Source organism: Protomyctophum bolini (assembly GCF_963924005.1).
Source record: "Protomyctophum bolini genome assembly, chromosome: 16".
Lineage (NCBI taxonomy): Eukaryota > Metazoa > Chordata > Actinopteri > Myctophiformes > Myctophidae > Protomyctophum > Protomyctophum bolini.
Genome location: NC_137877.1, coordinates 14,504,491 through 14,739,200, shown reverse-complemented (window position 1 = coordinate 14,739,200; position 234,710 = coordinate 14,504,491). Strand labels below are relative to the sequence as shown.

Sequence of the window (234,710 nt, the reverse complement as noted above, 5' to 3'; positions counted from 1 at the left end):
GACAAAAACGATGGGTTATAGCCCATGTTTTTTGAAATTTTGGAAAAAAAAATTAGCCTCGTTTCTCATCATTTTGGACCGTGGGCTATAGCCCATATCGTACGGCATACTATAGCGCGCAGTTTTACATCATTTTTGAAGATATGAAAAAAATTACGAAATGACAAAAACGATGGGTTATAGCCCATGTTTTTTGAAATTTTGAAAAAAAAAGTTATCCTCGTTTCTCATCATTTTGGACAATGGGCTATAGCCCATATGGTACGGCATACTATAGCGCGCCGTTTTTCATCATTTTTGATGATTTGAAAAAAATGACGAAATTACAAAAACGATGGGTTATAGCCCATGTTTTTTGAAAATTTGGAAAAAAAAGTTAGCCTCGTTTCTCATCATTTTGGACCGTGAGCTATAGCCCATATCGTACAGCATACTATAGCGCGCCGTTTTTCATCATTTTTGAAGATTTGAAAAAAATGACGAAATGACAAAAACGATGGGTTATAGCCCATGTTTTTTGAAATTTTGAAAAAAAAAGTTAGCCTCGTTTCTCATCATTTTGGACCATGGGCTATAGCCCATATCGTACGGCATACTATAGCGCGCCGTTTTTCATCATTTTTGAAGATTTGAAAAAAATGACGAAATGACAAAAACGATGGGTTATAGCCCATGTTTTTTGAAATTTTGAAAAAAAAAGTTAGCCTCGTTTCTCATCATTTTGGACCGTGGGCTATAGCCCATATCGTACGGCATACTATAGCGCGCAGTTTTACATCATTTTTGAAGATATGAAAAAAATTACGAAATGACAAAAACGATGGGTTATAGCCCATGTTTTTTGAAATTTTGAAAAAAAAAGTTAGCCTCGTTTCTCATCATTTTGGACCGTGGGCTATAGCCCATATCGTACGGCATACTATAGCGCGCAGTTTTACATCATTTTTGAAGATATGAAAAAAATTACGAAATGACAAAAACGATGGGTTATAGCCCATGTTTTTTGAAATTTTGAAAAAAAATGTTATCCTCGTTTCTCATCATTTTGGACCATGGGCTATAGCCCATATGGTACGGCATACTATAGCGCGCCGTTTTTCATCATTTTTGATGATTTGAAAAAAATGACGAAATTACAAAAACGATGGGTTATAGCCCATGTTTTTTTAAATTTTGAAAAAAAAAAGTTAGCCTCGTTTCTCATCATTTTGGACCGTGAGCTATAGCCCATATCGTACGGCATACTATAGCGCGCCGTTTTTCATCATTTTTGAAGATTTGAAAAAAATGACGAAATGACAAAAACGATGGGTTATAGCCCATGTTTTTTGAAATTTTGAAAAAAAAAGTTAGCCTCGTTTCTCATCATTTTGGACCATGGGCTATAGCCCATATGGTACGGCATACTATAGCGCGCAGTTTTACATAATTTTTGAAGATATGAAAAAAATTACGAAATGACAAAAACGATGGGTTATAGCCCATGTTTTTTGAAATTTTGAAAAAAAAAGTTATCCTCGTTTCTCATCATTTTGGACCATGGGCTATAGCCCATATCGTACGGCATACTATAGCGCGCCGTTTTTCATCATTTTTGAAGATTTGAAAAAAATGATGAAATGACAAAAACGATGGGTTATAGCCCATGTTTTTTGAAATTTTGGAAAAAAAAGTTAGCCTCGTTACTCATCATTTTGGACCGTGGGCTATAGCCCATATCGTACGGCATACTATAGCGCGCAGTTTTACATCATTTTTGAAGATATGAAAAAATTTACGAAATGACAAAAACGATGGGTTATAGCCCATGTTTTTTGAAATTTTGAAAAAAAATGTTATCCTCGTTTCTCATCATTTTGGACCATGGGCTATGGACCCATATAGTACGGCATACTATAGCGCGCCGTTTTTCATCATTTTTGAGGATTTGAAAAAAATGACGAAATGACAAAAACGATGGGTTATAGCCCATGTTTTTTGAAATTTTGAAAAAAAAAGTTAGCCTCGTTTCTCATCATTTTGGACCGTGAGCTATAGCCCATATCGTACGGCATACTATAGCGCGCCGTTTTTCATCATTTTTGAAGATTTGAAAAAAATGACAAAAACGATGGGTTATAGCCCATGTTTTTTGAAATTTTGAAAAAAAAAGTTAGCCTCGTTTCTCATCATTTTGGACCATGGGCTATAGCCCATATGGTACGGCATACTATAGCGCGCAGTTTTACATAATTTTTGAAGATATGAAAAAAATTACGAAATGACAAAAACGATGGGTTATAGCCCATGTTTTTTGAAATTTTGGAAAAAAAAGTTAGCCTCGTTTCTCATCATTTTGGACCGTGGGCTATAGCCCATATCGTACGGCATACTATAGCGCGCAGTTTTACATCATTTTTGAAGATATGAAAAAATTTACGAAATGACAAAAACGATGGGTTATAGCCCATGTTTTTTGAAATTTTGAAAAAAAAAGTTAGCCTCGTTTCTCATCATTTTGGACCGTGGGCTATAGCCCATATCGTACGGCATACTATAGAGCGCAGTTTTACATCATTTTTGAAGATATGAAAAAAATTACGAAATGACAAAAACGATGGGTTATAGCCCATGTTTTTTGAAATTTTGAAAAGAAATGTTATCCTCGTTTCTCATCATTTTGGACCATGGGCTATAGCCCATATAGTACGGCATACTATAGCGCGCCGTTTTTCATCATTTTTGATGATTTGAAAAAAATGACGAAATTACAAAAACGATGGGTTATAGCCCATTATATGTTAGTTCTATTCAGATACCCTGAATAGATGGATACTTCTTTTCAGTAGCAAAGCAGTGGAATTAGCAAGTCTAGTCAGTGAATAAAACCTGCAAACCTGAAATGATCAGGGCCTGGGCTGTGGCTCAGTGGTCCAGGCACCTGGCCGGTAGCCCGAGTCTGGCAGTGTGCCGCGGGCTCGACTCCCGATCCCAACGGCCTTTACTGCATGTCACTCCCCCATCTCTCTCCCCCATTTCCTGTCAGCGTCAGTCAGCTACAGTCCCTCTATAAAAAATATAAAATAAAGGCGAAAGCCGCAAAACAACATTTGGAAGAAAAAAAAGCCTGAAATGATCAGGAAAGCGTGAGTTGGAATGGCACATCTGTAGCACCACCCTGTGGTAACTGTGGGAACTGTTTTGTTATGTTTGTAGTCATTTATGTTGTATTGTAAAGTGCTTTTAATGTATAATAAATGCTGGTGAGAGGACAACATTGGAAATACGTCTTAGGAGTTTGTTGTTTATCCTCGAACTGCAACTTTGTGGTATTTTGTATTCATGCACACACACACACGCACACACACACACACCCTCAGTATATTAACAGGTCTACACCAAAATAACCCACATAATGTTAACGTTTGTCATGTTATCGACTGTGTGATTAAAAATTAAAAAAATATTCTACATATTTACAAGTTATTGTAATGTTATTATATTTACATTACAGTTGTTCAGTGATTCAGTGATTTCTTCTCCTTTTGCTTATAATGAATCCATTCAATTCCAGTGTAGTTTGCATACGACTAAAAGGTTGCTGGTTTGGATTCCACCTCCAACAAAACCAGGCATTGCATTGTGTGGTCAGATGTGAATTTCCTCAGTTTTGCCTTTGAGCAAGTCATACCTCCCCTTTCTTCTCGGTCGCAGACACGTGTCCCAATCTTGGCTGCTGTCAGCTGAAACAACCTTACCCACAGACATAACTTCATTCATTTTCATGGTAAAGACTTTTCCATCCAGTTCAAATTGGTAGGACCCCATCACAAGGCCAACAGCGACATATTCTCTGGACGAACAGCTCTTTTACCCCTCACAGGCATGTGGTACCTAACCTCCTTCCAAAATCTGGAGGACGGCGACAGAGGCAAGGATGAAGCCTCCTGTCCTCCTTTCTCCTCATCGGCTCCAATTCTCTCCCGCAAACGTGTCCCCCAGCCTCTCGAAGTCTTCTGGTTCTTCCACCAGCACACAGCTCCCTGTTTCTTCCGCAGGTGACGCACCGACTCCGGGAAGAGGGCTAGCTGGGCCGGGCTGACCTCTTCCATCTCCACCAAGACCACCTGCAGAATGAGAAAACAAGGGAGGAAATAGGAAATTATGCACAGTGAGCAATAATTATCTGATTTTGAGTTAGTACAATTAAATTAATTGTACAGAGAGAGAGATAAATAGACAGACAGACAGACAGACAGACAGAGACAGACAGACAGACAGACAGACAGACAGACAGACAGACAGACAATATTGACCTTCAGGGATCCCTCCATCAGTGCTCTGTACATGGCGGTGTCGTGTTCAAACTGCTGGCCAGGTCCTGGAATGTCTCCATCGTTGCAGGATGTATCTGAACTGGTACAGTTGTCACTGATGTTTATGTTGTGGTAACTGCTATGACCACTGTGACCGTCACTGTGATCCTTGTGGCTACTGCTGTCAGACATATTACATTTAACATCACTACTGTAACACTGGTTCTTATTGTCACTGGTGTCACTGCTATTGAAGGTGGAGGCGGTGTAGAGCAGGAGGAGGCAGCGACTGGCCTGGATGTTTTCCTCCACCGAGTCCACAATGGCTAGAGACGGAACGGAAAGCGGAGAGAAGGAGAGATTTAGAAGGAGAGAATTAGAGACAGAAATACTTTGTGTGGGAACACGCTAGTAGCCGACTGGATAGTGCATTCATTCAACATTCAGCAACTTTGTGCAGCTGTACTTTTGTTCCGTAAGATAGCGTACCTTGTCCAGGCAGGCTGTCACGGCCGGCTATAAACAGCTTGTAGCCCCAGGTCCTCTCCAACACCTGAGGCAGTGTGTGGAGAGCAAACATCTCCACTTCTCCACTGGCTCCAGTCCCAAAGCACTGTGCGTATGCTATGTAGGCGTCGTAGCGTTTACCGTCAGACTCTAACAGAGAACATGGAATATGGTACAGGTTTAATCTAAAGTGCAATATAGTTAGCCATGAGCTACACAGTATGCATCAGGATTTGGATTTGTTCGACCACATCAAAATGTGAGCAACTGCACTCTGTGTACTCTATGTCCTGTCAATATCATCAGTGTTTTGCAGTGTGTGTGTGTGTGTGTGTGTGTGTGTGTGTGTGTGTGTACAGCACTGTGAAATCGTACCTGTGTTCTTGTAGAAAACAGGGAAAGCCCTTCTGAACCACAGCACAATGTCGATCTTGAAAATGTAGTAGAAGACAACAGTGCTGATGAAGAGGACAGTGACACCTCCCAGCACCGATCCAATGGGCAGCAGTATGTTGTGATCTGAGGAGGAAAAAATAGAACATACCCATACAATATCACCAAGGCTCATGTGCAAATGAGAAGGATGTTAGTGGTGAGAATTTAAAACAGACATGATGGCCATCCCCTGCACGCTTCATCAGAACAGCAGTTAGGAAAGCATAGCATATTGCCTGAAATATGAAAATGTCAAGTGGTCTGCCAATTCCATCCTGTTCTTTCTTCATATAACTCCTCGTGTTGACTTATCAGTTACTTACTATTAATAGCCTCTTGTACAAACTCTTCTGTAGCCTACGCTACTCTATCACTCACTCTATCAAACATACAGTACACATACAGTGTGCACCACTGTAGCCACTGTGTTCATTGGTTTGTACCTGCTGGCAGCAGAGTGAATTGACTATGGGGACAGCCTCTGTCATTGCAGGCAAAGCAGGTGTAGTTCTTGTAGAAGTCCTGCTCTGTCAGGTGGGAGAACTTCAACAGGCGCTCCACCCACACACCTTTCCTTGGACTCTCTTCTCTGGTTGAACTAATGTAGGAGAGGAGAACATTGTGAACAGGAGAGGAAAATATAAATAATTTGTTCTCGCATGCATATTATGTATGCCTTGTTTCTAAAATGCAAAGCGGAATAGAATGGCTGCTGTATGTGCGTCTCAAAGAGGAGCATAAAGTAATGTTAAAGTCACACTACAGTACTACAAACCTTTGTGATTCCATGTAAATGCGTTCAGAGGGCTCTTCTGAGACTGCAGTGTCTTCGCTGGTATACCAGTAAACATCCACATAGGACCTCCCCACACAAGGCACGAACACCCAACAGCGCTTAGTGAAGCTGGAGCCTGGACAAACACACGTGCACGGGAAGAGATACAGATTATTATTACACAGCTTGGTTGAATGCTTGATTCTGATTGGTCAATCGCTGAATTCAGCTTTCTGGATAACAGACAGCCCGCTGCTTAATCAAAGGCTCGGAAAACTTTGGAATACTTTAATTACCCTAAGCAAGGAAATACTTATTTCTGTTGTAACTTTTGGGTCATTTTAATTAATGTATTAAGTAGCCGTGTCATTGTTTATAGATAAATCACCCTATCAGTGATTTATTTATCAACAATGACCACCTAGCCATCCCTTACATAACATGCATCGTGCACGTTACATTGTGCATTTTCCATTCCACGGTACAAAAATAATTTTTGCTTTAAGTTTATTCGTTTTTATTTGTATCTATTTAGGATGTTTTACTTTTAAAAATTTTACTCACCCCATTGGGCCTTGATAACCTCCCCGAAGCTGGTTGGGTCATGGATTTCGGGAGGTAATTCATACTCCTCTGAAAGTAAAAGAGCAAATGTGATTAATTTGACTGTCTTCATTGTTTGATTTGTCTGCACTATACAGTATGGACAGATGGTTGCTGTTCTTCTTGAATCTGACTTGAGGGAGATGGCATAATGGCTCTCATAGCTTTAGAACTACGTACGTAAGTATTGTATTGTCTTATTTCATCTTTCTCATCTTATCTTCTCAGATTGTATGGTGATTTTCTTTCAACATGGCACACATAATGAGATTAAATAATAGTAAATGGTTTTAATATGACTTCATTAATTGTCCTTTACTTACAGTAAGTAACAGAGTCTTTACAAGTCTCCTTAAAATCAATCAGACAGCTGAGGTTGATTCAGAACCCAGCTGCTCGAGTCTTACTAAGTCCAAGAAAGTACTGTATATCTTATCGCTCCAATTCTCAGAAATGTACACTAGATTCTTGTCAGTAAAATAATCAATTTGGTTTGATTAAAGTATTGAATGCTTTAGGGCCAAAATACATATGATTTTATGCTACATTATGAATGATCCAAACATGTCAGGTTGCAGGTCTGCTTTCTATTCTGTCCCTAGAGTCAAAACTAGACATGGAGACATTTTTATATACCACATATTGAAACAAACTCCCAGGAAGCTGTAGTAGGTGTGCTACATCTCTCAGTTATTTTAAATGAAAGCTGAATACTTTTCCATTTGTCGCTGCCTATTATTGAGGCTTTTGAGTCATTTCCTAACCCCACCTTTTTCCCCCTATTATCTTAACTTTAATTATTTTCAAACTGTATTTAAATGTTTCTAATATGTGTTTGGACACACATGCAACATAGTCCTACAAAAGGACTATTTACTCACCTTTAACCGAGGCAAAAATGGTCTCCGAGATGGAGACTGTGAACCCTGTGAGGTTAAAGGTCAGAGTGCACGTGTAGGAGTCACTGTCCTGAGGTTCCACTCCTCTCAGCTTGAGCATGGTCACATCACGGTAGGTGAACTTTCCATCTCCATCCTTTATGGCTGTACAGTTCTGAAAATGAAACCGAAGCAATTAACACATAACACAGGTTGTAGGCCTAATAGCACATTTTTTTACAGTTTTACAGTGTGACACTGAAGGGGACATCTAGTTAAAGTCTTGTTAAAGTGCTGTTTGCCTTTTACACAGAACAATGCGTTTATATGTGTCGTGCAAAATGTCCAGTGCACGTTACACACAACAGCCAAGTAGTCTAGTGGTTACTCCTCGCAGAAGATAAAGGTCAAAGGTTGAGTTCCTATATCAAAAATTCTACTGTGCACCCTTGAGTAACTGAACCCCTAGAGGTTGGTTGATTGATTGATTGAAGTATTTATTAACAGTTTGCAGAATGGGTACATTTCACATGAAAGCACAACTCAATACAAAGACTGTTACTGTGGACGACACACCGATAAAGTGTCAGGGTCCACACTTTTCAATTCATCAGAACATTTAGAGACGTACAAATATACACTTCTATAAAAAAAACAGGAAATCATGTAAGGAGGTCAAAAAGAGAAAATAAACATATACAGTATGGAGGAAAGGGGGTGGGGCTGGGGATTCAGATTTTACGCGGGGCAGTTTCAAATTGCAGCCGTCCGTATGTGCCCTTTGAGAGCGGTTTTGAAGGAGTCAAGGAATTTGCATGTCTCAATGGCTGTTGGTAGGGCGTTCCACATTTTGGTGGCATAGGATACATGCGTATCTTGGTGGTGTAGCGAATCTTGTGGACCAGACCCATTGCAAGATGCTGTACTCTGTCGTCAACCCTAAGCCATTCCAGGTTCAGTTGTTATGGATAAAAGTGTCAGCTAATTATCTAAAATGCATTTCATCATCTACATGGCACAACTCACCTTGTACCATTTGAGGGAGTACTCAAGGGAGTAACTCTCCAGTTTCTCTGTGATGTCTTTCAGAGGGCAGGACAAGATGTCGTTCACCTCACTGGTGAGTGTTTGGGTAGTAATCCGCGGTCTACTGCAATTTCCAGGGACAGGCTTGTCTACGACCAGCTTTGAGTCCTGTCTGTAGCACCGAGAAGGAGTGCTGTTGAAAAACAAAAGAGAAATAATTATTCTTCTGCGACTTTCAGTGATGCCTTGATAGTTGGTATGATTATCAAAGTCACTGGTCTTAGAAGTCGACATTTCGAATTGTTCTTTTATAGAGCTAGACTGATATATATTGTGTGTGTGTGTGTGTGTGTGTGTGTGTGTGTGTGTGTCTTCTCCCCAATTTACTCATTTTCATTCCCAAGTGATCAGTGAGCTTGTACAGTAGATATGCTATTTTCGGCATGCAACGCCGTTGTACAACGGAGTATAGATTGCGCAATATACAGACACCCTCTCGCTCCACAATGAGACTGTAGTACCTCACAATGCACACGTAGTCTCCAGCATCCTCCGTGGTCACATTGAGGAACCACAGTGTCTCCGCGCGCACCAGAATGCGTCCAGTCTCGTTGCCCAGTTCTCTGCCCGATAGCAGGTGGTACCAGGTGACATTGTACGGAACGACGCTGAAGTCGAAGACGCTTGGGGATACTAGTGTGCTGTTCAGCATGGCCACGTCCCCAGGAACGGAAAACACCCGTTCAAACTGCAGCCTGTAGTCGGTACAGTTCTCTGAAGAAAATAGGAAGACATAGACTTTACGCAATTCTGTATTTAAGCCCAGAAAGGTTTAGAGAGGAGCTCTGCTGTTTTAACTGGTACAGGAATTAGCCACTTCACTAAGTCCCTCCCCAACCCATCCTTGTCCAATAGGCACGTTAACAGCGAAGAAAGCTTGACCTGCATAGCAACCGTTGCTAAACTATTTGGATTGGCATTGGACAATCACGTTTTGGGGTGGGATTTAGTAAAGGGTTAGTTTCTTCATGAAAAGGGGCCCACTGAGCATTTTTCAGGGTATTAGACGTCTAAAATACGTCTAAATGTGTCTATAAATGTATGTTTTTTTAGCGGTCTAGGCTTAGATCAGACGTTGAAACGACCTTGTTTCAACGTCTGATCTAAGCCTAGACCGCTAAAAAAAACGTAAAAATATATAGATGTTTAAAAAACTGCTAATCAACGTCTTGACCTCTAAAAAAACGTATTTTTTTAGACACGGTATAACACATTTTAGACGGACGTCTAATTACCGACTATTGCTCAGTGGGGGCCAGACATGCATTTATCACTCACAACATCAGAGGGAGAAGGGTGAAGGCATTTTACTAAACACCTCAGTCTGATGCCCACAAGGTGTCACTGTGGAGCTGCTCTGTGCTTCTAGCTTTTGGAGGCAAAACAGTTTCACAGTAGTTTCACAAGCTGACACTACTGTAAATGTTGGTTCATATTTTCAAATATAGGTACTGTACTTGTTTCAAATATTTCTATTTAACACTACAGCAACATCTTTCTTCGTCTTCTTTGTAGAATTCTAGATACATACACACAATTAACTAGGCAGTACCTTACTGTGTAGTAAATATTATGCCAGTTTTGACAGCCTCACATATTGCATATATTTTGACAATAGTGAACTAGTGAAACCAGAAAATCTGTCTCTTCCCCTGTATTTTATAATAATCTACTTTCCCTGTATTTTGTCCCTTTCTCCATTCTGTTGATTTGATTACTTGTAAAACTCACCTCCTAAAGCCGAGGAGCCTCCAAACAGACACAGTAGAAAGAGGACAGCTGCCAGTATCTGACTCACGCCCATGACTGAAAGAGAGGTAAACAAAACACAGTAATTTACAACATCATACTTTAAAGATAAGTAAACAATTAGAATAAATGACTAACAATTTACTGTCTGGAAGAACAGGTAAACACACAATGAGAAGGTACATATATGCCTAATGTCTGGCCTCTACCTGACAAGATACTATAACGTCCCAAAATGCAGTCAACAGGCCACATCACATGCATTCATTCCTCCATTGCTGAAGTAATCCTGAACTCTCACTAACCACAGCATAGGGATTGCGTTAGGCCCAACAGGGAACCACACGGACTGACGTAATCCTACTGGAAGACACTCCCACTCAGCGTTGCCAGTAAATTTACGTTCAGAGGGAGGACAGGACTTGTTGAGATGCTTGTGATCCATGATGTTTTTCTGTCACCCCTGTCCCTAAATGTCCTACTCACTGTGTGTCATTTATTCTGACGCACAGAATAAATGGCAAACAGTAGATGATCACTAGTTGAGTGAGCTATAAAGTTGCTGACCTAATTTCTTATCAGAACAGTCTGTTGCACGCGGTGGTGTAAGTACATTTACTCAAGTATACACATACATTTTAATGCCAATTTGTGGGCTTTCACTTGTAATTTATTTTCTAGATTTGAATAGCTACCACACAGCATGTCAATAATACATTACGGTACTCTTACCATAGTAGGCTGTATCACGTTTCTTCTTTTCATTCAGTATTCTTTTAGGGTAGATAGTAGCCTATAGATAGCTTTAGTTAGGGTTTCTGTGGCGAGAGCTACTGTATAATTGATAAAGACCTTTACCAGAACGCATTTGCAAATGCAATCACATGCGATCATTGCGATGGAAACCAAGATGAGGAGAGCGAGAGAGAGAGAGAGAGAGAGAGAGAGAGAGAGAGAGCACCATTAAAATAATATAGTTTCAAGTCTCTACGCCACCACAAGACAATGTTAAGATTGAGTTTATTATTTTTGTCATGAGACAAAGACGGACCCTTAAGGCACTGGCAGGTTAGATTGAACAAACCCTTTCTTCCTGTGAGGAAAAGTTTAAACTGTCATGCAGTCCTGACAGTCTGGATGTTGCTGTGAGAGGTTTGGAATCAGTAATACAGCAGACAGTAGTAAAACTCCCAGGGACAGGCCCAGGCACAGTGAGGAGAGCGTGGGAAGTAGATTTTCCAGGCTCTGGTGTATACGGGCTGAGACGTGGGAGTGACGTTTGGAAGTCAGAGTTCAACTGAACTGGCTGAGTGAGTCAGGGAAGGGCAGGTATTCTCCCTCTCCATTCCTGATTGTGTTTTTGACTGATATGAAGGGCGGCACAGCGGGTTCATTAGCAGTAAACCTGCACGTCTCACAGGTTCCATAGTAGTCTACGTTTCAATAAAACTGTTTTCATAGCCCCCACTAAGTCCCCCCTTCCCCACAAACCCAATTGACTGACTTCTATGTAAACCAACATTCATTAGCCCCCGCTCTAAATTTGGATAGACTATAGATCATATCTATAGTCCCCCCAAGTCACAATTCTCTGGAGCTGTCGCTGACCCATGCATGCACAGAGACTCATGCTTCTGTAATGCATGTCTACTCTTGTCCAATGTCCACTATAGATGCTTCCAACGAAGCAGATAATTAGGCATACGTTTCTTGAGGGCAGCTCGGGGGAATTAAAGGGGAGAGTGCATCTGCCCTGTCTTTCCCATTGTGGTCTAGGCTAAGAGACTTGAACTGAATTGACTCAATGTCATTGCTGAAACCCCAGTGAGGGAGGGAGGGACCCTAAATCCAAGGCTTTCTCAGCGAAAATGCTGACATGCTACCAGAAAACGGCTACCAGTTATGGGGAAACGGGACTTTAAAAAAGGGAACACATGTTGCCCAATGTTTGCTGACACTACATGAATCTACCAGGGGACAGTGGATGTTTCCGTCCGTGTCCATTATGCCATGAGTGAAATGTTTGCCAGTTCAGTCAGATGAACTTTGTCCATCTGTTTTAGGATTGCCGCAGTAAAGAGGCCATATGTACAGGACTAGTGTAAAACCTCAACACTGAACAAAATCTAAACAAATCTGCGAGATAACATTATGCCAGCTTGACACTCTTTACAAACACCGCACCTTACATTACCACAATCGCATATATTTTGACAATAGTAGGCTAGTGAAACCAGAGAATACTTCACCAGACACATTCATTAAAATATATTCAGTAGTAGCAGGTTACATAGTGAAACAAAGTTAGCATTAATTGCAGCTGTGACAGAATGTGACAGTATGCTCTGAAGGTGAGAACTCATCATGTCAGAATGTGACAGTATGCTCTGAAGGTGAGAACTCAGACAGAATGTGACAGTATGCTCTGAAGGTGAGAACTCAGAATGTGACAGTATGCTCTGAAGGTGAGAACTCAGAATGTGACAGTATGCTCTGAAGGTGAGAACTCAGAATGTGACAGTATGCTCTGAAGGTGAGAACTCATGGACACTGATTTGATGTGAAGGAGTCCTTACAGTGATTCAGTGTCAGTTAAGCTGACATCCTGTAGAGTCACCCCGAAGGAGCAAACACCAACCATGATTCAGCAACAAGGCATTATAATAATCGTCTAAAGATAGGAGATAGAGGCAAAGGGATGACGCTAAAGAGACTTTAAACGTTTTGAGTGGACGTATGCTCTATGAACCAAATGAGCACACGTGTGTGAGTGTGTGTGTGTGTGTGTGTGTGTGTGTCTTACCTTTATTGGAATGTTGATTTAAGAGGGTAACGCACCATAAGTCAGAGCGTGGTGGTCACAAGAAGTGTGTGTTTTCAGGTCCGTTTGTATAGTGAGATCTGTGATATAATTATGATGACAGCAGTGTGCACGAACAAGGGTTTAAATGTGTTCTCCTATACAATGCCACCAAAATGTCTAATTGATTGTTTTCATTGATTTCCTCCCGCACACTCAGATCAGCCAACGCAGGGAAGCTGGAAGTACCCTCACTAAAAACACCGGGACAACGCTCCACACGTCCCAAACTCTTCTCCCTTCTGGCTCCAAAACTATGGAATGCACTTCCCATTACAATCAGAACTGCAGCCTCACTCCCAATCTTCCGCCATAGTCTGAAAAGCCACCTTTTCAGACTCCATCATGGCCCGTAGCACTTACCCTACCCCCTTAGACAGCACTTTTTGTAGACTTAGATAGCATTTGATACAGACTTATACCATGTTATGTAGACAGCACTAGAATTGCATTGTATGTACTGTAGCGGCGGTTATATATATTAGCATTTTGTGATGGGGGAAAATAAATTGTGGGAATATTTTAATATACAGTAGATGATGGAACTCATTCAACTCAACTCAACTCTGAGTGCCATAACTCAAATCATACTCAATCATTATCTCAGATACTGTAGTCTGACCCTAACCCAGTTGAGGAGTCTTGATGCCAGCTAGCTATCAGCTTAGCCTTTGAATTATGATGGATGGTGAGAAGGTTCTACAAAGCACATGAAGACTAAACAGCAAAGAGCCCGCTCTGATTATGGGAAGTTATGTAACACTGATGAGCTTCAAAAAGGAATGTGAAAGAAAAAAACAAAAAGGCGGTGGTGAAGGTTCCCCATAAAGCTGTGTGGAGCACAGCTTTATTAAACTAAACACATTTCACACTGGATGAAACCATTTTCAGCAGATGTGACGTATGCCTTTCATGCATCTGCAGAGTTGATAACGTGGTCAAATGGTTACTTGTTGCGCTAAAAGATGGAGGCATACACAGCAATGTGTATGCATGCAGGCGGCAGATGTGCCAGAGGTTTATAGGACAGCTAATATTTGCAATAACAGGTAAGGAAAAGTAAGATAAGATAAGATACACCATGTATTTATCCTTAGGGGGTATTCAGGTGTCATAGCAGCAACAGCCAACCTTCTAAAAGAGGTCCCTAAAAATAAAATAAAACAAAACAGCCCCACTATTTTTGATATTTCACTATTAAAGGTAGGGTAAGTGATTTCACTTAAAAAACCTTAGGTTTCGTTTTTGGCTGTGGGACCTAAGCCTTCGTCCAATCAGGATAGAGAGTCAAAAACGAAACCTACGGTTTTTTGACCCCCAGGGGGTTAACTGGGGACAGGGAGGAACTCCTTATATGGTCAGCACACTCTATAGTAGAGAGGATTATCACAACAAAACAAAAAAATAAGTGATATTTGAATTAAGTGAAATCACTTACTCTACCTTTAAAAAGAGAAGCATTTTGGATTCACTTTTTGAATACTTTAGCACCTAACGGCCTCAACATGGAATTTGATCTAAGACCCTTTATGGATGGTGGCCCTGGGTAGAGCATCACGTCTAGCAGCCTACTTGGCCTGGACTTATTTCCCCCTCTCCCTGATCTATTTCAAACCCATGGCCTAAATCTCTTGGAAAAAAATGTTTTGTGATCTCTGTATATCCACTTGATTTAACATATGGCTAGCTATTAGTGCTCCTTTCTGTATGAGCTCTCCTCCACAGGAAGACCCACATTGATCTCCTTGCCATTTTTGTGCTGTCTTGTTTTTGTCCTGGGTTTTATTATGCTGTTTTTGTGGAAATTTTTCGGTATTTTATAGCCTACCCTTTATACTCTTCATACATTTTTTTATGCATTTAACAAATGCAGCTTAGTTGAAGGTGTTATGGCCTGGTATGGAAACTGTACTGCCCAAGAAAAGATAAGCCTACGGTGAGTAGTCAGTATACGTTGTGTATATGGCTACAGTCTATATCAACAGCTGAATGAATAATAACCGTTAGAATGTAATGCCTATTCTTTCGGTTGTCTGAAAATCCCTAGTCGGCTAGTCTACTCCTGCAAGTTCTTATCAAAATCAAAGGTGACTCAGGTCCTGACTATATTAAAGGTGACTCAGGTCCTGACTATATTACATTTCCTTACTCATGGTCACACAAGTCAACCGTCAACCACAGCACTTCCCACTTTCCCACTATTCCAGTGTTAAGTGTAACTAAACTAAAGAGGAGTGATCCATCTCTCTTCCCTTACAATCTGATGATAGTTGTACAGTAGCGACTGCAAAGCAAAATATGACACATAACGATTATAGTAACAAGAACAAAACATATAGCTTGAATATTTATTTTTAAATTACCCATTTGAGTTCAGAAGAGTACTATTCATTTTAGACTGACACATGTGTAGCTATTCTTTAATCAAATGTATGCCGTCAGAATAAGCCTAAAGACACCATAAGTTGCTTTAATGAATTTAAATTTTTGTTTGTCTTTTATTTGAATAGCAGCGTAATCACCAGCTAATCACATGCATTTTTGAATTAATTATATGTTTTGTTAGTTACTTAGAACATGTCTAAAATAACCTAAAATATATTTTTAAGGTGTTAGCTAAATAAGTGTCATAATTCGATTAATCGGCAGATGAATCGATTATGAAAATAATCGTTAGTTCCTTTACTTTACACAAAGTATAAAACATTGTTTGACACCAACAAGATTGGAGTACATGTGTAGTGGCCAAAAATAGGATGCCCGTTTTTTGGGAATAAAAATAAAGCTTGGAAAACACTGAAAGACATTCAAGATCAGATCTGTCGTTCAAGTCAGAGTTGAAATACATATCAGTTTGAGGAACACTTCTTTCACAGAGGCACTTACAGAACTTCTGAAAATAGAAGAAATAAAACTCACCTCAAGGAAAAGGCAGCTGAGACACCAGCACTGTGGAGATCGAAAGGAAGAGTGAGGAAGGAAGTGAGTGTTTCCTCGACAGTCACAGTAGGAGAGGAAACCTCCCTAACATGCAGGCAGGAGGGCCTGAGAGAGACACACAGATCAACCAATGTAAACAAAAGCTCTGCCAAGTCAGAGTCTAGCTGTGCACACATCAGAAGAGTCATACAAAACAAGACTTTTTAGACTAGTCTAAAAACATATTTCATGGCCATCTGCCCATTTTGAGATATTGTCCGCACTCTGCCATTGAAAATGTTGTGGTGCTGTATAGAGAAAGGCCATGTGGTCTTCAAGATTTGTTCTGTAAAGTAAAAAATTCATATTCATTATTGTGTGTGTGTGTGTGTGTGTGTGTGTGTGTGTGCGTGTGCGTGTGCGTGTGCGTGCGTGCTCGCTGCTGTCCTAAATAACAAATTTGTAGGGGTTAGGGCATTGTATAAAAACGGCAAAATAATGAATAAGGTAAAAAAAAATGGGATTCCCAGACATTCATTTGGACCTGAACATTTAACCCATGTACTATTCCCACGCTTTTCTTCATAATATAATAACGGTTCATAATTTAGAATTCGGTACAGAATTTGAAATTATTATTTTTGGGGGGGGGGGGGGGGGGGGGGGTAGGGGGCCCCAGATTATTTTCCAAAAAATAACTGAATGGCTAGAAAATGGAAATTAAGAGTTTACATAGTACATGCACACATTTCCTTAATGATTATATCTGGTTTCAGTATTTATTTATGATGAAGGGGGGGGGGGGTCCCCCAGCCACTGTTCAAAACCCCTGTTCTACCACACACTACTACAGGATTGAATCAGGACAGGAGAGCTGCTCAGAGAGAATACACATGCTGCTGAATGTTTGTTCCTTCACACACATTTCAGTTACACTGAGAACTGTAAAACACAAACCACAAAGCAAGCTCAGAGGCCTTCCACACGGCTCTGGCTGTTCCCCGCTCACGTTTATAAACTTTCCTGCGTCTACATTGCGGTTATGTTAATTATGTATGCTGTATACACGAGACCTCGTCTGGATGGCCCCTCCGTCGCAGAAAGAATACCCCCTGCCACATCCCGCCCTCACCCACAGGAAACTTCTACTCTCTCTTTCTCACTGTTCTCGACACGCTCCTTGTTTGATGGAAGAATAGGGGGTCGCTGTCTTGCTGAGGTTAGGTAGAATACATACATGGGCAAAGGTGTTCAGACAGACTGAACACGTTTGTCCATGTACTGTATTTTTGCAACACGCTAGTGTTGAACTTTGTTCAACATGATGGTGTGTGTGTGTGTGTGTGTGTGTGTGTGTGTGTGTGTGTGTGTGTGTGTGTGTGAGTCCATACTTCCATGAAGTCGTTGTTGTTGAAAAAGAGACCTGTACATTTCACAAGCAAGTTTCAAAACATACAAAATATTGCCCAAACATAAAAGAACTAGAATATATTACAGCCTATACAGGATGTTACTGCATGTCAAAGAAGCAGTTTACTCATGTGTTTGAGAATCTGACCCCTTTGACCCCCCCCCCCCCCCCCCATGCAGTGTGCACTTCCATGATAGATAGTACGAAACAAAGGCATGCACCTTTGTGGGTCTGTAACTCAGACAGTGTACACATGGTGTACATTTGCACACTCTCAGAGTTACATAAACATGATTTTACAATATAAATTGTGGTCCCAGAGATAGAAATGCCATTAAATTGGGGTCCGTATTCCGTAATGCATGTCAAACTGGGGGTCCTTGAAATGAAAATGATTGAGAATCACAAGGTGTAAACATCTTCTCTTATGGGGGTCCCCTGGCATATCTTTTCAAATGGGGGTCCACAGGCTTAGTTATAAGTGTCAATTTGGGGGTCCTTGACAAATATATAGTTTGAGAACCACTGCTGTGAACCACATCATGATCATTCATGTTTATTGAACAGTTTTGTTCTAGACTCATGCTCTCGGCAATACATGAGGAGTGGAATAATAAAACATAGCCTTTGCTTGTTTCTCCCACGGATAATATATGGACAAACAGACAACTTTAAAACATGATGCACAAATATCGTGTAGAAAGAAATTAAGAATGACGTAGACGTCAGGTGGGTGGGGTTTTGTAGTAGACTACTACACGTGAGAAACAAACAGCTTTGTCAGTTTACAATGCAAACAGGCTGAAGACCATTACACACATACACATTCATAGATAAACTTTTAAAACTTACCGAATTGTCGTTCTTCTCCACGTTGATCGCAGTAGCATAGCCGCCTATAGCTATACGGCAAATATTCTCCTATGTTACAAAAACACTAAACAAAAACGGCATAAATTCACGTCTATCTCAGTTTAAAAACGTGCTCCAAGCCTCCAACTCACGACTACGCTTAGCCCCATATGTGCCCTCTCCCTACGCTCATTCTAAGGGCACATGCAAAGTTGTGGATGTTGCAATTTCCTGTAAAGATTCTGTTGGAAGTTGTCATCTGTTTGTTGCAATAAGGATGCATTGAGGATAGAGACATTTGTGGTTGATTCACTCCATGCGGAATTCCATTAAAATGTTTTACTCGTGTATCATTGTTTAAGGCTCCGGTCAGTCCGGTGGTTTGATGGTAAACGTCGCCATCGGAGGTGCTGCATTCACCGCTGCTGCTGCCGGCGCCGCCGCTCCCCCGTCCACGTTCATGCCGGCTCGTCTGTAGGCCTACTGTTTTTCTCTTGAATAAAGTCACTTTCTCTCGCCGCGCACCGTTGCTCAAAGTAGCTCCACTTCTGATACCATGTTGTGTTCTTTGTCGGAGGCAAGGAATACTACCAGAGCTTGGGTAAAGTAGTTTACTGAACAATAGTTTTCAGAGCATCAATCAACGTGTGTTTACAAGTAGGTATAGCTTGTCGCCTCCCAAACATTCCCCGGCCCTTTAGTATGACGTCATCATTAATGTGTTCACCCAGGTAATGACATTACACCACAAGTGGGAACAGCATACTCAGTGACAGTGCCTTAGTTTTACCAGAACAGGGTTCAATTGCAGTGCCCTGCTCAGTTTGTGTTTGAGAAGCACTGATTTACTAACCTGACGCTGCCAGATGAGGGCGGTATTGGGGAAACATAAGCTGTGAAACAAATTTGTGTAGCAAGCTTTTTGGATCTGGCAGCGTCAGGTTACTGATTTACTGCACCCATAATAAATAATCTTCAGACACTGCAATGCAGTGTGAACACTAGATAGAAGCAAAACGTCGGTTTTCCAGTCTGTCCATGACAGGTCTGACAAGCTAGTAAAACAAACACGTTGAAACTACACACCCGAAGACAGTTTCACCTGCATCATGTATTTGAAATTAAAATTGCATAAAAATAATATATACTTTTCAGGATTCCAGTTAAAAAATAGAAAACATTACAATATAATATTTAGTGGCCGGGTGGCCCTCTGGAGTGAGTGTGGAAATATATAGTGGCCCTCTGGAGTGAGTGTGGAAATGTATAGTAGTGGCCCTCTGGAGTGAGTGTAAAAATGTAGTGGCCCTCTAATGTCTATTCCATTTGTACACTCTCAGAGTAATGGGGGTCCTTGACATTAAAAAGTTTGAGAACCACTGTACACTATATGGAACAGAGCCTTCATTATTATCATCGGTAAATCATCCCAAAAAGGGAGCAGCATTTTGGTGTGCAGATCATAGACATAGAAAGTCGCCATGCAACTCCTTGCAACCAAACGGTTGCGAGTAGATGCATGGTGTCTGGCGGTCGCCATTGGTGTGGTTTAATTTGGGCCATTGAATTAAACCAGTTGAACCACTTGGGTCGACATGGGTCGACGTGCAACAGGACATCTCACACCACTGGGACGAACGCTAAAACCTATCTCGTCCCGTCTCAACTCTTTGTTTTTTTTGGGGGCTTTAGAGGCAGTATGATTTTCTGGAACTGTAGTCTTTAGTTTCAAGAAGGTGGCGTAGGCTACAGTAGCCCTACAAGTTCCTTGTTCTGTGTCTCATCGCTTCGTTTGAGTGGCTTGGCAGCAGATTTGAACCGGAAATACATTTGACAATTTAATAAAATATATGGCATGTATAATGTATTATTTGATGCTCTTGTCCCGGCTTTTGAGGCACTAGCCCCTCCAATGCATGGTTTTCTGAAATTACGTCATACATAGGCCAGCTAAGTCTGTGGACTGTTAAAGTTTGCCAGGAGCTTTTTAATGTTTGTTTAGTTTAAAATAAAATATATTTTTATGCCAGTCAAGTCTATGGACTTTAATGTTTATTTAGGGTAATTATGATGTAATTTGTGCCAGCGAGGTCTCTGGACTTTAATGATTTGTTTAGGGTAAATAATCAGCGACGTCATTGATATAAATACATGTAATACATTTATTTCATTTTTCACGGACATAATGAGAACATCAATATGCCCCCAACAATCTGGGCGCCCCTCAATTGAGTCACTTCACACAAGTGCGTTTTCCCCCTTTATTCTCCTTTCCCCTTTGTTCCCCCTTTGTTCTATATTCTCTATTTTGTAACTGCAAAACATTTGGTCCTTGTACAGAAAATCTTTTCAACAAATCCTTTACACCGGTAAACTTGTGATATGACAATACACTTTAAGTTGAAGTTGCTATTCAGTCAATGGTTGCACTGTTAGAGTATATAGGCCTATAGGGCAGGCCGATAACTTGAAAAAATAAGGAAAGAGACACTTTCAAACAAGGTCCTTAATTGCACAGATCAACCATGCAAATTTGCCATGACGTGCACATCATACCATACTAGTACTGCAACAATGCTTTACGTGGGATACTGACACTCAAAGGAGGTTTACTCAACATCCGTTCATCTACTACTGTAGCAATACGGTTGTGACAGCAATGACAACAGACATGAATGGGTACCATCTATTGGTCCAATCATGGTCCTGTGCATGACTTGTGGTCTAGGGGAAAAATTACAAGCTTCAGAGACACACAAATGAGCCAAAAACACACAAAGAAATACCTTTGCTTGGACCTCCAACACCCTCACATGATGTTGATTCCCTTTCCCCTATTTGCACACACTAGGGGCGTATTTGTCACTGGCTAAAATAATATTGTCTGCGTTTACATTTGAGGGGTAGAGGGGTATTTTCAGTTGTACCAGAGTTTCTGACCTGTTGCATTATATTTATGTACTGTTTGTAAACTTGACTAGCTGGAGAATTTCCCACAACACGCAACATGCTGTAGGCCTCACTACAGTTAGTCAGTCATTAACACTGGAGCCAGGAACTGCAAGTGCAGTCTGTGGTTGTGTCACCGCACCATTTAACCACTTGAACCCTATACTACACATTATTAATTGCATTTAGCTGCAGTTGTAACTTGTGTTGACTGAATGCCCTGTTTAGTTTTTAACCTGCAGGAAAACGTTCAACAAAAACAGCCAAGGGATTCATGCCTTTATGTCTTGAAAGCTCTTGCAAATCACTGTAGAGTAGATTACCGGGATGCATTGGTTTTTACAGGTTTCTATTCACTCCATAGTTACTAGCTCATATGTATTGGAATACTATTTGGCCTAGTACTATTTTGGACAGAATAAACAATGGCAGAATAACGGAACATTAATTGTGACCATTAGACCCATCCCAAACCTTACTGCATGCTTATGAACCTACACAGTGAGCACAGTCTGACATTTTAGAACAGTTGCCACAGGCAGAGCTGGCTCCCAAGAGGACACTGCTGTGCAGTGCAGTGTGCACTGACTGCACACAAGATAATAATAACTTTAATAATAACTTTATTTATATAGCACCTTACCAAAAACAAGTTTACAAAGTGCTTTATAGATAATAATAGCAGTAACAATACAATAAAAAAAAGGCTGTGCAATAAACTAAATTTTAACCGAAAGTTTAACTTGTTTTTAAACAACTATAAAATCTTAAAATCTATTCTAAAATGTACGGGTAACCAATGAAGTGCCGCAAGGACAGGTGTAATGTTCTCACTTCTCTTAGTGCGGTTCAGTAGCCTGGCAGCTGCATTCTGTATCAGTTGCAGTCTGTGAATGTTCTGTTTACTGATACCTGAATAAAGTGCATTGCAGTGATCTAATCTGGAAGAGATAAAAGCATGGATGACTTTTTCTAAGTCTGAAAAAGTAAGAAATGGCCTGACCTTAGCTAGTTGTTTCAACTGGAAAAAACAGGATTGGACTACCTTAGTCATCTGGAAATCAAAGGATAGCTCAGGATCAAACATTACACCTAGGTTTTGGGCCTTCATGTTTTGATTTCTGGAGAGCGTACCAAGACAGGAGGTGAGATTATCAGTAATTTGTGTGTTTGGGCAGGGAGGGGTGAATATAATTAATTTCCGATTTAGACTCATTTAGTTGCAGGAAGTTTCTGGACATCCAACTTTTTAGGTCAAACTGAGGCAGGCCTCGATTCAGGTGATGTCAGAGTGACCAAGGCTTTATGGGGACGTATAATTGCTTGTCATCCGCATAACAATGGACATTTATATTGTGGTTCCGCATGATGAGGTGGAAACTGACCTACTGTAGCAAGACAATAGGAATATATACAGTACAACCCACAGATAACAAAGACGCACAAAATAATAATTAAACAACATGACTAACAAAAAAACTCCCATATCTGCTGGGTGGGATGTGCAAACATATAGTAGCAACATCTGTGAGCTCTTGCGACAGGAAGAGTACATCCACAGAAATTACAACCTGAACCACCAGTAACTAAGGGGTTTAGCATGGGCGAGTCTCTAATGTACCTAGGCTACAGTACAAACAGAGCAGGTACCATTAAATATGTTTTGATTTGCTGCTATTTCTTTCCTTTCTATGTAGTTTTGTACACTAAACTGTGAAGTTGCAATGTGTTTACCGTTTTCTTCCACTGTTTGGTTTGTAACCACTGCCTGTGTAGCCGTGTGTTCCCTTAATATGTAAACAAACTGACCTCTCCCTCTGACATAAACAGAAGATCTGCTGCACTCTGTTGTAAACGTCAAAATAAGACCACTTTTAGCTGGTAGGCTACTAAACATTACAGTGTGTGTGTGTGTGTGTGTGTGTGTGTGTGTGTGTGTGTGCGTGCGTGCGTGCGTGCGTGCGTGTGTGTGTGTGTGTGCGCATGCGTGCGTGGGTGGGTGTGTGTGTTCTTCTGTGGTTTGTTAAACTTAGAGAGCGAGAGAGGGCTGTACATTATATTGGGAAACCTGTGAAATTTCCACTGTAAATGTGTTGTGTGGGCAGTTTAAAACCACCAACTAACTGTCAGATCACACAGTCAGACAGACAGACAGACATACAGACAGACAGACCACATCATCAGTCCACAACTCCACATCATTACCCTGCAGGTGATGGACCACTCGAACGTAAGTAAATATTTTAACTGTGTGTGTGTGTGTGTGTGTGTGTGTGTGTGTGTGTGTGTGTGTGTGTGTGTGTGTGTGTGTGTGTGCGTGTGCGTGCGCGTGTGCGTGCATGTGTGTGTGTGCTCTGAAGATAGGCACTGATCCAGAAAAGTGTAGGAACCGCTGGGCTACACATTAACGTTACATGACATATCATGATAAAGTATATATACTGTATATGTGTGTGGTAGTGTTAGTGTACAGTATACTGTAAATGTAACATAGTAATGCATACGGTTGATATATTCATATGGTTGATATGATTATGTAGATTTGATGTATACTCATTTACCAGCACATGTCACTACTGTACAAATATTACGGAATGACTCACAGTCATAATTCTAACCAAATAATCTCATGGGGGAAACCATGCATCACTCTGTGTGGGTGTAAAGGATTGCCCTGCTTATGTAACGAATGAAGCATTTCCAGAAAACACTTAATGAAAGTGGATTTGTTGTTACTGATTATTTTTACAATTGCTGTTGTAAAAAAACAATGCGTACCTGCCTAATGCCTATAGTACTGTACTTGCCTGCCTCTCAGTGTCTGTTCTATAGTGCCTATACTGACCTTACTGTATATTAGACTGTAAACATGTAATACAGAATGGAATTCAATAAATAGACTATATGATTGGGCTTCAAGAGGACAGTTTCAGTATCTATGAAAAGCCTCTACCAATGACCTCTAGCCATAGAAACCATGCCATTGAATTGCATGCATAAGCGGAGGCGGTTTCATTTTGTCACAAAGATTGGTCACTAGACTGGTGACAGGAAGGTGGGAATGTCACACTGTGATGATGTCACACACTCTATAGACTACATATAATGTCGTCTTCAACATTAAGGACAAAAATGTGATTGAGCATTTGTGATCAATTCAATACGCACCTCCCTGAAGACCTGAATTTCCTGAAATGAGCATTTATGTCAGTATCATCTTCTGTCTATTATTAATTTCTCAATACTATTATTTTATTTTCAGTAGTATAGTATACAATAATGTTTATGTTATATTTCTTCCTCATATTGAATCATCATTCATTTATTTAAGCTAGGCAGATTAAATGGCACTAGTTGTTAAACATTTGCTATCTATGCTTTGAAATTAATTGAGTAGCTCACAATGCAGGTGACATTTTTGGAGCAAATTCTATTCAACCAAATGAGAGTTGGCATCTTGTTCGAAAGCTTTTCATTGATGCTTTGATTTTGATTTTTCTCGTTCAGAGTGTTATGGTGTTCTTGGCACTACTGTATGTTGTGGCCCTCCTCATTGGCTGTGTGAATGGACGGCGAGCTCTACCTCCTCTGCCAATCAAAGGCAAGTATACAATTCTGATTGTACTTCATAGTTACTTGTTGTTTGACACAATATCTCAGAGGCAACGCCTGGCTTTGTGTGCGCCCTCGGTGACGTGTTTCGACCCTTGGTGTCTAAGGGCAAAGACCCGTAACATATCTTAAATGAAAAGCAGCAGCAACAACATTCATTAACAAAAAAACTAAAAGTGAATAAATGAATGAATATTTACATAAAATGGATCAATTAACTGAAATTGGGCTAACAACAACAAAAGACAAACTATAACTAAACCAAAAGGGATCCTTTCCGAAGGGATCAAACTAATAATCAAAGTCACTGGCTAAAGTGGTTGGTTGGGGGAAGGAGGAATTGCGCCTCCTACCCCAGCTCAGTGAGGTGAAGAGCAGCCACCCAATCCTGTGAGGGTGATCAGTTCCTCACAGGTGAGAAGGAACCTGGCCACGCCTCCGTGACCAGAGCATCAATTACTGGTGTTGATTGGCGATGAAGCCATTTGGGGTGTGGTGTTGAAGCCAACACCCCACCCCAGCCTCTTTCACAATGAAGCCAACACCCAAGCCTCTTTCACAGAACGCTGCAGCTCACAACCTGGACTGAAGACAGAGAACGCAACCCAATACCATCCTACTAATAATAATCACCCCTCAAACTATCGTTAACTAAAAGTATAATAATGTACCATCATATGGATATACACTAATATATAACTCTAATATAATCACAATAATAATACATATGGCCAGGGGCCATAAACGACGTCATGTGGCAGCCAAGTCTATGGACTTTTTATGTTGGTCACTTGGTCTTATTCATGCCCCCCGTGAACACCCCCTTGGCGTCATGTGGCAGACAAGTCTATGGACTTCGTGCATGCCCCCCTCACTTCACTCGAGTGTGATCTTTTAATTTGTTTTACTGTTTTACAATTATTTCACATCTTTACTTAGTTACTGGTTACTTTGCTGATGTAGACCACTATTAATACAAAGAATACATTAAGTGATAAAATGGTGCTGTCAAAAAACGAACCGGGGCAATTTTAATGCAGTCACGCAACGCGGGCAGTGGAGCCACCCTTCATTGATTAAAAAGGGAACATTCCCTGACGGTGACGGAGACGCGACACTGACGTGCCCGGTGGAGCCCCGGTGTTATGTTCACACATTTAATGGCTCTCTTCTTCTTCTCTCCCAGACGGATGCTTCCAGGTCTCTGCGGAGCTGGAGCTTTTCAGACTGCGGGGGGAAGCAGTGATCCTCACCTGGCCCAAGCTCCAGAGGACCCTGCATGTACGGCGGCTGACCTCAACCACAGCAACCTACACCTTCTCCAAGGGCAGCGGGACAGGGGCCAGGGCCTCGACCACAGCAACTCACACCTTCTCCAAGGGCAGCGGGACAGGGGCCAGGGCCTCGACCACAGCAACTCACACCTTCTCCGAGGGCCGCGGGACAGGGGCCAGGGCCTATGGTCTCGAGGGGCGCGTCCAGCAGCATGACGGACAGTTGTGGCTCCTCCCAGCCCAGGCCTCGGATTCAGGAGAGTACACCTGCATCTACAGGTGCTTAAAACAGAACGATCAAATATTTAATGGAACTAACTAGGAGCACTGAGCACTGAGCAGCCATTCTATGGCACTCGGGGAGCAAATCAATTAGGAGTTTAGAGTCTTACTCGGGGACACACATCGACACATTGCTGGCCTGGCCTGGAATCGTACCTGGGACAACCAGGCTCTCTGGCTCCCCAGGCAGGCTCACTACTCACCACTCAGCTATGGCCGCCCCCATAGATGGTAACTATGTTTACGTTAGATGGCCTTTCCGTGGCGTCATTTAAATGTGTTCCTTCCTTGTTCTTCTCTGCAGAAATGAGACGTACTGCATAGCCGGGAGCATCGCTGTACACGTGTATGACTCCAGGTCCATAGATATGGACAAGCTGTCTTATCCCTGGTCTGCCGACGCTGGTCAAAGTGTGACCCTCGCATGTCCCTCACTCGCTCACTTCAACTGGACAGATCACATGGAATGGTTCAAGGTGAGTGGTAGACGTGTGTGTGTGTGTGTGTGTGTGTGTGCATACTGCTAGGATTAGGGGTTTCATTTTGCATATCTTATCTGCTATGCTTTTAGAGGTTTAATAGTTCAATATTTTTCAGTTTCATATTTCTTTGTTAAAGCAGGTTTACTAGTTTTTTTTTATTTTGTAAAAAGGATTAATTAAATTTAGGACTGAAACTAAGGACTTTTTTTATTTCAATTAACTAAACTAACTAACTAAACTATCTTCTTTCTTTATTTCACATCAAATCTGTATTTTGTCAGTTTTAGTCAACTAACTACTGTATAATAATGAATAACCTTGGTTGGAATGTATTTCTGTGGACACACAAACATTGTATCACTCTTTGTCAGCAGTGACATACGAATATAAAACAGTGATTTGTATTGCCTCACTTCACACGACGGTGTCCTGGTTTGGTCCTACCAGGAGCCCAGTGCCACGGCGCTCCAGCTGCGTGCCGCCGGCGCCTTCCGCAGAGGCGGAGACGACCACCAGATGACCATCCCTGAATTCAGCCACTCCCAGCAGGGCCTGTACACGTGTCGCCTCACCGCCCTCATCAACGACCAGCTGTATAACGTCAGCAGGACCATCAGGCTCCATGTACAAGGTGGGTCCAAACAAACAACAACCTGCAGTCACAACATCGGAATACCGCAGGGTTATAGGCATTACAGGCATTAGCCTGTGGACCCCCATTTGAAAAGATACGCCAGGGAACCCATAGCAGTGATTCTCAACCCGTTTCATTTCAAGGCCCACCAGTTTGACATGCATTAGGCTACGGACCCCCATTTAATGTCATTTCTATCTCTGGGACCCCCAATTTATATTGTAAAATCAATGTTAATTTAACTCTGAGAGTGTACAAATGGAACCAAATCCATTTGGTTCCATTTGTACACTGAGTTAGACCCATAAAGGCTCATACATAGTCTGGATTTTCGGTGGTGAGGTGACCACCGAACTACAACATGACGTCACAAGCCGCAGTGAAGAGCAAACCACCACCACCGCTTATCTCTGTTTTTACTCACCACCGCTCAACGTTATTTCAGCTCCGGTGGTCAGCTCACCACCTAGGGCATATGCACAGACTGATTGTTATAGTGGGTTCCAACAACTTGGGATGCCCTAGAAGGAGGCAAAAAGGCTGGCAAAGTATTGTGGTGTCTCTGCTATAATTGGCAGCCGTCATATATGGGCGGAGACGCTGTTACTTATATTATATAGAGTAGCCTATATACTATTGAGTGACATGCCTGTTGTACCTTGACAACACATGCCATGAATTTGTAAATGTGACTCTAATGCACCTATAATATTTGTGTCCTTGTATGCATCTCTTTTGTGTGGACATACATTGTTAAAGTGTGTGTGTGTGTGTGTGTGTGTGTGTGTGTGTGTGTGTGTGTATGTGCATGCATTGCCTACTACCAGGCATAGATCCAATAATGCAGACATCAAGGCCTACCACTGACCTTTCCATGACCTCTGATCCCAAACATCCTACCAGCACTGTTGAGAGTGAGTAAATTACCCTCTATATTAAAGCCTATCATCTTTTTATTTTATTTTATTGTTTTGTCTATATATCATTTTGGTTTTTTTGGTTGGATTGTCTATAAATGGAACAGTCTTTGAGAGTGCTCATGGTGAGTACTAGTACTGTGATTTCAAACTTGTGACGTATGTCCCAGTGTGTTTGGGAACTAGTGTACTATAGCACTATACAGTATAGGCTACAGCAAAATGCCAGTGCACAAAAATGGAACCCAATCGTTCCAATTGTGAACTCTCACAGTGCCTTACTGTGTCTAATGATCTCTCTCTCTCTCTCTCTCTCTCTCAGACACCATGTTCACCTGGATAGTAGTGGTCATGGTGGGTCTGTCCTGCGCTCTGACGGCGGTCTCGGTCTTCCTCTACTTTCTCCTCAAACCCAGAAGGAAGACGGACTACGCCCTGGCGCGACAGAGCAGTGTCTTCTAGCCCTGCGTGGTCCAACATTATGTCCTTTCAGCACTCCAATGGAAAGTTTTAATGTCACAATGTTTACTGCACTGGCTCTATCTGGTATTTGACACAACACAGCTGAGTTGACTGTTTGAAGTACTGTAAATGCACTGTTCTTTTGCAGGCACGTGCGGTCGTGCACACATAATATAGACATGAAAGGGGGCTTGAGCCCCTGCCCCTTTTACACCATGGTTAAAAAGTGCCCTCTCCAGACCATGGAGAGGGCACTCTCCATTTAACTATGGGGAAATAAATAAGGGCGCTCTTATCATCGTACATCATCCAATAAAAAAATGTATATACTTCCTCATGAATTCATTTGTCAACTTAGGTTATTATCTTTTAACCATGATAGAATGTTTAAAAAAATCAATCTATTTAATGTCAATATAATAAAAAATTATATACAAAAAATACATACAAGCAGGGTCCTGCAGTGCTTGGTAGCAGGACCCTGCTACCAAAGCTGTTGCTGTAGAGCTGCTCAGGTCACTGCGAGAGGATCCAGGTGCACTCAGACAGGCTGAGATGGTCAGATGGTCTTTGAAATACCTGTATTTGAAACAGGTTTAGTATTTTCTCATTTTGTATTTGGCTGGGACAGAACAAATCTGATGTAACTTGTATCAAGATACTTGACCTTTTAATGGCTCTATTTATTTGTGAATTAAACTTGGATGGTGGAAAATGGGACATGCGTTTCTCTCGGAAACTGTAAGCCGGGCTACAGTTACCAAACTTGGTAGAGAGGATCACAGTCCAGAGGCCTAATGCAGGAAAAACTAATTACAACAGTCGGCAGAGGCTGCATATTTAAATTACTTTTCATAGTTTATTCAAAGAAAAAAGACCTTCAGGAAAATACAGGGTATTCCTGTCATACACAGAGCACATAAGTTAGAGTAGCATGGCAGAAACACGTGAGAGAAAAACAATAAGAAACATGTCAAAACGGCATCTAAAGCCTGCGAGAGAAGAACGGTAATGTTTCCACGTCCAAATGAACAATACATTTAATTCTGAGAGTGTACTAATGTAGACAAATAAACCACATTATGGGTCCATTTGGTTACATTTCTACCCTCTCAGGGTTAAATTACAAAAGGTGTACAATGTGTGTTCTTTATTGACCTGTGAGTAAGTTATTGAATTTGGGGATAAAGCGCGACAATGGCAAAAAACAATAACTTTAAAAAAATTGCTAAAACAAAAAGCAGCAAAGATGCTTATGAATACAACATAAATAGGATCCACATTAGTGTAACAAAACAGTGTTTCTGTAAAAAAAAGAAAAAAAAGGGGGAAAGAAAAGTCCACCTAGGGTTGAGTGTTAATATTAAACCACTGCATATTCACCAAATACATAAAACTTACAGAAACAACGCAGAATAAACTACTGTATCGTTAAGTTTCTCGACTAGCTCTAAAACGCAAGATTACACAATGCTTCAAGTTCAATCTTTAAAATGCATTTCCAAGTAGTGGTTTCCATAACAACACGTCTATACTTCTTTTTTTTTTAATTAAAGTTTGCCCTCTTAGTATCGACCCCGCCCAATCATAGATATTGTTTTAATATAGGCAAATTATTTCCACATGTTCCTACACAAGTGAATAAAACAAGTGACCGTGGAACCTTTGAACACATATTGTGGACCTCAGACAATACAGAACTCGGGTCCACTTTTTCTATTGGCTTCTTCAAATAGGGAAGAGTTGGTGAAAAATAATTTCCGTATTGATTGTACTGTACACACACACACACACACACACACACACACACACACACACACACACACAAAGGAGACACACGTGTGCGTGTGATTGTTTTCATGGAAAAAGATGGGAGGGGTTACTTTACTTGTGAAGTCAGAGCAGACACTGGGCTGGAGTTTGCCCGTTTTTGAGTGAACCATGTTCCATCCTTCGCTGAAGCAGGGTTTCGTGGGAAATGGAGTTAACGCCACCTGTCTGTGAATGACAGGTGTTGAGTGTTGATATTGCAGTCCATTGATCAGTCTTTCACATAAACAGACTACTTATAAAGCAAGGGTGTGTGCCTGGCGTGTGTGTGTGTGTGTGTGGGGGGGGGAAACAAAGATTCACTCGCAAAAACAGGGTATTCGTCTTCTCTTTCTTCACAAAAGAGGAAATGTTCTGCTTGGCGTCTGGTTCGTGATCGTGCTGCAGTAACACGACATCACAAGAAAGGGACAGAGTCCGACACTTGAGTGGGAGCCTGAATTAGTCCTAAGTGTTTGAATGTTGAGCAAAAAGGCTCTTCCACCATGGATTGAAATTACTTATCTCGTCAGTGTGCCGGAGGATCTCACACATTCGTTTCTAGAAGCATCTTCTCTGGCAAACCTCGTACGGCGTTGGTGACGAGACGAGTCGAGTCGCACAACTTTGAAAAAAAGTTTACAAAGATCTGCCCACTGAAAAATCTTACATCTTATGTATGAGGCTGTTAAACTTTGAAATTGAACATCTAAAGTTGATCACTTTGTGAAAAGAAAATAATCATGTCATGCCTTGGACCAACCATCACACAGTATTTTTTGTCTACATTCTTGACACTTAGTGCATTGCATTCATAAACATGATACAAAAGAAAAGTTACGAAAACAGAGAGAAACTCCACCATTCATCTGCAATTGTGAAAGAAAACAAAAAAACGAAACGAAACATTGCTGACCATGTGTAACCGTCTTGCTACAAAAACTTACATTTATGACAACACGACCTTCCTCCTTGCCCGTTGGCCCTTTTACAAGCACACACACACATACTAAAATCACCTTTGACGTTTTAGCACGCTCTTTTATTCATTTATTTTTTCGTTATATCCAACTCTTCACAGCAGTACTAGATCCTCAAGCTCGGGATGCTCTGAGTTGTGACTGCTCGCAAAACAGGAAGAGATAAACATGAGCACTGACACTACCCATGAGATTAAATGAACTTTTATTATACATAGACACCATTATTTTATTTTTAACTTTTTTTGGACCGCACCCACATCTGGCTCCTTCGACTTCTCCAGAGACAAAAAAAACAAACTAAAACTAAAACATGGTTCTGTGGGGTTTCTGAGTTAAAAGCAAGCAAACTGTGGACCATGTTTAAATGTGTGTAAATCTTTTAAAAACAAAAGTAAAAGACATAGTTTAACTCCACATAGTTACACTTATGTTTTAGGGAATAATAATAATAATTCAAAAAAATACTATCTGAAATCCAACTGGTTGAACATCTCTCTCTCTCTCTCTCTTTCTCTGTCTCACAGATTCCCCTTTTAAGAATGCCTGCCCAAACTGCACAATACTCAACAAGGAACACACGACGTCTATCGTGCCCTGCCCCGACATACTACCGGGGTTATGGTAGTAAACTTTAGGCTCCTCCCAACCCAACCCAACCCGTCCATTGGCTGCCTCTCTCGCTTTTTCCCCGCCTCTTTATCTCTCTTTTCTCTGACTGACGGCTTCAACCTCCAACCGGCAGTCAGCAGTCATTGGACCAAACATTAATACAGTACATTTACATACACTACCGTAAGCATTAATACTGGAGACTCTGCCTCCTCATGCCCCAACCCTCCCCCCCTCCCCCTTATAGACGCTATTAACAGGGACGAGAGAAGAGTAGGGGGCTCTGGAAAGATGCAGAGTTGCAGAGAGTAATAGTAGTAGTAGCAGTAGCTAGAAGACCCCAAGCACATTGGCCAGTCCCAGGAAACGAGAAAAAACGGCAGACGCGGAGGTCATGCATCGGCACGGCCATCGACCTTACGCCACGTGCCCAACAATCTGACAAAGCACCAAGAAAACGGGGGAAATAATCGCCTTCACCCCGTCCCCCACCCCCCGCCCCCCACCCCTCCTCATAATTCACATTTCGTTTTGCGCTCTATATATATGTTTTCTTCCGTTCATCCTCGATTAACGTAAAACTCGTATTATGTGTACATTTCGTCATATCTGGTGTTTCGCGGCCTAAGGGACGACGACGACTACGCATCTTTGACCGGCTGTCGGGTTGACATGGTGACCAGCAGGAGCCCCGGTCAGGTGCCCGGTTGGATGCAGCCAGGGCGGGTTGACATGGTGACCAGCAGGAGCCCCGGTCAGGTGCCCGGTTGGATGCAGCCAGGGCGGGTTGACATGGTGACCAGCAGGAGCCCCGGTCAGGTGCCCGGTTGGATGCAGCCAGGGCGGGTTGACATGGTGACCAGCAGGAGCCCCGGTCAGGTGCCCGGTTGGATGCAGCCAGGGCGGGTTGACATGGTGACCAGCAGGAGCCCCGGTCAGGTGCCCGGTTGGATGCAGCCAGGGCGGCAAGCCCCCCAGGTCGGGTTGCCACTGCAGCTGTTCTACGTGTTGAAGCCTATTCGGGGTTGGACTTGGTCGGTCGGTTGGTAGGTTGGTTGGTTGTCTTTTTGGTTGTCCATTGGCTTGGAAAGGACTTCCGACGGTGAGTAGATGGTGTTGTTGTTGTTTTTGGGATCCAGTGTTAGCGAGGGAGAAGTGGGCTTCCTGGGCCTCTACCAGCTGAGCAGGTTGGTGCGTCCCAGGGTCATGAAGTAAACCTGGCTGGAGCCACCGGACCGCACCGAGGCAAAGAACACCTGATGGAGGGACACAGACCCAAGGATTAAAGCTAAAAAAAATCTCACCACTGCAAAATGTTGCTGGGCCAAGTCCTAATACAGCGCGTGTAATAATAATAATAATAATAATACTGTGTGTCCTACAAACTTAACACAATACCGGTATGTAACATTTTGATGTTTTGGTAGCCAATGCTAGCCATACATCTAACCGCCGGTTGAAGACAATTGCAGATTCAGGCGTTAACGTTTGCGGTTAGGGTTTTCTGGAAGACTGAAATAACTAATAACCGAAAATAGGCTATCTAGTACAAGCTTACAACACGTCCCAGCGCAACGTGTTGTAAGCTTGTAGATAGCCTATCTTTGGTGCAGGACACACTTCTATAGAAGACATGCCGACTGGGCATGTGGGTGGGGGGGGGGGTTTCATAAATTGAAAAGGAATTAAATAAATGTTCTACAATAATACTTAATATATTTTTTAGAAGTAGTGAAAATAGCCGATCTATTTACAACAGTGGTTTTCTACCCTTTTCATGTCAAGGTCCATTATTCATTCGAGCATTTGAGCCATGGACCATGGAATCATGATGAGATTTAGCCCGTCAGACCCAAAACTAAAGTATTCCCTATTTGAAGAAGAAAATAATATTTTGTCATCGTTGGATACGATTTTGCCCACAATTTGTTGGTTTATTGGTTAAAGAGATCCAATTATTATACCCAGTTGATCATATTATTATCTAAATCATTAATGTTAAATAAAGAGCCATTTATTTAAAGGCATAATGTGATTAAATACAAATGTATTATACATTTTTGAGTATATCAGGATATTGATTCAGCCATGTTTAAACCTTTAATCTATATGACTAAATTATGACAAATACACTGTCTGCCCATATTTCCGTAACTGTGTTTTCCCCATACAGCATCAAACGCTCCTCTGATATGAGCTTGTTGATAAGAAATCTAAAAATGGACACTCAGCTGTTAAGCAAGGAAAACGGAAGTACCAGAGGAGAGGTCAAGAGGCCTCTCTGCATCACGCAGTTCCATATTTTCTATATGTTGTATGGTTCGTCTATGCTTTGTCCTGCAGGCTAACGCTCTGACTAAAATGACCATCGCATAACCCCGAGGAAAAGCAGAAGTATCGAGGGGAACATACAGAAATCGTCATCTGGAATCCACCGTTTTTGGCTTTATGTTAACTTATAAAATGGGCAGGGAAAGCATTTGACCAGTGCGCAGACTTCACAAACTGTCACTTGGTAATCTGCAAGGGATAGAATTCTGACGCCCATGAGATCTCATGTAGTACATTTCATATTCATTCTATTATTCAATCTGTAATACTTTTAACTTTATGCAATTTGATTAAATACATGTTAAATCCTTAATACCTTTGTCCGTTCTTAAACTTCACCAATTAAAGGATGCGCAGAGATAGAGCGCTCCAAGAGGGTTTTTCTAAAGTATCTCACTGCACAATTTGTTTGTTGTTATCAAGAGCCTATCTCCAATAAATTCCATGCTGTATTGATGTGGTACAGATAACAAACGTGGCTGAAACATTGATCAAAATAACATTCTATAATTATGTAGACTTCTTGTGAATAAATTAATGTAGATGTTTAGGAAACTAAATGGACCCGTACGGGTCCATTTCGTTGTATAATTTTGTTGTATCTTTCTGATACAGAGACAGTCACTGTTCAGGAGGAGAAAAAATGTTTTTTTTTTAATCCAAAATGAGTTAATAGCACAGGCAGACTCTTCACATGGAGTATGAAATCGGCATGTAAATAGTTGAAATGTAAATATGAAATAAATGCACAGAAGTGAACCTTTCAAGCCTGTTTTCTCAACTCGCTGTTTTCTGCACTTCTTACTCTATAAGCCATATCTCCAAAACTGGTGGGTCAAACTGAACAACCCTGCTTTCTAGGCATGTAACGATACACTCAACTCACGATACGATTCGTATCACGATATGAGGTTCACGATACGATTTTTCACGATATTTTAAACAAATTATTTTCCAGACAAAAATGGCAGAAGAACATTTATTTTAATTTCTCTTAAACAAATCCAGTACTTTCTTTTGCAATACGGTTTGTTCTCAATACTGTAGCAACTACCAAATGACAGGAAACTTTTAATTTCTCTTCCACAAATCTCAAATCTTTTTTTTAAACAATACTCACTCTAGTCTCTTACCCTCTTTTCAATAATGTAAGCTTTAGGGCCTAAAGCCTAATTATGGATATTAACAACACGACTAGCCTATTAATACCTTTTATATTTCATATTGTGAGTTTGTAGAACTGTTGAGTGTTGCCACGTCTAGTCATTATAAACTACTTTGGACTTGTTTATCTGTACATTTCTTAGAATATTAGTGGTCCATGACATGAAAATGTTTGAGAACCACTGCTCTAAAACAACATTGGACAATGATGTTTGACAGTCAGCAATATTGTTGCTTATTCTAGATTTATTTTCTGACTTTTTCGGATTTTCTGACTTGATATGGCCTGTTAACATGTTCATAGACCTGGTTGCTTGTTTCCCTCAATGTGGCAACCCTGCGTTGTTGACTGTGTTGTGGTTCCATATGATAGCTTAGCACACAACAGCTAGGAGAATGCCTGCCGTCACGTTTAGCAGTATTTTGCGCAATTTATGTCCCCGAATTTATGGATATGGAGCTCCATCGCTGCCTCTTTCTTTAGTAGAAATATAAATTTAACGTGTTGCTGACCGTTTACCGTCGCGCGCGCGCACACACACACACACACACACACACACACACACACACACACCGCCTCCTGGCCATGACTGAGTCACTTTTCCCCCTCTTTTCTCTCTCTTTTCCCCCTCTTTTCCTCCTCTTTTATCTTGCTCTCTCTCTGTGTGCTGCCGCCCGTCTGCACTCCACATTAGCCTGTTCTTGTCTTTCTTTCCCCGCGGTTCTTCTATCATGGACGCTGAACAAGAATGGGAGTTTAACGCTATTGCGCCCTCTGCTGTTTGGATCGCGATATATGCATTTAATAAATCGATACGTAGCGTCAACATTTTATATCGATATATATCGATCTACGATATATCGTTACATGCCTACTGCTTTCAGATTAAATGAAAAAACGAAATTACAAAAAAATCTATCACTTAGCCTCACTCAGAAACGGTAACATTTGGTTTCATTATAGGCCCTCAAGAGATCTAAGGGTCCATTTGTATACCAGCTCTTCATCATTTAGCTGGGGACCACATGGAACCACCTCAAGGACCACTGGTTGAAAACCACTGATCTACGAGTGAGCTTGTCGATCGGCCATTTCCACTGGTTTGGGTCCCCGGGGGACACATCACATTTCTCTTTTGGGAAACGGCGAAAGAGTGCACTGGGCTATGGCAGTGGTTCCCAAAGTGGGGTCCGGGGACCCGCAGGAATCCTTGAGGGAGTTCCAGGGGGTCCCCAGCTAAATGGGGGAAGGTAGCCTAAATCCATGTAAAACTGGGGGTCCTTGAAATTAAACCGGTTGAGAATCATTGCTAGAGCCATAAAAACCTTCTCTTATGAAGGTCCTCCTTGGAAAATATTTTCAAATGGGGGGTCTGCGGGCTAATGAGTGTCAATTTGGGGGTCCTTGACATGCTACGGCAAATAAACTACTGAGTCCTACCTTGTCATTTCTCTCACAGAGGAACTTGAGTCTCTGGGCTCTCTTGTGCATGAAGACCCCGTCCAGATGACCTGTCTCCACCGAGCGGATCTCGATGGCCTTCTCTCCCCAGCCCATGATCTGGTTGGAACGGATGTAGGCTGGAAGGGAGAGACAACCACAGAGAGAGGCATTATTTTATTACCATGCTCATAATGTCGTACACGAGGGGACACTGAACCCCTAATTGCTCCTGATGCGCTGGTTTGTGCCTTGCATGGTTTCTTCCGCCATCGGTGTATGAATGTGTGTGTGAATGGGTGAATGTAGTGCACAATCCATGTAAAGCGCCTTGGATAAAGGTGCTACATAACTCACCCACTGAGGTGGGCATCTCTCCCCACTGCAGCACCACATCCTTGGTGATGCGTCCGTAGGTGTTGACGTACACTCCCTCGTCCTCGTAGCAGACCAGCAGCTCGATGCCGTCCGTGTTGGGCAGGATGATGATGGCGTGGGACTGGATGTGGCTCGTGATCTGAGGAACCAGAATGAATCCAATCATACTCAACTCCGTGGCTAAAATGATTAACCCATTTAAACCTACAAAAGTGAAAACCCTATGTTTCTATGTCAGTGGTTCTCAAATTATTTCATGTCAAGGACCCCAAAAAATATATATGTAATTGGCCACCGACCACCCATCTGAAAATATGTTGTTCAACACTCACTACGCACACTTTAGTATCATTGGAACAAGCACACACTGTTTACCTTTCGTCAGGTCCGTGTATATACGGACCTAGGATATAACGTCCCCTAGCGGCGGGGTCTGTATATATATTCTGTGTGTGTATGTGTGTGTGTGTGTGTGTGTACCGTACGTGCGTATTGTGCGAGTATGTGCGCGGGCAGGTAGAAGGTGTGTGTGTGTGGTGCACATACGTGCGTGGGCAGGTAGATGTCGTAGACGGCTCCCGAGTCGACGTCCACGGCATGGAAGCCTGAGCAGGAGCCATAGATGACCTTTAACCTCTGACCCTCTTCCACTGTCAGGTCAACCAGTAGAGGCTTGTGGACCAGGTCACCAAACGACTGCAAACAACAGAGAAACAGAAAGGTCAGGTCAATCAGTAGAGGCTTGTGGACCAGGTCACCAAACGACTAGAAACAACAGAGAAACAGAAAGGTCAGGTCAACCAGTAGAGGCTTGTGGACGAATACCAACTCGCGCCCGGCGTACAGCCAGCAGAACTGCTCAGCCTAAATTATGCTTAAACGGTTAAACCTACAGTAACCCCATTCCTAAACTTAACCCCAGTAAAATCCTAAACTTATTTCTAACCTTATTCTCAGTAAAACAAAACAAAGAATACAAGAACCGATGAAGCATGTGGACTCTCTAGAGTCTAGACTTATTATTAGGGTTTACGCTGGTGAGGACGATGGAAACAAGCCTAAAGGCTTTTCTGGTTTTCATCCTTTTAGCAGACCTTGAAATTGTACTTCCCTTTCCCTGTCCTGTTATTAGTAATAACCCATCCGTTACTACATGTGGAGTCAACTCCCGCAATTTCCTTCTTCCCATAGTGCGGGCGCGAAATTCTAGTATATAACAAGACGATTTGAAACATGTGTTAATTTGGCCTACTGGAGACAGACAGACACTCTTGCCTTCAGTCGCTTGGACAAATATGCAATTAAGCATGTAAAAAAGAAAAAAAGCCATCGTCCAATGTAAAAATCACACCTGTGTGAACTGAGTGCTGCAACTCTCTGTTTCTGGCACAACATGGTACTCAACACTGGTACTCATAGTCATACTGGTGCTCATGGCCACATAGGTTAACGTCACATAGGTGAACACATAGGTAGGTGAACACGGACATTGCTGTTCCTTGGAGTGGTTGCACCACTCAAAAACTAAATCACACACACACACGGTCAGAAAAGGAAATGAGCACGACGTTTCCATAATTTGTGTAACTCATTGACAATGAATACGTTTTGAGTTAAACCTTTTCAGATGGATAAAAACGGACGGTCTTTATGCAGTCACCTTGAAGGCCATGAACTTGTGGTAGGGTTTGGGCGCCCAGGCGTACACCTCCACAGAGTTCTTCAGAGCCAGCACCAGGAACTTGATCCTCTCGTATTTCACTGGGGAACAAAATGAAAAGGTCTCGCGTGAGAACGCCGTAACAGCAAAACATATGTACATATTTATTCATACGTTTATTTGGGAGGGACAGCGCATATTAATGAGCACTACAGTGCAGTGGGAAATACACCGGATTTATAAAATATAAAGAAAACTTTATTTATTGTTCATTCAATCTTACATGGCACGCTGGCATCAGTAAACAATAAAACATTGTAGCAATAACACTAGTTACCATCCATACAGAGTACAGAGTATGGGGTAATTTCTTTTATTTTTATTTTTTTATTAAATAATTTAATTGAAGAAAAAACAGACAACACAACAAACAAAAAAGGACAATACGAAAAAAGGAAGAAGACAAAAACCAAAAAAAGCGTTGTGTGATCACTTTCTTACTTGTTGCTAAGATGATCTTGATTAAATATTTATCATGTATTAGAAACTCTTCAGGGATATTTCCCAGCAATAAAAAGGAGGTATCTTAAAACACAGAATGGTCTCTAAGGTGGAGTGGATATCCTGCCAGTATTTCTGAATTTTAAGTCCAGAATATATGAGCGTGGCCCGCCCCCTTGTGGCCACACAGTCTCCAGCATGGCTGTTCTGTTTTCAATTGTCTAGACTTAATTTTAGGTGTAATAAAAAATCTCAATAGGTTCTTCCAACAGTATTCTCTCCACATTCTTGAGTTGGTGGACGTAATTTGTGTTTTGCACATATTTAATCATTCGAGTATGGGGTAATTTCATACAAATTATGAAATGTGCTAGCTACCTCGTCGCGTGTCTGCTGACCGCAGGGATGAAAGCACTGAAATGCGCATGTAATGCACATGCAAATGTGCATGTTATACCAACAATGTCACTTGTGACCCCTGGATGACCTGGAAAAGGTTATATCTTCCAGTGGCAGGGGTTCAGTCCCCACAGAATGTTCTCACGAGACCACGAGGATTCTAAGTGCTATGGCGGTCATTCAGGATTCATAGAACCGTTAACGTTACTTCTGTCTATGGGTTTTATAAATATGCTTATGGATGGAATACGCGCAGCTTTGGACATGCGGTACAAGGTTTCCACAGTCCAGGGCCTGGACTGGTCACGGTACTGTTGATTCGACACCATGAAAGTACCCAACATTAGTCGTGCAACGTTACATACCAACTTTGTAGTGAACGCAGCCCTCCAGCTCTCCAACGGTGGTCCAGCCCTGCTTCTTCTCTACTTCTGGGTCGTTGTGAAGGATCTTGTTCCTGAGCCAGGACAGGTAGTACACACGCAACTTGTTCTTTTTACCTGTGGGAGGGAGAGAGGGAGGGAGGGATGAATCAGGGGAAAAGGTGGAATATGGGGTAGAAATGGGGAGAGTGGGAGAAACGATATGTAGAGTATATTGCACAATCACTTTGCCACGCCCCCCTCATCTAGACTGAGTGGCAAAACATAGAGCAGCACGGACACTCAAGGTTTTACATAACATTGTATTGACGCGCAAAGGCGGTTTACTCAACATCCGTTTAGCTACAGTAGAAATACTGTTGTGACAGCACTGCCCGATGACAAACAAGGACAGTGTGTGTGTGTGTGTGTGTGTGTGTGTGTGTGTGTGTGTGCGTGCGCGTGTGTGCGTAAGCGCATGTACTGTCTGTACCTGAAACAGATATAAATAGTACAGATGGGTCTGTACTAAGCGCCCTACTTCTGTGTTCCCAGCCACCTACTTTAATGCTGGGCAACCCGGTGACGCGTATCTCAATGGGAACAGGCGTGCAAACAGACGTCATCCTCTTCCCCGTCTACCCTGTGCGACACGACGACGGAGGCACAGCGTAGGACGGGACGGGACGGGGTCGGCTATTATCGTTTGAGAATCACTGTTCTATGGCATTGGTAGACCCACCGGGGCTAATTAGTGTCGATTTGGGGGTCCTTGACATGAAAAGGTTTGGGAACCACTGGTTGAGAGGGTCTAAGAGTGATATTGATGAATTCCAAATATCATTTCAATATTCTACAGCAGCCCTGGACTTGCACCACGGCACCCACATTGAGAATCACTTGTTCTACAGCAGAGGTTCTCAAACTTTTTCATGTCAAGGACCCCCAAATTGACACCTATTAGCCCACGGACCCCCATTTGAAAACAGGGACAGAATAACCCATTTAATGGCATTTCTATCTCCGGGACCCCAATTTATATTGTAAAATCAGTGTTAATTTAACAGAGTTACAGACCTATGAGGGTCCATTTGGTTCCTAACTATCCATCATAGCTGGGGACCCCCTGGAACTCACTCAAGGACACCTGGGGGTCCCCGGCAGCCACTCTGAGAATCACTTGCTCTTCTAGTACCTGATATAGTGACGAGGACGTTGAGTCCTTCCAGCACGTCCATCTGCTGGAAGCGCCGTCGGCTGATCAGAGGATACACCTTCCCCTGACCGCTACGATCCAACAGCATCAGCCCACTCTCTGTGCCCACCAGCAAGTTCACCCCTACACACACAAAATACATTTGTATTGTCTTTTATTTCATCTCTTTAACATTAACATCTATTGACTTGCTGATCAGTGTTCTAGCGGTGTTCATTTCGTCGACTAAAGCCATGACGAAAAATGTTCAGCTATGATGACTAAAACCAAGACTCAATATTGACTCAATTGTTATTTTGATCAACATTTTGCCAAAAGCATGGAATTGTAGACAAAATCTTATCCAACGACAACAAAATATCCGTAACGTTTTGGATCCGAGAGGCTAAATTAAATAAAACGGTGGTCCATGGCTCAAATGCCGAATAGATAATGGACCTTGAAATGAAAATTTGTCGAAAACCACTACAGTGCTACAGTACGTATATTGTCTTAGTTAATGCATGGTCTCACCCCAGAGCTACAGTAAGTATATTGTCTTAGTTGATGCATGGTCTCACCCCAGAGTAAGTATATTGTCTTAGTTAATGCATGGTCTCACCCCAGAGTAAGTATATTGTCTTAGTTAATGCATGGTCTCACCCCAGAGTAAGTATATTGTCTTAGTTAATGCATGGTCTCACCCCAGAGTAAGTATATTGTCTTAGTTAATGCATGGTCTCACCCCAGAGTAAGTATATTGTCTTAGTTAATGCATGGTCTCACCCCAGAGTAAGTATATTGTCTTAGTTAATGCATGGTCTCACCCCAGAGCTACAGTAAGTATATTGTCTTAGTTAATGCATGGTCTCACCCCAGAGTAAGTATATTGTCTTAGTTAATGCATGGTCTCACCCCAGAGTAAGTATATTGTCTTAGTTAATGCATGGTCTCACCCCAGGGCTACAGTACGTATATTGTCTTAGTTAATGCATGGTCTCACCCCAGAGCTACAGTAAGTATATTGTCTTAGTTGATGCATGGTCTCACCCCAGAGCTACAGTAAGTATATTGTCTTAGTTAATGCATGGTCTCACCCCAGAGCGCGGCACACAGGATCTCAGAGTTGAACCTCTTCTTGTACTTGCGGATCTCGGGCGTGTCGCTCTGTGGGCGCGTGTTCACCGGGTTGACGTTCACCACCGAGCCCTTCCTCGACGGGTCGGCCCTCAGCGCCTCCGCCAGCCTGGCGTCGTTACCGTAGCCTACGAGGTCAAAGACAGGGTCTAATAATGGTCAATATTAGTGTTGCTTTTAGTTTTCTGCTCGGTTACGTGACGTTTTTTTTGCATAGCATTGCATTTAATTACATGTTTTTGATGAATTGAGTACAAAAGGACCCCTATGGAAACAAGCCAATAGGATTTCTTGGATTCATCCTTTTAGCAGACCTTGCATTGTACTGTACTTCCCTGTGTACCAACATCAATACAGCATGAAATTGTAGACAAAATCTTATCCAACGACAACACATTGGGTCTGAGAGGCTAATAATCTCATAAAATGGTGGTCCGTGGCTCAAATGGCAAAGAAACAATGGACCTTGATATGAAAAGTGTTGAAAACCATCTTTCAGTTCCTGTCAAAAAGGCAAAAGGGATTTATCCCGTATTTGTTCAAATTGACGTCTTTCTAAACGTCCTCTTACCGACGTTGTTCAAGGCGCTGCCGGTGGACGGAGAGACCTGGAGGAGGCGCGGGTCGATGAACGGTGTGAAGGAAGAGGAGGACTTGTGTTTCTGCATGGTGTTACTGCTGGACTGGCTCTGCAGTGGAGGAGAGGAAACGCCACACAAACGCCGTGAAATGAGGCTCAGACACATGAAATGAGGCTCTTACTGCGTGCTACATGGCCTGGGAGATCAATGTATCATTTATACAATACTGTTATTCGTTTATTACACGTGATTCTCGTAGGTAGATACACTACATAAGTACATAATCATAAAGGAGAAAGAAAACCAAAAGGCTGTTTCGAGAGACAACATGCAGTAGAGATGACCGACGAGATGAGCAAACAAACATGAAACTGAGGACATGCAAAATAGAAAAATGCAACAGGACTTTGACGAGGAGAGATGATACACTGGGGGAAAAAATTAGAACAGGCAAAAAAAAAAAACGAAGGGCTCATGGTGGAGGGTAAAACAAATGAAATCCTCCAATCAAAAAAAAAAAAAAAGAAAAAAAAAAGAGGACAATTAAAATACCTGGCGTCCTCCTCCTCTAACCGTTGCCCTCGCTGTCAAACGTTATCTGGGGAACATTTTGAGTGATTTACTGAGCAGGATTCAACGTGAGGAATACATTCCTTCAGATGAATCTCAGGGGGGTTTGCTTGGACGAATAATCTATGGCAGAGGATCCAGCAAAATTATATTGCCACTAATCTGGCTATAACATCTATTTTGAGCCTAACAAAACTCACTCTGTTGGTTCAATCGTTCATTAACACAGCGGGCTCTTTTCTCTTACAGTGTGTCCCCCGTGTGACGCAAGACCAAAGCGGCCGGCATGTGAATATGAGGTTCTCAGTCATAATGATGTATTGAGAAGTAAAATTCTTAGTTAATTGTGTAAAGGTAATAAGAGTGTTCTAAATTGGTTAACGGCTATTCCAATCAGTGTAACATAAATAAAGAAAACCACAAAAATCTTCTTTTAAATTGTCTTTGGAAAAAAATAAGTCTCAGAAAGTGGCCCTCCACCTGGGTCATCTGGTTAATAGAAGCTTGTGTCAGTAGAGGGAAAAGTGGAAGAAGAATTCAGATTGCCAGAGAGGGCTGCCACACACGAAGGCGCTCCAACCAATCCAGGCGATAGGAGGAAGATGTGAAGAAGACCATATCATCACAGCCCTGTTAGCGTGGTGGGATAGCAGTGCACAAGCACCATGTGAGTGGTTGGTTGTGCACTGCAACCCAAGTGTCCCTCCAAAACGTCATTTCAATGGACACTTTAAAAAAAATAAAAAATAAATAGTAATTATAATAATATGAATGCGTACTTGTCAGTGGTTCTCAAAGTGGGGTCCGGGGACTCCCAGGGTTACTTAGGGGGTTCCAGGGGGTCCCCAGCTAAATGAGTTAATATAGCATAAAAATCGGTTTAACTACTTGAATCCTAGTTTGTACTTAGCCATTCTACAAGCTCACGGTGGCTGAGTTGTGCGTTTGTAGATCTGCCATTTTTAAACATCAATAATTCATAATGTTGAAACATTTCAACCACACACATCTTCAATTATGGGGGTCTCCCAGCACAAAATCCCTTCAGATGGGGTCCACGGCTAAGTACAAAACACAAAAGAATGTGGGGGTCCTTGACATGAACATTTTTGAGAACCACTGGTCTATCTATGGTAATGTTTTAAAATTAGAAATAAGCCTTTACTGTGTTCTACTGGCCATGATGATCCAGACTTCTCCCCACCATTCCTTCTACTTCAGCACTGAATGGAAGAGAAAACAGCAGCCTTGGCCCGAGAGGCGCAAGGGAGCAAACGTACCTCCATGAGGATGGCGAGCTTATCCAGGGGGCTCTGGGGGGACATGGATGAGGGGCTGGCGAGGCTGGAGGGGGACGGGGAGATGGAGGAGGAGGGAGACGAGGGGAGGGAGGAGGCGGGATGGTGGCTCTGCTGGATCAGGTCGGGGAGGAGGTGAATGCGGCCGGCAAAGCCGTTCCTGTCTGCATGCTGCGGCTGCTGCCCTCCGCCTGGGTGTGGGGGGTGGTGGTGGTGGTGATGGTGGTGTTGGTGGTGGTGGGGGTTGGTGGGGGTGTGGTGGCCGAGCGGCCCGGAGCCCGGCACGGAGCCGGGACTCGGGGCAAAGCCTGTGAGCAGGCCGGCGGGGCTTTGGCTCTGCCCCTGCCCCGGACTGGGGACGGGGCGCTTTTGTTTGCCGTCACCTGCACTCTGGAAGTACAAAGAGGGATACAGAACCTTGGGTCTAGGTGGTATGCGTATGAGCCGAGAGGAAGGGAAGGTGTTAGCTAGGGAGAAGGGCCAACTACGGCGGCTAGTCTACAGACAGAAAAAGAAACGTTGTTAGTATTCCTTCAAACGGTTGTCATAATTCAGTCGTAATGACAATGTGATAATGTAATAATATTTTTATTTCAGCGTATGCAGTAGGTTGGAAGAATTAATAGATTGTTTATAACCCTGTCCCGTTTAAAAAGCAGCAAATATGAAGTAAGTTTACAGTATGACTTAGTCATACTGTATCTGTATCTAAAACTCTCTAACTCTCCAACTCTGTACCACCGGTAGCAAAACGACTAAGGGATAAGAGAGACACAACAAAACACAAATGCAGTGGCAAAAACATCAGGGAATGGATGGAAAAAAACACAACGGAAGAACTGAAAGTGTCCGATATGCCAGCGTTACACAGCGTCGCTCTACCTGTCTGACGACCAGCGTGCCGTCTTTGCACGGCGTGGATTTGGCATCACCTTCGCCCTCGTCGTGAACAATCATGGTTTTCACCGACTCCGTCTCTCCGTTGCTCAGCCTGGAAGAACTGAAGGATAAGGATGAATATATCATATGTTAAATGTGCTATAGACAACAGCCGGATATAGCACTCCACAACCTACACAGTATGTTACATATAGGGTTCCTTATTTCCCTGAGTAATGTGACGGATAATTCGGGTGCAATAAAAAGCATCTTTGTGTTTTATTTTGTTCTTCCTTATACCGTTTGTCGTTCAGCACCTTCCCAAACTTGGGGTTTGATGTCTATAAGGCAGCATTCATTCATGCAAGCAGCGTTGTTATAAATGTGTTCAAATCCGTTAAAAAATCTGGGTCTGTCCTTTGTAGCTCAGTAGGCGAAGCGTGATGCTAATACTGTCAGGGTTATATTTATTCATACAGGCCAATAGATAATACCAAAGGTTTAAACCAAAAAATTAAATGTGGTGTACATACAAAGCTTTGGAGTCCTATAATAATAATATATAATATATAATAATATATATATAATACCAAAAGGTTAAATGTGGTGTACATACAAAGCTTTGGAGTCCTATAATAATAATATAATAATAATATATAATATATAATAATATAATACCAAAAGGTTAAATGTGGTGTACATACAAAGCTTTGGAGTCCTATAATAATAATATAATAATAATATATAATATATAATAATATAATACCAAAAGGTTAAATGTGGTGTACATACAAAGCTTTGGAGTCCTATAATAATAATATAATAATAATATATAATATATAATATATAATATATAATATATAATAATATAATACCAAAAGGTTAAATGTGGTGTACATACAAAGCTTTGGAGTCCTATAATAATAATATAATAATAATATATAATATATAATATATAATATATAATAATATAATACCAAAAGGTTAAATGTGGTGTACATACAAAGCTTTGGAGTCCTATAATAATAATATAACTAGAAAGGCAGTTCCTGTAGAAACTGCGTGGGCTCGCATAAATTGCAATGTATAAAGTTTTTGCCGTGTCAAGTTTGAAACTCGGGGACCGGAGTAATAGTGTTCCCATTGGTGGTCTAAATCCATAATCAAAATTTCGGGACTGTAGCATATTGTAAACAAAAGTAGAAAATGTATTAAAGCTGAAGTAAAAGTTTTAAAAAGTATGAACATTTGGAAAAACTATAGTTTAAGCATAAATAACTGCATAAAGCGGAATAAAGTATGTGGAAGCTGTAGAAGTGTTTTTAAAAGTTTTTCTTTAAATGAAAAAAAAAAAATCTTTATTAAAAAAATTCAAGTTTTTTCTTTTAAGTAAAAAAAAAAAAAGAGGTTAAAGTTTTGTTTTTTTTAAGTTTTCATTTTTTTCAAAAAATTACTTTTTTTTCAAAAAATTACTTTTTTTTCAAAAAAATACTTTTTTTGGAAAAAATACTTTTTTTGGAAAAAATACTTTTTTTTGGAAAAAATACTTTTTTTGGAAAAAATACTTTTTTTCATTTTTTTGCGTGCGTGCGTGCACTTGCGAGAGCTGTGTAAAGGCCAGCCAATAGGAAGACAGGGTGTGTGTGTGCGAGCGTGCGAGCGAAGACAGGGTGTGTGTGTGTGTGTGTGCGTGCGTGCGTGCGTGCGTGCGTGCGTGCGCTTGCGAGAGCTGTGTAAAGGCCAGCCAATAGGAAGACAGGGTGTGTGTGTGCGTGTGTGCGTGCGTGCTCTTGCGAGAGCTGTGTAAAGGCCAGCCAATAGGAAGACAGGGTGTGTGTGTGCGTGCGTGCGTGCAAAGACAGGGTGTGTGTGTGTGTGCGTGCGTGTGCAAGAGCTGTGTAAAGGCCAGCCAATAGGAAGACCGGGTGTGTGTGTGTGTGCGTGCGAAGACAGGGGGTGTGTGTGCGTGCGTGCGTGTGTGCGTGCGTGCGTGCACTTGCATGTGTCTAGCCTAATTGCACAAATAGCAGACCTACAAGCTCACAAGGTATCGCAGAGCAACTCATTGAGATCTTGTAACTTTAATGTCAAGCCCTGTAATTAAGCCCTTATATGTCTCAGCTGTGGAAGTAAAAAGAGTTCTACTACTTGCCAGCACTATGACTGGGAGATTTCAATGGTCCTGGATGGAGGAAACTATGCCCCGAACAAATTGCTCTATCGCAAAAAGTAAAAGTCGAATGCAAATATTTTTTTCGCTGTGAGTGGCCTGAGATATTGACGTACACCATGTGCGATTGTGGCGTTGGTACGATTGAAAATGTGGTTATAAGAGCGAGTTAAGAATTGTCAGCGCGATAATTTCCTCGTAAGAATTATACAATGGAGGTCAATGAGCAGATTGACTGTTTTTGTGTCACTTAAAAGGCTGTAGTTCACATTCTGTATGTCTCTGTGCTTTGGTGGTCACAATGTGTGAAAGAGGACATGTGTGGCTACAAAATGACAAAAGAACATGCGTGTAAAATGAATACTTTGGCCGGGACGACAATTTGTTTGGTAAATTTTCAAGGAAAGAATTTCAGTCTCCACACTCTAGTCAAAGAAGGCCCGCACTCTAAAATGGCACTAATTACGCGAAACGGCATGCGATTGAACTGCGATTTTGGAAAAACCGTTTAACGTATTCGAATACGGTTTGAACCACGAAAAAGTCCAGAGTCGTGTGAGCGTTCTAAAGTTTAAATCACGTTTCTACGACAAAGTATGCCAGAGTAATGAGGCTGCAAAAGTGAGGTTGATTTAGAGATAAATCCCATTCATTGTCTATGGGAGGCAAAAACTATAAATAAAGTTAAATATTTTAAAAAGTATAAACTTTTTCAAAACAACTTTTTCACCAATGAAAGTTCAAAGATAGATGAACATTATAAAGTTTGAATGAAGTTTCAAAGTGAAAGTATGACGGAGTAATAAGAGCTCAAAAAAGTTAACTGTGAAAAATGGGACCTTTCTTCCATCGACTCTCATTATAAAGGATGTAAAAAAAAGTTAAAAAGTTAAAAAGTATAAAAAGTATAAAACTTTGTAAAAATAAAAATACAAGCACCCATCACTGCAAAGAGCTGAACAGTTTGAAGTTTGAACTAAATTTCTAGCATAAAGTATGTGGAAGTAGTAGTGTGTCAAAAAAACGGGTGGAATAAATAAAGAATAAATATAGGCTGGCAATAACTAGTGTGTGCTCGCTGTAGCGAGCCCACAATAATAATATATAATATATAATATATAATATATAATAATATAATACCAAAAGGTTAAATGTGGTGTACATACAAAGCTTTGGAGTCCTATAATAACTAGAAAGCAGTTCCCTACAGAAACTGCGTGGGCTCGCCAAAAGACGCAATGTATATAATGTACAGTAGAAAATGTATTAAAGCTGAAGGAAAAGTAAAAAAAAAGAATGTATAAAAATGTGTAAAAAGAATAAGCATAAATAACTGCATAAAGCGGAATAAAGTATGTGGAAGTTGTAGAAGTGTTTTTTAAAGTTTTTTCTTAAGTAAAAAAAAAAGAAGTTAAAGTTTTGTTTTAATAAGTAAAAAAAAAAAAAGTTAAAGTTTTTTCTTAATAAGTAAAAAAAAGAAAATTCAAGTTTTTTCTTAATAAGTAAAAAAAATATATATATTTTTTTTTCATAAGTAAAAAAAAAAAAGGTTAAAGTTTTTTTTTTTTACGTTTGCATTTTTTTCAAAAAATTTCATTTTTTTCAAAAAATTTCATTTTTTTCAAAAAATTTCATTTTTTTCAAAAAATTTCATTTTTTTCAAAAAATTTCATTTTTTCAAAAAAATACTTTTTTTTCAAAAAAATACTTTTTTTTCAAAAAAATACTTATTTTTCAAAAAAATACTTATTTTTCAAAAAATTACTTTTTTATTTATTTTTTTGCGTGCGTGCGTGCGTGCGTGCGCTTGCGAGAGCTGTGTAAAGGCCAGCCAATAGGAAGACAGGGTGTGTGTGTGCGTGTGTGCGTGCTCTTGCGAGAGCTGTGTAAAGGCCAGCCAATTGCACAAATAGCAGACCTACAAGCTCACAAGGTATCGCAGAGCAACTCATTGAGATCTTGTAACTTTAATGTCAGCCCTGTAATTAAGCCCTTATATGTCTCAGCTGTGGACGTAAAAGACTTCCAAGTTCTATGCCAGTACTATGACTGGGAGATTATAATGGCCGTGAATGGGGGGAAACTATGCCCCGAACAAATTGCTCTATCGCAAAAAGTAAAAGTCGAATGCAAATATTTTTTTCGCTGTGAGTGGCCTGAGATATTGAGGTACACCATGTGCGATTGTGGTGTTGGTACGATTGAAAATGTGGTTATAAGAGCGAGTTAAGAATTGTCAGCGTGATAATTTCCTCGTAAGAATTATACAATGGAGGTCAATGAGCAGATTGACTGTTTTTGTGTCACTTAAAAGGCCGTAGTTCACATTCTGTATGTCTCTGTGCTTTGGTGGTGACATTGTGTGAAAGAGGACATGTGTGGCTACAAAATGACAAAAGAACATGCGTGTAAAATGAATACTTTGGCCGGGACGACAATTTGTTTGGTAAATTTTCAAGGAAAGAATTTCAGTCTCCACACTCTAGTCAAAGAAGGCCCGCACTCTAAAATGGCACTAATTACGCGAAACGGCCTGCGATTGAACTGCGATTTCGGAAAAACCGTTTAACGTATTCGAATACGGTTTGAACCACGAAAAAGTCCAGAGTCGTGTGAGCGTTCTAAAGTTTAAATCACGTTTCTACGACAAAGTATGCCAGAGTAATGAGGCTGCAAAAGTGAGCTTGATTTAGAGATAAATCCCATACATTGTCAATGGGAGGGAAAAACTATAAATAAAGTTAAATATATTAAAAAGTATAAACTTTTTCAAAACAACTTTTTCACCAATGAAAGTTCAAAGATAGATGAACATTATAAAGTTTGAATGAAGTTTCAAAGTGAAAGTATGACGGAGTAATAAGAGCTCAAAAAAGTTAACTGTGAAAAATGGGACCTTTCTTCCATCGACTCTCATTATAAAGGATGTAAAAAAAAGTTTAAAAGTTAAAAAGTATAAAAAGTATAAAACTTTGTAAAAATAAAAATACAAGCAAGCATAACTGCAAAGAGCTGAACAGTTTGAAGTTTGAACTAAAATTCTAGCATAAAGTATGTGGAAGTAGTAGGTGACCGAAAAAAGTGGCGGAAATTGGAATAACGAATAAATATAGACTGTGGATAACTATTGTGTGCTCGCTGTGGCGAGCCCACAATAATATAATAATAATATATAATATATAATATATAATAATATAATACCAAAAGGTTAAATGTGGTGTACATACAAAGCTTTGGAGTCCTCGGGGCCGGAGGTGGACTCTTCGCCTCCGTCCTGATCCACCTCTTCGTCGTCGTCTTCGTCGGTGGTGCCCGAGTCCTCGCTGGACGAGGAGTAGTCCGTCACCTTGTGCGGAGGACGCACCTCCTCTACCGCACGCAGCTCCTTCGCCAGGGCCGTGAGGTCCTGAAAGGTCAAGAGGACGCACGGTCAAACTTAACGCTTGTCGGTCGTACCGGCCGCGCCACGCACAAAAAACAGCCAATATAACAAGCTTGTAGATCAGCTATTTTCAGCGCAACGCCGCCAAAAATATTAAGTCGGGCTCTTTCATTTGTGTCCAGTCCCCAAGCAAAGGTTTTTTTGCACAAGCCATTTGTGACAGTGTTGTCAAAGCAAACATACACAGTGGGAGCATATCGATAATGCTTGGTTTTTACTTCGGTTAGTCTCTGCTGTAAGGAAAAAACACAAAACTGCTGAAGAGGAAAAAGTGAGGTCAGAGTCGGACAGGTTCGGCAGCCAGTGAGAAGCCAGTCAGCCTGTGTGTGAGTAGTAGCAATGAGCCAATAAGATGAGGCGAGGAGAGAAGAGGGAGAGAGAGATGGCGGTTGTAAGGTAAACCGCTGCCGCCACCAGAAACCAAACCATGACTACTAGAGCGTTGAAGACAAAGCTGCAGGAAACATGAAAGTGAAGGTGAAAAAGGTATTGTATCATAGTCTTTGTTTTGTTTAATGGGCGAGAGAACGAATGAGTTAAGATGGCCCATGCAAAGGCCAAGAAGACCAAAAGGGAGAGAGAGAGAGAGAGAGAGAGAAAGCAAAGCGTTTAGTGAGAGGAACCCTTCAGCCAATAAAGCTCAATCCAGAGAGAAACGACATTTTTACAAAGGCTTACCACTTCACCCTATCAGGACACATGAGTAGGTCACATGACACAATCCAAAGAAGGCCATTGGTTAATATTCAGACACATACACAAAGACGAGAAAAAGAAAAAAAACATTGTCAGGACAGACAATCATCCGTCTCACACAAAATAAATCTACCACAATCATTGACATCAGATTTCAAAAGCAAACCCGCATTCCAATGCTTTTCCCCCAGTGAGCAACATGATTATGTTATCCCTCACACAGCCAAGCAGCACTGTTAGTCCAACCACACAGCAAAAAGCACCGTTCGCACCCGCCGGCACTTAGAACTACTTCTAGGCTAGCTAGTGCCACCACTAACTACTGGCTAGTCTGGGGTCGAGATCTCACCGCCGGTCTGTTCGGCCTGACCACCTCCCTCCTCTCCTCGGGTTTTTTCCCAGCATTCTCGGACCGCTGGAGGGGCGAGCCCTCTGACTTGGAAGACGCTGAAGAAGGGGGGGGGGGGACAGTGGAGTCACAGGTCACTGTCTGTAAACGGCTCTGGTTCTGCTCCTAAGTTGGCTCGATATTAAGTGAACACTGAGGATTTTACTGACGTTTGTATGTCTGTATAAAACTTAAATTTACACTGAGATAGGTTGTTTTTTGTGTATTCTATATATATATATATGGTTTCATTTACATGTGTGTAATATGTGTATATTTATGCACATCTTTGTGACCAAATGCCGTGTGTAAATACACTACATCTACACAATGAATTTGGAGTTGTGTTGTACTGAGATTCGTTTAAATGTGGTCTTATAAATAAACGTTCACTTAATGCATTTTTATGTTGGGGTCTGAATTGGTCTAGGCCTGTCTGTCTGTCATTCCAATCCACCGTGGAACTCACAGCGGGGCCTGAACCTCTCCCCAGAGCCATTGTGGGAGCCAGGCTTGGAGCTGGAGTTACTGGAGGTGCTGGAGGAGCTGGAGCCTCCGCTGCCACTGCCGTTAGTGGCAGCGGGGCTGTGTCTGGAGCCTCCGCTCCCAGTGCCGTTAGGGGCAGCTGCAGGGCTGTGTCTGGAGGAGCCTCCGCTCCCAGTGCTATTAGGGGCAGCAGCGGGGCTGTGTCTGGAGGAGCCTCCGCTGCCAGAGCTGTTAGGGGCAGCTGCAGGGCTGTGTCTGGAGCCTCCACTCCCAGTGCTGTTTATAGGGGCAACAGCAGGGCTGTGTCTGGAGGAGCCTCCACTGCCAGTGCTGTTAGGGGCAGCAGCGGGGCTGTGTCTGGAGGAGCCTCCACTCCCAGTGCTGTTTATAGGGGCAGCTGCGGGGCTGTGTCTGGAGGAGCCTCCACTCCCAGTGCTGTTTATAGGGGCAGCAGTGGGGCTGTTTCCACTGCCCCCCGTGGGTGCGGGCCTGCTGGGGACCAGCTTCTCCACCCGCTCCCACAGCAGACGAGGCTCTGGTGCCGCACCACCACCGCCGCTGCTGCTGCAGAGACAGAGAACAACAAGCCACACGTTAGGTCAATGTTGGAGCACTGTTGTTTACCCAAAACAGTACAGTAGGTGGGTCAAGAGGAGGAGGAGTCATTTTCTGGGTGGCTGCATGGCAGACACATTTTAGTTTCCCCAAAAACATTTGTGTTAATTTCTAAAAGATTTTCACAACATTAGGATTTATTTTTTACTTTAGAAAAAATAATTACAGAAATCCCACCCAACCAAAATTCATATTTACTTTAAATGATCCACCATGAGGCTGTCTGTCTGAGTGTTTGCGGTCTATCCACCAGAGGGTGCTGAAGTGGCTTCACTAATATGCATTGTTGTTGCATCGTTTTTATATGGGCAGAAAATATCTCTGCATTTGAACTCTTAATGGTTTTTTCTTCTTCATGAATGAATGCCCACACACCTTCGTCCTCTTCTCAAATACTATGCTCGAATTGCATGTTGCTAAACTACATGTGTTGTATATTTATGGAACATAGCCTGCCCTACTGAGAAGTTGTTCACACAAAGTTCACCTAACTTTGCTACTACAGGGAAACTATTTTTTACTCTTCGTTTGCTCTTTTTCTCACTATTTATTCTATCCTTTTTGTTTCCTTTTCTTTCTTTCTTTTTTACTGTTGTTGCTGTTTGATGTTATCTATGCTGCTACATTGTCTGATGGAAGCCAAACAAAAATAAGTTTTACTCTTATGTGCCTGTACATAAGATGTACGGTACATAAGAAAGTACAATTGTTTTTTATCAGGCATGCCTGATGAATGTCTGACCGACGGACACATTGCTGCTTAAATAGATTAAATAGAATTCTGTAAAGTGAAGGCAGTGTGCGGGATTCCAGTCTTTTCCTACTCATTTTCCTATGCATTTATCCAACACAACTGTCCTCCGTAGGTGTGCATAAGGAATTTCATGACAATAAAGTACAACCTTGAACCTTGAAGAAAGACAGGCGGAGATACGTTTATTAGGGCTGCCATCACAATTCGGGGTATTAGATCCTAGAAGAGCTAAGCTACTTATTAAGCTCTGTGTGGCTTGAAAATGGATTTTGTTCAATTGGATTCACAAAAAACCTCCACCAGTGACTCAGTAAGTAAGTAGCCTTGCCGAGCCATGAGGCCCACAGGGCAGGAGCCTATCTCCTGTTTCTGTAGCGTAAGCCAGCTTGATGTACAAGTACACCCCCTGGACATGACGCTAGTGATGATTACTGTGATAGGCTGCTTGCCCTTTTTTGTTTTTGTTTTCTTGTTTGTTTTTGTGCTTTTAATGTATACCTTTCTAGTTTGTCCTACTTTGTTGGTTTGCATGTGTGATACATCTTTATGTGAAAACATAATAAAATCAATAAACAGAAGGCCATGAAACGTTGCTGTACCTGGTGGTGGCGTTGCGCTGCGGGCCTTGGTTGCCAGGTACGTTGCCGTGGTGATGTGGCGAGTCCTTGCGCGACAACACCGGAGACCTTGATGTGGTCCTCACTGGAACCTTGCATCATAAAGACAGTGACCGGCTCACACATGCACACACACACACACACACACACACACACTCTGTGCGTGTGTGTGTGTGGTGGTGAAACACACATGGACATGCGTTTCAGAGTGGTTGGTTGAACATATATAAATGTACATAGTACACAACAATGAACATAATCATTCCTGAAAATGCAAACACAATAATTCATTGTGTTTCAATCAGCATTGGTGTCATGTTCCTCTATGGCCATTTAGGAGGGGATGACTTTCCCAAAAACAAAAGCCATATAAAGTCTATCCCAAGTCTGCGACCAATAGCAAACCAATAACAGTATGACTGTTGCACTACAGCTTTCAACTGCTCAGACACCACTAAAACCAAATACATTTTAACTAAAGTAAAATGAAGCTCTTGAGAAAAATGCTGTATCGCACCAGAGACCATATTCACAAAGTATACTCCCTAGCTACTGTACAGGGTTTCTCTTAAAACACCACGCTATGCTTCAAATCCGTCTTTCCCACTTTTGCTCACAACCTAAGAAAAGCTGTATTTTGGGCAGTTTACGTTTTTTTTCGGTGTTCAGTGTGTTTGACTGTACCCTGTACTGATTACATTTCTGTTTGACTGTACCCTTTACTGATTATATTTCTGCCAATAAAGAATTAAATCAATCAATCAATCAAGTACGGTACTAGCCTTCAGCACAGAGACACATGTCTTGGTGTGTGGGTACGGTAGGTGTGTGGGGAGGTTGGTGGGTAGGTGTGTGGGGAGGTTGAGTAAAGAAAGGCATGAAGCTGATGATGTGCAGCATCCAAAGCAGAGCGCAAAGCCTGATTTATTTTATACTAACACCGGAAAAAAATAGCCGATCTACAAAGCTCACAATGCATCATGCCGTGACAGTGTGACACGTTGTGAGCTTGTAGAGTGTCTTTTTTGTTGTTGTCTGTGCTAGACATCCGGCGCGCCAAGTATAAAGGAGCCATAACAGACAGCATAGTGCAGGGCAGACCACACAGCCTGCAGTCAGTACAGCCAGTACCACTCTGACATGGACCAGATAGACAAGCAGCATCATGTGTCTTCAATGAGGACGAGAGAGAGAGAGATAAGAGGTCAGCGAAGGTCTGTACCAGCGTTGATGAATGGGTGACAGTTTAATGCTGCTAATGCCTCAATGTCAGGGAAAGTGGGAGTGCATTTTGGGGGGGGGGGGGGTTCAAAACTAATGCTTAAAAGGCAGCTATAGCTGAGGATCCGGTTCGACCTTCGTCTCACCCAGTCTACAGTACACATGCAGACACATTTTTATGGGTCCCGTTATTTTTTTGTTTCCTACGTTTAGTTTTTTTACTATTATTTCAAAACATTTTTCAATGAACATTCCCAAAAAAGTTAAATAATTCATGAATTAAAAACAAAATTCAATGCTTTTTGTTTCTTCTTTTTTTCAGTAATTTCATGAAGAAATCAATGAAAAATCAAATAAATTCCATACATTAGAATTAGAAAACAAATCTTCAAGAAATAGTGAAAATATGTTTTCACTAGTTTGGGTAAACGGGAAAACGTCTAATTTCTCTTTTGGGTCTTGAGCTAAAAGGTTTGGGAACCACTGCTCTAAAAGACGCCCCTTCCCCTTGTGCAGAAAAGTCCCCCAGGAACCAATAAATACTTCCTCCCTAAGAACTGATGTCGTTTTTGGTAAACGTACGTATCTAAATTGAGCTAAACTCAATACAATGAAAATGGGTTAAGTTTCATAGTCACAAAGAGCACTCTACATCTACTGCGCTTGGGGTGGGGGGGCGTCATTTCCTCCCCTCCTTACCCTGGGTGGGACCTCCTCTGTGTTGCCTGGCTCATAGGATGTGGGCCTAGGCTGGGATGGCTGCTGGTGGTGGGGCTGCTGGGGGTCAGTGCGTGCAGGCGTTGATGACGATGAGGATGATGATGAGGAGGAGGAGGATGGCGAGGAAGATGTTGGGTGGTGGTGGTTGTGGTGGTAGTGGTGATGGTGGTGAGGCTGCTCTTGGCCGTTGCGGAGATGGAGGTTTGCAAAGCTAGGGGGGGCCGCGGCGGGGGGCTCGCTGAAGGAGTGCGTTCGGGACACGACGGGAGGAGGAGGAGCGGTGGCAGAGGAGGAGGAGGAGGGCGAGGAGGAAGAGGCCATCGCTGCGCTGCCACTGCTCTTTAACGCGGCCAGGTGGGAGCGGACCTTACAGGACAACAGAAAACACAGACACCGTCAGGGAGGAGGGGGCCGACCCCACACCCTCAGAGAACACGGTATCGTCAGGGAGGAGGGGGCCGACCCCACACCCTCAGAGAACACGGTATCGTCAGGGAGGAGGGGGCCGACCCCACACCCTCAGAGAACATGGTATCGTCAGGGAGGAGGGGGCCGACCCCACACCCTCAGCAAACATGGTATCGTCAGGGAGGAGGGGGACGACCCCACACCCTCAGAAAACATGGTATCGTCAGGGAGGAGGGGGACGACCCCACACCCTCTGAAAACATGGTATCGTCAGGGAGGAGGGGGCCGACCCCACACCCTCTGAAAACATGGTATCGTCAGGGAGGAGGGGGCCGACCCCACACCCTCAGCAAACATGGTATCGTCAGGGAGGAGGGGGCCGACACCACAACCTCTGAAAACATGGTATCGTCAGGGAGGAGGGGGCCGACCCCACACCCTCAGCAAACATGGTATCGTCAGGGAGGAGGGGGCCGACCCCACACCCTCAGCAAACATGGTATCGTCAGGGAGGAGGGGGCCGACACCACACCCTCAGAAAACACAGACAGACACTGTCAAAGAGGGGGGGGGGGCGACCCCACACCCGCAGAAAACACAGACAGACACTGTAAAAGAGGAGGGGGCCGACCCCACACCCTCAGAAAACATGGTACCCTCGATTGTTGTCACTGGGGCTGAACTAGTGCCGTAACCATTGAAAACGTTCTTATTTGGAGGTTATTCTTTGGATTACTTAGATAGATTCACCGAATAGTGTGTTTTGTTTAGTTTTTATGTATAGGAATAATAAATTATAATGTTGCTTTTATAGAGTGATAGGAATTCTACTTTAGGAGTTAACACATAGTGAAAGATAGTGTTGTGGTTAACAACTTCAGCCTATACTTGTCAGGTTGAAAGTGGTTTGGACACTTGTTTCCGAAGCCACAAGCTGGTAAACAAAGTAACAAGCCATAACATGACAAAATGGCAAAGAAATAATTGAGCAAACAAAACTAAACAAAAGCTGTAGCCCGAGCCACAAAACACACAATCTTCTACCATGTTTTCTGAGTGACAGAGGGGTAAACGTAAACAAGCGTTGTAAAGTGAACAGAACAACAAGTACCGCCGGGCATGGCACAGGCAGTGGATGAGGCTGAACAAATCCTGAGACCACAAATGGATGAAACTGCCCATGTGAACTCACTCAGTGGCCGATATAGATATATCAAAAGGTTAATTTGCATTATTAGAGCATTGTGTGAATGCTGTCAGTAAACAGTAGCATTTCACTGACTGATAGTTATATATGTGTATGTACATACTGTATGTCAAATAAGATGATAGTATACCGACATATTTCAGACAGTGGTTTTCAACCAGTGGTCCTTGAGGTGGTTCCAGGTGGTCCCCAGCTAAATGAGTTGGTAACCGACTGGACCATTATTAAATCTTTAACTCTCAAGAGTTAAACATTTGCATTACTTAATTTACAAGAATTTACAAGAAGTCTACACAATTAGAGAGAGAAGAATTGGTATTTTGATCAACCTTTGCATGTTGTCTCTCCTAATGGTACCAACATCAATACAGCATGGAATTCTGTACAAAATCTTATCCAATAATAACAAAATATTCCATGAGAAGCTAAATCTCATCAAACGGTTGTCCGTGGCCCAAATGCCAAATAAAAACAGGTAATGGGCCTTGATATGAAAATGGTTGAAAAACCACTGATTTAAGATATTAGACTTAAAACTACTGGTCCACATGCTTTTGAAGGAGAATGTTTGAGTTCTTTGTGGACGTTCATCTGGTCAGCTCCATCTATTCTAAGCCTCAGGAGAAGTCAGTTTCCCCAGACAGTGCAAGAAGGAACATGAAGTGCTTCATCAAAGCCAGCGACATTAAATTAGATTAGCATGCACACGGAATGGTGCAAAGTAAAGTAACATAACACATGTACACGCACAACAATACACGGCACAGTTCACATGACATCACATGCACACATTCAGGGATTTTTATAAAAATGTTGATGGCGGAAAACATGAATGCGCCGTTTTTAACTTTTAAAATCTTGGTTGACACGAACAGCAAGTGTTAATCTATGCATTTGTAACTTCCAGGGTAAATAAGTTATGTTTGGATTCAAACTAAAGTCATTTGACAAAAAATTATATAATTATTCTGATAGTAATCATTGCTGTAGAATGATAGAGGTCTCCCTGTCTCTCCAGGAAATATGTATTAGTTTTCTGTCTTTATTGATTGACGCACAGCAAAAGTCGTCGGGATTGGGAGTGGAACCTGCGACACGCTGTCACTCAGGCGCTAACAGCCTAGGTGCCTGGACCACGATGCCAGCGGTCCTGGACCACCATGCCAGCGGTCCTGGACCACGATGCCAGCGGTCCTGGACCACGATGCCAGCGGTCCTGGACCACGATGCCAGCGGTCCTGGACCACCATGCCAGCGGTCCTGGACCACGATGCCAGCGGTCCTGGACCACGATGCCAGCGGTCCTGGACCACGATGCCAGCGGTCCTGGACCACGATGCCAGCGGTCCTGGACCACGATGCCAGCGGTCCTGGACCACGATGCCAGCGGTCCTGGACCACGATGCCAGCGGTCCTGGACCACGATGCCAGCGGTCCTGGACCACCATGCCAGCGGTCCTGGACCACCATGCCAGCGGTCCTGGACCACCATGCCAGCGGTCCTGAGGCCATTTTCAGGTGGTATACCGAATGTCTTCCTAACATGCAGCTGTAGCTGCAGAGTGGATACTGGATAGATGGGCTGTCCGGGAACCGGAACATAGCCGTTTTGTCCCCAACCCGCCTAGTATATTATGTGTGCACCTTCTTCAACATGACCACTAAGCGCAGCCATCAGCTATACTCAAAGCTGTAAAAGAAAGCCCTTCTCGAGGACAAGAAAAATAATCCCGCTTTCATTTCAGTCTTCAACGAGCTGCCAGTTCATCCGCTATGAAAAACCCTCGTTGTCAACGACATTCATCTTTGATTGAAAAACATCCCGGCGCCACACACACTGCCTGCCTGCCTGCAAACGCCAGAAAACGGACTAATCTGCCTTCTTATACCTGCCGGCACTCGCTTTGACAATGAGTCTATCAATTCTGCAGTCGCTGCCACCCCCCCCCCCCCAGCTCATACCCAAGTCGCCACCGCCTCTTTTATTAATTAAATGGCTGTGACATATTCAGAGCAAATTGCCTTCAATGAACGTTGATGATTCACGCTCGGCAGGGATGAGTCTCTCTCTCTCTCTCTCTCTGCTGAGATGAACGACACACTCTGAGTCAGCCTGCTCAACAGCATGGACGAGAAAAGCTTCAAAAAGCTCCTCGGACGCCCCACAGAACACTCTCTCTCTCTCTCTCTGACACACAGGAACATCCAGTAGGCCGGTGGTTCGGGGACTCCCAGGGGTACTTGGAGGGGGGGAGGGGGGTTCCAGGGGGTATCCAGCAAATGTGAATACAGCATCATTCACAGTCATTTTAACCACTTCATCCATTTCAATGTTGGCAATTCAAAAATAGCAGATTTACAAGGTCACAGCTCGTCACTTTGTGCCGCAGTGCGAACTTCTGCTATTTTTGAAATATTCAAAACATTTTCAGATGGGGGTCCGTGGCTAGATACATATCAATGTGGGGAGCCTTGACATGAAAGTGCGCTCGCACGTACACATGCACATGCGCGCGCGCGCACACACACACACACACACACACACACACACACACACACACACACACACACACACACACACACACACACACACACACACACACACACACACACACACACACACACACACACACACACACACACACACACACACACACACACACACACACACACACACACACACACACACACACACACACACACACACACACACACACACACACACACACACACACACACACACACACACACACACACACAGCAAAACGCAGTAAACGTGTCATTCTGTGGACCACAGAGCAGGATCCCCACAGAAGAACCCAGAACAAGTCCAGCTGGAAACACATCTAGCAACAAGGGAAAGCAAAACGATGGTTAAGACGAAAACCTCTTTAGGATCAGAACTGGAAAGATTAAGAAAAATAACCGACAGATGGGGGGAAACACACACACACACATACACACACACACATATTGTCAAACCACCTGCAACAAACCAGAAAGACAACGTGAGAGACTTTGTGTCAGAGCAAAGGAAATGAAAACGGACAAACCTGATAACTAGGATCAAAGTCAAAGTGGATTAAGACATTGAGGCAGGACAGACACCATAGATATTAGGTAGAGGACATTTGGTTTTGTCCATAAACTCCATATCACCCAGCCCTGACATTGAGCGACAACCAGCTCAATTTTTGTGAAATAAGAGAAAGAAGAAGAAAATAAATAACTGGTGCTGGTCATAACTGTGTGAACTCCACAAGTGCTGCTCTCTGTCCGACGTGTTAACGACCTTGATAGAAAAAGAGAGAATGAGACTCACAGGACACTGCCAAAGACACCAAGAGCTCCCAGCCAGCAAACTGGTGCTGTGGGAACCAACACATGGGCACCGGTCACGAGGACGTCCCACACTAACATAATATGCACTAACAAGAAAGATGCAGGAGCGCAAAGCACCAGCGAGCTGGCCGTGTGTATTGGAGAACCGGGATGACTAGAAGCGACGATGGAGGGCTCGTCTGAGGACGACCTAGAACACGGAGGTCGGGCAGGACAGGAGGAGACAGGCTGTCGTAGGGGAGCGGTGGTGCGGTGTTATTATTATAATATATCGGCGGGTTGCAGTGAGTGGTTTGTTATTTACCTGCGGCTCCATGGGTCGGTGCATGGCGGGAGGCGGCTCGGACGGCGCGTTGCCGTTGGGGTAGGAGGACTCCACGCGCGCAGGGGGCACAGGGGGCACCGCCCCGGGGGGTTTGGGGGGCTGCGGGGCCGCCGCCGCCCCCGCAGCCTGGGGAGAGCCCTGGATGTTCTTACGATACCTCTCATCAGCCTGCGGACGGACATGACAGACAGACAGACAGACAGACAGACAGACAGAGCCAGATGGACGGACACAGACAGGAAGACACACACACACACACACACACACACACACACAAGATGGTTTGAGGACATTGCACATCATGTAAAAGGACACAATACCGTATGTCATAGAAAGCAGGTTAAGTGGACGAAAGCCAACGGCCGCTATGGTATGTTAGTTCCACCCTGCGAAGCGGAGACATCTACAGTACTACTAGCAGGCTAGGGGTCAGAGAAAGGCAGCACACCAGCAAATCATCTATTCTAGACAGTACAGTACACATGTACGCCGTTGGTTTACAACACAGAGCATCGTTAAGGTCAGCAGAGAGAGAGTGTCAGGGCTCAAATGGGGAGAGAGAGCAAAGGCAGTCGGGATCGGGATCTGAACCCGCGACACGCCGTCAGGTGCCGGTGACCGCTGCGACATCGGCCAATACAATTATATTTTAACCAATCTGTAAGGTAGAGTCTGTTAAGCACATGAAGAGTCCCTAATCGGGGGAATCTTTTTAATCAAAAATAGCAACTCTATAAGCTCACAGTTTTCAGTGAAAAGATTTAACGTGTAGAGGGGGAAAAAATACAGAGCCCCAGGGGTACCCCAGTCAATAAAGTATAATAGTTCACGCAAAACATGACCAAGTATTTTTGGTTTGTTTTTGATGCATCCCAAAGCAGATGATTTGAAACTTGACTAAAAGAGTCACCTTTGAGTCTCCTACACAGTCAGTGCTGTTTAAAATAAACCTAGGAGTTAAATGACATCCTTTCATAACCTCAACTGTGTGAAACAAGTGTGATGATGATTGGTGGAGATTATGTTTTTTGTTGGCCAGACAGACAAGCCTAATTTCTTCATTTATCCAAAACCTAATCCAATAATCCCAATGGAAACCTGCCTAACCTAAAATCCTCATTGTTTCTTTATCCATGTGTAACCCAGGAAGGATTTAAACGGGGTGTTGTTTACAGTGGTGTAACGTAACTAAGTACGTACAGTATACAGTATACTATACTTAATTACAAGTTTGGGGTATTTGTACTTGAGTATTTCCAATGCTTTTACTTGTACGCCACTACATCTCACAGGCAAATATTATACTGTTACTCCACTAAATTTAATTGAAAACTTTAGTTACTAGTTGCTTTGTATATTATTACAAAACATACACTAACTACTTCAGCCCCATATACATTTCAGCCATTTAAAACCCATTTTGGGCGGGAACCCCTTTTGGTGTTTTAAACATTGTTATAATTTAGCTATTGAAAAATAGCAGATCTACAAGCTCATAGGTCTGCTATTTTTTTTTTATCGTAAAAATGTGGCACAAATCTTTGAAATATATTCTTTCAGAAGGCTTTTTATTTATTTCGACGTCAGGCCTAAATGGGTTAAAATATTACTTTTTTCCACCACTGTAATGACCATTGATTCTTTATCGATTCATCCATCCATAAGGAAGGAGCCCGTGGCAGAGTAGAGGTAACTTCCGCGTTGCATCTTTCCCTCCAAAAAAACGTCATCCCTACTAGACAACGCTCTGTTTGACCCAGATCTGCCATTTCCACGTCTTCCCTCCTACAGTGTCCTAATGGGAGCAGAAGGCTGCCGCTAATGAGCCACTGCTACTGTACTGTACTGTACTGTGCTGTATGTCTTAATTAGAATTGCTTAAGTGCTCTGACTGCAAAAGCTGCAATATAATGAACCTGCATGGTAAAATGTACTGCTTAAGCCCTATTTTATTATTTCAAAGTTTTCTTATTTTTTTGCTATTTATATATAAATTTCACATTGTCAACAATAATGGCATCCCCAAAATAAGGATGTGGGGCTGACAGAGTTGTGTATCAAATCAGAAAAATTATATTGTAGGAAAAAAAAGCTAAAAAGTTGCATAATTTATTTTAGCATTTTGAATACTTTGTATAGTAGAGCAGTGGTGTTTTGAGGGATGGCGACCTGTTCATCAGACTCTAGGCTAATCTATGCTAATATGATATGTAATAACATTTAATAATATAAAATATGGCAATTATAACCGGTTCATAACTGCCCTGTGCGCAGTTGCTGCATTGCTGCAAATGCTGCATTGTCCTTGTGCAATAAGTAATTTCTACTAGTGTGTCAATCTCTGTTTGAACATCTCAGTCAACGGCGTCCTCAGCTTTCCTTCAGCTTTCCTTCCAAGAAAATAAAGCCAAACACAGTGACCTTCCCGTTCTCTTTAAAATAAAACAACATGGTCACTGTGGGAGGTGTTATTTCTCCGTCTGTATGGTCTAGTAGTAAGACAAATGAGAGAGGTGGGAGGAATGCACTGGTACGGAGTGTGAAAACACAGTGGGTTGGACTACAGAAGACCGCACTGACGTTCAAACTGTGTTAAATGTGTTTCAAAAATCATGAAATTGAGGCGCAAATCATTGAATATACTGTATATTCTTTCAGAGCGAACATTTTTAACTCAAATCTTTGCTTCTGGGGGGGTCCCTGGAACAACATATTTTCAGATGGGGGTCCGTGGCCAAATACAGAAAATTCTGGGGGTCCTTGACATCAAAAGGGTTGAGCACCACTGACATAGAAACATAGGTTTTTCAGAAAACGGTCAGGATTTAGAAGCCATTTTTAGAATCGTCCTCGGGTCTAAATGTGTTAATCAAAATGAATGCAAACTCTTAATTTTAAAATAGTTTTCTACAGTCTTTAGATGCTTTAGGCTTTACATGTGTGTCTAGCTGTCATTAACATTGGGCGTGAGATTAAGAATGGGCAGTAATCCCTTTATCAAGATGGCCTCTGACAGCAGTTCTAAGATACTCTATACTGGCCACATTAAGATTCATTCATGTAAATGCCTTGTACATTGATAATGCATAATTCAATATACTTATTACTTACTGTACAAGAGTTAAACTAAGGGCACTGATGTCAAATTAGTCTTTTGGCTGATTGATCAAACATCCTTTTTGCAACTGCTTAACCACTTAATCCCCCAGGGCTCTATCCTTGGTCCCTCCTTTTTTCCGCTCTACACGAAATCTCTTCACCAAAAATATCCTATCTGTATACATGCTCGCTACACGTTGTAACGCGTCATGTTGTTGTGAGCTTGCAGGTTGGGTATTTTTTGATGAATGTTCACCTATTATGATCCCCAGAATAGGGATGCTAGCGCTCATTAAAAAGAAGCATTGCTGCCACAACGCCCAACTATAGCAATCTACTGCTTAATGACTTAACACATTCGACAGTATGCACACAGAGTAATTTGCGGTATTATTTTGCAGTTCCTGTGTATTCTCACAACATATTTAGATGTTGTTTTCTTCGGTTTACTTTTGCCCCGGTGTAAAAATAACCATTTTATTTGAACCATTTCAAACCTTTTGAAACTATTTCACTAGTAAGAGTCGGCAAAGACAAAGGGCTTTGGGTGAACTAACGCTACAAAGCGATTGGCATCCCCCACACCAGCAGCCAGCTATCACCAACGTGTAGTCAGCACACCCTGAGAGCAGCGTGAGTGAGCAACACACACACACACACACACGCACGCGCACACACAAGCACATGGAAGCATTCTATAGAGCGGTCAGTGAGCCTGGAGCGTCGTTCACCTCTCTGACCGGCTCAGGGTCGAGGAGGGCGAAGCTTCTGATACAGTCGGAGGCGGGGCCCGACGGCAGCGGGGGCTCGGAGGGGCCCAGAGGTTCGGTGTCATTATCTCTCTCCGGGCTGCGGTTTTCTACGGACTCGAACCTCTCAACGTCAACGCTCTGCTGGGGCCTCGCCCTCTCCTCAGAGTCCGGATTAGGGAGGCGCTTCGCCCTGTCCGGTTCGAGGCGGTTCTGCTGAGGTTTGGGGCTCTGTTGCTGGGCTGTTGTTTTGCTACTAGCGTCGAGGGGCTGGAGGGAGAGCAGGTAGGCCTGTTCCTGCTGGAGCTGCCTTTGGAGCTTCTGGGCCTGACGCTGCTCCTCGAGCTCCCTCCATTTGTACTCCTGAGTTTTAACAGGGAGGAACGCGCCGACCCACAGCCATTTATACAGAGTACATTCAACTAACAGGGAGGAACGTGCCGAGTCCGCCGACCCACAGCCTTTTATACAGAGTACATTCAACTCTAAATAGACCCCATTCATATAGTCGCTTTCTCCAGAGTGCTTTACAACTAATTTCACATTCACACACTGTCACACACACACACACACACACACACACACACACACACACACACACACGGCAGAGGATGTCTTACTCAAGAACATTTCCGACCCGCAGTCAAGAGGAGGAGGGGATTGAACCGGGAAACTTCTGATTCCTAGATGGCCCATTCTACCCCCTGAGCCACTGCCACCCCGGCAGAGTGTGGCTCAGACTCTCAAGAGTTAAATGAACACTCAGTAATTTACAGTATAGAACACGTGTTTCGAGGTGGTAAAACCACTGTTGTGTACCTGCTGCACTGTCGTGGCTGGACATGCAACGCTGAGCATGTCTAGGCTTCTTTTCAATGGAAAAACCAAACTGGTTCATCTTTATCTATCAAAGGCTCCGACTGTGGGTAGTTTCAGCGTATTATTTGTATGAACTGCATTGTTTCATTGTTAAAAAGTGAACACTTTAATTGGTCTCAAGGCCTTGATACCGGCCAGCATTAAGGCAAATTGATCATCTCAAATGACCTGCTTTTCAGTGGACTGTGTAGCGTTACAAACTGACGCAACTGTGCATTTTGCAACAGAAAAAACAGAATCGTGCCAATTGTTAATTGCTCTGCCGTACCATTACACGGCAATGGGTTTTACAGCCGAACGCCAGAGGCTTAATCCATGTATGGAGAGAACTGCTTTGGCTCAAGTGTGCATTACATTTATTCTCTGCAAGTTGGGCCAAAGCAAATGTTTGAATACTTAACATTAGCTAGGGCCACATCTAAGTGTGAACGCAAGTCCCCAGGCATGATTTATACTCTAACTATTTTTGTACACAACGCACCTTCAAACGGCAGTGGCATGAATCAGGCATTATGCGTCCATGATTAAATTAACTTATTCAACCCAGCTGATGCCCATGAACGTTGATGTCACGAGGAGGAAACGGCGAGGGCGACAATGACAAAGCAGCGGTGTGGAACGTGGAAGGACGAGTGGTCACATCCTTCCATTATCTAAACGTCGTCCCAGGAGGAAAGGAGTCCTTCAGACATCACAATAATAGTAGTAGTAAAAAAGGGAACATGAAGTCACCGGAGCCCTGCAAATATAAGGCCTATAACCACATTACGACTGCCCCCCGGGCTGCACATACGGTACCAGACCCAGGAAGAAAACAAGGGAAACCCTCGCTTCCTGGTGGGTGACATCATCATTAAGGGCCAGTAAACATTCTGGCTTCCCACGAGGTGGTTTTGTTTAACAGCCCTCAACAGATCTACAAATGTCATGGATTAGACGTAACGACTTCATACAGACAGAGTAAAAGAGGCTGGAAAGAGAAACAGGCTTCAGGAATGCATGTGGAACTGACTGGAGGACTAGTATGAGTAACACCAACATTACTATACCGTTATGCAACCGCCTGGGAATTAATGTGAACCGTACCTCGTAAAAAATGTTCGACTTCGAACAGAGAGAAGCGTAAAGGACAGCAGGGAGGATATGGATACAGAGGAAGGATGTTGAAGAGTCGTAGCCATAAGAGAGAGATAAGAATAAGCGAGAACCATCAAAGGAAATAGTTGTACTAATTAACGCCGCCTTTATTACAGGCTCTAATATATTTCTCACCCATCGCAAATAATTTATGTTTAAAGAAAAAGAAAACGCATTCTAGTGGACAGGTTAAAGCTGCGACGTTTGACCGCTAGAGGGCAGCAAGGAGTAACCTAACTGATTTAACTGTATTATCTTTACCCCATCCAAATATAAAAATACAGTATAAGAGAGACTAATAAAGGCATGGCCTCCCTGTCTAATCTTATCTCTAATACTACAGTAGGTGTGCGGCCCAGTAATAAAGCCACATAAATCACCAGAACGCACTGTACAGCATGGATGAACTGGCTGCTTGTGGCCATCCTGCCTAGCGATAAGTACAAAAAGGTGCTTCACGAGATCAGTGCTGGTGTAGACTAGAACTCATCTATGCTTTCTATGGCATAGGTAGCTCCCGGCAGGATCCACCAGGAGAAACTAGACGCAGCTGCTAATTAATTAGAGCGATAGAGAGGAAGGTGTGTGTGTGTGCGTGTGCGTGTGCGTGTGTGTGTGTGTGTGTGTGTGAGCGCACGCGTCAATTTAACAAAGGTGCAGACGATCAGTAATAAGCAGAGAGAGAGAGCGACGTTTGCGCTACTGTATGCCGAATTGATGAGTGGACTCATACTCCATACTTTTTTTTTCTCCACGGAAATAAAAACGTTTCCGAGGCTAGTGCTGGTGTAACTACAGTAAGAGATTTGCAGATCTCATCATCAGATCAACATCATCTACGATATGAATTTCACAACCTACATTAGATTCACGTTCAACGTGATGTGTGCATTACAGGGGGGACACTTGATTGAATGTTATCATCAACAGTAGCATCAATAATTGCTCATTTTTTCCAGCTGTAAGTGTGACCGTGCCCCGACACTGATATTACTTTATGTGACGTTTTTTAGGTAGCACCTTAAAGAGGCGGAACAGACACTCACCAGTAGCATGGCCTGTTCATGCAACAACTGCTGCTGCAAGATCTCCAGGTGTCTCTGTTCCTCCTCCAGCTGACGACGGATGTACTCCTGAAACAAACAGAGGCAACATTACGTACTGTATGTATGTATGTATGTATGTATGTGTGTGTGTGTGTGTGTGTGTGTGTGTGTGTGTGTGTGTGTGTGTGTGTATACACAATACAAAAACTAGATTTATCCTGGTCTCTATAATAATGGAGGGGAAAGGAACTGGCTGGAATAACGTGTTCCTTCCACGTGCTACATCCAACCCGGGGAAACTCTCCCCTGTCGGGTGAAAAGAAGCGGCTTGGACTCCTCATCATGCATTGAAGGAAGCATGAGGTCAGTCCGTTGCTGAGAGGGAGTGTAATGGGATACTAAAAAGGTATGACCAAAAGGCAGGCACCTGAACTTTTGTGCACGGTCAAATGACTCATTATTCCAAAGGGTTTAAAATAAACAAGCACTGGGTCCGAATGTAGAAGTGATATTAACACAACCACGCAACATCTGTGGTTCGTGACTACTACTGCAAATGTCTTTTGTGGTCGACTTAAAACAACAATCAAGCCTAATCAGTTCGACAGTATTCTGTATGTAATGAAATGAAAACCACAACCACTCAAGCCCCCATTTTATTCTTCGTCATGCGGTGGCGTCGCACGGCGAAAATACACGCTCTACAAGCTCTCAGTGTCGCATCGCGATGGGTTGAAAGCAATATCTAGTTTCACCATTGTTTTTATACGGCCCACACACAGTTAAGGTACACGTTTTTTCGCTGCGTTTTGCGGATCCGAAAGTAGTAGGCTATCACCAGCTGTCAGCCTGTCACCAACACCCCACTAGACCGTAGAAAGTAGTAGGCTATCACTAGCTGTCAGCCTGTCACCAACACCCCACTAGACAGTAGAAAGTAGTAGGCTATCACCAGCTGTCAGCCTGTCACCAACACCCCACTAGACCGTAGAAAGTAGTAGGCTATCACTAGCTGTCAGCCTGTCACCAACACCCCACTAGACAGTAGAAAGTAGTAGGCTATCACTAGCTGTCAGCCTGACACCAACACCCCAATAGACCGTAGAAAGTAGTAGGCTATCACTAGCTGTCAGCCTGTCACCAACACCCCACTAGACCCCACTAGACAGTAGAAAGTAGTAGGCTATCACCAGCCGTCAGAATGTCACCAACACCCCAATAGACCTCACTAGACAGCAGCGAAAAACTGATTAAATCTACCTCGGTCAACAACAAAAAAATATATACGGACTAAATATTCGGCGACAGTGTGCAAACGTGATTGATAAAGTGAGGTCGATCCTCCGAAATTAGTTTTTTTAACCATTAGTGTGTCCTCTTTCATCAGTAGTAGTATTCCTGTGTTTCCTCAGTGATCACCTGTTCGCGGTCAGCCCTGTTCACCTGTTCGCGGTCAGCCCTCCTCTTGTCGTCGTTGGACCGGCGCTGTTCCTCCTCCTCCTTGCGGCGTCTCTCCATCTCCTCCACGCGTCTCTTCTCCTCCTGCTCGCGGCGCCGCTGCTCGCGCTCCTGCTGCCTCCTCATCTCCCGCTCGCGCCGTTGTTGCTGTGGGCAGACACAAGGGGCGGCGACAGAGGTGAGCAAGGTGAAAATATTTGTAAAACATTTGCATCATCGTCATCGTCAGGTCAGGCGTCCAGATAGGAGCCTCGTCGCGATCGGACGGACCGCCATGTTGTTCATAGGGCTGCAACTATCGTTCATCACATCGTGTGTGTGTGTGTGTGTGTGTGTGTGTTTGTGTGTGTTGATTTCGTAAACTAAAATGATGACTTAAAATGTTTGTCGACTAACTTTTTTCAGTGATGAAAACTAAATGAAAACTATAGGTAAAAACTAAGCTACGGTGACTAAAATAGTAAGACTAAATATAAAACAATTTCGTGGAGTGGAGTGGACTAGTGGAGAAGAGATCCAGTAGAACTAAAAGACAAGTGATTTTATTTTTGGTTACTGTGACGCATTGTGAGCTTGTAGGTCTGCTATTTTTTGCATGCAACCAAGTGTAAAATCAGCCATCTCTTGTGGTCGTCTTAAAATAACAAATCAAGCCTAATTAGTTCGACAGTATTCTGTATGTAATGAAAAACCACAACCACTCAAGCCCCCATTTTATTCTTCATCGTACGGTGGTGTCACATGGCGAAAATACACGCTCTACAAGCTCTCAGTGTTGCATCGCAATGGGTTGAAAGCATGTAGATCTGCTTATTCTCACCATTGTCTTTATACGAACCACACAATTATGGTGGTTGCACACTGTTGAGTTTTCTTTCCGCTGCGTTTTGCGTAATGTCATGGTAAAGTCATCACGCAAAAAAAAAAACAGCAATCACCGCATTGGCTGTGACATCAGACAGGAAAGGAGTTGGCCCGCTGAGATGTCAACGTTACATGTACTGTTTTAAAACAATAACCATTTAATCAGCGCTGAACTCCCAGCCGTTATCTAACAGTTGGCCGTCAATGCCGTCAGACACAGATCTGTTTAAACATCGATTCGTCTGTCATCGTCTCGCGAGGAACGCTACAGTGGAAGAAGCTCTAGTCTAGGGCAGTGGTTCTCAACCTTTCATTTCAAGGGCCATTATTTGATCGGCATTAGAGTCACACGGGCCACCATTTGTATTGAGTTGTGCTTGAAATGTACTGTAATTCTCCAATCTGTTAATAAATACTTCAATCAATCAATCAATCACATTTTGGCCATTTGAAAATAGCCAGTCTACAAGCTCACAATGCGTCACAAAATATTATTTTTATATAGCCTACATTTGAAAACTTCTGCACAGTGTGTAGTACTTTTACTTTTGGTACTTTAAGTACATTTTGATGTCAATTAATTAACCTTTGTACTTTCACTAGATTCGAATTGCGGACTTTTACTTGTAACAGAGGATTTCTATATTGCAGTATTGATACTTTTACTTAGATGAAACGTTTGGGTACCGTTTTCTACCTCTGCCCGCAGGCTTCTATGTATATACCACATCATGTGATCTACGAGAAACCGTCATGACTTGTGAGTGTGCCCCGGGGGCCATGGTTGGTGTGTGGGAATCCATGGCCTCCTGTGCTGGTGGCCATCTTGGTACCTGTCAGAGTGTAGAGTAGCGACGCTAGCGTTGAATAAAAATAAAGGCCTGGTGGTATACGTAGCTAAAGGGCTTTGACCTTTTCCATTCGTTGACAATGACTGAAATTGACACCCCATTATTGTCTGTGCATTACACCTATAGGCATGCACAGTCATGTCCATGGAATATATCAGTGTAAAAAACATGTAGCAGACAACCAAACTTGAACTCCTGCCCAAATGCCCCTTAGCTGTTCACACAGTAAAATCTTCAGTTCATTTAACTCAGAGACTTATACAAATGTACCCTTGTGGGTCCATTTGGTTCCATTATGTACGGAGTTGGCTCAATAGCTGTCGTTTGCAAATTAAAAACGAAATACCCTGCTCCGATTCTCCGATCTTTACATTAAAGTGCTTCCCTCCTCCAAAGATTGTGTACCATTTTCATTCAAATCACATCAAATCAGGCTCACAGTGAGTCGTATTCTATAAATATAATCTAAAAGAAGGAGAAGTTTGATCTCAGCCAAACCTTCCAGAGACGCCAACAAAGGAACATCCAGCTCACTGACAACGAGGGCCGATCCGAGCAGGCCTTTTTAAATGCCTCGTCTGCGGGATCTAATTATAATAGTTTTTCTTTTTGCCCTGAAGCACAATAACTGGCTCTAGAGTTTATTGTCTGAGCTTATCTAACTGAATCCGTCTTCAAGTATTTTAATCTCTCAAGACAGATTCGGAGCTCCGCATTGTAGTGTTTGTTGTTAGTAGGAATGTAAACAACGACACACCACTGGAAGAGGAGGGCTGAAGGTGGTCTCTGCATGGGGAATTGGTCGCTGGTCGGTGCCCCCAGAGGCAAATTCAAAGGATCATTATTTTTAGTTACGTTTTTTTGCCGATGGGTTCCCAGATACTGAGATTGCAAGTATTTTGACTGGCTGCTTCCATTACATGGAGTCTATGGTGCATAATATTAGACAATACATTATAGATTTAGCTGCGGTGCCTATTACAGAGACTCTCCCTCGATGAGAACAACAGTGCACAAAGCTTTGATTTATTATTGCATTCGCAGCACTGCAAGAACACCATGCTGAGGAATGCAAGGGTCAGAAGAACCAGAGAGCCCTTACATTAGTCATGTGATCCCTACAATGATCCAGTTAATGCCTCGAACATACAAGAAGACTTGTAAAACGCAACAGACAGTGAGAAGAGCCGGCATCGCACATTTAACGGCGGCGGTTTCGCAGATTACAGTCGCTACTGCCGGACCTCCGTTAAGACGGCCATCGTTAGGCAGCTCAAACTACTGGGTCATGTTCCGATTTGTCCTAAATTGATATAATCTCGACGGCTTCGACTACATCGGGGCGGCTAAACCCTTAAACACTGTCCATAGTGTCCCGCTCTACTATGTGCAGATTGTGTATATTAAATCGCCGTAGCGAAATCTGGGCCAGACTCAGGCTTTAAGTTGTATATTATGGTCCGTTAGAAATGTGTAATGTACATCCTTTTAGGTTCACGATCACGTCACATTTACAGTAACGAGAGTTGTCCATAAAAAAACGTTGATGTGTTTGCTAGTGCTACTTAAGAGACCATCTTAGTGGAAGGCAACCAGAGAGAGGCCAGTCTCTGTGAAATCAAGTCGAATTTAGAACAAACGAACATGGGGCAGAGGAGGGTCTTTTTTACCACCACACTTCTCTGAAGAACAGACCACCATGGGTTAATGACAGGGAACCCTGTGGGTGTTTCACGTTTTAAATGAATAAACATGTTTACACGTGAACAAATATGGGCATACGGCATGCAATTTTAGGCTGAGGCTAACCAGGGTTATTTCCCCAGCGTTACTGACAAGATAGAATAACAACTGTGACAGACAACAACGCATACACAGACAGACTCGCTGGCTGCAGACACATGCTCATATTCTATGCCAACTCGGTGTTGTTGAGAAAAACCAGATCGACAGACACGCAAAGCTTGTGCAGAGACGGAAGAGTGCTAAATAGAAGCAGACCCAGACGGGATGAGTAGACACTACAGACACAGACACATGCCTGTGATTGTTCAATGAAGATGTCAAGGACCTGATCTATTCCACACGTACCAAATGCTAACCTTTCATCTTTTGTTCCAGGTTTTTGTATCAGGTTTTCTATTTTTGTGTGCGTTTGATCACCTTTTTCATACATCTGCCTTACCACGTGGAAGCCCTTTTGTAAACTTTGCCATGAGAAAGGTGCTACATAAAGACTATCATTGAGGTGCATTCCCACATCTTTGCTTGCAGTGATATCAGATCTACAAGCTCATAGAGCGGCACTGAGTAAACGTTTTTTTGCTTCCGGTGGCTTCCAGGCAACAACATATTTTCAGATGGGGGTCGGCGGCCGATTACATTAGATTTTTGGGTTCCTTGACATGACACAGTTTGAGAAGCACTGATATAGAAACATTAGGTTGTTCAGAAAACGGTCATGATTTAGAAGACAGTTTTGTAGAATCTTGTCTCAGTCTTAATTTCTCCTCCATAAACGTACCTCTTCCAGCCGCCTCCTCTGCTCCTTCTGCTGCTCGATGCGCTTCTGCCTCTCGGCCAGTAGTTGGCGCTTGTACTCCTCCTGCTCCCGGAGCTGCTGCTCCTGCAGGAGCTGCTGGCGCCGCATGGCCTCGGAGCGCTCCTTGTTCTCCTGCTGCAGGCGGATGAAGTCGCGGCGCAGCGTCGACTCTCCCGGCTGGTTCACGATGGAGCTGCATGCGCCCCGGGAGGGATGGGACGAGACGGAGGTTGATCAATGATCGTGAGAAGAACAACTTCAAACCGAGGATCATGAGTTTCAAATGTTGGTGTTGTCGTGACCTAGAGCAGGGGTTCTCAACCCGTGGGTCGCGACCCCTCTGGGGGTCACCACATTATTTGGTCTCCAAATTATATATATTCTTTCCAAATGAAAATGGAAATGAAGAGTTTACATAAAGTACACATATACACCTTCCCTAATGATTATCTGGTTTCAGTATTTATTTATGGTGTATTGCGTCTATTATTAAGGTTATTGTAGCAGTCAATTTATATTGTGGGTCAGGAGGGGGCGGGGCGGGGGTCCCGAGACACTGCCAAAGCATCTCCGGGGGTCCCTGGCCAAAAACGTTGAGAACCCCTGACCTAGAGCAGACCTGTCATTGATCCAGGCAACGTTCTGCATCACAATGAGGTTCAGGAAAAGATGCTACTGGTTACCTTGGTTCTCCTTCTTGTTCTCCAGGTGTTTCCTCCTCCTCTTCCTCACTGCCACTGTATTCATACTCCGTCTCGTCTGAGGAGGTGATGAGAACACAATACAAATGTTGGCTTAAGAGCTAATGCTCAGAGGTCCAAGAAACAAGCGTTGAGGTGGCCATCAGGCCAATGCCGATAAACACTATAACTACTCTTCCGGCTACATGTTGTGGCAACCAGCCAGTATGTTTCTAAAGGGCTCTATTTGTGTCCATGCAATTGCTAAACGTCTTTGCCTTTTTTTTTTTTACTATTTTGAAAAACAGTTTTGAATAGTTCAACTAGCCCAATCTACATCGACACATTGTGAGCTTGTGGATTGGCTATTTTAACTATTCAAAAATGTTTTTCAAAATAGTGAAAAAAGGCAAAGTAGTTTAGGGGTAAGGGGGTTAGCATGGACGAAAATAGAGCTCTAAGATCATAGTCAAAAAAGAAAAATACCTTTACTGAAAAGACAGACTAAAACTAAATCAAAATGTGCTGTCAAAATCACGCTGGAGCTAATGATGACAATCACAACAGTGTCACGTTCCATTTGGACGTACCCTTGTCTCCCCTCTTCTTCTTGGTGCGGTCGATGTGGTCTTTGAGCTGGATGCGCACCTGCCTCTCGTTAGGCTGGTCCCTGATGAAGGGGTGTTTGAGCAGCTGGTCGGTGGGGGGTCGCTGGGTGTAGTTCTTCACCAGGCAGCCCTCGATGAAGCTGAAGAACTTCTTAGACCTGGGAGGGTCGGGGACACAAGGATGTCTGATGTCACGCGACAAAAATGGGCAAGGTGTTACAACTAAAGCCTGCGTTCACACCAGGGGGGCAGTGAAGCCAATAGTGTCTGAAGCCAGTAGGAAATCCTGACTTCCTGAAAGTTCATATAATGGCCTGTTGTGGCGCCGTCATTGGGCCCAAAAAACCCCATAGCTCCATAGAGGTCCATGTATTTGGGCCCAACTTCACCTAGACTGTATTATGTATGTGTATTGTATCTGCTAGTACTGTTGAACGCAGCATTATGCTTCGTCGTACCACGGTGTTGCTTGCCGAGAATAGATCTACTGTACAAGCTTGCCTCTCATGGCATCGTGAGCTTGTAGATCAGCTCTATGTCCACAAGCAGCACTGTTGCACACCGAAGAATACATCCAGCTTAATGAATCGGCATGAAGTTTTGAGTGTGACTTTTCTTTATTTAGATGGGTGTTTTTTTTTTTTTACATAGAACAAATTTAGTAGAGCATAGCGCTAACAGGTTAGCAGGTGCAGTCAGAGACAGTGGTGTGCCCATGGTGGCTCGAGCCAGTCAGTGCACAGACCACATTATGCTCCTTGTGAGTGTGAGGACCGGGTGTTCAAATCTGACCAATATTATCTTGTCTCGCTTCTTGTTCCTCGTCTCCCTCTGCCCTTGGTTTCCTTTCTGTCTCTCTACACTGACCTGACTGAAAATAAACCTTAAGAAATAATTTAAGTATTGAAACCTAAATTGAAACTTAAATCAATAAAGTTCATATTGCAAGTGCAGACGGTGTGCGGGTCTATGTGCACTTTATGTGCATTTTTCTGAATACAGATAATGTTCTTAAAACAATATCTCTAAAAGCGTTTGCATATACAGTATGCAGTGGCTCAGGGGTAGACTGGCCTCTTGGGAACCGAATGATTCCCAGTTCAATCCCGGGGCTCCCCCAGAGTTAGTGTCGAAGTGTCCTTGAGCAAAACGCTGAACCCTTAATTGCTCCCGATGAGCAGGTTGGTGCCTTGCATGGTTTCCTTCGCCATCGGTGAATGTGATGCACAATCTCTGTAAAGTGCCTTGGATAAAGGCGCTATATAAATGCACCATTTACCATATACGTTGTATGTACTGTATCACTACTGTAAATACTAGCGCGTCAACTATAATAACGGTCACCAACCAGGACTTGACTTGTCCGGTTATATATAATAAATCTTTCTGGACAAGTGCATTAAAAATGTACTTGTCCGTTGGACAAGTGACTCTTGTTTTCACTTTTTCTGTGACTCTCCCATAGCAGCCAACAATATTTGTCTGGCACTATTGTCTGGCTTTCCTAATAATCACATTCCCAATATTGTTAATAGCGCTAGAATGTCTGTGATCTTACGTACATTTCATGTATTCGCCAGAGAGAATGTCATCCGTGTACAGCTTGTAGAAAAGTGGAGATATTATTACTAAATGCTGCTGTACTTTAGTGATATTAATGAAACATGAGATAACATACCATTTTTTGGACTTGAGTCGAGGAGGAGGGTTTCTGGGGATGAGGAAGAGCGCTCTCATTGGATGCATGTCACACAGCGCTGCATGGGGGGGGGGTAAACAAATCACACAGAGACTGTTGATAACAGAGACTACTCTTCCAACGGAAGGTTTTACAAAAGGCGTTTCTTTTATTTCAGATATCTTCATTTCAGTTTTAGGCAATGGGAATATTCACAGCTCCAAAATACGTTCCAGGATGAACTCTTCCCTGTTATCTTTGATTCTTATCTCCAGGGATTTTTTTGTTAACCCTTTTTATCCTATTATTCATTATATGTTTTGTTGTTAGGGTTGTTTTATAACTCTAAAACAGAAAAGAAAAGAAAATTACTGAATAGTGTATACTTGACTATAGGGAATACGCGTTAGGCTCAAAGGGTTTGTGATTAGGTTAACCCATTTTGAGCGGAAGCCGGGAACCCCTTTTGGTGTTTTAAGCATTATGTTATGCTTTAGCTGTTGAAAAATAGCAGATCTGCAAGCTCATAGCACGGCACAGAGTGCCGAGCTATGAACTTGTAGGTCTGCTATTTTTGAAAAGCGAACACGAATTTTTGAAGAGGGAACGTTTTTAACTCAAATATTTGCTTATGGGGGGTCCCTGGAACAACATGTTCAGAGGGGGGGTCCGCGGCCAAATGCAGATAATTCTGGGAGTTCTTGACGTGAAAAAGGTTGAGCACCACTGACATAGAAACATTGGTTTTTCAGGAAATCGACCTCAGTCCAAAATGGTTTAACATGGGAGATGACATGGGAGAACTTACGAGGAGCCCCCTCAGCCATCTCTATGGCAGTGATTCCACAAGACCACAGGTCACTCTGAAAACACATGGACGGTGAATTAGATGGATGCAGTGGACACCGTATGCATGTATATTTGTGTTTCTGTTCATCTTCACATATCACATAGCATGTCACTGTATTTGAGAACCATTTTAAGTGAGATTTTTCTATGTTTGTGTATTTGATTCTTATGTATAGACAATGTTACAGTAGTTGATAGTAAGACTTGCTCTCAGCCCAAACATTTAGTGTGAGCATTTTTGTTTAACTCGAATAAAAAATCAGACCCGTCTGAACTGAGAGGTGCTGTTGGGGTGTCGGACAATTGGAATAGAGGGACTGTTGGTTGTCTGACTATTGGTAATGTGACCCCACTTTAGTGCCCACTGTACCGTTTAGCGTGACCTCCTCTGCCCTGGCAGAGCTTCTTACCCTGTAGTCGTAGGTGGCGTCTGGGTTCTCGTCACAAGCGATGACCTCCGGAGCCATCCAATATGGCGTCCCGATGAAGGTGTTCCTCCGGCCCACTGTCCGGTCCAGCTGGGCACTCACGCCAAAGTCAACTGGAACCGAAAAGGTTAAAACCAGTTAAGAGACGCTAATACAGAAACAGAGATACAAAACAGGTACAAAAGGTGCAAAGTATATCGGTTTAAGGCTAAGTAAGACAAAACTATTTTTTTACTTGGCTCATACTGCATGTAATTGCACAAAGAATTACAGATTTTTAGAGGGCAATATATAGCTAATATATAGAGTAGCTATTTAGCTTTTGGTCCATTATGCTACGAAATCGAAATCCTCGTAACGAGGATTGCTATGTATTACAGTAAATGACATCTATAATGTTTGAGTTTACATATGAACATCATCTGAGTCTCTTAATCTTTTCACGCGTCCCTGTCTTCTAAGAATCTCATAACAAATGGATAGAAAGCGTGAACGTCGCTCCAATTAAGGTAATCTAAACTTAGTTATCCCAAAGAACTACCAAGAAAAAGAACTACCAGGAAAATCCTCAGTCTTGAGGTGAATAGTGGAACATTATGTTGTGGACATGTGGCTATTGGGGTAAACTGATTAATTGCATTGATTTAAAAAAATCGGATTACAAATATATGTGACCAAATTTGACTGAGGTACTGCCATTGGATCAAATCTGGTCACATATAATCAAACGGACAACAAAGACTGAGCTTAGCAATACTTTTGGGTACTGTGAACCAAAACATCAAACCAAAACCGCTCCTTCACATACCCAGTTTGACCTCAGCATTTTCAGTCAGCAAAACGTTTTGGCCCTTGATGTCACGATGGATCACATGATGGGCGTGTAGGTGAGTCAATCCCTGAGGAGTAAAGAAAAGTGGCCTGACAATTAGCCCTTCGTTAAGCCCACCCATTCCACTCTGCGATGGCAAGCTGTCCTCACCTATTGATATGCATGTTAAATGATGGGATTTCAAAAAAAAAAAAATTGATCATTTCAGTAGCAAGAGCTTCAAAGTCTTCTAAATCTAATCAACGAGGCTTGCAGTAGGCTATGCACTGGACAAATACACATGACATGCTTTCAATAAGCTAGAAATACAAGGAAATTGTAGCGGGAGAAACAGTATCCAACTCAATCAACTTAATCAACTTAACTGTATTCAACTCAATCAACTTAACTCAGTCAATCTTACCATGCATTACCATGTAATGCATGCATCCGGCGATCCGGGCACTCACCCTGAGGATCTCGCGGGAGATGTAGGCGATCCAGTCCTCCTTGAGCGTGTTGCCCTTGGTGTTCTTCACCAGGTCTGTGATGGAACCTGCTCCACAGAACTCCATCACCAGCTGGAGAGGCAGGACAAGGAGGTTGAGTGAACAGTACATGAACATACATTATACAACAGGTCGTTTCATTGGTTGAAACAGCCTTCCAGCCGTGGTTCAAACGAGCACCACTCCACACCTAATCAAAACAAAGAATTCTGCTGCACTGTTTTCCCAGAGCGCAGCAAACTCAGTGGCTATAGGCTAGCTAGTTTCTTGGGGACATTTGAGGTCGTAGTGACTACATCTGTCATTAAAAAAATATGTTTTTTCAGTGATTTTCTTAGTTTTAAGGGTAACTGTTGTATAATTGCAATATTACACGAGAGGGGGTGGTTTTAATGTCATTAATGCACTTCTGTGTGCACTTCGCAGGCATGCATTAATGACTGCCTGCGAATAACATTAACCACCCCCTCTCGTGTAATATATTGCTTAAGTAAAGGTGGATGCAGGATATGGACTAGAACTACGGATGCTAGTTATCACTTTTGATATCTGTCCGATACGGATAACGCATTATCGTCTGGTACTGATATGATTGATACATTGTGCATCAATAGGTATAATTATGGAGAATGCCTGGAAACTCTCACGTGACACACAAACACACATTATAGCCATAACAGTGGGGGTTGTGCAGGGTTCAGGGAAGCAGCTGTAATAACAGATAATAGCGACTGTGTGAGAGTTAGTAACTCTCACTTCTCTCTCTCTCTCAACTCCTTCTCTCAAGGTCTGCTGACCTACTGTACCAAGATCTCAGTAGGCTGCATTCTGTGTGGTTGATCACGATTTTGACAGCGACAACACATGTTGTAAACTGATTTACGTGGCCAGTTAAGATTGACATGAGGTTAGGGGACTTACGTGACCGGCTAAGACTGATATGAGTTTAGGGGACGTACGTGACCGGCTAAGACTGATATGAGTTTAGGGGACGTACGTGACCGGCTAAGACTGATAGTTTAGGGGACTTACGTGACCGGCTAAGACTGATAGTTTAGGGGACTTACGTGACCGGCTAAGACTGATATACCTGGATGTTATGCAGGAATGCCAGTACTGAGTGGCAAAACAATACCTTCTGGCCTTGACAGCCCATACATCCATACAGAAAAGTCCTATCTGATTGCATTAAACAACGTTAAACTCACTTTGCCTCTCACTTTGCCATTCACTTTATGCATGTGCATAACCTCTATACTGAATTTCTCCAAAACGTCACAATACAACGTTTCACGCTGGAGACGGTAGGTCAGCAGACGGCTACTGAGAGCATCGCGATGCTCTGATTAAACATAATTTTGTCCCTTTCAATGCATTGATGGCATTCGAATCCGCTAAACTGTTGCACCCTCACATAAAAGGAAGTCTTAATCCTGATGCCATTCCCAACCGTCTCCGTTCTCCAAACCCACTTCTCTCCAGCCCATCGCACTTTCCATTAACCTCTGCACTTCTTTCCTGACCCCTGCACGGTAAAAACCAGGTGTTTGTTTAAAAATCCGTAAGAGTCAGACTGAGTAAACTGAACATTCTTTGAGGTCGACTGTGCATGCTCTCTCGTTTCACCGTCCCACGCGAGGCCCGGCGTCAATGGCGCTATGAAAAGGTATTGACGTCCCTATTCTCTCCATCTCAGCGGACTGTTGTTCGGAGGGAGCGTTGGAGAACCACGGAGACCGTTAAAACGTAACACAAGCAGGCAAACACGAAACTCCTCTGAGACGAGAGGGGTGGAGGCGGAGGATGAGGGGGGAGCTATTGTTGACACAGAGGAACAGTGAGGATAGTCAGAGCCGGAGGTTGAGGGAGAGAGAGATAGAAAGAGAGAGAGAGAGAGAGAGAGAGAAAGAAAGCCAGACAGCAGAGTGTCTGTGTGTGTGTGTGTGTGTGTGTGTGTGTGTGAGAGAGAGCGAGACAGAGACAGCCAGTTTAAGAAATGGAGAAAAGAGAGCTGTGATGATAGGGCACAGTCCCTCTCGCTATAGCGTTGTTTATTTACGCTCTATAACAATGTGTGTTGTATGCGGTTAAGTTGCCGCCCCAAAAAAGGGCAATTGGCTGAAATAGGCTATCCAGCCGTGCTGAAATGGGCATGACAGCACACCTATAGCCGACGTCGATAGAAGATTTGAGAACGGATTAATCACATTAGAAATATCATCAGTTGATTGTGCCGATTCGTGATTAGACTGAGTTTTGTCAGGGCAGCATCATTATTGTTTTAGGAATAATATGGAACAAAAAGGGCACGCTTCCTGCATTTTAACTAAATAAATAAATAACAAATGTTATTTATTGTGAGACAAATACACAGAAAGACTGGCCACCCACTGATCCCAGGTTAGAGAGACCTGGTTCTATTCTGGTTTAGTTCCTCCTGTACCGGTAGTCGTTGTCCCCGCCGTCCCCGTCCCCCCTGTTCCCAGGATCACAGGAATGTTTGTCTTGCCACTCTGACCCCTGCAGCACTCCATTGTGTTGGTTACTCCTCCTCAGGTCGCTGAACAGAGCGTTTAGAGCAGAGGTGTATTCTAATGTTGCAGCCATTTCTCAGTTGCTCTGCATTACCAGTGGCAGGCACATGCCTAAAAAAGACGTACTGTGGCCCCCCAGCCATGCAGCCTCCATCTCTGTGGTCAGAATATTTCTGCCTGGAAGCTACAATCAATCAAATACAATAGGCTTTATCGTCTGTCGTCTCCCTCTAGTAGGTGTCCTACCCGACCGACACCAGGTTCTAAATGTCTCCGAAAGCAACGCAGAAGTGCATTAATGACGTTAAACCACCCCCTCAAGTGTAATATTGCAATTATACAACAGTTACCCTTAAAACTAAGAGAATCTAAGATAGCCTAGCCACCGAGTTTTCTGTGCTCTGTGAAAACAGAGAATTCTTTGTTTTGATTAGGCGTGGAGTGGTGCTCGTTTGAACCACGACTAGAAGACTGTTTCAAACAAATCAGACTGCTTCCTCGAAATGACCTGTTAAATTATAAATTAAACATATATAAATGGAGCAGTCACCCAGAGCTGGTCATCGTGTCCAGGTGGACTCTTCTTGATGAAGGCTCCATAGTAGGTGGCTATATTCCTGTGGTGGGAGTACTTCTTCAGCATATTAATCTCCAGCTTAATCTCCTCCTCTTCATCCTGGAGATAAAGGAGGGGGGGGGGAGAATAAAGAAGACAGTTAAACACATTTGAAAAACTGAATGCAAAAAACATTGAAATATAGCTGCCATTTGTTTCAATGCCAAGTTTATCCCAAGATAACCTTTCCTATCATGTGTATAACAATTTCTGACAGCAAATGCTCCAATGCTTATTATGGCCTTGTAAGCTAATTTCGCATTGCAACAGAGCTCTGCAATGCGTTCATGCATTGTTTGAGTGGTGCAACCACTCCAAGGAACAGCAATGTCCGTGTTCACCTATGTGACGTTAATGTGTGTGTTAATGAGCACCAGTATGACTATGAGTACCAGTAGGGGCACTGTTGTGCCAGAAACAGAGAGAGATAGTGCTGCACTGTTGCCTGCTAATATATATGAGAGAGAGAGAGAGAGAGAGAGAGAGAGAGGAGGGAGGGGAGAGAGAGAGAGAGGAGAGTTGCACCACTCAGTTCACACGGGTGTGATTTTGTTAATACACTCAGGTTGTGTTGTTGAGCACATATTTTGCCATGTGGTCCTGCACCTAAAAGCTCAGCTTTCAACATGTCGTTGTACCTCTGTATAATGACAAATTCTCATTTACTCATTTCTTTATTTCCCTTTTAATTGTATACATACTCCTAGCTTCCCTCATGCCAATAATTGAATTGAGAGCGAGTAATGAGCAATACAGCACTTGGGTTGACCTGGTCATGTTAAACGTGCTCTATAAATAAAGCTGAGTTGAGTATTCAGAACAGGGCTCAAAATTAACTTTTTTACTTGGTAGCGATTGTGCTACCAATTTCAAAATGAAGGAGCACCAGCAAAAAATTAGGAGCACCCACCAAAATCTAAGGAGCACCAATATGTAATCGATTTTTTACATTCATAAAAACAATAATACGTGTGGTTTACAAATAACATAAAATGACTAAAGAATAAAAATGCATGCCAGAATTTAAAATGTAGTGTCCAGACTTTCTGTCCCTCATCCATCCATCTCTTCAAAGAGACCATCAAACATCGCCAGATGAGGACCCTCTAGTCTACACTGATTCTGGCCAGTCACATAATTATGTGTAGTGGCAGTGGCACTGGTGCTCCCAAATATATTTTTACAGTAGGTCGCAAAGATTAAAATTCAGGCAAATGGTCGCAATTTCGAGCCCTGCAGAACCATCATTAGTGTTAAGTTGACAGAGAAGTAATGGGACACGCACGCCATAAAGTGGTGAACACCGGAAGTGTTCAATTAACTCTAGTCAAGAGTTCAAATAACACTCCATATTGTGCCGCAAACAAACAAGAGTCCTTCTCTAGTGTATTTCTCCAGGCCAGGATATAGATAACCTATAGAGAGACTCAATAGTGGTTGGTTCTCAAACATTTGGCTGTGGAACACCATTTGAAAATGTTTTGTGTCATGATGGATCCTCAAATGAGATTATTGTGTACCTAGGGTTTGATGTGGTCAGATCAACATATGGAATGTCAGAACAGTTCCATAAATGGAGATCCAAGACCTTACAGTATATGGTCATGTCTGGGGTGACCAACCAACCAACCATCCAATCAACCATCCAACCTACCGCCTGACAGGAAATGTACGTTTTCATAGTTAACGTGACTTGCGGTCGCAATAATAATTTGCATGGAATTTGAAAGAGCAGAGAAACACACAAGAACACATGGTCAAGCATGCGAGTCATTGTCACAGTCCAACATGCCAACTTACACCAAAATGAGAATATACTGTATACATGCAGTGTACTGTATGTAGTCTAATATTACAGTATGTGTATAGGGGAATTCATACTACTTGTTAATATAAAGTGTCCCGGTGAGTTGTTGCCGAGCATGAATTTATAGCGTCAATAAAGTCTGACATTTTGACAATGAATACACACACGGCGTGCGCAAGAGAGCACGACTTGTTGTTCATAATTTATATGCGTGCGCTTCGCATCACCGCCACATCTATTGTGAACATTCTGCTGGGCCGTAAATCAGGACACACAGGCGTCCAACGACCGCTCAGCCCTCGTCTTCAGACTAGACTGAGAAAAATGCATAATTACACCACTACAGTTAACTGTCCGTGGTACTTTTCGCCGTGATGCTGTCTTTTGGGCGTTGGATGGATTTTGGTCATGATTACAAGGAGGGACACGACAATAACATTCACAGCGAGAATCAAAACGGGGAACAATGGGGGCCTGGTATCCGTTATGAGACAGGCTGGTAAGCGGTGATGTTTATCGACTGCCTGTCTGGGGAGGATATTGTGGAGAGGCCGGCATTAAAAAAAACAACAACACCACACCGGGCTGATTCTGAACATTACGAGATAACACGGGCTAATAAAGCAATGTCATCACACGCTAGCACCACACTGAAAACTCCACAGCGTTCATATGTCCAGTCGTAATGCTCAGAAGAATGTACGAATGTTGGTGTTTATGACGCTTGATAATGTACAATGAATCTAGACTTAGTATGTTACACCCTCAAGAGTTAAACAACCACTGAGGACACACAGAATGATGTGCACACAGCACATAGACACGGACGACGCACAGCAAACGTGGATGAGTCGGAAAATTTAATCACGCACACCACAAAGCCTAGATTGTAAATAAACGCTCAACAACCCCCCCCCCCCCCACACACACACACACACACACACACACACACAGACTGAATGAACTGCACGTTCAAACTCCTCCAATACACACACTGTTAAAAACAAATCCAAACAGAACCCTGACAGGTGGACATCACACGTTGAGCGATTCCTTCCTAATAGCCACATCCTCTCATCCTTTGCCTTATGATTTGTTTCTACGGTGTAGCAGCTGGGTCTCGACACGGGAGGCCGCAGTCAAGTCATTGAGAGGCATGAGATGGAAGTGACATTTACACAAGTGGCCTCGTGTCTGTCGTGCTCCGGAGCCGGGTGATTTAACACATCAGGTCGTGCGTTGCAGTAAACATTATAAAATAACAGTTGAGGGATTGCGTTGATATATATTATATACCAATGTATTTCGGGATGTGTTTTCCAAAGGCTTGGTACTGTAGGTGATGAGAATTCTGTCGGCTGTTCTGTCAATAGCTGGTGAATGAATTTTGGAATATAGTGTAGATGAATCGTACACTTGCTAACTCATGTTTCAATATCATCCACACTGTTTTATTATCATGTATTGTCTCTAAAAAACGATTAAAAAAACAGGTCCTGGGGTTGTAGAGTACGTCGTGATGTTACAGGCTGGCACGAGCTGGCGTGCAGGAGGCGAGACAGACGCAATTTTAAATGTTATCAGGCTTTTCTGCTGGAGAAGGAAGAGATTACAAGGATCATGTGTGTGTCTGCTGTCCTTCTGGATTAGGAGGACACGAGAAGAGAGGGTAAAGGATAATACTGTTGAAATCCATGCATTTCGTTCCACGTGCATCCATGCGTCCATCCAGCAACAACATGTGCCTCCCGTTTGAGGGCAGCAAAGCGTGATTATTTAAGGGTATTCTTCGCACGCCGGTGCCACATGCCGATAGTAGCAGATCTATAAATATGCCATTTCCCCCTGAGTGACGCCAGCACTGCAGCACGCAACATTAAGCATAACACTGACGTGAAACTGTGTTGCATTCTTTATAGTAGCCTTTTTGTCGGCCACTTTGGCCCGTCCATGGTCTGTGTCAGTGGGCTAAAAGCGGGCCACTACCTTACCTTCGTTAGTATCATTGGTGAAGGAAGTAAGGAAGAGGCCCGGTTTCTTTCCAGTCTGTGTGCCACAGCCAGACTCCAGAGTCTACGTGCACTTATCCAAATGAAGGGAAAGGGGAAGTAACATGTTTTGCCGTTTGGAAATGGCCGATATTGATCAAACGGGTACATCGTCAGCGGAACATTGCTGGCACGCACGCACGCACGTACACACGCATGCACACACGCACATGGTTTCAAATCAAAATACTTTTGAATCTCAACGCTAGCAGGAGATTTCATTACCCTAAGAACTCAGACTAAACACTCTGCTGGATCACTGTCGATAGATCACATCAGTTTAGTGCCCTCAAACTAGAGGGCATAATACAGTATGTATGTAGTATGTGTGACTGTGTGACTGTGAGACTGTGTGACTGTCTGACTGTCTGACTGTGTGTGTGCGTGCCACATTTTCACGATTTGCATGCATACATGCATACATGCATACATGCACGCATACATGCATACATATGCACGCACGCATACATATGCACGCACGCATACATGCATACACGCACGCACGCGCTCATGTTGTTGCTGGATGCATGTAATCATGCAAATCGTGAAAATGTGGCGCAAATCTTTGAATATATATTCTTTCAGAGCGAACGTTTTTAAGTCAAATCTTTGGTCCCTGGAACAACATATTTTCAGATGGGGGTCGCCGTCCAAATACAGATAATTCTGGGGGTCCTTGACATGAAAAAGGTTGAGCACCACTGTCATAGAAACATAGGTTTTTCAGAAAAGTTTTAGGATTTAGAACTAGAACACATTTTTAGTATCGGCCTGTCCTAAATTGGTTAAAAATGTGTCCTAAAATCAAGAACAGCCCAGTTTGTACCAGTCAGTGATCATCCACGACTGTATCCACAAAGTAACCTAAGTTAGCTTTCTCCCACCACTAATATGGGGTGGCAGTTCCATTGCATTGGAAAAAAGTAATTGGGACGATGCAATGTTTAATCTGTGGCATTTTTGTTCCATCTTGAGAGAGACGCTGTGGCGAAGGTACGCTTTGTATTTTTGTCAGAGAGGACAGCTGTATGTGGCGCAAAAGACAATTTCCATGTGCCAAATGCTGTTTGTTTAACATTATAATAATCTGTTGAGACTGCTTAACCCATTCTGTACGGGAACCCCTTTAGGTGTGTTAAGCATCATGTTATACTTGAAAAATCGTGAAAATGTCTTTCAGTTTTTAACTAAAATCTTTGCTTCTGCAGGAGGGTCCCTGGAACAACATATTTTCAGATGGGAGGGGGGCGCATATTACATATGATTTTTGAGGTCCTTGACATGAAATATTGAGAACCACTGATATAGAAACATGAGTTTTTTTTTTATAAAAATAAAAATATTTATTTTTAAATGTCAACGTCGGGCCTAAATGGCTTAAGGACTTCCACAGACCTCATGATGGGGTCAGACAGTCAGTCAGTCAGTCAGCTGAGCAGCCTTCGCTGCCAACCAGTGATTCATTCACTCAGTCAGCAGCAAGCCAGCCAGCAAGCCAGTCATTGAGTTAGTTAGCCAGGCGGGGTTGGTCAGAACATAGCAGCAGTATGGGCCAGTCGTCGGCAAGTCAATTTGTCCAGATGGCTAGTAGTCAACAACAAGAGTTCACCAGGCAGCAGTTGGTTCTGCCAAGTAACTGTCGAGCCAGCCTGCAAGCCAGCCAGGCTGTGAGGTCATTTGTCAGCCAGCCAGCCCCAGAGATCTGGTTCTTTGTCACAAAGTCATAAAGCACATAGCGGACTCGGGTTTCACCAGAACGCTGGCAGCAGTTCTACCTCGCACAGGAACGCACACGCACACGCACACGCGCGCACACACACACACACACACACACACACACACACACACACACACACACACACACAGGGAGAGAGATGACAGACAGGCAGAGGGAGAGAGAGGGAACTTAAGGAAGGCAGGGAGGGAAGGAGGGAGACAGACAGCAGTTACAGCTGTTTAAGAGAGAAGACACTCATTATGAGGACCTACACACACACACACACACACACACACACACACATCCTCGCATGTCCATTTCCACCCCGTCAGGGTTAAATTGAATCATGCCTTCCCGTTACTCTTCCTTACATCACATCAGTTTTCATTACCGACTGCTCTGCTAGTTCAATACTTGTCATATTTATTGTCTTATATCAAATTATTGTCTTAATAGTCACATATTCCCTCACCATGCATGTCCCCCATGATATCACATAATATTTCACTAAGTCACTAGTACTCTCTGTCTCTGTCTCTCTCTCCTCTCTCGCTCTACCTCTCTCTCTCTCCTCTCCTCCCGCTGTCACTGTTCCACTCACTGTCTCTCTCTCTCTCATTCCCTCATTCCCCCCCCCTCTGTCCGGGGTTTTCAAAACAAGGCGTCCTTCCTCAAGCTAGTCATTATCATTCCTGGGCATAAAATGGTGGGAGGCATGGAGACACGGAGGCAGCCATCTTGGCTGTGAGCATCATCACGCACAATGCAAGCAGACCTAGAAAAGCCATCGCCATACAATCCCAGGGCGGGGGGGGGGGGACTGAGGAGCAACCACGTCGTAATGGAAAGAGGGGGGGAGAGAGAGAGCTTCATGACTTTCACAGAAGTATGATAAAAGGCGGGGGATGTTTTAAATGGAGACACTGACAGTCCCATGGGGAGCTATGAAACTCAACACTTCACACACCTTTATGGTCACATTATAGGGAGCAGTGGGTGTGGGCAGGTGTGTGAGCATTGTTATATGTGTGTGTGTGTGTGTGTGTGTGTGTGTGTGTGTGTGTGTGTGTGTGTGTGTGTGTGTGTGTGTGTGTGTGAGCGTGCGTGTGCATGTATGCGTGTGTGTGCGCACGTGTAAACAGCATTGAGGAAACAGCAGTGCACATCAACATCCTTGAACACATGCAGTGTCAGTAAGTTGTATAATAATATTGTGTAATAATCGACGTCAGTCCTAAATGGATTAATTGACTTTATCTATATCTATCTATAAATGACCAAATCTCTGTACGTACGACGTACGTCTGTAACCACCTAACTCGAGAACCGTTTGCCCCACCGACTTCAAATTCAACAGACGTGTTCCACACCCCCAGAGGGAGTGCAGTGCCCGGTGTCGAGTCGGTCGGACCCACAGTTGTCCAGAACCGCCACAAAGGGCCCCTGCCCAGTGTCCATATATGGATCTGGACTGTTCTGACATCATTCTGACGTCTGCATTCCATATTTAGGCATGGCTGACAAAGAACTCCATATATGGGCATAAACGGGACACAGACATAATATCTGGGGCATGCATTTCCAACTGAGGCCGATTCTACAAACTGTCTTCTAAATCCAGTTTTCTGAAAAACCTATGTTTCTATGTCAGTGGTGCTCAACCTTTTTCATGTCAAGGACCCCCAGAATTATCTGTATCTGTATTGACCCCATCTGAAAATATGTAGTTCCAGGGACCTCCCAAAAGCAAACATTTTAGTTAAAAATGTTCGCTGCGAAAGAATATATATATTCAATCATGATTGGTAGACAGGTGCTGATGAGGGGTTGGAAAGCGTCAGGGAGTCCCTCGTTTCATGACTTGTTTGTGGAGATAGGCAAGGTTGCAGCATATGAAGAAATGGCATATAGGAGGTCCGACAGACTGGATAAATATATCCAGAAATGGGGAGGATACATAATGCATATTGCTGTTGGAGATCCCATTGTGGTGTGAGCGCAACATCCCTTTCTCTTTTATTTTTCCTTGGATACAGTGTAAATTAATATTACCCAGGTTCAATGGCATTGTCTTAATTTATTTTTCCTCTTTTATTTATTTATTTATTTATTGTACGGTATTGTATTGTATCGTCTGTAGTGTATTATCTTTTATGTAAAGGTTTCGTAGTGTAATGTATTTATTCGTTTCTTGTCTAGTTTTGTTTAATTTGTTGTCTTAATTGTTTGTATGATTATTTTATGTACTCAGTTATTCAAAGATTTGCGACACATTTTCACGATTCTTCAAAAATAGCAGATCTACAAGCTCGTAGCTTGTAGATCAGGCAAGAACAGGCAGAATGTAACGTATTGAGTTATAAAATGGCCACATTGTGTATATGCGCGTGGCTACAGAACTCTCCGTGTTGGAGTTGACGTTTCTCTCACGCCGTTTCCGTGCGTCAGTCTGGCCGCTTGCGTGTGTACAAATCAATGTGCTCTGACTGAGAGAGGAATCAGTAGTCACTGGTCATGATCGATTCCCACTGGATTACGAGGACGTCACAGAGGCCTCTCTCTCTCCAGGGGGTACGATGAACAACATGAAGGGCGAGTACAAACGGAGGTCTCTACTTTCTCTGGGGTGCATAGTGCATGTTTAGACTAGTCATTGGTTAGACATTTAAGGTTAAGGTTAGGTTTAGGTGTGCTGCCCCTGGGAGGTTAGGTTTAGGGTGAGCGTTTGAGATAGGTTGTACCGTTGTAGTTGTAGGACTAATGACTGGTCTAACCAATGACTAGTTTAAACCAAAAACTGTCTAAACTAAGTACTGCACCCCTTTCTCTCTCTCTCTGTCTTTCTCTTTTATGATGATGACTTGTTGTTTACATCCAACAACGTAACGTTGCAGGTGGTCCCCAGATAAATGACCGATAGTTACGTATGTAGGCCAGTGGTTCCCAAACTTTTTCATGTCAAGGATCCCCAATTTTACACTAATTAACCTGCGGACCCCCATTTGAAAAGATATGCCAGGGACCCCATAAGAGAAGTTTTTACGGCTCTAGTAGCAGTGATTCTCAACCATTTTAATTTCAAGGACCCTCAGTTTGGTGGCACAGTTGGTGCCGTCGCCTCACAGCTAGAAGGCTGGGGACCCCCTGGAACTCTCATAAAGGTCACCTGGGGGTCCCCGGACCCCATTTTGGGAACCACTGATGTAGGTAACATAACAATTTAACAAGTTGACCCGTGCAGGTCTGCAACTCGGAAAGCAAATGGAACGGAAAGTACAATTTGTGTCAGATTAGATCTAATACGACTGTTTTGTAGTGTACAGCATAGATTGGGGCCCCAGAGATTAAAATCAAGTGCGGTCTGTGGCACACTGCACAAACTAAACTGGTGGCCATTGACATTAAAAAGGTTGAGAATCACTGGACTAGGCCAGCCCTCTTTCTCTCTCAATCCCCGCCCCTGGTCACTGGCAGAGAAATAGCAAAGGATAGAGTAGAGAGAGAGAGAGAGAGAGAGACAGACAAAGAATGGGAAGTTAGCGAACAACAGGCAAACGGAAGGCAAGATGAGAATGTTGAGTAAAACTTGACAAGTAGAATGAGGGAAGAAAACGGACGGGGAAGAGGAGAGATGGGAGGATGATGGAACGAGTGCGACGACAGAGGTGAAGAAAGCCGTGGCGGTCGGAGAGAGATCAAATACCTCCCATAATCCCACTGCACTTCCACTGAACTCTGCTATGAAGTGAAACAAACAACCCCTCCCTGCCTCCGTCCCTCCTCTATGCTCTCTCCATCGTTATCTCGGTCCCCCTGCCCATTTTCTATTCGTTCCTCTCTCTATTTCCTTCCGTTTTAACATGCTTCTCTCTCCTTCCTTCTACTCCCTACATACTCTTTCTCTCAACAATCAACTCGAAGAAGAAGAAGTAGGCAGAGGTGGACAGTAACTGAATAAATGTACTTAAGTACTGATTCTGAGGATTCGTACTTTACTTAAAGGGACACTTCACCCTTTTTGCAAAAAAATATATGTTAATGATGTTTAGAAGCTTTAGATCACTTTCCTGGGGGTATTTATGTGTGTAATATGTGGTTTTAGATCTTTTAGATTGTAGCAGTGAGCCTGTTGTCTCTGATGTCATGGACACTGGTCTCACTACCTTCCTGGACTACAATTCCCATAATTCTTTGGTGCACTGCTCCTCCTTGTGGATAGGGGGAGAGCTGTCTTACTGAGACCACATGTAGTCCAGGAAGGAAGTGAGCCCAGTGTCCATGACATCAGAGACAAGAGGCTCACTGCTACAATCTAAAATATCTAAAACCACATATTACACACATAAATGCCTCCAGGAAAGTGTTCTAAAGCTTCTAAACGTCATTAACATATATTCTTTTGCAAAAAGGGTGAAGTGTCCCTTTAAGTATTAGATTTTTTTTTATACTTATTACTCTTACTCGAGTGGAGTACTGAGAGTACCGAGTTTTGTCTGGCTTTCAGACATGATGTCACGAGGCAGCCAAGTCTATGCACTTTTAATGATTGGGAACCAGTTTCAGGTCCAGTTGGCACCTTCATTTTAATGTTTGGAAACCAGTTTCAGGTCCAGTTGGCACCTTCATTTTAATGTTTGGGAACCAGTTTCAGGTCCAGTTGGCACCTTCATTTTAATGTTTGGAAACCAGTTTCAGGTCCAGTTGGCACCTGCATTTTAATGTTTGGGAACCAGTTTCAGGTCCAGTTGGCACCTTTATTTTAATGTTTGGGAAACAGTTTCAAGTCCAGTTGGCACCTTTATTTTAGGGCAACCCCCCAAAATTGTGTGACAATTAACCGTCAACTTAAATGTGTAGCGATGTCAGTCCTAATCATTGGACCCTCTGCGTTTCTTTCTCTCCGACCACCCTGTTCTTCCTCAGTGTAATCTTCTCATCATGTGGCTCGCTCTCTCCTCCTCCCTTTTCTCGTCTTCCCTCTTCCACCACTTTCTCTCTGTCCGTCTAGCTCTCCACGTCTCGTTCACGCTCTCTGTACAACAGGAAGTGGTATATGGGTCATATGCTGAGATGGAGAGAGAGAGAGAGAGAGAGAGATCCTCTCTCTCTCTTACTCTGTTTCTACTTGCCTTGTGTGTCTGCAGGCCTAAGGCCTAAAGCTATTGGTGGTGGTGGGGACAGATTGTTCGGGGAAACTGAGAAAGTGTCTCCACGTGCGTTCGTGCGTGCACACGGACGAGATAAGTGACACACCATGCGGTCATGTGTGCACAAAATAAATATCAAGCTTTTCACACTTTCACACTCTTTCCCCCCCCCCCCCATGGTCATCTACCGCCACGTCTCCAAAAGCCCACAGTGTCGGTTATGAAAACTCTTGAGCTGAATATCCCTGACACGTTCACGTGATATGAAAAACAGGCCTCATGCCAGAGACTGCTGCAGCAGTAAACATGTCATCAGATAGATAGATATCTATATTAGATTCTCTTCTTTGCATGACAGGAAAGAAACTTTTTTTTTTGACACAAGCCACAATGGCAAGGAGTATATTATATTCTCCCATGATTTCACCCACCGCCAAATAAAATATTTCGGATTAAAAAGACTCGACAGATTTACACGCCAAAAATGGCCGACAGACTTTGCAGCTGGAGACAAAATCTGCCAGCTGTTGGTGGTTTAAAAAAGAAATCCACATTCCTTTTTCCACGCCCGCTATTTTTCTCCACTCTGAAATTAGGAACAAGATATTGATGGAATGATGAATGAATAGTTTTGTAAATATATAATAAGTTGAGTTCTCATGACATTCATTTTAGTAGTTTTTTTGGCCACACCTCTGGTCGCTTCATCATTACAGCGTCTGTTAGAACTGCGATTCCCAGAATTCAGTTCAAAAACAGCGTTGTCAGAAACAGTATGAATTAAATTAAAATAAATACATAAATATGTACAAAATTACAAGTACCTTTCCTGGGTACCTGGGTAATTTTTGGCACAAGTGTCACTCAGGGGCAAGACGCTCGTGACCAAAAATAGTGTTTAGAGAAGTTGCAAAGCACACATTTACGTGGAATGGTTATGATGAAAAGATTATAATATATTGTTATATTGGCTTTTGTTTAATTTGAAAAGTTACACTGCATCACTGTCCTAGAATGATCTCATCTGTGATTGGCTCTTGGTCATTCAGGCATCTACAAACGCAGAGCCAGCTAACACAGTGGTTGCCAAACCTTTTAGCTTTCAGAGAGATTAGACGTTTGCCCGGGACCCAAAAAGTAATGAAAAATCACAGCAGCAGATCTACAAGCGCAGGGATGGACGGACGGATGGTGGAATGTCGATTATCATGGTTAAGGCCAGGCGGACGGACGGTAGAATATCCGTTATCATGGATAGCCCAGATGAGAGGACTCATGTGACTGTCGTTATGATGAAGATGACACAGGGCGTCTCCGTGGGAAATGGTTCAGTGACCTCCACTGACCATTCTAGACTAGAATTTAACACGTTGCTTCTCAAACCATTTCATGTGAAATTGTAAAACCCAAATATATATATGTACAGTGTATTTGGCCGCCACTCCCCGCCCATTATCACTGTACTGTACTGGCACACACGAAATCATCATATATACAGTTAATATATGCGTGTGTGTTTGTTTGTGTGTGTGTGTTAGGTTGCGCACAGGTGGTGAAAAAGAACCATGCTGTTTTCGTGCTCATACCCATCCAGGCAGGCAGCCACCCAGCCACACACAGCTCCGTAAGGTGGTTGCACCACTCAAAAAATAAATGATCTACAATCTCAAAACGTGTCGCAATGCGATGCGTTTTGATCTTGTAGATCGGCTAATTTAACCAGGACAGTAATATGCAACGTGGCCCTCTGGAAAGCTCTCCATGCTCAAACTGCCCACCCATGCAGGAAGTGATACTGTGAGCTTCAATTACTCAAACACTTTGTCTCTGCTTACGGCTGCCTGAACACCGTTAACCACTTAAACCATACATATTCTGAGGGAAGACTTTTGCAGAAAATAGCAGATCTACAAGCTTAGTGTAGCTTGTAGATCTGCTATTTGTAAGGAATATATTCCACCAAGATTCCCATAAGCTTAGTAGCTTGTAGATCTGCTATTTGTAAGGAATATATTCCACCAAGATTCCCATAAGCTTAGTAGCTTGTAGATCTGCTATTTGTAAGGAATATATTCCACCAAGATTCCCATAAGCTTAGTAGCTTATGGGAATGGTGCATTCCCATAAGCTATAGATAAGACATCATCTCTTGTTTGCTATTGTCTGGGAAGATATTTAATGTAGAACGGAAACAGAAAATACCCTAGCATAGAGCCCTGAGAGGCGCGCGCACACACACACACACACACACACACACACACACATACAGTGTGCATAATGCGTGCATGCCGATTGTCGACGATGAGGTCTTATTTTTAAAACTAGATCGGTGCCCAGCACAGTCGGTAACGATGGAAGTTGGAGATCCATGCCTAGCCCCACCCGGCAATACAATACCCGTTGTACCCATCTGTCTGTGTCCCTTTTATGCCCATATATGGAGATTTGACGTCTTGGAATGTACAGGTGAGGTCCACTTTCAGAGCCTGAACCAGAGCCTTTCGTAGTGGTTCTGGACATATCCGACCGATGCATCGGGCACAGCCCTGTCTGTGGTGGTGTGGAACGCATGTGTCAAATTTTAGGTCGGTGGGGCGAACGGTTCTCGAGTTACGTGAAGTACACACAGAGACGTGGTGCATTTATACTATAGATAAGACATCATCTTTTGTTTAAAACAGTATAGCTCTTCTCTACTTCGTCATCTGCTCCATGGTCAGCGGGCGATACAATCTCAGCATCGCAGAAGTATGAGGACAAAAGCAGAAGCCTCTCTTCCACTTGGAACCCTGAAATCATTACTCTTCTTTTTTAGGGGGGGGGGGGGGGGGGGGTGAAGAAAATAATGTAGACATGAGCCATGAGGGACTGTCTGGCTGGGAGAGGATGAGCTGGAGAGACGGCTGGTTTTGGCACACGCTGTGACAGGGAGCATCCGAGCTAGGAACCAGCAGCTATTCACTGTAGCCCCTCGGATGGAACCGTACTCCATCTCCTCCACACAGAGGAGCTAGGAACCAGCAGCTATTCACTGTAGTAGACCCTCTGATGGAACCGTACTCCATCTCCTCCACACAGAGGAGCTAGGAACCAGCAGCTATTCACTGTAGCCCCTCTAATGGAACCATACTCCATCTCCTACACACAGAGGAGCTAGGAACCAGCAGCTATTTACTGTCTGTAGCCCCTCTAATGGAACCATACTCCATCTCCTCCACACAGAGGAGCTAGGAACCAGCAGCTATTCACTGTAGCCCCTCTGATGGAACCATACTCCATCTCCTCCACACAGAGGAGCTAGGAACCAGCAGCTGTTTACTGTAGTAGACCCTCTGATGGAACCATACTCCATCTCCTCCACACAGAGGAGCTAGGAACCAGCAGCTGTTTACTGTAGTAGACCCTCTGATGGAACCGTACTCCAAATTAAATTAAACTGTACATCACATATTTTCACTGGTACCCTATTGGTCTGAATATTCCTTTTTTTTCTCCAAAGGAAATATCCTAATCAATGTTCTTTTTCCACAAATTATTCTTGAAAAATGGGGGTCATCTTATAATCAGAGTAGTCTTATATTCTGCACAATACGGTAACGGTATATAGGGCTTAAATGGTTAATACATGATTTTGTGACACACACACACACACACACACACACACACACACACACACACACAGTTTGCTGACCTCTGTGACATCCATGACCTTGATGGCGGCCAGTTGTCCAGTCTTGACATGTCGACCCTGGAGAGGAAACAGAGGGAACCATGAGTTGAGGTGAAACGGTATTTCATTTAAAACATTTCAGTAACCCTCCCTTGGAGCAATTTCACAGCACATCGCAGTATAATCAAGACAACCCGTAAACCTAAACCAATGCAGTTATTATTGAAGCCTTAAAACAAGTGGAGAGGCCAAACATAAACACAGGAATTTGCATCTTTCTCTCTTTGGGTTACCCTATAAGTGGCCCCGTTTACAGCTTCACATTCTCAGCTGCACTACAAGTTTTCCCACAGCTTTCCTTTTAATATACTACTCTGCCCTTCTGCCGGTTGGTCAAAAAAACAAACCAAAAAAAACAGTCACAACAATCTGTTTGACTTCACAATACCAGGCAAAAAAACACAATACGTACAAATCCAAATCACGGTGAATCAATTCCAATCAAGATTCAATATTTTTTATAATATTTTTTGAAGGGAGCTAGTCACCACAACCATGTAGCAACAATAGTAAAATAAATTAACAAACAATAGTAGCAATGCTAAACAAATAATGACCAAGAATAATAACAGAATAGCGGTAAGGAGAGAATTGAACTCCATTGTACATTGTAGACATATACTGTATATATTTCGAGCCAAGTCAGGCCTCGCTCCGATTGTGGTACGTGCCTCAGCCATCTGGGCTTTCCAGTGCCCCATGGTTTCCATGTGCATTATTACACAGTGTTGTTTTCGTCGACTAAAACTAAGGCGAAAAATGTTCGTCGACTACCTTTTTTCCCTGATGAAAACTAAATGGAAACTAAATGAAAACTAAGCCATGATGACTAAAACTAAGACAACAATTTTGTCAACAGATAAAAACTAGACTAAAATGTTAGGAAGGGACTAGTGGACAAGAGATCCAGTATAAGTCATTTTACACTTGGTTCCATGAGCTACAAGCTCATAACGCGTCGCGCTGCGATGCGCTGTGAGCTTGTAGATCTTATTTTCAGCAAATGTCATTAGGACGGCATCAAGGCCTGCCAAAATACATTTTAGTCGACTAAATCAACTGTAGATTTAGTCGACTAAAGTCTTATGATATTTAGTCAACTAACACTAAAACATTCCAAAGATTTGACGCACAATTTCACAATTATTCAAAAATAGCAGGCACCGAGTGCGGCGCTATGAACTTGTAGATGTGCTATTTTTCAATAGCTAAAGTATAACTTAATGCTTAAAACACCAAAAGGGGTTCCCGCCCAAAATGGATTAAGGCTCTGTTGTTCCATTTAGTGTGCAGTTGGTTCTCAAACTTTTTAATTTCAAGGAACCCAATAATAGTACAAATGGACCTGCCATTTGGAACACACTCAAGGACACGTTGAGAACCACTGGTGTAGGAGGAGTGTTTCCAGTGAGCCAACATGCACAATAGCAGCAACCCTGACTCTGTTTGACCAGAATGGAACAGAGCCTTCATTAGAATCATCGGTAACACCTGTGAAGGAAGTAGGGAAGTGGCCCAAGTTCTTTCCAATATGGTGTGTAAGTATATGCATATAGCCTATTAGGCTCACAAAGAAGACAAAACAAACTGTAGACAGCTAGCGATACAGAGCCAAACTTTTACAGTCAATATTTACTGCTGCTTACAAAGACTGGCTTGTATTCAGGTCGTTGCGTCATAATAAATAAATATATAGATTATAGAAATATAATACAAAGCGAGTCAATATGTCAGCGGCTACAGCATGACATCATCGCCCTGCAGTGGAGTGGAAGTAACAGAATAGGAGGGAGAAAAGTGAAACACCGGCAGACACAGGAGGGGTCAGACTGGGGCTGTCTGACAGCGTGTGTGTTGAGTACACGCACCCGTCCGTGTGTGTGTGTACACATGTGCACGCAAGCATGCATGCATGTATCAAGCTTTTAAGACCACCATGTGATAAGGTTTCCTTTTGTCTGAGCCAGGACTGTGACACCTGAGCTAGGCATGACGACCCCCCTAGCCCCCCCCCCTGTCTGAATGAGATGGTGCAGTCCAGGAGCTGAGTGATGAGGGATTAACCCACTTCAGCTGAGTTGCGGGGGTTAATGAAAGGGTCACGGCTTTGGTGGTGTGATGGGGGGGGGGGGGGGGGGCTCAGAAGTCTCTGCAGGTTTGGTGCTGTGGGAAAGGAAAGGTGACTCCCTCTCAAGAAGATGGAAGGACAGATAGCAGCGTGACATTGCACGGACTGGACACAGGCATGGCTCATGCTCGTTTCACAGCACACAGATGTTTATAACCTAGGAGTATAAGAACCTTGCACAACTTCAAGCACTTTTAAGTACTATAGTACAACCAGTCACTACTTTGATTGTTTTGTTGAGGGGCGCTAGCCGCTCCCATGTCTGGGCTTTTTCGGAATTATGTCATGTGGTGCAGAGTCTATAGACTTTTAGGGCTGTATTTTGCGTGTCTTAAGTACCAGGTCTTATTACTTAGCTTAAGACCTGGAGGCGTGACCAATGCCATTTGGCTATTCTGAGTGGCCAAATAGCATTGACCACGACTCCAGGTCTTAAGTTAAGTAATAAGACCTGGTACTTTATAAGACACGCAAAATACAGCCCTTAATGTTTTTTAGAGCACTTTTGCCTGGTAGTGTTTGTTTAAAAAAAAGTTAATTTAATTTGTATTGATGATGACTTGCTTCAATGTCATGAAGAACCAGAACAATAATAATGTAGACTCTAATGCACCTGTACAAAATACATTGATAAGGAACACCATAGTGTATTAGTAGTGAACGTTGAATCATCCCCTCAGTAAAATTAGCCGTGTATAGGCAGCGAACAATGACGAAAGTACTGCAAGTAGGTATAGAGAGATAAAGGGAGGTGTAATTAAAGCTCCATCGGCAAATCATCACGGCATCGCCGACTGCGTCTGCGTGTGATTACAGAGTCCATCTCAGTGTTTGAAATGACAATAAAACAAAGCCTTGCTGGAATGGGCCAGACAGCAGCCGGCAGCAGCATGGATGGACACATCTCACAGGAACAGAGACGGCGACGTAATGAGGGAGCCGAGAGGGAGGAAGATAAAGAGCGCATACTGGCAGGCAGCAAGGCGGTGCGAGAGAGACAGAGACACACAACGCAGCCCAAAACACGGTTATAATACAGAGCAGGGAGAGAGAGAGACGGCGGAGGGAAGACGAGACAGATGATGAGGCGAGCAAATCGAGAGCGACTTGGAGACGGTCATAAAAAACAACTTCTACGATCGGCTGCCCCGTTTCACCAACTCCACTGTGTCTCTACGTTCCTTCCCCTTTTCTTGACTTCTAAACCTTCCAACTACGCCTAGTTCTTCGTGTGAGTCAGTACGGTTCTCAAACTGTATACCCTAAAACAATATATAATGTATCTGATTTAATTTAGCCAATTTTTGTATTTGTGCTGCCAGGGGGATGTGGGGGGGGAAAATATATGTCAATTGTTGAAAATACTTCTTTGTACTGTAAAAACAAAAATGAATAAACATATGTTTAAAAAAAGAAAATAGCCAATTTACAGCCCATCACCGTCATGATGCGAGGTTTAAAATTGTAAATTGGTTTTGAGGAAGGTGTCCCAAACAAACGCTGCTGTCACCCAATTTGGGCCATCTGAGCCATTAAGTAGGGTTGTCCCGATCGGATCGGGTGATCGGAAATCTCATGATTTTCAAAAGATCAGAATCGGGGAGAAAATATCAGATTTTTAATTGTCTAATGTAAATATCACAGAAAGATGTAAATGATGAGATTTTGTAAAAAACGTTGTATTTATGCTAGTTGTTTTCCTTCTGGTCTCGGTCAGAGATCATCAAACAAAGACTAGTCACACTCAGAGGCGTGAAAGACACCTATGCATAATGGCATATAGGTGTCTGTAGTACTCTCTCTGAATGAGAGAGATACTCTTTAAGAGTTTTAACTTGACTTCCGTTCATAGGTGTCTGTAGTACTCTCTCTGAATGAGAGAGACTCTTGAAGAGTTTTAACTTGACTTCAGTTCATAGGTGTCTGTAGTACTCTCTCTGAATGAGAGATACTCTTGAAGAGTTTTAACTTGACTTCAGTTCATAGGTGTCTGTAGTACTCTCTCTGAATGAGAGATACTCTTGAAGAGTTTTAACTTGACTTCAGTTCATAGGTGTCTGTAGTACTCTCTCTGAATGAGAGAGATACTCTTGAAGAGTTTTAACTATAAGCTGTAGAACTGTATTCACTCTAATGAACAAATACATCATTATGTTGCTATGATTCCATGCTTTTATAGAAAGAAAATAAAACACAATCATCACAGTCATTCTAATAAAATTATAGTCACATTTTGCCTATCAATAAATGAAAGGCAACACAACAGACTACACTAGAGTGACATACATTAAGATATTTGCTATTGTGATATGGCATAAGTGTTTAAAAATATCGGAATCGCGAGCAAAGAAACGTGATCGGGACATCCCTACCGTTAAGTATTGTAAGTTAGTGTTATTATGACCTCTGCGCACAGACACCTTAACTTAACACATACTTATGGTACTTCTAACGTAATTGAATTGTGTGTGTGTGTGTGTGTGTGTGTGTGTGTGTGTGTGTGTGTGTGTGTGTGTGTGTGTGTGTGTGTGTGTGTGTGTGTGTGTGTGCCCGTTTGCTTGCTAGTGAGAACCAGAAAGGCCTGTTGACCTCCTTAGGCCTCTGGTGCACACCGGTAGCATATCAATCTTCCAGCCGCATGGCTTCTATTACACTCCACTGCTGAGTCATGCATTTCCATAAGACACCGCCACCCACCAATGACCTCTGAAAGGGTGAAATGGACCTGCAAAAGGTCAAATTATACTCTTTCAAGTATTTATTCTTTTGAGCCCAGAAGTAGCCCAACTCCCCCCCCCCCCCCCCCCCCCCCCCAAAAAGGTTGGCGATTAGATTTATTCTGATAATAAAATAAAATACGGGAACTCGGGTGGCACAGGGGTGCATGTGCTGCCAATCTCCACAGGCGCTAAAATAGGCGGGTTCGAATCCTCCATGGTGCCAGAGGCACTGCCTATGAATTGGCCGGGGCATTCCAACGAACACATGTGGCCGTGTTCGTGGGAGGAAGCCGACAGTGGAGGCCGTGTTCGTGGGAGGAAGCCGACAGTGGAGGCCGACGGTGATGTCTGTTCTCTGTTGCTGCACTCGAGGTGGGCTAGGGTAACTGTTCAGTAAGGTGTGGAACTATAGACACCTACAGGTGGGCTAGGGTAACTGTTCAGTAAGGTGTGGAACTATAGGAACGAACAGCTTGTTCTTCCACATGCGTTACAGTACGTCCTCCTGGTGAAAAGAAGGAGACTCGATAGCATGCGCATATTTTTGGCAAAAGTCGTGAATGTCTGTGTAGTCCCTAGGACCAACTGTAGGAGTCAGCAGTGACAAAGGGACTTTAATATACAGGGAGTCAGGAATCAGGAATTGGCATGATTAACAAGTAAATTGGGAGAAAACGGAAGTGGGAACAAGATATAGTAGCTGGATCCATAACTAATAATCAGAATAATTTTAGCCTCAAAATAATCCTATTACAGGCTTCAGTATGCACTCAGGGAAGCATTTCACATTCTACTACTCAAACAACGTATACATATGAAAGTGTAGTGCAGACACAAATGCACACCTAACTACGCAAAAACACAACTAATATAGAAATCTCAATCCTGTGCGCTTTATCCCTTCTCACACACACACACTCAACTATCTGCACGTGCACACAGTGATTTAAAGAACAGGCTCAACAGAGTACTATGCAGCGCATGCTGCACTTGTGCACGCGCACACGCACTCACTCTCTCTTCCTAGCTTAATGGCTCTTTCGTCTGGCCTCATTACCTCACCTTGAGAATTTTGTACTATCAGTGAGGAGGCTCTGTTTAGAAAACTGCAGCCCCATGAGAACAAGCAGAGAGAGAGAGAGAGAGACACTGAAAAGGTAGATGGTCTCAGTGCTACTTTAACACAAGAATTGTTACACTCTCAAGAGGTAAATGTAATCAGTGCAATCAGTAAAATAGTGAAGTCTTTAATCTAAGCAGGATTCCAACATGGGTCTCCCGCACAGAATATTTGACCACTGAGCAAAGTGTGACTGAAGACCCCCTTGGGCAGTGGAGAGATATTGCACGGAACCAATAGAAGTGTACCGAAACCACCATCCTTACCACTGCAGACATACTTATTAGCATATTAGCCATACGGCTAGGGTAAAGAAACTAAGTTTCAGTCATTAAAATAAGTTCCAGGTTGCAGCTTTACAGTATCGCTGAGGACAAGCAGGAAAATATGACAGAGAAAAGTGGATGTTGAGTATGTGTGTGTGTGTATGTGTGTGTGTGTGTGTGTGTGTGTGTGTGTGTGTGTGTGTGTGGGGGGGGGGGGGTTGAGAGAGGAAAAGAAAAGGGGTTCAAGTGGAGGCAGCACGCCAGGAGTATTCTGCTGATGAGGCTTTTCTCTGACAGCATCTGGTGAAGGAGGAGTGTATCGACTGTGGACTGGCTTTTATTAATCAGAGCCAACCCCGGTTTCCCCCAATCTCCCCCTCTCTCTCTCCCCCTCTCTCTCTCTCTCTCTCTCACACACACACACACACACGCACACGCACGAACGCACAACGCAGGCCTTTTCTCACTTCACTGCACACTTACTTACCCGTGACCCAACATTTGCACTTTCCGTCCGATAACCTCCCTTCTTAACACGTTGGCACCCGAGAGAAAAGTGATAAAACACATCTTTCTTTTTTTTATGAAGCAACTGAGCAGTTAATAACATTCCTCTCAAATGGCAAGGCAACTGTGATTTTATTTGTATAGCACCTATCACACACCGGGGCAGCTGAAGGTTTACGCAAACACAAACATGCGCACACAAAAATGGGGATCTAAGACTTCCAGCACACAGCAGTCATGTGCATTTCTATAGCACCTTTCTAAAGTGCTTAACAATGTAGATTACATTCATGATGTTTCCCCCGATTGGACGTAGCGTGTGGAAGGAACACGTTATTCCAACCAGGTCCTTTCCCCTCCATCAGGCGCCCCGGCTGGCCAGGGGGAGGCAGTATAGAGACCAGGATTACTGCATGTTTTTTGTGATGGTACCTACCCTAGGGGACACGGGGAGAACATGCAAACTCCACACAGAAAGGCCCTATGGCCAACCCCGCCTCAGGTATGGGCACCGATGACGACGCGGAGGAGAGAACACGCCCCCAGCGCCCACAGCGGGAATCGAACCCAGGCCCTTCTAGGTCTGAGGCGACAGCACTACAGACTGTGCTGCCATGCCCTCGCGGAGTGTTGAAGGAGACCTCGACACAACGCCAGGACGAGGGTGACTGGGGATCGAACCTGGAGCCTTCCGCTGTACAGTCCCTCCTGACACGCAGTGTTAATTAATTCATTCGTGCACTCCGGGTTAAAAATATCACTGGAGCATTTGAACGGTGTAACTGCATCCACACTGAGGCCTGAGGGGAGGTGTGTGTGTGTGTGTGTGTGTGTGTGTGTGTGTGTGTTCATACATAAGTGAGATCCTGACAGACTCAATGAGTCTCGTTCTGCAGATGGCGTTCACTCGGCACCCCTTCTCCCTTTCTGTTCCCTGAGCTTTGGTTTCAGTGTCGTCTTTGAAGTGAAAGTAAACCACTAATGATTGGCACATCGGTGTGTGTGTGTGTATGTGTGTGTGTGTGTGTGTGTATGTGTGTGTACGTCCTTTCTCTTGTGTGAGAAAGGTGACCTCAGACTAACAGGCAGACAGTAATTATTACAGCCGCCCCCCCGCTACATCATGGCTAACGTTATGACATCATCGTCTCCTCCGGCCCCTCGATTGAAGGACACACTGGGCCTGTCTGCCCTCGAGACTCCCTCTGTCCACACACACATAGAATCCTGAGTTTTAATGTAATACAGACTAGTGTACAATAAACATAAGGGTCCTTTTTTGCTTCCATTTATACACCCTCATAGTCGAGTAGGGCTGTCAGTTCACCTCTATAATTCAATTCGAATTTCATTGCTTAATTATTTGTAACTTTCGAAAATATTCGAATATTTACATTGTTTATTTTAGCTCATATTTAGCCTATAATAATACACGTGGCTGGCATGTCTTGTGAGTTTTGGGAAGTGCATAGTTTGACAGGTCTGCCTGCTGTGGACAGTGAAATTAATCCTGAATTTAACACGGGCAGACGCAACGATAAAGTCTATCATTCATTGTGAAGCCAGTAACATGTTGATGCAAACAGACGTGTACAGTAGCTGCTCGGCCTGCTCCAAATTATATTAGCATTCGTCTGTGTCTGCCCGTGTAAACGCAGCATCGAGTGTGTTATTAAGGAGGACTCCTTGGCTTCTAACGATATATGGACCAGAGTTAAACTAATGTTAGCTCCCATGCTAACTGTTGCTACCCTCGTCAGAAACAACACCACAGATCGGGTGGAAGATGCGGATATCACTTTGCTTGTGCCCGTGGATGGGAAATGAGATTGAAAAGGCTATAGAAGCGTGGATGAAAGGCAAGCATAGATGTGCAATAAAGTTGCGTCGTGAGACTGTATTATGATTTTCGTTCTACCGGCGATTTCTGTCTGTATGTGTTACAAGGGTTTGTGTGTCTGTGAATAAATGTGCTACTGTTTACAAGTAACAGCCAGTAAGCCCGCCCACCCTGTAGACTGTCTCTGATTGGCTTACCCTGAAATCTGGCCCTACGTTAGCCAATCAATGACCTCTTCTGCGACGTGACCGGACGTGCACCTTTTCACATGCAGTGGAAGTGGCCGGGGAGATTTCACAGCGGTAGAGTCGTTACTCAATACATTTAGTGAGCGGATAAAATAACATAACATAAAATATTAAATAGAATGAATAAATGATAAAAGCTCCATTCGAATGGCAATTTTAGCTTTCGAATATATATATTTTTTTTAATATTCGAATTTCTTTCATATTATGAAATTCGTTCTGACAGCCCTATAGTCGAGCACCTTTTCATTATAAGAAGCCGTTTTTACAATGCACTGGAAAACTCGAAATATACTTTCCAAACCTTCACACACACATGCACGCACGACATAACACAATCCAGACACGCATGGTTAAGAAAGAAAAACATTGCACAATACAACAATGAGCACAGCTGACTGTCCTTCCTCTTAACGAGTTCACTTCCTCGTTGTGTGCCCTTTGATCTTTCCCTGACTCACCAATGACAAGGCGAGGTAATGTAAGCTCATGGCTGACGTAACCACGTACCAGCAGCAGCTGTGTGACTCCACACAGATGACACAAAGACTACAACAACAGCAGGCAAAAGTCTGGACAAAACTATCTACTCCGTTAAACGTGAAAGTTTAAGTGGTTTTCAAACATTTTCATGTCAAGGACCCCCATTTGAAAAAGTTGGGCCAGGGACAAGATTTCTTTATTTTATATTTATAAGAAGGGGTTAAGTGTTTAAACTGCTCCTCATTTTATTGGGGACGCCGTCGGAACCCTTAAAAGGACACCTGGGGGTCCCTGGACCCTTACAACAACTAATGCACCATACTGACGAGCAGAACAGAGTCATCCGATAGTATAGTAATCCCAGTTTGGAGGTTTGGAAGCATCAAGTCCGATATGGGAAGTGGGATGACTACACTGACCACAGCAATGTTCATTCAAGGCACGCACTGACCAACTAAGTACATTTCTCAAAGGGTGTGAGTGACCACAACCTGAACTCTTCAATCAGACACTACAGCACTATCCATTAACATTATGCTGGGGGGAAAGGAAAAACATGACACTTGTATCATAACTGCCAGGTGAAGGTGTGTATATATATATAACATGTATGTTTCTCTGTCACAATCTCCCGGCCGCCGTTTCAGTTTGTTTCAGACGTTCTTTTGTTGGTTCAATCACTGTGTTTTGTTATGGCTGTCCTCATAGCTCATAACATTAGCTGCTGTTGTCACTCGCTCTGCGTTGCGGCGTTTCTGAGTATGGGATGGCTTAGGGGGGGTAGAAGCCCTGAGCGATCATAAGCCAGGTTTACACCTGGCAGAAAACATTACTACTTACTGAAGACATTCCATTCAACTGTGTTGACTAATGCTCTAGAACTCAAGTGAGGGACAGGAAGGTTGAGGTTTGGGTAGGTACTATGTATGCGGATGGACAAGGGTCACACACACGTGCGCACGCACGCACACACACAGACACACACACACCACGTTTCTTGCTTAGTCACACTTCCACTCCTATAAACTTGAGTCACTCTCTCCCAGTCCACTCCATGAGGATTAACTATGAGCTGTCTTCTTGGTCGGAAACGGACACAACTCTGCCAAAACAGAGTCATTCACCGTTTGTTTAATCACACCCCATTCCGTACAATCTTCTCATTCTCTCATTACCGGTACAGTGACGCACTGCATTCCCACATTCCAAAAAACGAATCTCTTGTAGTTTTATGTTTTACTCAACTCTCTATTCTTACTCATCCATCCGTCCTCTTCTCATTCTTCAGTATCCCTGATACTTTGACCCAGCCTTTTTAACCTTCCATTGAAATAAACAAACAACCTCTAATATACTGCAGTTTAGTGCTTTTTCCCTAGACCATTGTTTCCTCATTTTCCCCATTCCTGCACTTCCGCCGACAAACGGAAGTGCAGTCTGAGAGTGTACAATTGTTACTTTACATTAAAAAATCACACCCGTGTGAAGTGAGTGGTGGAAGTCCGTGTGGGGGTGGGGGTGGAATTGGGGGGGGGTGGAAGTTCCACAGGAACGCCGGCCCGATTCCGGCGAGCCGCCCCGTGTCCGAAACGGTTGAGAAATGACAGAGTTACCGTGTGGGGGGTCCATCTACTGTACCCTCTACTGTACTGTAGAGTGTACTGTACTGTACTGTACTGTACTGTACTGTACACCCAAAATCCATATATACAGTTAATATGTATGTGTGTGTGTGTGTGTGTGTGTGTGTGTGTGTGTTAGGTTGCGCACAGGTGGTGAAAAACAGCCATGCTGTTTTCGTGCTCAGACGCACCCAGCCACCCAGCCAGCCACTCACACATAGCTCCGTAAGGTAGTGGTTGCACCACTCAAAAAGTTTGAGCATCACAGATCAACATTCCCCTAATTCCCATTCCCCCCCGAAAACTGTTAGGATTTAGAATACTTTTTTTAATATAAAGAATCAGCCTCATGTCGTAATGGGTTAAATGTAACAGTCACGATTTTGACAGCGAATGACCTCCTGTTATCTCCATGGTGGTTTGCCCCGGCCGGTCGCTGTGGGATGTTGTTTGGGCCATGATGGCTAAACCACCGGATGACTCAGCCACTCCCCCCCCCCCCCCCCACCCCCCTGCGCTACACCCAACACTCCTCCTGAACTAACCTCATGTCAACAACACGCTCTCAAATCAACGCGGTGGAAAAATGCCTGCATTTCGTTCCAAATTGACCAGTGTGATCCGGTGTATGGAGCCCACTTTCTTTCCATCTCCACTACAGTACAGTTGAACCAGATCAACAACCTGCAGTGTTGCCAGATTTTGCGGGAGAAATAAGAACACCAGGTCTATGAAAACAAGCCCAAAATAAGTGCTATTTTATGCTATTGACGTAGTCTGACACGTCGTACAACATGGGTATCCCACCACGCAGTGTTGATGACGTCGGCTAGCAGTACATAACAGCCGATACAGCGAGTCAAATAATCAAAGAATCACCAATGCCTCCATGGGTCTGGCTCTAGCCTACATGCAGCACTTAATACGCTGCCGTTTGCCAGCAGTTGATGAGGGGAGTGATGTGATGCTGATGCTTCCCCAGTGACCCAAAGTTCAGCTGATGTCATTGACATTAAAGTTCCCTCAAACAGTCTGTGCATTTCTGCTGACTGAGGGTTTTTTTTTTTTCGTTTTGCAGAAGAGGGACAAAAGGCAAAATAAATGAATAAGACTGTGTCTGTTTATTTACGCCAGAAGAAAATGGAAGTCCCGCATCGCACCTTCAAGAGTAGTTAATTAGGCTACTACAACGTTTTGGTCTAAAATGTAAGTGTTATACGTTAATTTGCAGGAAAAGGCACAAATGTGTTGTGCCCATTACAATAACAATTGTGTTGACGTCTCAATAATTTAACATATTGCACTAGCAGAAGGCCTAATATTAATCATGGCAGCACAACTAATCGAAAATCTTTACTTTAAGTTTCACAACATACTGTATGTAATAGTCATACAGCATAAAAAAATCACAAAGGATATTACATACTGTAGGCCAAAGACATGGCACAATAAACAACGGCACTGACGATCAATAATCTGTCATAGACCGATTACCAGACCTCTCATACCATCCACCAGCAAAATGGTGCGAGTGTACAGATGGAACCAAGTGGACCTGTAAAGATCAATCTGGTTCCATTTGTGTCACAAATGTTCAAATGAACACTGAGGAGTTTACTGCGGAGACAGTGTGGTATCATGAGGCCTTTCTTTTGACAATCTGGCTGGAGAAGAGAAGAGATAGCTGCCGTGGCCGTGAAATGAGAGAGAAGGGGAGGACAGGTCGAGGTCAGACAAGAGGAGGAAGGACTATAAAGGGTGTGTGTGTGTGTGTGTGTGTGTGTGTGTGTGTGTGTGTGTGTGTGTGTAGAAGATGGAAGCCAGATAAGAATGAGGAGCAGAGGAAAAACAGTTCCCCCCCCCAAGGAAATGCCAGGAGGGTAAAGTCATCCCAGATCAGCACACATGCATAGTTTGCACACACACACACACACAAATGTGTGAATGTAAATCATACACAGACACTAAAACATTAGCACACTGATAAACACGTAACATGTTTGCTTACACATATGTACTATACACACACACACACACACACACACACACACACACACACACAACATACTGTATGTGTAACTTGATGATGAAGATATTATGAGCTCCTAAACGCGTAACATCTGCACAAGACAGACTGTTATCAACACACACTATTTTGTATCTAACCCTGGACAGACACACACCCACATATGTGTGTGTGAGTGTGAGTGTGAGTGTGTGTGTGTGTGTGTGTGTGTGTGTGTGTGTCCCTCATGGGTTCTGGGACAAGGCCTTCTTTATTGCACCCCATTTGGGCTTTGGGAGAGACAAGGGGCCAGGTGCAAGCCTGGGTGCACAGACTGCACACATGTACACACACACATACACCACACAAACACCCCGCAAAAAAAACCTTACAGATGCACACTGGCACACACACAGCGGCAGCTGTGTGAATGACACACACTCTTTGCACCGTTTATCCTCCAAAATATTGTCTTGCTAATGCATTTATAATGAGCATGTATTGATCCAGCATGCGATGCGACTCAAATCGTGCCATAATGTTGCTAATCACTTTTCATACGCCCAAGGCTTTTGGTTTCCACAGCTTGGTACAAAAATCACACCCGTGTGAACTGAGTCTCTCTCTCTCTCTCTCTCTCGAAATTAAAAAAAAATCATATAAATCCTGACAGTTTTCTGAAAGCCGCGCTATGAGCTTGTAGATCTGCTATTTTTTAATAGCTAAAGTACAACATAATGCTTAAAACAAGGGGTTCCCGCCCAGAATGGTTTAAAATGTATGTGTGCTTGTGCTGCAGACAAGTGACCTTTGTGCACGGACAAGTGAATGGGAAATGTACAAGTTGTCCGAAGCCATCAAAGAAGGCTTTTTTTCTTTTTACATGTTAACTCGAGCTAGGTTCTAAACAAGAAAGCATGTTTACAGTTGTTGCACAGAAGACATTTTACATGAAAAGTAATGCTACTTTTGCAATGTAGTTAAATAAAAATTGTGAAAATTTGTCTGGAAATTTTTTGTGTGTTTGAAATATCGTGAAAAAACGTACCGTGAACCTCATATCGTGATACGTATCGTATCGCTGTTCAAATGTATCGTTACACACCCCTAGTGTGTATACATATACTGTATGCATATATTTCACAATACTTCTGTTATCCATTATTAATAAACATCTGCCTTCAGCGTCTCTCAGCATCGCTTTTAGAACCACAGGAAAAAGAAGACTATTGCACTTAATGCTGCCTTCATGTTGCATCACCACAGTCAGACACACCTTTTGTGCTGATGGGATAGATGCTGTAACCACCATCACCCCCCCCCCCCCCCTCTCTCCCCATCCCATCCCCTCCCCTCCCCTCCCCCACCACACACACACACACACACACACACACACACAAACACACACACACACACACACATTAGGGCAGTACTGTAAAAGGCTTGTGGTGTAGAATACAGTCATGCACATGAGTGGTCCCCGATGAACATCCCTGATGTGTATTAGAGAGAGAGAGAGAGAGAGAGGGGGGGGGGGGGGGGGGGGGGAGGGTGCTCTCTTACAGCACTAGGCCTGTCACAATTATTACATAATCGTCTAATCGCAATTATCTGAGATAACTGCAACTAATCTTGTCATATTCGGTCATAATTGTTTCCATGTTGAAAAGCTGAAATAGCATAGTATAAAAATCAGACCAGTCTGAACTCTGAAGTGATTGGTGCTGTACTGTACTGTACTCCTCCCTGGCCTGTGTGCGTGCGTGTGTGCGCTCTACTGGCCATTTCAGGTGTTGCAGCTATGTACACATACTGTACATACACATTACACACACACACACACACACACACACATCTCTGCAATGGAGTGGCTATAGCATCACTCAAAAAATAAATGAATGTCAGTAATAATGTATTTTCTTTATTGATGATGTTCCAATGCCAAAAAAACAATAAAAATCGTTAATCGCAATTATTTGTGACAATGATCAATCGTCAACTTTAAATGTGTAATCGTGACAGCCCTATATATATATATATATATATATATATATATATATATATATATATACACACACAGCACTGTAACTCTCAAGAGTCAGTGTACACATTTCGTACACTCTCAGAGATCAAACAACACTCGGCCAGAGATAAGAATCATATTATGCATATATGGTGGTACGGTATGTGGCCTGGCTAATCTAAATGCATATCAGCGCACGCACGCTCTCTCATCTACAACTCCCTCCTGCCTTCCCCTTGCTCTCTCCATCCGTTTCCTACACCTCCCCCCCTCTTCCCATCTCTGACTGGCACCCACGTGGTTGTGTGTGTGTGTGTGTGTGTGTGTGTATATGCATTTCTGTCAATGAAAAACACTAAACGTGAGTCTCCACCAGCTCTCTCCTCTCACTCCACACACACACACACACACACACAGTCGAGCTGTGCTGGTCCGACTGGCCGTTTGAATACCGAGCTCGGTGGAAGCGGGCCAAGAAAAGAAAACGGCCTCGCCTCTAGGGAGCTGGGGAAGGAGGGGGGGGCGAGAGAGAGATGGAGCGTGTGAGAGCCAAGGGAGGGAGGGAGGGGGGGGAGCAATATTAAAACGGTATTGATTGCTGTGGTGCAGCTGAAACTAGCCAGTAGTTTCAGAGCCTTTCGTACACTGATGGGGATCACGTACAGTACGTCGTACACTAGTAGTGATTAACCTTTTTAATTTCATGTTTGATAATGCGTTTGATACATCAAATCACACGGTGAAAAACACTGGACATGGGAAAGCAGTGTTGATTTCGTCGACTAATATTATGACAAAATGTTCGTCGACCACCTTTCTTCACTGACTGATGGAAACGATATGAAAACTAAGCTATGATGGCTAAAACCAAGACTAAATATGTTGACAATTTCGTTAACAAATAAATTAAAAACTAGACTAAAATGGTAGGAAGGGACTAGTGGACACGAGATCCAGTAGAACTAAAAGACAAGTCATTTTATGCTTGGTTGCATGCTGAAAAAAGCACGATGCGTTATGAGCTTGTAGTTTGGCAATTTTCAGCAAGTGTAAAATCAGCCATTACGAAGCCATCAAGGCCCACCAAAATACATTTTAGTTGACAAAATCAACTGTAGATTTAGTCGACTAAAACTAACCAAACACTAAAACATTCCAGATGACTAAAACCAAAATGTGCCGTCAAAATCAACACTTGGACATGGGAAAGAGATAGAGAGAGAGAGAGCCGTAGAGAGGATGACAACGTGAGTGTTATGCTACGGTAGGTCATTTATACTTGGTCGCAAGATGGTGTCACTCGCTCAAGACATATCTTAAAGTTATAACAGTAGGCCTCACAGTTGTGCAAGAGAGAGAGAGAGAGAGAGAGAGAGAGAGAGAGAGAGAGAGAGAGAGCGTGAAAGATAGGCGTGACTGTGTTTTAGCTGCTAATTCTGCAGGGCCACTACTAGTAGTTGTAGTAGTAGCCTACTAGGTTACTTATTTTGGCCAGGGGTGCAGCTTTCCATCACGTAAGGGGCGACATCACCCTATTTTTAGAGCCACCAGGATCTGACCCACACTCAATGTAATGGATACGCTCCGTAAAAAGGGCGGTGGGGTGGGTCGGGGGTCGGGGGACGGGGGGGCATGCTTGCAAACCACAACACAAGAGAGGGAGGGTGCTTTCCAAAACCAGCACAAGAAGAACCAGAGAGGGGAGCCAACTTGCCAAGTCCATCAACAGACTTCCTTCCAATTTTTCAATTCAATTCAAAGGGCTTTATTGGCATGAGAAAACATACGTTTACATTGCCAAAGCAATGTAAACGTCACCAGAGTTGGAGACCCCGGAATAAATTATGTTTTTTATTTTATTATTCCCACCCCACTTTTCCTAGGTTTTCCAAAAATGTTGCATTGACACAGTGTATGAATAATAATGCTGAAAAAAATTGATTTTTTAAAATTTATAATATTGTTATTCTGCTGGATATTGTATTAAATATTGAGGGGGGGTGGGGGCCTGAGTTGTTTTGATGTTGAACGATTTACTTTCCACTGAGTGGATTTGTAAGCCAAGGACTCTGTCAGAACAATGACCTTCTTGGGGCTCTGTTTTTCAGAGCTATTGATGGAACTCAATAGCTCTGAAAAAGCTCTGCAGTGTCCCAAATTAACCTTTCTGACTCACCGGCCAAAAGACTCCGCGGCCCGGGCCAAGCACATTTAGTTCTGGCCAAAATAATGAGTTGACGTTCCATGTCACATCACATCTATATTCCTACTTCAGACAATAATGTTGTAGGCCTACTGCTGTATGTTGAATACAAACCATTTCTTGCTAAACTTTCCTTTACGTCGGAATGTTTACTTTAAACGGTATTATTATGCTTTTTAACCACTTGGACCCTATATATACTTTGTTGACCGTGCTAAACCCCTTATCCCTAAACTTCTTTGTGTTGTTTTTCTTTTTTTTATTCACAACGTGTCGATGTAGAACAGCTGGTTGAACTATTAAAAAAAATCTAAATAGTCAAATAAAAGAAAAAGAAAAGAAAATAAGGCGGAAGCTCAGAACGCGCCACGGACTCGTGAGCTTTCCTATTTTTTTATTATGGCATAAGAATAATAATAGTTCTAAGAACCAGAATCTGGACTCTTCACCATCGGCTGATGAATTTCACTGGGATTTGGGTGGTGTGAAATCACTCTATGCAAATTTTACTATAATTATGTGCCAGACAATTTATGTCCTTGTTATGAAATGCTCAGTATTGTGTAAACTTCTGAACGAAAATCAATATTGTTTAGTTTCCTAGTTGGATGTGTACCTAATTCTTACATTTTAAAGGTGAGCTATTGTGTCATTATGGTGTTGTCGTGTCTGTTGTTTGTGTTATGGACCCCAAGGAAGAATAGCCATTAACCGCATGCATATATATATATATATATATATATATATATATATATATATAAATAAATAGTGCAAACTATGCTGACCATGGGCAGTGCAGCGGGCCATAATAAAAAATAATAATAAAGAGAGGTCCCCATTTCAACCAAGTTCCCCGACTGACTGAGAAAGTTAATAAGAAGTGTTCTCCTCTCCTGCAACTACCACCAGAGAAGCCTTAATAAGCAATGCGTCTCGAACCCAATTTGCTGCAGTGGAAGCTATAACACCTGGGCCCAATAAGTACACAGTACAATAATCTGTGTAAAATGTATTCAGAATGACTCGACGCCAACAAGTTTACCGTGTAGCCTGTAAATATGGGGGTGTTGCAGGCCGTTGCCACCATACTAAGTGGCCTTTCCCCCGATTAAATAAATGCATTTTCTTTTCTAAATAACAAAATGCAGCTATAGTTATGAAGAGATTGGTGCATTCCGTGGCCCATGAAGCGTGCATGTCAGCGGACGGTCATATACACCAGACTGCCAAAACCTCTTCTGGCTGTTATTCCTTTCATAAAGGACATTCCTCCGTCAGCCCTTTGAACCGGGATCACCAGTGAAAACACAGAGGTGCTGGAGGGGGGAGAGAGAGAGAGAGAGAGAGCAGCCGACAAAAAAACTGACTACGAGACAAAGAACCAGAGAGAGAGGCTGCCACAAAGAGATAGACAAAAAGACAGACACACACACAGACAGACCAGAGACAGACGGGGAAAAAAGACATAGAAACAGAAAGGAAGGTGGGGACACGGCATCTCTCTTTCTCCATGTCCAGTGCGTCTTTCTGGGACATTAGGAGCCAGGTCTGATGCCCTAGATTCTAGGGCATCTTAATGGATTCATTCTAGGGCCTAGAATGAATCCCAGAGGATTAGTTCGCCATCGGACGTCAATCACGACATTACTCGTGTTGTTACAATTCCACTTAACTCTTCCATCCACAGCAAGAAATTCCTTAATACCCGATTGTCCCAGGGCCGCCGGCCCAAGGGGCAGACGGTACAGTTCCCCGCCTAGGGCGCCAGGTTGGCAAGGAGCCGACCTGGCCAAAATTTGTGCGCAATGCATGTGCGGAGGCGATTTCTACAGAGCCTTCCATGGGCTCTGAGAGCATTGTAACCGGCACTGGACTGTCCACTTACAACCAGACAGACAGACAGACAAGACAGACAGACACATCTAGTGCTCACAGCTTTGCCGTGTTGCTTCATAGGCTTATTAAGTTATTATTAGACTTAATTTTGGACCAGTGGTTTTTCCCCGAGCTATGAATCATGGGATAATGATGAAACCAAATCAGCAGAGACTGAGCCTTGGCCTTGGACTGAGCCTTGGGCTAATGCTGGGCCAAAACAAGCTAATGCTATTCACTAGATGCCAATCAATCTCAGTAGAAGATTGATGCTGGTGACAACATATTATGTGCAGTGGTTAGGATCGAGCATCGAACAACAAAACCGTTGTATCACGAAACAACAAAACTGTCACACTGATTTTTGGAGTAAATAATGAGTCCGAATCATGAATCGCGGAACTCAACATTGCTTTGAAGGGTAGGCAGATCTACAAGCTCTCTACATGTCACCCTACAATATATTTTGATATATATATATATATATATATATATATATACATACAGTATATATATATATATTATATATCAGCCCTAATAGAAACTTGTCTGTTCACATGAGGAGTGAACTGCAACCATGTGGATTATATATGCAGGCGTAGTAGTGTGTTGTCGCTCCCTGTGTCAAATGAATGCACCAGACAGATCAAATCTCTAAGACGTCGAAATCTGCTTTGATTTAATCAAACTGTCCTGTGACACCCAGTCCTCGCGGCCGGCCACACATGCAGCCTGTATATTTTCTACAGGCCACCACCAACACCCACCCAACACAAAGCTTTCAGCTGTCCTAGCTGGCTGCATGGGGCTCTCCCCAAACAACAGTTAATCTCAATCTTTGACCCTATGGTTTACTCCTATAAGAGAGGGCTTCCTACAAAGAGACGGTTAGTGGGAATCCACGGCATCCTGCTTGCATTCAGGCCAAACTATCTGGAATGGAAGTCACAGGAAACGTTGAGTATAGATTATATAGAGCGTTTCTCTCTCTCCCCTGGGCTGGCATGGAGCCCGTTTCACCTCCCTCTGGTGACCAGTATAACGCCCACACGACGTATCTTATCGCCTCTCCTCCCTCCTCCCCTACATCAGACGAGGCCCCCCCGCTGTCTGTTTACCTTCACTTCATAAACAAGACCAGAGTTCATCCACAGGACACACTCACAGCGCTACCGCTTTCAAAATTATGATGATTTTTTTCTCCTCTTTCGTTTGACCTACTTACGCTACTCAGCACAGTCAGCACAATGCTATCCTATTTAGACCGGAGGACGATTCTAAAAAAATTCTATATCGGGTGGTGCTCAACCTTTTTCATGTCAAGGATTTGGCTGCGGACCCTAATCTGAAAATATGTAGTTCCAGTTTTTTTTTAAAGTTTTCCTCATTGACAAATTGACAATGTATACATAAACACAAGACATAGGCCTACAGAAGTGTGAAAAGTAGCAAAAAGCTAAATAATATACATTGGATCTTTTTTTTTTTTTTTCATTTTCTGAAAAGTAACCGTTTTGGATATAGGTCTCCAACCTACCGCAACAACTTGATATCTTGTCTCACTGTGACCCAGACCCAGAGGTCCAGGCCTCATGTTTGAAAGCATTTAGGCAAAAAAACAAAAAACATATGCAGGACATTTGGGTTTTAACAGAAGAAGGAAGTGAAACAAGGTCCGAGTGTTGTAGGACATCTAATCCACGAGGGGCCTGCCTGAACCCACTTACATTAAACGTGGGGGTGGCGCCGTGGTTAATTACTGTGGGCACAACATGCTAAAGTGTTAACTCAATTAGCTTGTTAGCTTAGGCAGAATGAGTTGGCCTGTGCCCTCCGAAATGAGAGGGGAGCTCAAATGGCTAAGCTATACGCTCCAATCTTTATATTATCCAGGAAATGAGTATGGTGAGACTAGCAGTGATAGTAATTCTATAACTGGCATTAGAAATTTAGGATATATTCTTCTTCTTAGCAGTAACCGTTAGCAGTAAGCTCTAATTGGGGGATTTAATCTACCTGCAGCAGAGTTCCACTACCTGATCAAGATCAAACCTGGAACTCTCAGAAGGCTACGTAAGCTGAACCAAAAACTGGGGCGCCTGATGGAGGGGAAAGGAACTGGTCGGAATAACGTGTTCCTTCCACGCGCTATGCATAGAATGAAGCATGAGGTCAGTCCGCTGCCCTACCCAGGTGGGCAGAGGAAGTGTAGCGCCCAGGATTACATTAGATAATTGACACTGGCTTTTTGTTGCAAATCATGGGATACAAAAAAAGAAAAAAAGTTTACACGTAAAATAAAAGAACAAGAAAAAGTATGATCAGGAAAGTTGTTGTGTATTTGCGAGTCTCAACAGCTAAACCAAGTAAATGGAAGCAGTCACAAGCAGGGAACAGCGATGGCGTGTGGCCCACTGCGTCGGGACAGATCTCGTTTTGATGACACGCGTGTGCTGCGAGGATCAGCCATGTGTCCAGCAGGCTGCGTTTTGTCTTCATTGTGTGAAAGGGGCCAGTGGCCTACTTTCTACTGGCTCTGTCCATTGATGCAAAACAGCCACTCGTATGCCACCAACTCCACACAGCATAGCTGCCGTTCACATTGTCGAAGACCATAAAAGATGCATAATATATGAAACTAAATAACTCGAACACCATAAAAACAGTTGGGTGGAAATGGCAAAAAGGAAACAGGAATAGGAAACAAACACCGGAAGAAAGAAAGAAATTCTTGTAACAACATTGACAGCATTCATTATACAACTGAAGTTGAATAGAATAGATGAATGTGGGGTTTTTTGCGACCGCAGCTCGCATTTACTATGAAAACGTACGTTAGTCACCCTCAAACCCTTAGATCTCCATATACATATATGTATGGAGCGGAGCTGACCTGTTCTGACATTCCCCATCCATCCTTCCTCTTCGATGTCTCCCTTTTGACTGATGTGAAGAAAATGCTAGCACTAATTGTATGTCCTTTTTGCATGATTTTTATTTACCTCTGACGAGAGTGAACAAACGTACGCAATGTATGGCCTTCCTCAGTTCTCCCTTTTGACTGATACCTGTCCATTTACTAGGCCATATACCCGAAGGGAGCATTCAGGAGAATTTTTCCAAACTCTCCTGAACTTGAACGCAGCATTTTGCATTGAAAGAATTTGCGTAGAAAATCCAGGTCGTGGGTCTTCAGTAGCTAAAGAGGGCGAGGTTGCGCCTCGGAAATATCTGATCTACAAGCTCTCAACGAGAGCTATCTTCAAAATGTTTGGCTAAAAGTAAAGGGTATTTCAGCCCCTGCCTCTCTTAACCTTCTCTGCACGTCCCTGGTAGCCCCTGTGTGTGTGTGTGTGTGTGTGTGTGTGTGTGTGTGTGTACTCAAACATGCTTAAATGAACCTTCTCCATCTGCCACCGTCTTTGATTTGGCAGCTGTGGAGGTTACCAGACTGTGTGAAAATTGTGCAAAAGTGGCGCTTGTACAGTACATGCGTGTGGTGCACATGGTTCGCTGTGAGTGTATTTTTCACAAGCTAGTCTTGTGTAGGTGTGCATGTTGCCCTATTCGCAGGTGTGTGTGCGTGCATGATGCAAGTCTCTCTCTCTCTCTCTCTGTGTATGAATGTCTGAATGGAGGATGTAAATATTCTGTTTGTGCATTCTACTATTATGGTACTTACGGTTCTGTCACTATGGTACATCCCACTACCCAGCGGGCTTTGCACTATGCGCGGGCTTTAGCAGACAGTCTATTATATGAATCAATGGCAGTGGCCAGGTTGTTGTTTTACGCTATGTTCAACTGATATAAAGTTTCATATTACAAAGAAGAAGGTTGTCGTTTTTGAGTTATCAATGGTAGCAGAGGATGGCTAACAACATTAACTACAGAGTCCCACCGGCGTTTGAAGAAAAGAAGTCTTATGAGAGCTGGAAAAATGAAGTTGAAATGTGGAAACGTGTCACTGAACTGGATCCGAAGAAACAGGCTTTAGCTGTTGCTCTTTCACTGACGGGACGAGCTAGAGATACAGCGTTGGAAATACCTGCGGACGATTTGAACAAAGATGATGGGATGAAGACACTTGTAGAGGCATTGGATAATGTATTCCTAAAAGAAGAAAAAGACCGGGCTTACGACGCATACACGGACTTTGACAAAACTCGGAGAGAACGTGACGTTTCCATGGCGGATTACATCGTCCATTTCGAGCAGAGGTACAACAAAATGCGAAAATTTGACATGACTCTTCCTGATACTGTTTTAGCATTTAAGTTGTTGGATACAGCCGATCTGGATGTTAAAGATAAGCAGCTTGCTCTTACAGCGTGTTCAACACTTACATTTGCAAGCATGAAGTCAGCTCTAAAAAGGATTTTTGGAGACAAGACTGTGTTATCCACGAGCAGCAGTGGAGGAATTCAAGTGCGACAAGACGAGCATGCTTTGTATGTTGATCAGAGGAAAGACGGTAAATACGGGAGCAAATTCCATCCCCAAACCAACCATGCGAGGGCGCCATTGACTGGCTCAAACCCACTGGACAGGTATGGAAAAAGAACAAAATGTGCTATTTGTCAGAGTACGTTCCACTGGGCTAAGGACTGCCCACACAAAGCTGAGCATGTGAAAATGACGGAAGAAAATTCAGAGGCAGATCAAATTGAAAAGTGCAACATTACTTTGTTTTCTAAAGAGTCAATATCTGATGCTGAAATATTCATGGTGGAGGCCTTGGGTTCAGCTGTAATTGACACTGCATGCACCAGAACAGTCTGTGGTGAAAAATGGTTGGACAGTTACATTCATACACTGAAGAAGAGTGAGAGGAATAAAATGGAAAGTACACAGAGTAGAAGAGCTTTCAAGTTTGGTGATGGTCAAGTTGTTCATTCTACAAAAAAGGTGAAAGTCCCAGCTAAGATAGGCCAAACTAAGTGCCATATAGAGACTGAGGTGGTCCCAGTGGACATTCCTTTACTACTAAGCAAAGCATCACTTAAGAGGGCAAAAGCTGTGCTTGACATTGAGAATGATAAAGCCACAATGTTTCATGAACCTGTGCCCCTTGAAATCACCTCCTCTGGACACTACTGTGTCAGCATAGTGGACAGAGATTGCACAGCCACTTGTGAGAATGAACCCCAAGCTAATGAGGTTCTGGCCATAACAGATGACATGAGTAAAGATGAAAAACACAAAGCCTTGGTGAAACTTCACAAGCAGTTTGGACATGCTTCAGTTGATAAACTTAAAAAATTACTGACTAGTGCTGGAAGTAATGATGATGAGAGCATTACTATTTTGAATGACATTGTAAGCAGCTGCGAAACATGTCTCAGGTACAACAAACCCAAGCCAAAGCCATCAGTTGGTCTACCAATGGCTTCAACCTACAATGAAACTGTGGCATTAGATCTGCATGAGCTAGAACCTAATGTGTGGTACCTTCACATGATTGATCATTTCACCAGGTTCAGTGCTGGTAGTATTGTGACCACAAAAAAATCCAGTGAAATTGTGAGGCACTTTATTCATTCCTGGGTGAGTGTTCATGGAGCCCCGGCAAAACTTTTTTTTGACAACGGAGGAGAATTCAACAATGAGGAAATGAGAGACATGGCAGAGAACTTTAACATTGAAACCAAAACCACTGCTGCCTACAGTCCATGGAGTAATGGATTGTGTGAAAGGCATAACCAGACCCTTACAGAGATAATGTTAAAGGTGAAGAAAAGCAGTGGATGTGATTGGAAAACAGCCCTAGATTGGGCTCTCATGGCAAAGAATACAATGCACAATGTACATGGATTTAGTCCATATCAGCTAGTATTTGGGCAAAATCCAAACCTACCTTCTGTGCTAGTTGATAAACCGCCTGCCCTGGAGGGCACTACAATAAGTAAATGGGTAGGACAGCACATTTCAGCATTGCATGAAGCAAGGACAGCGTTTACTGAGGCAGAGTGCTCTGAGAGAATCAGGAGAGCTCTACGCACACAGCTTCGCCCCACAGATGAACACTACGAAACTGGAGACAAAGTGTACTACAAAAGAATGGACTGCAATGAATGGAAAGGCCCTGGAGTGGTAATTGGACGGGACGGCGTGGTCATATTTGTTAGACATGGGGGCACCTATGTCCGGGTGCATCACTGTAGACTACGCAAGGCCAAAGATCACTACACTGACAAGTCAGGTGACAGCCAAGAAAGTCAGACAGAATATAATGCAGCAGAATGTGACATGAACAATGTTGTAAATGTACCTGATACTGAATCTAGTGATGTACCTGACACAGAGAATGCTGCAGGGGACTCTAATAATGACACAGACAACATTGAGCAGACCAATGATCCATCCAACCGACAACCTACTATCAGAAGAACAGACTGCAGTGAGAATCTAAAGGCAGGTCAATTCATTAAGTATGTGGAAAGAGACACTGGAATTTCACACACAGCAAAAGTGCTCAGCCGAGCAGGAAAAGCAACAGGAAAAAACAAGAACTGGTACAATCTGGAGTACACTGAGCCAGTTAGCCTCACTGGCACAACCAGGTCAGCTGACCTTTCACAGGTTGACACACTGCAGATTGAACTATTGGACAGGGTGGAACAGCCACCTGACAGACACCACGATGATGTACTGGTTACAAAGGATGTGTCATTTGAATCAGCTAAACTTACTGAAATCAGTAACTGGGAAAAACATGGAGTGTTCAATGAAGTAAAAAATATGGGACAAAAGTGTATTTCCACAAGATGGGTGTGCACACTCAAAGACACAGCAGACGGCATAGTTCCAAAAGCAAGACTAGTGGCGAGAGGTTTTGAAGAGCTAAACACAAAGGACCTCCCAAAGGACTCTCCAACATGTGCCTCAGAGTCTCTTAGACTACTCATGTCAGTGATATGTCAAAACCAATGGACACCCCACTCTATGGACATTAAGTCAGCATTCCTTCAAGGAAATGAGCTATCCCGAGACATTTATCTCCGTCCACCACCTGAAGCAAAGAGTGAAGGAACTCTGTGGAAGCTGAATAAATGTGTTTATGGACTAAATGATGCATCACTGTACTGGTACAATAGAGTTAAAGAAACAATGTTGCAAACTGGAGGAAAGATGTCACAAGTTGACCCTGCCATTTTTTATTGGTTGGATAATGATTGTAATGTGTCTGGAGTGCTTGCTTGTCATGTTGATGATTTTATCTGGGGTGGTTCACACAGTTTCGCAACAACAGTGATCCCTCACCTGCAAACTGCCTTCCAAGTGGGCAGAGAAGAACATGACAGTTTTCGCTATGTAGGCATGGAGTATGTCACTGAAAGTGGAGTAACTTATATGCATCAAGACCATTATATACAGAATCTTCAGCCAATTCACATGGACACCTCCAGAGCGATGAGCCGTGATGCTCCCCTGACTGAGAGTGAAATCGATGACCTTAGATCAAAGATAGGTCAACTTCTGTGGGTTGCCAGACAAAGTCGACCTGATATTATGTTTGATACTTGTGTCCTTGCTGCTAACATAAAACATGCTACTGTACAGAGTTTACATGACACAAACAAGGTGGTGAGAAAGCTAAAATCAGAAAAAGTGACACTGAAATTTCAGAACCTAGGAAAAGACAACTCTCTAAAGCTAGTAGTGTTCTGTGATGCCTCACTGGGAAACCTTCCAGATGGTGGCACTCAAGGGGGACATCTCATTGTGCTGATGGGTGAGGAAGGAAGATTCTCACCTGTTTATTGGCAGTCAAAGAAGATCAGGAGAGTCGTCCGAAGCACACTTGCTGGAGAAACACTCGCTCTCGCAGATGCTGTTGACAGTGCCATTTCTCTTTCTGACCTTCATGCAGAACTAACCACTGGACATCTTACCCAGCATGTCTTACCAATAGTGTGTGTCACTGATAACCACTCTCTTGCTGATGCCATCAAGTCTACTAAGTCAGTGACAGAGAAAAGGCTCCGCATTGAAATAAGTGGTATCAAGGAACTTCTTCAGAGCAAAAGAATCCAACGGATACTGTGGGCACCTACAGGAGAGCAGCTAGCTGATTGCTTGACAAAACGAGGTGCATCCGCACTTCAGCTCCTAAAGGCACTCAGTGTTGGAGTATGGAAACTGGAATAGAGACTCTTTTTTCTTTTAACAGTAATTTTTGTTTTTGGTCATTATGTTCTTTCATGCCTATGGACATTAATAATAGACTTTGTTTCTTTGTTATAAAAAAAAAAAGGGAAAAAGAAAAGAAAAGTGGGAGATTGTAAATATTCTGTTTGTGCATTCTACTATTATGGTACTTACGGTTCTGTCACTATGGTACATCCCACTACCCAGCGGGCTTTGCACTATGCGCGGGCTTTAGCAGACAGTCTATTATATGAATCAATGGCAGTGGCCAGGTTGTTGTTTTACGCTATGTTCAACTGATATAAAGTTTCATATTACAAAGAAGAAGGTTGTCGTTTTTGAGTTATCAGAGGAATCCATCTAAAGTGCCTTCGGATAAAGCCGCTATGTAAATGCACCATTTACCAATGCTGTACAGTAAAATCCTTAACTCACCAGAGTGTACAAATGGAATGAAATATGTTCGCATCAGAGGAAAGGGACACTAGCCGGGTTCATGTAATTACATTAAGTTAACCACTAGTTAGTTGGTTTAGGAATGAACCGAAGAACAGAGCAGAGCGGTACATGAATGATACTCAGGAAAGAGACGAGAGACATGAAGGAGAGGAAGATGGTGGGGTAAATATCATTCACTGTACCTCGGCGAGTGAAAACAGGAAAGCTTGGCTCCAAATCAAACTCTAGCCCTCTTGATGATCGAGTCCTTTGATAGCTATAGTGCACACACACAGTAGGGTAGTAGTAGTGCAGTGTTTAGTTAGTGCACTGTAAAACGCTTGCACAGAATTCCCAAAACCCCTAACATAACAACAATAACATACAGTACGAAGTACGAACGGAAGGAAGCACCTTCAAAGAGTGCACGTTCGTGCCAAGCCTTTAAGACAGGGGCCAAGTAAAATGATCCGTCTCCTTTTCTCTAGGATCTCCGTCTTTCCATTCCACTCTGTCATTTAGAGCCGGGCGACCATCTTTGTGCCGATGTGGATTCACCCTCTCCAGTTAGGAAGAACACACCACAACGTTAAGGCTTTCGCTTTTTGCATATGGTATTTTGTGCCATTACTTTCACTATAATCAGCGGCAGCTCCAGCCATTCTCATAATTATGTCCTATATATCCGGTGAACTGATGATTAGTCATGGAAACTAAATTTGTGATTTATGGGGTGAAATGATTATCCGAATTGATTCATCACGCAATAAAGTAGCTGTAGCTTGTTTGTAATTAGCTCAAACTTTTTAGCTCAAATCTGAAATGACACAGATGCTTCCCCGGTTTTAATGGGTTAAGAAAGGATGATAAAGGCACCTCATGATGCTCAGCTTCACCCACAACCCTGTCATTTCACTCAGGAAACTGCAGACAGCCACAAAGTCAGTGGGAAGAGTAACGTATAAGGACATTTTGAGCATAGTACACTGTAAACTCCATAGCACTATGGTGAGCCTAATACTCACTGTAAACTCCATAGCACTATGGTGAGCCTAATACTCACTGTATACTCCGTAGCACTATGGTGAGCCCAATACTCACTGTATACTCCGTAGCACTATGGTGAGCCTAATACTCACTGTATACTACGTAGCACTATGGTGAGCCTAATACTCACTGTATACTACGTAGCACTACGGTGAGCGTAGTATACTGTATACTCCGTAGCATTATGGTGCCGCTTGCCATAAAGTGTGGTTTAACAAAATTATTTTCAATTAAAATCTGTTCCAAAACCTCTTCAGTGGGTCACGCAACAGAATAAGATACGGACGGTAAATAAAATACTATGAATTCTGGATTAAGAGACATTAAAGAAACCCAAGATTACTCTGGTCTGGCAAAGGAGGGTTTAAGCAATAAACCCGAGCTTTTCTGGGTTTGGCATAGATTGGGTTAATCCTGGCGTCCCTAGCAGACGTTTTACATTTTCAAAAGCGTTGCGACGCATTGTGAGCTTATAGAGCGGCTATTTTCACACTTTGTTGAGGTATACCCTATTAGGACCACACTGGTTTCAAGGCACGTCGAGGGGTGTTGTAGGTCGATAACTAAACCACTGGAACATTCAACACTGGCATTTTGTATCACCTCTTCAAAGACCTGGGAGGGTATAATGGGGGGTTAGGGCTGGAAGGGGCGCGTGCTCTGGTAAATATAGTTCCTCGGCACAGGCAGGAGGGTAAAAAAAAAAAGAGGCCATAGGCTTCAGGGAGGTTCCGCATTCACACAGCGGACCGTAGTAAAAGAGCCACTCTGGGTGTTTTCTCTGGGCGAGGTGCGTTTAATTAAGACGGGGTTGTTTTAACCAGGCAGTAAAAACAAATGCCCTAGAGGAAGAAAGACATGGGGAGCGAGTCGACGAGGTGCGGTGAGGTGTGGGGGGGAAACGCTGCTACGCTGTTGACTTGAGGAACGCCACAGCCAGCGCCTTAGAGGAGGATCAGGACACTGAGGCTCTCTGTTGTCTGTCGCTGCACGGAGAGAGACACACAATGAGCGACTTCAGTTCAGAGAAGAGCTTAAACCTCTATTCCCCTGCTGCCGCGCACATGCACGCACACAAATACGCAGTTGCGGAAAACGTACGCTAAACTAAATATATGCACCTATCACCAAGTTGTTACTGGAATTGGACATTGGAAATACTCAAGTGAAGTACAGACACCTCCAAATTGTACTTAAGTAAGCACACACAACCAAAGCAGCACAGCTGCAGTGGAAGACGAGTGCATCTCAGCATCACCGTGGAAGAAAGGTGAGGCCCTCGGGGGGCCAATCTGACTCAACTTTCAACTTCAAGCTATTAAACAAACAAAGAGAGCAGGCACAGTTAAGTTATGTGTCCCCGTCAGGGGGGAGAAAACTAACTAGCTTTCTCTGCACTGCAGGCAGCAGCTTCAAGGATCACTGAAAACAGAAACCGTGTACGTAGGTCACTCACTTCACTACTAGCATTTCCTGAGCCTGTGAACCCCAGGTGCAAACCAACAGAAGGAAAGAAAAAAAGAGCACATTTTGAATGTGAATGAACTAGTGCTGCCACCCTAGCCTGGCATGACCAGGCCAGACCTAATAACACTGCATAGATATTAGTCCTGAACTTCGGTGTGGAAGATTTATCTCCAAAGGTCAGCTACTATATACAAACACATTCCAATGTCACAGCAAAAAAATGAATAGTAGGCTCTGATTGGTCACCCACAACTCTGGGTTGAGCAAAACTTCAAAGTGAGAAGTGCCATACCATTCTCCCCAGGGATGGGATTAATTTTCCTGGGTTCCAGGTTTGTCTGGTTTCCAGGCTGCCGCCCAGCTGTTCTCCTAGACTAGAGCATGATAACAGAGGGGCGTCGGTATGAGCTGAGCAGCATACAATTATTCAAAGGTTGTCCAGATGTTGCATAACAACGTGGGGTATTTTTCCCCCCCCAAACAGTGGACAGTGCCTGGCTCTAATCCAGTCGTTTTCCCCTTTTCATGTCAAGGCCCATTATTTATGTGTCATTTGAGCCATGGACCGCCCTGTGATGAGCATCATGGACCATGGACCGCCCTGTGATGAGCATCATGGACCATGGACCGCCCTGTGATGAGCATCATGGACCATGGACCGCCCTGTGATGAGCATCATGGACCATGGACCGCCCTGTGATGAGCATCATGGACCATGGACCGCCCTGTGATGAGCATCATGGACCATGGACCGCCCTGTGATGAGCATCATGGACCATGGACCGCCCTGTGATGAGCATCATGGACCATGGACCGCCCTGTGATGAGCATCATGGACCATGGACCGCCCTGTGATGAGCATCATGGACCATGGACCGCCCTGTGATGAGCATCATGGACCATGGACCGCCCTGTGATGAGCATCATGGACCATGGACCGCCCTGTGATGAGCATCATGGACCATGGGCCGCCCTGTGATGAGCATCATGGACCATGGACCGCCCTGTGATGAGCATCATGGACCATGGACCGCCCTGTGATGAGCATCATGGACCATGGACCGCCCTGTGATGAGCATCATGGACCATGGACCGCCCTGTGATGAGCATCATGGACCATGGACCGCCCTGTGATGAGCATCATGGACAGCCCTGTGATGAGCATCATGGACCATGGACCGCCCTGTGATGAGCATCATGGACCATGGACCACCCTGTGATGAGCATCATGGACCATGGACCGCCCTGTGATGAGCATCATGGACAGCCCTGTGATGAGCATCATGGACCATGGACCGCCCTGTGATGAGCATCATGGACCATGGACCGCCCTGTGATGAGCATCATGGACCATGGACCGCCCTGTGATGAGCATCATGGACCATGGACCGCCCTGTGATGAGCATCATGGACCATGGACCGCCCTGTGATGAGCATCATGGACCATGAACCGCCCTGTGATGAGCATCATGGACCATGGACCGCCCTGTGATGAGCATCATGGACCATGGACCGCCCTGTGATGAGCATCATGGACCATGGACCGCCCTGTGATGAGCATCATGGACCATGGACCGCCCTGTGATGAGCATCATGGACCATGGACCGCCCTGTGATGAGCATCATGGACCATGGACCGCCCTGTGATGAGCATCATGGACCATGGACCGCCCTGTGATGAGCATCATGGACCATGGACCGCCCTGTGATGAGCATCATGGACCATGGACCGCCCTGTGATGAGCATCATGGACCATGGACCGCCCTGTGATGAGCATCATGGACCATGGACCGCCCTGTGATGAGCATCATGGACCATGGACCGCCCTGTGATGAGCATCATGGACCATGGACCGCCCTGTGATGAGCATCATGGACCATGGACCGCCCTGTGATGAGCATCATGGACCATGGACCGCCCTGTGATGAGCATCATGGACCATGGACCGCCCTGTGATGAGCATCATGGACCATGGACCGCCCTGTGATGAGCATCATGGACCATGGACCGCCCTGTGATGAGCATCGCAGACCCAAAACTAAAGAATGTGGTTGCTGTCGTTGGATACGATTTTGTCCACAATTCCATGTTGGTACCGTAGCAGAGACAACAGGCAAACGGTAATCAAAATAGCAATTCTTCTACATTCTCTAGAATTGTGTAGATCTGGAATGTAGATTTTTGAACAATAATTTAACTCTTGAGTGTAAAATGGACCCGTACGGGTCCATTTGGTTTCACCTTACACTGTCAAAGAATTAAAGCTCTAGAAGGGTCCATTTGGTTACCAACTCTCCGTCATTTAGCTGGGGGGCCACCGGCTGGAACCCCCTCAAGGCCCTATACTGGTGGTCCCGGAACACTGGTTGAAAACCAACAAATAACGGGTTTAGCGTATTAAGCAGGGGGGAACACTTGGATTAAATAATTTAAAGCCCTCAAAGTGTTAACTGAAAGAAACTGAAATTGCAATATTGAACAACATGCAGGTTCCAAATCTCAAGAGGTTGCAGGTAGTTATTTTTCCTTCTTCCAATCATAGGGAAATGTGCCCCAAAGAAAAACTGCTGTGCAGAATTAAATGGCCTGGAAATCAATTGCAGACATTTCTAAGCATAAATATTGCATTCCGTATCGCTAGTGATTTGATCTTATGATGTAATTGACATATATCATATGATATAAGAGCAAGTTATGTGACAAATAGCCTATTCATCGACAAATGTTGGGGATGTATAGAACACAACGTATTAACACAACTTCCACTGTGGTATTAAGTGGCAAAAATATCGGATATCCAAATGATCCATCTATTACATATTGCAATACCAATGGCTCGCTACGTGGCTCTCACACCTAGATTGCACCGCCGGCGCCGATCAGACCGATGTGTCCATATATGGAGATATCCGTCTGTCAGTCCTTATCCCATGCCCATGTAGGCAACATTCAGCAGCATTTCTTTATGTCTTTATAATGAATATGTGCAGTGTTGTAGTAGTTGCAGACGGTAGTGATAATAAGCATGGGTTGACTGGCTGTCTAATAATAGTTGCCTGTTGACCTCCATTCAGACTTCTGATACAGCTGAGAAAGACTCCACCCCAGCCTTAATTCCTTCTATAAACATGAATGTTCAGTGTAGGCAATGGGTGCCTTTGTGTGTGTTTGTGTGTGTGCGTGTGCGTGTGCGTGTGCGTGTGTGTGTGTGTGTGTGTGTGTGTGCGTGTGTGTGCTCAAACAAAAACTCCTCTCCCAGAATTGATGGACTTTGTGATGCGTGTTTTTTTCCTCCCCTTGGCACCAGGACGGCTAATGTTAGCCCGTTAGCATTGTGATGACAGCACAAACAGCAAACAGCGAGCCTCGCCCAGAGTCAGTCAAGCAGAACACCGCATGTGACTGACTGCAACCCCCCTGCCTGCAACATACTAACCCACAATTCAGCTCTGCAGCCATGTAGCCTCTATAAATAGACCATGTTCTAACCTACAGCATAAGAGCCAGGGGAAAGGAGGGAGGGAGAGAGAGAGAGAGAGAGAGAGAGAGAGAGAGAGAGAGAGAGAGAGAGACATTAGACAGATGTTGAGGCAGAGATAGTTACTGCAAAGACGGGTCTCCACCGGTGCTCCTGGTTAATCACACATTGACACAACACAACACAACATTCATTTCACACAACGAGAGCTGGCCTTCATTTATTTAGAAAGCAAGAGGAGTGTGAGGGATTTACAGGAGGCCAGGGCTCAAGATTAACGGCGTCCCGACGTCCCGGGGACTGTAAAATATCTATTTGGGACGTAAATGTATCTCATCCGGGACGGTTTCGGGACGAGAGGAGTTTTTACACTGAAAATGCGCATTTCGTGTGCAGCCATGAGCAGCATGAGAATTTGCCGTGCCGTCAACCAATGCTCTGTCGGACAGTATGCCTCCCGTTGACAACAACAACGCACACACTACATTCACCCAACGGAATCATAGGAATTATATTGCTTTTGCCCCGTGGATGAGACATTTAGATTGAAAAACTATCGGTTGGAAGCGTGGATAAGACCATGGTTGTGTGCCACAGAAAGGTTCCATATGGACAATTGGGGCTACACTACACCAACGTTTAACGTTAGCTTCCATGCTAGGCTTGCTAGCTGGCGTCGACATTAAATAATATGTTGGTATATAATCATCTGAAGCAACAGATGTTTTCTAATGCTCAGATTGTTCTGGAATTGCTGCCCCAACACTGTGGAATGCACACCCCAAAACCAAAACGCTCTCATTCCACATTGATTGTATTTATTATTATTATTTATTGATCCTTCGTCTTAGTATTCCCCCTAATAAAGTAGTTTTTATTTGTTTTCTCATGCCAACCATGTAATAGACATTTGAGTATTCATATACCTGCATTGCTGCACGTTATCTGTTGGTCTTGATCAAGTAGCCTACACCAAAATAACAAAATCCATTTGAAAATAAAAATCACTGTTCTCAGGTCGAATATTGATATGCGATTAAAATGTGATTAATTTAGATTAATTAATTACAAAGCCTCTGATTAATTCGATTAACATTTTTAACCAAGCCCTATTTTTCATCTGGGAGCATTTTGACTAAATCAGTGTATCTACAGAAGAAACATGAAGCCAAACAATTAATGTACTGCATGTATTCAATACATGCAGTACATTATTTGTTTGGCTTAATTGTATTTCTATTACAATAGGAATACTGTAACTGCCGGGGACACTTGTTGGTTTTAACTTAAATTATTTAGTTTGAAGTTGATTTGTTTTATTTACTTTGCTTTGGTATATACTTATTTTGGACACTTGTAGCCTATGTTTGGTTTACCTTTATTTTATTAATTTCACAATTTGAGTGGTGCTTTTTGTAAAAAAAAATCCCGGGACGGTATACATTTACTTCGGGACGGTTCAAATTGTATTTTGGGACGGTTCCGGGACGGTGGTGAAAAAAGTTAGTCTTGAGCCCTGCAGGAGGCACGCAAGCCCCGCATACAGAGCAAGAGACACAAGATGGGGACAAGATGCCAGAGTGAACGCTAAAAGACAGAGTCACACAGAGAAGAAGCAAAAACAAAAAGTAATCCTGAAACCGAATGCCAAGTTGAACAACAGCCAATCCCACTAAGACTTCTTCTAGGTAATGGCTCAGGTGGGCCTTGCGCCCGTCTTGCATCATCCAATCCGCTCCACAATACATCCGGCATCCTCCGTCCCAGATTCCTCCTAGCTCGCTCTCACCTCATTTATTCATGTTTGATCCTCCCTTCTGGCTTTGCATGACATGGCAGTGTGGGGGAAATATGCTCCGCCTTAAAAGAATAATGAGCAATGCTGTCAAGTGAAGTCAAGCAATGGTACAGTAGAGTAGAGTACTTTGGTGGTTTGGACAACATGAACATACTGTAAGTGGGATTCGGGTTTTTTTTCCTTTTCTTCCCCCCAACAATTTTCTCCCCAATTTAGTGGTCATGTTGTCAAGTTCAATTCCCATGTGTACTGCGGACCACGTTTATGACAAATCCTCCCCCGTGTTGGGTCTGGGATGGAGGTGTCCCTTCTCGCACACACACACACACACACACACGTAGACAGGCAGTGGCACCTGCCCATTTATTTTCAACAAGGACTTTCAAGAGGAGAGTCGAGAGGTTTATGCTAGCAACCAGCGAATGAACTCTGCCAGTTGCTGTTCATTTCACTGCCCCGGGAATGGGCTACAGTACAGTATATGCCACGCCCGCTATTTATTTCAGTGGTTAAGTTGCTCAGTGGCGTTTTGAAGCATCCGGAAGAACGGCATACTTCCGCATTTGACCGCCACATTTTGGTGGTCAAATGTGCAATTAACGAGCTCGCGCTCAATGTTTAAGCCCAGCTGCACAGGGTTTCCTCGTCATAAATCCACGGGTCCGCCTGCAGTTCACGCTCTAACCAGTAGGGCTGAGTGCTTCGACATTGGAGAGCCTCACTGGGGGCTTGCTATATGCACTCTTCCTACTTCCGGGACACTTCCCCATTTCCTTCACAGGTGTTACCGATGATACTAATTAAGGCTCTGTTCCATTTAGTGTGCAGTGGTTCTCAAACTTTTACATTTCAAGGACCCCCGGCCATAACTCTGGGAGTGTACAAATGGAACCGGGACAACCAGAGGCCTCCCCCACAGCTCGACTTCAGCGGAGAATGCCGTGGCAACGCACTGGAGAGAAGCCGGGCCGCAGAGAGGCAGTTCTATGTGCAAAAGAAAAACTTAAGGCTTTCCAGTGGGGTAAACTAAATAAGTGAAAGATAAGTACAGAATGAATCCAGAGCTCACTTAGGGTATATTAGCTTAGATTTCCTATAAAGAGTGTTTCCAGTGAGACAACATGCACATGCAACATGCACCCCAGAATGGAACAGAGCCTTCATTAGTATCATGGGTAACACCTGTGAAGGAAGTAGGGGAAAGGCCCCAAGTTCTTTCCAAAATGCCGTGTGTGCATATAGAGCCCATTGAACCCGTGCCTGCGCCCTGCAGCGATGATTATCTTACCTCGTCAACCACCGAGACTCTCCGATAGTTGGACCGAGAAAGTGGGCCAGAGACACCACCACTCAAACAGAGATACGCATGGTTGGCGTGACAGATCATCAGACAGAACGGTCGGACAGACAATTTCAGACCGTATAAAGCCCTGGACTACAGTATGCGAAAGGTTGCGCTCGGCATGGGGCCACAGGCAGGCAGGCAGGGGGGAGCCAAATAAATAAATGAGCTTTTACTGGACACAACATGTTCCACTCTCCCAAAAGGCAACGACAACCAATCTCACACCTCTGTACAGAAAGTCCCAAGTGAGAGAGAGAGAGAGAGAGAGAGAGAGAGAGACGTTGACAGAGAGATGCAGAGAGGGACACAGCTCAGCATGACTGTGCCATTAACAACAGCAGCAACTAAGCCATTAACCGTTTCCTGTCCCAGACCCTCTCTGTGCATCTGACTCTCATCTCAGCTGACTCTCTGGGCTTAAAGCCCCAGATAGCCACGCAGCGACGCAACCTGAAAATAGCCAGCAGTGGAAAGGAACTAAGTACATTTACTTAAGTACTGTACTTCAGCACAATTTTTAGGTATTTGTACTTGATTTCCGAATTAATCACTACATCTCAGAGGCAAATATTGTACTTTTACTCCAATAAACTTATTTGACAGCTTTAGTTACTAACTTACTATAGTAGATAATTACTTTGTAGATTTAGATTATTATTACAAAAAGATAACTTCAGCCTTATACATTTTGGCCATTTAAAAATAGACGACCAACAAGCTCACAATGTGTCGCATCGCGACGCATTGCAAGCTTGTAGATCTGCTATTTTCAAAATATATTATACATTTGAAAACTTGAAATGAGACATTCTGCATGAAGAGCACTTTCTACTTTTGGTACTTAAAGTACATTTTGATACCAATACATTTGTACTTTTACTAAAGCAAATGTTCAATTCCGGACTTTACCTGTAACAGAGCATCTGTATATTGCAGAGAGTATTGATACTTTTACTCAAGTAAAGCGTTAGGCAGGGAAAGAGACAGAAACAGAGAGAGAGAGAGAGAGAGAGAGAGAGAGCTGCTGTGACAGGAGAAGGATGTCAAATGAAATGCAACCTTAAGGAATACAAATCATTGTGTGTACACTGTTTATACCCTACACTTACAGCAAATGACCTCGGCATGCACAGCAATACTGTTCACATAAACAGAGCACTTAACTTTAATTCAATTACAATTGAATAAATTGCTGCGACTTGTCGCAAATGTATTTTATACTATAACACATTGAAACACTGCTGTCAACTTTCAAAAAGTATATAAAGTCTCCTATATCCATCTATCTCCGCCAAAAAATCCTTTTATAGTTTCACAAGATAGTATTACTCAAAGTTTTGATGTAACACAGCTCTGTTAGTGTTTACACCTGTAATTTATTCCTATTAATATTCAATATTTATTTGTACATACATTGTTTCGTCTTGACTGTTTTGTTCTGCTTTCTTTGGCAATTTTGGGCGGGAACCCCTTTAGGTGTCAGCATTATGCTATAGCTATTGAAAAATAGCAGATCTACAAGCTTGTAGGTCTGCTATTTTTGAAAAATCTAAGAACGACTGACATAGAAACATAGCTTTTTCAGAAAACTGTCAGGATGTATAAGACTAATCTGATCTCAGGTCAAAATGGGACCAACATATCTCTTCTCATGCCAATAAAGCTCCTTTGAATTGAATTTGAGAGAGAGAGAGGGGGGGGGGGAGCAGGGCGATGCTGTGACGATAAATGAAAAAGTGCAGTGCTAGACATCATGTGTAGAGGCCTGAAAATCCCCACTTTGTGTCTTTATCCCTGCATTAGCAGCAGGCACCATGTCCAGCCACACAGAAACCACTGATGTCACAGCCATTAGATTATATAAGTCTACATTGGCCCCACACACACACACACGCACGCACGCACACGCACACACACACACACACACACACACACACACACACACACACACACACACACACACACACACACACACACACACACACACACACACACACGCACACACACAAGCAACAAGGAGACATACTGGCCAGTGATTCTTGAACTATTTAGTCCCTATTTAGTGAATGCCCCCCACAATCACACTACCACCCAGGGCGTTCATTCAACACACGTATACAATGTCTAGCTGGGCGGAAACGGTATAGCCACCCGGGGACCAGGGACTAGGACCTGGGGTGGGCCTGGGACATATATCAAAATGGTTTATCTCACACTTCATGGTATTCTTAAAAATTGCGGTCAAACACAACAAACTTTTAAACATAATACTGACCACTGAGCACTGAGCAGCAGCTTATGAAAGGCTGCTATAATTGTGTAAACAGGACTACAAATGAATATCCTACAGTACTATGAGTAATGTCAAGCATCATTTCCGTTTTAGTTCTCATTCTTTCCTGTTGTAGTCCTGTAAACACACAAATAATTCAACCAACAATAAACACAGAACAATTAGCCCTTCACTAAATCCCACCACAAAAAGCGATTGTCCAATGCCAATCCAAATAGTTTAGCAATGGTTGCTATGCAGGTCAAGCTTTCTTCGCTGCTAACGTGCCTATTGGACAAGGATGGGTTGGGGAGGGACTTAGTGAAGGGCTAATTAGACCTGCCGTCTTTGAACTCTACTGTGGCCAGGTATGACTGATGCGCAACATTAACATTATAAATACAAGCGCACGCACCGAGTGAACGTTTCCAGTAGACAAGACATAACACAACACCCCAAATCAATATGATCAGCATGAAGCAGCTTGCCTTTTGGCTTGCAATGTTTCTGTTGTAATGATGTCACCTGCTAGAAGAACAGGTGTCTGTCACGATAGATCTATCAGATCATGTAACATGATAAGACAGTGATGAGAATAGGTTTTAAATGGAATGGGTCCCGGGACCCAGGGGTGGTCTTTTAGATGGGTCCCACGGCCATTTTATGAGTCCTACTTCAACGACGTTAGAGTACAGTACAGCATATATAATAATATTAATACATAATAATTGTATTATTATCATCATCATCATCATGACTAGTGGTGACCATAATATGATATGCTATACTTTGCCTGCACACACCGAACATAGTTAATCTACAGCTCACAATAATATGTTGCATCGCGATTCACATTTTGAGCACACACGTGTGAGGTGTGCAGGTTGACGTGGTTAAATACAAGGCTTGTGCAACACAAGATAGGGAGACAGAGAAGGAGACAATGGATGTGGGTGAGAGAGAGAAAAGAAAAGGAAAGAGAAAGAATAGGTCTTTATTTCAAACATGAATATGGGTGAATGATGATGAGGGAGAGAGCAAACAATGGATTACATAAACAGAGATGGAGAGAACAAAACTAGAGAGAGAAACAACACAGAGCTATGTAATCAGGGAAGAACATGTACTTTTTTTAATCCAGACAGCCAGCCACTGAATGCTTGAATTAACAAACAACTACAGTATGTCACCAATCTTGCCAAACTATGTTCAGAATAGAACAGGGCCTCCGAAATCATGGCTGGTTATACTTGCCAATGCGGACCGTAGAGTAGATAAACTTACCAGCCCTAACCCTAAAATTGACCTGCACTTGGCTGGCGCCGGGCAGATGATGGTAATTTTGAACCAGAAATACAAAATGTTTACAGAGGGCGACCAAATATAGATATACATACACAGTTACATATACAGTAAATATATAAATATGTATGTCTAAAGTTTTAAATGGAGAGGGAGGGAGGCATATGAGCATTGGCTGATGCTTCAATCAAAACACCCCAAGAAAAGAGTGAGGAGGAGGTCAAGGAAAGCTATTTCAAAAGGGCACCGAGAACAACCTCACTCCACACACCTATTCAGTTCCAAGTTAATACGTGATATTCCCTCGCTGTAATACACCCCCGCAAGACAATCATACGTTTGAAACTCCTAGGCGTGTGTGTGTGTGTGTGTGTGTGTGTGTGTGTGAGTATGTCAATCTTAAACACACAGAGACGATCACAGAATCACATCACACACGATTACAGTTGTAAGAGTGGTGCAATCTCCCAACATCAAAATGTGAAGACCAAGTAGGATAGGAACCATAGACTGTAAAAAAATATGGACAAAGCGTTCCGCGGGTCTAACGTGAACGTAAAATGAAGCCTGTCAGTCCTTGCAATGGAAGTCGCCATCTTTCTAGATCCGTTTTGGCCCAGCTGGCCATTGGCTGGCCCAGACAACGAGGCGGGACTTCCCCCTTCTTCTTCGTTGGTTTTTATTTTGACTCGAGTGGGTGGGGGATCCCGTTCATAGACTGTAACGGTAGCCACGCCCCTCAGAACATGCGCGACTTTATGGTCATTTTTCTAATAAATGGGACCATAATTTTCCAAAAAGAATATTATGACATTAGAAATGAGACTTTAAACTAGTGACTGGAAGCAAAAAGTATTCATGACCATGTTTATTAAGGTAATACAGTCTAGGTGAAGTTGGGCCAAAATACATGGACTTCTATGGGGCTATGGGTTTTTTTGAGCCCAATGAGAGCGCCACAACAGGCCATTATATGAACTTTCATTTCCTTAGTGGCTTCACAAAATATCCGTCTGACTGCCCCCCTGATAGGAACACAGAAAGTCAAATAATAGGAAGGCACAGTATACAGTCAAACCAATATCTTCTTTTATTTTCTGCTTTTCCCTTCAGGGGTTGCCACAGCGAATCATCTGCCTCCATCTCACCCTGTCCTCTGTCGCCGACACAGCCAATCATCTGCCTCCATCTCACCCTGTCCTCTGTCGCCACAGCGAATCATCTGCCTCCATCTCACCCTGTCCTCTGCCTCCTCTTCTCTCACACCAACTAACTTCATGTCCTCTTTCACTACATCCATAAATCTTCTCTTTGGTCTTCCTCTATAGGCCTCCGGCCTGGCAGTTCCAACCTCAACATCTTTCTACAGATACTCACTATCCCTCCTCTGTTTCCAAACCATCTCAGTCTGGCCTCTCGAAAACGAAAAAACAAAAAAGAGAGACACAGCGTCAGGTATTAGATCATCACAATTAGAGAGTCAGTCTACATGTGTGGTGAAGGCATTTCAGTCATTCCGTTTCCGTCCGCCTCTCCGTTTCAGTCCTCTCCGCCTCTATAAATACTGGAGGTTTATTTCCCTGTCTGCAGGACCCACCTAGAGCTTCTGTCCTGCATCCCGAGCCAGCTGGTCCCGAGCCCAGCCATTAAGTAGAGACATCTAACTCCCTCTATTCTCTCTAGAACTCTATCTCTCCCCAGTCCTCAGGCAAGGCCCACCCCTGTTCTTGCAGTCAGTGAAGACACACGCACACACTCACTGACTACTTGTCTTCCTCTCACACACATGTACTCTCAAACACAAACACAGGTTTGTTGCCCACAAACTCACAGGCTTACCTGTGTGTGCGTACGTGTGTGTGTGTGTGTGTGTGTGTGTGTGTGTGTGTGTGTGTGTGTGTGTGTGTGTGTGTGTGTGTGTATGCTGGGGGGCTGAACCTTAAAGGAAGACAGACAGGTGCCACGGTGTGTCTGGGCTTGCAGTGGGGAGCAGTGTGTAAAGCTGATCATGTCTGAGAGTGTGTTTCTGACAGGGTTGAGGGAGTCAGAGAGAGCTAGTTACAGGTCGTTTAGTTCCAAGTGGCTGCACTTTCACTGCTGCTGGCTGCAGAACACAGGTGAGCTGCTGGGAACATAGCTGAACTCCCATGCAGTTGGATATACACCATATTGTGTGAGTGCGTGTGTGCGTGCGTAGTGATGTAAATAGGTTTTCAATGTAATGAGTCCCGGGATGGTCTTTTAGATGAGTCAGGGGACCAGGGACATTTTATGAGTCCCACTTTTTACGACGTTATAGGAGTCATATTTTGCCATTTTTACAAATTGCTTCATTTAACTCCCATTTCATTTTATATGGTTATATTCATGTAGAAAACAGAAGAAATTATTATTATAACTAATAAACTAGAATAAAAAACAGTAAAGTAGTACAGTAGTGCATCTCATGGATGTATAGAGGTCATTGTTTTATTGCGTTTAAACTGCGTTTTGGGATGCAAAATGCACCCTATTTTAATCTCTGTGTGTGTGTGTGTGTGTGTGTGTGTGTGTGTGTGTGTGTGTGTGTGTGTGTGTGTGTGCATGCTAGCAGCCATAGCCATTTGTTGGAAAAACAAAACTGGTCCTTTCACCAGATTTAATTTGACATGCATTTCCAATCACCTGTCCTGCGGTCAGAAAAACAGAATAGCACCGCAGGGACACAAAAAGTTAAAATTCATCACCCTGTGCTCAAACACTGTTTGTCATGGCAACCAGCCATGACTACGTCCCCCCCCCTCCCCTCTATCTGTTGTTCCTTCATGGTTAACACATCTACCACCAACACCTGCCATGCTTTTGTGTTCGTTCGTATGCATTGGTGAGTGTGTGTGTGTGTGTGTGTGTGTGTGTGTGTGTGTGTGTGTGTGTGTACAGTAGAAGCAAAACACCGACCGCACTGCACGAGAGCACAAAACAATGTGGTTAAATACATCTCAAAAGACTATTCTTTTCCGCCGAGTCCACCAGGCAAAGCAAAGTGAAAAAGTCAGTCGGCAAAATGTACAAGCCAGTCAGTTTGTTCTCTGTAACCACATATACAAACCAAGGAGCCTAATGTATGAAGTTAATAGTCAGAATATGACAGCACTAGAACTAAAAATCATGAAATTCATGAACTTAACAAAATAAAACAATAACTTGTGCAGTGTGGGTGAGGGGAGGCGAGGCCCACAACAGTAGTATAACAATAAACTGACTGTATACAGAAAAATACTAGTATACTGTACTATACTAGAATCTTTGTTCAATGCTCAAAATGAAAATGTGGTAAATAGTCGTTTGACATCAACAGGGAAAACTGCATTTGTGACCCCCCCCCCCCCCCCCCCCCCCCACCGTCGCATCCGTCGCATCCAAACAGAACCCAACTGGGCCTGTTATCGTCCAAACAGAACCCAACTGGGCCTGTTATCGTCCAAACAGAACCTGTCTTCCTCCTTCTCATTCAAACAGAATGTTGGCACGTCAGTCACCTTTCCCTGTCCAATGGGGGGGGGGGGGGGGGGGGGGGGGGGGACACACAACTGGGAGTCATGGCTTGGCATCATGGCTGTTAACGACCTCGGAATAACCCCTACAAAATGCTAAATCTGATTGTGCTCAGGGGTAGAGTGGCTGGATGGTAACCGCAAGGTTGCCAGTTTGAACCCGGGTTCCCCCAGAGTTAGTGTCTGAAGTGTCCTTGAGCAAGACGCTGAACCCCTAATGTGCAGGTTGGTGCCTTGCATGGTTTCTGCCGCCATTGGTACTATGAATGTGTGTGTGAATGGGTGAATTGATGCACAATCTATGTAAAGCATCTTGGAACAAGTAAAGCGCTGGCCGGTCGCAATTACAAAATGTACTTTTCGGGTGAATTATAAAAAGATGGCAGCTAACGACAGCTAACTCAATTGACGACCAGGGGCTTACATGAACAGTTTATTTCAACATTGATTTTCCGAAAGTGAGCTTGGTTTATTCTGAGTCTGACACAAGCAATAGCTTGTGAAACAAATAAAGTAAAAATCAGGTATTCAAATTATGGCCTGGGCCGTGGCTCAGCACCTTGGCTGGTAATCCAGTCTGGCAGTGTACCGGTGGGTTCGACTCCCGATCTTGACGGCCATTACTGCATGTCAACCCCCCCATCTCCCTCCCCATTTCCTGTCAGCCAACGTTATAACTATCCCTCTACAAAAATAATAAAATAAAGTCAAAAGCAAAAACAAAAGAAGAAAAAAAAAGTATTCCAATTATAATAGACCACTATATTAAAAGTTATAACTTATAACCTGACGTGGGTGTGTGTGTGTGTGTGTGTGTGTGTGTGCACAAAAGGGTGTATGACTGTAAGACAATTGAGCCAGTGTTTTTGTGTCACTTGTGTGTACATGTGTGAGCATGCATTGATGCATGTTGCTAAGCAGATTGTGTGTGTGTGTGTGTGTGTGTGTGTGTGTGTGTGTGTGTGTGCCTCTTTCAACTCCATATGTGCGTTTGAAGCCCTCCGTTCTCACAGGGGTTTATACTCAGTCTGCCTGGCTACAAGAGGAAGTGCTTTTGACTTATCTCCGGTCCAATCAGGGACGTGGGTTTCCGGTCAGGTGGGCACACACAACAAGCAGCCAAACCAATCGCGGGGTGGTGTTCGGGTCAGCTGACTGACCACACAGCCACAGTGTGTGTGTGTGTGTGTGTGTGTGTGTGTGTGTGTGTGCGCTCCCGGTGTTTTGAACCAGATGAAAACAAAAGCTAATAATGAGGCTGACACTCAGTTAGGCAGTTCCAGCAGCTGTCTGGCCACGAGAAGAAGAGAGCCATGGAAAAGAAAAACACGACTTTAACACAATGCTGCTGGGCAGATGGGGCGCCTGGCAACAAGTGGGCAGTGGAGAAGGGGAGGGGGGGGGGGGGGGGGGGGTTGTTGGCAGGAATGTGAGGATGAAGAGAGAGAGAGACAGAGGGAAGGAGAAGAGAGACAGAGAGAGGGTGAAGAAGAGTTTGAAAGAAAAATACACTCAGGATTTTACTGTGTATGCATTTGTTTTGGGTACGTATCCATGTATCGTGACAGCGTGAAACGTCACTCTGTCGCAGAACGTTTTTGTAGGAGTATAACACCGAGGTCTCAAATACTGTACATCAATACCAGGCGCCAAAAGAAAGCCAGTTTGAAGTGAAGTGAACCCGTGATTGTTATCCTCTCACTAATTACCTTCTTCCTTTTTAAAAGAAAGATTCTAGGGTTGGAGTCGGTCGGGGGAATGTTCAGCAGTTCTCCAGGCTCAGCAAAGTGCAAATCTACTACAACGTCTAAAATCCCTACTGGTTTTAGCAGCATTGTTTCTCTGGCTGAATTGCGCTCCCAGTCCCGGTGAGTTCACATTGTGTGATTTCGCTGCGTTTGCACTGAACTGTGATTAACAATGAGTCTAGTGTGACAAATTGAACCACACGTTGTGTTCTTTGGGGAGCTTGTAGGACTCTGAGATTCAGCAGCATAAATACTATGATAGCATGAGTGCGAGCTCAAGTAAGTATGACCCACACACGTGCATACATACACCTTTCCTGCCATATAGACTGTTCAACAAAGTAAGTTTCTCAAAACAAACAAAGTTCTACCACTCTTTATCTCCAAGATCTCTCTCCGCGAAGGTTGTATGCACCCACCACAGAGTGCAACCTTGTTTTCCCCGTTTCTCCAGTCCAGATGGCCACCCATGCAGTACCCCTCCATCTCCACCCCACCCTACTACACCAGCACCTCCCTTCTACTAAACCCGGAGAGGCTCAGACAAGCCAACAACTGTCATTAACTCTCCAGACATGGAGAGAGAGAGGGGGCTGGACTCTTCAAGACCCCATAAGCCTCCATGCAGATTGGGTTGCGCTTTACAAGGCACATTGGTCTGTCTAGTACTTATTTGGTAATTATGTAGCTGTGTTAGTCTAGTCTAGATCATGCTGTCACTGGATTCTTTGGGGACGGGAGACATAGCCATGGATTAAGGCCAGGACTAGACTGTGTTATCGCATCAATATATGAGAAGAGTAAAGCCACAATGAGAGGAAAAGATCCATAGACAGACTCGGTGGAATTGTGCGTCTAAAATAAAGAAAACAGCGAGTTCCATCTTTACAAATCAATCTCATTTGTCCAAAACATACAAACGCAGAATGATCTAAATTCAACAACAGCACGCCGACGCGTCTCTGCACTGTCTGCAGTTCATATCACCTCCCTGCATTCTTGTTTATTATGGTGATTAAATTATCGTACAAGTGTCAAGAGACAAAACTTGTTGAGCCACACATTTGACAATATCTCTGCAAGTGTGATTAGTGGTACCCAAATATTAATTACATGCAGGATTGAGGAAATGCATAAAAGAGTTCCTAAGTCAGACAGACCTCACTTCCCTTTCCCATCCCGACCCTGAGCACATGTGGACCACACTAGCAACCAGCCAGCAGTGGCCATTTTGGCTCCAGACAAGAGGCATTCAGTGTGCTTTATCAGTCAGGGAGAGGTCAAAGATAACCGAATGAAGGGGCTCTTGTCTCATATGCAGGAGGACATCACTGAGCCACTAACTCTCAGCCAAGACTTCTTGTGGAGAAATCAATACCATTGACTTTAGAAAGGAAGACAGAGTGAGCAGAAGAGAATTTGACTGACATCGGCACTACTGCATCTTCAGTTGTAGAACACGATGAATGTGCACGCCTGCCCTGCACCACTGGGTAAGATCACAATGACCGGTGACTGTCCATAATTATTTTTGAACACTAAGGTCCTTTCAAACAAGCAGTGATTAACGCAGACGTTGTCGCCAGGATCAACGACAGGTCTGCTCCAGGTCTGCTCATGAGGGACATGACAACGCAAGCGTAAAAAAGAAAATTAATAATAAATTAATAAAAACACCTGTGTGAAGTGAGCGGTGCTACTGTACCGCGTGGGGTCCCCACAGGAACGTGCCCAGGGGGTCGGCCCGTTTCCGACGAGCCGCCCCGCATCCGAAACGGTCGAGAAGTGACAGAGTTAACGTGTTGCAGCTTTCCGTGCTCGGACATACAGACACAGAGACAGACAGACAAACAGACATACATACAGACACTGAGACAGACAGACAGACACACATAGCTGCGTGGAGTGGAGGCACTGCTCCAAAACTCAACAGAATCCAGGTCTGGCCAGTCGTGGGTGAGTGCACGAAACGAACACGTGCGGACAATTTCACGAGACCGCGCCAACATAAATACACTTGCGTTGTCGCCCCTCGACTTCTCCGTGCGTACATGAAGAAAAACGCAGGTCTCATGGGAAAATGAATTAATAGGCCCGTTAATGGCTGCCCGTTTGAAAGGACCTAATGAGTTAACTGAGAATTCTACTGTGACCATGTTGTGTGTGTGTGTGTGTGTGTGTGTGTGTGTGTGTGTGTGTGTGTGTGTGTGAGAAATACGGTATACAGTGTTGCCACCGAGTGGCGCGCTATGAACTTGTAGGTCTGCTATTTTTGAAAAATCATTAAAATGTGCCTCAAATCTTTCAGAAAATTGTCATGATTTAGAAAACTTTTTAAATTTATTTCGACGTCAGGCCAAAATGGGTTAATACCACGAGGGAAATTCTGTTTCGGCCTCACCCAGCTGATTGCTGCTTAAATGGTCCTGGTGAGCCGTTCGTGGTTAAATGTCGTAGACACATGGGTGGGCCGGTGGTGAGCTTCTGACTTCCAGACGGCCTCTCTACCCACTAAGCTACAGCCATAGAGATAGTAAGACCTCCAGGTGGTGAGCTTCTGACTTCCAGACGGCATCTCTACCCACTAAGCTACAGCCATGGAGACAGTAAGACCTCCAGGTGGTCAGTGGTGTGTGTTGTTGGGCCGACAGGGGTGTCCCGAATCACAACTCTCTCTTCGTCCAAAATCTCGATGCCAACTCAAGGCCTTTTCAAAATATGGAACGACTAACGCGCCTTAGTAATTCATCTTCAAAGAGAGATGTGCGTTCATTTTGGACGGGCTGAGAAGTTGAGGGGAGATTATGCAAGCGTGTTTTTACGGGCGCGTTTCCGTGAGATTGTCACACATGTGCCGATTTGTGCACGCACCCGAGGGAGACTACTATTGGACCGACTGCCATTAGACCGACCCCTAACCTAGCCATGACCGCAAGCACGGGAGCAGCACATGTTTGACCGCATGTCCGACCGTCGTTTCCGCATGTCGGTCCATAGTACAAGCTCACCGCTTCTATCAGTTTTCCATTGTACAGCGGAGTATACATTGGGTTTATATACGGTTATGCTCAGCTTACTCTGTCTGGAACCATGGTAGAACAATAGCAACATGTGTGTGCTTACACATTGTGATTGATACGACGACGGGAACAAAACAGAAGCCTTCATGAGGAATATAATGAAGCCTTTACGGCAATACAATACTCTTTTTCAGGAAGTGGCACAAAAACACACACATATTGTTCTTCCAAATTACATTTAAGGCACTCTGCTGACTCTGTTCCATCCAGAAAGACAGAGAGCATGAGAACATGCTTAAAATCAACAACACACAATAGAATCTAAAAGTGAAGGCTACAAAGAATACTGTGTGTGTGTGTGTGTGTGTGTGTGTGTGTGTGTGTGTGTGTGTGTGTGTGTGAGAGAGAGAGAGAGAGAGACTGTGAGTGTGAGTGTGTGTGTGTGTGTCTATAGAGTGTCCGTCTGTCTCTCTTTCAGCAGGAATCTAAAACTGACCATGGGTATGGTAAGTACGACAAATATTTCCAACAGCCTTTCAGAAACCCACAGAAATAAATATACCATGTAGGCCTATATATATATATATATTAGTGATCGACCGATATGGTTTTTGGCCGATATTTACGATTACCGATTAGTGGAGAATCAAAAAGCCCGATAGCCGATATTATGACCGATATTAATTTAAGTAAAAAAAAATTTTTTACAGTAACATAAATTCTAACACAATAATTCCTTTAAATGCATTGGAGAACATTTATTTCTTATAAAAAGTTAGTGCAAGCAAGAAGCACCAACATTGTTTTCAGTAACAACCCCCCCCCCCCCATCAAATGCAGCTTTAATTGAATTAAAGTGCAAACATGTACTGTAGCAGAATATGGAACATAGTGCTGTATGAAGTGCAGGCACAGGCTTAAAACATTTATTTTAAAAAAAAATCAGGGAAAAAAAAATCAGTTTATTTATCCAAATTGGTGATCTACAAGCCCACAGCACATTGCAGCATGACATGTTGAGAGCTTGTAGATCTGCTGCCCAAACTCCCCAAAGCCATTGACCTTGTTGTTTTTACTCCACCACTGAAATTTGTCACTTTCAAGATCATAATTTTATAGCAATACAAGACAATAGCCTTGTATGTCTCAAAACACTGGCCTACCGTTAAATTATTGTCAACTAAATAAATATGAATTAGAAATTAAGACAAATATTGACAATGCTACTGATTGGTTCATTCTTCATTGGCTTGCAGTTAGTTATTGCACATAGCCAAAATGCAATAATAATAATAATAGGCTGGTCAGGATGGGGGGGAAAAGTTGTCCTTTTAGAAAACATTCAGTTGGCTCGCATGCATGCACGCACGCACACACACACACACGCACGCACGCACGCACACAGCATGTGGTTACGCGCGCGCGCGCGCGCACACACACACACACACACACACACACACACACACAATCAAAGAACCGTTTACATCTGCTGTAAGTTTGCAGCGTTAGCATAGCAGCTAGCGTTGGCTAATGTAGGTCTACCACTGTTACACCTTCTGTCCCTCTCAGTGTGGATTTTATTTTTGTTAATGCAAGATGAAAACAGCAATGCTTATGGTTACAAGGTTAGTATTACTCCTTCTAGCCCTGGTCCTCTCTCTTTTTACTCCGTGTGTGTGGAACTGGGAGGGAGGGAGGAGCACAGGCAGAGCGTGCTGTGCTCTGTGTGTGTCTACTCCTCGGTGTTACAGACACGCAGCTAAGCTATATACATCTCCTTACAACCGTACTCTACCGGATTTTCAATGAGAGTGGAGTGGTTGTTGTACTTTTTTGCGCATTTATGACAAAATATAATAATCGGCTTCGATTATTAATTTTTACCACCGATACCGATATTAATACAAAACATGAATATCGAAGCCGATAATCGGCCACGGCCGATTATCGGTCGATCACTAATATATATATATATATATATACATACACATACATACACACACACACACACAGTATACTCACCCTCTGTCACACTCTCCTGCAGCTCTTTTAGCAGTCCATTTACATTTTCTCTAAATCTCACTGTTAAAATGAGTTTGAATTGTCTGTGAGCATCAGTCCACAGAGCACCACACTGCAGCAGAGTCAGTGCTGCATCATTTTTTACCAACTGTCTTAAGTCTTGCGGTTTATTCACTTATACAGTTAACTTATGGGGCAGCACGTTGTGAGCTTGTACATTGGCTATTTCGTGCACGCGACACCGTCTGGCAGATTGGCACGCAACTAAGTAGAACGTGTTGGGACTGTAGAACAGGGGTTCTCAACGTTTTTGGCTGAGGACCCCCGGAAATGCTTTGGCCGTGTCTCGCAACCCTCGCCCACCTCCAATACAAATTGACCGCTACAATAACCTTAATAATAGCGAAAATACATCATAAATATATACTGAAACCAGATATAATAAGGAAAGTTTATGCATGTGAACTATGGAAACTCTTAATTTCCATTTTCCAGCCATTCAGTGTTTTTGAGAACCCCTGCTGTAGAAGACACTGTGCCGTAGTAAAGATAATTTTCAGAGCAGCCGACGATATAAGCGCCCAGCATAATGAGAGGAAAATAAATGCTTCACCATAACTTATAGATAATTAAACTAACATTATGGAATGCAAGTCACCCATTCTTGAGATAAGGGACAAAACTTTTTTCAAACTGGATTTTTTTTTTTTTTTAAGATACATTCAAATCAAATAGATGTATTTGTAGACACAGGTCTCAACTACCAATCTTGAGAAGGAACAGGTTTTTCGCATAACATTTCTTTCTAAAATGGGACATTTATGCACTTAATACCTGATTCATGTCAACTCCGTCAGACACACTAAAATCCCTTTTAATTGAATTTTATCATTTCAACAATAATATAAAGTCCTCAGTTATCTTATAATGGCTTTCAGTAATCAAGTTAAGTAATACAAATCTTTTAATATTATTTTGTTCCAATATCACACTATTATGAAATATCCAATTTCTCAAAACCGTCATTTCAACCTTTATTTTCAATATTATAACATGAAAACCATGTAAAAAAAAAAAAAAAACATCATTACGTATCATTTCAGTTGGTGTTTCAATACATAAGCACAAAAGATTTGACAGCGAATTTTCTATTTCTTTGGAAATTAACAAAAACATCACGGGACGAACGTCTGACGGAGTTGACGAACATCTGACGGAGTTGACAAGTTTAACTGATTTAGGTTCTAGACCACCTAGGATCTTGATTCTGGTGACTAATCCCACATTTTCAAGGATGAGGAATACAGTGGTACTATTTAGATTTGCCCTGTGAACATGGCAGCCATTTTTCAAAATGGCCGCCAACTTTCTGTTATTTCCAAATAACTCAAGTTCTACACCACCTAGGATCTTGATTCTGGTGACTAATCATACATTTTCAAGGAAGTGGGATACATTGGTACTATTTCGATTTGTCCTGTGACCATGGTAGACATTTTTCAAAATGGCCGCCAACTTTCTGTTATTTCCCAATAACTCAAGTTCTACACCACCTAGGATCTTGATTCTGGTGACTAATCATACATTTTCAAGGGTGAGGAATACAGTAGTACTATTTAGATTTATCCTGTGACCATGGATGGTAGACATTTTAAAAAATGGTGGACCTGCTATTATTTTACCAATTTACTCAGGGAATATTATCAGAATAATATAAAATCTGTGAATACATTTCTTACCAAGAATTTTCTTCACCAATGTTTGTAAAGGTGTCTACTAACATATCCCACATTGGTTTCTATTTGACCACCCTAGGGGCATGTTTGACAGCTGCTGAAAGTTGGGTACCATCAACAACCAATATAAGGCTAAATGTTCTAAATTTCATTATGCTTTAAGTAGCATGTGGCATGTCAAACTAGGGGCTTTTCATGATTCTGGATCCATTCCAAGCATTAGTTTTGCACAAAAAACACTACGTTGGCTAAAAACGGCCATAGCCATCATCACAGATGTGATGAGGTCAGCACATGTCGGCACATTTGGGCAAGTGGCTATGGCCAAACTAGGGGGTCTATGGCCAAACTAGGGGTCAAACTCCTTGGGCTAAATTCGGTGAGGTGAACAGTGAGCAGTGAACAGTGAGCGAAAGACTGAAGACAGAAGATTTGGCTTCAGGACCATCCGGCAGGATGTGCAGACACTGAAGGCATCAGTGTCTTTCTCTGTGTCCGCAGCATGTCAACCAAAGCAATGTTACCAAATCAAAGGAGCCTTCACCTCATGTCACCTGGGGCTGTGTGAGCAATCGTATCCTGTATCTAAACTCACAACTAAATACAGACACTTGGCCAGACTGCCGTTTGAAAGGGTCAAACCCCTCATCCTGATTGGGGAAGACCACCCCACCTAATCACACCAACCGAACAAGTGAGGTTGGGGCCTCCAGGTGGGCCAGCAGCCATCTGCACAAGACTGGGCTGGACCCTGCAGGAAAGCAATCTCCAGCCAAGACAATGTAAGTTGACTATAACAGAGCCCCAGAACACAGAGCTCAGGAGAAGGATGGAGAAACACTGGCAGGAGGCCACCAAGATACAATGCCCCAGAGACCCAGAGTGTGCCACCACTGGCAGTAAGGAGATCAACTGCTGCAGCAAAGATGTCATGAAAGGCAAGTCTCCACCAAAAAAAAACCTGAACCTAATCGGGGTGTCAAGAGACCAAAGTTTCTCCCCCACAGTTCCCTGCAGTGGCCAGTGAAGTCAAACTGTGCATCTGTACCTGAAAGGGGCAAGTCAAAGGCCAGAAAGCCCACCTCCTTTTAATGTCCTGTCAGTAGAAACTCAACCTGCACCTGAAATAAGCCCTTACCTCTCCCAGAGAAAGTTCATCCTTGAAAATGTAATGATTAGTCGCCAGAATCAAGATCCTTGGTGGTCTAAAACTTGAGTTATTGGTAAAATAACAGCAGGTTGGTGGTCATTTTGAAAAACAATGGCTGCCATGGTCACAGGACAAATCTAAATAGTACCACTGTATTTCTCATCTTTTAAAATGTATGATTAGTCGCCAAAATCAAGATCCTAGGTGGTCTAAAACTTGAGTTATTGTAAAATAACAGCAGGTGGCGGCCATTTTGAAAATAAAATGGCTGCTATGGTCACAGGACAAATCTAAATATTACCAATGTACCCCACATCCTTGAAAATGTATGATTAGTCACCAGAATCAAGATCCTAGGTGGTGTAGAACTTGAGTTATTGTAAAATAACAGCAGGTGGCGGCCATTTTGAAAAATGGCTGCCATGGTCACAGGGAAAGTCTAAATTGTACCACTGTATCCCTCATCCTTGAAAATGAGGTCTTAGTCACCAGAATCAAGATCCTAGGTGGTGTAGAACTTGAGTTATTGTAAAATAACATCAGGTGGCGGCTCTTTTGTAATATGGCTGCCATGGTCACCACGAGACAAATCTGTGATGGCCCCATAGCCAAAAAATTTCCTTAAGGCATGCTCTAACTGTGTGCCAAATTAGAATACTGCCCATTATTCAAAAACAATAATTTTATTGTTTTAGGAACACTTTTGTCAACTCCGTCAGATACACGTCAACTCCGTCAGACACAAAATCTGACGGAGTTGACGTCTGACGGAGTTGACAAAATGGCATTTGTTTTCATCTTAACCCTCTTTAGTACAATGTAGCCATTTTGTTTTTGCTTAATTTTGTTAGCTAAACCTAACCCCTAAACTAAAATAATAAACATTATTTTGGAATTCTTAACAAAGATCATAAAAATGTGCAGACGGAGTTGACATGTAAAAGCTGTGACCACATTGTTATCAACATTGTTTGTTTAAAATATCAAACAATTGAATGCTTGTCAAACCAGGTACAGTGCTGTTGCAACAAATATAAATGGGACTTGGAAAAGGAGTCTTCAGGCTAAATCTGTCGACAATATTTTCTGATTAATTTAAGACTTTTAAAAAAACCTGACGGAGTTGACGGAGACGTGGGACGAACATTTGATATGAGATATTTAATAGAAAATATAAATTAAAATTAACTGTGTATATTATTTGCTATGTTGTTGACAATCTACTTTAATTTAGTATGTATATTTATGTGATTGTGACAGTATTAGACACTTTTTTGGCAGTTTGAAATTGTGGCCACTTGCTGGGGACAGGCTAAATACAGGCCTTTTTGGGTACAGGGCCTACTTTTAACTAATTCAGATGGAATATGAAAACAATTATAATGAAATTAAGGGCATAATAATACACAACTGTATTACACTTAACTTTGCAAGTGCTTTTATTTTTATGAATTAATTTATTTTTTACATAAAATAAGGCTCTTATGTGTGGGACAGGTTTTTTCCACTTTTGTCCCTCATCTCAAGAATGAGTGAAATGCTAAGAATGGTGGATGCATACACTATACAGTACATCATGGGTGGAAATTGCCCTCTGCAAAGCATGACGACTTGTGTGTGTGTGTGTGTGTGTGTGTGTGTCTGTCACATGAGTGACCATAAGATGGTCCAAATTGTCCACCGAGACCGTCTGTCTCTCTCCATTGTGTTTATTAATCCCATTATGATCAGCCCGTGGGCTCGTGTGTGTGTGTGTGTGTGTGTGTGTGTGTGTGTGTGTGTGTGTGTCTCATGAATATTAGATTGGACATGTTCAGAAGGTTCCATTTCCACTCGTTCCTCTCTCTAACCACAAACGAGTTGAATGCCGACTCCAGGAACAATATTATATTGTCATAATTATCGGGAGGCACTCATGCTTTCTGCTGCTCCTCAGACAATCTGGAGAACACGAGGGAAGAAACACGAACATTGCGCGTGTGCGTGTCTCTCGTTGGAATGCTTGTACTGTATTTATGTGGTCATGAATGAACTATTCAAGTGTGTGTGTGTGTGTGTTGCCGTTATTGGGGAGGGGGAAAGAGGCAATCGCATCATGGCCACAAGCTGCTCATTAGGCACTGCCTAATGAATACCCACTACCCAGAGATAGTGGGTATGACCTTTAACACCCAGACCACAGGGCTTTGGGGGGGGGGGGGGGGGGGGGGGTCATAGGTCATGGGGCTATGGGAAGAAGGGTCTTAGGGAGAAGGGCATGCAGTGCTGAGGGGGCGTGGAGGTGGAGTCTGCACATTGCCCGATTTATTGCTCGAGCGGCGTTGCATGCCGGAAATCAGCAGATCTACAAGCAGACAACGCGCCGCAATCATGAACGTGTAAATCGGGCACGAGGGGAAACCCGACACGGAATTTAATGCAGAAATCTTATCTTAGAGAAGGTAGGGGTTTATCATTGGTTGGCAGGTGTCTCACAGCAGACAACTTGTCCAATTGCCTCCAAATTGCTGCTTACAAATACAAATCCATGATCATTATAGATTACAGTCCCAAGGCGATGGTGACAGTTGGGATGAGGCCCGGCACGAAAGGTGCTTTTTTTTTTTAGGGGCGCTAGTCCCTCCTATGCACAGCTTTGTGTGTACCACGGAATATAATGATTTGATTGGCTGATCACAGAATGCGAGGAGGATGTATGATGAGCTTCACATGGGTGTGATTTTTTAAAATACACCCCTGAGAAAATAATAACATGAAACAGAAGAAAAATAAACAGTAAGCCCGTATTAAACTGCATGTGACACTTTTTTTACTTTGGTGCACTAATTTGAATGGGGTTATTAATAACACAGCAGCATACAAAACGCTAATACACTTCTATTGTGTGTTAAAACAAAAATAGTCTTTCTATTACTTTGTCCCTGGGCTCCCACTCCCTCCCTCCCCCGGTCCCGTTATATTTCATCATCACGTCCTCGTCTGCTTAACAGCGTGTGTGTCGGCTCATGGCGGGGGATTAAGGCAGCCATGACGCTTCAGCATCATGTCCCCCCCCCCCCCCCCCCCCCCCCACAGCCTCAGTACGTCATGTGACCCAGACTGAGACGGAGGGATGCTTAGGCCCGTCACAATTATTACATAATCGCCTAATCGCAGTTATTTGAGATAATCTCTATCATTTCTGCATAATCGTCAATCGCTTTTCATGTTGAAAAATGGCCATATGTATACAGAAATAGCAGAAATAGCAGAAGATCAAAGTATTTAAGTTTTTGGAAAGAAATAATTATCCTGTGCAATTTGTGATTACAAAAACTTTTTAAATTTTCGTTTTTTGTGATATGAAAACAGGGAATCATAGCTTTAAATTGACATATTGGTTGTTCAGTTTGACCCACCCGTTTTGGAGATATGGCAATGTAATGTCTTGCAGAAAACAGCGAGTTGAGAAAACAGGCTTGAAAGGTTCACTTCTGTGGAATCAACATATACACCTATGTAGCTACATGTTTAAGCATTTATTACACTTATTTCAGACATGCTCTAGTATGTGAAGAGTCTGCCTGTGCTATTAACTCATTTAAAAAGAAAATAATAATAATGTGTGCGATGGCAGCTCAAGCATTATGTTCTTTAGCTATTGAAAAATAGCAGATCTACAAGCTCATAGTGCGGCACCGAGTGCCATGCTACGTTTTTCAAATCTTTGCTTCTGGGGGGTCCCTGGAACAACATATTCTCAGATGGGGGTCGGTCGGTGGCCAATTACATATCATTTCTGGGGTCCTTGACATGAAATATTGAGCACCACTGATACAGAAACATATGTATTTCAGAAAACCGTCAGGATGTAGAAGACGTCAGGCCTAAATGGAGTCAACCTTACAGTGGAATGGGGTCCCCCAGGGCTCTGTAGTATGTCTGCTAGCAGTATGTCCCTCTAGTCTACACACCAAGACAGTGCCTTTGGCGGAAATAGCCAATCAGCAATGTTTTTGTTGGCCCCAGAATAGGGTCACCCACCAGGGTTCTTGTGGTTAAGAGACAAGAGGCATGGAACCAAATGGACCCGTAAATTAGCACTGACAATTTTACTGTGTCCACAGTATTTTACTGTGTCCTCCTCTTGCACTCACTGACTGCTCTTTTGCACTCATCTGCTCTCTTTTTTTCCATGACCACTACTGCCCTTCCCTGCTTGACAACCCCCCCCCCCCCCCCCCCACACACACACACACACACACACACACACACCTCCAGTGGACTCAGCCCAACCCTTGCATTCCACACAGTGAGGAGATCAGTCCAAAGTAGCCAGTGCTGGGGGGTTGTTTGCTGGGTTAGGTCAAGCTACTTTGGGTTGGACTGTGGTTAAAATGAGTATAGAGGCCTGCTTTGGCTGCAGCTCTGTGTTCGCAGCAGGCTGATAGGAGGGCTAGGCTCAGGGCCTGAATGCCTGGGTGGGACGGGGGGCGGAGGGGGGAAGTGGAAAGAGAGGGTCCTATTTTCTCAATAAAAACAGTAACATTTAATGGAGTGAGTGGCCTGGTGTTTTGGCTGAATATGGTGTTCGCTACACGACGGGGGGTGGTTTAACGTCATTAATGCACGCCTGCGATGCTACAGGAACGAGCCTGCAGGGCGTCAAGTGTAATAATCCAATTATACAACAGTTACCCTTAAAACTAAGATTTTTTTTTAATGAGATGTAGTCACTACGACCACAAATGTCCCAAGAAACTAGCTAGCCTAGCCACCGAGTATGCTGCGCTCTGGGAGAACCTAGCAGCTGAATTATTTGTTTTGATTAGGTGTGGAGTGGTTTCAACCAATCAGATTGCTTCCTCGAAACGACCTGTTATGTATTAGTGCTGCCAACGAATATTCTATATCCGAATATAGATTCGAATCAAAAATAATAATTAATAACCGAATATATAAAATTAAGGTTCGAATTAAAAATAATAATAAAACATTTTTTTTTTTTTATTATTATTAGTAGTTTTCGGTGCCATGGGTAAGCGTTGTGACTTGTGAGCTTGTAGATTAGTTATATTTGCCACGCGACACGCCGACAACGGCATACATTGAAGAATAAATCATTTCCTAAACACAGACTATACAGCGCAGCGCAGCGCAGTTCTGATTGGCTGCCTCGTCTCCAGCCGTGTTGCCTCAGAATTCTTTAGGGTCACTAATTTGAGCATAACAGCGGAGCGCAAGCGCTAGCCAGCTAAAAAGTTTCATAACGTCGGCACTCGGCAGCAGACCCACAGTCCACAGATAATAATAATGCAGCAGAATTAACACTGCCTCCGTGCCTCGTTTTGATAAGGCTGTGTGGTAGGATTGCTCATTTAAGAAAAATGTTTTACTGGAGAAGGGAGAATGTATGCGTTCCGTTCCATCTCAGTTTTCAGCAACACCAATGCGCGGAGAGAGAGAGAGAGAGTTGCGCCAGCAATGCGATCTTAAATGTTATGTCTCAGGTTGTATTGGTGTAAATATAATTATTAAAAAATCCGATTGGCTCGAATTGAAATCCGAAATCCGAATGGCTCGAATTGTTCGAATCCACGTGGGTTTTTAAAACGAATATCCGAATCCAATTTTTGGACAATTACGGCAGCCCTATTATGTATAATGTGTATTGGGGACCATCGCGCACTGCAATTTTCACAAGTTCTCCCACCTTCTGTTTAAGAAAACCCTCACCAATGTTCAAACTGAATCGCTTTGTTCTGATGATTAATAACAAAAAATACCCTATGTCTGATGGTGAATCTCTGCAGGATGCATTAGTGTCAAACACGTCGTTTCACGTTACCGAGGTGTGTACGTTCGATAACATGTATTGACGAGTTTGCTCAACTCATTATCGTCATCTCATTAAGCTATTGGGTACTGGGTCCCAAATATCAGCATGTTGTTTAAGTTGTAAGGCGTGTTTGACACAGCTGGCTTTGAGTCCCAAACAAGCTGGTAATTAACAGCAGAACGTGGAATGGGCTTAGGTAACAGTATCTAGTGATGGACCTGTAGCATTTAACACCAGCACCCCTGGACCAGGGTAATATACTAAGAGAGTGGAGACACTATAGCGTTGACTCCCATTGTAACAATGGAATGCGGAAGTGAACATTCTATCTCAATGGGATCGTTCCAGCCATAGGAGCAATGTTTGGAACTATAGCCCAAAGCCACCCGCTCTGCGGCGAGAGCAAAGTGTGTCGCTACTCTGTCTGCTACTCTACACTCCCTGGACCTAAACCCTCACAGGACAACTGTGAGTGACCTACACCTCAAATACTGCAGAAATGCTGCCGCCTCCAGAACAGACAATAAGCATGACCAACAGTCCCCAAACATGGCAACAGATAATGTGGCACACAGTAAAATCCTCACAGCATTTAACGAATAGAACCAAATTTAAGCAAATGGACTCTTCCAATTGGTTTCCACTGTAAACTCTCAAGAGTTACAAATTGAAAGAAGGATACATGAATAATACAGAAGATTTTGACTGTGCAGGCCGTGTCACGTGTGTAACTCACATGATAGCAACGTCAACCACCCATTTGAAACATTCTCCCCAGTTGCCTCCTCTCTGCCACCCATCTCTCTTCCCGTCTAATTCAAAATTACTTTAACCCATTTAAGGATTCTACAAATGTCTTCTAAATCCTGACAGTTTTCTGAATAAAAATAATTTTCACGATTTTTCTAAAATAGCAGACCTATTGGTCTGCACACCGAGTGGCGTGCTACAAGCTTGTAGATCTGCTATTTTTCAATAGCTAAATTATAGCTAAAACACCAAAAAGGGTTCTCGCCCAAAATGGGTTAAGCAATGTAAATGCACATCTTGAGCATTTCAAGATGTCTGACAAATACTTGATATCAAAAGGTTTTGATTGGGAACAATGAGAAACAGAAGCCAATGGTGTTTATTCACTTAACACATTCTGTACAAAACACGTCTGGAAACGTCATAAGGATCAGAACCGAGTGGTACCTTAGACGTCTGTGGACGTCCTAGCGACGTCCAAACGACACGGGGCGAGATAATAATATTCAGAATTATTCCTTCTTTTTTTTTTGGCATTTCGCTTTTCGCTTGCCGTATGCTAACGCTCTGTGCAAATATTAGCTTGTCATTGACTCCCATGTTAGCGCGGCGGAAAGAATGACTCGTATCTCCTCATCCAGGGCGCTCTCCGTGGTGATGAATGGATCGATATGCTGGCGCTGCATTTCTGCTCCTCATCCGTCTCTCCCGCAAAATATGAACGCTTTTTGGAGTTTATATAAATATAGTAAGATGATCGGGGATTATGAGCTCACTTTGTCAAGTCAATTTTTTTAAGAAAGTGTTTCCGGTTCATGGCTTTCAGAGTAAAAGCGATCACTACTCTGGCGACTACTCTGGCACCCCGGAGCGTCTATTTTGATGCACTTCCTGTACTAGATGTGTTAAACACCATGATACATTTCCTCATACAATATCGCTCTGTGAGCATCTCGTGAGCTTCTAGCTCTGCTATTTTCACAATTCTTGATTCGGTTTTTATAAATTATTATTATTATTTCACCAATAATGACATGCCCAAAATCGGGACACCAGATTCAAAGTTCTCTCACACAGTGTTGGTGGTTATTGTCGGCCGTGGCGGTTCTTTATACTTCCTCTGTTTTGGAAAGGTCACGGCAGATAGGACTAACATTCCAGTTTGAATGGCCGGAAGGTTGGCCAGCCAGCTTTGCATGAACCTATTCCTTTTGACAGGCTCGCAGTTCCTCCTCTTAGTTGAGCGGGGCTAGTAGGCAGGCACGCTTATAAATAGCCTATCATAGATGGAACTAAACTAGGATGGATATAAGGGATACATTGCAAACATCCTGAGTGTTAACTCAGGATGTTTGCATCACAAATGGTGTTACTTTGCTTGTGGGGAGTAGTGTAGAAGTCGCCGTCACCAAAAAGAGACAATCTTCAGGATTCGTGGGCGACAGTAGCCGAGTGGGTAGAGAAGCCGTACGGCTGCGAATCAGGAGGTTTTCCCATTTGCCGGTTCAACCCCAGCATCACCCAGTGCATGTGCAAAGGAGACTATTTGTGTCACCATATAGGGAACCATTGCTGGTCATCAAATTATTGGCTTAGGAATGCAACAGAAACCAAAAGATATCCATGAATTGATTGAATTCAAGTGTCCGTGGGGCGAGTAATCGATAGGAAGAAAATCAGAGCCATCTGAACTGAGTGGTGCTGTTGTGGTGTCGGACTATTGGTTGTTGGACTATTAGTTGGGGATGCACACGCAGATCCAACACACAAAAGATCCGACATGTGGATCAACGGTCGGACATAGGTCGATGTGCTGCTTCCGCCCTTGCGGTTAGGGTTAGTATGAACCAATAGTATGTCGGAACTAAACCCTGTACCTCTATTGGTTGTCGCTGCCGGACTATGTAGTACTGTAATACTGTACTGTACTGTACTGTAATGTACTGTACTGTACTGTACTGTACTGTACTGTACTGTACTGTACTGTACTGTACTGTACTGTACTGTACTGCCTCTCATCATGCACCTGTGTATGTGCTACACTGTAGTCTGTACTGTTTTGTGCTGATGTCACACTAACACTAAAAACTCTGCTTCCCATCATGCACCTGTGCACAGTGTGAAGCTCAACAGCGCCATTTTGTCAAATGTTGGTAGTCTAGACAGACAGACGGACATTGCTGTTTTTTGGAGTGGCTGCACTACTGAAAAATACATTTTTGAGGTGATCCCTTTAAATGTTCAACAGCTCCCCACCAGGCGCTCATCTGAACGAGCCATCTGCTGCGTGAATGCAGAACAGTGATTTCCCCACTCCGGATGATTTTTCTTTTTAAAATGTCCATCACAACGGGGAACAAGATGTTGCATCAGCTAGCGACACGCCACTCTTTCTTGCCATGGGAGGGTGGAAGTCTGATGGGGCGGATTCAGAGCGAGGAGAGACCTCAGCATTCTAACTGTAGCCACACCCTACTGTAACATCTACTGTACTCCAATGGAATGGAGAACTCTCATCTTCCCAATCATAACCCCAGTGAGGAAACAGAGAACAAAGACGCTGCTTTGACAAACTTAACTCTTTGTCCACAAAGTAGCTGGTTTTGTGTTTGTTTACAACAGATTTAGGTTTTAGGTCAAGAAGCTAGTAAAGATTTTTGCTGCTGATATATTTACATACACACTGTAAAATTATTAATGTGTACATTTGGTTCCGTGTGTACACTCATTTTACAAATGGATGCATGTGAGTTTACTGTGTAGTGCCATTATAAAAGTGTGTTTCTCCTTTTCAAAATGTTCATAACGTATAGATTGATTTGAGGCATTGGGGCCTGGGACCAACTTATAGCTAGTTTTAGCTCACTGTTTGGATGATGGAAGCGGCATGTCATTAATTAGCGAAGACGATGCCAGCACTGTAAAGACATTCCTGTGCAGTGCACGGACGGTCCAGATGGTGAAAACACATCTCGCAGTGAGCTTTGAGGATGTTAATCTAATATGCCGAGTATGTGTTCTCCAGACAGTGTTCTGTTGTTACAATGATGCATCTACAGTATATATCCATGTAGCCTACATTGATAATAGTACGACATTCATTATTGTTAGTTCGGTTACCTCTGAACCAGGTCCTAAAGCAAATCGCTAACTGGGATGGAGGATAGATTGGAGGGCAAGCATATTATCAATATAGCAGCCCATTTGCATTGCAAACTCCAGCTGCCCCTCTGAGAAGTTAATTTATATGACAACACACACGATTCGCTCGACACGAGTCCCCATGTGGGACTCGTGTCCCACATGGGCCCAACTCTTTGCAACGAGATGCACAAAAAGAGAGGAACAAGAGTGTTGTCTGTAATCTGGGAAGCAATGCCAAGCCACCAACTTCTACATGAATGACTTCCGCAATTCCGCGACTTCCTCACATCCAACTAGAAATGCCTTCCCCCCTTGCCCTCCACTAGTACAGCACAGCACCTACAATAAGCTAACCATGAATACTTTGTTTCATCCAAAAAAAAGAAAGAAAAAGATTATAATTAATTTGACAATGACAGTTGTAGAATCAAGTAGAGAAGTTGATTAAATCCCTCTCAGCAATTCTTAATCGAGTTAAACAATTTCCGCAGAGAATTTGTACTAGTGGGGATTCCCACTTTTACATGCTGACTGTGGGCTTTGCGGTTCAGGCTGTTAAGATCCGTACATGCCCGCCGTTCCCGCGGGGCAAGCCACTAAAACAAAATCACCTTTGTGAATGGGAGCCTGGTTTAGAGCCCTTCTCTCAGTCTGCCTCACCCCATCTCTCTCTCCCTCACCCACTCCTCTCCACACTTTTTCCATCCGAACAGCTGTGGTCGGTTGGAGCTCACAGCTGCAGCACCCCTCATTAGTCACACTCTTCAGCTATTCGCTATTTGAAGGGAACCCCAACCAAGGAGGAAAAGGATCAAGTGTGCATGCATGAGTGTGCAAACCTAAATGTCCTAAAGAACACAGAGAGAGAGAGAGAGAGAGAGAGAGAGAGAGAGAGAGAGAGAGAGACGCCTGTTCTTTCTCTACAAACATTGGGGCACGTGATGTGATTCACAGAATCCTGAGGAGCTAGACTCAAAATGTCAAGGTTAATTTGCGTTCCCGAGCATTATGAGCATTTCCATAACCACTTGTTCCTCCTCTTAATGAAACCTTTTGATGTGGCTGTTATCTTGGCACAGAAAAGCCTTTTTAAAGCCCTGGGTTTGACAGAGGAACGGAGTCGTTTTTCAAATAGTGTTGCTCCCGCCCGGGGTCATACGTAACATCAATCCATTCCCAATCAACACCTACACGCATCAGTCCTCATCGCTACCTCCACTTAAATAAGATCATTTTCTTTGCATCCAACATTTCCACACACACACCATTCTAACGACTAGTCAAAAGCTGACCATAGGGGATGCCTTCCCAACCCACTGTGGGCATCTGGAAGAGATGATTTGACGTGACACTTGTCTCTGTCCAGCTATATATAGCCGAGAAGCATGCATGTACACTATGGCGTCCACTTTCTTGAATGTGGTTTGTTTGTGTAATATAGAAGTATGACGACAAGCGAGATTCAGTGGAGGCCAAACCAGGGGTCTGATCTGAGGTACATTAAACTCCTACAGCTGCTACAGGACCAGCACAGCTGGTGCATGTTTGATTTTCTCTCATGACGTTGTTAATCACCTCTTGGGTGTCAAGATCAAAATGGGTCAGACTCAAAGGTCATGGGGTCCCAGGTGCAGGACAAACAACTAGTACATGAAATAAAATAAGAGTGGCATTCTGCACACTATGGTGAAAATAAGCTCCCCTGTTTTATTGCGATCAAAGGATCTCCATCACAGATCGGCGAGCTTGTTGGTGTTGCATAGTGATCGCGTCGTGGAAATGTATGGGAATTAATGTACAGTCCCTGCCAGGGACCCCCAGAAGTCAACATTATTCAAAATATATATTATTCAAAATATCTTCAAACACTGTTATCCCTGGCAAGAAACAATTTCAGATGGGAATCCATGGCAAAATATAATAATTTGGGGATCCTTTCCATGAAGAAGTTTGAGAACTACTGGTCTAAAATGTAGAACAAAATAACATGGCATGAACTGCATCCATCCGCCATCATTTCGGCCATAAAGATAAAGGGTGAAGTGACATCTGAACTCGTGCACAGAACAAGTCTGGACATGATAAAGCTACATACCTCCTTGCCTCCCATTTTTACCAGGCAACAGCATACTACATCCCATACCCCAGAGAGATGACCAATTGCAACTTGGCAATCGGTTGTCACGGTAACCGTTCACTTTTGACAAAATGACCTAATAGTTTTTTAATAACTGCATAAATCACAGCCATACATCCCCATCAATTATTGTATAAAACTGCACTAGTGGGGACAGCAGCTGCAATGAGAAAAACTAAAACAGCCTAGTCTATGAGACTTTGAATGATGCCTCCTCAACTCCATTAACTGTATGAAACTAGTTTTTAATATTTTATTAGATAATGTAAAAATGCAAAACAGCACAGTCAAGCATTTTGGTCCAAAAGGATTACAGTACCGAAGAAAGGCCTTGCTGCCTTGTTTCCATTGCGTCCAATGCACTCACACACATGAACAATAATTTAAGTAGTAGTTTACCCTATAGGAATGAGTTTCAAACTCACATAATATATATATATATATATATATATATATATATATATATATATATATATATATATTCGATGTATTTGTGTAAACCATGTTATGCTTAGTCCAACTATAGTTTGTTGCCTCCAGTCCTGACAACCAAACAGGCAAATCACAGCCCCGACCAGCTGGTCTATGGGATCTGAAGCCTCCCCACAACAGGATGTGATGTAGCCTAGCTGCTCAATGCTCAGCCGGTGGAACGGAGATGAAATCTGGGCTAAAGAGTAAAGACTGGTCGAGGGAGGCACACGGTCAACCACATGATTTCTATAAGCTTGTGCTATACACACGGCACGCTTTTTTTATAGGCCTATACATCTGCTGACAATCAATTACATTCAAACTGTAGGGAAAATGTAGGGATTCACGTCAAGACAGGAAAGCACACAGTCTGAATATAATATACTACTATAGGGGGGGGGTACAGACAGACAACGGACAAATATATATATACATGACATTGATTGGCTATTTGGCTTATATTTAGGGCTACAGTATGCTGTGTGTGGCTGTGCACAAAATTTCCCCACACACAGACAGCTGTGCCAGTGCCGCCAGCCAGCCCCTCCACATGGGCGTGTAGTGGCAGTGGCAATACCGGTATGTCCGTTATAACCAGAATGATGTCATTTCCACAGTCCTTTATCCGGCGTGTGTATAACTGTACATTTATACATTATCTGAATTAAAAACAAGCTTATTGACACGTTTACAGTCTCGGCCACGAACATTTCACTCGGTCGCTAAAAACCGGCCTAATTATAAATGTGAAAAAAAATTAAACGCGACCACCACCCACACTCAATGGCGCATGTACTGTAAACTGCTCTAGCCTACAAGTCGGTCAGCATGGGCAAACGATTAACATGCGCTTGTTAAATGTGATGCTCTCATCTGATCTCTATGTAAGAATTTATGTTTTGTGATACTGGGGGGAAAAACTGAATTGGGTGAGCTTGAAAAGAAAAGAAAGAAGCTGATTGCCAATATATAATCACATTGGACAGTGCACTGCAAAGCGAAAAAAGCAATCCGAGATATCAAGTCCAAAGAGTCGAGATCTCATTATCATGTTATAGGCTACTCCACCGCATGGCGGTGTCGCTTGCTGACAACAACTGCTGCCTGTACAAGCAGCTAACAACAACAACCCATAACTATATGAATATAGGCTTCAATATACAGTCAATACACCAACAACACAGAGGGATATAGGAACGCTCGGACCAACCTTGTAGACTTGTCCATAGGTGCCATTGCCGACCACTTCCACCAGTTCGAAAATCCCAGCGGGATCCTGAATAAAATGCAAAGTGACAAATGATGTGGGGTCAAACGGTTGGCAAATAACACGAGCCCGTTGTTAATACCAGAATAATAATTATAATTTATGTGTGCTGCAAGTCAAAGTGAGGGCGGCGGTTTGCTTGCTTTGCGCCCCATCTTCTCACATGCCAGCGCATTATTATAAGACAAAGAAAACACCATGGGATTGTACGTGTCTGTCAACAATAATGGCCCAACGAACATTGGGTTTTTTTTGCTAGACGTTTTTCTTGGCGTCTTTTCTCTGCACCGAATCAAACAGCTTTTCCTTTGAGAACAAACACCCACACGGCACTCACTCACTCACTCACCCGCAACGATGCGAGGTCTATGTCCACCAGACTTTTAGCCGGAGAATCGTTCGCCATTTTTCCACCCAATAATAATAAATAGAATTTGCGGTGTTGTCGCTCTGGTCTCCCCGCTCCTCAACAAGCCGAACGTCCGCTCGCAACGTCAACAACAACAGGGCAGAATCTCATCGTTATGAGAGGTCGTTCGTTGATTCCCCACGAGAGATAGTTTCATCCAAGGCGCGTTTTTTTCTCTGTATAGTATACTCCCCAACGTTGCTGTATGAAGTAACCCGGGTGGGTCGACTGCTGCTACTCCTCCATACCTAACCTAACCGACACACCGAGCTGAGCTTAGTGAGCTGCTGCTGCTGCTGCTACACTGTGCTGCTGCTGCCACAGCCCTGCCTCTCTCTCTCGCTCTCCCCCTCCCTCTCCCTCTCTCTCCCTCCCTGAGTGCTCTCTCTCTATTCACTGTGAAATCCTGAGTGTTAATTTAACTCTGAGGCAGCAGTGTACACCTGATGGAACCTTAAGGGACCTTCACGATTTTACAGTGTGTGGTCATATCTCTCTCTCCCAGTCGCCCCCCCCCCTCTCTCTCTCTTTCTCTCTCTCTCTCATTCTACACTATGAAATCCCAAGCTTTAGCTCTGCCTCTGAGACAGTATACTCACTGTTTACACAGCTACGGTACACATGGAACCAAAGGGACCTGTGATACTCACAATTTTACAATGTATCTCCTCTCTCTCTCTCTCTCTCTCTCTCACTCTCTCTCTCTCCTCTACCTCACTCCACTAGCTCACCAGTACTGGAAACGGAATCAGAGAGAGAGAGAGAGACAGCAGGGGAATGGATTGACTGGCTGCAATGAATTGAAGAAAGGCTCCCTCAGGCTATCTCCATCAGTGGAAAATGAGAACAAAATACAATTGCATTATCACGCTTACATCATGTGTTCACTTTCAGCTGTGGTTTATTTCACGGTGGATGTCCCTTTTCTTCAGATATTTGGAGAGGTTTTATTTGAACCTATGGAATGGGCGTGGTACTGTGGCAGTTATCCAAGCGCTTTCAATGTTGGTACTGTATACTGCACGCTACAGTACACGTTATTGTACAAAATGATGTTGTGCTGAAGTTGTGTACACTATCAATAAAGTTGCATTAGCCAGTCTACATTGACCACTGACAGAGAATTATACAATTTAATGTATAACTATACTTTATTGCAGGGTAAATACATGAACCTGTCACTATCGTTCTCCCTCTGTCTCTCTCTGTTTCTCTGCTGGGTGTGAGTGTGATAAGGCTTCGGGGTCAGTTAGTTCTTATCAGTGTCTAACAATGACAGTTTGTCAGCCATTCACAAAAAAAAGGAAATACAGTGGTTGAATTGAGTGTGTTGTGTGCCCACAACGAGCCACTGAACAATAGACACATTGAGGATGCTGAACAATAAACATTAGACAGAGAAGTAGAACACACTTTGATTGAATTGCTTCTAGACAGACACTACTACTACTACTACTACTACTACTCTTACTATTATAGTAATAGTAGTAGTAGTAGTAGTAGTAGTAGTAGTAGTAGTAGTAGTATTGTCTACTTCTACTACTACTAGTAGTAGTATTAGTAGTAATATAAGTAGTATAGTCTATACTACTACTACTACTACAAGACGCCCTGAGGGAGTATTAAGAAGCACAACAGTGCTTCTTAATACGGCACAGTTAAGAAGTAGGAGTTAAACAATTAAGCTGGTGTCTGTGAGATCAGATGTAGAGTTGCTCCATATATGCAGATCTAGGTGATGATCCAGTCTTTTCCATGACACGCGCCTTATATGGAGTGTGTCTTGAGTGTACACTGTACAGGTTTGATGAGGTCAGATCAACATGGAATGTCAGAACACGTCAGCTCCATCTATGGAGATCTAAGGGTTTAATGAGGTCAGATCAACATATATGGACTTAATTCTGTACTGGCCATATATGGAGCATGTCACGAGGCGTGACAGACGTGAGATGCAGGTTTTCATAGTAAACTGCGACCTATGGTTGCAACTACCATTACTACGTATTACTACTACTACTACTGCACCCTCACTACTATTACATGAATTCTTCCTGCCATTCTCCCTGATTCCCTGTTAAAGCAAACATTAAAATTAAATTAAATTCAATTCAATTCAATTCAATTCAATTCAATTGAGCTTTATTGGCTTGAGAAAACGTACGATTACATTGCCAAAGCAAGTGTCAAAATATAATAGAGGGTATGCGTCATGCGTGTGAGTCTGTGACATCATCATCAAACCCGGAAGTTGTGCGGGAACGCCTATTGAGTGGCAAAAACTACTTTCCGGCCATGACAGCCCATACATCCAAACAGAAAAGTTGTATTTGATTGCATTAAACGACATTAAACTCACTTTGTCACTCACTTTGCCACTCTATTTGCCATTCACTTTATGCATGTGCATACCCTCTATAGTCTATACTATAGAAATTTCAACTAACAGTTGAAAATGGGGAAAGTATAGTATAGACTTGATTGCCACATGACGTCACGATTGGGGTCCTTTTGAATAGGACAAACACTTGAAAGCCAGACGGTGGAGGGGCTATAGCGCACCACAAAAACAGAATCATGTGAATCTTGGGATCCACATGGGGACGGCGTGGATCCAATATGGATCTCAGACTTCATGTGGCCAGTGTGAGACATCAGTCATCCATGATATGACATATACCTACTGTGACAAATGCTTCCAAATTTGAGCAAGGTTTCTGCCCGTGCAGCTTGTGAGCTTATAGAAATGCTATTTTCAAAAGATTCTTAAAAATGAGTACTTTGTACTTTGGTACATTTTGATGCCAATACTTTAGTACTTTTACTCAAGTACATTTTGAATTCTGGACTTTTACTTGTAATGGAGTATTTCCTTATTATAAAAACGTTTTCCACCACTGTTGACAACAGGCTCACCGAATGCAGCACACGAGTAGCTCACCTGGTAGAGTGCATTAGTCCTTGGCATAGCGGGCCTATACTGTAGGTTCGAATCTGGCGCGAGGCACTTTGCTGCATGTCCTTCCTCATGTCTCTCCTGTCATTCACGTCTCTCTCACTGTCAAATGACAAACGAGGCTCACTGTAAAATAGCCTCTTGCATTATTCCAAATGAGGGCGTTCTACAAGCAACTAGTTGGGGTCAAAATATGGTTGTAATGACAAAGAGAAAGATGAACCCATTCTCATGTCATGAATCATCTATTGTTGTATCCAGATAGCAAATGCCTGGGAAAGCCTTAGTCTTAGTCTAGTGTTGAATCGGTGCAATGTGGATTTCACTTCAAAACACCAAAAAGTGCAGACTGTTGTTGGCCATTGGTTCTTCAAATACAAACATGACTACAGCAAACTGGCCCAGTAATTTTGCTTGGGGCCGTGTTACAGATCTGGAGCCTTTTTCCTTTTTCGTGGTAAGAGGAGAGGGGACACACACCACAGACATCAAAGTATGCACTCAGCGGGGTGTGCCCCTGCTTTCATGTGTTATCTATAGCTGGGATTCTTAAACGTTTTCAGGATATGTGGGCCCCTAATAGAGGCCTGTCACTGGACGATTTTAGAGCACTTTCCAGTGGTTTTCGAGGGAGACGCAACCATGTTGGGAGGAGTGACACAGCGAAGGATTGTGAAGTCACCTCTCTCTCTGGCAGACGTAAATAGATTGACTATAGCATTGACATGATCAGTGTGCCTTGGTCTGGCCAGGACTGTTATAGACTACATTTACTGACTTGTGGGAAAATCAGCTTGTACAGAAACACACGACCGGTTTACGTGGCGAGCATGGAGATCAGGTTTTATTGTGAGTTGTGAGCTGCAAGTATGTAATGTGAGCATGCATATTTTCATTGCGGCCTGTGTGTGCAATGATTGGTATCATGAAATCCATTCGGTTAGATTAGCACTCTCTTAAGGAGGGTGGTGTGTCTTCTGTAGCTAGAAACAGTGTTTTAAGGAGGGTGGTGTGTCTTCTGTAGGCTAGAAACAGTGTTTTAAGGAGGGTGGTGTGTCTTCTGTAGCTGAAAACAATGTTTTAAGGAGGGTGGTGTGTCTCCTGTAGCTGAAAACAGTGTTTTAAGGAGGGTGGTGTGTCTCCTGTAGCTAAAAACAGTGTTTTAAGGAGGGTGGTGTGTCTCCTGTAGCTGAAAACAGTGTTTTGAGGAGGGTGGTGTGTCTCCTGTAGCTAGAAACAGTGTTTTAAGGAGGGTGGTGTGTCTCCTGTAGCTAAAAACAGTGTTTTAAGGAGGGTGGTGTGTCTCCTGTAGCTGAAAACAGTGTTTTGAGGGTTTAACAGTGTACCAGTTAACTAAATAACCATGATCCTCGACCTTTCACCTTTCAAAGTGGATGAATTGTTTTGGACATTCTATATGACCCATTTCATACTCGCTGGCTAGGTCTAGCATTAACGGCAGTGGTTTTCAACCTTTTTTATATCAAGGCCCATTATTTATTTGGCATTTGATCCACGGACCACCATTTGATGAGATTTTGCCTCGCAGACCCAAAACGGAAGAATATTTTGTTATCGTTGGATAAGATTGTCCACAATTCAATGCTGTTGGTAAACGTTGATCAAAATGTGTGTAGACTTCTTGTAAATTAAGTAATGCAGATGATAACAATAATGTAACTCTTGAGAGCGTAAAATGAAACCAAATGGACCCGTATTTCATTTTACGCTCTCAAGATCTATAAGGGTTCATTTGGTTATCAACTCTCCATCATTTAGCTGGGGACCCCCTCAAGGACCCACTGGTGGTCCCCGGACCACTGGTTGAAAACCACTGACTTACGTTATAGGCCACAAAGACAATGTGCTGCTACACTAATGTTGAAATTGGCACTCAAACACGCACATAGTGACATACGTATATCCACAAAGCAAGTCCGTATGATAACATACATTATGCAAACACACACAGACAGACCCATGTGCATACAGACAAGCACGCACCACGCAGCTTCCCCCTTTGGCTAGGTATACAGAGCAGTGTTGCCAGGTTGTGTTCGTTTGGACCTGTTGTTTCTAAAGTGCTGTTGCTTATTTTGGGCTTGTTTGCTAAAGTTGCTTAAACCAGTGGTTCTCGAACATTTTCAAATGAAGGACTCCCAAATGACATGTAGCCTACCTCAGGCTCCAATGTAGCCTGACTATAGCCTGGGTTCGATTCCCGATCCCGGCAGCCTTTGCTCCGACTCCGAGTCACTCCCCATCTCTCTCCCTGTTTCTAACTTCACTTCGCTATCAATAAAGGTAGGCTATAAAAAGCCAAAAATAAATATATATTTATTGCTTGTAGATCGGCTATTTTCAAATATCCGATATAGGTTTAAAGTGCTCATGTGGCCCTGTATAGTCGCTTCTTTCGGGCTTGTTTCGATAGACCTGATCGCTTATTTCTCTCGAATAATCTGGCAACACTGGTCCAAAGCTATGCAGGGTTGAGGAACCTGTGGCATATCAAAGACAAACAGAGTGTGTTTGTTCAGGACCCGTCCAAACACAACAGAAACACAGACAGACGTGCACGCCCATATGCGTACACACACACACATGTCTCACACACACACACACACACGCTCCTGAGTTTACAGACTTGCCTGATCCTGACTCATCCGCTTGTCAACATGTCTCACACACACACACACACACACACACACACACACACACACAGTCAGTGTGTGTCACATCTTGAAAAAGCAGATTAGTCAACATCAGGTTTGTCAAATGATCAATGATGTGTGTGTGTGTGTGTGTGTGTGTGTGTGTGTGTGTGTGTGGGGGGGGGGGTTCTTGCAGCAGCACTCAAAACTTAAATATAGCCTACTTAAACTTACAAATCACACCCGTGTGAAGTGAGGGCCGCTCTTGTCGTCGTATCACCCAATACAAAAATGAATATACTTCTTCATGAATTAATAATTTGTCAAATTATGTAATTATGTAAGATGACAACTGAATGTATAAGGCCCGAGCTGAATTTAAACAGTTGCACTGTGTTTAGAAAAGCCGATTTGCCGATTCGTCCACATATGACGTAAATTCCTTTCATTGTCAATGGCAAATGTGACACGAGTTAAGGACAAAAAGCTGTCAAAACCAAACACTGTGACTGAACGCCTCCATGATGACCACACTGTGACTGAACGCGTTCATGATGACCACGCACGGTCGGAAACTGTGTAGCTTCCCCCTGCCGCACCTGAGTGCCTCACCATGACAACCAACTCTGACTCTGACTGATTGACATGGTGTCATCATGTACGAAGGGCATATTAAAAATGCATTGAAATAAAACAAAATAAACAAAAAAAAGCATTTTGGCTCCAACACTATTTCATTAATTAAATGCATGGGCATACACGGAGGCCTTCCTCAATGTGTTAAGAGGCAGTTATAGGAGGTCTGGGGTGGGTAACACGATGACTTGTCATTCCCACAACACTGCAGTGCAGACACCAAGCTGCTGCCGTGGGCTTGAGATGGACCTAAACCGGTTCTTCCTCTAGCTAGCCTACAGTATATGTCACATCATGTGGCGGCTTGCATGGCTAATCCTGGATCCATACATGAACCCGTTTCCACTGGTTATAAGGACTGACAGTCTAAACAAATTTCACTACTTCTTAAACTTTAGTTTTCTAATTCATGGAATTTCTTAGATTTCTTAGAATGATTGATTGATTTATGTATTTATTACTTTAATTGAATTAGATTTTTAATTTATGAAATGTTTTAGATTATTGGGGGGAATGTTTATTTTTTTATAATAATATTAATTAAAAGCACCCATTTTTATGGGTCACTTTGTTCACGACACACATGGGTGTTACACACACACACACACACACACACACACACACACACACACACACACACACACACACACACACACACACACACGGTGACATCTATGGTGACATCAAATATCCCCATAGTACAGTTACAGTATATACCTTCAGGTATATCCACTACAATGAAGCTAAATTTATGTTGCCATTTCACGATCAACACTGCCTCCCTGTGGCCAACATATGAAATGTAATCAACAAGTGAAAAAGATATAATGAAGCATAATTCGCTTGCCCACCCCAGTCACACAAACCAGGCAATGTCTGCAGGAATGCAAATTTAATTCCTAATTTGATTTCTGTCATCCACTCTGAAGAGCCAAGCAAAACATTAGCGAAGCAGTACAAACAAATGAATCATTCATACAGTTTGTAGATAGAATGAGTAGGACACACACCACAACAGTGAAGTGACAATTCATTGAATTCAAAATGTTTACGTCATGATGACATGACACAAATTGTGATGTGCATTGTAGCTTGCTTCTGAACTAATGAATGATGCCTCTTTTTTATCAAATCAGATTCGGGGATGACATCAGAGTGGTGCCAAGAGAAGCCTTGGTGACCTGGAGCCCCCACCCCTCCAATGTATATTTTTTATGATATATTTGGTTACATTACAGGTTGGCCTATATTATACTCTCAGAGTTACAGAGCTGTAAGGGTCCATTTGGTTCCATGTGTGTCACATTATCATAGTTACAGGTTGAAAACCACTGAGCTAAATAAGCTAACACCTGAAAACACTCACTCACCTGCGTTTGATAGACTGGAGACTTCCGTTTCCACAGCTTACTGTAGAAGCTTTCTGTTGTTTTTCATCAGCCATGGTAAAAAAACACTGACTATTCTATAGTCTAATCGATGTCCATGTTGTCTACAATATGTTACATGACGAGTTATTTATGAAAACGAACGGCTTGTTGTTGTAACAAACAAACACTATAGCCGCGGTGTTGTGTGTTGGCGTTTTTTTTTTTTTACCAAAAGCTGGCGTGGTGCGTCCTGATGACTTAAATACATGCACGTGCGTATGGATGGTAAAACAACTCCCCCTGCTGGACAACATTTTCATCACCTCAGGCAGAATGAAAAATCTGGCGAGGGGACACCAGACAGTATCCGATTCCAACACGCACCTATACACTCGCACGCACGCACACACACGCACACTTTATGTATTCATTGATTGATTCATTAATTTCATGCCAGTGTCTGGCTGCCTTGAAGTGTATGATTCAGCTTCATGGTGTCACATTGTTTTAAAACAAACACTTTCCTGTGTGATAGGGGTTGTAATATTCATATATAATAATATTCATTATAAATTGCATTTCCATATTATTTTACTTTGCTCATTAGTCATTTCTCATCATGTTTCCCTGGCCTTATTATTGTTATTAAATATATAGCATATTCTTCCATTCCGTCTCCCTTTGAGAACAGTGAGAAAGCACTGCGTTTTTTTTTTTTTAATATATATTTTTTATCCCACGATTTTGTAACCCATTTTTCACCCCTGTGTCAATCAACTAATGTGATCCTGGGCTCTACACACCCTCCGCCAACCTGGGGAGAGCAACGGACTTGAACTCATGCTTCCTTCATGCTTGAGTGTCCAAGTTGCTCCTTTACACCTGACAGGGGGGAGTTTCCCTGGTTGGACGTCGTAGCGCGTGGAAGGAACACGTTATTCCAACCAGTTCCTTTCCCCTCCATCAGGCGCCCCGGCTGGCCAGGGGGAGGCTGCACTCTTTCAATCAGCCAAGCTTTTGTCATACAAATCCACCCTAGAGATGTTATTATGAGATACTTTCTGTCAAGACATTCTGTGCAGGTGATTCTTTTTCTAAGTGTTGGAGTTTGGAAGCGCTCGTCAAAGTCACTGAACGGCCCTGCATGGAACCCGTTTAGAATGTGCACATAATGCAGGAGGCAGCAGCGCGACCCGTTCATAAAAAGGAGTGCTTCCAAACTCCAACACTCCACACCTGCACAGAATTTGGTGACAGAAAGTAGCCCCATAACATGTGGATGTTTGAGTGGTGCAACCACTCCAAGGAACAGCAATGTCCGTCCTGACCTATGTGACTATGTTTAGAGTACCAGTAGGGGCAAAAGTGGCGCTGTTGTGCCAGAAACAGAGAGAGATAGTGTTGCACTGTTGCCTGCTAGTGAGAGAGAGAGAGAGAGAGAGAGAGAGAGAGAGGCAGGGGGAGAGAGGAGCAGATTGAAAGAGGATAATTCAACCTTGGCCTAGAGCTGCAATGTTGGAGAGTTTAACGTTGTTTAATACAAGCAGATCACAAACGCAAACTGGTGCATAATTTACTGCAGTGCATATAGATATATTTTGCCAAAATGCCAGTGGGTTCAGTCGCGCCTTTGCCAAAATGCCAGTGGGTTCAGTCGCGCCTCTGAACCCACGGAGTTTCCGCCTCTGCTGTAATGGTAATCACAAATCCAAGAACTGTAAAGCATTGATGACGTCCATTTATTGGAAACACCCAAGTTGAGCTCTTCTATGATTAAAGCGCCAAACGGAAAGATAAGGAGGGACTTGGAAGCAAAAGGAATGCCCATAGATAGAAGATGTACCCATCATAGGGATGGATGCAGTGGAATTAGGAGTCCTAATTGGCGGAGACCAATATTGGAAAATGGTCACAGGAAAAATGGAGAGACTGAATGAAGGCTATTTGGATGGCTGGTGCAAGGAGAAGTCACCACGCTAGATATGAGTCACTGAAGTTGTGGACATTGAAGTGATGCACATCGGCTTCGGAGAGGAACAGGCACTGTCAGATCAGTTACGCAACTTTTGCGTGCATATCCACGGAATATTCCCAAGGAAGAAATGCCACTTGACAGTTTTCAAATCAGCCTCATGGTGGCGCTACAACAGGCCAAGTTGCGTCTCACACACACTTTCTATAATGGTATTAAAAAATACCATTATAGAATCAAAAGTGGTCAACAAATGATACTAATAATACTAAAAATGTGTTAAATATTGTCCAAATTGCGAAATAATAGCAGATCTACAAGCCCACCGCAATATAGGGTTTGATGAGGTCAGATCAACATATGGAATGTCAGAACAGGTCAGTTCCATATGGAGATCTAAGGGTGGCAGCAGGGGAAGTGACTTGAGTGTACATGGTTTGATGAGGTCTGGCCATATGCCTTGCCGAGCCATGAGGCCCATAGGGCAGAGAAAGATGGAAAATAGCAAGAGAAAGGAAGACAAAGAAATGCAGGAGTCATTCAGCATGTATAAATGTCTACTACCATGGCATAAATTTAAAAAAAGAAATAAGAAGAAAGATTATGGAATAATTTACTGGCAAAGAACATGAGGCAATTTGGGTTTGATTTGATGTGTGTGTGTGTGTGTGTGTGTGTGTGTGTGTGTGTGTGTGTGTGTGTGTGTGTGTGTGTGTGTGTGTTCACTTTAAACACTGGTGAGCATTATGTTTATCCATGCTTCTGGTCAGACCAAACACTATGCTTCTGGGAAATGTCTAGTGTCTACACTATGTTTGATATAAAACATAACCACATTAAACCCTGCCCATCCGCCTTGGGCAAATTTAGATAAATAGTGAAAATAGCGGATCTACAAGCTCACAAAGCGCTGCATCATGATGCATTGTGAGCATGTAGTAGAATAAGTAGATGGTCAATTTTCACTGTTTGTTGTACGACAAAGTAGAGAGCTTAAGAGGTCAAGAAAATTGCCCATATTTCCTTTCAATTCAAACCCTGGATTATTTCTGGATGTTGTCAAGACAGAGGCTTGATCGGGGGAATGCTGTCTTTGATAGCAATTTTTAGCCATGGCATCCTCATAGTGTCACTTTCACAAAAATCTGTATGTTTGAAGGAATCTCCTCTCAGTATTCCCTTCTGCAGTTACTATTTCTATTTGTCTCTTTTATTTGCGAGGATTTGTGTTTGAATCTATATCTATAAATGCATCATGTAATCCACTTAACTCAAGAACCGTTCGCCCCACCTACTCCAAATTCGACACACACGTTTCACACCACCACAGGAAGTGCAGTGCCTGGCCTAGTCGGTCGGACCCAGACTCGGGACAGGGCACCTGCCTCTGGACAGGGCCCAAATTAGCCAATTGACCACACCTGATCATCTCCATAGATGGAGCTGGCCTGTCCTGGCTTCACAATGATGTTTTGACATCTGCATGGACTCCATATTTGGCCATGCCTAACTACATATATGGGCATAAAAGGGACACGGACATAATAACTGGGTGGGGCATGCACCGCCAACTTGCATCGTTCCAAGTAGGCCAGTGCCTAACGGGCACCGCTATAGTTGTCTCAATAATGCATTCTGTTTGCTGTTAGTCGAACAGATTACAGAACAAAACCCATGTTGTTATCATATTCCTCAGTCAGACCTCATCCTTGACCTCCATAGCAGGCAAAGCAGCAGCAGCAGCAGTTTCAGCTGCAGCTGTTGTGGCGGGGACTGTAGGGAGGCTGCTGCAGGTGGTGGTAGTTACATCAGTAGTAGCCTCCTCTAGCTCTTCCTCTAGGGCGGGGGTCCTGGAGGGCTGGTGAATCCCCTCCGCCTCAGTCTCAGCTGCGCTCTCACCTGGCACTGAACCACTACCCTCTGCAGGTGATGGCTCTGTCAGCTGGGGTGGTCCCAGAGGGTTTGCACCACCTTCCGCCCCACCTTGCTCCTGGATGCTTGCAGTCCCTTCCTCCCCAGCTTGCCCCTCTATCAGGAGGTTTGCAGTACCTTCCGCCCCACCTTGCCCCTCCTTCAGGAGGTTTTCAGCCCCTTCCTCCTCCCCACATTGCTCCCGGAGGAGGGTGAGCTGCTTGTTGAGGTCGTTTCTCTCTTGCTGAAGGGCCCTGCACAGCTTCTCTAGGCGCTCCTGCTTCTCATGTTGGGCCTTGAATTGGACATCGTGCAACATTCTCTCTTCCGTCATCTGCAGCAGAGCCTGGTTATTGCTTTGCCATTTGCCCCTCCACTGCGTATTCTCCTTCTCCAGCTTCCTTGTCTTCTTGGTCATCTTCTCCATCTCTTGTCTGTAGGTGGTGAAGGCCTCGTTGCTTTTGACCAGAGTGCTCTTGAACTCCTCAAACTTGGCCATGCATTGGGCCAGCTGTTGCTTGAGATGTGTCTCCTGCTCCTTGGACCCTGTGGCGTCTTTCAGTAGATAGTCCTTCTCTTTCTGATGCTTCTCCTCTATTGCCGTCATCATCTCGGCCATTTTCTCCAACTTGCTTGTCATCAGCTGTTGCTGCAGGTCCTTGTGCTTGAACACCTGGTCCATGTGCTCCTCTCTGAGTTCATACTGCTCAATGAGCTTCTTTAGCTTCTCGGACAGCTCCAGGTTCTCCTGACGCAGCATGGTATTCTGCGAGCTGTACTGCGCCATCTGCACCTCAATTTCACTCTTTGTCACCTGGAGGCGCCGCATGTCCTCTTCACGCTGTTGGTCGTATTTCCTCGACCACAGAGCGTAATCATCCCTCAGCGTCTTGTTTTGTTTATTTAGTTCCCTGCATAAGCTCTCCATCTTGCTGCGGCCCAGGATGGCATTGCCGTGTTCCCGTTGCAGCTGAGCCTTCTCCTTGACAATCTGGGACTGCTTCTTCTGCAAGGCCTTCAGCTGTTTCTGCACACAGCGATTCTCTTCCAGCTGGTCTGCGTACATTCTCCTTAGGGCAGCCAGTTTCTCTTCTGGAGTGGCTAGGGTGTTCAGGGACTGCATCAATAGAACCACCTCCTTTGTGAAGGCCTTGTCGTCTCCTGTCTTGGTATCTACTACAGGGTCCAACTCTGGCTCTCTGAGGTCGCTGGGACAGTCCTCATCCCTGCCAGGTGCCTCTACCCTTACTTCCTTGGAGCACCCATGGCTAAAGTTGGGTGGTGACTCGCTACCTCCACTATCTCCTCTTGTTTCAACAGCATCAATCCCACTCACACCTGTTTCCTCCATCGGTACTGGTAAAAACCTGATCTCAAGCTTAACTATTCATGTGATGAACTCTTTCTCTTTTATAGTGACAGTGACATCACTGTTAGTGCTGACATCACATAGACATATCATCATACCCAGAGTGGTGTAGAGTATAAGTGGTGTCATTGAGGGAGTTTGAGATACATTGCTTTCGGTTCTTCTGCACACACAGTCACATACCAGTCGCATTAAACAAAGATGAGCGGAGCAGCTGTGAAGAAGGGTTCTTCGCGACCACCTGGTGTGGTAGGATGGATCACATATGCTTGCCAATTCGCAGCAGACAGAAATGATTATAGAAGGAACCTACTGGTCAACTTGGGTTTATTTGCAGTTGGTGTTTGGGTTGGAAATCGGTGTCAAGAAATCTTGACTCCACAGCTTGTGGCATAAAACAACCAAGACAACAGCACAAGCAATTCACCTACTGGCAATGACCTCATTGATGGTGACGAAAGCTTCAGCGACATGAAAGGCGTGCTGTGGATAACATACATTTCTGCTGTATTCCTTCAGCATTCCAAGTTCTGCACGAAGACACTTCGTGCATTGTGGACGGCTGGAACCTTTGACTTAAACAGAGATTTCAGCAGCAAACTGTCTTTAGTGATCTTAATGTTTGCCAATCTGTGGTCACATTGCCCTCTGTCTGTCTGTGATTCCAACGTTTTCTCTGGAATTGTTATACAGTGTTGAAAGTGTTTACTGCATCACTCAAACGTGACGAATGAAAAGGGGGTTTATTATTAGGCTAAGCTAAGCTTATTATCTAAGCTTCGTCACTCATGTGCAATCAACCAAATGACTCAGCCAGAACCACAACGATCCGGTCGGAGTGCAAAGGGCATAAGTGACACTTTCAGAATTTTACAGGACATCTTTACATTGATTGTAATTATTTACCGTAATTAAAACAACATAAAAACACATAATTTAAAAGAACATTCATTGTAGCCTTATCCGTACATGTATTAAGCATATTGTTTTTATTGAAATAAGTACAAACATAAAGCTGTCCTGTAAAATTCGGAACATTTGACTTGCGCCCTTTGCGTTGTATAGGTATGCAGTCATCCTGAACCGCCATGCCAACCGACATGCCCATATATGGGCATACCAACATATGGGAACTCCGGTGCACCTTTTCATGCAAACTATCAAGCAGTGCTAAGTAAATATGAATCAAGGTTAGTACGGATAGTAAGGATGACATCAGAGATCTCCATATATGGACATAAAACAGACACAGCTCTGCATACACCAGTAAGACGCGGGAAGCGAACACAGCTCGTACATATTTAAGTTAAGTTATTTTTAAGTTAAGTTTTTAACTCAGCCATAACCATATAAGGAGTCCCCAAAGCAGCTCCATATATGGGCACAAGTTGGACCACGCCATCACACTCATGTCACCATGACTCAGCCATAACCATATAAGGAGTCCCCAAAGCAGCTCCATATATGGGCACAAAAGTGTGACACACGGACACACAGACAGACAGACATGATCTGCTAGGTCTCATAGTAAGTGCTCACTGCGTTCGCAACAATACAGGACTGATATCAGTGGGATTGGCAGTGCGACCTGCCGAGGAGTTCCCAATGCAGCTAATGCCCAAATATGGAGTGTGGCCACTCAACACCGACTGACCTACTGTACCAAAACTAAACATCCAACCTAACCTAAACCAAAATCTCCCACCCAAAACTAAAATAACAAACTCAACATATTATTATACAGAGCAAAAACAATAGTGGTAAAAAAAATACAGCAAGACGAGGACAAAATACTTACAAGCGAGCTGCTGTGTCACATTGTTTGTCTCTCCCCCAACACACACAACTCATCCAACCCCTGACTTATGCTACAGATGCACCGAATTCTGAAGGTTGTGTTTGTACTTTTATATTTCTATATGGTCTCTGTTGTGCCTGGGAGCCAATGGGAACACCATAAGTATACAGCATTTATGATAACATTTGTGGCAAGAAATAAGCAGTGCAGTTAACTTCATATTTGATCAGCACTGCTTGATAGTTTGCATGAAAAGGTGCACCGGAGTTCCCACGTGCAGCACAAACAACATTTCTTTAGTGTGATAGTGACCAGAGATTTACAATCCCCCAATGTTGTGGTGGGTGGACCCTATTTGCATGAAGTTGAATTCAACCAACTTAATGCAAATTTCAGATATGACTGTTCGAAAACCTGGCCTTGAATACCTTTATTGAAGAGAATGAAGACCTTGCGTCAGATGCTCTCCATAGGAAATGAAATGGATTTGTGTGTCTGTAGGAAGACGTTTAGCATGGGATTTGGTTTTGGTAGTACTGGAGCATGTCATACGTTCTGCTCCTGTTACTGAGGAAGCAGTTCTGGATGACTTTGATGATGAAGGCGGCGGCCTCCTTTTCACTCATGCTTGGGTTGAATCGCTGCTTGAGCAACTTGACGGTCTGTCCTCTGAAGCAGGGGAGACCAATATCCAGCATGAGGGTGACAAGGGAGACCACTGCGTCCATATAGGGCCTGACAGCCAGGTATCCCTTCACACACATCTCCGTGAACCATTTGAAGGGTCTGGCCTCCATCTTTCCACCCATGATCATCACCATCTCATCGGTCAGCTTGATGTCTGGCTCCCAGCCCAGGTTACCGCCGGGAGAACTCTCAAAGATGAAGCCAAAATCAATGTGAAGGAGGTGGCCCTCGCTGTCCAACATGATGTTGCCATTGTGTCTGTCTTTGATCTGCAAAAGGAAGAGAAGCAGACTGTAGGCGGCCATGCTGCGGATGAAGTTGTACTGCGCCTTCTGGAATTCCTGCGTGGACTCGTCACCATACTGGTTCCTGAAGTACTCATACATACCGACGTCCGTCTGCCGGCCCAGCTGGTCACGAGACTTGCAGTCTGGGATGACCTCAATCACGCCACACCCTGGCGCAGTGGCCACCACTCTGTAGGGGTGGACATACAGGTCCAGACCCACCAACTGGAAGATGTTCTTAAACAGGCCAATGATCTGGAGAGCCAGCATGTCCTGCCTGCAGTCGTCTCCCACTTTAAAAATTGCTGCTTGCCAGAATATTCTCTTGGCCTCCTCTTCACTCTTAGCCTCGTCCAGGGAATCTGAGCGACGCTGCAGAACATGTTTTTCCAGTTCAAGAATGCCACATCTCTTCACTCTGAATCTGGCCAGGTATGGGGCTTTAGCAGCACTCTGCATTGGTGTGCAAGACTTGTAGTCTATATCCAGGATTACGGCCTCTGGGTTAGTGGGGAGGTAACAACCGGGTTGGACCTTGATCTGGGACATGGCCTCCAGACACGCTCTCTTCCTCTCCTCCCCCTTAGGTAAAGGCTTCATGATGGCAGACACATTGATGATCTTGTTGAAGAAGTCAAACTCTCTCTGGTAGAAGTCTTTGGCTGGAACAGACATGGAGCCAGTGATCTCCTCCACCATGTGCTCCAACAGCTCACCTATATCCGGGTCTTTCTTGAGATGTCCTTCCTCATCCAGTCGGTAGATGTTGGTCTTCATGTTCCAGATGAATTGGTGGGCCAGTAGCTGGTATGTCTGAGCCGCCCACAAAATGTACTTTCTCACATAACCCATCTTGTCATATCGAAGTGCTTGTACAATCTGAGGAATGTAAAATAGTATGGCATCTGGTGGGAAGGAACGGAGTACTTTGACCCCATACTGGGCAGTCAGGGGGTGGTGGGGGTACATGGAGGAGAAATAGGAGAGTGCGGTGGGGGGGTCGGTGGGGGCCCAGCACAGGATGTGACCCAGCTCCGGAGAGTCAGCATCAATGGTTTGCCACGTTGCCAAGAACTTGACGGCCGCTGGGATGTCACATACGGCAGCTGGGTCCATACGCACTAGACGAGTCACCTCTGATACGATGGCTTCTGTGTTCTTGAACCTGGCAGGTAGCTGCAGGGCTAGATAGGGAGCTATGCTCCAGGCCAGGTTCACGTTATCCTTCCACTGTTTCTCAGTTAGGTTGAGGGATCTGTACCTGCAGTTAGTGATGCTGGTCTCCACTGACTGCTCTGTGGAGATTGTCAGCTCCGGAGTGGACAGGGGGTTGTACCACGTTGTCAGCCGCTCAATCTCACTGACCAGCAGTGCTAGCAGTAGAGTTCTACGTTTAGTGTAGTACTTGGGCATCTGAGGGCCTTTTACGTTTTTCTTACTTGTTCCAGACTTCTTGGATGTGGTGGACATGCTAGAGGACAGGGGGTAAGTATTGATCCATCCCTGAGCCGCCTGCTGCCTCTGACCCACAGCCACATCCAGATTACTGCGACTGTCAGTCACTGTGACCACAGACAGGCTGTCCTGAGGGTCTGGGGTTACCAGCTGGTTGGCAGCCAGATATTTCCTGTCCGACATCAGGCTGGCATAGAAATTGATCATTATGCTGATATCTTCTCTCAACCTTTTCTCGTTCTGCGTGGGAAACTTAGGAGCCACACTGAAGTAATCAAAGGCTGTGGAATAAATCTTCTCCCTCAGCACATTGCGTATGGTGGCATTTGTCATGGCATCGGAGTGCAGGAGCATAAGGCCCAGGGTGAGCAGTCTGTATCTCGGCCCTATGGCACCAACGTGTTTGTTGAGACTGCTGTTGGCTCCTCCGACATTGTGCGACAATGACCTCAGGAGTATTGTGGTGAATATTTCCACCTGGTCAGCACTGCAGTACTTGGCTATCTCAAATCTCTGCACCAGGAACTCTATCCAGAGGAAGTGAGGCATGATGTCGGGGGGGCAGGCCATGGGCTGGCTGTCCTCTGAGGCGGCCAGAGGGTCTGCTTCTACCGTAGTCTCTGAGAACAATCCCATCTTCTGTTCCACTGTATTCTGCCAAGCACCTGCCATTTCACGCATGAACGGGACTTCAACTCCCTTGTTTGCGGCCAGTAGCCAATCCCAGCAGGCGATGGCGGTCTCCATACCGTGTTCTGTAAACATCTTCAGAGGAGACCAGCACAGGTGATGCAAGAGGTGAGGATCACAGTCTTTGGTACTAATCATCAGAGCAGTCATCTTGAACATGGCTTGAGTGAAGGATTCCGGGTCTTTTCTCTCCAGAGCATCGGTCGTCAGACAGACCATCAGCTTGGTCAGGTCTGACCGACTGTGGGTCTGCTTGGAGAACTGGATCATACCTGCCACTTCTCCAGTGTAGTGGTTCCGTAGGTTGAGGGAAGCCACAAAGTTTGAGTAGTCCTTATTCACACAGGCTGGCCTCGCAGTCATCTGGATGGTCTGAGGAAAAGAAGCGCCTAGTGTGGTACTCTGTCTGTTGCTGCCAGCAAAGTGCAGTGTACTCTCTGTAGCCATCGCCAGGCCTGTGTGCTCAGACAGTCCTGAAGCCCAGTTCTGATGCCTGCTCAAGTATTCCTGCAGGTGGGACTTGGTGATAGAGGGTGCCCATTTCATGGCCTCTTTCAGGATCTGACCATAGTGGGCGTTAAAGTCCTTCACTATGCTCTCTCTGGCCTCATACGTATCTGGGACGGTGATTGTGTAGGCGGTATCTGGAATGGCGTAGTAGGGCGGGTCCTTGTGGAGGTCAGCGCTGAGTGACAGAGAGAGTGTCTGCAAGATGTCCAGCATGGACTTCAACACACGACCGCTCCACAGCAGATTCGGGAAAGTCTCGACCAAACCAGCCAAGTATTTGTCTGCAACTCTACGGATCCGTTTGTCGGTGTGGTTAAAGTTGACCAATAGAAACTGTGCATGACATTCCAGCTCATCCTCGTGCTCTTTGGTCTTGGGCTTCTCAGCCATCATTTGAAGGAAGACATCAAATATCCTATCCCCAACAGAAATAACACACTGCAACATGCCAGACTTGTCTTTTTGAATGGCTTTGTCTTCAAAGTATCTGAACATGACCTGGAACCTTTCGGGGTCATTGGAATGCAGCATTCTCATGTATTCCAATCTGTAGACTGACAGCAGGTATGTGGACATGGCAAAGTCCAGTTTATTGATGAGCGCATAGTCCTCTGGCGACGGATGCAGGAGGTTGATGATGGTGGATCGCAGCTCACTCAGCTCTGCTGGGGTGACTGTGTCATTCTTCAGGGCTGAGTTGTACTGCAGCTCTGAGCGGAGAGGCTTTCCATTGGGGAAGGTGAGGAGGGGAGACTTGGTAGCGATCTCACATACTCCCTCATACCACTCCTCTGGCCACAGACCACTTCCCTCTACTCCAAACCCCATGACCACAGAGTACAACCAGAAGTCACGGAACAGCTTCTGGAGACGGGGCTTGGCCTCCTTGATTGGTGGAAGGCGTCTGGTCAGCACGGCAAAGACTGGGATGAGGACACCTAGGTTGCCAGCGCTATTTGATGCCTTAAGGGCAGGCCCTTTGTCTGAGGCCCTCTCGCTGGCCCTCTTTCCTTCCAGGCCCAGCTGAACAAACAACTTCAGTAGGTCAACCATCAGATTGTCCACCAGTGGTTCCCCCTGCAGGTTGGCTGCAATATTGGCCAGTGCATTTATCACAGCCAGGGAGCAGTGCCTGTATCCATGGTCTCTACAGTCTTTAGTGGCCGAGTAAACCGCTGAGCTGGCCTTCACACTGATCTGCTGGAACAGGTTCCACACCTCCTGGTAGATGTATTGGTTTCCGGTGATGACCATGGAACCCAGCTGGTCTACGATCAGTGCATCCAGTGATGAAGGAGGCTGGCAGAACCTCTCCTGGAGGATCTGCAAGATGGATTCCATGACCTTGGGCGTGTCCCTCAGAGCCACGGCGATGTGACCCAGCACTCTGATGGTGTGATCTGGGATCAGATGGGCATCCTTTTCACTCTCCTGTGAGATGTAGAGACAGTTGGACAGGCTGTCCAGGAAGGCCTCCACTATCACTGGAACCAGAGTCAAACCGGCCTTGAGACATCTGCAGATGTTGTCAATAGAGATATCTCTGAGTTGCTCATACATAGAGGGTTGATTCTTCCTGTTGGACAGGGTGTTGCAGGTTGGCTGGCAGTGCTTGGTGGTGGCATTGATCCTGATTTCATTGCTTGCGCGGTACTGGCTGTGGTATTTGTAGAGCTCTATCAGAACAGGGGAGGGAACCACCAGGAAATCCCTGAGAGAGGTGGTGGCAGAGCGGGCCAAGCCTGGAAATCTCTCACACAGATGGCCAAGACCTTGTAGGTAACAGATGAACAGGGGCATGTGTGCTACGATTACTTTACTGGAGGATTTAGACTGCAGTGTGTCTGACAGCTTGGTACACAACTCATTTGCTCCTTGCTCATCATTGATAGCCCACACCATGAGGTCCACACAGGCAGCACTGGCTTGGAAACAGAGCTCGAAGGGGCTAGGTTCCCCTGGCCCTGTGTCGGGGAGGACACACTGCATCTCAGAATGGCTGCTGCTGAACTGCTCCAGGACAAAGTTGTGCACTTCTAGCACAAATTCCGGCTGCAAGTCTTTCGAGTAGTATAGTGTGTCTCTCAGCATTTTGAACATACAGACATAGAGAGGGTCACTAAAGTTGCTGTAATATAACCTGATTTCAGCATTGGCCTCCGTGACATACAACAGGGTAGCATTCAGAGTCTTTAAAAAGGAGTCATTAACAAAATTCTTCACCATGCTGAGAAGCTGTCTCAGCAGGTCAACTGGCAGCTCCATCTTGCCTTCCCCTCCTCCCACGAAGAGAGGAGACATGGAGAAGCTGGTGCTGACTATGGAGAAGTAGTAGTCGGGATCCACCTCACCGCTGGCAGGCAAGTAGGCTCCTTCAAAGCAGTGTGGACCTGGAGCTGTAGGAGAGCAGGGGGAGTGGCCCCTGGCTTCAGAACTGGCCGGTGAGGAGGCATCCGAGTTGGTTCCAGTGTGTGTATGTGGACTGTCTCTCTGGCACACTACGAGCAGTGAGGACGGCGTGATGGAGTGGAAGTCATGGAAGGACCATACGGTCTCCTCTGTAAAACATTGTGTCTGAGGCGAATTCCTGGGAAACAGCTGGGACAGCAGAGCCTTGTCCGTGTTGCTATAGCGACCAAACGCCCTCGTCATCCCCAGTAGGCAGGGAACAATGTACTTGCAGAGGTACACTTTATCGGCTTCGGGCGTCTGGCACATCTTCTGCATCTCCTGCATAGTTTTCATGACGGTGTCTAATACCTGTTGTCTGGAGTCCGGGTCCCTCTGAGCCACGTCTGACAACAGGGTCACTAAACAGAAGCTGAAGTTTTCCGCAACGGGGAGAGAATCTCTCAAGTTCTTTCTGGAGTTTTCTTCGATCCACTGGATCCGCCATAGCCCTCTTAACAGGCTGAGGAAGTAAGACACGAGAGTGTCTTTGTTCTGTAAGTCAGACTCCACTAGAAACACGGCTAGTGCTATGACGGCATCTCTGCGACGTACGTCCAAGGTGAACACACCCTGAACTTCCAAAGGGCACATGCATCGTAGCTTTTGGACCTTTTCCAAAGGCACGGGACGTTGGGCAGCCAAAGAGCGGGCTAATGAAAGAACCGTATTAAAATAAAAGTCTCTCATTGCAGAGATGACCTACCATTGCAGAGATGTGTACCCCGACATGAAACTCGGATACAAATGGATACAATTAAGTACCCAGATTTGTGCATTGAAGCATGACGTGGGTTACGCTTTTCATTCCATCACTGTGAGGTCAGAACTAATAACCATATATGGCTTTGTCTGACATGAGCAAATCATCAAGAGGGATGTATTTAAACTTCAAGCTATGTCCAACGTTTTGTTTACCGCCTGCAACAGAATCACAAAAACTGTTTTGCAGTCCACATAAAGGCCATAAACAGAGACCAGGGATTGTCAACTGGTTCCATAGCACGTCAACATGAATTAACGCTATATACTGTACAGTATATTATATTGTATTTATGAATTAATTTATCTATTTTGTTCATTCTTTTTTCTCTCCCTCTTACAGGCAGTGGGGTTAAAAGTGTGTGAGGGGAGACATGTTTATGTGATAATGTTACAATGGCATATAAGTGTGATCAGAAATTAGTTGGAACTTGTCACGCTACTGTGAGTTAAGTACCGTAACTCCTTTCGGTACATTGTGTGACCAGATCATTTACATTTGACAGGTCTTCCAGTATATATATTTTATCATCCACAAATGTAGTTTCTGGTTTCTATAGATGATATTTTGATTTGATATAAGATCTGGATATATCAGTGGTTTTCAACACTATTCATATCAAGGCCCATTATTCATCCGCCATTTGAGCCACGGACAACCATGTGATGAGATTTAGCATCGCAGACCCAAAACTTACAAATATTTTGAATATTTGTCCACAATTCCATACTGTGTTGATGTTGGTACCATAGCAGGGACAACAGGTGAACGTTAATCAAAATAAAAATCTTCTACATTCTCTCTAAATGTGTAGACTTCTTTTTACGCTCTAGTTAAAGGGCCACTTCACCCCTTTTGCAAACAGGTCTTATTTTAATGATGTTTGGGAGACAAGAAACACTTTCCTGGGGTTTCTATGTGTGTAATATGTGTTTTTAGATATTTTAGTATTTCAAAGTGTCCATGATGTCATGGACACTGGGCTCACTTCCTTCCTGGACTACAATTCCCATAATAATTTGGTGCACTGCTCCTCCTTGTGGATAGGGGAGGGCTGTCTTACTGAGACATGTAGTCCAGGAAGTAAGTTAGCCCAGTGTCTATGACATCATGGACACTTTGAAATACTAAAATATAAGCGCTCCTGTGAGTGGTGAGAACTGGATCCCATAAAGGCAGATGACTACATCTACTGCTGCCCCCTAATCTGTTTACTTTCTAATTAGTTGAGGGGCACTAGCCCATCCAATGCACAGCTTTGTGTTTGTACCACGGAATGTGATGATAAGAGCGCCCCTCACTTGGGTGGGATTGTACTCTTGTTCAAGGCTTGTTCAAGACTTTTATTTATTCAAGGTCTGAAAGTATTAGGACAAAATTTTAAAAATACAAACTAAATGTTCACACAGGAGAAAAGTAAAAAGGGATCTCAGACACAAAGTGGCCAGATTTTGACAGATCTATAATGCCTTTAACAAATATAAAACATTAGGCTTGTGAAAAAAATAGGTTAGGAATTTGGTCCCTCAGCTGCCCACTCTCAAGCTCAGGCTAGTCAAAAGCTTTTTTATTTTGTTGAGATTCTGAATTCCTAACCACGCCCCTCCCCATCCCCATCCTCACATAAATCATGCGACAATGATTAGTCCAGGGCTGAGCACGGTAGACGTTTTGACTAATTTGAAAATACCAAGACATTATTTTGTGATGAAGTAAACATCATCTCTCTGATAGCTATGCATTTCATTATTTCTCAAAACCATATTATTGTATTTGATGGCCTTTCTGCCCTGGCATTTGGCCTTTGTGTACACAAAAACATTACGACACCATGAAAGGCTTGGTGGCCTTCCAGGCCTTGACCCTAAAGTGATGAAATGCTACCCTGTCGGTACACCTCCTGGCAGTGTGCATACAAAGTTTGGCGCTAATCAGCGAGATTGACACAGACATAGACATATAGAGTGTCTCATATCGGCTAGCACCTCTTGAACAGCCATGCCGCAAAACGTATATCTAATAACATGAGCAGTCCAAATAGAATGACAGAAATGCCTCCTTTATTGCTTGTGCTGCCCCTTAGGGCCCCCTGCAGCACTAACCCAGTGCGGCGTGGTCAATGTGGGCGGCTGCTCGACTCGGATGCCCGAGTGCCGTTTCCATTGTGGCGCATGCTGAAGCCACCGTTTAGAATGTCCTGGATGTGCTGCACTATCAAGTTGATAGCCACGAGGTTATCTACTCCTCGCGGAATGATCACATCCGCGTACTTCTTTGTGGGTAAACAGAACTCCTCGAAGGACGGTTTAACTAAGTTTAGATATTGTGTCAGCACATGCGACAGGTCCCTGCCTCGATCGCTGATGTCCCTTAGAACTCTGCGCGCGAGCCGTGTGTCCGCGTCCGTGTCCACGAAGAGCTTCATTTGAAAGAGGTCGCGGATTTCCTGCGAGTAGAATGTCAAGATTCCTTCAAACAGCACCACGTCGGCTGGGTACACCGTCACAGACTCCTCTTTCCTGGAATTGGTGACAAAGTCGTAGACGGGTATCTGGGTGGCCTCTCCCTGCATTAACTGCCTGAGCGTCTTTGTGATCAGCTCACTGTCAAAGGCATCCGGGTGATCAAAGTTGAACTGGCCCCTCAGTGCCTGGGCCATCTCGTCCGGGGTGAGCTCCCTGTAGAAACTGTCCTGCCTGATGATGGCCACCTGCCGCTGCCGGTGGTCGATTTGGTTCTGTCCCAGCAGCTCAATGATCTTGTCGCACACGGACGACTTGCCACTGGCGGTGCCTCCGGACACACCGATGAGGAAAGGTTGGCGAACACCACTGCAGTCATGGTCACTGTCCACGCCCATACCTGCTATGTGACGCCTGGTCTCTTTTGGAAAGCTTTAGAATATACTTCAAAGGCTTATTACAGCTATGGCCCAAACACCAGCTATGTTGAAGTTTAAGTATCCATTCTGTCCACTGAGGCATGATGTAAGTTACACCTCTTGGCCAATCACGCGAGAGGATATAACAATATATGGCTTGCCCGTATATGGCTTTGGCCGAATATCTTTGGGAGAGCCCACATGATACTATAATCCATACCCGTTCTGAGATATCACACACCCAATGAAATATGCTCCCAGACATGATCAGACGAGCCCTGGCTGTGTCCCAGATGTGATGTAGGCCGATCACAGAGGCAAGCGCCGGAAATATTAGGTACGGTATATTAGTTATTCAAAGAGTTTAAAGTGATTTGGTTTTCACTGCTCTGGAACGCATAGCCTTCAGTCTTTGCTTCTGGGGGTACCTCCTCTCCCGAGAAATATGTCTTGATAAGGTTAATAGAAGCTTTGTAGACCTTCTCGTTCTCATGGGACTGCAGGGCCTCGATCGTGTTCATTCCACCACATTCTTCAATCATCAGGCAAAGCTTGTCCGATTCACCACATTTCTCTCCTGATAGGAGGATATTGGTGATTGCTTCCAAGATGAAGAAGACCATTGTGCTGTCCCTGGTGGAGAGCAGATTAAGGAGAGGCTCCAGCACGTTTGCCTGAACCAGGTACATCACCTGTTCAACGGTGCCCTTGTGGGTGATGTTGCTAATGGCCCATACGGCCTCTCTCTGGGTCTCGTGGTTACCCTGTTTGAGAACATCGATCAGGCACGGGACTAGACCCGCGTTGATGATCTCCTGAATCTGGGTGTCCGTTCCCGTCGCGATGTTGGACAGCGTGCACGATGCTCCCTTCTTGATGTTCAGCTTGTAGTGGCGGAGCAGGCGGGGCAACGCGGCCAGCACTCCGGCGTCCAGCACCGCCTGAGTCTGCTCGTGTGTACCGCGCACCATGTTGCCGATGGCGCGCAGCGAGGGAGTCACGACGGACAGCTCTTCGGAAGCGAGCAGCTGCACGAGGCGAGGGACAAGGCCGGTCTGAAGCACCTCCTGGATGCGATATTTTCCGCCGTCCGTCAAGTAGGACACGGCCAAGCAGACGTAGGCCAGGACTTCCTTGTCGTCGTGGCGCAGGAGGCGAACGATTGTGGGCAGGATCTGCCGTACCGCCGTCGCGGACGGGTAGGGGTTCTTGTGGAGGCAGAGGTTTGACAGCATCCATGCAACATTCCTCATGTAGCCAGTAGTGAACGCAGACAGGTCAGGAACCGCCAGCAGATTAAGCAGCGGCTCCACGGCTCCGTGATTGATGACTGTGTCCCTGAGAGCCGATCCATCACCGGCGATGTTTCCAAGAGCCCAGACGACCTGCTCGCTGACATGAGGGTAGGGGGAGCCGACCAGGTTAATTAAAGCAGGAATGGCTCCCCCCTCCACGACAGCGGCCGTCTGCTCCGGCGTCCCAGAGGCGATGTTGGTCAGAGCCCAGGCGGCCTCAAACTGCATGGGAGCCGAGTTCAGACCTAGGAGAGCAACAAACCTGGGGATCAGGCCAGCTCCGATGATGTGGTCAATGGGAGGAGAACTCTCACGTGACAGCAGCTTCCTCGCAGCTTGGGCAGCTCGGAGTCGTTTGTCAAAGCTGCTGCTGTTTATTCCAGTAAAGATCTCTTGAAGGGGTGAAGTTTCCTCCTCTGGGAGAGTTGACACATTTCTTCTTTTCAAGATCTGGTCATCTTTCTTAGTTTTGCGAAGTTGAGCAACGTCGTCAACTCTGCAGCGCCTAAGCTCGTGGGGGTCTTTGCCCTTGTTCTTGAACCTAGCAAGACGTGATGCTACCTCAGACATTACCAACGCGTGTTCGTCAAGGGGAAAAAGAAAGTTTCATAATGAAGTTCTTTGTCCCCAGGGTTTCTGGTGTCTGTGCACAAACCTTAAATTGTAGATACGTCATTGTGATGAAACTTGGCCAATCCACGTCACGAAGCCATGGGTTGGGTTAGTCAATCAGGGAACCCCATGCCCCTATCTCCACTACTGTATATGTACTGTAGATCTCAGAATTCTCCCCAGGTCATTGGCTGAAACACAGGAACCCATATATGGAGAGATAAAACAGTAATTAAATCCAAGATCCTTGATCAGTGGTTTTCAACCCTTTTCATATCAAGGCCCATTACTTGCGCAAGCAGAGCACGCACATATTGTGGTCGTGCTGGTACAAATGTGCGTATGCTCGCAGGTATATATACTGTGGTGATGGTGACGTAATCCAGATATGTATCAATAACATACATGTATACATACAGACATTACCTTTAATTCACCTGATACTGAAACATATCCTAATTACGTATCATCAGTATACTATATATACCATGTATACTGCATAATTGCTGCTATATTATAGCATACGCGTAAAAAAGCCAGCCGACCACAGTATAGTACTTTCAAGTTACAACTGTATACAACTTAATGTATACATACATTACCTGTTACCCAACCAATATTGAAACATATCATAATTACGTCACCATTGACAGCCAGTAATAAACCGAATTTAGTATTTAATTTCAATGTTTCACAAAGATTCGAAAGTTCGTAGCGGTCGACAGTACTTGCGTGCTCTGCTTGCGCACTAGTAGGCCATTTATTACTAACTCATACAATCTACAATGTAATCGTTTCTGTATTCAAAGCTAGACTAGATAAAAACATTAAAACCAAACCATCAAACTAGAAAAAATAATCATAAGTCAGATTTTTTTTATACAATAACTTTATGTACACTTTTACATTTAATTAACAATTCAATCAGCCATTCCAAAATAACCAGGATAGTGCTCTTAACCAATCGGTTCTCAACTCCAGCCTAAGACCCACCGTACTGTTGCTTGTCATTATTCAGTCTAATCTCACCCAACACAGTGAAATAACACCGTACATATTACACTACTACCGTTTTCACCGCGACGGAGACATGGCTTTCACCCCATTATCTCAGTTGGGGCAAAAGCGCTTCCCCACAACACTATTTGCTATTCTGTGCCTATCGGGTCGTAACTCCAACGGGGCAGAGCCGGCTCGAGCGAAACGTTTCAACGTTTGACACGGCAACTCGCTCGCTTTAGCCTGCTCGAGTTCGGCTTGAGACGGGCGGCGCCCCTCTGTCGCGGTCAAAAACTAGAGAATGGGGAGGATTTCAGTGTAACATGTACGGATTTGGGTTTTTTTCTAGTAGTGTACACTATGTACGGAATTGCTAATTCACGTTGTTTCACCGTGTTGGCGTGAGACCGGGTTGCATTGTTACAGTGCGTCCCATCGAGGAATAATTTAGACCCGCCACACCAGGTGATGCATTTTGGAGTGCCAGCCCACCGTAAACGACTCGGTGTCCATTCACCCGTTTGTAACTCTGAGAGGGTACAAATGTGACCCAGTGCATGGAACCATAAGGGGTCCGTTCAGTTACATTTGAACTCGGCCTGTCACAATTATTACATAAATTGACCTAATCGCAATAATTTGAGATAATCGCAATTATTTTTGCATAATCGTCCAATGTTGACAAATGTTCACGCGTTTTCAAACATTTTCCCAAAATAGCAGAAATACCAGTAGATCTGCTATTTCCGCCATTAAAAAAAACTAAAGAAATGAATTATAAAATTATAAATATTATTTGTCATATCTTCTCTGTACAATTTGCGATTATGAAGCCTAAAAACCAAACAAAATACAAAATAAAATCACATGTTCAATTCCCCAAAAAATTAAATAAAATTCGTAATTGTTTGTGTGACAAATTCTGACAATTAATCGTCAACTTAAATCTGTAATTTGTGCCCTCTCAGAGTTAAAAGAACGGACCCATGGTTTCACTGTTCAGGACAGAAAGGCGTCGTTCACATATAAAAGACAAGGTTCTGTGTCGCTGTCCTTGGGGGAGAGGGGGGGGGTGGCAGAGCAGCTCGCAATTCATTTTCAATGGTTTTGACGAGACAAGCTTGCTCCATGGCTGTCTTCTGCCCTCCTCCTCTCAGGGAGTAAGCTTGTCTCGTCAAAACCATGTGACTCCCATTGAAAATTAATGAGGGCCTTTCTCTGCCCCACCCCTCTCCAATTGTTTAGTTTCCAAGATGGCCGCAGCACCAGGATGGGGTGGGACGGAGGTGGGCGGGTGGCATTGACATTCAACACCTGTCTTGTGTCTGTGTTTAATGTGCCGCTCCAATGCATTTCCAATGGAAGCCCATATGGTTTGAGCAAACATTTTGTTTGATGGGGGGGAGGGGGGCAGAACACATCCATCAAAGCTGTGTTCAGACACAAGGCAAGTGTCTTGAATGCAGCCCAGTAAGGGCATATGTCGACCCCGCCCGCTCACCTCCGCCCCACCCCCTCCTGGTGCTGTGGCCATCTTGGAAACTAAACACAATTTAAACAGTGGGAGAGGGGTGGGGCCGAGAAAGGCCCTTATTGCGTGCTGCTCTGCCCCCCCCCCCCCCCCCCAAGGACAGCGAGAGAGCACCCTGTCTTTCATATGTGAGCGACGTCAAAGGCAGCAGCAGAGGAGAAAGGCAGCACTGCTCCAAACAGTGGCTCCGTTTCCTTTTGTTTTTGGTTCGTTTAATATCGCTGTCCTCCAAAAAGTAACACGGCCTCTTCTTCAATCCAGTGTCTTGAAGTGTTGAGAGTAGATAGCAATAATAATAGAAAAATACAACAAACTAAAACGGTCATTTGCTAAACCTTTTTTTTGACAATTTTGTTTTTTTCGGTTCATTTCTTAATTAAAGGCCCGAAAGCTGCCGGATTCGGGAGGCCTCCTTCCATGGCTTATAACAGTCAGAACAAACTGTGTTCAGTGGGGGAGAAGAAGAAGAGGGGCCAACGCAAGATAAAAAAAGAAAATAACTACAATCCAGAGAAGAGAAACTAAATCATTCCAAAACCACTCGCATGTCGGAGCCAGATGCTCCCCCATTAAGATTAACTCATAAAAATGTTACTTCTTCTGCCAGTATCATATAAAAACTCTTTTCAGTCATTTCTTAATTTCCTCCTCCACTTTTTGAAAACATATTTACACCCTTTAATGAACTAGTTTTGGTTATTTTCACCTCACGTCCTCTTCTGTTGCTTCAGAAAGACACACACAAAAGCAATGGATCCTGTGTGTGTGCGCAAAGCGTGCGTGTGTGTTTTATGGCAGGCACAATATTTGTCACTATGAGTTGAGTATCACATCATTTAAGCTTGCTGTGCGTGTGCACTTACGCACGCAATCACGCACGCGCACACACGAACATTCAAGAACACCAAGGCACTCTGAGAGGGGTTAAGGGTGGGGTGTGGGATGGGGGGGGGGGGAGAACTCACAGGAGGAGGAAGAGGCACTGAGACGTTCGTGGAACAAAACAAAAAAAGGAAAAAACCTGCCTCCTTCATCACGATCATGCCCAAGTAAACACCAATTAGATAACAGGGCAGGGGGCTGGTGAACCAATCACCATACAGTACATCCTCACCATATCGAGCCCACCCACCTCCTCAACATCCCAGACTCTCTCTCTCAATCCTCAAGGTCAACGTCGCGCGTGTGTGTGTGTGTGCGCGCGTGCATGTGCAGTCGGCCTCCAGGGGACCAAATGAAAAGTTTGGTTGGGAGAGGACAGCGTCACGACGGCTCCACGCCGCGGCTCACTGCCTCGGCCACTCCCCTCCTATTAGAACGAGTCATTTCAGTGCTCTGGCCCTCAGGAGGACGCCCCCCGAGACCGTCTGCTCGCTCTGGAAGTTCCTCTTCTGTGATTGGTCGGTTCTGTAGGCAGGGCGGTACGGTCAAGTCTAGCTGGGTGGAGTCAGTGGTCACGGCGGTACCACGGGGGGTGGAGGAGGGGGGGGATTCCCCTACCGGTAGAGAGAGACCCAAGTGTTCCTTGAGACCAGTGCGGGTTTATCTCAGAGGGTCTTGACTTCTACCCATAGTTATTCAGGGGGGGAGGAGGTTTTGGGGGCCCTGGTGGTCGAGTTAAGGAGGGTGGATAGTAATAATATAGTGGCGTTTATTCCAGTGGTTATTTGACGCAGAGGAGACCTCCCACGTTGGACACAAACTCCTCCAGGCTCTTGAGGAAGGACACTTTCTGCTTGCGGTCCATGGTGGGCGGGCTGCTGCTGGCCGTCAGCTTGTTGAAGGCGTCGGCGAGGCGTTGGTAGATGACGGCGTCCCTCTGGGACGACAGGAGCGTCTCCACCAGCTCAGCGTACTCGGCCTGCATGGAGGGCGAAACCCACCCGGACGCAATAGTTCATGTCGCTGTTCAGTGTTCATCTCGTCACTCCTAAACGGTTTATTTTTTTGTTTCTATAATCAGTGGTGCTCAAACCTTTTCATGTCAAGAACCCCTAGAATTATATCTATCTCAAAATATTTTGTTTCCGGGGACCCCCAGAAGCGATTTTTCAAATATTGGTTAAAGTGGTTAAAAGCTAAGGTGACACAGATGCGTTCCAGGTCTTAATAACTAAGACAAAGAAATTCCGTCAACTACCTTATTTCACTGATGAAAACTAAACAAAAACTAAATAAAAAGCTACATTGACTAAACCAAGACTAAAAATATTGCCAAATTAGTCAACAAATAAACACTAGACTAAAATGTTCGGAAGGGACTAGTGGAGAAGATCCAGTAGAACTAAGTAATTACTTGTGCAAGCAGAGCGCGTCTCTTCAACGTGACAGCCGTCAACTATTATTTTGGGTATGCAAAAAAACCTGCAAATCTGTGCCTGGTTTGCTGGGACCAGACTACACAAATGACCATATGTCTTACGTCATTATTTAGAGCTAGTCATACGTATACTATACACATAATCAGTAAAAAATAAAATAGCAAATTGTGCCTGAACTGCTGGGACCAGAGTACGTGGTGTGTATATGTATGACTAGCTCTCGTAAGATGACGTAAGAAAAATGGTCATTTGTGTAATCTGGTCCCAGCAAACCAGGCACAGATTTGCTGTTTTTCTTGCATACCCAAAAAACTGGTTGACGGCTGTCACTTTTTGGCACAAAGTAACCACAGTATACTGCTAATTAAATTACAACTACATACTCTATATAGTATAATGTATATGTATACGTATGTCTTACGACATCATTTAGAGCTAGTCATACGTATACTATACACATAATCAGTAAAAATAAAATAGCAAATTGTGCCTGATCTGCTGGGACCAGAGTACGTGGTGTGTATATGTACGACTAGCTCTCAACGATGACGTAAGAAAAATGTTCATTTGTGTAATCTGGTCCCAGCAAACCAGGCACAGATATGCTGTTTTTCTTGCATACCCATCAAATGGTTGACGGCTGTCACGTTTTGGCACAAAGTAACCACAGTATACTGCTAATCAAATTACAATTACAGAATAATTATACTGTATAACATATTTCAATTCAGTTTATATACCTTTTTTTTCCATCACATATCAATGATTTATTTTTCTTTCAAAAAACAAAAAGGGATCCAGAATATATCTACATCGATAAAACTGTAAAAAGTATGTAGGTAGCAAATAGTTACACCTAATGATTATACATGTCAAACGTTCCTTCACAGAGATACTGAGATGTGACAGTTTACAGCGGTCGAAAGTACTTGCGCGCTCTGCTTGCGCACTAGTTGGCCATTTATGGCCTACTAGTGTGCAACAAGCAAGTATGCACTCGGCAGAGTGCAGTTCTAGTTATACTGTACTTATGTTTGGTTGCGCTCGGGTGTTGCGCTCTGAAAATAGCAGATCTAACAAACTGTGAGCTTCTAGATCGGCTCTTTTCAGCATTAGGGATAGAGCACGTTCATTTTTAACGAGCACCTATCCGATCAGGCTTATTGAGCCGGGTTATTATCGAGCCCACACTTTCGAGCATTTTCTATTATTTTGTGGAAAGACCTGGCCGGACGTAGTGCATGGAAGGAACACGGTATTCCGACCAGTTCCTTTCCCCTCCATCAGGCGGCCAGGGGGAGGTAGTTTAAAGACCAGGCTTACTTGCATGTTTTTTATGAGGGTAAACGGGGAGAACGGGTATTGATAACGGGTATCGGTTATCGAGCTCCATCCCTATTCAGCATGCAACCAAGTGTAAAATCAGCCATTACGAGTCAATGCTAAACACAGTGGTGCGTGGTGCTGTGTACTACTCACTTGATGCAGACACACCAGCGTGTACAAAGCTTCCCCGGCAGCCACCGTCATCTCTGTGTTGTGTTTCTGCAGCACCAGCATGTCAAACACCAACTATACAAACACACGGACACTTCACTGACACGTGGGCAATGCAAAGAAACAATATTCCACATCTATAATAGGTATAATAACATCTTTTCATTTGTTCTAACATTTTACACCATTATATATAACACTATAACAACTACTTCATCCGAATTTTGGATGGCAGAAGATCCACCATGGACAGCTCTCCTGGATTCCGCCTTATGGAGGTTTGAAAATCCTGCTTAGTTGTCACCAAGGTAAACGGTGATCAGATTTTACGTCCCATAGCTGGTGGTGACGGGGCGTTGCCGTAGCGACCGGACCAATGTTAAAAGCTGCCGTGGGGCTCAACCATACACAGAATATACATTGGGGTCCATATATACGGACCTGGCTGATAAGGTCCCCTAGCGTCCCCTAGTGGCCCGACGCAAAAATAATTAATAAGGCTCCTATATATTTGTTTACCTTGAGGAAGTGCCGCGTGGCGACAAAGAGGGGCGTGTCTTTCTCCTGCGTCTTGGCACACTGCTCTGCCAGGGGAGAGAGAGCCTCTAGACACAGCTGGCTGACCTCTGAACTCATCCTGACGCACGGTTAAGGTGCTACACACGTTCACATACTCACAGGTTGTTCTCAATGCGTTTATGCATTCACACGCACTCCACAGACACACGCATAGACAGAAGCATGCATACGCACACACGCGCAGAACGCACGCATGCACAGTATTCGGTTACCATCCTGCACTATTTGTTCACTTTCATTATTTTGAGGCAAAGGTTGCAGATCTACAAGCTCACAACGCATCGCATCAAGACATGTTTGCTTTTTAGATCAGTTATTGTACTTATTTGTTTTTGTATTTTGTAAAAAACGATTTTCCTTTTTTAAATGTGACCAAAGGATCTCATGGAGAGACCACATCACCAACGAGGAGGTGATGAGAAAGGCAGGGGTAGCACCACTGTCTGTCATCATCGATGAAAGGAGAAGGAGAATGGCTGGACACGTACTCCGACTGCCAAGAGAGAGACCGCCAAGTGTGGCAATGGTACCAGAAGGTGGAAAGAGGAAGAGAGGAAGGCCAAAGAAGACATGGAGACAGACAGCTAAGGAAGACCTACTGTAAGCGAGATGGGTGTCAGCTGGCACGGAGCAAGAAGGGTCGCCAGAGACCGGAGTAAATGCCCAATGTTCCAATAGGAACGGGAGGAACTAAGTAAGTACTAAGTAAGTAAACTTTTAATAATTATTAACTTATAATAATTATCACGATAACAAATGTGAAGGAAGTAAAATACACAATATTTTATGTCAATATGTCTGCTGTTCTCTGCACACACACACACACACACACACACACACACACACACACACACACACACAGTACAGTGGGAGAGGATACGAGGTCATCCCCAGCTCTAGGGAGAACATGAGGCTCTTGAAGAGGTCTTCGGGCAGCTGAGGAATCTTCTCAGGGAAGATCTCACAGATGAAGGTGATGAGCTTGTAGTACTGGTTACACAGCGAGGGGAACTGGACGGAGCACACAGAACCAAATATCAAAACGAACCCATTTAGACCTGAGGCCCATTCTAACAGTTTTCTGAAAAACCTATGTTTCTATATCAGTGGTACTCAACTTTTTTCATGTCAAGGACCCCCAGAATTAACTGTATTAACTGTCCACAGAGTTATTATTTAGGTCTAGTCTGCAGTTGTTGGAGGCGAGAGGCCGAGAGGCACTCCCACATTGGTCACAGAAGTGGGCGTGGTTATAAGTGTTGGCCACAGAGAGAAGTGGGAGTGGTTATAAGCACAACCCGGCTGGGATTTGGAACGTTGCGACTATGAGCCTCACCTTGAGCAGGTCCTGAGACATGAGAGGAAGAACGATGTTGACGCCGTACAGAACCACGTCTGCTGCCGACACCGTCCGGCTGGAGGCCGGCGTACCCTGTTCCTGACCTCGGAACACCTCGTCTGGAACACGCATGCGCACACACACACACACACACACACACACACACACACACAGACGCGCAGACACACACGCAGACACACGCACACACAATTAACACTTTTTATGTCCCAGCAGATAATGCAGATTTGACTCTGAAAAAGCCCTGCCTTCCATTTCCCCCCAAATCCATGGGTACATTTGGTTACCAACTCTTCATCATTTAGCTGGGGACCACCTGGAACCCCCCCAGCCTCAAGGACCACTGGAGGTCCCAACCAGTGGTCCCAGGAGGACCACTGGTTGAAAACCACACTGCTCTAGAAGCATGTTGGCGTACCGGTGTCGCTGAAGTCGATGAACTCCTTGGACAGCAGGTTGGTGAGCAGCTCCATGATCAGCAGCAGGTCCTGGTACTGGTCCTCCTCGGCCGCCGCGTCGGTCCGCTTCCGGCCCAGGTTGTTCTTAGAGTAGACCTGGAGCAGCGTCAGGCACGCCTCGTACAGCTTCATGGACTTGGTCTGATTAAGGACAGAGAGAGACAGAGGAGAGCGTCACACCACACAGCTTCATGGACTTGGTCTTAGTAAAACAGACTCGAGTTGTGTGAGCGGTGGTCACAGTGACGTCATGTTGTAGTTTTCGGTGGTCACCTCTTCACCGAAAACTGGACCATGAATAGGCCTTTAGGGCTATATCTTGATGTTTTTTACTATTGTGAAAACCCTTTTAAAATTGTTCAATCTACAAGCTCATGTAGATTGGCTAGTTGAACTACTTTAAGAGGTTTTTCAAAATAGAAAAAAATGCCAATTAACATGTGCTAAAATGCCTAAATTGTAAACTGCAAACCTGTAAGAGCACCATGTGGTACGTACCTCTCCCAGGTAACAGATCTGTTTGTGAGCCACCTCCACAAACACCTCGATGATGAGGTTGATGGTCTCCGGGGTGTTGTGGTACACCTGGACAACGACAGGAGCACGAGTTAGAGCTGTACCATCAAATACATTTACATTTGACACACAGCTCTGTAGGACGCTAACCCATTTGGAGGCATCACACACACAGCTCTGTAGGACGCTAACCCATTTGGAGGCATACTTTGGGAACCATTGCGCTAGGCTCTAGCGCTAATAGCATTGCGTACCTCCATGAGGCCGATGCAGTTGGACAGGAAGTCCATGAGGAAGGAGAAGAGCGAGGACACGTTGTCGATCTGCGTGGCCTCAGCGATGCCGCACAGGGCCTCCAGTGTGGCCACGATCTCCTGCTTCACCGCCTCCTCCTGGCTGATCTGGGCGAAGTTCTCCTGGTTGATCAGGTTGAGGAAGCGCTGCTGGAGGGGGTGGAGCACCTGGACGGGACGGACGCGGGGACAAAACTACATTACTCACCATTTTTTACTTAACCCATCTGCATTTAGACCTGAGAACAGATTCTACAATAATGCTGTCTAAATCCTGACAGTTTTATGAAAAACCCTGTTTCTATGTCAGTGGTGCTCAACCTTTTCCATGTCAAGGACCCCCGGAATTATCTGTATTTAGCCGCAGACCCCCCATCTGAAAATATGTACCGGTACTGTAGTTCCAGGCACCCCCCTCCCCCAGAAGCAAAGATTTGAGTTAAAAATGTTCGCTGTGAAAGAATATATACAATGGGGGAAATAAGTATTGGACACGTCAACTTTGACTGTGGCTGATGTTGGTTTGCACAGATAGGAGGTAGACATACAAATTACATAGGAAAGGAATGGCACGGCACCATATGAAATCACTAAGTATACTGTTTTTTCTTGTTGTGTTCAATACTTATTTCCCATGCTATTGCACTTTATACCACATAAAAATATGTATGGACTTTATTTTTGTGTGTGGATTTCCTGAGTTAATACCAATGTCTGGTAAATAAATCATGTGAATAGCATCATTGGAAATTAAGTGAATGAAAAAAAGTTGATGTGTTCCCCCATTGTATTCAAAGATGTGTGACATTTTTGCGTTTTTTTTTTCTTCCAAAAAATAGTTTAAGTATAACATTCGTAGTATCAATACTGCAATGTAGAAATGCTCTGTTGCAAGTAAACGTACGGAATTCAAAATGTATTTGAGTAAAAAGGACAAAAGTATTGGTGTCAAATATATTTACAGGAACCAAAATTGAAAGCACTCCCTATGCAGAAAGTCCCATTTCAAGTTTCCATTTGAAAATAGCAGACCAACAAGCTCACAATGGGTCGCATCGCGACACATTGAAGAGAATAGAAAAGATAAACATTCATTTTCTGATAAAACACTGATAATAGTGCCGTCAAACTATGAAAAAAAGTTGAATCTGCAACACAATGTTATACAATAAGCAGTGCGAGTCCCTGCTTCATTCATCTATCCATCCATGTATCTGTCTCTCAACTAAGTGGTCCTTGGGCTGAAAAACGTTGAAGACCCCTGGGGTTCTATGATGATGGTGGTTTGCCTCCTGCCTGGTCCTCCTCTCACCTCAGCCCAGTACTGCTGCTTGGCGTCAGAGTCCATGTGTGCGAAGCCTCCCAGCACCAGCGCCTTCATCAGGGTTCTCTGGACCGAGCTGGACAGCAGGTGGAGGGGAGGGCTGCGGGTCGCAAACTGCTTGGCCAGGTTCCACCAGTTCTCACACTGAACTACGATGTTAGCCCTGGTATGGGGAGGGGGGGAGAGAGAGATATATATATATATATATATAGAGAGAGAGAGAGAGAGAGAGAGAGATAGAGAGAGAGAGAGGAAGAAAGGGGAGTTTTGGTCAGTTTTGGTGGTGTGGTAGTAGTTGAAATACAGATGTATTAGTTTTAGAAATAATAAAAAATAAACATAAATGCTATAAAAATCTAAAATGACAAAGATGCTTTCCAGGTCTCAATGGTTGATTCCTAAGCCGGTAGTCAAATTAACTTTTTTAGATGACTACATTCATGACATTGGCCGTTATCAGGCCTTTACTACAGAACTCATCTTGATTAAACGATGCAAAAAAAGACAGAGTTCTCTATCTGAACTTTGTAGTTTACTGTAAAATATAATTCTCTATATCTGAACTTTGTAGTTGACTGTAAAAGGTCTCCTTGCAAGGTCGATTTGCTCTGCCTTGCTGTCCATCTCCATGCAGTGCTATAGCACACTATAACCACAAGATGGTGCTGCTCCATGCAGTTAGTGTTAAAGGTGCTCAAATGTTGGGAGTGTAAGCTGTGCAACAATAGTTAACCAATTGACCATGGGTCTAGTACTGTACTGTCCCCTCCTTTTCCCCCTCACATTCTAACTCAAATGGTGATTCTTCAATCACCATTTAAAAAAAAGTGTTCTGGGGGTTCACTGGCACAGCCTTTTTTCAGATGGTGGTCCGTGGTCAAATACACATCATTTTGGGGGTCGTTGACATGAGAAAGTACAGTAGGAGAAGCAGTGATTGTAATAATGGGTGTGTGTGGTTCTTATGGATTAAAGATAAATTAAATCTGAAACAGTGTGCCCCCACAACTACTAGTGCCGTTTCCTAAACAATTAACACAATATGTAAATTAAATTATTTGCCGTTACATACTGCCAATCTTGTGAAGAAATCACAGACTGAGGCTTTAACGCTTGCTTTTCGAGACGATTAGGGACGATTAGGGAGACGACTAGGGTTTTATGGAAGATGTTTCTGCAAATAATGCTAGTTCGACCACTTGAAATGCATCTAATCTTAAAATAAGCAAAACTCATTTGCTTATGCTTAAATAGAAGAAATGCTGGCATCTCCAAAATCCAAATGACTGATAATCAGTGGTGGCGACTGAGAACTTTAACCCACGGGTTCTCCTCACCTCTCCCTCTTCTCCACCAGCGTGACCAGAAGCTCCACCGTGTCGTTGGCCAGCTCCGTCTCCGAGCTCCACACGGACAGGTTGTTGATCACCTTCTCCAGCAGGTACCCCACGATCCACTGGGCCCCGTCTGTGTCGGCGCCAAACGCCGTGCTCAGCGGGATGCTGATCTGAGAGGAACCCAAAGAACGCACAGAGCAGTTTGAGAGGAACCCAAAGAACGCACAGAGCAGTTTGAGGGGAACCCAAAGAACGCACAGAGCAGTTTGAGGGGAACCCAAAGAACGCACAGAGCAGTTTGAGGGGGACGCGTTGGAAAGGAAGCCAGGCTGATACCCCCCTAAACTAAAGACACACAATAGAGCGTCGCAGTCCCGCCCCCTTTCATGACGACGCCAGGCCCAGGAAATGAATCCCAATGCATTTTTCCCATAGACATTTCATAAAGTATTTATTTAAAGACCTTTTAAGCGTCGTACGAAGCCAACTCGAGTCGTGACAAATCATGACAACAAACACAATATTTTGGACCAAACAAATAATTACAAAGAAGAAAAACAACCAAAAAAAGTGTTGTAACCTTCCGTTTTTTCCTACTTTCTAATTCTTTGTTTGGCCTGAAATGTTTTGTTTGTTGTCATGATTTGTCACGACAAGAGTTGGCTTTGTCCGCGGCGAAAACATCTTTAAATAAATACTTTCTGAAAAATGAACGGGGATTTATTTTCCGGGTCTATAGACTACAAATATACGTACTAGGGAAACAACATATCATTCCCCAAGTTTAGTTTTAGCCATTTGAAGGGGAAGAACATGTCTGGGGTCATTTTCACACCGCGGGTGTCTAATACTTCTTACTAGTAGTAGGAAGGGGCCAATCAGAGGCAGGCGGGGGCGGGTCTTTACGCAACCCCTTCGGTGTTGTGAATGACGCGTGTCAGCTACCGAAATCCCCATGTTCTACAGACACTACACAACCAGCTCACCTGTTCTACAGACACTACACGACCAGCTCACCTGTTATACAGACACTACACAACCAGCTCACCTGTTCTACAGACACTACACAGCCAGCTCACCTGTTCTACAGACACTACACAACCAGCTCACCTGTTCTACAGACACTACACGACCAGCTCACCTGTTCTACAGACACTACACAACCAGCTCACCTGTTCTACAGACACTACACAGCCAGCTCACCTGTTCTACAGACACTACACAACCAGCTCACCTGTTCTACAGACACTACACGACCAGCTCACCTGTTCTACAGACACTACACGACCAGCTCACCTGTTCTACAGACACTACACAACCAGCTCACCTGTTCTACAGACACTACACAGCCAGCTCACCTGTTCTACAGACACTACACAGCCAGCTCACCTGTTCTACAGACACTACACGACCAGCTCACCTGTTCTACAGACACTACACAGCCAGCTCACCTGTTCTACAGACACTACATGACCAGCTCACCTGTTCTACAGACACTACACAACCAGCTCACCTGTTCTACAGACACTACACAGCCAGCTCACCTGTTCTACAGACACTACACAACCAGCTCACCTGTTCTACAGACACTAAATGACCAGCTCACCTGTTCTACAGACACTACACAGCCAGCTCACCTGTTCTACAGACACTACACAACCAGCTCACCTGTTCTACAGACACTAAATGACCAGCTCACCTGTTCTACAGACACTACACGACCAGCTCACCTGTTCTACAGACACTACACAACCAGCTCAGCTGTTCTACAGACACTAAATGACCAGCTCACCTGTTCTACAGACACTAAATGACCAGCTCACCTGTTCTACAGACACTACACGACCAGCTCACCTGTTCTACAGACACTACACAGCCAGCTCACCTGTTCTACAGACACTAAATGACCAGCTCACCTGTTCTACAGACACTACACAACCAGCTCACCTGTTCTACAGACACTACACAGCCAGCTCACCTGTTCTACAGACACTACACAGCCAGCTCACCTGTTCTACAGACACTACACAGCCAGCTCACCTGTTCTACAGACACTAAATGACCAGCTCACCTGTTCTACAGACACTACACAGCCAGCTCACCTGTTCTACAGACACTACACAGCCAGCTCACCTGTTCTACAGACACTACACAGCCAGCTCACCTGTTCTACAGACACTACACAACCAGCTCACCTGTTCGTAGAGCTTCTCGTCCACCAGCAGGTAGGTCTTGGCCCAGCGCCGGAGGAACCACACAATGTCTTTGCCCATCTGAGGACTGAGCAGCTCCGTCAGGCTGGCCCTGGTCGCCCGGGACTCCACCTCTGACGTCCTCAACACCGCAGACAGCAGCCTGGGGGCGGCAGGGGGAGAGGGAGACAGAGAGAGGGAGAGAGAGAGACAGAGGGAGAGTGACAGACAGACAGAAAGAGAGAGAGAAGGTATGGGAAGGGAAGAGAGGAGAGAAGATTAAATTCAATGAACGCACATAGGTGTTGTTCAGTTAACTAATTTACTACCGATTTATTGAGTGGCGCTAGGCCGCTAGCCCCTCCTATGTCCAGCTTTGAGTGCTTGTGCAAACACAAACATTGAATGCCATTGACAATAAAATGACGAGTTTTGAGTGTACATTGTGTAAACACAAACATTGTATACGATCATCTCAATCACAACTTGCGTCCTCACTTTTTATCCTCAATACGTACTTTGCTCAGCCAACCAAATCGTTGCTATGGGGTGATCAGCCAATCAAATCATCGCTATGATTCACACAACGCTGGGCATAGGATTGAACAGAACGTGGATGTTACCTACCTTTATATGTTACCTCTTGGTGTTTTAATCAGTCGTTTTAATCAGGTCTCGTATCACTGTTATGCTGATGACACCCAGTTATATAATATAATTTATTTGCCATGTCAATTCCTATCAACTTGTTGACATGGCAAATAAATTATTGAATCTTGAATATTTTTCCTTTAAATCCCCTAATCATAGTAAGCTGTCTATTTGAAAAGAGTGTCTAAATTCCATCAAGGAATGGATGGCACAGAATCTTTTACAGTTAAACCCGGATAAGACAGAAATCCTGATCATAGGACCTGAGAGCATCCAGGCTGAAATACAGCAGTCTATGGCTATTACGGCCAATTAGACTTCTAAGAACTTGCGCGTTATATTTGATCACCAATTTACCTTCGAACCTCATATTAAAAAGGTCGTCCAAACTTGATTCTTTCAATTGAGAAACATCTCAAAAATCAAATCTTTATTAACACCACGAGCCTTCTCAGCTATAGCACCCACACTCTGGAACGAGTTACCTCTGAACCTAAAAAGGTCAGTCGACACTTTTAAAAAGCTACTTAAGACACACCTATATCGTAAATATTTTGGTCCATTATAGTGAGTATCTTTATTGAGTCTTGCTCTGCCTGTATCTATTTTCATGTATTGTTTTCTGTTGCTTGTTTCTAATGTTATCGCTGTTTTGCTGTTGAGTTGTGTTTTTCTTGTTTTATTTTTATTGTACAGCACCTTGTAACGATTGTTTTGAAAGGCGCTTTATTAAATAAAATTACCTTACAGTTACAATATTAACGCTTCTGATGAAAGTGAAAGTAACGATCGGCAGATTAGTTATGGCCGATAAGTACTTCCGGTTCATCCAGGGTGAATTTCGGGGGGTTTCAAAATTAAACTAATGACTGAATCATGGGTCGGCAGTAAATGACATAAGTGCACACTTCTCCAATCTCTACACATACAGTAGACCGGGGGCCGAGAGGCGAACCGGTGACCTTCTGATTACCAGCTAAACTACGGCCATTTCCCCGAAAGGAAAATGAAATGGCAGATAATCCTCGGAGCTATCACGCAGGGAGGTAGAAACAACATTAAGTGTGATTTATTCTCGGGTTGTGTGTGGGTGTCACACACCAGAGACAAGCTCACAACGAGTCACCCTGTGAGGCGTTGTGAGCTTGTAGATCGGCTGTTTTCTGTGAGCGACACCCACACGCAACTAAGTGTAACTCTAGCTTTGGAATGATGACAGATTAAACCTAAGGTCATTATGAGATACTGTATACAGAGAGAGAGAGAGAGAGAGAGAGAGAGAGAGAGACAGTGATAAAGGAGAGAGAACAAAAGAGACATGGGAGTCAGTGGTTGTTTGTTACCGTTGCTCAGAGACCAAATCAAACGCCATTTAGAAAAACAACACTAAACCCACATAATCACACACATTCTCTCTCTCTCTCTCTCTCTCTCTCACACACACACACACGCAGTCACGCACACACGCACGCACGCACGCACGCACGCACGCATGCACAAACTTAGTTCAGAATCAGGCCTGATTATGGTTGTGGTGCTGCAGGGCTGGGGATCTGGATCGTTTTGAGAAGGGCCAGAGGGAGAAAACGGAATAAATCTTTTCTTTTCTTGGTAATTTTGCAAAATCATTTAGAAAACAGGAAATCAGGCTCTTATGAAAACACGCCTGACCTCAAACTGTTTTTTTACAAGCCAGGTGTAAAATAAAAGCTGTCACAACTATGAGGCGATGTGAATGGCTTTTTTTGTCCATTTGAGGAGAATGACACACGCCCACACACACACACGCACACACACACACCTCTCTTCGTCAAAAGGCCACAGAGATAGAGAGCTTAAATGGGGCTTAGGCTGCCGTGTGTCCTCCCCGTTCGGGGAGGACAGTGCACTGTTTCACATTGTCTGCACAAAACAAAACCCCGTTGACATTTGTCAGGGCCAGGGGTCGAACGCAACGCGCGCTATTTGGGGAAACCCGACGCCTGCGGCCCCTTGTCTTTTCGGTCCCCCCGCTGTCACCGGGGGCACTGCTGTCAGTGTCAGCCATGCACTGTGTGTGTGCGCACACATGCACGCACGCACACACACACACACACACACAGGACCCATAATGGATGATCTAGAATGCACAGAGGCACACGATGACCTTCAACAGACACAATATCACCGTCTGCCTGTGGCTTGCCGATTGTCATCACGGCGATTATCTGCTACATGCGAAACACACGCACTCCCACTTATACGCCTTTGGTCTCTGCAGAGGGTATACATGCTTTCAGAATTGTCATCGAGAAGTGATTCATGGGGGGGATTCCGACGCCGGAGTGAGTGTGTCTGTCTGACCAGGCATGCAGACACAAAGTATTTATGCTGACTCCCCGCGATGGAAACGGTTTTCTTACACGGGGGCAGTCCACTTGAGTCCCCCCCCCCCCCCCCCCCCGAGTGTCATGTTGTTATCGACGCACGACAGTGGTAAAAACGCTGCACAAACATGACTCTGCTGGTCACGGGTTCACAAGGCATCGCCGATGCAACGCCGTTGTAGTCGTACAAGTATAACAGCTGGTTTAAGTCAAGTGGTTCATCAAAAACGGAATCGCTAGAATAAAAAATAAAACAATGTGTAAAAATAGCATATAGCTTCGTGCCGCATTGGGAGCTTGTAGATCGGCTATTTTCACTACCTCTTTTCTAATTTATGGAATTTCTTGTATTTCTTCATGAAGTCACTGAATTTTTTTTTGAATTTTGGTTTAATTCATGAAAAGTTTAACTTTTTTTTGGGGGGGGGGGATGTTTTTAGAAAATGTTTTGAAATAATAATATAGAAAATGAATTAAATCCGCACTTCCAGTCGAGTAAGAGTCTTTATTAATAAAGATAGTGCTACGCAGCAGCAGTCATATACCAGACAGACAAACGTGTTTCGGTGCGCAGGCCTTCGTCAGTGTCAAAATTGGCAGTAGCAACGGAAATGACAGATATATAGATTTTTTTCAATTAGAAGGGACTATACAGCCGTGTCACATTATTAAAGACATACATAGTAGTGAACATACGTATTATTATGAGAAATCATTGTCTTATTTCAGAATGCACATTACAAGAAAAGTTATTCATAGCAAACAGTTTAACACCAATTCTTCATTTAGAATTATTCACGTTTAGGAAATAGTGTTTAAGAAATGGATCCAAAATGCTTCGCGTTGTAATAATACCCGATCTCTGTCCCCAACTCTCTTTAAAGGGTTGATAAATTCTATACCTTGAAAACTCAGGGTACATATGTCATGTCCAGTGCTATTGAAGTGTCTAGCTATGGGGGATTTTTCTTCTTTTGTCCTGATATTGCTTTTATGTTCTTGTTCAGTGATTCTGGTTCTTAATTCTCGTTTAGTTTTTCCTATATAGCAAAAGCCACAGGGACATTTTAGGAGATAGACAACATTTTTTGTTCTACAAGTGATTCTCCCTTTTACTTAATTTTTTTTACCTGTGTGAGGATGTAAAAAACCATGGCGTTGCAGTTAAGAGGGAAGGGAAGGGAAGTTACCGGAGGGTAGTGGGGACATGAAATGTTGAGGCTCATAAATATCATTTTTAACAAGTTCAGTAGAAAAGGTTTAACCTATAGAAGGGTCACTGGAGCGTATATGCCAATGCTTTTTAATTGTATGTTTAATATGTTGAGAAATAGGAGAAAATGTGCTAGACAAAACTATTCTTTGACCTGTTGAGACGGAAGACGATAGATCAGTTCTATCCAACTGTTTGACTCTGGACTTACATTTATTTAAAGTGACTTCTTCGTACCCCCTTTCACTGAACCTGGCACTCATTTCAGAGGCTCTCAAAGTCTGCCTCTGTACTGCAGATTATTTTGAGTCTCAACATTTGGCTATATGGTAGCCCTTTTTTTAAATTATATGACTCTTGCATAGTACTATCTTTATTAATAAAGACTCTTACTCGACTGGAAGTGCGGATTTAATTCATTTTCTATATATTATTTTGGAATCTGCAGCCAGTACACGCCTGAAACTATATAAAACTGTCTGAGTAGAGCGTGCCTTTTCCCCTGAATTGAAATAATAATAATAATAATAATAAAATAAAAAACTTTGTGGGTCATGGTGGTACGTTGTTCTGGGTCACCTTAGTTTTTTTCCCCTACATTTATTTGTTTTTTGAGGGGCGGTACGCCCTCCTATGCCCGGCTTTCCGTGTTCCCAAAATGTCATGAATTAAAAACAAATTTGATTTATTTTCAGCAATTTCATTGAGAAATAAAATAATTATTAAGTAATTGGAACAATTGAAGTGGTGAAAAGAGCCGATCTACAAGCTCACAACGCGGCGCGAAGAGACACGTTGTGAGCTTGTAAATCGGCTATTTTCACTAGTTTGGTCCCGAGTGAATATCTCATATCTGTTTTTGTGTCACAGGCTAAAACGTTTGTGAACCACTGATATTCTAGTGGACATGTTGGGGGGGGGGGTGGAATCATTCCTTCCAAAATGACAGCTTGTGTCATTCAGATTCCAGCCACTGTTGTTGCATCCGCCACCTGGCCTTCCGCTAATTAAATGACATGCTGGGGAGTGGCAGCGACCGGACCCCCCCTGACCCACTAAGGGCTTGGCTGGCGCCCGCCAGGGTTAAAAGAGCCCTGTGTGCGTGTGTGTGTGTGTCCGAGCGCATGTCCGTGGTTATACAGAAGAAAATGTGTCATCTCAAAATGTGTGTGCAGCGCACTGTATGCGTTTGTGTTTAAATGTAATTGTTTCTTCCAAATGTGTGCTGTGATTTTGCTCACGGACATGTGCTGCTGCAGGTCAGTGTGCAGTATAGAATGAACATGAAGGTAGTGGTACATGTGTGTGTGTGTGTGTGTGTGTGGGGTTGGGGGGGAGGTGGGTTAAGGCATGGTTGGGGATCTGCCAGGACATTCCCCCCCCAATGGGACTGGCACCACCGCACCCCGGGAGGTTCCAGGAGGCATTAGGGACAAAGGGTGCGTGTAAGCTAGTAATCGTCGCACAAATGAAGACAACATGTGCACGAATAAAAAAGGCACAGATGGAGAGCGTGTGAATGTGTGTGCATGTGAGGCACATATCCCACAGTCACGCGCCCGATGGCATGGCTCCCAGGGCCACGCAATGCTGTGCTGTGCCATGCCATACCAAACTCCACAATGACACTTTCATTGTCTTCCCCGTTTTACTAGCCACAGTTTACATTTGGCGTGTGCAAGTGTGAACTTGAAGAGACCTGACCCTTCTGTGGCTTTACAGGACATACGCCCGGACAAGGATGGGCGCAGGAACCTGTTCTTGGCAGGTGGCCCTCTGTGGGTTTTATTAGGGGTGCTGCTGGTAAGTGAGAAATACCGGCATTGTCCCGCGAGCTTAATCACACGGAATGTCAATTGTCCTGGCGACGCCTCTTGCTTGCACGTCGGTCACGTCCACGGCAGTCCTTGACCCCGAGGTAACTTCTAAACGTAATTTCAGAGAGAATGTTATCAAGGTTATCGGGCCAATTTGTGCCAAAGCAGAGGGGGGGGGGTCCCATCCACTTCCATTTATAGTTTTTATATATCTCTTTGAGAAAGAGAGACAAAGGAGAGTTAAGCTGGATTTGGACTTAGTCGTGTGCCGATGTTATGCATTTAAATAGGCGACCTTCTATTTTTGGCACACAAAGCATATCCAAATAAACCCTACAGATAATATATAGATCGTATATAGTTGGAGGACTGGGTCCATGAAGGGCTCTATATTCCCCCCCCCCTCCTTTTGTCCATCTATAACAAATTTGTTCGCAGACAAATAGCTCTACGAGTTGTACAAGCTCACAACGCGTTGCAAAGCATTGTGAGCTTATAAAGCAGCTATTTTCTTTTGTGCTTATTTTCTTCTTACTTCTTATTTTTGCAGAATATTTGCATATTCGCATAGAGATGCTAGGGTTCATAGCGGTTATGTACGCCTAACACTGGTGGAAGGGACAGTCACGACTGAATTACGCAAAAGCTCTTTTGGTAACGATTTTGTTGGTTTCATTGAAAATGGCAGCCACAGAATAAAAACGGACAGCATTTTGCTGTTGACGGGTCCCCACCTACTTATAAAAACAGGCAACTCTTGAAGAGACCACTCTCTGACAACCTGACGATAACTGAAGACACATGCGACGGCGGACACGAGGCTAGAACACTCCCACTATCACAATGCGCTGCACGGAGCCTGCCAGCACCAAACCAAAACAAACCAATAAATTGTCCTACACCCAGACTCACTCCGTGTGTAATTGTTCCAGTGCCAAACGGGCCCAAATTTGGACATTTTTATAAACTCCCTTTTAACAAAGTAGACACGGCGCCCCCGGTTATGTCATTCCCCAGCCCACATCAGACAGCGTCCATTCAAGTCCATTAAACTGGAGCAGAGAATGGAAAAGCCATTATCTTGTGGGTTAAAAAAAACAAACCGTCCCCACAAGTGAAATAAACCAATCAATTCCAAATCACAGAATTAGAGCGATATATCGGTTTAGCAGATACATTGGCTATTATTTGACTTTTTCAATGTCATAACATTGGTACGGTAATTGGCCAGACTAGGACTCTCCTAAATCAAAACCTGCCATCGGTCGCCCGGTCGGGCTCCACACACGATTGTAAGACACATGTGATTGCGAGCGTAACATGAAACCATCGGATCCCTTGGGTTTCATATTACACTCTCAAGAGTTAAATTATTGTTAAAACATCTGCATTACTTAATCTACAAGAAGTCTACACAATTAGAGGATGTAGAAGGATTGTTATTTTGATCAACGTTTGCCTGTTATCTCTCCGATGGTACCAACATCAATACAGCATGGAATCGAGGACAAAAATGAGCAGACCTACGAGCTTGTAGGTCTGCTATTTTTGAAAAAATCGAAGAACGACTGACATAGAAACATAGCTTTTTCAGAAAACTGTCAGGATGTAGAAGACGTTTTTAGAATCTGATCTCAGGTCAAAATGGGTTAAAAACCACTGGACTAGAATGAATGAGCCCCATCTCCTCTCACCTGATGACCGAGTCGGTGCGGTTGCAGCCGGGGATGGAGGAGGCCTTCTCCCCCGGCGACCCCAGGATCTGCAGGGTGATGTTGATGTCCACCTCCGTGGAATGCTTGATGGAGAACTCCATCACCTCGGCTGGTATGAGGGGGGTCTCGCCCTGGGGGTCGTCCGCTAACAGATACCCTGAAAGATACACAGAGAGCGACGGTCGGTAAACCTCTGAAAGCAAGACGTTGAATGATTTACATTACTTTGTTGTGCGGTGCCGGAAACGCAGAGCAAAAAACAATCCCAATATAAAAATAGTCCACAAGAGTTTATAGGTCGACAGAAGGGATTTAGCCTTTTTTGGGGGGCTAGAACAGCAATTTTCTACATTCGTCACACAACAAAGTATATTGGGCTTAAGTGGTGAACAAAATACTCGCAGGACGGTTGTAAACATCTCAGCAGCCAGTAGCCACATTGTAGGTAACTAAGGGCAGAGAGGTAATTTTCCAATCTACGCAAAAACACAGGCTTGCACTCTTTTCAAAACCCGTAATTCATAGTGATGTGCAACAACCGCTGCCGCCCGCATCTTTCAAACTAAAGGCTAGAGAGTGCCAGAAGAAATGGCAGATTTTACCCTTTCATTCCCCCCCCCCCTAAACCGGGAGGCCTAATCTTCCGTTCTTACCTCACGCTGGTCACGCTAAAGTCCCTCTAGAAGCGTTTAAATTCCAAACGAGAGGCATGCTGAAGTCAGAAATGAAGACAGAACATTGTCCTTTTCGTCAAAACCATGGAGAGCTCCCTAGATTAGGAGCTACGAGCCATTCTTTTGGAGCCGTAATACAAGGAAGTGAACGGCAGCGCGAAACACAAGGAGTACCGTGCAAAATACTGGATAAATAACTGGATGAAATTCTGCTCTGGTCATTATACGTGTTGATACTGCAGTGGTAAAAGTCATCACTCCTCATCATCATCATCATCATCCAGACTTCAGACTCAACTGCCAGGCCCGTCCCCAAAACAAATTCCTCTCACAAACACACCACAACAGATCAGCCCCCCGGCCTAAATATACAATAGCTCCAGTTGGTGATCCACATAACTGCTCCTATGTGCAGTCAGTGGGAGGTCTCACTCGATGTTAGCCGGAGGTAATTGAACGGAACGTTTATAGAGATTGGCTGCTAACATAAATAAACAGATGTAAAAATAAAAGTGATACGGAAATATGATTCTTGCGGACTCTTTTGATGTAATTACAGATGTTCTAACTGCCAGATGGGTGAGTGACCTGCAAACCACCTCATGAAACCAAATAAGGAGTTAAATTATCAATAGACATCTGCATTACTTAAGTTAATTTACAAGTCTACACAGAGAATGTAGAATAATTATTTTGACCAACGATTGCCTGTTATACCCTAATTTTGGTAACAACATCAATACAGCATGGAATTGTGGACACAATACTATCCGACGACAACAAACTATTCTACGTTTTGGGTCTGAAGAGGCTAAATCTCATCAAATAGTGGTCCGTGGCTCAAATGCAGAATAAATACTGGGCCTTGAGGGTTGAAAACCTGCTCTAGTCGAGTGTGTAGGAAGAAGTCCAGTGTACCTGAGACCAATAGAAGCCAGTGGATGTCTTCATAAAGGTCGTCCAGGACCTTGCGGTCCACTGAGGCGAGGTCCGAGGAGGCCATGAGATGCTGCTGGGTCCTCTGGAGCTGTCCGTGGAGCCGGTTCACCCTGTCCTCCAGCAAACTGCACATGCAGGGCAACAACACAAAACACGTTTTGGCCATTTTGACATTGACTTCGACTAGAAATGCACTCTGTCTGCGGTGCCAACTTGCGCCTTGCGCACAAGTAGGCCATACATGAAGCAGAGCGTGCAAGTACTGCTACTAACTATTAACTAATGCATATTACAACTGCTGTTCTAAATCCTTTAGACCCGTTATTGACCTTATATTAACCTTGAAACGCACCATTGTTACGTCACCATCTACAGCCAATAAGGGGCCACCATTGTTACCCCGATGTACGTACATACTTATACATTATTAGTGAGTAGTGGTATATACAGTGGTCAGTGAGGTGTGTGTGTGTGTGTGTGTGTGTGTGTGTGTGTGTGTGTGTGTGTGTGTGTGTGCGTGTGTGTGCGTGCGTGCACGTACGTGGTGAGCAGTGGTATACAGTGGTCAGCGGCCACGCGCCCCAACGAGCCGATGCTGGCCAGCTGGTCAGAGAACAGCTCCCGGTCGTCCTCCTGAAGCTCGTTAATCTCCTCCTCGTCATGGGACGACACGCCGTTCGCTGACTGGACAGACACACACGCACAGGGATAATGGGACGTTACGCACACACGCCATTTTGGAAAGAACTTGGGACGGCTGGGCTCAATTCCCTAATTCCTTCACCAATGATACTAATGAAGGGCCAAAGGCTCTGCGCTCAGTGGAGTGGGCGGGGTCTATGGGCTGGAAACCAGGCTACCAAGGCCATACGAAAGCAATGTCGCTGCTAATATACGTATGTGTTGACACCCAGCTGTCGACACATTGCGTTCCTGAGATTCCTCGTTGACGTAAGCTCAGCTGGTGGTGACTCGACTCATACTAACCACGAAACATTAAATATCAATGATTTATTTTTTTAAAGAACATAATTATGTCTTATCTCTTTAATTTTTTTCAGTAAATGTTGTGCGACGGGCAGCTGCAGCCACCCTGCCTACCCAGAAATGTAGTCTCTGAGTTGTTTGACTTGTTTCTAACGCGTTCCAAGCAGCACAGCCAGGTGTTCTGAGCCTTTGATTAGACAGCGGTCTGTTATGGACCTGATCAGTCTTTACACAGAAATAACACACAGCTGAATTCAGCAATTGACCAAGCAGGATCAAGCATTCAACCAAGACATGTAATACAATCTAATTACTGTCAGTTCATCACAAACCTAGACATTAAAGCCCAAACCACACTGGTAGAGACTCCTTGGGACAAAACCGTTTAAGGGTCAACCACACCAATGCAACTCAATGCAGCTCAATGAGTTGCATTGGTGTTGTTGACCTTAAAAACTGTCCCTTTGGTGTGGTTTGGGCTTAAGATCACAAAGAGCGAGAGAGGGAGAGAGAGAGAGAGAGAGAGAGAGAGTGTGTGTGTGTGTGTGTGTGTGTGTGTGTGTGTGTGTGTGTGTGTGTGTGTGTGTGTGTGTGTCAAAGTTATTATCGTTTAAGCATTTTTGATTCATTTCATTTTCAATGTCAATGTTTTAGTGTTTGTCTTTTATTGTATTTCATCTGAGGTACTTGTCTGGGACAAGAATCAAAATAGAAAAATAAATGTTGTAATAAAAAAACTCAATAAAACATAGCATTTAACCACATTCCACATGGCATAACTATTTTGGATGTCAATATAAGTTTCAAAACAATTCAAAACATAAAAGAAGAAATGACTCTCAGTGGGGATTTCTGTAGTCGCGTTTTCAGTCCGTCCCATTGGCCGTGGGGCTTAGTCTCCCATTGGCCGTGGGGCTTAGTCTCCCATTCGCTTAGAGGCCAGCCAATCATGACAATCACGCCACTACATCGCTACTAGACCACGTGACTAGACTAGAAAGTCCAATCATTGATCAGCTCTGCAAGCTGGTCAAAAGTAAAATGGCAGAAAGCTTTAGTTTAAAGGTTTTTATACAGTTAAAACTGGCACAGCAAAAACAAAATTCCAAGATGGATTTCACATCCACCCTGATTTTAGTTACAGTACATAGTTCTGCATGTGTGCATTCGCGTGTGTGTGTGTGTGTGTGTGTGTGTGTGTGTGTGTGTGTGTGTGTGTGTGTGTGTGTGTGCGTGCGTGCTCTCACCAGGTTGCGCGTGCCGTCGGGGGCAGCCAGGTGACACTGGATGTAGGAGTTGAACACCTGGACGGCTGGCTGGACGAAGCATCCTCGAGGGAAGTGCTCGTTGTCCTGGACGAGCGTCAGCCACGACTCCAGCAGCTTGTCGTAGGCCTCCATGTACACCATGTCGTCTTTGTCCAACTGGGAGGACGGAGGGACGGACAAGACAGACATTTAACTCAGTGGTTTTCAGCCAGTGGTCCTTGAGGGGCTTCCAGGTGGTCCCCCAGGTAAATGATGGAGAGTTGGTAACCAAATAGAACCTTATAGATGTTCAACTCTTGATAGCGCAAAATTAAACCAAATGTTATGCTCTCAGAGAGTTAAATTATTGTTAAACATCTGCATTACTTAATTTAAAAGAAGTCTACACAATTAGAGAATGTAGAAAAATTGTTATTTTGATCAACGTTCTCCTGTTGGGATTCGATGGTAATTCCGACAGAGCATTAGTCCGACATGCGGGAACAACGGTCGGACTAGCGCTCGAACATGCGCTGCTCCCGTGCTTGCGGTCATGGTTAGGTTAGGGTTTGAGGTAGGTTGTCGGTCTAATGACTGTCCGACCAATAATAGTGTCGGAACTAAAGCCTGTACCCCTCCTGTAAATGGTACCACATGAATACAGCATGGAATTGTGGACGAAATCCTATTCAACGACAACAAAATATTCGTAAGTTTTGGGTCTGAGAGGCTGCATCTCAACAACCATGGCTCAAATGCCAAATAAATAAATGGGCCTTGATATGAGAAGGGTTGAAAACCACCGATTTAACTCTTTAAGACCTCAGGCCAATCTACAAATGCTTTCTAAACCAGTAGTTCTTCCAAATTTGTACTAATTTTGATTATTACAAAACACACTTGTACGTACCACTTCAGCACTATTAAAACTTTGGCTATTTGAAAATAGCCGATCTACAACCTCACAACACAAGCTTGTAGATCTGCTATTTTCAAAAGAATAGTATATTTAGATTACAATACTTCATTTTTTTCCCACCACTGGAAAAAGATGATGTAAGCTCGGAAGGGGAGGAAAATAGAAAGCTTTCATTTTTGTCTCAACTTGATTGTCTCTGCGGGAGGAAACTATAATAATAAATGTCATGCAGAAAGGCTCCAGGATTGATCTATTGCTGTGAGTCAACAGTGCTAACCCCCATTAACCACTTAACCCATTTAGACCTACAAAATGTTTTCGAAATCCTCACAGTTTTCTGAAAATGTGTTTCCATATCAGTGGTGCTCAAACTATTTCATGTCAAGGACCCCAAAAATGATATGGAATTGGCCGTCATCGGACAATGCACAATTCTATGTAAAACGCTTTTGATAATTCTGGTCCCGCCAGCGGTGTTAGTCAGGGAGCCAGGCACCCAACATTTGAGAGGACCTGTGATGTCATGACATACTTTTTATTTGTGTTTTTTTCTATTCATTTGGTCATTAAGGTCCACAGAATGAGAGGCCTGCTCTGCCGGAAACATGGCGAAAAGAAGTTATGGCCGTTTTGGTATACCACACCATAGACAAACTACATAAGGTAAACTTTTCCAAATTTCATCTTGCTTTAAGTAGCATGTGACATGTCAAACTAGGGGGTTTTCATGATTCTGAATCCATTCCAAGTGGCTATGGCCGAATTTAGGCCAAGGAGTGTTTTTCGTGCAAAACCAACAACAAAAGTTTGCCTTATATTGGTTGTCTATGGTGTGGTATACAAAAATGGCCATAACTTTTTTCGCTGTGTTTTCTGAGCAGACCTCTCATTCTGCAAGCCTTAATGACTAAGTGAATAGAAAAAACACAAATAAAAAGTATGTCATGACATCACAGGTTAATCTCTATTCCTTGAGTGTTTGGGCCTGTGGCTCCCCGGCTATGTAGGAATGGGTAAATTATTCACCCATTCATACACCGATGGCGGAGGAAACCATGCAAGGCACCAACTTGCACATCGGGCTATCAATACTAGATTAAGACTAATTCAGTATAATTGGATAATGAGAACTTATATAACCCCGGAGAAAGTAAATAAATTTGATCCAAACATTCCTGATTTATGTTACTAGAATTTCGCCGGCCTTCGGCCGGCGAATCCTAGTTACATTGCAGCACAATATGGGAAGAAAGAAATTGCGAGTTGACAGACTCCACTTCATGTTTCAGCTGTGTTTTTAAACTCAGTAGTGTGCCCTGCACATGTAGTAACGGATGGGTTATAAATTATTATAATAACAGAAAGTGTTTTTTATTTCTCATAAATACGCAAACATGGTGAAACAACTACAGTCACAGAGAGCAGTGGCAAGGTAGCTGCTGCCTGCTAACGATGCAAACAACAGCCTTGCCTGTCGTGTGTGTGTGTGTGTGGGGGGGGGGGGATAGCACTAATTTTCGACATTTTACTGTGTCATAAATATTTACATCTGTAGCCTATATTGTGATTACATTTGACCGTACATTTGACTCTTGTGTTATATTCTTGTGAAATATTCAGTAAAGTATTGTGGTGAAATATTCACCCCAAGTTGATAAGATATGCAGAGAATATAATACCAAGAAGCCCCAGTTTGAAATGCATTAGGCCACAGACCCCCATTTGATACCATTTGCTCTCTGGGAAAATCAGGGTCCATTTGGTTCCATTTGTATGCTCTTGGAGTATGATGACTGTGCTAACAGTATTATCATAAAATATGTCTCAGTTTGAAGATTAAAAAAAAACATATTTCATATGTGTGAGCTTGTAAAGTAGAACGTTCAACCTAGAGACAGTGTTGCCAAGTCTGATCATTATAAGCTACTTTGGACTTGTTTATCTATTGGTAGTCCTTGACATGGAAATGTTTGAGTTCCACTGCTCTGAAACAACATTAGACAACAAAGTGTGACAGTCAACACTATAATTGATTATTTTAAGACTAATTTCCGGACCATTTCTGATTTACCTACTTTGAACTGGCCTATTAACATTTTTATAGACCTGGTTGCTTGTTTCACTCTCACATCCACGATATGTGGCAACCCTGGTCCCTGGTTTGTTTTGGTTTGGTTTGCGTGTGGATGTTGTTTTGTGTTGCTTTAGCATCTTTAGCACAGTAGCTATCACAGGGTGCAGCAGCTGCTGCTGTCCTGAAAACGCAAGTTTCTGTCCCAGAAGCTCACGTTAGGTCTGCGCACACTGTACGTTGCTATGGCAAGCTGTCATCAAATGCTGCTAACGTTGTGGTCAGCACTGTTAGCATGTGTGCTATCAGGCAAAAGCTGAGATAGATATAAAACTACTGGCCAAAATGTCATACAAAACACAACACCTGAAATCGGAATGTGATTGTGACCTACAGACCATCATGATTTGCTTGCTGGACCTATAATTAATTTATTTGCATTAAATTGCCACTCGCCTTAGCCTGCATGCCTATTCCTGTGTGTCTGTGTGTGTGTGTGTGTGTGTGTGTGTATGTGTGTGTGTGTGCGCGTGTGCGCAAGACAGACGTGCGTGTGTGTGCAGGCTGAGAGCTGGTGACTGTGATTGACGTGTGAGCTGGATAAATCAGTGAGAGTTGGAAAAAGCGCACGCAGAGCCAACTCGCAGGCAGTGCCTCAGGCCAGATGGCCGAGAATCGGCACAGGATTCTCTGGGTCACCAGTGTTGGTGTGACAGACACGGCTTCCACATTTAGCTTCATACTGGGTGAAAGTGGCGTTCCAAAAATTATTTTTCCCCTCGGAATTCTTATTCACAATGAGATGGAGTTGAGGTGTTTGTGTTTGCTTGCTGGAGCTATAATTAATGTATTTGCATTAAATTGCCACTCGCCCATATAAATAAAAAGCAAGATGGCTGCCGATTGCGAGCGGAGAGACAGAGAGTAGTGACGTGTGAGCCGGGGGCGGGCCTCTGACAACAGCATGAACACAGGGCAGTGTTGCCAGGTTTGCGAATTGTAAGCGAGTTGTAGTGTGTATAAGTAGCCTGGTTAAAAGGCCTTGTTTCTGCCCGTGTTGGGGCATGTGTTTCTGTAGACCAGTTTCTGTCCACCGCTTTTGGGCACGTGACCAACTTGACAAATGTTAAAATAGATAAATGTGGGGAACATAAAGGTACACTGTTCCACTGCTTATGGGAATGTGAGGAGATTAAAACATTCTGGAGGTCTGTGGTCCATTATGTCTCTCAGATTACATCAGGTCCAGTTCCTCTTTGTCCTAAATTATGTATACTCAGTATTTATCCATTAAATTGTACACTAAATAGTAAAGAAAAAATAATGACAGACCTTTGCCTGTTACAGGCCAGACGCTCAATTGCGCTATGTTGGAAGAATGTCAATGCCCCTACGATCGGCTTTTGGCTGAGGAATTTAACAACCAGTTTGGCACATGAGAAACTAACGTATGTAATTAGGAAGAAACCTGCGGTATTCTATAAGATATGGGAGAAGTTCTTGGACTTAAGCGAGGTGATATTGAAGAGGCTTTGGATGTATAGTGGTTAATTGGAGTAGTCAGCTGGGGGGTGGGGGTAGGGAACTGTGACAGACATTGTGCATTTGTTTGTTTAACTGTATGTAATGTGTTTTATTTTCGTTTTATTTTTCGTTTTTGTTATTATTATTTTTTTGTTCTGTATTTATTATTTCCTGATAAGATTTTATTTGTATTTGTGCTGCCATGGGGATGTGGGGGGGAAATATATGTCAATAATTGTTTTGAAATTACTTATTGTACTGTAAAGAAAATCAATAAAAAAATCAATAAACTTGCACATCAGGAACAATTAGGGGTTCACACTCTTGCTCAAGGACACTTTGACACTAACTCTGAGGAGCGCGGAATGGAACCGGGAACCTCACAGAACCTCACGTTTTTTCCCCATCGGCCAGTCAATCTAAGCTAAAAAGGGGTGTGGCCCAAAATAAATTGCAATAGTGATCGTTCAAGGTTTAGGGTCATCCAAATAACATTTTCAAGTAGTGTCATGTGACGTGTAAAACTAGGGGGGTTTTCATGATTCTGAATAGATTCCATGCAATTGGCTTGGCACGAAAAACACACCTTGGGCTAAAAACGGCCATAGCCATCATCACAAATGTGATGAGGTCATCACAATTGGGCACATTTGGCCACATTTCTTCGTGCAAAACTAATGCTTAGAATCATGAAAACCCCCTAGTTAGACACGTCACATGCTACTTAAAGCATAATGAAAATTAGAAAAATTGTTACCTCAACTTTCAGCAGCTGTCACAAAGTTTTCCCAAGGGAACAACATGACAGGTGATAGTAGACATCTTTATGAACACATTTGTGAACAATGCTAGTGGTAAGCATTGTTTTGCAGATTTTGCCACACATTTTTGCTAATTTATTTTCGGTTATTACTGAGCCACTGCCGCAACATCATTACTCACCACCTCCTCCAGGGCGGCGCTGCGACCGAAGGAGCAGGTGAGCAGCGTGAGGCAGTTGATGAAGGAGGTGAACAGCTCGCTGGGCAGAGCGGTGAGGACGCTGCGAGGGAACATGGTGATCATGTTGGAGATGATATTGGAGATGCCCACCGCTTCAGAGTCCTCCATCTCAATCCTGCACGGCAACAGAGGAGGAGGAGGAGAACGTAAGGCAGGGACATTTAGGGACGCTCCCCCATCAGGGTTCTCTAGCAGCCTTAATTAACCTTGGAATTAAAATCAATTAAAATAGATTTAACATGACCTCAAGTTTAGAGGACTTCCACCGGCGCTCCGTGCTTCTACAAAATGTGTCGGAGACAAACGAATGTCCTCATTTAACCATGGAGCTTTGTTTAAAGTGCGGACAGTGCAAGATTTGTAGATCGGCTATTTGAATTTCCGATACTCCAACGTGCTTCCATAGAAGAGACACGTTGGCTCCTGGAATGGAATGGAATCCAAATGACTGAAATCGGCCGTGGCAACCGAGGATAACTTTAATCCACGGGAATTAGGTTTCCACTGGCCGTGTTTTATTATGTTCTAATGGAGTGCTTTTTACAGGCCATTTCTGTTTTATTGGACATTACAGTGGAGACAGGCCTCGCACGGTTCACGACCAGGGCTTTATGCCGTGGGGGAATCACTCACAGTCTGGTCTGGAAGCAAAGTGCGCAGTGAGGCAGTTCAAGGTTGACTCCATTATCTCTTTCAAGGATATCCAGTCAAGTGCAGTATAAAGAGGACATGAATAATACAGTGGAAGACACAACAGAAAGTGCAATGGACACAGTGTCCCGCTCGCAAGTCACACACACACACACACACACGTGCGTGCGCTACTGCGTACTCTCAGCATACAACTGACACGTGCACTTTCCACTCTCCAGGGTGAAGTTGAGGCTAGCTACAGTACCAGGGGTGAGTGTCCAACTCCGCCACTAATGATGAACAAGGGTTAGGAGACGAGCAGCCAATCGGACCAGTAAGTGGTCTCCTGTGGTCAGTATACCTCCGAGCGCTTTTCCACAGCCGGCCTTTTCAGCTGCAAAATAATGAAATATGAATGTCTTTTCCAAATAAAAGGATGGCAGGCGGTTCACCGTGCTTTATTATATGAGCATAAGACGGATCGCATGGAAAGCCGTGAGGGACAAATGAAAGGGGGAGAAACGTAGGAGCAAATGGTCTGCATTTCTACAGCGCACTAAATCCAAAGATAGGCCTGTCGCAAATTTGCAAATTATTACATAATCGCCTAATTGGAATTATTTGAGAATTGTTGTGGCATAATCGTCAATCGTTTCCATGTTGGAGAAAGTCCATACACGTTTTCTTTTCTCCATTTCTGCTAAGCAGCAAGCTATATACAGTATGCTTAGATGATTTATATTTATATTAGGATACATTTGCGAAACTGTAAAGACACAAAACAGAAGTATGGAGGAGGCCTCACTTCCACTATATTGCTTACTCAAGTCATGATAGAACTTCCGTTGGTCCAGAGACTGCATGACGGTAAGTGTTTGAGAATTGCGAGAGGCAACAGTCTGGCCACGCGAGACTAGGAAGGAGCCGCTTTCGGTCCTCTCTACACTCCGTTAGGAAGGAGCCACATGTTCAGCTTCAGCTTGCTGCACTAGCTAGCCATGGCTTCCTCAGCTAACCCCTATCAGATGGGTTTAAATTGCAAGCAGAGCCGTTCAATCAGGGCAGATTGAGGGCCGTTCCTGCCCTGCGTGGCTTTCCGATGATGCAACTGGAAAAAAGCTCCAGGAATAGGTGATTACAGAGAGAGGGGGGGGGGGAGCAGCAAGTGGGGGATATGATAGAAAGACCCCATACACACTTCACATTCGTAGTCACAGGGTTCAAAGCTGTCTTTGTGTGTTATTTATTAGAGCTATTTATTCCCCCCTCCCCCTCCACACACACACACCCCTCATGCTTATGTCACACTCGTGCAAATAACATATGGTACCCTCATTAGACGCTTAGCTCCGTTAACCACATGAACCCAAGCATCCGCTATTCTAGGACGCTTGTCTCATGTTTTTATTCTGTGATAATAGGCGAATATTCCGTGAGAATAAGCAAAACATTCTGTGAAAACAGTCATTTGGTGTAGAGGTTAAAATAAAGAAAAGAAAAGAACCACCTCGGACATCCTTGAATTGAGAAAGCCATTCCTGTGTTTGGACTTTGGACTAATACATGTGTTATTAAGCTGAAGCTCTCATACATTGTCAGTATTATCGGCAATACTACAAAATATATAAACAAGGCAGCTAGAATGGTCTTAAGATGGGTATGAAATAGACACGGGTGAACTGCATAACAGAATGGGATGGCCCACAGCACTTGAATGCATAAGAAAACAGTCTCTTGCATTGATTTCTAAAAAACCCAGTAAACATAAAGAATAAAATAACATTAGTTCGAGAGAAACATCAGGTCAACACAAGATCAAGACACAAAGATATTTATTTAAGCTTTGTTTTTTAGTTCTAGTTTCTGTGTTGGTATGCGGTCAGGTTTTCAGCTGGCTCAGGGAAGAGGACGACCCTGCCATGCATAGTCCACCATAGATAGGTGAATGAACTGTATCTGTCTGTGGGCAGGCATATGCTGTGCCTGTGTGTGTGTGCGGCTGTATGAGTTGAGGATTAGAGGTATAGGTATTTTTATTACGCTGTAACATTTGACTCACTGCTGTCGTTTAGCATCAGTGCAATTTGAAATGTATTTTTGAAATGAAATGTACTATTTTGTAATGTTAATATAATGTATTTTGTTATGTTTTAAATTTTAATTTATTTCTGGACTCTTGGAAGATTAGCCGAACGGCTAAAAGAGATCCAAATAAAAATCTAAAATCAAATAGCAGCCTAGCTAAAACTGCATCCACTTTATTTGTTTTATTCGGCTCGGTATACCGAATGCCGTGAAATTGTTAAGCTAATCGAGGAATTTAAAGCAACAGCGTCGCTCGAAGCGAAACTAGACAACAACACCCAGATAACGATCTCTGAGCGTGGACATGGTCTGATTTCTTGGGAAGGACTGGAGCAGTGGACGCTATTAATACAGCAGCCGGGGAGCAGTTATAGGGCCTGGGTGCTGTGCTTTGCACGAGAACACGTCGTCACATAGACTGGGTGGAAACAGCACCCGGGGGAGCCATTACGGGTAGGCATGTAACGATATATTGTATATTGATATATATCGATATTAATCCTGACGATATGAATCGAATTTCAAAAGGGGGTGATGTGAAATGTGAGCTTTAGTCATATTCCATCATATTCAAATGCTTTTGGAGAGAAATGATAGTCACTTTCAGTAGTAGAGCACTGTAGAGGGGAGCTGTGTGTCTGTGACTGTGCCCAGGTGATGATGGTCATTAATGCTCATCAAGGAAGGCAATTATGTTTCTGCACTGTCAAAAGTAATGCTACTTATTTTGCAATGTAGTTAAATAAAAAAAATCATTTTTCTTTAAAATATATATTTTTTTTTATATCGTGAAAATTCGCATCGTGAACCTCATATCGTGATACGAAACGTATCGTGAGTTGAGTTGAGTGAATCGTTACATGCCTAGTTACGGCTGCTTTGCTTTGCACAAGGACACGTCGTCACATAGACTGGGTGGAATGGAGGGGCAAACCGCCCACATTCTGATTCCCAGATGAGCCTCTCTACCCACTAAAACGAATGAATTATAAAACAGTGGAGTACAGACTCAACAAGAAAAGATTGACAAAACTTGTCATGGACCAAGGAATGTCTTTGGACTATCTACTCCCTTGTTGAGTCTCTCGTTGGCTCCGATCACGAAAACCTTGAGATCCTACTGGGAAAGACAACGGGAAAAAAAAGAATAACGCTTTTTGTCCACGTTATAAAATCCAGCAGCTGACTCTGACAGCACACTTCTGACACTGATCATGCTGAAGATGAGTCAGATATTCATCCTTTGACCCTCGACCGTAACCCTCTTCCACACCAAGTCCACAGGTCAAACCACGAGGCCCAGTGAGCCCTCCACCAAGTCCACACGTCAAGGTCTGACACGCTGACCTTTAACCTCTACCCCCTGGTTGCTTAAAATGATCTAATCATAGGAACTCTGGTCGCTTAAAATAAATAATCTAATCATATGAACTCTGATCGCTTAAAATTATCTAATCATATGGAAACGGTGTGTCTCTGGATAATGTGTATATATGTTTCAGCCAATTGACTTCCATTATAAAAGTTTAGTTTAATTAATTAATTAAAAAAGCTAAATATTTACAAATAATATCGAACGTGTGGAAACTGAAGGCATGGAGTTACTTCTCAGGCCTACTGACAGCGTGCACAAAAAGATCATCACACACACACACACACACACACACACACACACACACACACACCACAGTACAGTACAGTACAGTACAGTATGAAAGGACTGGCAGACACCGACCCGTTGATCATGTTGAGCAGACCCTCCACCAGGTGTGCCAGGTAGGAGATCTGGGCGCTCTCGTCGGGGAAGATGGGGCCGTGCATGGAGGCCAGCTGGGCCAGGCACTGCAAGGAATCCTGGGCCATGTCGGAGTCCTCACGGATCTTCCTGTGCACCTGGAACACATCAAGGAGACGACGTCAAATTGTATGCCTTTGTCTTTTTTTTCTTTTTAGTTTTCACTTTTCTTTTCATCTACTGAGTAGCTTCTATTTTTTTATATCTATACATTTTATATACCGGTATTTGCCCAAAGTACACCATAAAATCTGTCAATCAGGAACAAAAAAATAATAAATAAAATAAAGCATGGAGAGATGTGTACATAATTTTTTTTTTTTTTTTTTAAACATATGTTTATTCATTTTCTTTATATTACAGAAATATTTTCAACAATTGACATATATTTTCCCCCCCACATCCCTCTGGCAGCACAAATACAAACAAAATCTTAAAACGAAATGAATTGACAATAATAAATACAAAACAAAAATAAATAAATAATGACAACACAAAAAATAAAACGAAAATAAAACACATTACATACAGTTAAACAGATTCACAATGTCCATCACAGTTCCCTACCCCCACCCCCCAGCTGACTACTCAGATAACCACTATACATCCAAAGCCTCTTCAATATCACCTCGCCTAATGAAGTTCAAGAAATTCTCCCATATCTTATAGAATACCTCAGGTTTCTTCCTAATTGCATAAGTTAGTTTTTCATGTGCCAAACTGGTTGTTAAATTCCTCAGCCAAAAGCCGATCGTAGGGGCATTGACATTGATGTGTACATAAATTAAAGTACAATACAATATAATATTCATAGGGAGACATAAGGGAGTATTTGCAACTGTGAACAGTAATTAAATAAAACAGAACAAAAAAAAGAGAGACATGAGTAAGACATCATTCAATCCTTGCCTTAAGGCCTATTTTATACTTTGTCTTATGACTGATCTACAAGCTCAAAGCCAGCTTGAAACTAAGGGCCCTATCTAAAACTTCTTTGCCATGTTTTACTATTTTGAAAAACATTTTAAATAGCGAATCTACTACGTAGCTCACACAACATGTCGATAGATCAGCTAGTTGAACTATTTAAAATCAGACCCGTCTGAACCGAGTGGTGCTGTACTGTACTCATGCTGTACAAGCTCTCCTCCCTGGCCTCTGTGTGTGTGTGTGTGTGTGTGTGTGTGTGTGTGTGTGTGTGTGTGTGTGTGTGTGTGTGTGTGTGTGTGTGACGCTACAGTGACAACAGTGATACTGGGTGTTCAACAAACGCCATTTCCGTACTCAGACATACAGACGGTACTCGGACGGACACAGGGACAGACACACATTGTTGTCTATAGGAGTGGCTAGCACCAGTCAAAAATGTTTGAAAAACAATAAAATATGGCTAATACGTTTCTGGATGAAGGGGGCACACAAGAGTGTTTTACTGTGTAAGGACCAAGGGTCCAGGCGTCCTGACAGTATATTTAATCAAAGGTTCCATCGTGTACAGAATGATGACGGAGAAATACTAGGAAAAGGAAACCAGAGTGGAGGAGAAAAAGGTAAAGGGGCCTTTTTTTTAGACTTGGGATAAAAAAGGGAAAATATGCAAAATGCCACGGCGCATTTTTGCATTGTACAGTACATGCTCAAATATGGTCAGGATGGAGCAGTCTCATGCACGGTACAACCGCATGTGTTAGGGCGCCCCGCTGAACACAACAGGAACGCTATGGAATAGCCTACCAGGTGCGGACGCACGCACGCACACACACACACACACACACACACACACACACACCAAAGAACTCCACGTCCATTTTAAACGTGATTTATATTTCATCCTAAGATGGCGTTGCAGGACGAAAATAATCTATACTAACTATACGCTCCTAAAATTGCACATCTATAATAAGCTCACACCGCGTTGTGAGCTTATAGATCTGGGATTTTCGCTTCACACCGCCGTCGTAGTATGGGGCACAAATTATAGGCATTGGGGTTCCGCTGGCGACATGAAGTCACCTCAGTCTGGATAATCATTACCTGGTAACTTCTGTACAGCGTTTCCCAGGGCCGTTCAATCTGTGAGAAGCCCCAACGACACGAGTGTCCAAGCCAGACAGACGGTGATATCATGAATTGTGCACTGTAAAAGAATCTTTGTTTCGTGGCCCAAACTATAAAAATAAAAAACCTCCCTAAACTCCCTCCCGTCAGCCTTGGACAGATTGATCAACGCCTGCTCCCCCGATGTGAGCCGAGGACTGAACTGAGTTCTCCACAGGCCCCGCTGTGCATAACGCACGCCACGGTGCCCGATGCCAAAGATGTCACTCGCCGATTCCAATCAGCGCCCGGAGAGTAAATCAATCCGTCAAACGAGACACGTGACCGGGTCTCATCTCGGCTCTGAGGCCGGCGGTTCACCCTCAGAGCTGGTTAGGCTGTCCATCTTGAAGCTGTCATTCTCGGACAACACGCGAGGCGTGTTTGATTGCTCGAACAGACACGCGCACAAACATTCTTCACACACACACACAGAACACACACGCACACACACACACACGCAGGGAGGCGTGCAGCCGGAGTACTAGCAGTCTTCAGTCGCCTCTCAGCAACATGTGTTTCCACTGACAGCGCTGCGCGCGCGCCTGGCTCCCAAACTCCCCTTTCCTTCTGTCAGCTGAGGCTCGCTTCATGCCTCTTCAAATCCTCTCTTTCTCCCACACCAAATTCTTACTCGCTCCCCCAACTCCGCCACACTACCACCACCACCACCCCTCTCTCTCTCTCTCTCTCCAGCTGGGGTGACCGCCGGCCGGGCTGATAGCCACCACGCCAGCGCTCTCGGATGCTAACGTAGTAGCGTAGCTGCTGCCTGCCGCGCTCCTTCACAGCTATAGCGGGAAGGAGGAGGAGGAGGAGAGCTGCCCCGGTCCAGAGGGTGAAGTCATCCTCTGAGAGACGACTCAGTGGAGAGAGAGGGGGGGGGTTACGGAGGGAGGGAAGACGGGAAGGAAAGGGAGAGGTAGAAAGCAAAGAAAGCAGGCGGCGGGAAGAAACAAATTAAAGAAAGATTGAGAGAGTGGGAGAGAGAGACAGAGAGAGGAAGGGGAGATGAGGTAGAGAGAGAGAGAGAGAGAGAGAGAGAGAGGGAGAAAACAGTGTGAGAGAAAGGAACGGAGGGAGGGAGGGAGGGAGGGAGGGCAAGGCCAACAGAGCAAGCACTGGTGCTCAGAGGAAGCAGCTGCAGCAGTGATGTGTACGATGCTAGCTATGCACACCGCCTGGAGACCGACTATAGTTAGGGATAGACGGCACACGGGGGGGGGGGGGGGGGGGGGGGGGGGGGCGGGAGGGGTAAGAGAATGGCGATGGCATTGGCAGACATACAGAGATACAACTGATTTATACTCCCCAGTGTGTCGCCGAAAATAGCCAATCTACAAGTGAAGTTTACAATGTTTACATTACATTCAGGTATTCTCACCTTTTCCAGAAAGGTGTTTGAGGGGCGCTAGCCCCTCCTATGCCCAGCTTTGTGTGTGTGTGTGTGTGTGTGTGTGTGTGTGTGTGTGTGTGTGTGTGTGTGTGTGTGTGTGTGTGTGTGTGTACCCCATAGAGATGATTTGATTGGCTGAGCTATGTGTGTACCCCATAGCGATCATTTTATTGGCTGATTCTGTGGTACACGCAGAATTGAGGATAAAAAGGTGAGGACAGAAAAGTGACGGATGTGATTGGCTTGAATGTGATGATGTCACTTCCCCCGCTGCCACCCTTAGATCTCCATATATGGAGCTGACCTGTTCTGACATTCCATAATGTTGATCTGACCTCATCAAACCCTGTACACTCAAGACACGCTCCATATATGGCCAGTACAGAATTAATTCCATATGTAGATCTGACCGACCCCCCATACCAAACGCCAGTGCTCGCCCAGCAGTCTGCCGTCAGCCAGGCGGATGCGTTCTCACTTCTCGCCCCCCCGGGTGGCAAAAGCTAATATGAGGATCCTAATAAACAATACACAATGGACTGTCACACTGTAATAATGTGTTGAGAGTTATGTAGAGGGGCTATTTACAGTACGTAAAACAACGCTCAAGCAGGTATAAATCGGGCTATGACAGCAAGAACAGTGGCTAAAGAAGGGCAACTACATGAGAGAGGAGAGAGATATGAGAACAGGGTTAATTTATTTTTATTTATTTACAATTTGTTCGATCGATTTTTATGTTGTATTTAATTGTTATAATCATTACTATATTATATTATATATTTTTTGTCAACGATGGTTGGTGCTGGGGTTTGGGGGTAGGATTTTAAAAAAATGAGGCAAGGGGAAAGCCACTGATTGCAGTTGGCAAAGAATTTGAATTATGTTTTGTGTGCATTTTCTTTGTATGCCTGTACCTGTGCCTTTCATCCAAAAATTTAATAAAAACGTAAAAAATAAATCAAAAAGAACAGGGTTACCGGAAAATGGAATATGCCCCCCCTCCTCCCACTAAAAACATGATCACCAGGTACTATGATTATACTAGGATGACGTTGTGTACGTGACGTGTGTACGGAAAGTGTTAAAATTATGTTTTTATGTGGCCACACCCACAAGTTCATTAAGTATACCTGGTTTTCGCCTCCACCCACCTGAACGTAAGCCTCGCCCACAGCTGTTGTTGTATGATAATGGGGGAGGCGTTAGGGTTATGATGTCACTAAAGTGGTGTATTTCGATTGGGCCTTTTGACTCAAAGGCTTTCAGCTTTCAGGAAGAAACCAAACATACACAGGGAAGACAAATTTGAATATCCTAACAAAACCTTGTGGACTATTAGAGTAATGTTAACTCCATAGACACATACAAAACAGGAAAAAGTTAAACTCTTTAGGTGAGACGAGTAAGAGACAGATCTATGGACTATGGGACAGTGAATTAGGGGCCTGGTGATGGCAGAGAGAATGTGTGAGAGAGATGGAGAGAAGGAGATGAGACTGAAACAATGAGAGAGACAGAATGCGATGGAGAGAATGAGGGACGATGGTGATCAGGAGACAAAGGGCTGTTGGCCATATTGGACAACTACATTATATTAAAAGGACAACTACACCAATTTTCAACCTATCGTTTAGTACGTCTGCTGATACATGAAATGACTTAATAACCTACCCAGAGACTATCCTAACCTATCCTGTCTGCATAAGTCGGAGACCGCCAATGGAAAGCAAAAACAATGGGAGAGGCGATCAGAGAGGCGATCACAGAGCCACAGAGCGAGGTTAGAGGGATCAGAGAGGCGATCACAGAGCCACAGAGAGAGGTTAGAGGGGACAGAGAAGGATGAATTAGAGACAAAGAATGAGAGGAGATGACAGAGAGAGGGGATATACAGTATATAATATATATATATATAGCCGGAGACAAAGCCTTGTGTCTGTGCTCCTTTGGGCTTTGGGCGTCTCCTCTTTCTGTTGTTTCAAATCAACACCGCGCTTCCCACTAATGCTGCGTAGTATAGGGATGGAGCTCCAAACCCCATACCCGAAAAACCCAATAACAAGCTTGAATTATCCTCTTTCTATCTGCAAAGTGTTTGTTTCATATAAAACTACTACTACTAGCGACTTCCTGTCAAGAAATACCTTGCAGGTGATTTATTCTCTAAGTGTCAAGAGTTTGGAAGCGCTCGTTATCAGTAAAGCAACCTCCTGATGCCTCCTGCATTATGTCACCCTGGGCAAGACCTACGCTGTAGAGGCTATCGTTTGTTTGGGGTGGAAGTTGCAGGATTTTAGCGGAAGTATCGCCCAAGGAAATGACGTTGATGCTTTACAAATCAGCTTTACATTCTCCGCGAATGAAACAAGTGTTGTGATTGGTCGGGAAAATATCGTATCCGGGGGAAATACATCTGACGGATGTTCCGGATTATGTTGTGACCACTAGGCTTTTCTTTTCGCAGATAAGTAAGCCTGGGACCGAGAGGGAGAGGCTAGCATTATTGTGCAAATTGAAAACAGGTGGTACGCATGGGCCATTGAGTGATACAACGGGTGATACAACGAGAACTTCCAAACTCCAAAACAATCACCTGCAATGAATTTCTTGACTTTGAAGAAGCTCATAACATGTCTACAGTGGATTTTTATGAAACAAAAACGTTACAGATTGAAAGAGGATAATCCAAGCTTTTCGTACAGCTGCAATGTTGGTGAGTTTGATGTTGTTTAACCCATTTTGGGCGGGAACCCCTTTTGGTGTTTTTATGTTATACTGGAGGATTTAGAAGATTTTTATTTTATTTTGAGGTCAGGACAAAATGGGTTAATACAATCAGGACTTTTCTGTTGATGAATGGGCTGTCTATGGGAC

At 43.8% G+C, this 234,710-nt stretch overlaps 8 protein-coding genes across 23 annotated transcripts in view; 1 reads left to right on the top strand and 7 right to left on the bottom strand.

Moving 5' to 3' along the window:
- Positions 1-2,779: 2,779 nt before the first annotated feature.
- Positions 2,780-18,670, bottom strand: LOC308330502 (interleukin-1 receptor type 1-like). Of its 3 annotated transcripts, none has more exons than XM_080785385.1 (14): positions 18,371-18,669; positions 16,108-16,233; positions 10,311-10,385; positions 9,041-9,293; positions 8,520-8,712; positions 7,497-7,668; positions 6,577-6,645; positions 6,013-6,148; positions 5,681-5,835; positions 5,178-5,321; positions 4,785-4,952; positions 4,296-4,621; positions 3,879-4,106; positions 2,780-3,046 (listed from the first exon to the last, which is right to left on the bottom strand). In XM_080785385.1, the coding sequence occupies exons 3-14, from the start codon at positions 10,381-10,383 to the stop codon at positions 3,032-3,034; spliced, it is 1,932 nt and encodes a 643-aa protein (XP_080641511.1). In that variant the 5' UTR covers positions 10,384-10,385; positions 16,108-16,233; positions 18,371-18,669; the 3' UTR covers positions 2,780-3,031. The 3 variants fall into 3 exon arrangements, with proteins under 3 accessions (XP_080641511.1, XP_080641510.1, XP_080641509.1); XM_080785384.1 differs by lacking the exon at positions 2,780-3,046 and adding an exon at positions 13,132-13,229 and having other exon boundaries at positions 3,056-4,106; positions 18,371-18,670; XM_080785383.1 differs by lacking the exon at positions 2,780-3,046 and having other exon boundaries at positions 3,056-4,106; positions 18,371-18,670.
- Positions 18,671-18,755: 85 nt separating this feature from the next.
- Positions 18,756-29,289, top strand: LOC308330840 (uncharacterized protein; the record flags this gene model as incomplete). Its single annotated transcript, XM_080785915.1, has 6 exons — positions 18,756-18,840; positions 26,118-26,484; positions 26,792-26,963; positions 27,417-27,600; positions 28,431-28,517; positions 28,843-29,289. The coding sequence occupies 6 exons, from the start codon at positions 18,756-18,758 to the stop codon at positions 28,980-28,982; spliced, it is 1,035 nt and encodes a 344-aa protein (XP_080642041.1). The 3' UTR covers positions 28,983-29,289.
- Positions 29,290-33,503: 4,214 nt separating this feature from the next.
- LOC308331047 (mitogen-activated protein kinase kinase kinase kinase 4-like) lies at positions 33,504-166,288 on the bottom strand. Of its 14 annotated transcripts, none has more exons than XM_080786151.1 (32): positions 165,945-166,288; positions 165,539-165,604; positions 98,419-98,475; positions 83,943-84,068; positions 80,820-80,930; positions 80,347-80,437; positions 79,521-79,651; positions 79,070-79,124; positions 78,262-78,340; positions 76,566-76,741; positions 75,979-76,054; positions 75,278-75,488; positions 71,000-71,185; positions 69,581-69,667; positions 66,501-66,881; positions 62,650-62,838; positions 57,368-57,754; positions 55,430-55,539; positions 53,445-54,025; positions 52,937-53,034; positions 51,677-51,855; positions 46,283-46,400; positions 45,383-45,790; positions 43,523-43,640; positions 42,912-43,100; positions 41,815-41,958; positions 40,623-40,757; positions 39,358-39,458; positions 38,244-38,393; positions 37,677-37,836; positions 37,320-37,459; positions 33,504-33,639 (listed from the first exon to the last, which is right to left on the bottom strand). In XM_080786151.1, exons 1-32 carry the CDS (start codon positions 165,999-166,001, stop codon positions 33,556-33,558), a joined length of 5,181 nt encoding a protein of 1,726 aa, XP_080642277.1. In that variant the 5' UTR covers positions 166,002-166,288; the 3' UTR covers positions 33,504-33,555. The 14 variants fall into 14 exon arrangements, with proteins under 14 accessions (XP_080642277.1, XP_080642283.1, XP_080642284.1 ...); XM_080786157.1 differs by having other exon boundaries at positions 42,912-43,079; XM_080786158.1 differs by having other exon boundaries at positions 71,024-71,185.
- An 11,000-nt stretch (positions 166,289-177,288) lies between these two features.
- On the bottom strand, positions 177,289-178,854 carry LOC308330839 (alpha-taxilin-like; the record flags this gene model as incomplete). The annotated part of the gene is made up of 1 exon (XM_080785914.1): positions 177,289-178,854. The coding sequence occupies one exon, from the start codon at positions 178,852-178,854 to the stop codon at positions 177,289-177,291; it is 1,566 nt and encodes a 521-aa protein (XP_080642040.1).
- A 2,325-nt stretch (positions 178,855-181,179) lies between these two features.
- Positions 181,180-187,341, bottom strand: LOC308330837 (phosphatidylinositol 4-kinase alpha-like; the record flags this gene model as incomplete). Its single annotated transcript, XM_080785912.1, has 1 exon — positions 181,180-187,341. The coding sequence occupies one exon, from the start codon at positions 187,339-187,341 to the stop codon at positions 181,180-181,182; it is 6,162 nt and encodes a 2,053-aa protein (XP_080642038.1).
- Positions 187,342-189,626: 2,285 nt separating this feature from the next.
- LOC308330836 (uridine-cytidine kinase 2-A-like) lies at positions 189,627-190,370 on the bottom strand (the record flags this gene model as incomplete). The annotated part of the gene is made up of 1 exon (XM_080785911.1): positions 189,627-190,370. One exon carries the CDS (start codon positions 190,368-190,370, stop codon positions 189,627-189,629), a length of 744 nt encoding a protein of 247 aa, XP_080642037.1.
- Positions 190,371-190,738: 368 nt separating this feature from the next.
- LOC308330835 (importin subunit alpha-1-like) lies at positions 190,739-192,256 on the bottom strand (the record flags this gene model as incomplete). Its single annotated transcript, XM_080785910.1, has 1 exon — positions 190,739-192,256. The coding sequence occupies one exon, from the start codon at positions 192,254-192,256 to the stop codon at positions 190,739-190,741; it is 1,518 nt and encodes a 505-aa protein (XP_080642036.1).
- An 899-nt stretch (positions 192,257-193,155) lies between these two features.
- xpo4 (exportin 4) overlaps positions 193,156-234,710 on the bottom strand; it is a 73,703-nt gene continuing 32,148 nt past the window's right edge. Inside the window, exons 8-24 of the mRNA XM_080786112.1 lie at positions 228,281-228,438; positions 223,768-223,942; positions 218,312-218,488; positions 216,619-216,761; positions 216,057-216,202; positions 214,444-214,621; positions 206,706-206,865; positions 204,511-204,680; positions 203,162-203,336; positions 201,811-202,017; positions 201,539-201,625; positions 201,001-201,181; positions 200,562-200,683; positions 200,106-200,236; positions 199,166-199,283; positions 198,629-198,721; positions 193,156-196,689 (exon numbers count right to left, since the gene is read on the bottom strand). Of these exons, the coding sequence (XP_080642238.1) occupies positions 196,492-196,689; positions 198,629-198,721; positions 199,166-199,283; positions 200,106-200,236; positions 200,562-200,683; positions 201,001-201,181; positions 201,539-201,625; positions 201,811-202,017; positions 203,162-203,336; positions 204,511-204,680; positions 206,706-206,865; positions 214,444-214,621; positions 216,057-216,202; positions 216,619-216,761; positions 218,312-218,488; positions 223,768-223,942; positions 228,281-228,438 (2,619 nt within the window). The 3' untranslated portion in view covers positions 193,156-196,491. The remainder of the gene's footprint in view (positions 196,690-198,628; positions 198,722-199,165; positions 199,284-200,105; positions 200,237-200,561; positions 200,684-201,000; positions 201,182-201,538; positions 201,626-201,810; positions 202,018-203,161; positions 203,337-204,510; positions 204,681-206,705; positions 206,866-214,443; positions 214,622-216,056; positions 216,203-216,618; positions 216,762-218,311; positions 218,489-223,767; positions 223,943-228,280; positions 228,439-234,710) is intronic.

Bases quoted from the DNA above. Each gene is read 5' to 3' on its own strand.
- LOC308331047 (XM_080786151.1), bottom strand. From the start codon at position 166,001: ATGGCGAACGATTCTCCGGCTAAAAGTCTGGTGGACATAGACCTCGCA. The intron at 69,668-70,999 runs GTGATCACTGAG...TGTTTGTTTCAG, and splicing joins ACAGGGCTGACCGCGAACAG to GAGTACATCCGTCGTCAGCT. The intron at 41,959-42,911 runs GTGAGACCATGC...TTGTGTGTGTAG, and splicing joins CCTGTGTGCCGCGCTCTGGG to GGGTGAACTTGCTGGTGGGC.
- LOC308330502 (XM_080785384.1), bottom strand. From the start codon at position 10,383: ATGGGCGTGAGTCAGATACTGGCAGCTGTCCTCTTTCTACTGTGTCTG. The intron at 6,149-6,576 runs GTGAGTAAAATT...GTGTTTGTCCAG, and splicing joins GGTTATCAAGGCCCAATGGG to GCTCCAGCTTCACTAAGCGC. The intron at 4,107-4,295 runs GTCAATATTGTC...CTCATTCTGCAG, and splicing joins TGATGGAGGGATCCCTGAAG to GTGGTCTTGGTGGAGATGGA.